The sequence below is a fragment of the Lissotriton helveticus genome, chromosome 1_1 (assembly GCF_964261635.1).
Source record: "Lissotriton helveticus chromosome 1_1, aLisHel1.1, whole genome shotgun sequence".
Classification (NCBI taxonomy): domain Eukaryota; kingdom Metazoa; phylum Chordata; class Amphibia; order Caudata; family Salamandridae; genus Lissotriton; species Lissotriton helveticus.
Window position 1 is genome coordinate 17,647,928 of NC_136057.1, and position 288,358 is coordinate 17,936,285.

A 288,358-nucleotide genomic window follows, 5' to 3' on the forward strand; every position below is an offset into this window, starting at 1 on the left:
GTGTCTGATGGATATTGCATGCATGTATCCATGTACAGTGAATGAGGGGACTGATGGATATTGCATGCATGTATCCATGTACAATGAATGAGGGGACTGATGGATATTGCATGCATGTATCCATGTACAGTGAATGAGGGGACTGATGGATATTGCATGCATGTATCCATGTACAGTGAATGAGGGGTCTGATGGATATTGCATGCATGTATCCATGTACAGTGAATGAGGAGTCTGAGGGATATTGCATGCATGTATCCATGCACAGTGAATGAGGGGTCTGATGGATATTGCATGCATGTATCCATGTACAGTGAATGAGGGGTCTGATGGATATTGCATGCATGTATCCATGTACAGTGAATGAGGGGTCTGATTGATATTGCATGCATGTATCCATGTACAGTGAATGAGGGGTCTGATGGATATTGCATACATGTATCCATGTACAGTGAATGAGGGGTCTGATGGATATTGCATGCATGTATCCATGTACAGTGAATGAGGGGTCTGATGGATATTGCATGCATGTATCCATGTACAGTGAATGAGGGGACTGATGGATATTGCATGCATGTATCCATGTACAATGAATGAGGGGACTGATGGATATTGCATGCATGTATCCATGTACAGTGAATGAGGGGACTGATGGATATTGCATGCATGTATCCATGTACAATGAATGAGGGGACTGATGGATATTGCATGCATGTATCCATGTACAGTGAATATGGGGTCTGATGGATTTGCATGCATGTATCCATGTACAGTGAATGAGGGGTCTGATGGATATTGAATGCATGTATCCATGTACAGTGAATGAGGGGTCTGATGGATATTGCATGCATGTATCCATGTACAGTGAATGAGGGGTCTGATGGATATTGCATGCATGTATCCATGTACAGTGAATGAGGGGTCTGATGGATATTGAATGCATGTATCCATGTACAGTGAATGAGGGGTCTGATGGATATTGCATGCATGTATCCATGTACAGTGAATGAGGGGTCTGATGGATATTGCATGCATGTATCCATGTACAGTGAATGAGGGGTCTGATGGATATTGCATGCATGAATCCATGTACAGTGAATGAGGGGTCTGATGGATATTGCATGCATGTATCCATGTACAGTGAATGAGGGGTCTGATGGATATTGCATGCATGTATCCATGTACAGTGAATGAGGGGTCTGATGGATATTGCATGCATGTATCCATGTACAGTGAATGAGGGGTCTGATGGATATTGCATGCATGTATCCGTCTACAGTGAATGAGGAGTCTGATGGATATTACATACATGTATCCATGTACAGTGAATGAGGGGTCTGATGGATCTTGCATGCATGTATCCATGTACAGTGAATGAGGAGTCTGATTGATATCGCATACATGTATCCATGTACAGTGAATGAGGGGTCTGATGGATCTTGCATGCATGTATCCATGTACAGTGAATGAGGGGTCTGATGGATATTGCATGCATGTATCCATGTACAGTGAATGAGGGGTCTGATGGATACTGCATGCATGTATCCATGTACAGTGAATGAGGGGTCTGATGGATATTGCATACATGTATCCATGTACAGTGAATGAGGGGTCTGATGGATATTGCATGCATGTATCCATGTACAGTGAATGAGGGGTCTGATGGATATTGCATGCATGTATCCGTCTACAGTGAATGAGGAGTCTGATGGATATTACATACATGTATCCATGTACAGTGAATGAGGGGTCTGATGGATCTTGCATGCATGTATCCATGTACAGTGAATGAGGAGTCTGATTGATATCGCATACATGTATCCATGTACAGTGAATGAGGGGTCTGATGGATCTTGCATGCATGTATCCATGTACAGTGAATGAGGGGTCTGATGGATATTGCATGCATGTATCCATGTACAGTGAATGAGGGGTCTGATGGATACTGCATGCATGTATCCATGTACAGTGAATGAGGAGTCTGATTGATATCGCATACATGTATCCATGTACAGTGAATGAGGGGTCTGATGGATCTTGCATGCATGTATCCATGTACAGTGAATGAGGGGTCTGATGGATATTACATACATGTATCCATGTACAGTGAATGAGGGGTCTGATGGATCTTGCATGCATGTATCCATGTACAGTGAATGAGGAGTCTGATTGATATCGCATACATGTATCCATGTACAGTGAATGAGGGGTCTGATGGATCTTGCATGCATGTATCCATGTACAGTGAATGAGGGGTCTGATGGATATTGCATGCATGTATCCATGTACAGTGAATGAGGGGTCTGATGGATACTGCATGCATGTATCCATGTACAGTGAATGAGGGGTCTGATGGATATTGCATGCATGTATCCATGTACAGTGAATGAGGGGTCTGATGGATATTGCATGCATGTATCCATGTACAGTGAATGAGGGGTCTGATGGATATTGCATGCATGTATCCGTCTACAGTGAATGAGGAGTCTGATGGATATTACATACATGTATCCATGTACAGTGAATGAGGGGTCTGATGGATCTTGCATGCATGTATCCATGTACAGTGAATGAGGAGTCTGATTGATATCGCATACATGTATCCATGTACAGTGAATGAGGGGTCTGATGGATCTTGCATGCATGTATCCATGTACAGTGAATGAGGGGTCTGATGGATATTGCATGCATGTATCCATGTACAGTATACATTGTAGCCTGTGTGAGTTGGTGCCTGCACCTCTCATGAAAGATAAGTAGAAACTCAAAGTTTTTCTTGCCTAATTACTGTCAAAAACATCATACCAATTCATCCGGACCAGCGCCCTAATCTATTCGTGTGAGGGTCGGTGACGAGTGTCTGTGAATTATGCCGCATCTTACAAAATATCACACTAGTATACAGTATACCTTCAGGATAAAAGCTGACCTAAAGAAGTAGATAAAACAAAGAAAATGAACAGAACAAAGAATAGCATGCTGTGCATCGAGAACAAGTGCATGCTGAGGCCGTCGAGGCCCTTATATTGCGGGTGTGGAACGCACTAGTTTAAGCATGATTCATGCAAAGATACCACACACTGACAAACAGACATGTAACACTCAGCGTAAGCCCAGAAGTATAGCATGGGGACAGAAGTGGAGGCGAAAGCCCCTGTCCCAAGTAAGAAGGCTTAACAAGTATGGGGAACACTGCACCCCAGCAATGAATGGTACTTTGGGGGGACAATATGGAAAGAATCAAATGATTGTGAGCACCAGAAACAAGTAATGCTAGTGGGGCCGGTCCAGTGGAGCCCGTCTGGGGGGTGGGGGAGGTGTATAATCAGGATATGCTTCTACTCTTTTGAATTTGTATTGTTTTGTTCTTGTTTCATTTAATAAACTAAGAGTGATTTTTCTAATTTTATGTGGAATCTTTTTCGGTGGTGTTTTCACTGTTTTACTGTTTGATGCGTTGCACAAATACCTTACACATTGCCTCTAAGTTAAGCCTGACAGCTCTGGGCTAAGCTAGCAGAGGGCGAGCACAGGTTAATTTAGGGTGTGTTTGTGGCTTACCCTGACTAGGATTGTGGTTACTGTTTGACCAGCGCTTCCACCTCAATCAACCAGGAACCCAATTTCTATCAGCAGCCATTAAGGTACTCCGTTAGCTTTCAATGAAGTTACAGATCAAAATCAAGACTCTTTCTCCCATCCACGCTTCCTCCAGGATGAAAGGTCCCACTGCTAACAAAGGTGGCCTGACACTGCACTTGTACCAGGATCCTGCAATCATCTTAGTAGCATGAACTATCAGAATTTTAAAAAACTGGTGGGAGATCTGTGGGCATTGATTCTGAACGCCTCAAACCCTACCTTTAAACACGAAGCCACTTGCCTCTAGTACAGGAAAATGAAGCATTTATGCTACGGGATACAAACGATTGTGCCATTTCTGAATGCAAAAATGCTTTTACAAATGAACAATACACAAATTGTGATTCCGTAACATGTTACCAAATCGCAATTTGTGTTTGCAATTCGGTGTTTGGAAGGGTACGTTTATATCGTCCTTTCCAAATACTGAGTCTGAAAGGGATATATGAATGTTTTGTAAATTACGGTTGCAAAACATTCCTATTTCACCGGCTCCTTGAAGGAGGTGGTAAACCATTCTCAAATCGGAAGTGCTCCCTAGGACCTTTCTTAGGTTAGAAAGCTTCAGACCCTTTCCCCTTTGAGATTTTTAAGAGCCGGCAGTGGCCCCAGGGCCTACTCTTAAAATTTAACCTGCAAAGTTTCACGTTTTTTTTTTTAAAGCATCTTGCTTTACGTTAAGGAAGACTGGGTGCATTAAAAAAATGCTTTAATAAAAAGCAATCACAGTCATGGTGGTCTGCTGACCCCTGCAGGCCACCATCTCTGTGATGACTTTGAATCCTGATGGGTCAAAATTGCAACCTCCCTCATTAATATGCATGAGGTAGATCAATTTGCAACCCACAAGGAATCCCTAAATGAAACTCAATGACTTTCATACATTAGGAACACCAAGGGCTTTATTTATGAAGGTCTTGCACCGCCGGTGCGTCACTTTTAAAATGGTGCACACTGACATCCCTCCCTTGTGATGCACTCATCCCTGGTGCACACTGACATCCCTCCCTTGTTATGCACTGATCCCTGGTGCGCACTGACATCCCTCCCTTGTAATGCACTCATCCCTGGTGCACACTGACATCCCTCCCTTGTTATGCACTGATCCCTGGTGCACACTGACATCCCCCCCTTGTTATGCACTGATCCCTGGGGCACACTGACATCCCTCCCTTGTAATGCAAGCTCATTACAGATACTTTACCGGTACATACCCTTTTGAAATAGTATATGATTCTTTTCAGCTGGACGGAGGCATTGCGTGGGTTTCAGAAGAGAGGCGACAGAAGTCTGGAATGACCGGTCCTCATGTTGAAAGGCTTGTTGAAGACCAGCACAGCTCTTTGCATTAGGATGGAGATCAGAAGAGCTCCTCGCTTTGGGATTGTAAAATATTTCTCGCTCCACTGCAAGACAGAAGGACCAGGAAAGACAGAGTGAGTACAGGATGGGAGAATAAACAGCTTTGAGACTGAGCGAGGAGGAAAGGTACTCTTCAGCAAGACAGACATAGGTCTCCATTGTTTCCAGTAATAACAACAAGCACTTAAGAGGCACTTTACACCATCAGTGTAAACACTGGTAGAGTGTTAGAAATGTCTGACTCCATTGATATAACAATACAGGAGAATGACCATGATAACTAGGATCTAGACTACTAGACTCATCACAAACAATGCTGATTGGTCCAGGGCATCTAATGGGGCCACTATTCATGTCTTAATCATTTTGTAACAAGATCCCAGAGAAATCAGACAACGCCCAACTTCAAGATCAACACCAACCATCCCCTGCCTGACTATCGATCTGCCGTCCGTTCGTCCTGCAGCAAGGAGACAACTAACCTACAAATAATAGACCGTGTCCTTCTGATTACTCGTAGAGATGGCCCTTGCCTCCTGATATTACTGAACCTCCCAGCTTCCTTCAACACTGATGAGCACCCCATCCTTATTGACACCGTCTCAAGTGGGTTTCCATGGAGACGCCCTTCATTGGTTCTCCACTTGCCTTTCCAACTAACGTGAGTTCATTCATATGGGCACTTGCTGGTCCCCAAAGTTGTGGCTCACCTGTGGAGCGCCTCAGTGTTTCATATTGTCCTGAATCATCTTCTGCCCCAACAGGGAACCCCTTCTGGCTCTACTCACAGATAACATGAAGGGACACCACCACACTCATGACTCACAGCTGTATTTGAAGGTCACCTCTGTGACAAACACCCAATTCTTAAAGTGCTTCTTGTACCTCGTACAGACCGGGATGTACAGCACCAACCAGAAGTTTAATCTGACGAAACTAGAAATCCTGCTGTTACCCAAGAACAACATCCAACAACTAGTCATGCCCGGCTCAAGGACAAAGAACCTGGATGGATTTAAACACAAATTTACACCCGGAGCAATCTCACTCTAGACACAGATCTCATCTTTAAGGAACACATTCCCAAGAAAACTAAGAGGGCCGGAGGCCAGCCCTTTCCACTAACTGAGACTAACTAGAAAGCAACTTTAGACCCCCCTTTCATCTGCATGGAAGCAATGATCTGCTCCACAAGCTTCTCCTTAAGAGCATTCTTCATACAGCAGTGCAGCAGGACGGCCAATGATGGACCTGAAGAACTATGACCAATGACCCCCACCATGATGGATCTGCACTGATTGCACCTCACAGCCTGTAGCATCCTCAAAACCAGCTGTATCATCTACAAAGCCTTAACGAATGGTAACCGCACATATCTAGCTAATAAGCCAACCATCTCCCATGGACCTACACCAGGTAAACTATCAGACTGGAGACGAAGAGATGGAAAAATCAACAACAAGGCAACAGGCCTTCTCCATCCATGCATCTAGAATATGGAACAACAATTCCATAACAGCCAGAAGTGCTTCAATTTAAAGAAAGCGCTAAATATCCACCACTATACAGAACTTTAGCTCACAATGTAAAAAGAGAATATAATAACGTTAGAAGCCCAGGAACAAAACAAGAGCTGTTTCAAGCAAAACAAGAAATGCAGTAGTATTATTACTACCTACGTGATACAGCTAACATAGCATACCTCCAAAAGACGTTTGAGGAGAGCGAATATACAGGGAGATTACTTGCGTGGCAGGCAAAAGAGAAACAGGTCCCAAACAGAAATGAATCCCTAATAGACGAGGAATCTAAAGCACATTTAACCAGGACCCCGGACATTGGGGAGGCTTTTCTCAGACACTATGAGAAAATATATCAGATAGACCAACAAACACTGCCTGACCATGTTTTAAGCTTTCTAGATAAATTACCAATTCCATCCTTGAGCAGAGAACATAAAGGATCAATAACGACAGAATTCACTATTGAAGAATTAGAAACAGCAATAAGTTCCATGGCCAACTGCAAAGCGACTGGGGAGGATGGATTGCCAGTAGAACTATACAAAAGGTTTGCCTCAATATTGAATGCCCAGCTCCTTAAATTAACTAACTACATACTAAAAGGGAGCACACCTCTGGCCTCCTTTCATACAGCGGTGGTATTTAATATTCTGAAGAAGGATAAAAATAGGGAAAATATCAACTCCTATAGTCCAATAAGTCTTCTTAATGTTGACTATAAGATTTTTACAAAGCTTCTCACCAAACAAGCTCAATAAAATTGTGGGATCCTTGATCCACATGGACCAATGTGGCTTTGTAGCCGGTAGACAACTATCAGCTAACCTGAAATTTTTTATGGAAGCATTGGATTATTTTAATAAAAACAACATAGCGGCACAGGTATGGCTTTTTTAAAATTCTTGATAAATTTGGCTTTCCAAAAAGTTTTATACAACTAGAAGTTTATATAATGGCTTGCAGGCACAAATGACAATTATTACCAGAAATAGGTAGGGGTACAAGGCAAGGATGCCCCTTATCCCCAATTGTATTTGCCCTATTTATAGAACCTCTGACAATAGCCATTAGGCATAATGCATTACATACTGCGCCCCTACAGGGCATGACCAATATAAAACTATACGCCAATGACATTGTTTTATTTCTAAAACCCACGGAGAGTAACCAGAAGGAAATATTAGGGATTTTTTCAGGCGATAGGTGGCTATAAAATAAATAGGGCAAAACAGAAATGTAGCTTTATAATTCCTTGGTTGATACACTAATACCAAGTTTTAGGCTAATATATCACTCCCGGCCCAAGAGGTACCTGGGGATACATGTGTCATAAAGAGTAGAGGAGTTGTATAGTTTAAACTACGTTGCCCTGGTGCAAAAAGTTCAATATTTACTAACAAAATGGAATCTAGTTCCAAAAACCAATAATAGGCCGGGTGGTGCTTCTACGAATGACACTCCTACCATAAATTAATTTTCTGTTTGCAGCAGCACCAGGTCCAACAAGGTACCAAGACTAGCGCTAGCTACTTTAAACTACCCGACTGAGGAGGGAGGGCTCTCCCTCCCAAACATATGGGAGTACTACCACGCAAACATTGCACACAATAATCGCAGCTCAACTCTACAGTTATGGCAACAATGTTAGATGAATATAAAATCACAGACCCAATGAGGATAACTAAGAACCCAAAGAAAGTGCGGTACAGGGTTCTCCAAAGGCTTTTAAAACAAAAAACACAATTGTTAAAATTTTATGATATCCCTTGGATAAATAGTTCTACAAGACTGGCCGACCTATACATTAGGGGGGACAGGCTGTTGCAAACCAGTGTATTAAATAAATCGGAGAAGAATGGGGGTACAGACAAGTAGGAGACTTTCTTAACTCAGAGATTGGGCTGCTTTATTCCAGGGATATGCTCAAGTGATCATATATCCAAATCAAGCATTTTTTTGAAAGTATTAGTCTGAGAGCGCTAAGAATAAGAACAGAATGAAGCGAAGCATTACAAGAAAAAACAGATAAGCGGTCAGTAAGCACTTGGGTGAAAATCTTCAATGTAAATAAATCCTCCATTGTTTATGAAAAAGCTCAAGATGAATGGCAGAAAAAATAAAGCCTTCAGATCTCCTGAGCAGTCTGGATTAGAATGAATAAACTTAATTTAATTTATTTTATTTCTTTATTTAAAAGGTTTTATATAGCGCTGGCTAGACCTGGAGGTATCAGAGCGCTTTACATGGGTATCAGACAATAAATTGCAGGTTACAGCTTTAGGTTACACAGTTATTAGAGCATGGCAATTTTAGTTACAAGTATGGTTGAGACAAACAAAAAGGAACATAAAGGTAGGAGAAAAAGCTGTCAAGGGGAGATATTCCGGGTAGTAGGGGGGTTCGAGCAGGGGAAGTAGACAGTGAGTGGAGGAGGGAAAGAGGAGGGGAGGGTCAGAGACACAGCATGGCAAGAGGAGGGGGAGGGTGACAGGGACACATACCGGTAGGCGAGTCAAAGCAAAACAATTAGAGCCGCCAATTTTAGAAGAATGCAATTTCACACAAAATGGTTAATATATAGGACCCCTGCGCTTCTCCATAATATATACCCTCAGATTGGGGAGAGGTGTTTTCGTTGTTCCAGGGAGGGAGGAGGTACTTGGTCTCATATTGTCTGGGATTGCCCAAAGATCAAGCACGTACGGTAAAATATTGAGAAGTACCTCAGAACGACTACAGGGCAAGTTTTAACTATTGATAACTATATTTCTATCCTGGGATGCTCTCCAAACATATCGATGGATAAAATGCAAGAGTAATGTTTATTGATTTCAGCCCTAGAGGCAGGATCATTAATTCTGCAAAATTGGTGCAGAGATATTATACCCTCCTTTCAAGCGTGGAGATCTAAACTCCATAAAGTCAAAGAGTTAGAGAGACGATATGTGTTTCAGATCAGGGTCTCTTACATAATTTGAGAAACACAGGAATTCCATAGAAAATTAATCTGTGTAAAGAAAAAGAATGAGAAAAAAAAGAGAAATGTTAAAAGGAAATTGTGTAAACTGCGACTCCCTTTTTGTTATTTCCTCTTCTATGTATTTTTCATCAATATTTTTTGATGTGATCTAGAATGGGTTATGTATGTGGTAATGATGTCAACCGAAATTGAGCATTGCAAGCACCAAGCCCTTTATTTCGTATATGTGTGTCATGCTATGCATTGAAATCTCAGTTAAAAAAAAATTGCATTTCCTTTCGCAAACGAGTCGGTGGGAAACTGCACATCCCTAGTTTGTGAATGGGAATAGTATATCCAATTCCACATCCTTGCTACCGGCTCCTAACAAAACTATCTATGTTTGTAGCTGTATTGGTGGGCCATAGACCGGTCCGGTGTGTGAAGATCTGATCACTGCTGCTTACCCAAACGGTAAAGAACGATGATTATGAAGGTCCATACGGCTGTTATCACTCCCAGGGCTATAGCTTGTCTCCTCACGCGACGGAGCTCTAAGAGAACTGCAAATAAAATAATACATGATTATTATTCACCTTTCAATACCTGAAGTACAACCTCAGTGAAGATGTACAGCCCTGTCATAGCAAGTGTCTTTGATTGTGTATCAGTAAGCATCTCTGTGGGTATGCCAGGTCCAGTAAGTACCTCTGTGTGGGTGTCAGGTCCAGTAAGGGCCTCTGTGTGTGTGCCATGTCCAGTGAGTGACTCTGTGTGTGTGCCAGGTCCAGTAAGCAACTCTGTGTGTGTGCCAGGTCCAGTAAGTCACTGTGTGTGTCTCAGGTCCAGTGAGTGACTCTGTGTGTGCCAGGTCCAGTACATGACTCTGTGTGTGTGCCAGGTCCAGTGAGTGACTCTGTGTGTGTGCCTGGTCCAGTAAGTGACTCTGTGTGTGTGCACCAGGTCCAGTAAGTGACTCTGTGTGTGTGCCTGGTCCAGTAAGTGACTCTTTGTGTGTTGGCAGGTCCAGTAAGTGACTCTGTGTGTGTGCCTGGTCCAGTAAGTGCCTCTGTGTGTGTGCCAGGTCTAGTAAGTGACTCTGTGTGTGTGCACCAGGTCCAGTAAATGACTCTGTGTGTGTGCCTGGTCCAGTAAGTGCCTCTGTGTGTGTGCCAGGTCCAGTGAGTGACTCTGTGTGTGTGCCAGGTCTAGTAAGTGACTCTGTGTGTGTGCCTGGTCCAGTAAGTGACTCTGTGTGTGTGCACCAGGTCCAGTAAGTGACTCTGTGTGTGTGCCTGGTCCAGTAAGTGCCTCTGTGTGTGTGCCAGGTCTAGTAAGTGACTCTGTGTGTGTGCACCAGGTCCAGTAAATGACTCTGTGTGTGTGCCTGGTCCAGTAAGTGCCTCTGTGTGTGTGCCTGGTCCAGTAAATGACTCTGTGTGTGTGCCTGGTACAGTAAGTGACTCTGTGTGTGTGCCAGGTCTAGTAAGTGCCTCTGTGTGTGTGCCTGGTCCAGTAAGTGACTCTGTGTGTGTGCACCAGGTCCAGTAACTGACGCTGTGTGTGTGCCTGGTCCAGTAAGTGCCTCTGTGTGTGTGCCTGGTCCAGTAAGTGACTCTGTGTGTGTGCACCAGGTCCAGTAAGTGACTCTGTGTGTGTGCACCAGGTCCAGTAAGTGACTCTGTGTGTGTGCCTGGTCCAGTAAGTGACTCTGTGTGTGTGCACCAGGTCCAGTAAGTGACTCTGTGTGTGTGCCTGGTCCAGTAAGTGACTCTTTGTGTGTTGGCAGGTCCAGTAAGTTACTCTGTGTGTGTGCCAGGTCCAGTGAGTGACTCTGAGTGTGTGTGTCAAGACTAGTCAGTGACTCTGTGTGTGTTCCTGGTCCAGTGAGTGACTCTGAGAGTGTGTGTAAGGACTAGTCAGTGACCCTGTGTGTGTGTCAGGCCCAGTCAATGTCAGTGAGTGTGTACCAGGACAAGACACTGAGCGTTTGCCACAACTGTTAGAGTACTATAGTGTGTGCTAGGGTAACCAGTGCCTCCCATCTGTGCCAACATTGGTCAATGACTTTCAGAGTCTGCCAAGACCAACACATATTGCTGGTGTATACCAAAGTGTAATACTGGCTCTCAGTGTGTGCTGTCCTAGACAGCGATTCCTTGTGTGTGACAGGTCTAGTTATCAATTTTCAATATGTGTCAAAATTGACCATTGACTCTCAGCGTGTTTGCAGTCCGGCCAGTGACTCTGTTTGTGCTAAACCCAGACCCTGGTTGTCTGCGTGTACCAGGTGTACCCAGTAACTCCTAGTGTCCTCCATGACTACCTTCTGAGTCTCAACGAGTACTGTGGTCTTTGACTCAGAGATTCCCAAGATGGGACACTGGCTAAGAGCGTGCAACAACACTAGCAGGTCAGTTCAGTGTATCCATGACTAGCCAGTAAATATCAGTGTGCATCATTCATGGTCAGTGACCCCCAGTGAGCTCCATGACTAGCCTGTGTGTCTCAGTGAGCGCCATATTTAGAGCTTTGGTTCTCAGCGTCTGCCAAGATGAGACACTGACTATCAGTCAGAGACAACACAGTGTATTCCATGACTGTTGAGTCAATCCCAGTGTGAGTTGAAAGCTGACCCCGTCACACTGTATCCTCATAGCATCTCGAAGGGCGGCCTTACCTGCGGGTGAAGGTTCACCCCTCCTCGGAGCACGGGTTGACGCCATTTGATCCTCTGCAATCCACAGGGCTCTGTGTAGAGAAGAGTTTGAAGAGAGGTGGTTTGTACCTAAAACAGACACAGGAAACAGCCTTGAAAGTGCTGATGCATCTCTCCATGACGCACACCGTGGGGGAGGGAGGGAGGTGCTGAGGATCAGATACAATCTTGTTACTGCTGCAGTTTGTTTGAGAAGGAGAGATGCTGAGAGTCAAGATAAGAGGCAGCATCACCAACACCTATCTTCAGTGATGCGTAGGAGGGAGGTGGGTGGGGGAGAGAAAGAGAGAGAGAGAGGAAGAGAGAGAGGGACGGAGCGAGAGAAAGAGAGAAAAGAGGCCTTTGTGCAAGGGAAAGTGCTGTGAATAGAGAAAAAGTTAAATATGCCCCAAAGTCTGGAGAGGACCCTGAGCTAATCCTCGTTCACCTAATTTGGAACACTATGGGACATATTTACAGGTGAATTGCACCACCGGAGTGTCCCTTCTATCGATGTTCCAGTGGCACAATGTCCTGCACCATATTTACAAAGAGGCGTTAAGCCACTTTTTGAGGCTTAACGCCGCTTTGTAAACATGGTAGCTTTTCACACAGGTATCTGCGTGAAAGGGGGGTGCAGTAAGTGTTGCTTTGGGCATTCCACCTCAACACCATTGCTTTTGACGCTGCTCCAGATGTACGAGGATCTGTAAATCTGAGGCAGCGACAAAAACAAATGCCATTGACAAACAGGCCCTATAGTGGCGCAACGAGGAGAAACACTTTTATTACTCCTTGTTTTTGCTTTGAAAGTGTTCCTTCCTCCACATGAGAAAGCCTAAATTGACCCTGGGCAATGAACTCCGCTCCGCTAGCGGAAGATGCAGAGATTTGGTAACTACGCATTTCATTGAAAACACGGAATTCATGCAATAATTCCCACTCTGCTGCTCAGTGGAGTTACCTACTGTACCCACAACCCTTTGATAAATCAACTTCTTCTTTACATGCTAAAAAAATATATAACCAATTCACAAAGTGAAAAACATCAGGCAATGAGAGAGGTGATGAGTTTGGGGTCACCCCTTACCGAGGGGGAGGGCAAGCAGATGCCTTGAACACAAAGAGCATATCATGCTGAACAATCCGGTGGTTGTTGGATCCTCCTAGAACCGCCCCAAGCAAAGTTATGGGAAAAAATACAGTGACAACCAAAGGCCCAGCAAAGCATTATGGGACGAGATTCTAGAGTTTAGTGAATATTATAGTATTAGCTCTAAGCTGAGCCCAAGAGCCTGCCCCTTGAGGAATGTTTTGATATTGGATACTATAATATTCACTGCACCCTAGAATATTGTCCCAAAATGCTTTGCAGGGCCTTTGGTTGGAATTGTATTTTTTGCCCATAACTGTGCTTGGGTTGGTCCTAAGAGGATGGGACCATCACTGAATCGTTCAGCAAGATGTGCACTTTGTTTTCAAGGCATCTGCTTGGTTCTATCCGTAGGTTAGAGAGGAAATCACCTCTCTCACTGCTTGCTGTATTCTCATTTTCACTTTTGTGAGATGATTATATGCATTTTTAGCACATAATAATAGAGTTGATTATACTGCAGAGTATAGAAGGGTGCTGAGGGGTGTGCACAGCATTGTTTACTGCAGAGTATGCAAGGGTGTAGAGGGGTGTGCACTGCAGTGGTTATACTGCAGAGTACGCAAGGGTGTTGAGGGTTGTGCACGTCAGTGATTATACTGCAGAGTATGTAAGGGTGCCAAGGGACGTGCACTGCAGTGATTATACTGCAGAGTACGCAAGGGTGCTGAGGGGTGTGCACTACAGTGACTATACTGTAGAGTATGTAAGGGCTCCAAGGGGTGTGCACTGCAGTGATTATACTGCAGAGTATGTAAGGGCACTGAGGAGTATGGGAGGGTGCTGAAGTGTGTTCACCGCCGTGATCACTAAACAGAGCGGAAAGAGGGAGCTTGCATTGAAGTGTTTTGAAGTCTTCAGACTCTTAATTCAGTGTTTCAAATAAAGTTTAATGCACGCGGTGTGTAAATATGATTTAATGTCCAAGTTTATGTAGTAATTTAGAGAGTTTATATCCATCATTCATGGTTTTTGGTTCATCAAAGATACAAGCTTGCAACATCTAAGGCTCAGCAGGTTTATTATTATTTCAAGAGGCAAGAGTGTGGGCTTAGACTTCTGTAGATAATGTCACTGATTTCTAACCCAGCATTCCCCTCAAGGGAGAAAGGTTTCACCACTGATAGATAATGTTTCTATAGGTATCAAGATTCTATCAAGTAGATCCCAGAACTTCACATGAGCAGAATGAAGCCTTTTCCCAATGCCTCTCTGGCATCCTCTTAACACCCCTAAGTAGAACTAAAGGGGGGGGGGTGAAGGATTTCCCAGGGGGGAAAGGGGATGGGGATAGAGAAGAGACTGCTTGTCTTCTTCTTAAGGTGTCTTCTACTACTACTTCTAGAGCTTGTTGTTTTATATTTTAGAACACTGTAAAACAAATGAACATATTACTTCACACTGAAATACTCTCCAAACTTATCATGCTTATTATGCTTGGTATTTTACTCTTCTTGGAAGAACACACCCTTAATAAGACAGGCTATTGTTCCTCTTCTGTTTATGATTATCTTGTGTTGAGTTGAGTAAGATTTTCTCATAGGTTATTTAGATTACTCCTACTAACTATCCTTTTCTGGTAAGTGAAAAACTTTTATGAATAATAGTGTTGTGCAACTGTACAAGTAGAAATTGTTTTAAAAGAGGCTTTTTGATGTATTATTGTAAACATTCCTATTCAGACTTTAAACTAAGGTCTGTACTACTTAAAAGTTTTAAATCATTTTCTTAATTTTTTCTCTATAGGTACTTGCATGGACTGGCACAGTATGACCCTGAAGAAAATACAGTGAGTGACAACCTTCAACCTTGGACTCTCTGTGAAGAGTGATACGCTATTGATACATCTTCAGTCTTTTTCAATGTTTTTTGTCCTCGTAGGCTCCTCCTTGAAGCTGGAATCACACCTGATGAGAGATGGAACACTAACACTGCAGACGGGCATGCACAATTCAGAACTAAGCTACACTATCCTAATCACTGGTATGCATGAACAAAATACTACTTCCACTTTCCCATCAATAAATGGACCTGATTGATCTACCGGCAAGGATGCGCCGAGAACACACTCCTCTTCCTCCCCCCTCAGGCACCGTCATTGTACATAGTCTGTCTCGTCATTATCATTATGTAAAACATATTGTGTAACCACAGTATTTTTCTTACCACTTCCTCCTGGAAATCCGGCGTCTACACTGTATTTTTGAGGGTTCATAAAGTTTGGCATGGGAGCTGGGGCACCTGATACTGTGGAGTAACTACCCGCTGCGGCTGATTAATAATCACTTCATTCTGCGTCTGTAGATTTAAATTTTGATTTGGCCCATTATTATGCTGAATATTCTTACACTCATTCCTCCAATGTCCAAGCTTTCCGCATGCATGACAAGGAAACTTCTTCTTTGCTTCCTCTCCATTCACTCCACCTCCTACTCTACCACCATTCCTTACTTGATCATTCTGATTCTGCTCTTTCACCTATCAGACTATCAGTCCGGGCATTTAATTTATCCTCCTGCTGTTCTGCCAATTTCACTTGTGCCCACATCATTTTTTCTTTCAACTTTCTATGCCTTGCCTCAATGTCCTCTCCGCAATACTTGGCATATTTCAAAATGTCGTTGATCGTTTTTCCTAGACAGCACAACATGTGCTGCTGAATCATCTGACAAATCTCCTGCTTCAAACCATACACAAACCGATACACAAAATGTCTCAAATCTTTATCTCCAATGGTCTCAAAACCAAAATACTGTTTAAGCACTTGTAACGACCGTTCATAATGTGCATGTACAGACTCATTTGGCTCCTGAGTTGTTCTATCTATCTTTACCCAATCTGTTTCTTTAAAAGAAAAGGTTTTTGCAGAGCAATCAACAACTGACCCCTCATATCCTGTCGCAATTCAGCAGTACTTACCTCATAATCCTTACTATATCGCATCACACAAACTTTAGGATTATTAGGAAAACTCGGATAAGTAATAGAGGCAGTATTACACTTAGTGCGTCTGGAGATAGCAAATGCGACACCTTCTGGTGAAAATCTATGACCTGCATGATCCAGCGCAAGGACATTAGAAACGCGCTTACAAGAAACCAAACATAATAACATAGTTAATTTTGAAGAAAGTTGTTTGCGTGATAGATATTTATTGGAGGGCCAAGCCTCCAAGAATTGTAAAACAGTAGAAACATCCCATAATTCAATGTATTTAAGGCAAGGAGGTTTTACTAACCTGACACCCCTGAGTAGCTTGCAGACTAAGGGATGCTCACCAGCAGGCTTGACATTGACTGTAATATGGCCTGCAGAAATGGCAGATCAAAAAGTATTAACTGTTCTATAGGCAAGACCGGGAAAAGCAATGAATGCAAGAAAATTCACAATCACAGAGACATCCACTGCAGCGGGATCCACATCCCGTTGACCGCACAATTACACCATTGTTTCCAGGCTGTGGAATAACGTTTGTGTGGGTTGCAGTGCAGAATGCTGCTGTTCGTCTGGTTTGCGGCCTCCCCCTTCATGAATGTATCACCCCCCACCGGCATAAGCTGCACTGGCTTCCCATTCACAAAAGGGCGGAATTCAAGGCACTTACCTTAGCCCACCGGGCAGTCAAGGGAAAGGGCTCTGCATACCTATCCTCCTGCCTCCGTCCATACAGCAACACCAGACTTCTCCGTTCCATCTTTAAACAGCTTCTTTCCACCCCCAGATTCAAAAAAGTTCGTTCTGGGGGAAAAACATTTCAAGTCTGTGCCTCCACCCACTGGAACAAGTTACCCATGTCCATCCGGACCATCCAGGAGGAACTCCCTTTTAGGAGAGCCCTAAAAACCTTTCTTTTCTGTTAGTACCACCTGAGTCAGATACAGCATCAATTCTCACAGTAGCGCCGGGACACCCCGATGGGGTATCTGTGCGCTATATAAAATTCCCTAAATAAATAAATAATGAGACCAAGCATCACTGATAAATCGGGTAGAGTCTCGAGAAAGGTCTGAGATTTTCCCGCGATCCCTGAACACCGCCAGGCAACTAGAAAGATTTGACCCGATTCTTTCAATGGATGCGGGTTGTTGAGAGGATCCAGCAACAGATTCCAGCGTTGGTGAAGAAGGTGCGGCACTGCACAAAGCATCTCCAGAAGAACCTGGAACCAAGCCTGAGCCCTCCAAAGAGGAGTGATCAGAATCAATTCTGACTGATAATTCTTTGTGCGTGCTAGGACCCTGGGAATCATCACATATGGGGGAAAGGCATAACACAGTTGTGACGGCCAGTCCTGCGGAAATGCATCGATAGCCAGAGCTTCCGGATCCAGGTGCCAACTGAAAAACATTGGACGTTGCCTGTTGAGTCAAAAGGCAAATAGATCGATCTGGCATGGACCTCAAAGTCGAATTAGAGACCTGAATACACGAGGATGAAGCCTCCAATCGCTGAAATCTCTGAGATGACGAGAATTCCAATTGGCAATCAGATTGGTGCACCCTTGAAGATACTCCGTAATCACTGTGATTTTCCTCTAAAGACAAAAGTGCCAGAAATCCTTGGTGATTTCTGCTAAAATCTTGGATTTCGCCCACCCTAACTTATTCACATGCCATACCACTGCCACATTGTCCATGCGGAAAAGAATGCAACAATTCATCATGTGTGGTGAAAGACAACAAATTCCAGGTGACCCTGCCTGGAGCTCCAGACAATTGATATGGAGAGACAATTTGTTCTGGGACCACCGGCCCCCTGTAGTTACCTGACAGCAATGGGCTGCCCATCCCCACCAACTGGCATCGGACTCCACTTACGGAGACACTCCGAACAGGGCTCGACCATTCCAGGACACCATGTGTTCTAACCACCACAACATCTCTCACCTCGCCTCCTCCGAGAGAGGAATCTGATCTGAATATTTGAGGCCTTTCTGGAGATGGCGGATTTTGAGTCGCTGAAGTGCTCAGTAGTGGAGAGGACCCGGGAATATTGCTTGGATTGAGGAAGCTAGCAGGTCGACTATCCGGGCTAGGAGTCTCAATACTACAATCTGTTTGTGGAAAATCAACCTCAATTCCCTCTTGATAGATCTGATCTTCTGAATGGGTAAAAGGAGCTGACTTCTGAGGATTCACTAGAAATCCGAGAGACTGTAAAAGATCTATTGACCACTCCGAATGAGTCATAAACAGAGGAGGGCAATGAACCATGATGAGAATGTCATTCAAATAAATTATTAGTCTAACACCCCGGGCTCCCAGAGACTCCACGACAGGCCTCAGAAGGTTCGTGAGGCACCAAGGTGCCGACGAGAGGCTGAAAGTGAGAACCGTCTACTCAAACCAAACTACCTGCCATTGGAATTGCACAAACCAATGATGAGGACCGTAAATGGGAACTGACAGATATGCATCCTTCAGCTCTAGATGGACCATCCAGTCCCCTTCCTGAAGAAGGTCCCGAAGAAGATGGATGCCCTCCATCTTGAAGTGTCTATAAACGACATGGCCATCGAAGTCCCTGAGGTTGAGAACTAGTCTGGACCCACCACCTTTCTTTTGAACCAGAAGGATGTTGCTACTGAACCCCTGAGGATGATGGATGATCTGAATTTGGCCCCTTTTTGCAGAACAGAATCTATTTCCATGGAAATGACAGCCTGATCCTGAAGGGAAAAAACTAGGGGCGCTGGAGGCAGAGTCTGAATGGGAAAACTGAAGAACTCTATCTTGTAACCCTTTACAGTGTCTAACACCCGTGCATTGCTCGAGATCTGTTGCCAACTGGGGAGAAAAAAATCAATTCTGCTCCCCAACAAAACTTCTGAAGCTGCAATCAAGCTCACCTGAAGCTGAGGAATTGTGATGTCCTCCTTGATTTCCACCATAACGTCCTTTCCTGAACTTGTGTGCTCTGCGAGTGGGATAGAAGGAGGAGTTTTTGTTATATCCTGAGTCCTGATAACCTCCACGATGGGACTGAGAGCCACACTGGGCGCCTTGGTCAAAACCGCAGCCGAACGATCGTCACCTATATCGTCCGGCCCATCCAAAAACTGGGCAAAAAGCTCGTTGAAGGGAGGACTGAGCTTGATCTAGGCCACTGAACATGGCAACAAATTTGGTCAGTTCTTTAAGAAAAGGCTGACTAAACTGTAAACCCTGAGCAAAGACTAAGAAGAGGACAATTCCGCTAACTTTGGGTCCAACTTCTATAGAATAGATCGTCTGCATTCACACGACATGGCACAATTGGCGTCACCCAATTGACAGATGGCTCTCTGAGCCCACCCAATCAACTCATCTCGGTCAATGGCGAAGGCGGACTCCTTAGCCCGAAAACCAGCTCCCAAATTTTTGTGAGGGGACCAAACAAGTCTAACAACTTGTCCTGATAAGAACGCCATGATCTATTAATTCCTTTTTTGGGGTCTTTAGCGTACTTCTTGAGGTGAGTCATCATGGAGAGATGGACCTCGGGCGTTTCCGCCAATTTATCAGCTAGACCTGGCCGAGGACATTCAGAACGCAGACGCGTCCTCACATCTTTGTCAAAAGGTTGGCGAATATGGGACTGGACATAATCCGCTACCTCCGTGGACGGGAGCCAGGAAGATGAATTAGGGTGCACAATTTCTGTAGGATGAAAAGTAAGGATTTGTGGATTAGTAGGTGCATCAACAAAATGCTCTTTACGAGCCTTCTTAGCAGGAGGAGAAGCTTCATGGTCCGAAGACGTGCCAGAAGAAGTGTCCCCATCGTCCGTCTGGCGAGAATGTGAGACCGGAGCATCTTTGGAAGAATAACCATAGGAATGGTCATTAGAGAGAGCCTTGGCTAACTTATCAAAGTCAGACTTATGAGGATTCGCAACCTTTGCTGCGGTCGAGGAAGAACGACCAGAAGAATTTGGCAGCCAGCCCTGCTACAAAGCATACCAACACAGATGGCGTGTCAAAGGCTCAATAGCACAAACCAGCGCTTTATTAACAGAATGTTGGACACCCACATCAACTCTTGCTCCATGAACCCAGAGGCCCCTTCATCATAGTAATAACCTTCCTCATCATAATATTCAGCCATAGTAACACTAGTAGTGTAAATAATGCCCACAGGAGGAAGTGTAAACACTGCAACCAAGTGTATTGCCAGAAAGCAAAATAAGGGGGAGTGATATACCTCAGGCAAGCCAACAACACAGATACAAAGCAACTGCAAAAAAATAAAAATTAAGCGTGGAGGGAGAGTTTGTCAAGAACCACTCTAGGCAATGCCTATGCACAATTATTCAGCACAAACTCGTAATGGGGGACGTTTGGACTTAAAACTGGGGCTGTCGCCAGGCTAGTGGGCAAAAGAGCATAAACAGCGCTTCTCCCGCGCTAAAGAAACCTTAATACCGTAAAAAAATATAAAGAAATTTCCCGCTGGGCATGCGCGGTAATGACCGCCTGAGCGCAATAGAGAGAGGTCAACGCGCTAACAATACGTGCGTCCTCCTGCCCCGCACTCCCACTCCACAACAAAGAAATACGCGCGGGCGTAAAGCATCGAAACCAGGGAGGTGACACACGCTCCCAAAAGGAAACAAAATCAAAGAACTGGAGCATCTAAATGAAACAAGCGCAATGAGCTGCAAGCGCCACACGGCGAACAACGAAGCAAAGAGCAAACAAAGCAAGCAATAACGCGACAGCAACACAATGCAAACAAAGCATGAAATAATGTAAGTGCAATGGTAAAGCACTTAACTGGCTGCCGAGCAGCAAAGAAAGAGGATTTGGTGTTCTCTTATGGACCTTTTATAGGGGGTTCTCTATGTCATGTGATATCCAGTGTGTGTTCATGGGTATTGTAGAGTTTATTTCTTTTATTGTTATCTGAGCAACTGCTGAGATTTCTTCAGTAAAGAAATGAGAAGGATAATCGGAGCCTCCGGTCCTGACATAGATTTTTCAGATTTTGCAATGTTAACCTAGGGAAAGAAGAAATCATTCAGCATACATATAGGTAGCATGGACTCACAAGACCAGTCTGTCCCTCTTCAATGCCAAAGCCCTAGGCACCAGGGGTACCATCAGGTAGAGACTTACATGGTGCACTGAAGTTGTGCCAAATGGGAAACAAAAGGTATAGATTTTATATAAGGAACACTGGCACTGGGACCCTGGTCAGTGGGACCCAGTTCACTGCAGTCAAAGTTGCATCAAAAACCAGGCACAAAAGTGAGGGGACTACTGCTACCAAAACTCAGTTTCCTACATCACCCATGTGAAAAATGTTATGGAGGCCTGAACTTGAACTAATCCTAAAAGACAAAAAAAGGCTTCCCCCTGGGGGGATGCCTAGCAGTTAATGAATGCAATGATAAGGCACCTGCAGAGGAGAGAAAAAAGGAGGCACTGGGAACAAACTTTATGAAGTGAAATTCACGTTACTCAGGCCTGGATAAACGTTCAGTTAACTTGCATCAAAATGGATTCAAAACAAGTACAGTTAGCCTCAATAAACAAAGTAATACCTTTCAGATATATGCGTGGCTCTTACTTAAGATAAGTGAAGCCACCTACTGTTCATTAATGAATACATTGATTAATATGATTAGCGCATAACGTGAATATAGCACACAAGTGCATTCGGCACTAAAATGACTCTGGACCAATTGTTAGTTAGTCTGTCAAATTACATCAACTTTACTAGATACACAAGTATAAAATCCACATCATCATATTGATATTAGAGGGCCTTAAAGAGTCCTGGTGTTCACAGATAAGTAAGTGAGAATTACTTCAGGCTTCTTTCAAAATGTTGTATGTGAGACTTGATTTATAAAAGTTATCGTCTTCTCTTGATAATAATAATCCACATTTGTAAAGCGCACAATCACCCGTAAGGGTCTCTAGGCGCTGGGGGCCGTCGGGAATATTAAGCAAGCTATTGCCCAGAGTCACATGGTGCTGGGCTAATCTGCCACCGGTGCCGGGGATCGAACCGTGATCCCCAGCTTCCAGCGTCAGTCGCCCTGGCCGCGGCGCCACACCTCTCCCTCTGTGCTGACGATACACAAACACATCTGTACATCGTCAGCACAGATGATCAGAGAAGATGATTTTTTAGTGGAAAAATGTGATGTATCCATGTTGTGTTTTGGGCGTTTTCATGTTGCGGGCACTAGGCCTACCCACACAAGTAAAGTACCATTTGTATCAGAAGACTTAGGGCACTGCTGGGTGGAAGGTAGTCTGTGGATTCCCACAGATTTCCCAACTTTCCATTACAAAAATGTGAGGAAAGCGTGTTTTTTAGTAAAGGTTTGAGGTTTTTTGATAAACCCAACCATTGAGAGCCACAAAAGTCACCCCATCCTGGATTGCCCCAGGTTTCTAATTTTAAAAAATGAACAGGTGTTCTAGGTTTCCCTAGGTGTCGGCTGAGCTAGAGCCCACAATTCACAGCTAGGAACTTTGAAAAAAACCCAGTATGTTTTCAGTGGAAAAATGTGATGTGTCCATGTTGCGTTTTGGTGCCTTTCCTGTCATGGATACTAACCCTACCCACTCAAGTGAGTACCATGTTTCTTGACAGACTTAAGGAAATACAGAATAGTGTACAGGTGTTATTACCTATTCTTTTTCTCTGTGTTTCTGCCTTCTGAATGTAAGCCAGTGTGTGAGAAAGAAGACATTTTGGTAAAAAGTTGTTTTTTATACAAGTTTGCCTGTTCCTGAAAGCTGGAAAAATTGTGATTTTAGCACCACAAAATATTCGCTGATGCCATTTGCAAGAGAAAAACTAGACACTTTTTTATGCTGCGTTTTGTTTTACCATTTTACCAAAATGTAGCTATGGTTTGGCTATTCATTAGAATCCCCACGATGTTGACAAAGAAGGACACCGATTCGGCATGGATAGCCTATGTGAAAACAAGTTTTGGAGGCCTAAGCGGGAAATATCCTGAAAAGCCAAATTTAGGCTGAGCACTGGGGGGAGGGGGGAAAAGGCCTAGCAGCGAAAGGGTTAATGAATGCAATGATAAGACACCTGCAGGGGAGTGAAAAAAGAAGATACTGGCAAGAAACTTAATAAAATGAAATTGCTGTTACTCTGGCCTGGTTAAACTTTAGGCTAACTTGCATCAAAACAGATTCCAAACAAGTACACTTAGCATCAATAAACACAGTGATACATTTCAGATATATGTGTGGCTCTTACTTAAGATAAATGAAGCCAGCTACCGTTGATAATTTAGGATTAATGTTAGACCTGGCACCATTGGCGTGGGTCTCCCTTCCTTTTTTGCTGTTGCCTCATGTATTTTTGCTGGTGCTACATTCTTTGGGCACTGTGCCACTGCTGTCCAGTGCCACAGTGCAAGTGCTCCCTACTGTAAATTGATGTATTAATCAGTGGTTCCATGTTTGGCTATTTGGTTTACCGGTCAGACCCTAGTACAGAACACTGAGTGTGCCCAGGGCGTGTAAATCCAAATGCTGCTGGTGGGCCTGCATCACTGGTTGTGCCACCCACAGAAGCAGCCTTGAAAAGGTATCTAAGGTCTGCCATTGCAGAGCCTGCGTACAGTCTGGTACTGTCATGCTGACTGGGCAAGTGCACCCACTTGCCAGTCCCTAAACCTTCCCCTTTCTTCATATCAGTCCCCCCTATAGTAGGCCCAAGGGCAGGGTACATTGTAAGTATAAGGTAGGACAAGCCCTGGTGTGTGTGGCATGTCATAATAGTGAATTACAGCCATTTTCGTTTTTCACTATTGCATGGCTACCTGTTATCCATAGGCCAGAATACGCTGTTAAAATGAATGAAATGAAATGAAAGGAGGTTTTGTAAAGCACGCTTCTACCTTGAGGCCTCGTAGCGCTTAGGACGGGTGGGCAGAGGCAGCTATCAGAATGGGAGGTTACTGGAAGAGGAAGGTTTTCAAATGTTTGCGAAACTTGGGAAGATCTGGTTCGCTGCGTAGGGTGAGGGGCAGGGAGTTCCAACAGGAGGCAGCGTTCCAAGAGAATGAGCGGCCCCCCCATCTAGCTCGTTTAATTTTCCGAGTTGCTGCCAACACAAAGAGCATATCATGCTGAACAATCCGGTGGTTGTTGGATCCTCCTAGAACCGCCCCAAGCAAAGTTATGGGAGCTTTATGGGCTATGCACATCGCTTTGAATTGGATTCTGGCCAGTGGAGTTTCCTCAAGGCGGCTGACCCTGAGTGTTTCCGAGGTAATCCAAGCAGTAGACGTGCAGCAGAGTTCTCATTGACCTGAAGTTTATTGATGGAACTCGCCGGAGCGCCCAGGTACAGGGCGTTCCCGTAGTCGAGACAGGACAGGATTAGAGCCTGCACCATGATCCTCCGCGCTTGAAAGAAAGAGGAGAAGAGGCAACATTTTCCTCAGCATCCTCATCAGGCCGAAGCAGGTTGCGGAGAGCTTGGTGGCTTGCTGGTTGAAACCTAAGGTGCTGTCTAGCCATACTCCTAGACTTTTGATCTGGTCTTTGGGTTCTGGTGGGGTGCCCATACAGGTCGGCCAGTCGATGGTTGCTCTGGGCGATGGGCTCTTTCCCTGGAAGATCAGTTCCGTCTTGTCCCCATTTAGTTCCAGTCGGCTATTGCTTCTAGGCAGCTGCCCAGAGTGCTAGACGCACCCTCGGGATGGTTGAGTGCCGGATGTATGACGTTACAACGCATACTTTTACTCCGCATACCATTACAACGCGGTATTTACAACGAATACCGTTACAACGCATAGCGCTTTGGGGTGCTGGATAGTGGTAAGTATAATTTACTATTCTAACTCCAGTCCCCGTGGACCCTAGGGAAGGTGTTGGATAGTAAATTAAACTTACCTCTTATCCTAGAGCGCCCCCCAGCGCAATGCGTTGTAATGTCATGCGTTGTAATGCCCGCGTTGTAATGGTAGTGCGGAGTAAAAGTTGCGTCGTAACGGGTGTATACCTTGAGTGCCACCACCAGTTGGGTGTCATCTGCGTAGGTGACAATTTCAATGCCGAAGGGGCGTACTATCTCTGCTAAAGGCTCCATATAAATATATATTAAAAAGAGTGGGACTTAGGGAAGAGCCCTGGGGGACCTCGCAGTTGAGGGGCCAAGATTTGGACTGAGCGGCACCCTCCGTGACCTGGAACACCCGGCCTTCCAGAAAGGATTGCAGCCAGTTGAGGGCTCGCCCTGTGACTCCAAGGTGTCTTATGCGTGAGAGCAGAATGTTGTGATCCACTGTGTCAAAGGCGGCACTAAGGTCAAGCAAAATGATTGCTGTAGTGCCGCCTTGGTCCATGGACCTCCGGGCTGACTCGGTTACTGCCAATAGGGCAACCTCCATCCCGAGCTTCGGGCGGAAGCCTGCTTGAGAGTCATGGAGTTGGTGGTTAGACTCCAGATGGTTAACCAGGGTGGAATTGATATGCTTCTCTAGCAGCTTGCTCAGCCATGGCAGGAGGGAGATTGGACGGTAGTTAGCCATAGTTGCAGGATCAAGATTGTTTTTTTTTAGTAGTGCTCTGACCTGAGTCCATTTCCATGCCACTGGTACTGTTCCTGCGGTAATAGAGGAATTTAGGGTGTTCAAGATGATTGGCCTGATTATATTAGAATTATGTTAGAATTATTACATTTCATAATCCTAACTGACATAGAGAACATGGTAGAAATTCGAGTTTAGTATGCCTGGTGTCAGAATGATAAAATGCATCTTTTATCGAAGTTGGTTTTAACATTCTGTGTTTGCAAATACCACTTTTAGAAAGTAGGTATTTTCTTGCCTAACCTTTCAAGCCTGCCTCTGCTTCGTTGTGTATTCCTTGTCTGGAGTTTGTGAGTGACAGGGCTGGAGGATTCCAAGAGACAGGATGAGTCAGTCCAGTGGTGAATAGAGAGATCGGCATCTAGATGGGAGGGTGGAGTTGCACCTTAACCTTGAATACGGCTGCGCCTGCCTTCCACAATGCTGACTCCACCTCCTATGGGGTGTCTGATGTTTCTGCCCTGCACTGTGAAAAGAGAAGAGAAGTCTGGTAAACAGAGTGCTTCAGAACTGGTTCGGACTGGGCACAGGCCCCTCTCCCCTCAGAGAACAAAGGATGTTGGGGTATAAATATTGGGACCCTGATCCCAAGAAATTAGATCACTTTTGTACTACAAGAAGAAACCTTAACTGAGGAGATCAACCTGAAGAAACTGAGGAGAGACTATTCTTAAACTGAAGTGCTGCTTAGGGGATTGGCCTGCAGTGGTTGCCTTACTGCCAAAGGAAGGAGAAAGGAACTTTGTGTACTTTGCTTTCAAACTTTGAAGGATCTCCAAGGGCTTGGAAAAAAGCTTGCCTCCTGCTGAAGTCTCAGGGACACAGACTTCACCCTCCAGCTCCCCGGAATTCTTTGGAAGGGCCTGCTGCCGTTTTGGGCCTTCTGAGGGACTGCGTGTTGCAAGGAGCTGAAAGCACGACTCAACGAAAACGAAGCGTTTCGCCATCGCTGCTGACTGCCGTCGCACTTCTGAACAAGGGTGTCGCCGCTGGAGTTGTCGCATTGCACCAAGAGAAGAGTCTCACTATGAGGAAGAAGAGTCGCCGTCGCTGTTGCTGCTTTCGCACTTCTGAACAAGGGTGTCGCTGATGGAATTGTCGCATTGCACCGCATTGAGGAAAGCGCCTCGCATCCCCCAAGAAGCGCGCTGCCATTGGAGCTGCTGCCGTCGCATTTCTGAGCAAGGATGTCGCCGCTGTATTTGTCGCATTGTGTGGAAGCTTCACGTAAACGTAGGAGAAGATTGTTGCAGCTGAAGCTGTTGCTGTGGCACTTATGAACAAGGGTGTCGCTGTTGCAGTCCACGCATCGAATTAACAACTTCTCGCATCCCCGAGAAGCGTGCCGCATCTGGAAGATCTTTACGTCTTTATTTCTTTGCACCTGAACTTTGCCGCATTTCCCTCGCTGCCACATTGCTTGTCGTGGATTGGCAGTGCATCATAAGGTACATTGACGCAAAGTGTCACATCTTAAGAACTGAACTGAACTAAGCTAAAACTGCCATCTTAAAGAAACAGTATTTTGTATTTTTGTCGTTTATGGTCTTGTGGTAAATCTATATAAAGTATACTTATTTTTTATATAAAACCTTGTGTGGTGTCCATCGGTAGTGTTGTCACTGGGTTATTGTATGTGGTCACAAATGCTTCACACACTGCCTCTGAGATAAGCCTCTCTGCTCGTGCCAAGCTACCAAGGGGGTGAGCAGGGGTTATTTTAGGAGTGTAATCCCCTTATACAGACTAGAGCCAAGGGTCCCTATTTGTCACAAGTACCTACCTGTGCCAACTAGAGACCCCCAAATCTAACAATTAATATGATTATGGGAAATGTGTATATAACGCCCAAGTGCATAAGGCATGTTAGATCTGAGGGTCTCAAGGTGGCAATGGTATTCACCTTTGTCCAAATAGGGACCCTTACTTCTAAGTCAGGATAAGGGGATTACACTCCTTATTAACCCCTGCTCACCCCCTTGGTAGCTTGGCACGAGCAGACAGGTTTATCTCAGATGCAGTGTGTTAAGTATTTGTGAATATACACAGTAATACAGTGAAAACACTACAGATGGACACAACACAGGTTTTATAAAAATAAGTATTCTTTATATAGACTTAAACACAAGACCACAAACGACAAAATCCCACAATACTACACTTAAGATGGCTTAAAGATGATAAAAGTTGCTTAGTTCAAGATGATGGTAAATGCGACAAAGTTCTCAACAAAGTACCTTGATGCGTAACGCAAAGTAAATAAAAGGCTCGCAAAAGGGGAGATGCGTCGGTTTAGTGATCCGGGGGAGATGATGTGTCGTGCCTCAAGGCTTGCGCAGAGTAGGGGATGCGCCGTGATCCTTACCGGTGCGGAGGTGAGGCGTAGATTCTCTGCCTGCAGGCCCGTTGTGGTGCGCAAGATGGCGCCTTGATGCGATGCGATGATCCGGTTGCGATGCGAGAAGATGGTGCCCTTGATGTGGCAAAGCGATGACGATGCGATGACCCTCTGGCAGCCTTGCGTCAACTGTACTTTGGAGCCGCGACAGGTGCTGCGACATGCTTCTGCGGTGATGCGATGGCGACTTTCTCGATGGCATCACGCTTCTCCGGTGATGCGACAACACGCAGCTTTGGTGCACACACCCTTCCGGGGAGATGCGGCGAAGGCTCACTTCTCCGACGATGTGATGATGTCAGCTGCGGCAGCGACACGCTTCTTCTCGATGCATCCTGCTTCCAGTTCTCAGCGACATGCAAATGCCTGGAGTTAGAATTCCCAGCAAGGAAATTCAGTGGGGAGCTGGAGGTAAAGTCTTTTGTCCCTGAGACTTCAGCAGGAGGCAAGCATAGTTCAAGCCCTTGGAGAATATTCTGTAAATGAAAGTCCTTAAAAAGTTCCTTCTCCTTTCCTTGGCAATGAAGCAACCACTGCAGGCCAACCCAGCAAACAGCACACTGGCAGAGGGGCAGTAAAACTCCTGCAGCTTCCTTGGTTCATCTCCTTGGCAAAAGGTTTCTTGTTCCAGAAGTGATCTAATTTCGTGGGATCAGGGTCCCAATATTTATACCCCAAAATTGTTTGTTCTCTGAAGGCAGAGATGCCTCTGCCTAGTCCAAACCAGTCCTTGAGCACTTTGTTTACACGACTCTCTTCTTCCTTTCACTGTGCAGGGCAGAGGCATCAGCCGCCCCACAGGAGGTGGAGCCAGCACAAGGGAAGGAAGATACAGCTCTGGAGCACTCTGTTGACCTGAATCCTCCTCTCCTTTCACAGTGCAGGGCAGACACATCAGACAAGCCACAAGAGGTGGAGCCAGCATTGTAGAGGGAAGGCCCAGCCCTATTCAGGTCCCGGGTGCAACTCCTCCCTCCCATCTAGATGCAGATCTCTCTATTTACCATTGGACTGCCCCAACCTGTCTCTTGGAATCTAGACGCCGTACTCGTGCATCTACCAAGACTCCAAAACCTCCGAAATAATACGGATGTGGAAATTGGACCAGCCCTGACGTGGGTCGTGTTCATTAATACTAACTAAGGTGCTACATCTTCGATTGACTCGATCGTTTTTCAACGTTTTTAAGCCTATAGACAACGTCGCTTTAAACATCAAGCCAGCTGCAATATTAATACCGCAAATAAATAGACTGCCCTGATAAGGTCTAATTGCATAAACTGCTGTAAATAGACGAAACACGTGTTGGCTAGTAAATCCGAAGAGATGTTTGATGCTTGAAAAGAACATTAAAGAAGAAGATTGACACCGATTTTGGAATACGTTATTTTATTCAACAGCTGTTTTGTACACAATTCAGTTATGCTCGGGATATATTGTATATTACATTGTGAATGTGGTTTACTACATCATTTATGACGCTAGATAGACGTCACTATTATCCCTTGTAGCAGCTTTAATACCTCTCATCTGTACAATTGACAATTGAGCGCAAGTTGAAAACCTTCTATCTTTTGCTTTTTGCTGTGTCTCCTGGAATCCCCAAGCCCTGTCACTCACAAACCAAGACAAGGAATACACAACCAAGCAGAGGCAGGCCTGGAGAGTTAGGCAAGAAAATACCTACTTTCTAAAAGTGGTATTTTCAAACACAGAATATTAAAACCAACTTTACTAAAAGATGTATTCTATCATTCTGAGTTCAGCTTACTAAATAATTTCTACCATGTTCCCTGAGTCAGTTAGGATTTTAAGAATGTAATAATCTAACTGCCCATTCTGACCTATTGTGAACAGGTAGCCTTCAATAGTGAAAAACGAAAATGGCTCCAGTTCACTATTAGAACATGCTACACACATCAGAGCATGCCCTACCTTATACGTACAACGCACCCTGCCCTTGGGCCTACCACGGGGTGTCTAACATGAAGGGAAGGTTTAGGGACTGGCAAGTGAATGCACTTGGCCAAGTCGACATGGCAGTGCTAGACTGCACACAGGCCTTGCAATGGCAGGTCTGAGACACAGTTTACAAGCTGCTTCTATGGGTGGCACAACCAGTGCTGCAACCCCACCAGCAGCATTTGATTTACAAGCCCTGGGCACACATGGTGCACTGTACTAGGGGCTGACAGGTAAATCAAATAACCCAATCATGGAATCACCAATTAGTACATTAATTTAGCACAGGGAGCACTTGCACTGTGGCACTGATTAGCAGTGGCACAGTTCCCAAAGAATATAACCAGCAAAAACAGAGGAGGCAATCCATCAAAAATGGAAGGGAGACTCACACCAATGATGCCACTTTTGACTGTGATAAATTTTGATTATTGATCATTGATTTATGTTTAACAAAAGAGTTAGCGTCTTGTTTTATGTTGTACGGAAAACCCGGTGAAAGGAATAGTGGGTGGTGACAGAAGCCACACTGCAGTGAGGTTACTCGTCTGTTGAAATAATACTGAGAACCTGCACAAGGACTGGCAGTATTAAACTAGCGTCTATTTCATATAGAAGTCGAGTGTGAATGACAGCAGAGAGTTCGCTGGTGAAACGTTGGTCTTATTTCCCAGTAAGGGTAACGCTGAAGGATTAGCAGATTCTTCCGAGCTTGAATGAAGAGGAAACAGAGGTCTTTTACTCGCAGTGGAAGAGGAGCAATTATGGGAATTCAGAAAAAGTTGAATTAGTGGAACAGGCAGAGTAGTGAATGTTTTTACGTTGTACTAATGGTATTTTTTAAAAGAAAAGTAAAGAAATAAGTTTTAGTATTCACTTGTGAAGTGAAGGGAGGGTCAGTCGCCGGAGTTGTGCTGATGTCACAGAGAGTCATGCTGGGATTGGTTGAAACAGCGTGCGTGAGACAGTAGCAGATTGTAAAGGAGGGGTCAGTAGTAAGGAGTAAAACTGATGTCACAAAAGGCTGCACTGCCATTGGTCAGTCCATGAGCGTGAGCCTGATTTGTTGACAGATAGAAGCCTTGTTAGCATTGGTTAAGAAGAAATTGTACGTTGGATTATGATTTGATTGCTGGTGTGAGTCGCACAGATAGTAGAGTTCAATGTTTCACGGAATATTCTTTCATGTATCGTTCATCAAGAATGTATGGAGAAAAGTGAATAATGTAGCAAATAAAATAAATTAAGAATTTCTTTAAGAAAGATAAGCCTGTATTGACTAGAGAGGGAATTCCTATTCCGCCACCAAAAACACCTGCTTCACTTATGATGATGGAAAGAGGATATCATACTTGTGTATGGTTGGAGAATTGGATGGAATGTACAAACGGTGATGGAGTTCTAGCTTTTCCAGAACATGGTACGATTAATGGGAGAATTCTTCAGAATTTGAGACTGAGAATGAATGATTTAGAACCAAGACCTAGGTTAACTCAGTACGAGGCTTTGGAAGAGTGGGAGACAGAGTCATTTGAACGAGAGAAATGCAGAGGTGGGAAATATAGACAATTTGTTCCAGATATTAACGAGTCACGCAAAGGTCAGATGAAGCAATGGAGAAGAGCTATGGTATCAGAAGGTTTATGCCCCGTATTAATGGCTGAGGAACAGTCAGGAAGCAAGTGTAAGAAGAAAACAAAACACATGAATGTGACAGGCTATGGTGAATTAGGTGATGAATTGTTGGAGGATATCTTAACTAAAAACCCTCCACCGTATCAAGAAGGACCCAGTAGAGTTACCACAAGTGCAATGGTAATGGGAACACCTTTAATTCCCCAAATGTTACATGATACATCAGTTAATAGGGTGTTTCTAGATAAAGAAAGAGAAGCATTAAATAGAACTAAAGAGGAAATGGTACAAAAAATAAGTCAATTGAATTGAAATACGGAAGATTTGACATTACCAGTGACTATAGGTCCTGTTAGCCCATTATATGGAGATAAAGTGAGTTGCCCAAAACCTCAAGCTGTAGCAATTCTTTTGAATAATCCCAGAAAAGAGATAGTAATATCTGATGATCAAGCTAGTGAGTATGATTCAGTCATTTCCTTAATGGATCTTCTGATAGGGGAACCTTTAATTGAAACTCCGAAAAGAATTACACCTGGAAATTCAAAAGAGAAAGGGTCTGTGCTACCTTTAGGAACCAGAAGCTCGACAGCGGTCACTCCAGGAGATTTAGGAAGATGGGCACAGGGAATAGAACAACAAAGCTCAACATCAAAGATTTTATATATTTACAGATTGAAAGTGGAGTTGGAAGAAATGATAGCTGTAAATGTAGGAATATAAAGGTTGAATCTTTACAATGATGAGTAGATGAGTAGTAGGGGAATAATCATCTTGCGACTGCCGAGGAGTGCTGAGGAGGAGCCCTGTTGCCCGTGAACCTGTGGAGGTGAACTGAGAGGAGTATATCCCACGCCTTGCAGTGGCACAGTGCCCAAAGCATAAAAACCATAAAACATAAAAAGCATAAAACCAGCAAACACATATCAAAACAGAGGAGGCAAGCCGTCTAAATGGAAGGGAGACTCACGACAATGATGCCACGTCTAACAAAGGCACTAAAATGACGCTGGAGTAATTGATAGTTAGTCTGTCTAATAAACATACTAAATGCACAATTGCAGCAACCATACTAGATAAAATAATAAAAAAATCCACATCAACATATTGATATCAGAGAGCATTGTTCACAGTTAAGTAAATGAGAATTACTTCAGGCTATTTTCTGAAAATTTGAATGTGAGACTTTAACTTCATTTAGAAACGTTATCAGCTTCTCCTTATCTCTGTGCTGACGATACACAATACATGTGTGCATCGTCAGCAGAGAAGATAAGAGAAGCTGAAAGCAAAGGAGATATCTCCAATGGATGGAGTGTTTGAAAGAAAAAAAGGGGGATAGACTTTATTAGTGATGAACATCATGAGATGGACAAAGTTCATCAGAAACCTAAAAATAATTAGCATAATTGGGGGGGGGGGAGCGTAAGGAAGTTTGAAGTTTATTGACTTATATAGCGCTGAATCACCCCGAGGGCTATCTCTGCACTTAGGACAGTGGACTTCAGCCAGAGCAGAACATATAGAGCACCATACAAAGTTAGCAGAGTCCTAGAAAGATGCCCAAAAGCTATGTAAACTGGCCATATTCAGAAATATATTTAAAAATTGATTCATATTGGCCAATTGAAGTACTAATTATGGTACATCGAAGTTGATCATTTTGACAATGACCACAGAAACAGACACAAGCCAGGTTCACTCAAGTAACAAGACACACAAGTCACCCCGTCCTGGATTTCTCTAAGTGTTGAGTTTTCTACAATGAACAGGTTTGCTAAGTTTCCCGAGGTACAGGCTTAGCTAGGGCCCAAAATCTACATCTAAAACACTTTGCAAAAAACTGATCAGTTTTGAGTGGAAAAATATGATGTTTCCATGATGCATTTTGGGCCATTTCCTGTCATGGGCACTAAGTCTCACCCACACAAGTGAGGTATCATTCTTATCAGAAGAGGTAGAGCACTGCTGTGTGGAAGGTACTTTGTGGCTACCCACAGATTCCAGAACTTTCCATTACAGAAATATAAGATGTGTTTTCTTAGTCAAGGTTTGAGGTTTGCAAGGGATGCTGGGTGAAACAACTTGGTGAGAGCAATGCAAGGCACCCCATCCTGGATTCCAACAGGTGTCGAGTTTCCAAAGTGTACAGGTTTGCTAGGTCGCCATAGGTGCCGGCTGAGCTAGGGCCCACAATCCACAGCTAGGCACTTTGGAAAAAAATGATACTTTTTCAGTGAAAAGATGTGATATGTTGATGCTTTCCTGTCGCGGGTACTAGCCCGACCGACACAAATGAGGTACCATTTGTATCGAGAGACTTAGGGAAACACAGCGTGGTAGAACAGGTGTTATTACCTCTTCTATTTCTCTGTGTTTCTGCCTCCCGAATGTAAGCTAGTGTGTAGGAAAGAAAACATTTTGTGAAATACCCTACAATTCACCTGCAAGTACAGGAACCCATAAATTCCAAGATGTGCAAATAACCACTGCCCAAAAACTCCATATCTTGTGCCCATTTCAGAAATATATAGGCTGCTTTGATAGCTATTTTTCACCTATATATATTACCACATGAATTGCTCTATACCCAGTACACAATGAAAAAACCATTGCAAGGTGTTGTTCAGTTATTGGCTCAGGATTCCTAAAGTTCTTTGAAAGCCCACAAGCCCTATATGTATATCCCGGCAACCAGAATGGTATCACACATGTAATGATATATTGCTTTATTAAACCGGCCATTGTGATAAGAAGTTACAAATGAAACCGTAGTCACAAATGACTGTTTTGGCCTACTAATTTTCAATATTTTTTTATTTCAACACTTTGGCTCATATTTACAAGCCCTATCGCCACAGGGACATCACTTTTTATGACATTCCTGTGATGATAAACCCTTTGCTTATTGACAAGGCAGCGTTAAGTCATTTAACCTGGCTTAACGCCATCTTGTAAATAATCCTTTCACGCTACACTTAGCATGAGAGGTGTGGGCTATGGGTATTGCTTTGGGCGTTTGGCCGCAACACCCATTGATTTTGACACTTCCACCTATTTACAAAGGTGGCATTAATAGGAGGCAGCGCCAAAATTAAGACCAGGGAAAACATGGTCTCAACATGACAAAATAAGGAGAAATGGGTAATTTCTCCTTGTTTTGCTGTTTCCGTTCGTGCTGTATTGTGCTGCACACATAGAATTTTCACCCCGAGTGGGCTCGGTATGCTCAGACGTGAGTCCCAGGCTCTCCACACCACTGGAATCAAGCTATCCAGGCTGATGAAGGCTGATAGCCAGAAACCGGTCCTTGGATGCTTGATTCCGGTCTGGGAAAGACATGGCTTGGTAGTTCGGACTGGACTGTTCCCATGAGGCACAGGGTCAGAGCTGATTTGCATATAGCCAGTGTCTAACCCAGGGTGGTGTGGAGTGCAAAAAAACGATGGATTTAGGCCCGGATCCTTTTACTGGGGTGAATGTATGACATTGTTCTACATTCTGGCCATCAACTGTGTTTTTTGCAATTTCACCCCGAGTGGGCTGAGGATGCTCAGACGTGAGTCCCAGGCTCTCCACACCACTGGAGTCAAGCTATCCAGGCTGATGAAGGCTGATAGCCAGAAACCGGTCCTTGGATGCTTGATTCTGGTCTGGGAAAGACATGGCTTGGTAGTTCGGACTGGACTGTTCCCATGAGGCACAGGGTCAGAGCTTATTTGCATATAGCCAGTGTCTAACCCAGGGTGGTGTGGAGTGCAAAAAAACGATGGATTTAGGGCCAGATCCTTGTACTGGGGTGAATGTATGACATTGTTCTACATTCTGTCCATCAACCGTGTTTTTTGCAATTTCACCCCGAGTGGGCTGGGGATGCTCAGACGTGAGTCCCAGGCTCTCCACACCACTGGAGTCAAGCTATCCAGGCTGATGAAGGCTGATAGCCAGAAACCGGTCCTTGGATGCTTGATTCCGGTCTGGGAAAGACATGGCTTGGTAGTTCGGACTGGACTGTTCCCATGAGGCACAGGGTCAGTGCTGATTTGCATATAGCCAGTGTCTAACCCAGGGTGGTGTGGAGTGCAAAAAAACGATGGATTTAGGCCCAGATCCTTGTACTGGGGTGAATGTATGACATTGTTCTACATTCTGTCCATCAACTGTGTTTTTTGCAAATTTCACCCCCAGTGGGCTGGGTATGCTCAGACGTGAGTCCCAGGCTCTCCAGACCACTGGAGTCAAGCTATCCAGGCTGATGAAGGCTGATAGCCAGAAACCGGTCCTTGGATGCTTGATTCCGGTCTGGGAAAGACATGGCTTGGTAGTTCGGACTGGACTGTTCCCATGAGGCACAGGGTCAGAGCTGATTTGCATATAGCCAGTGTTTAACCCAGGGTGGTGTGGAGTGCAAAAAAACGATGGATTTAGGCCCAGATCCTTGCACTGGGGTGAATGTATGACATTGTTCTACATTCTGTCCATCAACTGTGTTTTTTGCACACATAGAAACAGCAAAACACCATGAATGATTGTTTATGTGCAGGAAGGTGTCCCTTTGTGCACTTAAACAATCATTAAAAAATTGAGGATTTGCAACTTATATGTGTGCTGCACAATGCAGCTGATATATGAGTTACAAATCGCCATTCTGGATTGTTTATGCGCAGGAAGGGGAACCTGCATAAGGCACTAATCTTACGCTGCGGCAATTGGTAGTCGTTTAGCTAATAAACATTCTCCTATTCTCCTTGATCTGTCGGCGACCTTTGATACTGTCAATCATGAGCTGTTGGTTGCCCGACAGACATGACTAGGAGTTAGGAGTAAGGCCTTGGCCTTATTGACTTCCTTTCTGTTATGAAGACTGCAAACAGTTGCCCTTAAAAAATATTAGTCTTCCCCGTTCTCCATCCTTTGCGGGGTCCCACAGGGATCTTCGCTCAGTCAGACCTTATTTAATGTCAACATCTCGGAAATGGACACGCTGAATAAAACCTTTGACTTTGCCCTTACATCTTACACTGACAACCCCCAGACAGGGGTGTCAACTGTCAACAATGACAACACTGTCTCCTCCCGTTTCCATGATTGCAAGCTCGCAATCGGTTCATGGATGGTTCATATTATAACAGTACAGGACTGGTGGTGATATAGCTTCTTTCAGTAGAGAAAAGGCATTTTTCATCTCTTAGGATTGATATAGTAGGCTCTGGGATTTCACATTTTTTCTGAGTCTTTTCAAGGTACGGGACCGAGTCAGGGGGTGGGTGGGAAGGTAGTCTGTTCCGTAAGCATCTCCAATCACCCCGCATCATTCTCGTATCCCCGTCACCCTACATTCACTATCAGTGTGACTGAGCACCAGTGGTCCATCACTCCTTTTCCCTTTACTCGTTACACTTTAGAAGTCTTACGGTCTCCATATCTCTTCTCTTCCCATAACAAACTGCGGAATCATTGAGAGGTGATGACCCCTTGGGAGGATGAGGACATGATAGGAGAGACAAACTGTGCTGGCCCCAAGAAGACGTGATAAGAGGGATTATCTGGACTTTGATGTTGAGAATCCATACACTTAGGAGGCAAAAGAGGATAAGAGGCATTATCCTGTAGTCTTAGACTGGCATTCTATACTAAGAGAGCATATAGAAAAGTAAAATCCACTCTACATCATTTTCCTGTTTCCGCCCCTCCATGCCCATTCTTACACTCCCTATAGTAATGTACAACTTAATATAAGCACATCTCCCCTTGCCATTAATATCCAACGCTTGAATATTACTATAGTTGCACTTATGCTGTAACTTCTCTTTAAAATATTGTGGTGTGATAATTGTCCAATGTGACCCAAAATCCACCATAAGTTCTAGATCAATACCTAAAACTTGGAGCATACATTTTGGAGATTTCTTGCATCTTTCCTTCTCTGGTCCATTTTGTGCAATTAATGTAATTAACAACATACAAAAAATAACAACGATAAAGCATTATCAATGATTTTGTTGAAATTCACTTTAACCAAATCAGTTCTCTTTGTTTCTCCAATGCGCTAATTAGTGAGTAAGGTTATGTCAATAACCAACCTTTACAAAGCGCTGTATAGATTTCTATTGAAATAAGCAAACCGATGTGTCAATATCCTTCTGACCCACTTCCGATGCGTGTAATATGTTGCCAGGGTAACCAAAAGCAAAATGGACGTTGTACGTTGCACGCAGAGATCAGCGTGGTTACGTGTGACGCCGATCTTGATGCGTGTTCATGAAATCTTATTTTGCAGAATTCTGAAGAAGCTCGGGGTTCCAGGAGATCGCTGCAAGCTTCCTACGTCAGGTAAGAACGCTGGGAGCAGCGCTAAGAAATTCAAATGATGGGCCTTGGAGATGCAACCAAATTCAAAGCAGAAATCCTCCAAAATACATAAAAAGCGGCAACCTCCAAAACTAAAAATATAGATGATCCTCCAAAATTGTCTGTACTTAAATTTTGATGCAACTAAACGGTTCTAGAGCCAAAAATAAATTATTGTGGGTTTTGTCGTACTCCGCTCCAGTGTATAGGCAGGAGTGTAGGTCCAGCTTGTCACCAATATTAAATGCAGCTGAAGTCAGATTTGTAAAAAAATAGGAAGTTTATTTCAGCACGGCAAAAAAGGCATCCGCCTAGGTCGATGTCCAGATGCAACTGCCATAACCTGGTGGATCTGTTCATTACAAGTATTCAAGAAGAATGTGGAATGCTTGTAGAATGAAAACACATTGCATGCCATTAAAAGAACACAACATTAATGTACACAGTGAATGTACATAAAATATTTCATAACCAAAATGCAACATAGGCATTGCGGCAGGCAGTGTTGTCAGCAGCACCCACCGCAATGCATAATCTGCATATTGTGCATTGGCATGCACATTGTGACAGGCAACGTGCGGTGCCTGCCACCCTGTACATCCCAATGAAGGGGCGTACAATGGGTACCCCCCACATACAGGCATCTCCCCAGCCCCCAGGGGGCCAGCAACAGGCCCCCACTAACATACTCTGTATGCCTTTCCATGGCGGAGTCTTCGCCATGGAAAGGCATGCCCCACACACCCATCCTAATATGGATGGTGGTGTCTGCAAGGCACTGCCACCCTATTGTGGGCCTTTACCACCCGGCAGGCAATCGGGACGATTGTTGATTGGCAGAAAAGCAGCGGACGGTCTTTCCTTCCGCGTGGTGCCCCCCCGCAATGCTAATGTGGTGGGGTAAATGGCTGTCTGGGAGGGAGTATTGGTGGGCGGATCGCCACTGCGGGTTTGGTGGTGGCGATCCGCACACAATCATTAATAGGCCCCTCATTCTTTAAATAAGGAGAAAAGGACAGACCCAGATATGTTGCTGGTTGCACTTTTGTCTACATCGAAGACCATCCATGCATGGGCTCGCTTGCTTAGCCTGACTTTGTCCTTCGTTAATGAATGCTGCTTTGCTGCCTTCTTTAAAATTGTTTGAAAAGAAGTAAATGGAAGGTTCCGCTGCCGTAGGTCTGCCATGTTGGTAAGCTTTAAAGATGATTGTAAATACTCTGTGTAGGCGGACTGAGGGTCGCCTTGTAATGCATTCCAGAGTGCGTTATCAATCTCATTTTCTCGGTTGTTCCAGACTTTATACCAGGTTTGTATTGTTGCATTTCTTCTGTATAGAGGTTGCAGCCCAAATTTCAACTGAACCTGTACCAGTGAGGAGTTGCGTGGTAAAGAAAATACAGGATTGCTGCGTCTTTCCCGTACTGAACTTCACTTCCGTTGGGAAATTTTTTGCTTTAATAATCGCTAATAATGGAGCGAATAATGGGCCTTTTAGACTCTTAGATATTGAACAGAATTCAAGTTACACTGGATTCCTGAAGCACAGCTTTGAGTGGTATAAACCTGTGGTATTGGGTTTCGTCAGGTCTACATACTCTGCAAAAACTCTCGAACACCATAGAATAGAAGTTGGCACGGAAACTGGAAATGCAAAAGACAAGTTTATTAGGACTCCATGGGGTGGTGGTACAATCCTACAGCACCCTTCGGTAATGTAAGAAGTATCACACCGGACATCGGTGCGTGACCTCTTTTATACAGTTTTACAGCAATAAAAAGGGTAGGCGGTATACTTTTGAACAGTTTAGGTACATATAAGGGCATTTTTGGAACAGAGCCAACTTGTGGGAGGAGTTTAGTACCACTGGTCAGTTTTGGAGAACATTCCTGAGAGGTGACCATCACTAATCTAAATGTTCGAGTACGCATGCGTGAGCTTGACCAGTGCTAAAAATAGCCAGTTGCTGGGCAAGTTAAATGGTCATTGGTACAGAGAAAGGACAAAGGGGCATGCTGACCACGAGGCAGCATGTTCATTGGAAATGGAAGCCAGCAATACAAAATGGCCTCCGCAAACATGGTCAAGTTAATAATGAAAGTTCGTGTAGCTGAGCTAAATGCTAACCTAATCGCTACCAAATTACGACAAACCCAGCAGACCTCTGTGCTTCCTTGAAGCCAAGAAACGGTTTGTCCCCAGATTCTGTAAATTGAACTCGGAAGAAGCTTTACGGCAATAACTCATAAATGAGGCCCTAGGTGTTCACAGTTTAGTAAATGAGGATTTCTTCAAGCTACTTGCTAAATTTTGTATATGAGACCTTAACTTCATCAGCGGCCCACGCTCACACTGAACTGTTTCTGCAGCGATCGACAAACACACACCCCACACGCACACGCAATTGCCCCCTACCCTGTTTTGATTGGCATTTTGGTCGGTTCTTATTTTCTTGAGTTCAGTTTGGACCATATAATCCCAGATTGGGATGTTGACAGTTGCATCAGTAACTACTCCTCCCTGGGCTACATGTAGAAACCACCAGAGCGGGTCGCATCGCACCGACACTTCAGAGTTCCCAGAAGCGGGAGTGTATTATTTGGTTGAGAACCGGTTGGCACGATTTCATGAACAGGGATATCCCACTAGGATAGCTAAGCCCTGACACTGGAGAACACACTCAATGTTCCACACTGCATATGCCCTGGTGTATCAATTACTCGAAACATTACATGTTAATAGCGTACAGCCAAAACCACCTGGCTGGGGACACGCCTATTGGCTAGTATAGACCTTGTTCAGTGCCTGTACTATATGGATTCAGTGTGGTATGTTTCACTTAAGTTCATTTAGCTCATAGGACGTATGCGGTGTCACTGACTGCGGCGCTGAACTGTTGTTGTAAACGGATGCCAAGGCAAAAATTACTAGATGCGCATGTCTTATTGCATTCTTCAATTGCTTAGACCTAAACAATATGTATAACAAGTGGTACATGCACCAGACCGATTGCTGTCGTATTTTATCCTACTAGCTGCATCCATGAAACCTTGTATCGAAAAATGCAATAATGTTAATAAAAATGTAAAAAAAAAAAAATGAGACCTTAACTTCATTCAGAGAAGTAATTGGGTTCTCTTCATTTCTGTGCTGACGATACACAAATAAATCTGTGTATCGTCAGTAGAGATGATAAGAGACACTGAAGCAAAGGCGATATCTCCAATGGATGTAGTGTAGAAGGAAAATCAATACAGACATTTTACCCAAGGAACTTCAACCAGCAAAGGGGTAGACTTTTAGAGTGAAGAATATCATAGACTTAGTGAGTGAAGAATATCATGGAATTGACTAAGGTACATAAGAAACATAAAAATAATTAGCACAATACTGGAAAGGAAGAAAAGCATAAGAAAGAACAGATAATAAAACATAGAGCACCCTACAAAGTTAGAATGGCCCTAGAAAGATGCCCATAATGCTATAAAAATTGGTCATGTGACTCAAAAATAGAAAATAATTCTCTATATTGTCCAAATGAAGTACTCCTTGAGCCAAATGAAATACATCGAAGATGATCATTTTGACAATAACCTGAGAAAAATGCATAAACAAGGTTCACTCAAGTAACAAGCCACCCAAGTCACCCCACACTGGCTTCCCCAATGTCCTTGTTTTAAACAAATGTACAGATTTGCTATGTTTCCCTAGGTGCCGGCTGACCAAAGGCCCAAAATACAAAGCTACACACTTTGCACACTTTGCAAAAAAGGGGTCAGTTTTGAGTGGAAAAATGTGATGTATCCATGTTGTGTTTTGGGCCGTTTGCTGTTGAGGGCAAAGGGTCTACCCAAACAAGTGCGGTAACATTTGCATCAGAAGACATAGGGGACTGCTGGGTGGAAGGTACACTGTGGTTCCCCTACAGATTCCGGGACTTTCCATAACAAAAATGTGAGGAATATGAGACTTTTAGTCAAGGTTTGAGATTTGCAAGGCATTGTGGGTTAAACAAACTAGTGAGAGCCATGCAGGCATCCCGCCTGGATTCCACCATGTGTTCAATGTTTAAAAAATACAGATTTTCTAGGTTTCCCTAGTTGTCTGTTGAGCTAGGGCCCAAAATTCACAGCTAGGCACTTTGGAAAAAAACAGGGCGTTTTCCGTGGAAAAATGTTATGTGTCCATGTTGTGTTTAGGTGCATTTCCTGTTGCGGGTCTTAGCCCTACCCACACAAGTGAGGTACCATATGTATCGGAAGACTTGGAGAAACACTGAATAGTGAACATGTGTTATTACCCATCATATTTCTCTGTGTTTCTGCCTTCCGAATGAAAGCTAGTGTGTAAGAAAGATTACATTTTCTGAACTACCCTACAATTCACATGCAAGTACGGGTGCCCAGCATTTCAGAGATGTAAAAATAACGACAGCCATCAAACTCCATATCCTGTGCCCATTTCAGAATTCAAAGATTTCGTTGATACCTATTTTTCCATTTTGTATTATACCATGTGATTTGCTCTATCCTCAGGACACAATAAAAAAAACTATTGCGAGGTGCAGCTCAGTTGTTGGCTCTGGGTGTCTTGAGTTCTTGGAAATCCCACAAACTCTACATATCCCCACAACCAGAAAGGTCGAGTTGATGTAATGGGACATTGCTTTTGTAAATCGGCCATCGTGACAAGAAGTTACAAATGAAAGTGTTGTCACATTCTACTGATTTTCAATATCTTTATGTTTCAACACTTAGGGCTTGTTAGACCTGTCTGGTTTTTTTGCGTAGTCCCTCCACTTTATTATTTATTTTGTCCCCTTTTTGCCCCTCATACCCTTAATAATTTTTGTCCACTGACTTTTTCTAGGTGTTGGCCATGGGGATAGGTGTTCTTTTTCCCCTCATGGTTTTTCACCTCGGGCCCAGAGGCCTGTTCTGTCAGGAAACTGCTGTAATTCACAAAATGGAGGGCCCTAACTGTTTCCAACTGCCACATCTTAGACTGCCCCATAGGATAACCTTAGGCCTTCCAGAACCTTCTGGACCCTACTGGACTCTGTGGGGGTTGTCTATAAAAGGGCAGGGGTTGGGAAGCCATTTTGTGTTGACCAGAGAGTGGAGGAGTGAGGCAGTGGTGAGAGGAGGAGGACGCACTGGGAGCAGTTAGTTTGTTCTTGTGACAGACAGCCACTACAGGGAGACGTTCCCCCTTCAACCCCTGACCAATCCCTCCCAACCACCTTCTTCTGCTGAAAAGATTGGTCTGATTGTGGTGGAAGCCCCCTCTAAGCCTTGGCCCCACTGACCCCTGTCGGGACGCTCTTGCTGAGAGACTTCCTTAATTCCCTGGTGGCAGAGCTTCACCTACCGGTGTTGTGGAGAAAACGGACCCGGGCAAGGTGTAGTTTCCGGTATTCCCTCGAAGCTGTGAGGGGAAGACGAGAGTCTGCTGAGTCTTCGTGGCCTGGGGAAGTGAGCGTTCCGCTCTGACAGTGCCTTCTGTGGAGCCAGGTGAGAGGAGAGACTGCGGGCATAGGAGCGGTGAAAGGCGGCGCCAGGCGGGAACACTAGTCCCTCGTGCCCGCGCTGCCCCGCTCCGTGACTGAGGAAGCAGAGCCGGTGACGCGAGGCCTGCGGGAGGCGGGGCCAAGAGAGGAGTGTGTCTCAGAGGCGAGTCGCCTCGGTGTACAAGCGGCCTGAGACGCGTGTTGGAAGCGTCAGGGAGACGCGCAGGCCCAGTGGGAGGCCGGCGGACCCCTGTGTAGCGTCTCGGCGGGAAGCGGAGAGCTGCTCTTCTGCCCTCGTTCTTTGCCGTTAAGGGAGCCCTCGCCTAGCGCTGTGACGAGGTAGCGTGGCTGCACTGAGGGGATCGGCGGAGAAAGCAAGCCGCCCTACAGGAGCTCCTCCTTCGATCCTTTGGTTCCTCTCTTCCCCCAGCAGTACTGTTCAGCGTGGAAATGGGACCTTCCACAAAGTAAGGAGAGTGGGGGTGTGGGAAGCGGAAAGCAGGGAGCCTCTTCTACCGGCAACGAGTCCTTGAGACAGGAGGGGATTACTAAAACCTTTTCAGTTGTCATCAGGGATTACAGGCTGACAGGAATCTAAAGAGCCTGATAAAGAGGTATCAGAGGAGTGATCCTAGCCGTCCTACCGGGTGCCATTTTGGGTTGACTGCCTGGAAGAAACCTATCTCTTTTGACCTCGCCAGAATGTCCCTAGAATAACTGAGATTATTGATAATCCCCCCTTAAGTCAATTGCTCAATTACTGTACCCTCTTTTACCATAGAGTGTGTGAGATAGAGGGTTATAGGAGGAGGAAGTTATAGGGGATTTCTTCAGTGTTCAATTGTCCTGCTTCTCCCATTTAATTGAACTGTGATGTCATGAAATTGTAGAACATAGAAGGTTTATTGTGACTTCTACTGAAATTGAATATGTATTGAATTGAACTGTTAATGCCAGTAATGTATTGATTTGGTAATCTGGAAAGTAACAACATCTATTCTCAAAACCAGCTGTAAAATACTAAACTGCATTTCTGAACCAAAGAGCAGAGCGATATTTTTATAAAGCAGTACTTATTTTCCCATACTTTGGTGTAGTGTTATTTTTGTGTGCTATTGCGTGGATTTATTATTGGGTGGTTTGCAACCTTCACACTGTGCCTCTAGAATTGCATGCCTTACCCCTAGGCCAGGCTACCCTAGGTAACCTGACATCCCAGGTTCCAACAGGGCTTAATTATGATGTCAGTTGGAAAGGTGCCGAATGGCATTCGGTTTGACAGAAACTGATTCAAAAGCCAAGTTTCTGACTGACTCAGAAACATTTCCGACCAACCGATTATGATACAAGGTAGTCGGTCGGTCATTTCGAATTGGTTCCGACCGGCATTTGGAGAGTCTAAATCGGTCGGAGCCGAATTGCAGAGCTTTACAGGCCGCGTTTCCAACCAACCGATTACGTAGTTGGATTCTGACAGTGGTTCCGACAAGATCAGTCCGACACGGATTGGCTGTCGGAAACCGACTTTTGGGTCATGAAGTAGGCTCCCCCTTCACCCAGAGGGCTCTAGTTGGGGCCCATGGGGGTAACCATGGGTTCCCTTTTTTGAACCATTCACAGTGTGGCGGGCACCATGAGGTGCCTGACACGGGTTACAAGGTTTTCCAGAACCACCCCTTTTTTCAATGGAAGCATGTGTTGTGACTCTGGGCAGTAGCTTGCTTAATCTTTCCGATGGCCCCAGTGCCTTGACACCCTTAGGGGTAATTGTTCGTGCTCTACACAAATACCGGGTTTGTTTGTTTGTTGTCAGTCGAACACAGGCTCCCATTGAAGTCAATGGGAATCCGACGGAACTGTGTTCAGAAACATCGTAATTGGTTGTTGGCCAGACTCACCGAACCTGAGTCAGTCGGAAACCATTCCAACAAGGAGTCGATCAGAATGCTTTACGACGGACATCATAATGAGACCCCTAGTTTGTTTTGGAAATCCTTGAAGGAGGAACTCAAATGACACCTTACCGAATTTGTCATTTTGCTTAGTTTACAGAAATGTATAGGTTTTGAGATCCATTATGGGGTTAACTTCCGTTTCCACCACAAACTGGAAGGAGGTTGAAAGCACAAAAAATAGGAAGAATGGGCTATCTTACAGTAAAATTCCAGAATTGCTATTTTAGCACTGCACAACTTTTGTTGACACCATTTGCAGGAGAAAAAGAGACACTTTCTTCTGCTATGCTTTTTAACATTTTAACTAGAAAAAAACAATCTATATATTGGCACATTTTTCAGTCCCCCTCACGGGGAACCCAAAGACACTGAATATCTTCAGGGTCTTCAGGATGTTGGGAAAAAAAGGGCGCAATTTTGGCATGGATCGCATATGTGAAAAAATGTTATGGAGGCCTAAGTGTGAACTATCAAAAAATCCCAAAAAAGGCTCAACACTGGGGTGGTGGGAGGTCTTGCAAAGCAAGGGTAATGAATGTGATGATAAAACACCTGCAGAGGAGAGGGGATAAAAGGCACTGGCAAGAAATTTTATAAAAGGAAGTTTATGTTAATCATGTCTGGTTAAACTTTAAGCTGAATTGCATCAAAACGAATTTCCAAGCAAGTTCAGTTAGCATCAATAAAAAAAATGATACGTTTCAGATATATGTGTGTCTCCTATTTAAGATAAGTCAAGCTACCTACTGTTGATAAATTAATACACTAAAATGACTCTGGACCAATTGCTAGTTAGTCTGTCTAATAAACAGACTAAATACACAAATTGCATCAACCTTACTAGATAAAATTGTAAAAAATTCCACATCAACATATTTATATCAGAAGGCATTATTGAGTCCTGGTGTTCACAGTTAAGTAAATGAGAATTACTTCAGGCTACTTTCTAAATTTTGTATGTGAGACTTTAACTTCATTTAGAATAGTTATCGGCTTCTCTTTATCGTTGTGCTGACGATACACAAATACATCTGTGTATCGTCAGCAGAGATGATAAGAGACGCTGAAAGCAAAGGAGATATCTCCAGAGGATGGAGTGTTTGAAGAAAAAAAAACAGAGACTCTACCCAAGGAATTTTCCCACTTACAGCTCCAAATATGTCTCATGAGTCTGGCAACTTGAAACATTCTGTCACTGGTACTAAGGTAAAGAGACCAAAGAATGACCCTCCGTCTCCTACGTCATCTCCAAATCACGTTCTGGACTCTATTTTAGAAGAGGTTCGTGGCCTTCAACCATTCATGTCCGCTACCAATGTCAAACTTAGTCAAATTGAAGCAAAATTGGCAGTTATGGATGGCAAAGTTCTAGAGCTGGAGCAACGTTTAAGGGATATTCAGGATGTTTCCAACAAGATCCCCTCGTTAGAGCAAGAGATTCTCAAGTTCAAACTTCACACCGAGGACCTTGAAAATCGTAATCGGAGGAACAACCTACGTCTTAACGGTCTTCCTGAAAATGTTGAGGGGTCTGACATGGTGTCTTTTCTTTAAAACTTTCTGATGGATCTTCTAGAACTCCAACCTACGGCGCATCCTCTTAATATCCAGAGGGTTCATCGTTTAGGGCGCCTTCAGCCTAATGCCGCTAAACCACGTGGTATAAATATGTTGTTTCTTGAATTTACTGAACTGATGACTGTGTTGAAGGCTGCTAAGCTTAACCCCTTCCACGCACATGACGAGCTGAGCTCATCATGAGTTGTGCTGCTCGCACACTCATGATTAGCTCAGCTCGTCATGTAACGCGGCTTTTTGAAAAAAGCCGCGCAGCGCAAAAATAGCCGCCACACGCATGCGGTTAAAAGACGTCTTGTTTGTTCTGGTCACAATATTTTTATTTCTCAAGATCTCTCTACTGCAACCAATGCTCGACGCAAAGAATTCCTGAATCTGCGACCTCAAATGAGACAATTGAATATCCAATATGGCATCCTGAATCCATGTTTGGTAAAATCACACATAATGGTCGTACTCGCTCTTTTGATGATCTGCAAAAACTCCAGTCATTCTTGCAGAATATTTCTCCTTCTGGCATGGATAATAATGATTGAATTTTTCTCTCTCTGTGTATTACCTTTCCGGTCTGGTCCATCCTGAGTTCTGTGTTTTATATTTCTCCTCTACAATTTTTTCTCCTTTTGTGGTTTCTGTAGTCTTGAGGTGTTGCTTTTTCTTTTTCCTTTCATCTGCTGTGTCGCTCGCTGGTGGTTTGCTTCCTCTTCGGCGTCTCTACGTCCATGCTACTTCGTTCTCTTTTTTCTCCTCAGGCCTGGCTCTTTTACTTTGGTCTGTTCATTTTTATCTTTCTATTGCTCTCTCTGTTCGCTTTTTCTCTTTCTCTTTCTCCCTTTCCTCCCTTCCTCTCTTTTCATTCCTATTTTCTTTATGTGTGCTTCTACCCTATTGGCATGTATCTCTACTGGTTCGTCTTTTCCGAAGTATATTTTTTCTTGTTTTACAATGTTGTTATTTTCTACATGCTACCCGCAATGTTTGGATGCTTTGTTATTCTGTGTATTGTTCTTTGCTTATTCATTTCTGATGTGGTCTGTTTTTTCTTTCAGATGTTTTCCAACAATGTTTTACTTCCCTTCGTGTACTACCTTCCTTACCCTCCATTATGTGTAAACTTGTTACGTGGAATGTCTGTGGTATCGGGAACCCGGTTAAGCGTCAAAACGCATAGTACTGAAACTGAATCACTTAAGTTAAAGAGACAATGGGTTGGTCAGGTTGTTCACTCTTCTACTTCTAACAAGAAAGGTGGTGTTGCCATATTATTTCATAAATCCCGTCTGTACAAATTTTAACTACTCAAACTGATGAACATGGTCGATCGGTGATGGCAAAGATTGTAGTCCAAAATAAAACCCTAATTTTATTGAATATTTATGGCCCGGTTAAACCCGATCCTCAATTCTGGCATAATATAAAAAAATGTACTTTCCTCACTTGATTGTCCCAATGTGATTGTTGCTGGCGATTTTAATCAATGGCTAGACCCATTTTCTGACAGGTTATCCACATCAAAATTTAACCCGGACAAAACTCACAAAGCTTTTCAGTCTGCCATCACGTCTCGACCTTTGTATGATGTTTGGAAGACCTGTAACTCTGATTTGCTTGAGTACACCTTTCATTCCAATGTACATCACACGAGATCTAGGATTGATTATATTCTGGTTAGTAAATCCCTATTGCCTTCTATTCAAGCCTCTGATAAAGGCTCTATTTGTATTTCTGACCATGCTCCTGTTCATGCCACATTAGATTTTTCTCTCACTTCCTCTCAATTCAGTCGGTGGAAATTAAACACTTTCCTGTTATCTGACCCTGTTTTTGTTAAAGAGGCTACTACTTTTACTAATGAATTTTTTACTTTCAACAATCCTATAGATACTAATATTCTTAATAATTGGGATGTCTTCGAGGCTTCTTTCCGTGCTTTTACCATCTCTTATGTTTCCAACAAGAAGAAGGTGTCACGGAAAAAATATGAGGATCAACTGAGTCACATTAAACAGCTGGAACATAACTATTTCACCTCTAAATTGACATCTGCCCTTCATCAGTTAATTAAAGCTAAGTCGGATCTTAATAAATTAGCTACGTCAGAGGCTTGTAATATCCTTCTAAAAATAAAATCTAAATACCAGGGGGGTCAAAACAAGGCTGGTTGTATGTTGGCCAATTATTTAAAGATCAAGTCCGAACGTAAAACGATCGGTCCTATCCTAAATGAATCTTCTCATACTAAGGGTTCATCGGATAAAGAAATTGCAGGTGTTTTCCACGATTACTACCAATCCTTGTACTCTGATGATACCTTCCCCTCGTCTCAGAATTTACACACTTTTTTTTCCGGCCTTCCTTCTCCACCTTCCCTGCCTGATGAATTTACTGCCTTAGAACAAGATATTTCCTCTCAAGAGATAATTAATGCAATAAAATCACTGAAAAAGTCCAAGGCCCCGGGGCCTGATGGCCTCACCGCTGAGTTTTATACCACATTTTCATCTCTTTTTGTTCCTAAACTCTTGGCGCTTTTCAATTTTTTTTATTTCCGATGCAAAGACCTCCGGCTCCTTTATGGATGCATTGATTGTTATCCTTCCCAAACCAGATAAGGACCACTCCTACTGTAAACATTATCGTCCCATTTCTTTAATCAATTACAAATGTAAAATCTTTGCAAAAATTCTTGCCACCCGTCTTGAGAATATCATTCCCCTATTAATTAAAACTGATCAAGTAGGTTTTGTTAAAGGCAAGTTGGCATCAGATAATGCACGCATGTTTGCTAATGTTATTTCTTATGCCAAAAGATTTAAATCTCCCCTAGCTACCCTTTCTTTAGATGCTGAGAAAGCCTTTGACCGTATTAATTGGCAATTTATGTTTGCAACTCTCCAATGGTTTGGTTTTGGGCCCTCTTTTATCTCTTTAGTTAAACTGTTATACTCATGTCCCAAAGCTAGTATTTTTGTTAATAATCACTTTTCCAAGTCCTTCCCCCTATCAAGAGGCACCAGACAAGGTTGTCCTCTCTCCCCTTTACTTTTTATACTTTGTTTTGAACCTTTTTTAGAACGTATTCGTATTAATCCACAAATCAAAGTCTTTAAGTATAACTCTCTTGAGACGAAAATCTCTGCCTATGCTGATGATATATTAATTTACATGTCCAATCCCACTGACTCCCTTTCTCCTTTTTTGAATGAAGTACGGTTGTATTCTAGTATTTCTGGCTATAAATTGACTCTTTCCAAAACAGAGGTTCTACCCTTGAACTCCTCCTGTTATCAATTTATGATAATACTGAGTTTGCTTGGTGTCCTTCCAAAATAAAATATCTTGGAATCTGGTTTTCGCCCTCACTACGTGATACTCTCAAGCTCACATTTAATGCTCTAGTATCCAAACTCAAGTCACTTTTACTTTCCTGGTCCCCATTATTCCTATCTTGGTGGGGTAGGTTAGACACCATAAAAATGATGATTGCTCCACATGTTTTATACACACTTTCGATGCTTCCTGTCAAAATTCCCCTTTTTTATTTTTCTCAACTTAATTCTATTTGTTCAAAATTCCTGTGGAGTAACAAACACCCGCATATTGCCATTCCCAAGCTTATGCGTCCTAAGGGAGAAGGTGGGGTACGTTTTCCTAATTTCAAATTGTATCACTCTGCTTTTTTACTCAAACAATCCTTTGCATTAGCTTATGACGTTGGTGATATTCCTCTTCCAACTTGGATTGTTTATGAGCGCTCCCTTCTTAAGGATTTTTCCTTTTCAGATGTTATCTCCATGTCCAACAGTACTTTTTTTATCTACATATCCTATTTTAAAATACTCCAGATACCTGTTATATTCTACCTTCTCTGATGGTTTTACACCACTCCAATGTTTCCTAAATTCCTCCCTATGGTTTAATAAATTTCTTAAGTATAAGGGTAAATCTTTTTATTTCAAATACTGGAAAGAAAAGGGTATCCAATATGTCCATCAATTAGTATGTCTTGGTTCTATTATTCCTTTTCTTACACTTCCGATCACCTATCACTTATCAGACTCTTCCCTTGCTCAATATACCATTATTTCCAATCCCATTCAATCACACTTAGCCACTTTTGTTATACCTAATGATACACCCTCTCCTACCCCTTCTTCTTCTTTATTCTCGCTTTTCCCTAATTATAGACCTAAAGCTGCCCTTGTTTATAAGTTACTGTTATCTAATGTTGATGAAAGACCTAAATCCCATATTGAAATTGCATGGGAAACTGACTTATCTGTGTCTTTTTCTATAGCTACCTGGGATAAGTTGTGGTCCAAATTGTTCAAAGTTTCTCCTGCTGCTCGTATCACGCAATCCCTGTATTTTATTTATAACAGAGCCGTTATCACTCCTGTTTGTATTTCTAAATTTTCTACATCGTCTTCTCAGAAGTGTTGGTCATGTTCTAATGTTAAAGGCACATTAATGCACCAATTATATGAATGCTCTAATGTTTCCTCGTTCTGGAAATCAGTTTGGGATATATGTATGACAGTTTTTCATTGTACTTTACCATTGTCATTTAAAAATGTTTTCTTAGGCTCTTTATCTCCTGATATCAATGCCACATCCCCTATTTCCTTGTTATTTGACCTTTTTATTGCTCTTGCTTTCAAAGTTATCTTATCCTCTTGGAAAGATACTTCTAAAATCTCATTAGTAACTTTGTGGAATTTTGTTTGTGATGAACATAGGATTGCTACTGTTTCTTCTCGTTCCCTTTCTAGCAAGATTAAATCTGACCTTTTATGGCTACCTTTTACTACGTATCTCTCTACATCGGCCCCTGTTTTCTAGCTTTTTCTCCTTTGTTCTCTTTCACTTTCTTTTTCTTTCCTCCCTTTTCTTTTTTCCCTTCTTCCTCCTTTTTCTTTTTTCTCTTTCCTGTCTCCCTCTCTCTTTCTCCCTCTCTTTCTTCTTTTGAAATATCTCTTTTCCTTTCCCTTATCATTATGGTACTTATTTTGTCCTATTTCGTACTTCCCTGATTACTGAGTATATTTTGTATTTTACGCCTACAGCTGGTATTTGTATTCCATTGTACTGTTTCTTGCAAAACTTTCAATAAAAATCTCCTAAACAAAAAAAAAAAGAAATCGGTATTTCAGATTTCCCTACATCTGGCCCCTATTCTTTAAATAAAGAGAAAAGGACAGACCGGGATATGTTGCTGATTGCTCTTTTGTATAGAATTGCAAGACCATCCATGCACGGGCTCGCTTGCTTAGCCTGGCTTTTTCCTCCATTAACAAATGCTGCTTTTCCACCTTCTCTATAATTTGTTGAAAAGAAGTAAATGGGAGCTTCCGCTGCCATAGGTCTGCCATGTTGGTAAGCTTTAAAGATGATTGTAAATACTCGGTGTAGGCGGACTGAGGGTCGCCTTGTAAAGCATTCCAGAGCGCCTTTATTCACCTAATTTTCTTGGTTGATCCAGACATTATACCAGGTTTTTATTGCTGCATATCTTCAGTACAGATGTTGCTGTGGCAGCCCAAATTCCAACCATACCTGTGCCGGTGAGGAGTTGTGTGGTAAAGAAAAATACAGTTTTGTACACACGCGTTTGGAGGCTGTCCAGGATCACTGCGTCTTTCCTGTACTGAACTTCACTTCCATAGGCTACGGTTGGTAAAAGTTTTGGTTTAATAATCACTAATAATGGAGTTTTCAATTGCCTTTTAGACTCTTTGATATTGAACAGAAAGCAAGTTACACTGGCATCCAAGGCACTTTGCACCGCCCACAAGGTTCTTCATAACACTGCCGGAGAGTTCATGGAGCACAGCGTTGAGTGGTATGAACCCAGCAGACCTCTGTGCCTCCTTGAAGCCGAGAAACTGGTTGTCCCCAGATTCCGTAAGTTGAACTCGGGAGGAAGAAGCTTTATCACGGGAAAAACCAAGCTCTGGAACAGCCTTCCTCCCCATAACAGAGACCTTCCCATCCTGCTATCTTTTAGGAAGGAGCGAAAGACATGGCTGTTTAATAATTAGGGTTTTGTTAATCCTGCTCTACAGTACTCAGCAGCAAGTCACCGAATGGTATACAAGCGCTCTATAAAATCCTTTAACACAACATAACATACTAAATACACAAATTGCATCAACGTTACTAGTTCACTAGTAAACATTCACATCAACGTATTGATATCAGAGTGCATTAGGGAGTCATGGTGCTCACAGTTTAGTAAAAGAAGATTTCTTCAAGCTACTCGCTAAATTTTGTATGTGAGACTTTAAATTCATTTTGAAAAGTTACCGGCTTCTCTTCAATTTTGTGCTGACAATACACAAATACATCTGTAGATCGTCAGTAGAGATGATAAGAGGCGCTGAAGTAAAGGCGATATCTCCAATGGATGTAGTGTAGAAAGAAAATAAATACAGAAATTATACCCAAGGAACTTCAACCAGCAAAGGGGGTAGACTTTGAGAGTGAAGAATATCAGAGACTTTGAGAGTGAAGAATATCATAGACTTTTAGAGTGAAGAATATAATAGACTTTGAGAGTGAAGAATATCATAGACTTTGAGAGTGAAGAATATCATAGACTTTGAGAGTGAAGAATATCATAGACTTTGAGAGTGAAGATTATCATAGACTTTGTGAGTGAAGAATATCATAGACTTTGAGAGTGAAGAATATCAGAGACTTTGAGAGTGAAGAATATCATAGACTTTGAGAGTGAAGAATATCATAGACTTTGAGAGTGAAGAATATCATAGACTTTGAGAGTGAAGAATATCATAGACTTTGAGAGTGAAGAATATCATAGACTTTGTGAGTGAAGAATATCATAGACTTTGAGAGTGAAGAATATCATAGACTTTGAGAGAGAAGAATATCAGAGACTTTGAGAGTGAAGAATATCATAGACTTTGAGAGTGAAGAATATCATAGACTTTGTGAGTGAAGAATATCATAGACTTTGAGAGTGAAGAATATCATAGACTTTGAGAGTGAAGAATATCATAGACTTTGTGAGTGAAGAATATCATAGACTTTGAGAGAGAAGAATATCATTGACTTTGTGAGTGAAGAATATCATAGACTTAGAGAGTGAAGAATATCATAGACTTTGTGAGTGAAGAATATCATAGACTTTGAGAGTGAAGAATATCATAGACTTTGAGAGTGAAGAATATCATAGACTTTGAGAGTGAAGAATATCATAGACTTTGAGAGTGAAGAATATCATAGACTTTGAGAGAGAAGAATATCAGAGACTTTGAGAGTGAAGAATATCATAGACTTTGAGAGTGAAGAATATCATAGACTTTGAGAGTGAAGAATATCAGAGACTTTGTGAGTGAAGAATATCATAGACTTTGAGAGTGAAGAATATCAGAGACTTTGAGAGTGAAGAATATCAGAGACTTTGAGAGTGAAGAATATCATAGACTTTGTGAGTGAAGAATATCATAGACTTTGAGAGTGAAGAATATCATAGACTTTGAGAGTGAAGAATATCATAGACTTTGAGAGTGAAGAATATCATCGACTTTGAGAGTGACGAATATCATAGACTTTGAGAGTGACGAATATCATAGACTTTGAGAGTGAAGAATATCATAGACTTTGAGAATGAAGAATATCATAGACTTTGAGAGTGAAGAATATCATGGACTTTGAGAGTGAAGAATATCATAGACTTTGTGAGTGAAGAATATCACAGACTTTGAGAGTGAAGAATATCATAGACTTTGAGAGTGAAGAATATCATGGACTTTGAGAGTGAAGAATATCATAGACTTTGAGAGTGAAGAATATCATAGACTTTGACACTGAAGAATATCATAGACTTAGAGAGTGAAGAATATCATAGACTTTGTGAGTGAAGAATATCACAGACTTTGAGAGTGAAGAATATCATAGACTTTGACACTGAAGAATATCATAGACTTAGAGAGTGAAGAATATCATAGACTTTGAGAGTGAAGAATATCATGGACTTTGAGAGTGAAGAATATCATAGACTTTTAGAGTGAAGAATATCATAGACTTAGAGAGTGAAGAATATCATAGACTTTGAGAGTGAAGAATATCACAGACTTTGAGAGTGAAGAATATCATGTAATCAACTAAGGTACATAAGAAACATAAAGTTAATAAGCATAATACGGGGAAGGAGGAAAAGCATAAGGAATAACAGATAATAAAACATAGAGCACCCTACAAAGTTAGAATGGCCCTAGAAAGATGGCCATAATGCTATCAAAACTGGTCATGTAACTCAAAAATAATTCTTCATAGTGGCCAAATGAAGTACTCCTTGAGCCGAATGAGATACATCGAAGATGATCATTTTGACAATGACATGAGAAAAATACACAAACAAGGTTCACTCAAGTAACAAGTCACCCCATACTGGATTGCCCAATGTATCTTGTTTTAAAAAATGTACAGATTTGCAAGGTTTCCCTAGGTGCCAGCTGACCTAAGGCCCATAATACACAGCTACAAACGTTGCAAGAAATCTATATTTTGGCAAATTTCTCAATTCCCCTCAGGGGACTCCAAAAACACTGAATACCTTCAGAGTCCTCTGGATGTTGGATAAAAATGGCACAATTTTACCATGGATAGCCTATGTTAAAAATGTTATGGCGACCTAAGCGGGAACTATCAAAAAATACAAAAAAAGTCTGGCACTGGGGGGGAGGGGAGTCCAGCAAAGAAGAGGTTAATGAATATGATGATAAGTCACCTGCAGAGGAGAGGGAAAAGAAGGTACTGGCAAGACATTTAATAAAAGGAAGTTCAAGTTAATCAGGCCTGCTTAAACTTTAACCTAACTTGCAACAAAATAGATTCCAAACAAGTTCAGTTAGCCTCAATAAACAAACTGATACATTTCAGATACATGTGTGCCTCTTACTTAAGATAAGTGAAGCCACCTACTGTTGACAAATGAATACACTGCACACAGATTAATATGATTAGTGTATAATGTGTTTATAAGCCACAGGTGCATAAGGCACTAAAATGACTCTGGACCAATTGTTAGTCTGTCTAATAAACAGACTAAATACACAAATAGCATCAACCTTACAAAATTGTAGAAAAATCCACATCAAGATATTGCTATCAGAGGGCATTGGGGAGTCCTGGTGTTCACAGTTGAGTAAATGAGAATTACTTCAGGCTACTTTCTAAATTTTGTATGTGAGACTTTAACTTCATTTAGAATAGTTATCGGCTTCTCTTTATCGTTGTGCTGACGATACACAAATACATCTGTGTATCGTCAGCAGAGATGATAAGAGACGCTGAAAGCAAAGGAGATATCTCCAGTGGATGGAGTGTTTGAAGAAAAAAAAACAGAGACTCTACCCAAGGAGCTTCAACCGGCAAGGAGGTAATATCTGATAGTGATGAAAATCATGAGATAGACAAAGGTGCATAAGAAATATAAAAATATTTAAAATTATATGGGGAAGGAGGGAAAGGGTAAGGAATAAAATATGTAGCACCACACAACGTTAGTAGAGTCCTATAAAGATGCCTTTAATGCTATCAAAACTGGCCACATGACTCAGAAATATAAAACATTCTTCATAGTGGCCAATTCAAGTATCCTTGAGCCAAAATTATACTTTTACAACAACCACAAACAGGGTTAACTAATCTAACAAGCCACACAAGTCACCCCATCCTGGATTTCACTGTATGTCTAGTTTTCAACAAAGTACTAGTTTGCTCGGTTTGTACTAGGTGCCGGCTGAGCTAGGGCTCAAAATCCACAGCTACATACTTTGCAAAAAACGAGGCAGTTTTGAGTGGAAAAATGTGATGAATCCATGTTGCGTTTTGGGCCGTTTCCTGTAGTGTGCTCTAGGTCTCCCCACGCAAGTGAGGTACTATATTTATCAGAAGACTTAGGGCACTGCTGTGTGTTTAGGTTATTTGTGGCTACCCGCAGATTCCAGAACTTTCCATCACAAAAATGTGAGACAAATATGTTCTGGATAAAACAACATGATGAAAGTCATGGACGTCACCCCTCTCTGGATTGACCCAGGTGTCTAGTTTTCAAATATCTACAGGTTTGCTAGGTTTCCCTAGGTGCCGGCTGAGCTGGGACCCAAAATCCACATCCAGGCCCTTTCTCAAAAAGGGTACGTTTGCAGTCAAATTATGCCAGAGGGTTTGCAGTGTTGATACGCAAACGGGTGCTGTTTTGGGAGGAGGAGGTCTATCGGGATGCGGGGGGTCGATATTTATTGGTTAAAGGTTTCATGCTTGAACACTTTGTGCTACTTGTTAACATATATGCCCCAAATGTTTTTTTAGGCTATCCACAGTAATAAAGTTCACATGGGGGCAGATTGTATTTACATGGGAGGGCATTTCAACTTGTTGCTTGACCCGGGACGTGATGGCACGGTACATACAATAGCTACAAAACAGAGGGCGAGGCACAGGTGCTGGACACTATTGAAAAACTTGGGATGGTGGATGTATCGAGATATCACTGCGCGTACCGAGAGGGGTATACTCATTACTCTGCGCCCCTTAATACCTGGATGCGGTTGGACTATTGGTGCTTGTCTGCTGGGATGACAGTATGAGTTGATGCAGTTACTCATCTCCCGCGTACTTTATCGGATCCCTCCCCTGTGATGGTAAACTTGCATATTCCTAGAGCGGGGGGAGTTGAGTGACCGTGGCGATTCCTAGCCTTGAGGGATACTGTCCTCATCACTGAATTGGGAAAGCGATAGTTGAATACTTTACGATTAATGTGGGGTCGGTGGACTGAAAGGCTACCCTGTGGGAGGCCTTCAAGGCCTATGCAAGGGGGTGTGTATCTAAAAAAATATGGGGTGCTTAGGGCCCAGTGCCTCTTGCTCGCGCAGATAGAGGCACAAATTGTGGAGTTCGATTGTGATGCAGTAAATGCCAATCCCCGCCCCGACTTGAAAAGCCATGCCGCTCTCTTGGCAGAATTCCACGAAGCCTCGGAACAGGAGACACATTTTCTAGGTAAATACGCAGTCGCTCTGTGGTATGGGGAGGGGCAATGGCCTGGTAGGATGCTAGCCATACTGATGCAATACACCTGTAGGCCTACCTACATAGCGGAATTGAGTGGGGAAGATGGTGAGCGTATCACTGGTAATGTATAAGTATTGAGAGAGGTACTTTAGTATTATATAACCGTATATACCTCCCTAACTGCCGACCTCCCTTCGTCTTATATGAATACCTCAATGAGGTCTCCTTGCCTGGATGGATAAGGCCCACCAGGAATTCCTGGCTCAACCCTTTTCAGAGGATGAGGTAACAAAAGCCATCAAAATGCTGGATGGCGCTAAAGCGTCCGGGCTGAATGGATTCACGGGTTGTTTTTATAAAAAATAGAAGAGCCTACTTGTGCCCCATCTTATAGATATGTATCAGGAGGCCATCGAACTTGGTGTGCTCCCCCCCACTTTGAGAGAAGATGTTATAATTTTGTTACCTAAACCCGGGAAGGACATATTAAAATGTAGCTTATATCGACCCCTGTAGTTCCTGAACTTTGATAAAAAAATCTTAGCCAAAATGCTTGCGTCTAGACTTGGTTTGATTGTGGAGAAGCTGATCTAACAAGCTCAATTGGGGTTTATTCCTCATAAATCCACAGCCCTTTACAATCGCAAGCTGTTTGCCACGCTAAATAGTATCTTGCCGACAGAACCTGCGGCCAACGCCCTTCTCGACGCTGAGAAAGCGTTTGATTCGCCCGAGTGGCCCTTTTTATATGCTACCATGGAGAGACTGGGGATCCTGTAGTGATTCTTGCCAATGGTCCGGCTATTGTACACATTGCCAATGGCACATATCCGTTTGAATGGCACATTAACTAAAGTGTTTCAGCTTACACCGGGAATGTGCAACAGGGTTGCACTCTATCCCCCCTACTGTTTGTAATTGCTCTAGACCCACTGGTGCACCAGTTGCTAGAAAAGCATAGTCATAGAGGGTTGCAGTTTAACACCGAGCCCGTGCTACTCACGCTCTATTACAATGATATTATTCTTTATGTGTGGCACCCGAATGAAAACCTAATGCCGTTGCTCCCGGAAGTGACAAGATATGGCACCAAGTCGGGTCTTCATATAAATTGGGAGAAATTAGAGGTGCTCCAACTGACGGAGGACTGACCTGTTGTGATAACTCTGTGAAACGCCTGGAAGTCCACATCCATAGGGACAAGGATCGCATCCTACAGCTGAACTATGGCCTGGTAGTTGAGAAACTGGTCCGGAACATTGAACGCTGGTTGCAACTGCCCCTATCGATGGTTGGAAGAAAAGCTATAATTAAGATGATGGTGCTACCACAATTTTTGTATCTCTTTTTAAATATTACCATGCCGCTCAAATAGCTTCTTTTCTAACATACGCACGCTGTTATCGCAATTGGTATGGGGTGGTAAACAGGCCCGTATTGGCTGGGACACTTTAATACTCCCATATGAGAGGGGAGGGTTAGGGGTGCCAAATCTGCGGATCTACTATCTGGTGGCACAGGCAAGCTTTGCACAACATTGGTATTGTACAGATCTTCGGATTCCGTACTATATGCCCGAGGCTGATTTGGTACATCCTTCTACGCTCAACACCCTGTTGCCGCGGTGGTTCCCTTTGGACCCCCAAGACATCCAGAATGTGTCCACAACCAGCTGGCCAAGTCATAAGTTGCAGTATGTGACGGGGGCTCGTGTGTTATACTCCCTCGAGCTGCAGCTTGTGGGACATGGCTGGGTTAACATTCTGCAGGAGACCCTAATGAAACGTACATTGGCCAAATTCCAGATGACCATGTTCTGCGATTTGTTTCCAGCAGGGCATGTGTTTTCCCGCCCTGAAGACCCCCTTCTTTGGACTGTGACTACAATGGATCATTTTGTGCTGCTGAGAGTGCAGAGGCGTTGTGCGCGTTTATGGATAGTTACCTTTTGGAGCCCCCTGACTTCACTGTTTTAACTGGGGCTAATAAGGGTGGGGATGGGAGCCATTTGGTGGCCTGGATGTACAAGGCGGCGGTGGCGCTGCTCCCGTGTCGTGATGCAAGTGTGCTGGCAGCGTGGGAGCTTGATCTTGGGTACCCTTTGACAGATGTTGTAGGAGAGTGGATACCTGACTATGGTTACCCAAGATTTTTTGCCTAGTGATTAGCTGGTTTTCGACTTAATTGGCCTGGGATCCTGCTAATAAGGGTCCCAGGCTATCTGCTCTCTCTTTAAATGGACTCCATGTACCCTAGGTACATCACCAATTTGGTACTGGACACCTTATCAGCCCCTGTACAGTGCGCTATAGGTGCCCAGGGCATAGGTGCATCCAAGGCCTACCAGGGGCTGCAGCATATCTTTTGCCACCCCTGGCTGGTACTTAAATCGACACAACTGGCTGATCCCTCAGCTGGGGCAAGGTGGTGTAATCACCCCTTGCTTAGATATAGTATACCTATGTCTAAACCTATATCTGGACACATATATACCTATAAGTCACTCCTACGGCAGGTCTTAACAATCCTGGAGGCAGAGAGCTTGGTTTTATGTTAGATGGTGCTCTTGCATGAGCTGAGCCTGTCTGCAGTGGTCGGAACCATTTCCGTACTGCTGTTCCAGTGATACTGCCATACCATATACTCTTAAGTGCATTATAATCCTCACGGTTAATGCTAACTTTGGTTTGGCTTTATCAAAACATGTCGTGTTTGGTGTCATACACTTTGGAATACTACACCCTCGCCAGTTCTGGCGACGGGGGTAGCATTCCACCCTTCTAGAGGGAGAAGACATGTTACTTTACTTAAAACGCGGTTAATCCTAACCAGAGCCCCAGCATCACAAAATGGATGCTGCTGCCACAGAGACCAGTCTGACCTCCTGCTGCTGACCGAAACTTGACAGAGGACGCCTGGACAAAGGGTTTCCTGTCACAGGGAGGTGTCACACCACCCCAGACAGGAGATAGTGGATTGTAGCAGGGAGGGTTGAAAGAAACTAGACACTGCCTGGGGCGCACAAGGTGTCCCCGAGCAAATGCCAGCCAAACCGGTTCTGGGGCACTCCAGCCCCAGTCTTGGTGCGAAGCTGGACAAAGGGAAAAAGGTGTAACCACCCCCTTCCTGGGTCCCACCCATACGAGGGACCTAGCAGGTAATCCAGCCCCTTGATTTGGAATAAAGGTAGGAGCTGTGCAGATGCACATCAAAGTATCCTGACTGAAACTTATGAAACGAAACACTGGACCCTTTGACATCCCACTCGATGTGGAAGACTGAAGAATCTCCCTTGTGGTCAAGGAGTGACCACCCTGTGCAAACAGGCACCATCCACCACCACGACATTTGCTCTGTTGCAGTTCCTCCCGGAACTCGAGTGACAGAGATCAACAAGAGCCAGCTTTCCTGCCTTCCAACAGCCCGATCCACAGTGTATTCAGAGCTGAGACCCGTGGAGGCGACCTGAAGCTTGGGAGCAGCCATCTTGGAAAAACCACAAAGTGCTGACCGTGCAGCATCCGAGGCTCCCTTGAAGTTGTGCATTGGAGTTTGAGAAGCTCCAGCCCCGAGCAGCTTTTGCACCGAAGCTCACCCCTACACACTCGACGAGTGCTGCGTGGGGCCCTTTTGCATTTTTCTGCTTGGCGCGTTGGTCTGGTCGCTTGCCCCTTGGCTAGTGGCCCCAGAACCAACGAACCTACACATTTACACAGCTGGTCTGGTTGCTACAGACTGGCCCTAGATCCCCTGAAAAGGAGCACCCGCTCAGACCTTGCTGGTCCGAGTGTTAGGCCATCTTCGAATCCTGCGTGGGTTAACTTTGCCAAGGCTTGTTGACTCTGATGTTGAAGCCGACACCGCCGACAGCGAGAGCCTTTGTGGGACAGCTCGTGATTCACTCCAGGACATCCTCGGTGCCCCAGAGACCACGTGGAAGCGGAGAGAAGCTACACAACATCAACCTGATTGCGCCTGACATTGCCTGGTGCCTTCCTGGTTCCTTCCTGGTCACTGGCTAGTGACCCAGACTCTGTCCCTTCTGCTTTCAGGTACTCTACAACTTCGATCCACCCTCTGATCGCACCGGACACTTCTCTTCTGGACGCCTGCAGCATCTTCATCTCCAGGCACCCTAGATCTGCGTGATGAAACCCGACACATCTTTGCACCTGTGCACCCGCTTCCTGTGGGTGAGGTAACACTTGAACGCCAGTGCTCCTGTAGTGTTTTACACCTCTAGTGTCTAACTCTAAAGTTTTGTCCTTCTAGTCCAGTCGGAAGACCGTTAAAACTGTAACTCGATAACTTTTACGCATCATTGACTTTGCATTGGTGCATGCGTGTGCTTTAGGCACTGCACCCGAATCCCGCGGGCTACTCCCGTCCTTACTGCTGTTAGTCCAGTGTAGTCCCAGCGATTCACAAGGCCCTAGGCCTTACCCCCGATCGATTAGTGATTGTTATACCACTTTTTTGATATATGGTTTGAGTGGCCACCGGCCTCATCCAAAATGTGCAACTTGGCTATGTTATACTGTGCTTTTGTTTAAACGCTTGTGCTTCATTGCTCATAAAGAGTAGTGGGGATTATTCTAAGAATAAATACATATATTTTGATAATATATAACTTGTGTGGTGTCCTTTCATTTGATATTACAGGACTGTATATGGTTAAACAGCTCGCTTTACTCGCCCTTTGAAGTTAAGCCTTTAAGGCTGCTTAGTCCATGCTACCCCTAGGATAGCTTGTCTATAAGGTTGACTTACAACCACCACCATAAGGGATGGTTTGGACTGATACAGGGTGCACACAGAACTGTGGACATCATATACCAGGCCAACTTCTCACAATAGTTCTATAAAATATTAAACATATCCTCCCTTTATTAAATACATTTTCTCTTTAAAAAAAATCAAGATCATAAGTTGTCAATTTGCTCGTGAACAAAAGGATTTTTTTTTGATATACCAACAACGATGTGTCTAAAATAATATATAAGGCATATAGGGCCCGATGTAGGTAGCCCTTTACCGATCGGAATCGGCCGAAAATACCGATTTTCTGTCGTTTCCGATCGGTAAAGGGCTATCGAGATGTAGGGGCACATTTTCGGTAATTTTACCGAATCGTTATCATTTCCGAATCGGTAAAGTTACCCAATCGGTAATATTTACCGATTCGGTAATGATGACGATTCGGTAGAACTACCGAAAATGCAATGTAGGTAGCCAATGTTCCATCAGCACATGGCCTACAGAATCGGTATTTTACCATGGAATACAAATCCATGGTAAAAAACCGATTCCTGTGTACATGCACATCTGTGCATGTACACATGTGCCATGTGACAGACAGACGTGCCCTTATGGCATGTCTGTGTGCCACATTGCACACATGCCCGTTTTGGGGGTGCTAGAGGGTGTCAAAGTGACACCCCCTGCACCCTTGTGAATTCTTTAATTACCGATTCGGTAAATACCGAATCGGTAATGCCTAATCATTCCTATGGGCTTCAAAGCCCATAGGAATGAATGGGCATTACCAATTCGGTATTTGCCGAATCGGTAATTAAAGAATTGTTAAGGATTCGGTAACGAATCCAGATGTTGGGACCTACATCCCATTTACCGATTTTTGAATACCGATTCGGTAGGATTCGGTATTTCAAAATCGGTAAATGGGATTTACCTACATCGGGCCCTAAATGTCACTGTGCCACCGAAGAAACAGGATGATGAGACTTAGTGCTCCAGCTCAGTCAGTCAGTCAGAATATCTTTATTCGACTTAATCAAAGTCATACAAAGAAACAAAAACAATAAAACATGACATACAAAATATACTTAGTATTCCTAGCATCTAAAAAAGCTTCAAGCCCAGTGTACATTATAAATACTATTTACACAATTTAAAAAGGTACATTTGGATATACATATAAAATCATTACGGTTAATAATCTCTTAAGGCGAAAAGTGGCCAACAGCTTTCACCCTTGCTGCAGCGACTAAAAAGTTAGCAAGACTAAATGCTGTACGTGGATTAGTCATGAGCTGTAGGAAGAGCAGCGCGGGGCGCACCTGTGTGAACCCTGCGTCTTTAAGTATGGGGAGCAAATGTTTTTTCCTCTGCTCATGATATAAACTGCAGAACATAACAAAATGCATTGTGTCCTGCACCGAAAAATGATCGCAACTGCACGGAGCGGCTAGCTCTGGCTTCTGCCACCCCTTGAAGGAACCTAGGTGAAAGTGAATTAGGTTAAACCTAAGTTTAGTTAATAAAAACCTATGGTAAGGGATTGTTACAAAACGGAGGTAGGGGGCCAAGTAAGGGTCGCTAACAAGTAGATAGTGAGCCCTTACTGCAGGTTTCTGTAACTCAACTAACTCGCGGCATGCTTCCTTCCTTTCTTTAAAGGCTTTTTTTGTGTAAGCTATATCCTGGGTCATGATTTTCTCTGGGCAACAGAAAAGTTCTGGTCGACCCAGTTCTATGAAGGATTTCCTTAAATAGGCCAGCCAGGGAATTTTACTGTGGTGATCCAAGGATAGAACATCCCTCAAGATTTTGTGGTTTAATGGAAGATCAGCATTTAGCCACATTTTCAGCCACAGAATCAGTGGTGCGGCACTTAGAAGATCCGTCAAATAAGGCAATCCCACCTCCTTGTGGATGGAGTAGGTTGGGGTTGACTGAGGGACGGAGAGGAGAGATCTTATAAATCTATTTTCTACTCTCTGAATGGGGTCAAGGTTAACATAACCCCACAGAGAAGATCCATAAGAGGCGATGGCAACAGGTTTGCTCTTATAAATCTTCAGCATCGCTTCCATGGGCCTTGCACCTAGCTTACCTGCAAAACCCAAGAGTGCGGAGGCAGATCTAGTGACTGCCAACCTCTTCGCGCTTAACTGTGGGCCCCAGGTACCTTTCTGATCAAACAACACTCCCAGGTAGGGAAATGTGGTTACCTCAGATACGGGGATCCCACTGCAAAAGAATGATTTATGTCTTCTCTTCCCGCACTCTTTACCCATTATCATTGTGTGGGATTTAGACGCATTGACCTTTAGGTCCAAATTTTCCATAAAGGAACCAAAAGAATTAAGAAGGACCTGCAGGCCGACTCCCATACGAGCGATCAACACGGCATCGTCTGCGTACAGGAGTGCCGGAATATATGTATCCCCTGCACGTGGAACATCCGTGCCCAAGCCCCGCAGGTGCGCTCCCAGGCCATTAATATAAATGGTAAAAAGCGTGGGGGCCAGAATGCAGCCTTGCCTGACCCCTTTCAGGGATCTAAATGAAGGGGTACACCTACCATTGTTAGACACGCGCACGGCTGCAAAAAGCTCCTGGTGCAATGAGGCCATGAACATAACCAGGGCTTTATCAATTCCCAGATCCAACAGAATCAACCATAATTTGGACCTGTTAACAAGGTCGAATGCAGACGAAAGGTCCATAAAAGCCAAAAACACTGAGCCCTCCTTAGCCACTGTGTATTTAGAGATGAGTAGATACAGGTTGATACATTGCTCGATCGTACCTTTACTCTCTCTAAAGCCATATTGAAGTTCACACAGCCCACCACAGCCCTCAACGTTCTCCCTCAGCCTAAATAAAAGAACTCTCCCCAGAATTTTTACTGTTGAGTCCAGGAGGGATATGGGCCTGTAAAATGCTGGGTCGTCCCGCTGACCTTTGTTTTTGTAAATGGGAACGATGGTGGACTTGGCCCATGAGGCTGGCGCTGAATTATAGTTAACTGCGTTGAAAACATTGGACAACACCCTCGACCACATTTTAGGAGAAAACATAAAAAAGTCGGCCGGAACTCCGTCCGGGCCAGGTGCCTTGTGTTTGGTGGTTTCCATGAGCGCCCTTTCTACCTCTTGGGGATTGAAGACAATAGGGTTTACGTGCCCGCTAGGCAGTGGACACCTGCTGATGTCCTCATCGGCTACATCCCCCCCATATACATTTTTGAAAAAAGACAGCCATTTATCCTCGGTGATCACACAGTCCATTGGTGAGTTATTGTCCTCGGAAAAAAGGGGCTGCTTAATGATTGACCAAAATCTTCTGCTGTCCTTCAGTACCGCCGCTGAGAGAAGGTCATCCCAAGTTTCACTTTTGATGCAATCTTTGCGGCTCCTTACTGCGGTCTTGTAAATTTTCCTTAGTCTCACAATTTCCTCTTTAACTCTAGGAACAATTTTTAGAGCCGCCAGCAAATCTCTGTGTGCCTTCGAACATGCAGAGTCGAACCAACGCTTATGGCCTTGGGTCCCCTGAAAAGGTTTAGTTAAAAGCTCGTTGGAGACTTGTGCACATAGATCCTCAAAAGATGATACCATGAGGCTCCCTTGAGTATCCGGGTTCTGACACAACTCGAGTTGGGTTTTAATCTTAGGGAGGCATTTTTTGTAAAAAATTTCTGGGATTACCTTCGCCCATTTTAATCTTCTGTCTTGGTCTTTGGTCCTCAGGGGGTGTGCTGGTTTTACAGTAGATGGCGCATCACCCATCAAACTGCCCCACTCCACTTCAAGTTGTACAGGGTTGTGATCACTGAAGTGGGTTGCTACCGTACTGTAAGCAGTGGTAGAGGTTAAAATGCCAAGAGAAACGAAAATGTAATCTATCACGGACCCGTGGTGACCGCCTGTAAAAGTCGGCGTTCTCGGCCCAAAATTGGGTTCGTAAAGATTATAATTTGCGAGTAGATCTTCGAGCTCCTGGCCCTCTGCCGAATGTTCGAAGTGAGGCGCTGCTGGAGCTGCATCATCGTCTTCACATACTACTCTTCCCTTACAGGCTAAATTACATAGGTGTAAATTAAAATCGCCTAATAGAATTGACTCGGATGCGAATGAGATATTCTGTAAGACTGAATTTAAAATACAATCTAAGTTGGCAATATTACGACCATCGTATACACAGTTGCCCGAATTATAGAAATTAACAAATAAGGTCCTACTAGTTTTGTTGATGGTTCTTTCAACAATCAAAATATTATCAGAATCGGACCTAATCTTCCTGAGACTTCCTTTTAAGTCCAAGGCGAATAAGAGCACCAGGCCGCCTTTGGCCCTGCCCATTCTACTAGGGACTGCAGGTGTTATGAAGCTAGTATACCCGTCCCACCAGATGTTGTTCGATGTGTCCCAAGTTTCTTGGAACGCGATGATATGGAACTTTGAGATAAAGCTGCACCATTCTGGGTCCTGACGCTTGGTGTTTAGGCCTGCCACGTTCCAGCTTAAGATCTTACATGCCTCATTGCTATTCATATGGTTGGTGCTACTCGCAGGATATCCTTCCATTGTTGCGTGAGCTAAAAGGGCTCCACTTATGTTCTCGTGGCAACAACGCTTTGTCGCCTCTTTAAACATACCCAAGTTAGGGCCAGCCTCAATCCCTGGTATGATAGTTTGCTGACCTAAGATAGTGGGCAGCTGGGGCTCAGTGACGGCGTTAGACGTGTAAAAACTTTGGGAGACATCGGTGCTAAAGCCCTTGCTACACACAGATGAAATCATCAAACCAGCGTTATTTTGGTCAATTCTTGGTTCGAGTCAATCGCAAGTGTTGAGATCAGCTAAGGGACCAAACCTATTACCTGTAGCGAGGCCCCATGCAGGCGGGGTGGCTAAATGAGCCTGACCGGCGTGAGCTATATTCCACAGGGGGTGTGGAGTGGTTGGGTGGCCCAGAGCCGGGTCCATACTCTGCCACCGTGTAGGCCTAAAGCCTCGTGCCCTATAATCGTAACCTGGGGCTCCATTCCCCCACCAGTTTGTTCCCAACCCCTGTGGGTGAGCCAACTGAATAATTCGCTCGTGCGGGTGAGTTGGTCTTCCTGGCACTTGCTGTGCTACCGGCAAGAACCGATCGTTTACATAAAGCGAGCCTGTGGCACCTCCCCAGCTACTATTATTCCTGTGCATTTTAAACCTGTTGGTGTTAGGCAAGGTAGCGGATTGAGACTCATTATTAAAAAATCTAAGAGTCAATGGAACTATAGTGCCGTTACGCTTCTGAGGTGGAAAAATGTTGTTCAAAATCTCAGGAAGGACCTCGGCGTTAGTGAAATTAATGATAACGCAATCCCCTTGAAACTTTTTCCGCTTGCTGCCAATCCAGGGAACCCTCCTAGTCGAGACTATGTCTCCTGCCAGTTTATCAAACCCTTCTTGCGCCATGTACATATTATTGGAAAGCCAATGAAGGGCTTTATCTTTAAGATCCTGATTGGATTCTAACTTGTCTTGTGACAGAACTGGCACATTGGCTAGTACCAAGACTACCGGTAGGGCCTCCACTATGAATTGAACTGGGCTGTCCTCTTGATGGTTTGCCACAGTTGCATCAATTGAGATAGTATGAGTGTGGGGTGCCCCAGTTGCGGCGTTCTGATCCGGGGCGGGTAATGATAAAGACGAAGGTGGGTGTAACAACCCTGATTGGGTAGACTGCGTGTTACTGTCAATGAGAGGTGCCTCCTCGTCCGTAGATATTAAATCTGCGACGAGGGAAGATAAGTTCTCTAGCTCCTTGGTCAGGTTACTATGAGCTCCACCCAACTTCCTAACTTCAGCAGTTAGTTTGTCCACTTTCCCGATCAGGGGCTTGATGATGGTCTTGATTTTAATATCCATCATGTCTTGTATCCTGTTGAAGAGATCATCATCGATGATGCGCTTTGACTCAAGGTCAACCTCGTGGACTGTGAGTCTGCTTTGCCGCCTAGGGGGAGGGGTGGCGGGCTTCTTTCTCCCCATTTGTTTCCCCCCACGTTTTGCAGCTGTTTTCCTGCATGCTCTAACAGCGCGATTAGGTGGGGACTGATACTGAGGGCCTTCTTCTATGGCTTCAGTCTGGATGCTTGTCTCTGTGAAGGCATCATCATCGGCTAAATCGATGAGATCTTCTCTATCCCTAACGTGTTCAGAGTCTTCGGTGGCTTCGATGCGATTGGCTGAAGAGATAGAGTCAGGGTCTGCCAGATTAGGTTGTGCGTTCCCTGTCAGGGAGTCAGACATGGCAGTGCTTACAATGCTTGTAGAAGGGCTATCTGTAAGCAACACAGGTGATTGGCTTAGTCCCAGGGATTGCCTTCGTTTACTGTTGATACTGGTTACCACTTGCACTAGGTATGAGTCAAGAGTATTCGCGGCCTCAGTAGGGGGAGGAACCTGTTTTTTCCCCATGCTTTGGAATCGTGTTAGCCGAGGTCACAAATACACACTCCCCACTGGGCTTAAGCCGGGTATCAAGTTAGTCTCAGCAGGTAATACTGTAGGCTCTGTGGTAATAGCTGTTGGCTGTAATAATGGCTAGTGATACCTGGAGTAAACTCCTGCAAAAAGAAACCGAAAACAGTACCTCAGATCCACGCTGTGATTTTCAGGGAGACAGCCTGCCTGGCCTCTCCGTGCCTCGGAGGGCCTCAGAGGGCCCGCCCTTTGCCCGGGCTTAGCCCCGGGCGTCCCGCTCGCGTCCCGCGTAGCTGAGGGCTTCCTGCTTTTACAAGCCCCTCCTGGCGCGTTGGTGACGCGACAGGGAACGCGCCTCCGCCGCAAAGGCTGCCGGGATCTGTAGTCCCGGAGCGGCGGTGGCGTGCCTGGTATGCGCGGTGGTTTGCTCCCGCTGCGAGCCTCTCCTGCTGCAGTTCTCCTCTCAAAAGGTGGGTGTCTGCTCTCGTACTCGCTCCGCTTGCCACTGTAGAAATGGTGCTCCCACCGCTTCACCGAGGGCTTCCTGCTTTTACAAGCCCCTCCTGGCGCGTTGGTGACGCGACAGGGAACGCGCCTCCGCCGCAAAGGCTGCCGGGATCTGTAGTCCCGGAGCGGCGGTGGCGTGCCTGGTATGCGCGGTGGTTTGCTCCCGCTGCGAGCCTCTCCTGCTGCAGTTCTCCTCTCAAAAGGTGGGTGTCTGCTCTCGTACTCGCTCCGCTTGCCACTGTAGAAATGGTGCTCCAGCTGGAATATTACAAAGTTCCACAAGATGGCGCTGGAGTATAGTAGAAGCTCCACTTGAATGTACAAGAAGACAAATATTGCTTTGAAGTTCCGAGGTACACGTTTAATTGAAAATGAAACAGACCAAAGGATTCTTTATTGTGCCCTTCATGCACGTGTCCCTAAGTAACCACGGCGTTCACATCGCATCACCGGCATCACGGTCGAGATACGTCGCCTACGTGATGACGATGACAGCACGTTCTGCTTGAATAGCGTCACAGAGGATGCGCACTCCACGTCATCATTTGCTCGCCAGCCATGAAGGAGCGCAGACCAACGGTTTCCTTCCATCTCGCAATCCACAATCCAGGCCTCCAATATTAGAGAAAAAGAGAAGCAACCCGGTGCCACCGCGGAAAAGTGGAGCTCCGGAAAATATTTTGATGCAAGACTGGGTGAGTTGAATCTTTATACAGTGTCACATCATTAAGATACTGAAATCCTCTCGTGCAAAAGGTCGGAAAAGCATGACTAACTGTCCCATTAGCGATATAAGTAATACGATGCACATCAGAAAGATTTCCTCTTCTTTGAGCAACAAACTTCCTTTGTTTAAAAAAAAATCTTGAGCAGATGCACACGTAGGACATCGAGATGAACGGTAGACCAACCGCGTCGCCAATTGAAGTGACCACAAATACAACAAGTTGAAGATGAAGCTGTATTTATTACCGTTCGTCTCAACAGCTTCCAGGGAATTTATTTTATTTATTTATTTATTTATGCATTTTTATATAGCGCGGACTTTACCCGAAGGTGTCAGAGCGCTTCACAAAAGGAACAGAAATGAAACATAATGAGAAACATTACAAAAGAACAGATTACAAAAGCATACATTACGTTACATAAGGTAATAGTGACTTTTGTGAGCAAACAAAATACATGAGGTAGTGAAAATTGTGAGCAACCAAAAATACATGAGGTAGTAAAGGTAATAGTGACAATTGTGAGCAAACAAAATACATGAGGTAGTAAAAATTGTGAGCAGCCAAAAATACATGAGGTAGTAAAAAGTGCACAGGAGGAAAAAGTGACAAGTGTGCGGTTATAAGAGAAAACAAAGTATCATTTGAGGTATAATACTGCAAAAGGTGCTAGACACTCAGGCACAAGAACAAGCGTTATGTAGGCAAAGGAGGCACTTGTGCCAGTATCAAAGGTAAAAACATGTGAGAGGTAGCAAACCGTGTGTTACAAGGGCAAGGGAACATGGAAAACAATGGAATGGTACATGGAAGTACATGGAATGATGTCAAGCAGCCCTGGGAGCTTCAAGCACAAACATTCCATCACCAAGGAGGTGACAGAACATTCAATATGACTTTTGCTACTTGTGCTTCAAACAATCTCCAAGGGCTTGTGGGTGAGCTTGCCCCCTGAACGGAGTCCCAGGATTATTGGACTCCTCCTGCCTTTGCTGACAAGTCTGCTGAACTTTGCCCTTCCTTATCGCCGGAGCCGCGATCCCCAATGCGCCTCGTCCCCTCCTTTACTGTGACACTTGTGCCTGGCCGCCCCCGCCCACGGGAGCCTGCTCTTCTTCGAGCCGTTCCTTGCACCATCCCGCTGGGCCGCCCGCACTATACCTCACTCTTCCCCCCTTTTTGAGCCACAATGCTCATCTCGCCGCCCCCCACCACTGGAAGCCGACCGGAGTGCCTCAAGAAGCCAAGGATGGCCCGTACGCTGAAGCGTACCAGCCGCCTCGCATCGCACTCGTGATCACCGGGGCGTGCTACACAGAGAGAGCCCGGCCATACGTCTCGTACTGGCTGCCTCATGCCGCGCTGCCCGCATTGAATCAGCAGCTACGAACGAAGGTATGGCTCGAACGCCGTGACCGCCAAAGGCAACCTGCATCACCCGCCCTGCTCCTCGAGGGCCCCCCTGCTCTACACCTCTCACCGAGACGCCTACCAGAGCCGTTGCCCACCTCGCAGAGGAGCCGCCAGCATCTTTATGTTGCCTGCATGTTCCGGACACCGCATTCAAGCCGGACTCTTCATCGCAAACAATTATTGTCACTCAAAGCGTACCACAGTGTGTACGCCACTGGCCCAGGAGTCCGCAACGCATGTTTAGTGCCTTTTTGACATTGTTTTTCAACGGTGAGAGTCAGACAAAGTGAGCAACGTGCACAGGAACCAAGAACTACGCAGTCTTAACAGAATTCTTATCGTATTGCTAAATAGTATTGTGGCCTCAATTTACAATCGTTATTTGAGTCTTGTGCTAAACCTTATACAAAAGTAATTATTTTTGATACAAAACCTAGACGGGTGTCCTTTTGTGGTGTTGTCACTAAGCTACTGTATGTGTTCACAAATGCTTAACTATAAGTGCTCTGAGATTAGCCTGGTCTGCTCGCGCCACACTGCCTAGAGGGTGAGCAGGGGTTATTTTGAGGAGTAATTCCCCTTGTCCTGACTAGAGGAGAGGGTCCCTGCTTGTCACAAGTACTAACATGTGCCAACCGGAGACCCCCAAATCTAACAAGTTATCTACTCTGCATTTGATTTCGAAAAAGGCTGTTATGAGTTATCTACTCTGCATTTGATTTGGATAAAGTTGGAATTCTTGTGTTGGAATAATACTTCTGTTGCTGGTATTGGATGAATCTTGCAACAATAAAACTTTGAAACACAGTGTAGGAGAGTAGGGTCTGCTTCCTATGGTCACCACCACTTTTTCCTGTAGTACTCTGGTTTTTTCGCCATTTGACTGGCTGTGGCCCTGCTAATCAGCACCACAGCCTAGCTGTTCTCTCTCTAAATTGATACCATGTACTTTAGGTACATACCAGATTGGGTATTGGGTCACCTTTGTGAGCCCCAGTATAGTGTACCATAGGTACCCAGGGCATAGGTGCATCCAAGGCCTACCAGGGGCTGCAGCAGTTATTATGCCACCCCTGGATGGCCCTCCAAACTCACACCACAGGTCTGTTCACACAGCCTGGGTAAGGTGGTGTATTCACCCCTTACTTAGATATAGTATACCTATATCTACCTTATATATAAACACATAGGGCCCGATTCACAGAATGAACTTAAGACTCAATCCTAAACTTACTACTATTCTGGTATTCACAGAATGCACTTACTACGTTTGGCATTCACAGAATGAACTTACTAATTTTGGTATTCACAGAAGTTAGGAGTTTGTCTTAAGTTTGTCTTAAGACAGACTTAAGACAGACTTAAGTTAGGATTTTGTCTTAGACCTAAAAAACTTGTGCCTAACTACAACCAAACTTGGTTGAATGTCAAAACGCAATTCTAACTTTTTCACTGTTTCAACAAACTCATCAATGTATTTTTCTTCTGGAGCACGCACTAAAGGTGGTAGGTGTTTGAAAATAGAACGACCTTCAAACCCAAGTGCATGTAATAAAAGATATTTCTTTCTCTCAGCTCTGTAACGTGAAGCCCCTATTGCACCCAAATAAGTAGTAAAAGCATCGTACCATTTTTTCCAAACAATTGGTGGTTCACCTGGCACCTCAAGGAAAGGAGGAGGAGGAGTAACAGCTTGCATGTTTGTTATTACAATAGATTCTCAGAGAAAGAAAAAAAAAATATATATATATATATATATATTTTTTACATCGGACACTGTCACTACAAACTAAACTTCCTAGTAAAACCATTCAACAAGACATGAAAATTTTATTTTTCCTTCCTAAATTAATGTCCAGATTAAAAATACCTTTTGTTTCCCATAAAATGCCCCAATAAATGTCCAAGAAAGATAATTTAAATATAAATATCCTCTTATCTGAAAGTGTGTGTCACCAACCATAACACGTAGAATGAATCTTCATCAACAGGAATTTAAATAGGTTACTTCAAATTTTTTTCTAAAAAAAAACAAGATTTAACAAGCCTGGTGTGCGTGTCACCGAAGATGCACGCTTCCTCGATGTGTCTCAATGCTGTTCCTCATGTCTAAATGTCAAAATCATATTTTTGGGTGTGTGTGTTACCATGTACACACTCACTGCCTCGAAGATACCAACAGGTGTGCGAGTCACCGTGTACGCACGTCTCTACTGATAATCTCTTGAGAAATGCAGTTAAACGAAAGAATATCTCCAACCAGAATCCACGCATACACCAAAGATGGCGCTTAGGTTGCGTGCGTCGAGCGTAAAGAAGTGAAACATCCCTTTTTTTTTAATGAACAAACACACCTAAGATGGCGCCTACGTTGCTTACGTCATACGTAACGTCACGCAGGTCAAAATACTTGCGCTCCTAGTTCCAAGATGTCCGCCACTTGAAATCTGGAATGCTAACTTCAAGGATAAGCGCAGTGACATCAAGATCACCTGAAGCCTTCCTTCACTCTTGTTGTGCTGCCGCCGAAACGTAAAGATTAAAATAGTACCTTTTGAACACAGACAGTCGCGTCCTCAATGAGCACTTATCTCTTCTGTCGACAACGAAGAAACAGACCGCCCACTGAAGAATTCCTTCGACGTTGATCAGGTAAATACAAATACCTATTCTTTACTGCCGTGGGTCCTGCATGTACCTGTGCCCTCGTCGCCACGTTTTCTGTAGTAATGAAGTCCACTACACTGATTCAAGTTGTAGCAGAGAAGTTTTAATGTGGCACCGGTGCTGCACAGCAGCCAACTTCACAGCTGGATAACTGACTTCTGTTATTTCAAAACTAGGTTCTTTTTAGAACAGAACACAAAGAACAACATTCCATGAAAGACTAGAACACGCCAGACTGTCCGTGTGGATGTAAAAGTTGAGTCTGTAGTTTGTGTTTCTTAAAGTGTAGCACATGTTAGGGTATATCAAGCTCTACATTCTTTTTAACAAATGTAGGAGAGTTGTGGAATGCAACAAACTCTACAATCTAAATCCTTGGTAAACGAGGAGACCCAGCCCTGCCCCCAGAGACCTTTAACAAGTTCAACAAAAACCAGAAAAGAAAAATGTGACAAGTCAACATCTCACGGGGATAGCCCTCAGGAAGACTAAAAATAAAGACAAGAGTGTGGTTGGCAAGGAGAACAGAAGTGCAGGGTAGCTCTACACCTGTAGGTTGACTGTAGACTTTCCCAAGCAGACAGATAAAAGTAGAAGCAGAATAACAGACCCCACCGGAGCAGATGAAGTGAGCAGCTCAGGACAAATCTAACATCCAGGTCAAACCTCTATGGACCCCATCACATAAAGTTCTGTGATGTCACGGGAGAGTATCACTGCGGATACCACAAACAGAAACACAGGCAGCACAGACTGGAGCTGCATGACCAAGGCCCACAATCCCATCGAAATCCATGACCGAGGCCCACAATCCCATGGAACTGCATGGCCAAGGCCCACAATCCCATGGATGATCCGAGTCTGAAAGAGTGGTACCAGAGAAAAACTGGACATCTTGAGCTAGTTACCCGCTCACTGTGAAGTGACGTAAATCATGTAAAGAAGAAGCACACGATGCATCAGAAGTTTAAATACACGCAAATAACGATAGGTATCACCAATTCATAATAAACATGGACACTTGAAGGTTTTGCTTAATTCTTTATTAAACACCCTTCAGGTGGACAATATTTAGAAATAGACACTGAAATGCAACAAAGCAGAAATATAGGTGGATTACAACACGATATAAAATGGCAGAAGCACTACAAGCATGGGAGTGGTAAACTCAAAGGTAAATTACAAAGAAGTAGAATACGCGACCAATCAGGAAACAAGACATAAAAGGGTGGTAAAAGTGTTTGACCTCCAGATAGGCCCATTTTTACAAAGACACTTAAAATCCTAAATCGGGTCATGTGTTCTATAACAATTTCTGGACAGTCAATATTAGTGGGTCACAGGTAAGGTGCCAAGGTAGGTGTCCTGACTACGTTTTACTTTCAATTTTCTGTGTTGACATTAGTGGTAGGCATAACACGTGTAACTCAATGCTGTGTAGTCACACAGAATTGCCTAAAAATTCCACAGGACTGTGCAAAATTACATAAGAAAAGTAATTCTTTATTTTGTGCTTTTTTCTTAGAGTCAAATGCCCGTTGCGTCCAAAATGAACGAGAGGCTGCATTTTGCCTCAAGAAATATTGCGAAATGCAGCGAAACACTGACAGCAGTGCAAACAGCCACTCACGCTCGATAAATGTGCTCTTTGGGTAAGATTTTCACTAACTTTCCCCAGACATTTATAACTAGTTTCTTAGTGCAAAATGCTCCCTTGCGTCACAATTGGACAAAAAGATGAATTTTGCGATAAGAAAATAGCACTAAATGTAACAGAACACGAATAGCAGCTCACACTTTCTAAATATGCTCTCACAGTGGTTTTTTCCCCAAATTACTATTAATTACAAGAGCGAGAGAAATCACATTATTATTGGTAATTCAGCATCAAAGAGTAACGCAAAATTACCAAAATAAATTGATTTCTCGGGTGTAATTAAAATTACTCCCAGTCCTAGTTGAAACCCTTCTTGGTATTTGCCACTGGCTGGTTCATTACAATAGTTATTGTAAAACTGTAACCTCCATCTCTTCCCTGAAGTTATGTTTTGCTCCAGACAGCAGATAGCGTCACATGAGACGCATAAACCGCCATCTGCTGCTCTGAATCTGCAGATGCTGTTTTTTTAAATTCAGTAATTTGACACAGTTTGTGTCTCTACCTGAGTTTGTTCTCTGAACACATCTAATTAGTTCCCTAATTTTCCCGATGTTCTGAAAAGTGTAATGCTCTTTGTATTCGGTCTTGTTACTTTTAGTATATCGGGGTTATTTGTAGGGCAGCGGACATCCCCCGCGCCTCGAGACCCTCACGGGTGATTTGCCGCGCTCTATAAATGTTTGATTGATTGAGAGTTCTGAAGGTTCTCAAGCACTTGCTTCATTTCAGGACAACATCTTTCCTTCGTAGCCTGAGAGTGCCAGGGATGGTGGTATTTATAACAACACACACATTTAAGACCCCCTTTGTGACGCCAGTGAAATATAACTCAATCTGGAGATAGCCCCCTATCCCATGAGCAGCACCCTCCGCCTCTGATATGTTGGGCTTTGCTTCTCGTCTGCTTTTTGTGAAAACCAATGCCAACGATCACCTGTGCCGCTCTCCACCACAGCTAGAAGGTTGCTGCAGTGGTGATGCAGGGATTGAGGGGAGTAAGACCAGATCATACGCAGGTGGGAGGGGGATCTTACCAGGATCTTGGAGCTGTGACTGCCACTGAAGCAGGCACGCTCTTCACGGGCCATGGAGAGCCAATCACGGGGTGAGGTCCTGGCCAAAGCCCATGTAACAAGTGTGTCAAAGGTGGCTGCTTTCATCCCACTAAAGACTGCCAAGCCTGGAGTCAGGGGCGGCTCTAGGCTCATGGCGGCCCTGAGCACGGAGCGTAGGTATGGGGCCCCGGAAGAGGGGGTCTGGGCTGGGCAGAGCCTCCCGGAGCTCAGGAAGGTGTTTTAATAAAACATCCAGAAAAGGCGTTAGATGACCAGTATCTGCGGATGCTCCTAACCTTCCGAATTAGTCTCCGAACGATACAATTTAGGAGGAGGAGGGTAATGTAACACACAACGTGGCCAGCAGTGGGTAGGGAAAAAAAGAAGCCAATCAGGAACCAGGAGGAATGCAGGCGCGGAAGCCAGTGAAGAGGGGGGGGGTTCAGGGTGTTTGGAAGTGGAACAGAGCCGGAGGCCGCCAAACCCTGACAGGGGCCGCCACGCAAATATGTATCCATCCTCAGAGGATTATTATATTAAGGATATATACTGGTGTGGGGGCCCCTGGGGTTTGGCGGCCCTGTGGCAAGTGCACAGCTTGCACATGCCTAAGACCACCCCTGCTGGAGTTAATCCCACAAGAGTCGGCAATCTTGTGATCCTTCGCATGAAGGGTTCCTGTGGAAGCATCTCCTGGGATCCTCACTCAAAGGCCACGGAGGGGGTTTTGTGAGTCCTATTTACTGCTTGCAGAGGGATGGGCCAAGCTTGGCAATCCGGAGGGAACACACCCAGACCAAGAAGCACCTGAGTCCTTCCAGAACACACGTGACTGGGCAACAGGTGTGGCCTGACAACCAGCGGATTGTGGGTAGGCACGGGGGCATGGATGGTACACCATGACAGCACATGGTGCATTTTTGCAATTTTTGCCTTTGACCAGGAGAACTCCTTGTATGTTCACATTTTACCATTTTACCATTTTTGGACAGAAGGTCTCTTCTCAAGGGACATGAAACATGAACCTTACTTGTTCAGTGGGGACACATTGGCTTGACTTCTGAGACCCCCACATTGGACTCCTTACACTCTTGTCTCTGGAGTGCAGACCTTTGATGCAATCAAGCACACACTCTCTCCTGCCTGCTGAGGTCCACTCTTCTGCATCAGCTGCTGTTCAGCAGCCTCCCTTACATGCTGTGTCTCAGTGTCACTGCGGTCCATTCTTTGCGATAGGGCAATTGTGGAACTACATAACCTGCCTGTTTCTATAGTCCTGCTCATCCTGAGAGGATTGTCATTAGCTCCTGATTGCTCTGATCTGCCTCTGAGCCCCCACACTTGAATTTCCATCCCAGGGACTGGGGCACAGATGCAACACATGTGTTTATGCCTCCGTTAGCCTCAATGAGACACCTTTCTTTATATACACTGTTCTTTTTCCAGTGATCTCTTAGCCTTCACCAATGTGCAGACTTTTGGGGTAGATGTTCTTCAAATGTGTCAGGCCAGATACATGAACCATCTCTTGAGTCACCAGAAGACGACACATAGCGCTGATATCAGCAACACTTCCCATGCCCCATACAGCAATCTCCTGGAGAAATAAACCTACACGACACCTTTTTTCGTGGAGAAAATTGCTGCATGTTTATTTGCATAACAAATATGCCAACATGGTGGGTTATCTTACGGGCGGTCCAAGGGCAGGCAGCCCCTCGCCGCCTGCCACCTGATGAGCAAAATTACACCATGACCGTAGCCAATCGGTGTTTACCAGTTTTGGGGAAGGGGATAAACCCTCCCACTGGTGGACCGCCAATCTACCCCATTTCTCACGCATCCCGTAGGGGGCGGTGCGGTCCAAGCAACCACTGGTTGCTCGGTTCCACAACCGGCCGTAGGACTAACGGGGCACCGTCGTTCCTCCAGGGTCCAACGCGAGGACCTCCCTGGGGATATTTGGCCTTTGCACCCTTGTTGTACTCCTGAAGAGGGTACCCCATGTACCTTTCAACCTTCGGATCGCCCTGTAACTCCGCCACAGTTCTGGGTGTGGCCACTGTCACAACGAGGGTCCCCCACCAAGGTAGGCATCTTTACCTACACCCTGCAGATTCTAGGGCCTCCCCCAGAACCACCAAGAACAAGTACATTCCCACTCTAGACAGGTGTACCCCATCTTCTTGAAAACACCCTCTGGACTTGGCGTGCAGCAAACCATGTCTGATGAAGCCAAACCCCCTCTGCTCGGTGAATTTACGCATAGCCCTGTTAACCCTCCTGCGTGAGGCCTCCATGGCCTCCCCTGACCGTGCCCCTTGCCACACCAGCCGGGGGGTTATCTCCGAACACCATAATTCACATGTCCCCAGCTGGTTGCTCAACTTAAACATTGTGGACTTCATTTCTTGCAACAGTACCCTTCTCGCCAGAAAAGTCAGATCATTCCCTCCCAGGTGTATAACCAGCACATTGGGAGGAGAGAATCCCCCGTCTCTTCTGCAGCTTCTTCAGCAAGCAGTTCAGGCTCATGCCTGGGTATCCCAGCCAAATTATCTTTGTGGAAGTAAGGCCATGCCTCCATTTCCTGCCCACTGTGACCCTCTCAAGACGCCCAAATGGCCATTCACCCAGACCTTTGTTGCAAAAAATGCTATTGAATCACAGCACAACCCAAACTACAAAAGCTAAAATGCACGTCATTAAACGCCACTGCAAGCCACCGGCATCTGGTGCCGCAACGGGTTCCCCCGGGTACTATTAATGATTGCCTGTAATTACACAACTTCGCATGTCCTCAGGCCCATTCTGTGACAAACTCACTCCCCAGCTGACTAAATAGTGCCTATTCATGTGTAGCCCATAACCCTGAGTTTTTCCAGAAGGTGTACCAGGATTATGCTGAATCTTAGCTTACTTCGCTGCTGAGTGCCCCATGCACAATCACAGGTATTTTTTTGCCTTTTCCGTTTCTGGCTGCCAAATTTGAATGACATTGCAAGCACCAATCACAGGCAAATAACAGGAAGCATAAATCGACAAGGGACTTGGCCTATTCCTCATCCCCTGTCTGGTGGTCTGGACTGTTATGACAAGCGTCAATAAGGTCTTGCAATCACATGTATCTGATCCTTTTGTGATACACATCTGCTGGGTAGCTGATGTGCTCTCTATCTGTAGTACCTTGTAGTAAGGTTTGATTTTTTGATCTATTTTGACCTTTATATACATAGGCTTTCTTCTCAGAAGAGACGTGGCGGTCGTCTGTCTTCAGGGTTTAGTTTCTTTTTGCGGTGCATCTTTGACTAATTCGATCTCCACAGTGGTAAGCCGGATAGTAGCAACTGTAGCGTTAATTTTAGAAATGCCTTCTTTCTCACATTTAGGTATACTACTATACCATACTGTTAGTAACTGGACGTCCAGGATGGTATGTTTTTATCTCTGTTTCCATGAAGCACAGCTCTTGGTTGCGGAACATTAGCGTATATAGCGCTCACCACCACACGCCGATTTGGTCACCCAGACTTCCACAGCGTTTTTCACCCTCAATTCCTAATGTACATACATTTGCATTTCCCTATAGTTTGGCCACTATTATTGTATGCTTTATATAATAGGTCCTTTTTAACAACCACATTATTTACTAAGTGTAGATAGCGTCCTTTATCTTTGCTATGAGCAAACCTATATGTACCATCTGGCTTCTGTCTGTTTATTTGTTGGTCTAAGCTTTACCAGTGTCTCATTTAGGCATGCATTTTGATGGTCAGAGTCATTATAATCCCCTTGTTGCTCAAGTTTGATTAGATATACCACAACAACCTCCTTTTTAGCCTATTGTGTAGTCTAGATAGGGTCAAGACTACATACAACTTCCATGCATATATTCTTCTTTTTTTCTTTTCAGAGTGTCCCTTATCCCTATCAAAACTATCAGAGGGCTCAGATTTGATCGGCCAATTTGGGATCATTTGTGTTACCTCTCATACAAAGGTAAACATATATATACATACCTAAGCAGTAATTAAATCTCTGACTATAAAATCCATAGTGTAATTTAGTTTCAATTTATCTTCACAGAATTCCTCCTCTATTTCCATACATAGACACCACTTTGGAGGGAAACGGCCACTACAACGCGGCCGTTTCAACGAAAAGCTTAACCACGCATGCATTACAACGCATGCGTGGTTACAACGAAAACCTTTACCACGCATACGTTTACTACGAGGTACGTAGTAAAGGCATGTGTGGTAAAGGGTACAATTGAAAAATGGGGGGAGGGGGGGTTTCCCCCCCTCAAAAAAACCCACTAACCTTAATTAGAGAAGTGCAGGGAATCGGCATCGTAGAGGAAGGAAACGGGCGTTTTTTTTTTATTACGTAACACGTCACCACGGAAAAAACGCGGAGAAGGTTATGCGTGAAAATAGTATTCCGTTGTAACGCATGCGTGGTAAAGGCATGCGTTACAACAGAGTTCGTTGTAATAACATATAACCCACTTTGGAGGACCCGGCTGTGTTCACCTAGTGAATTGGATATTACATCAGACCTATTTTCTTGTAGGAGGATTCTTGATCTGGTTTAAGGTGAAGAATGTTTTCTCCCTTTTGTATTTCTTAGCTTTAAATTCCTTATTTACGATAACACTAGGGTGTCATTTTTTATACAGTATCAACAACTTTGGATTTTCTGTTTTCAGCATTATTTATTCTTCAAAATGACTGTTTGACATTCCATATGTCCATGGTCTTCTATTTATTTATAAGTAGGTACACAGATACCGCATAGTAATATCATATATCTTTTCTTATATTGGTAATGTTTAAGGTTCATCTGTTTTGCTGTGTTTCCATCATAGGTAATTGATTTACCTTGGGTCCAAACATTGCTTTTTGGTTCCAATTGCATATCTAGTTATGTAAGCCTATACTTTATCAAGCTGCTTCATCTTTATCCCTACCTTTAGTTATCCTTCTTGAGTAATTCTCGTCTTTTCCCTTATCTGCTAACACTTATTAAGTTTGATATTCACAATTTTCCATTTAGTTGACACTAGGGGTCCTTTATCTTTATCTCATTTTCCATTTTTATTTTATTGACATGCTTTAATCCTTATTTCTCTGCACTTTAGTTGCATGCCTGATACACAGAAAACACTTTTTGTTATCATTGCAGGTTTCGTTTATATTATGTCTTGTCTACAAGAGGCATGTTTGACTCAGTGTACCTAGTTTCTTGTATTGATGTTATATAGTGTGTCCATTTATGTTTGTTCAGGTTGCTGTGGCTGTCCTGAAGAAGGCGCTTACAAGCCGAAACGCATGTAGACAAAAAATAAGAACTTGTCCAAACATCTAGCCACGTTTTTCCATTAAGCAACAATGAATTAATCTTTATATGTTTCCTTGTTGTATGTTTGAAAATTGTGTATCGTATTCATCTTTTATGTATGTATTATATATTGTTAATATGTTGTCAAATGTAATATGTTGTAATATTTTGGATCAGATTGTTTTTATTTTGAATATATAAGAATAAAAAGTGTATTTTAAATTAAATGTGTAGTACACTGAGTCATTTCATACAGCAATAAATTGTGATAGGTCCTTGTTTGACCAATTAACTGCCTAGGTGTTTACTGTCTTCAGTTGCACCTTATAGTTATTCAATGATGCCAACAGCCAGGCCAATGTAATCACCCTCAATCCTCCTGTGCATTGATCACTTGGATAAGCCGTAGGGACCCTGGAAAGCTCATTGAACCTCCAGTCCTCTGCCCAAATAGCAAGTACCACCCACTGTTTCCCCAAAGGGGCTCCCGTTAGAGAATAGTGTGAAAATGTCCTGCTAGCTTGGCCACCACAGGCTAAGATTCCGTTGTGACCATCCTCCCCAAAGTACGCACCTGCCCAGCTATTGGTGCATCTAAAGAAGAGGCCTTAGGGAAATGCCTGTCGCAGTTCACAATATCACTGGTGCAGAAACATTACGTCGGAATCTAACCTGTGCAGTTTCATGTCCTGGTGCGGTTCCCAATTATGTGATTTCACTGGACACCTCTGCCTAATGCGCGTGACCTAGGTATTTGGTCCAGCTTGCTTGGCGGCCTGCCTGTGAGTCAATATACCAGCCCCAACTTGAGGTACTGCTGCTGGCCGAGTCTAACGCTAAGCGCCACATTGCCCCTACTGCGCCTGCCCCCCCCCCCCTAGATAGGACCTTATGCTTACTTCCTGTAAGTTTATAGGGGACCGTTTATATGACAGGTCAATAAATTTGCTGCCACCTTAATGTGATCTGTGGTCTTTCCTTTTACTGGGTGGCGGAGTTGTTGTTGAAGTTGGCCAAGGTTGGCTGGAGTTTGGCAGTTATCGGAAGTTGGGGAATTGGTGAGCGGGAGTGGGGAAACGTTAAGGGTTACATTAGAGGGCGTTTGTTACAGTTGCAGGAAAGCAAATAGGTTTGTAGGTCTTAGGAGGGTAACAGTTATTGGAAGTTGGGAAGATGGTGAAATATTTAATGTATTGCAATTTATGTTTGGATGATGCAGGGTGGCAGGTTTTTATCATGTGGGGATCATAGGGGTGGGGGGAGGAAATGTAAAAGTGGTTAGGTAATTCGATGTTTAGAGAGGTGTTAGTTTTGTAAGGGAAAATTGCCAGTTTTAATAAAGTGTGATGTGCACCTGTTTCAATAAAGCGTCCGTTTACACACAAAAATGGGTGTCAGTGTTGCTTGCCCCCCTGTCCTCCCTCCCAAGGGGGGTTTGGGGGGCAGCCGAGCAATGCGAGGTCTGCCCCCCGGGCAGATTTGGGAGGGGGAGGGGGGCGAGCAAAGGCAGCCATTTTGCTGCTTTGGGTTGCCTTGGGAATAGCCCAAAGGCAGCCCAAATTTAAATATAGTAGCCCAAAAGTCAGTTTTATCTGGGGTCTCCGCGCTGGCCCAGACACCATTTTAAGTTTTGGTGATCTGGTGGCTGGGAGCGCAGGACAGGTGTCTGTTTTTGCCCGACCCACCCTCCCTGGGCTAAGGTTTTTGGTTTGGGTGTTTTTTCTTTAAAAAGGGATTTTTTCTAGGGCCGGTTTGAGACAGGTGCACAGGGGGGAACATTTTTGTATGTTTGTCGCTTGGAACAGGTGCTGGCGGAGTTGTTGTTGAAGTTGGCCAAGTTTGGCTGGAGTTTGGCAGTTATCGGAAGTTGGGGAATTGGTGAGCGGGAGTGGGGAAATGTTAAGGGTTACATTAGAGGACGTTTGTTACAGTTGCAGGAAGGCAAATAGGTTTGTAGGTCTTAGGAGGGTAACAGTTATTGGTAGGTGGGAAGATGGTGAAATATTTAATGTACTGCAATTTATGTTTGGATGATGCAGAGTGGCGAGTTTTTGGGGGATCGTAGGGGTGGGGGAGGAAATGTAAAGGTGGTTAGGTAATTCAATGTTTAGAGAGGTGTCGTTTTGTAAGGCAAAATTGCCAGTTTTAATAAAGTGTGATGTGCACCTGTTTCAATAAAGCGGCCGTTTACACACAAAAATGGGTGTCAGTGTTGCTTTCCCCCTTTCCTCCCTCCCAATGACTTTTGTTCTAAACTACAGAGCTGTACCTCGACACCCACCTTGTGTCCCTTGAAAGAAGCGGGAGTGTCTCCCTTTTATACCCGCAGGTTGTGTTGTATAGTTTTCAGTTTGTACTGGACCCTGAGGCAGATGGACTCGGTCAGCTCCGGCAGGATTTGCTGAAACTCTTTAATGTTCTTCCCTGTGAACACGTGGGCCGCAGCCGGGGGGCTGGCGATGGCCTCCAGCTCAGGGCGGCTCGAATACCACACACCGACTGCAAAGACCTCCACCCCCGCGCCCCGGAGCTCCAGGGCCGGACCTGTGACATCATCCTCTGACCCCCAAGGTGTGAAGAGGACCAGGACCCTGGGCACGTGGGCTCTGGCCCCCCTGCTCTCGACCAGCACCTCCCGTCTGACGAAGGAGAGGGCTCGCCCAGTATTAGCAGAAACGTTTATCAGTTTGAAGGTTCGCAGAGAGTCAAACAGGCCACTGAAGTTGTGGGAGTCGCTGAAGGGGACCACTATCCAAGCATGAATGTTGAACATGACCACACTGAACTGCACTGAGTCCCGGGACACGTGAAACCTTCTCACCACCTCCTCCAAGAAGGCCCTCAGGTGGTGGAAAAACGTAATATGTGCAATGAAAGAACTTTGGACTAAAAGCACCACGTCCGCCTTTATATCCATCCGACCAGAGCATTCTGTAGAAAGAAAAACAGAGACGGGTCATTGAGGAGCAAACAACATCTGCCCATAGCTGCCAAGGTTTCAGATTGCTTATTTGTGACATTTTCATAATTTCAGTGTAATTATGAGTGATATTCAACAACTATGAGGGACACTTTCTCAAATGCAAAACCAAGCAATGAAGAAGCGCAAAACATATAAATTACAGACATTACACCCATTTGGCCAACAAAAACTCAAAGATCCTAAAACTGCTGTAAAGTGCTAGAAATGGAAGGGCACTAACCTAGTAAAAAGCAGTAACTTATAGATAATGCTCATAAACTACAGTTTTATGAATGTGTGGTTAATGTTCTTTCTTTCCTTCTCCTCTTTTCTCCTCTTTCTTCCTTTTTCCTTCCTTCCCATTGTGTCATTTCCCTCTCTAGTACTTGCTCTTTCTTCACTCAAAAGGTAACAGTGGTAAATAAAAAAGGGTTAGCCATGTAGCATAATTTGGGATCAAAGCGTGCATGATGTTACTTCCACTACCCCAGGCATTTGTACTGACATTGTGCAGGCGTCCCTCGAGGGCGAAAGGGCACCTGAAGCTACAACCGACCCTGGGTGACTTTAGCGCCCCGCTCGGGACAGAAGCAAATCTGTCCACGTGCAGCTATTAATGCATAATTGCTCAAATTACGGCTAGACACGGTGGTCAGCAACGTGCGGCTAAACCTGCTCGAGCAATGTACTGTAAAGAAAAATGTCTCTGGAGCCTCCAGGCCGAAGGACTGCGCTGAGGAAGCGCTTTCCTGGCTCCGTTCATTAATTGTATTGCCCTTTTTCTGCAGTTTAGGCCACATTGCCCTGCACCACTTAACCCCTCGGAATTACCGCCGCGGCGCTGGGGGGGAGGTGGGGTCACGCTGCGCCACCATGCTTGTGACGGAACCACTCTGTCACGATTCACGGACGCGCTGTGCTCATGACGGAGTGGTTCCGTCATGGCCCCGCCCGCTCATTAATTCAGCCACGAAGGCTAGGAATTGATGTAGCGCGGGCGGAGCGGCCGTAGCGTGACAGAACCACTCCGTCATGAGCACAGCACGCCCGTGGCTCGTGACGGAGTGGTTCCGTCAATAGCACGGAATGGGTAAAAGTACAGGTAGGTATGTTGACCTCGCCACCTGCACCCTCCGACCGCTGTGGTGTGGATGCGGCTGCCCACCATAGCATACGCTCTAATTATGTTTTGCAAGGTACAGGTGATGGCGATTGTGCATTTAAACTTGGAGCACAGCAAATAAAACAAAATGTGCAACCATTCAAAGTGCCCCCAAACAGCCGCCACTTTGGTATAATATTTGCGAAATCACCATCCTGTGCAGAAGAGTCAACAAGGCCTGCAGGCAGCCAAAACAAACTAAAGCAGCACACACTCAACTGCACAGCTACTGGCCCCTCGGAACTAAACGGCACAAGTGGCAGCGTGGCAATGAAAAAGGAAGCTGCCGCCCACCGCCTCAATGTCAGGGGCCAATCATTATGAAGACACTACATTGTCCCTGCTACGTTTGTTTACCATGCACAGCGCTGACATGCCATGTGGTATATTTGAGGGGAGGCGGGCAGGGTTTGAATAAATTGGTGTTTCGGCACTCAGCGCCAATAATTATACAATCTGTGCAGTAAGGACAGATTGTGACTAAAGGTGGGGTAAGTATCAGATAGCACTTCAGAGACTGACAGAGGAGCACAGAGCAGAGCGCTCTCGTTATCATCGCACTAGGCGCTTACATAAATCTCCTATGTAAGCGTGCCAGGCACGCACAAGGTGGTCAGGGTGTTGTAAATGTGTGACTTCATATTTCAGTGCGGTGATTCGGATCACCACACTGAAATGTGCTAGTCTAACACCTGATGCGTGATACTTGGCAGGGCTGTCTGCCGAGGAAGACAGGGATGAGGCCGGGGTTGGCCGGGATTCGGCCTCACAAAATATCCTATGAAAACAGTCACTGCACAACCTGTGCGCATGAATACAATAAGCACGTACCAGCATCCACACTGCGCTGTTACCAAATACACACCAGTATCCACACTGCGCTGTTACCAAATACACGCCAGCATCCACACTGCACTGTTACCAAATACATGCCAGCATCCATACTGCACTGTTACCAAATACACGCCAGCATCCATACTGCGCTGTTACCAAATACACGCCAGCATCCATACTGCGCTGTTACCAAATACACGCCAGCATCCATACTGCGCTGTTACCAAATACACGCCAGCATCCATACTGCGCTGTTACCAAATACACGCCAGCATCCACACTGCGCTGTTACCAAATACACGCCAGCATCCACACTGCACTGTTACCAAATACATGCCAGCATCCATACTGCACTGTTACCAAATACACGCCAGCATCCATACTGCGCTGTTACCAAATACACGCCAGCATCCACACTGCGCTGTACCCAAATACACGCCAGCATCCATACTGCGCTGTTACCAAATACACACCAGTATCCACACTGCGCTGTTACCAAATACACACCAGTATCCACACTGCGCTGTTACCAAATACACACCAGTATCCACACTGCGCTGTTACCAAATACACACCAGCATCCACACTGCGCTGTTACCAAATACACACCAGCATCCACACTGCGCTCTTACCAAATACACGCCAGTATCCACACTGCGCTGTTACCAAATACACACCAGCATCCACACTGCGCTGTTACCAAATACACGCCAGCATCCACACTGCGCTCTTACCAAATACACGCCAGCATCCACACTGCGCTCTTACCAAATACACGCCAGTATCCGAGTTGATTATTTTTTCCATGCAAATAAACTGAAAGAAAAACTGGTAATGCGAAGTTATCCTAAAAGACTTGTCAAAGCAGCACTCATGAGAGCCTGGTATACCCTCAGAGAAACCCTTTTAACACCTAAGGAGAAGGACACTAATATGCCACTTACATGTGTACTAACTTTTGACCCTAGGGCCAATAAAGTTAAGAAAATAATTTAAAAAAACTGGAAACTGTTAGGAGAACTTGACATACCTAAACCTCTTTTTGCTTTTCAAAAAGGCCAAAGCATTTGCAAACAACTAGTTAGAGCGACACCATTAAAAAATGTATCCCCTCCTAGAGATACGAGGGATCTACTTGGTTTACCACCTGTGGTGGGACATTTTAGATGTCAGAATTGTGCGGCATGTGGCTTAACTAAAGACTCCAAAAACATTATGATCAATGGGACCACACACTTACAACGATCATTTACTAATTGTAACTCTAAAAACACAATATACTACACAAAGTGTCCTTGCGACAAGTTGTATATTGGTCAAACGACTCAAGCAGTTAAATCTCGTATTCTTCAGCATAAATCTGGGATAAAATGCAAAACGACAGGGGCCCCTATGGTAAGTCACTATTTAGAACATAACCACTCTGAAAAAGAGATACAGTGGTCAGTACTATGTAGTGTTACGAACTTGAGTAAGGGTGAGACAGAAATAAACTCAATCATCCAGAAGCTAGAATGATAGAGAAATACCAGACGTCAAAATCGGGTCTGAACGACAGAGATGAGATCTGGGCTTTTTTACTATGACAAAATGTTTGTACCAGCGAGTTTGAAAACTTTGTTCTTGGAATCTAATTAAGAATTGTTTTATTGTAATACTGGATATTCAAATATTAATTGGACAGAATGTACGAGGTGAGGTAACGCACTGGGATATAAGGTGTATCGTCTAAATCTAATTTAGGCGTCTGTAAATGTGTGTTTTGTGCTTTCTTATATGTAATTGTAGTGGGCAGAGTTCCATTGTATTTAGTGCTTTATATGTATATATATATATATATATGTTATACCAAATTGCCCTAAGCATTGAGAAGGCACACGTCACCTCCCGCCTTCCAGGCTGTTGTGCTACTTGCATCTATCTTCCCCGGCATTCTATTATCTTTCGCCGACGCGTTTCGGGGCCAAGCCCCTTCATCTTGGGCGTGAACAAACGAGCTTACAACCTGCATGAGTGATTGCTTGTTTTTATTTCACCTTAACCCCGCCTCCATTGTCACGTGTTTGATCGATTACGCGGGGTATTGTGGGGCATGTAGTTTGCCATGCAGGAATAAGTTCGAATTTGTAGGTTCAATTAAAGTTACATTATTACTCTGAGTGAGTTCCAGGTAGGATTGGTGCAAGCCCATCATGCACATGGGGACGTGACACTGTTGGCAGCTCGGATCAGTTCCAAACTTCAGCTCCGTGCAGTCGATGGAGGGCGTTTCCTTCAGCTGCCGGTGGTGCCCTTCTCCACGGCCAGGCCGCCGTGCGTTAATGTTATACCAAATTGCCCTAAGCATTGAGAAGGCACACGTCACCTCCCGCCTTCCAGGCTGTTGTGCTACTTGCATCTATCTTCCCCGGCATTCTATTATCTTTCGCCGACGCGTTTCGGGGCCAAGCCCCTTCATCTTGGGCGTGAACAAACGAGCTTACAACCTGCATGAGTGATTGCTTGTTTTTATTTCACCTTAACCCCGCCTCCATTGTCACGTGTTTGATCGATTACGCGGGGTATTGTGGGGCATGTAGTTTGCCATGCAGGAATAAGTTCGAATTTGTAGGTTCAATTAAAGTTACATTATTACTCTGAGTGAGTTCCAGGTAGGATTGGTGCAAGCCCATCATGCACATGGGGACGTGACACTGTTGGCAGCTCGGATCAGTTCCAAACTTCAGCTCCGTGCAGTCGATGGAGGGCGTTTCCTTCAGCTGCCGGTGGTGCCCTTCTCCACGGCCAGGCCGCCGTGCGTTAATGTTATACCAAATTGCCCTAAGCATTGAGAAGGCACACGTTACCTCCCGCCTTCCAGGCTGTTGTGCTACTTGCATCTATCTTCCCCGGCATTCTATTATCTTTCGCCGACGCGTTTCGGGGCCAAGCCCCTTCATCTTGGGCGTGAACAAACGAGCTTACAACCTGCATGAGTGATTGCTTGTTTTTATTTCACCTTAACCCCGCCTCCATTGTCACGTGTTTGATCGATTACGCGGGGTATTGTGGGGCATGTAGTTTGCCATGCAGGAATAAGTTCGAATTTGTAGGTTCAATTAAAGTTACATTATTACTCTGAGTGAGTTCCAGGTAGGATTGGTGCAAGCCCATCATGCACATGGGGACGTGACACTGTTGGCAGCTCGGATCAGTTCCAAACTTCAGCTCCGTGCAGTCGATGGAGGGCGTTTCCTTCAGCTGCCGGTGGTGCCCTTCTCCACGGCCAGGCCGCCGTGCGTTAATGTTATACCAAATTGCCCTAAGCATTGAGAAGGCACACGTCACCTCCCGCCTTCCAGGCTGTTGTGCTACTTGCATCTATCTTCCCCGGCATTCTATTATCTTTCGCCGACGCGTTTCGGGGCCAAGCCCCTTCATCTTGGGCGTGAACAAACGAGCTTACAACCTGCATGAGTGATTGCTTGTTTTTATTTCACCTTAACCCCGCCTCCATTGTCACGTGTTTGATCGATTACGCGGGGTATTGTGGGGCATGTAGTTTGCCATGCAGGAATAAGTTCGAATTTGTAGGTTCAATTAAAGTTACATTATTACTCTGAGTGAGTTCCAGGTAGGATTGGTGCAAGCCCATCATGCACATGGGGACGTGACACTGTTGGCAGCTCGGATCAGTTCCAAACTTCAGCTCCGTGCAGTCGATGGAGGGCGTTTCCTTCAGCTGCCGGTGGTGCCCTTCTCCACGGCCAGGCCGCCGTGCGTTAATGTTATACCAAATTGCCCTAAGCATTGAGAAGGCACACGTCACCTCCCGCCTTCCAGGCTGTTGTGCTACTTGCATCTATCTTCCCCGGCATTCTATTATCTTTCGCCGACGCGTTTCGGGGCCAAGCCCCTTCATCTTGGGCGTGAACAAACGAGCTTACAACCTGCATGAGTGATTGCTTGTTTTTATTTCACCTTAACCCCGCCTCCATTGTCACGTGTTTGATCGATTACGCGGGGTATTGTGGGGCATGTAGTTTGCCATGCAGGAATAAGTTCGAATTTGTAGGTTCAATTAAAGTTACATTATTACTCTGAGTGAGTTCCAGGTAGGATTGGTGCAAGCCCATCATGCACATGGGGACGTGACACTGTTGGCAGCTCGGATCAGTTCCAAACTTCAGCTCCGTGCAGTCGATGGAGGGCGTTTCCTTCAGCTGCCGGTGGTGCCCTTCTCCACGGCCAGGCCGCCGTGCGTTAATGTTATACCAAATTGCCCTAAGCATTGAGAAGGCACACGTCACCTCCCGCCTTCCAGGCTGTTGTGCTACTTGCATCTATCTTCCCCGGCATTCTATTATCTTTCGCCGACGCGTTTCGGGGCCAAGCCCCTTCATCTTGGGCGTGAACAAACGAGCTTACAACCTGCATGAGTGATTGCTTGTTTTTATTTCACCTTAACCCCGCCTCCATTGTCACGTGTTTGATCGATTACGCGGGGTATTGTGGGGCATGTAGTTTGCCATGCAGGAATAAGTTCGAATTTGTAGGTTCAATTAAAGTTACATTATTACTCTGAGTGAGTTCCAGGTAGGATTGGTGCAAGCCCATCATGCACATGGGGACGTGACACTGTTGGCAGCTCGGATCAGTTCCAAACTTCAGCTCCGTGCAGTCGATGGAGGGCGTTTCCTTCAGCTGCCGGTGGTGCCCTTCTCCACGGCCAGGCCGCCGTGCGTTAATGTTATACCAAATTGCCCTAAGCATTGAGAAGGCACACGTCACCTCCCGCCTTCCAGGCTGTTGTGCTACTTGCATCTATCTTCCCCGGCATTCTATTATCTTTCGCCGACGCGTTTCGGGGCCAAGCCCCTTCATCTTGGGCGTGAACAAACGAGCTTGCAACCTGCATGAGTGATTGCTTGTTTTTATTTCACCTTAACCCCGCCTCCATTGTCACGTGTTTGATCGATTACGCGGGGTATTGTGGGGCATGTAGTTTGCCATGCAGGAATAAGTTCGAATTTGTAGGTTCAATTAAAGTTACATTATTACTCTGAGTGAGTTCCAGGTAGGATTGGTGCAAGCCCATCATGCACATGGGGACGTGACACTGTTGGCAGCTCGGATCAGTTCCAAACTTCAGCTCCGTGCAGTCGATGGAGGGCGTTTCCTTCAGCTGCCGGTGGTGCCCTTCTCCACGGCCAGGCCGCCGTGCGTTAATGTTATACCAAATTGCCCTAAGCATTGAGAAGGCACACGTCACCTCCCGCCTTCCAGGCTGTTGTGCTACTTGCATCTATCTTCCCCGGCATTCTATTATCTTTCGCCGACGCGTTTCGGGGCCAAGCCCCTTCATCTTGGGCGTGAACAAACGAGCTTACAACCTGCATGAGTGATTGCTTGTTTTTATTTCACCTTAACCCCGCCTCCATTGTCACGTGTTTGATCGATTACGCGGGGTATTGTGGGGCATGTAGTTTGCCATGCAGGAATAAGTTCGAATTTGTAGGTTCAATTAAAGTTACATTATTACTCTGAGTGAGTTCCAGGTAGGATTGGTGCAAGCCCATCATGCACATGGGGACGTGACACTGTTGGCAGCTCGGATCAGTTCCAAACTTCAGCTCCGTGCAGTCGATGGAGGGCGTTTCCTTCAGCTGCCGGTGGTGCCCTTCTCCACGGCCAGGCCGCCGTGCGTTAATGTTATACCAAATTGCCCTAAGCATTGAGAAGGCACACGTCACCTCCCGCCTTCCAGGCTGTTGTGCTACTTGCATCTATCTTCCCCGGCATTCTATTATCTTTCGCCGACGCGTTTCGGGGCCAAGCCCCTTCATCTTGGGCGTGAACAAACGAGCTTACAACCTGCATGAGTGATTGCTTGTTTTTATTTCACCTTAACCCCGCCTCCATTGTCACGTGTTTGATCGATTACGCGGGGTATTGTGGGGCATGTAGTTTGCCATGCAGGAATAAGTTCGAATTTGTAGGTTCAATTAAAGTTACATTATTACTCTGAGTGAGTTCCAGGTAGGATTGGTGCAAGCCCATCATGCACATGGGGACGTGACACTGTTGGCAGCTCGGATCAGTTCCAAACTTCAGCTCCGTGCAGTCGATGGAGGGCGTTTCCTTCAGCTGCCGGTGGTGCCCTTCTCCACGGCCAGGCCGCCGTGCGTTAATGTTATACCAAATTGCCCTAAGCATTGAGAAGGCACACGTCACCTCCCGCCTTCCAGGCTGTTGTGCTACTTGCATCTATCTTCCCCGGCATTCTATTATCTTTCGCCGACGCGTTTCGGGGCCAAGCCCCTTCATCTTGGGCGTGAACAAACGAGCTTGATGGCTTGCACCAATCCTACCTGGAACTCACTCAGAGTAATAATGTAACTTTAATTGAACCTACAAATTCGAACTTATTCCTGCATGGCAAACTACATGCCCCACAATACCCCGCGTAATCGATCAAACACGTGACAATGGAGGCGGGGTTAAGGTGAAATAAAAACAAGCAATCACTCATGCAGGTTGTAAGCTCGTTTGTTCACGCCCAAGATGAAGGGGCTTGGCCCCGAAACGCGTCGGCGAAAGATAATAGAATGCCGGGGAAGATAGATGCAAGTAGCACAACAGCCTGGAAGGCGGGAGGTGACGTGTGCCTTCTCAATGCTTAGGGCAATTTGGTATAACATTAACGCACGGCGGCCTGGCCGTGGAGAAGGGCACCACCGGCAGCTGAAGGAAACGCCCTCCATCGACTGCACGGAGCTGAAGTTTGGAACTGATCCGAGCTGCCAACAGTGTCACGTCCCCATGTGCATGATGGGCTTGCACCAATCCTACCTGGAACTCACTCAGAGTAATAATGTAACTTTAATTGAACCTACAAATTCGAACTTATTCCTGCATGGCAAACTACATGCCCCACAATACCCCGCGTAATCGATCAAACACGTGACAATGGAGGCGGGGTTAAGGTGAAATAAAAACAAGCAATCACTCATGCAGGTTGTAAGCTCGTTTGTTCACGCCCAAGATGAAGGGGCTTGGCCCCGAAACGCGTCGGCGAAAGATAATAGAATGCCGGGGAAGATAGATGCAAGTAGCACAACAGCCTGGAAGGCGGGAGGTGACGTGTGCCTTCTCAATGCTTAGGGCAATTTGGTATAACATTAACGCACGGCGGCCTGGCCGTGGAGAAGGGCACCACCGGCAGCTGAAGGAAACGCCCTCCATCGACTGCACGGAGCTGAAGTTTGGAACTGATCCGAGCTGCCAACAGTGTCACGTCCCCATGTGCATGATGGGCTTGCACCAATCCTACCTGGAACTCACTCAGAGTAATAATGTAACTTTAATTGAACCTACAAATTCGAACTTATTCCTGCATGGCAAACTACATGCCCCACAATACCCCGCGTAATCGATCAAACACGTGACAATGGAGGCGGGGTTAAGGTGAAATAAAAACAAGCAATCACTCATGCAGGTTGTAAGCTCGTTTGTTCACGCCCAAGATGAAGGGGCTTGGCCCCGAAACGCGTCGGCGAAAGATAATAGAATGCCGGGGAAGATAGATGCAAGTAGCACAACAGCCTGGAAGGCGGGAGGTGACGTGTGCCTTCTCAATGCTTAGGGCAATTTGGTATAACATTAACGCACGGCGGCCTGGCCGTGGAGAAGGGCACCACCGGCAGCTGAAGGAAACGCCCTCCATCGACTGCACGGAGCTGAAGTTTGGAACTGATCCGAGCTGCCAACAGTGTCACGTCCCCATGTGCATGATGGGCTTGCACCAATCCTACCTGGAACTCACTCAGAGTAATAATGTAACTTTAATTGAACCTACAAATTCGAACTTATTCCTGCATGGCAAACTACATGCCCCACAATACCCCGCGTAATCGATCAAACACGTGACAATGGAGGCGGGGTTAAGGTGAAATAAAAACAAGCAATCACTCATGCAGGTTGTAAGCTCGTTTGTTCACGCCCAAGATGAAGGGGCTTGGCCCCGAAACGCGTCGGCGAAAGATAATAGAATGCCGGGGAAGATAGATGCAAGTAGCACAACAGCCTGGAAGGCGGGAGGTGACGTGTGCCTTCTCAATGCTTAGGGCAATTTGGTATAACATTAACGCACGGCGGCCTGGCCGTGGAGAAGGGCACCACCGGCAGCTGAAGGAAACGCCCTCCATCGACTGCACGGAGCTGAAGTTTGGAACTGATCCGAGCTGCCAACAGTGTCACGTCCCCATGTGCATGATGGGCTTGCACCAATCCTACCTGGAACTCACTCAGAGTAATAATGTAACTTTAATTGAACCTACAAATTCGAACTTATTCCTGCATGGCAAACTACATGCCCCACAATACCCCGCGTAATCGATCAAACACGTGACAATGGAGGCGGGGTTAAGGTGAAATAAAAACAAGCAATCACTCATGCAGGTTGTAAGCTCGTTTGTTCACGCCCAAGATGAAGGGGCTTGGCCCCGAAACGCGTCGGCGAAAGATAATAGAATGCCGGGGAAGATAGATGCAAGTAGCACAACAGCCTGGAAGGCGGGAGGTGACGTGTGCCTTCTCAATGCTTAGGGCAATTTGGTATAACATTAACGCACGGCGGCCTGGCCGTGGAGAAGGGCACCACCGGCAGCTGAAGGAAACGCCCTCCATCGACTGCACGGAGCTGAAGTTTGGAACTGATCCGAGCTGCCAACAGTGTCACGTCCCCATGTGCATGATGGGCTTGCACCAATCCTACCTGGAACTCACTCAGAGTAATAATGTAACTTTAATTGAACCTACAAATTCGAACTTATTCCTGCATGGCAAACTACATGCCCCACAATACCCCGCGTAATCGATCAAACACGTGACAATGGAGGCGGGGTTAAGGTGAAATAAAAACAAGCAATCACTCATGCAGGTTGTAAGCTCGTTTGTTCACGCCCAAGATGAAGGGGCTTGGCCCCGAAACGCGTCGGCGAAAGATAATAGAATGCCGGGGAAGATAGATGCAAGTAGCACAACAGCCTGGAAGGCGGGAGGTGACGTGTGCCTTCTCAATGCTTAGGGCAATTTGGTATAACATTAACGCACGGCGGCCTGGCCGTGGAGAAGGGCACCACCGGCAGCTGAAGGAAACGCCCTCCATCGACTGCACGGAGCTGAAGTTTGGAACTGATCCGAGCTGCCAACAGTGTCACGTCCCCATGTGCATGATGGGCTTGCACCAATCCTACCTGGAACTCACTCAGAGTAATAATGTAACTTTAATTGAACCTACAAATTCGAACTTATTCCTGCATGGCAAACTACATGCCCCACAATACCCCGCGTAATCGATCAAACACGTGACAATGGAGGCGGGGTTAAGGTGAAATAAAAACAAGCAATCACTCATGCAGGTTGTAAGCTCGTTTGTTCACGCCCAAGATGAAGGGGCTTGGCCCCGAAACGCGTCGGCGAAAGATAATAGAATGCCGGGGAAGATAGATGCAAGTAGCACAACAGCCTGGAAGGCGGGAGGTGACGTGTGCCTTCTCAATGCTTAGGGCAATTTGGTATAACATTAACGCACGGCGGCCTGGCCGTGGAGAAGGGCACCACCGGCAGCTGAAGGAAACGCCCTCCATCGACTGCACGGAGCTGAAGTTTGGAACTGATCCGAGCTGCCAACAGTGTCACGTCCCCATGTGCATGATGGGCTTGCACCAATCCTACCTGGAACTCACTCAGAGTAATAATGTAACTTTAATTGAACCTACAAATTCGAACTTATTCCTGCATGGCAAACTACATGCCCCACAATACCCCGCGTAATCGATCAAACACGTGACAATGGAGGCGGGGTTAAGGTGAAATAAAAACAAGCAATCACTCATGCAGGTTGTAAGCTCGTTTGTTCACGCCCAAGATGAAGGGGCTTGGCCCCGAAACGCGTCGGCGAAAGATAATAGAATGCCGGGAAAGATAGATGCAAGTAGCACAACAGCCTGGAAGGCGGGAGGTGACGTGTGCCTTCTCAATGCTTAGGGCAATTTGGTATAACATTAACGCACGGCGGCCTGGCCGTGGAGAAGGGCACCACCGGCAGCTGAAGGAAACGCCCTCCATCGACTGCACGGAGCTGAAGTTTGGAACTGATCCGAGCTGCCAACAGTGTCACGTCCCCATGTGCATGATGGGCTTGCACCAATCCTACCTGGAACTCACTCAGAGTAATAATGTAACTTTAATTGAACCTACAAATTCGAACTTATTCCTGCATGGCAAACTACATGCCCCACAATACCCCGCGTAATCGATCAAACACGTGACAATGGAGGCGGGGTTAAGGTGAAATAAAAACAAGCAATCACTCATGCAGGTTGTAAGCTCGTTTGTTCACGCCCAAGATGAAGGGGCTTGGCCCCGAAACGCGTCGGCGAAAGATAATAGAATGCCGGGGAAGATAGATGCAAGTAGCACAACAGCCTGGAAGGCGGGAGGTGACGTGTGCCTTCTCAATGCTTAGGGCAATTTGGTATAACATATATATATATATATATATATATATATATATCTATCAACAACACGAAGGGTAGCCCTGATGAAAGGAAGCCTCAGGCAGTTATAATAAATCCATTTTATTAGAGGCTCGACTTGCCAGCAAAGTTCAACGTGAACAAGGAACTTCCAAGTGTCTCTTATCCCTCTTGCCAAACGCGTTTCAGGAACAACGGTTCCCTTTCTCAATGGCTTGGAACTGCATCAAGTTCGTAATGCTGCCTCGCACTATTTTATCTTCACGGGCCCTGCTCCAGTGGGCGTGGCCACAACAGCCTTCTGGGACCTGTAGTGCGAAGAAATTAAACTCAAGTGAGTGCCTCGAACTTTGCAGGAAAAATTAACATAGTCTTAAAACCCCAGTGGGTTCAAGTCAATGGCACGTTGAAAACTGCCCTGCTTTGTAGTAGAGTCTCAGGACACTGTCTCCCATATGCGCCATCACCCACACGGCGATAGCACAGGTCCGCTTTTCGAGCAGCGAGCTTCCATTCGCGGCTGGCAAAGCCGCTAATTATCAACAACACGAAGGGTAGCCCTGATGAAAGGAAGACTCAGGCAGTTATAATAAATCCATTTTATTAGAGGCTCGACTTGCCAGCAAAGTTCAACTTGAACAAGGAACTTCCAAGTGTCTCTTATCCCTCTTGCCAAACGCGTTTCAGGAACAACGGTTCCCTTTCTCAATGGCTTGGAACTGCATCAAGTTCGTAATGCTGCCTCGCACTATTTTATCTTCACGGGCCCTGCTCCAGTGGGCGTGGCCACAACAGCCTTCTAAATGCAGGAAACACGGTGTGGTGGCAGACTTGAACTTTTGCCATTGAGAAAGGGAAAATGGCTTTCCCGAAACGTGTCTGGCAGGCTGATTTATGATGAGGTGCACGGACTTTGCTTCTTCGTCTGCTCGAGAGCTGTCATCATTAAAGAAGCGAAAATTTACGTTGCTGGTGGCTGTTCTTCTTTGGGGCTTTCCTGGTGTGATTATATGTTGAGCGGTTGTGGCCCAACCGCGAGGAACAGCTCACCACATAGAAGTGGGTCCGCGATGGAACTATGCAGGTTTTCATCGGCATGACGGAAGGAACGCTCAAGGCGGCAGCTTGAATTTGCAGCAGACCGAGGAGCATGCTGTTGCACCACCCCACTTGGGAAACACTTGTTTTATATTTTTGCACACTGTACTGGCTCACTTGAGTAATTTAAAAACACTGCACTACCGGGACCAGAAGGCTACGAGAGTGGCCCCGCCCACTAGGACGCCCAGGTTAACATAAATGCAGGAAACACGGTGTGGTGGCAGACTTGAACTTTTGCCATTGAGAAAGGGAAAATGGCTTTCCCGAAACGCGTCTGGCAGGCTGATTTATGATGAGGTGCACGGACTTTGCTTCTTCGTCTGCTCGAGAGCTGTCATCATTAAAGAAGCGAAAATTTACGTTGCTGGTGGCTGTTCTTCTTTGGGGCTTTCCTGGTGTGATTATATGTTGAGCGGTTGTGGCCCAACCGCGAGGAACAGCTCACCACATAGAAGTGGGTCCGCGATGGAACTATGCAGGTTTTCATCGGCATGACGGAAGCAACGCTCAAGGCGGCAGCTTGAATTTGCAGCAGACCGAGGAGCATGCTGTTGCACCACCCCACTTGGGAAACACTTGTTTTATATTTTTGCACACTGTACTGGCTCACTTGAGTAATTTAAAAACACTGCACTACCGGGACCAGAAGGCTACGAGAGTGGCCCCGCCCACTAGGACGCCCAGGTTAACATAAATGCAGGAAACACGGTGTGGTGGCAGACTTGAACTTTTGCCATTGAGAAAGGGAAAACGGCTTTCCCAAAACGCATCTGGCAGGCTGATTTATGATGAGGTGCACGGACTTTGCTTCTTCGTCTGCTCGAGAGCTGTCATCATTAAAGAAGCGAAAATTTACGTTGCTGGTGGCTGTTCTTCTTTGGGGCTTTCCTGGTGTGATTATATGTTGAGCGGTTGTGGCCCAACCGCGAGGAACAGCTCACCACATAGAAGTGGGTCCGCGATGGAACTATGCAGGTTTTCATCGGCATGACGGAAGCAACGCTCAAGGCGGCAGCTTGAATTTGCAGCAGACCGAGGAGCATGCTGTTGCACCACCCCACTTGGGAAACACTTGTTTTATATTTTTGCACACTGTACTGGCTCACTTGAGTAATTTAAAAACACTGCACTACCGGGACCAGAAGGCTACGAGAGTGGCCCCGCCCACTAGGACGCCCAGGTTAACATAAATGCAGGAAACACGGTGTGGTGGCAGACTTGAACTTTTGCCATTGAGAAAGGGAAAATGGCTTTCCCGAAACGCGTCTGGCAGGCTGATTTATGATGAGGTGCACGGACTTTGCTTCTTCGTCTGCTCGAGAGCTGTCATCATTAAAGAAGCGAAAATTTACGTTGCTGGTGGCTGTTCTTCTTTGGGGCTTTCCTGGTGTGATTATATGTTGAGCGGTTGTGGCCCAACCGCGAGGAACAGCTCACCACATAGAAGTGGGTCCGCGATGGAACTATGCAGGTTTTCATCGGCATGACGGAAGCAACGCTCAAGGCGGCAGCTTGAATTTGCAGCTGTTGCACCACCCCACTTGGGAAACACTTGTTTTATATTTTTGCACACTGTACTGGCTCACTTGAGTAATTTAAAAACACTGCACTACCGGGACCAGAAGGCTACGAGAGTGGCCCCGCCCACTAGGACGCCCAGGTAAACATAAATGCAGGAAACACGGTGTGGTGGCAGACTTGAACTTTTGCCATTGAGAAAGGGAAAATGGCTTTCCCGAAACGCGTCTGGCAGGCTGATTTATGATGAGGTGCACGGACTTTGCTTCTTTGTCTGCTCGAGAGCTGTCATCATTAAAGAAGCGAAAATTTACGTTGCTGGTGGCTGTTCTTCTTTGGGGCTTTCCTGGTGTGATTATATGTTGAGCGGTTGTGGCCCAACCGCGAGGAACAGCTCACCACATAGAAGTGGGTCCGCGATGGAACTATGCAGGTTTTCATCGGCATGACGGAAGCAACGCTCAAGGCGGCAGCTTGAATTTGCAGCAGACCGAGGAGCATGCTGTTGCACCACCCCACTTGGGAAACACTTGTTTTATATTTTTGCACACTGTACTGGCTCACTTGAGTAATTTAAAAACACTGCACTACCGGGACCAGAAGGCTACGAGAGTGGCCCCGCCCACTAGGACGCCCAGGTTAACATAAATGCAGGAAACACGGTGTGGTGGCAGACTTGAACTTTTGCCATTGAGAAAGGGAAAATGGCTTTCCCGAAACGCGTCTGGCAGGCTGATTTATGATGAGGTGCACGGACTTTGCTTCTTCGTCTGCTCGAGAGCTGTCATCATTAAAGAAGCGAAAATTTACGTTGCTGGTGGCTGTTCTTCTTTGGGGCTTTCCTGGTGTGATTATATGTTGAGCGGTTGTGGCCCAACCGCGAGGAACAGCTCACCACATAGAAGTGGGTCCGCGATGGTGTGGTAAATAAATAATTAATTACCGGTACTATTTTTCAGGATACTCATACAAATAGATAGCTCAATAAATAAGAGTCAAGATACGAGGTAGCTAGAGTTGAGAGGCTTTAATTAAGCATAAAGGACTGGAACAGGACAGCCTGTACGGGGATGGGATGGCAGCTGCCTGGGGCAGGGACAAAGGAGCGCTAACTTTTAATAACAGTGCACAAGTATATATAGTTAAAACATTTACATGGCATTCAATACAGTAGGCGTAGCAGTAGGCGGAGTTTGTAGCAGTCGCGAAAGATAAGGCAGAACTGATGCAACAAAAAGGCGTGTACAGGGCGTATACATAGACATGTGATGTAAGCGTAACAGAATATGTCATAAAGGGGGCGGAAACATGGAGGGGGCTACCTGAGGAGCTGGGACCTCTGACCTAGTGGTGCGCGCAAACTGGCAATGACGTGTTACTAGGGAGAACTGAGGGGCTATGACTTCTGCGCTAGAAGAGGAGACTAAAGTCTGGAGTGTCACAGCGACATGTACCTAAAGCCTATCTAGTATCTAGTGTTTAGAGAACATGTTGATAGAATCCAAAAGTTATCAGGGCAAAGGCTAACAGACATTAAGGCTGGTGCATACATAATCCTACATGTAGTGCGTGTGCGAGGAATATTCTATGAATATTAATTCAGTATTTCTCTTACATGGAGACATAAAGGCTAGACCATGACGGAAACTATTGATGCGATTCAGTAGCTTAGGAATGCAGAGAAGGAGGGCTGGACTGATAACTAGAAACATAACATACTCTTGGCAGACTGGGAGGCAGAGCCAGGCCGAGCCGGGCACTGCGAGGCATGAAAGTAAGTGAAGGGTCAGGGATACAGGTGGGGGCTGTATCGCTCCTCGGAGAGGGTTCAGGAAACAGGAGCTGAATCTGAGTCCGGGCCCTTTTGAGGCCTAGAAACGGGGATAATTCAATGAATTAACGTGCACACTGTAAAACGTGGCAACATAGCTTTACATAGGCCTGATATTCGTTGTATTCACGAAGACTGGTAACTGGCATACTAGAGATGGACACAACTGTAATTGCGTCTTAAATCAATCAGAAAGGAATACATGCATATCGATCATGCACATATGATATATCATGGGGAACACGTAGGCACATATAACATGGCAAAATGTACTTTTCCACATTCCCTCCTTGTGCCCTACGTTTCCATCAGGAAACATCTATATTCATGATACCATCTATCATTTCATATAGCATCATTTGCTCGTCTCGAATTGTCTTGGAACGGGATTTAGGACTAGGAATACAAGAGGTAGCACAAATGCCGCAAATCGCAGGGCCACATTGTATACAGAGGCAGCAACTGAATATGATCATTACTGCAATACCTAGGAATGACAATACTTTCCATCCCCAGGCAGATATGATACTCCAGAGCCAACCGGACCATGTCCAGGTGCCTGGATTCTGGTGTAACTGATGGGCAATTTTATGAAGTCTGGTTATAGCTGAATAAACAGACGGCGCGTTATTAGGAATGAAAATGCAGCAACTAGATCCGATGACTCTACATGCTCCTCCTCTATCGGCCAGTATGACGTCAAGAACGAGACGATTTTGGAGCACGACAAATCTCATAGCAGATTGCTCTTCGGTTAAGTTACCTAGAGCAGAAGTAGTCTCATTCACTACTGCTTCAAGGGTTCTGGTTAGTCTACGTATTAACTTACTATTCTGGATAGGTCCTATAAAGAAGAAGAAACCTTTATTGAAATCTGTATACTGTTCTAGAGCAGTTTCAGTTTGGTCGACAATTGGGGACTCGATCTCTCGTCTATGTCTGACGTGTACTAGATGTGTGTTTCTGTGATAATCAGATGGGGCTAGGAAAACTGGTGGCAGTAGGAAGGCAATGTAACATGTTCCATCCCAATCGAGGGGCAGACGAACATATGCGGTCTGACCACAAACAAAATAAGAATGACGTGAAGCTTTGAAAATAGATTTCCCACTGTCACTATACTCGACAGTAGTAGTACAATCACTATGTCCTACATGTGCGGAACCATTATTCCTGACACATAATTCCCCTTTGACTGGTAGTACTGAAATAGCAGGTAAGTCTGGAGTAGTATCAGACTGAACATTCAGGACCATAAAATTCGAAGAATAATTACCCAAATTATAAACTTCATTTTCTAGATCTAACCCTGTTCTATGGGGGAGACCTTGCTTGTCTGGAAAACATGTCTTATTCAGAAGGGACATATCATTTGAAGATGGCGTTAACATGGACCATGCTCCACACGAACCATTATGTGAAAACGGATAAGGAAAGAGTGGCAGAACTCCCTTCGGTGTCTGGAAAGGGGGGAGTCGACCACACACCCAACAATTGGTGGCATTGCTGGTCTGGTGTGAATAATGTAACATACGGATGAATGTATTGTTGCGCATAGCAAGACGATAGGATAACTCGTGAGGAGGCAGATCACTAAATGTGTGCTCTACTGTAGCATTAGAAAACGTATTTACATGTGAACGTGGAAAACATAAATGCAATGCATAACTTGTGCAGGTAACCATCAAACTTAGAAACAATAGAAAACTTAGAAAAACGATACATCTGATAGAGTTTTGACTAACTCTCTCTCTGTGGGGGTCTATCTTATACATGTCAGATACCTGTCTAACCGTTTCACCCGAGGGGGACTTAGACAATTAAACTGGCTGACTTATTTTACTGGACCGGAGTTTTAACTTATACTCCTGCTGCGGAGTTTTCTCTAACAGAGGAACTTTCAAATCTGGATTGAGATTAATGTCTGATTTAGAGTCTGGTTTCAGGCAGTCTTTAGAAATGGAACAGTCTTTGGAATTGTCATTAAACAAAGTCTTTTTTCGGATTCCGTGAAATTTCTTGATATGCGACAGGTGGACCCAACCCTTGCGGCCTTCCAACTTCACGGCCGTACGGGTGGTCAGGAGGACTAGTTGAGGTTGCTTCCAGCGGGGCTCCAGCGGACTTGAACGATCAAAATTCCTTATCAAAACGAGATCCCCGGGGATGACCTCATGCGGTTTCACTTCAGTGTTGTCTGGAAATGCGGCGGCAACCTGTGAACGACAAGAGTGTAGGGCAGACATCAAGGAAGCTAGGTAATCTGTCAGCATATTACTGGAAACATCTATAATACTGCGGGGTCTAGGTGTACCCCACATATTTGGGGGGCGGCCGAATACGACCTCATAAGGGGACAGACCTGATCTGGAGTGTGCGACCATTCGCATAAAGAATAAAGCGACTGGCAAAGCTACTAGCCAGTCTACACCTTTCTCTTGACATATCTTAGCAATTCGGATTTTCAGGGTCTGATTATGTCTCTCTACGAGACCGGCTGCTTCAGGATGGCGCACACAATGGAACTTCCACTGGTACCCTAACAAAAGGGAAACATGCTTCATTAACTCTGATGAGAATGGCTGGCCGTTATCAGAATACACGACCCTAGGGAGTCCATAACGGGGGAAGAATTCACGAACCAACTGCTTGGCAGTGGTCGCTGCTGTGTAATCTGGGACTGGATATGCTTCTGTCCACCTGGACAAAGCGCATACAACTACAAGGACATATTTGAAACCTCGACATCGCTCCATCTGAATATAATCCATCTGGAGGACTTCAAAAGGGTGGTCAGGAGGTTGGAATCCACCTTGTTCCACCGGAACACTTTTACCTGGATTGAACTGGCAACATATCATACAAGTACGGACTTTCTGCTTAGCTGCAGCTCGTAAGTGCTTGTTAAACCAAAGGTTCTGGATACTGTCTAACATAGCTTTTTCTCCTAGATGTGCTGGACTATGTGCGGTATTGATAATGACTTGAACCATAGAGTCAGGGAGAAACCATGTGGCTTTTCCCTTCGTCACCCATCCCTGATCTGTCTGGACCCCTCCTTGTTCGGACCATTTCTTGATTTCTTCGGGAGTAGCATGTAACTGTATGTCTATGACATCTTGTGTAGGGTCCTTAACTGTCATACAAGTAGTCTGTTCTGGAGTGGATGTCTGTGCTTTGTTAACTGGAATGTCTGGTGTCTGAGCTGTAAGCTTGGCTGTTCGATCTGCTAGATCATTACCTTGGGAAATGATGTCAGTAACTTTCGTATGTGCCTTGCACTTCATGATAGCGATAGCTGTCGGTAAATGTATTGCATCTAACAGAGCTTGAATGAGGAGACCATGCTGAATCTTGGTTCCATGAGAAGTCATGCAACCTCTCTCCTGCCAGAGCACTCCGAAGTCGTGTACAACTCCGAATGCGTAACGTGAATCTGTATATATGTTTACTTTCAGGTCCTTGGCACGTATGCAGGCTTGGGTCAGAGCAACTAGCTCTGCTGCTTGAGCAGACAAGGTGTCAATACGGTGTGTTTCAATAACTTCGGTTTCAGTAGTCACTGCATACGCGGCTACTAGTTCTCCTGTACTAGTTCTCATACATGAACCATCCACATAAAGTGTCAGGTCAGGATTAGGTAATGCAATGTCTGTCAGGTCTTGTCTTGGCTTAGTCATAGTGTTAATGACTTCCACACAGTCATGTGTGGCAGGATTTGAAGTAACTGACGGTAACAGTGTAGCAGGATTTAAAACGTTGCAGCGTCTGATTTCTATGTGTGGCTGGAACAATGTCAGTTCATAACCTGTTAAACGTGCAATTGTCAAGTGCTGAGTCTGTGTTCGGTTTAAAAGAACTTCCACGGAGTGTGGAACTTGTACTGTCAGGGAGTGTCCTAACACTATGGAATCACTTTGTCTGATTGCTAGAGCTGTGGCTGCAACTGACTTGAGGCACGCAGGCAGAGCCTGGGCTACTGGATCTAACGTGCTTGAAAAATAAGCACAGGGCTTGTACTGTCCGGCTTGATCTTGTGTGAGAACAGATAATGCAGTACCATCACGTTCTGTGACGAAAAGTGTAAAAGGCTTACTGTAGTTCGGTGTAGCTAGAACAGGTGCTTGGCATAAAGCTTTCTTTAATTCATTAAAACTAAGTGTATGTTCAGATGTCCAAGGGAGGACAGTCGATACGGCTGCCTCCTGTGTCATTAACTGTATCAGTGGCTTGGCTAGAAATGCATACTGAGGAATCCATTGTCTGCAATAAGAAGTGAGGCCAATAAAAGCACGTACCTCCTTCTGTGTCTTGGGCTGTGGAAGACTCGCTATTAACTGGATACGATCTGGTGTCAACTGCCTACCCCACTTGGACAGTAAGTGGCCTAAGTAGATCACTTGCTGGACACAGAACTGGAGCTTCGAAGGGGACACCTTGTGCCCCATCTCGGCTAGGAAATACAGGACTGTAAGTGACGCTCGCTCGCAATCACGTTCAGAACGGGCTGTGATCAGTAGATCATCGACATACTGGAGCAGGGCAGTGTCAGTCGGCATGTGAATATTGTCTAGTTGTCTTTTAAGTGCTTGACTGTAAATGCTAGGACTTTCTGTGAAACCTTGAGGAGCTCGTGTGAATTTATAGCTCCTTCCATTTAAACAAAAACCGAAAAGGTACTGGCTATCTGGATGAATCGGAACACTGAAAAATGCGTTCTTGAGGTCTATTACAGTAAGAAATGTATCTTCGGAATCAATAGCTGTCAATAGGGATGAAATATCTGGGACTACTGGATACTGGGGTATGATACATTTATTAAGTTCTCGAAGGTCAATCACTAATCGATATACTGGAGGTGCATTTGGATCAGTACGTTTCATGACTGGAATGATAGGAGAATTACATACATTGGAGTCAGTTTCTACAACTACTCCTTGAGCAATGAGCTCGTCAATAATTTTGGATAAGGCTGCTACAGCCTCTGGTGGCAATCTGTACTGTCTGATTCGTGGCAGGACTATACCTTGCTTGAGAGTCACACGATGGGGTGTGATTTGCATAAAACCTACATCAGTTGGACCTTGCGCCCATAAGTGCTGCGGAACATTGGACAATCTTGGATCAAAATCTCGCAATACATAATGACCTTTAAAATCCCTTAAAAACATACGTATTCCTTCTGGGGAACAGCAAATAACTGCACCTAATTCTTTCAATGTTTTAATACCTAACAAATTTTCTGGACATGATTTCGTAAGTAACAAATCAGTAATTCGGGACAATGGACCAACTTCTAGAGTAACTGGCTTTGATATCTCGTTTACAATAGGCTTTCCTGAAAATCCAAGGGAAACATTTCTAGAGCCTGAGAGCGGAGCCCCTGGAACCTCGTCATGACTGATAGTAGTCCTACTTGCCCCTGTATCAATCAAAAACTTTCTGTCTTTCCCTAATACTTGACTGTGTACATAGGGACCCTCTTGATCTACAGGTATCTCGATGAGAGGCAAGCCTACCTCCCTCTCTAGGCTGTTTCATGAATACGGTTGATACTCTGGATACTCGGACTGGGCATACTGGTACATCTGCTGTGTAACATGCTGTGTTGCAGCGATAGGCTGCGGTGCTGGAGCTGTCTGTTGTGCATTCTGTGGTGGCTGAGAAGTCTGTGAAACTTGCTCTTGTCTAGGCGGACGTGGTCTTTCTTTAGTTTTACCAGTAGCTATATTGTGTTTCAGAACTGCACACTCGTTTATAAAATGACCTGGCTGTTTACAATAATTGCATGTCCCTTTAACGGGAGCTGCAGGATGACTGGCTTGATTCGGACCCCTCTTCTGACTGTCTTGTGGGACAGATTGTGCAACTAGTACTTTCATTTTTGTGTCTTTCATATGTCTCCTTTCGTGTTCTTGCTCTTCCCTGATTCTATTCTGGTGATACTGGAGCATCTGAAGCATCTGTGACGGGGTACTAGCTTGCCAGGTACTTTCGACTTTCAATACTCGATTTTTAACTTGTGGGCTTGAATTCTCGACTAGTTTAGTAACAAAAAGATGAGGGTATGACTCGCTACCTGTCTTCAGACCACTGTTGATAATGAAACATTTCTCAAATCTAGAATAAAAATCACTAGTATCTTCATCCTGTTTCTGTTTACATGCTGAGATTGCATCCCAATCTTCCTTTTTCGTGGCTAGTAATCTTGGCAAAACTTGTATTAATAACTCGGGCAATTCTTTACATTTGTCCCCAAGACCGGTACCTGGTACTCGTATTTTATCTTCAGCTTCTAAAGCTGTCCAATCAATCTTTTTCTCTCCCACCTCTCATTCTTTTTCCTTGAGTTTTTCATATACCCCTGCGGGCAACAGGACCTTTAGCATTTTAATTATATCTGGATACGTATATTCTCCCATACGGAGCATGTCTTTTATTTCTCGATGGAACCCTGCTGGATCTTTGTCGTGACAGGGAATTAATTTCTTCATCTCTAAGAGTTCCATCTTTGTGATAGGGGTGTAAACAAATACTCGTTGCATTTCACCACCCTCTGTCCTAACTGGGTGTACTTCTCGTAACGGATGCTGTCTATCTATATAAAATGGTTTACTTTCTGGAGGTGAGACGTGAACAAAATGCGGATTCAGAAACGTTCTATATTTGTGGCGCTGTTCTAGAATGACACTAATTAAATCTGTACCTAAACCTTTCCATTTATACTGGAGTAACTCGTTCAGAACATCATGTAACGGACCTGGATCAGAATGTTGTCCCTCATACAGTGTAATGAGGTGCTGGATCATATACATACCCACCAGTCGCTGCTCGGCTGGGGGCAGTTTCAGAAACATTTGTGCCACTATTTCGTCTGGAAAAGTGGTAGAATCAGTAATCCATCGGACTGCTGATCGGACTAGTTCTTGTTCGTGCATGGTACTAAGTTCACTATAACCGATTCGTGATTTCAGAATGTGGTCGGTAGCTTGAAATACTTGTTCTAGGGAACCTTGTTCTGGTGCTGGAAGATGAAAAACTTTCTTGTGTTCTAGACGTGAATGTCGGTCTGGAAATCTAGATTTACCTACATACGCTATTCTGGCGGTATTCTCATCGTCTACCTCTTCAGTAGAAGAGTCGTTTTCCTTCTCGCTTACTTGTGCTGCTTTGCGTTTCTCGTGTAACCTTATTATTTCTTTGCGTATTTTCTTGTACATACTCTCTATACTACTGAGGGTCTTGTGTCTACCCTCGGCTATATTATCACTCCACCTTGTCAGAACTTTCATTTCGGTCGGATCTTTAGTCGGATAATCTTGTTCCCTTACTAAACAATTGATTAGAAACTTTAATAGCATGAGCTGGGTCTCAGCTTTCCTCAGTGACATGATTTCGCCAATACTTTCTGGATCTTCTCCTGTACGGATGAAACGATATATTCTGTCTAGATCTTCTTTCATATTCGGTAGGGTGTCCAAATACTCGGTCACCCGTCTTACACGCTATGAATATATAACCATATTATCATAGCCTGGGACTGGATCATAACGGCATTCGGTAAGAGCTCGCCTAATTTCTGCAACGGACTGATATTTGGGCGTACGCTGTAACGCACGTTCATGTAACTCGACTAACGTTATACGTTTGTGTGGCGGCGGGGTACCAGGAGGACCTCCTCCCGCGGCCCCTAAACTGGAATCGTCAACTGATACTCTTCGTGCTGGCAGAGTGACCGATGTAGCGGGAACTTGTACTATGGGCTGGACCGGGGGTACCGTAACAGGTGCTGTAACAGGTGCCCCGGTGGCTGGAAGAACAGGAATTACATTATTTACAGGAGCTGGCGGAGCAGGATTTGCATATTCTGGGACTGTGTCGTCCAAATAGGACAAGAGAAAAATGTCAGCTGCGGTCGGTTTGTGACGTAGCTTAATCGGAACTAATGGTGGCGGAAAATTACATGGTGCTTCCGGGGTTGCTTTTGGCAAGCCCTCGGCAAGAAGAGGATACATACCCTTAATGAGGGCATTTCTCTGTCGATCTGACTGTTCGGCTTTAACTCGTTCACCTACTTCGATTAATTCCCTTTCTTGGACTCTTTCTGAGGAATCTCTACTTAATTCTGACTTTCTGATTTCTTTTTCTGTTCTTTTATGAGATTCTTTGCGCCATAACTCGATGGCATCTTTCTGGGACTGTCTGGATTTCTTTTTCCATAATGCTTCTTCTACTCGCATGATGCACTCGGCATCCCACGTACCTGATACGGGCCATCTATACTTTTCCTCTAATTGTTTGGTGTACTCCACCCATAAATCTAGATATAATATGGCACTTATGCCATGCTTTTGATACATAAAATGACCTGGACTGTCCCTAGGCGGGACAGGAACTGCTTCTTCGAGCAGACATTTTCTTGTTTTTAACTGACGTAATTTTGAGAATAAAGGCATAACTAGACTGGAGTCTGGACACAATACAATACACAAGGAACACAATAATTACTTGAATACAAATCATTCATACCACGACATAGAAAACACATGGAATAACATTTAGAATAACAGTTCGGACACAATACTACCTGAAATACTGAGAACAGAACACATGAATTTTCTCGAGAACAGAACTGACTAGAACAGAAACTAGAATGACTGGATGCACTGCTAAAACAGTACGAAAACTTACCGGTCTCATAAAGAGACACGTCAGGACCCGCATCCACCTAAGTGGACACTTCGTGTTGGATCTGTGTACCCAAACCCACGGACCAGAGACAAATTAATTGACCCTGTCTAGATACTACCCCAGCAACGGTACTCACCGGGCAGCAAGAACGGAAGGCCTCGGACCGGACTGGACTGCTACGACGACGGACGGACGAACTTCGGACTTCAGTTACAGGTGGGCCTCCGGATACCTCGGACCTTGGACTCTCGGCTTGGGCTCTGGTCGGGACTCGCCGCGTTCCTCCACCGCCTCGTCTGGACGCTGGACCGCAACCTCCGTCTCCTCCGTGGGCCTGAGGGATACTTGAAGCAGAAATATCTGCACGTGCACGGTATGGTTCCGTCACGGCTGCAGAGGATCAGGGGGCTTGCGTGGCTTCTCCGGCGCGTGGGGAAAGGGCAAGTACCTATTCGGGCGCCATTATGTGGTAAATAAATAATTAATTACCGGTACTATTTTTCAGGATACTCATACAAATAGATAGCTCAATAAATAAGAGTCAAGATACGAGGTAGCTAGAGTTGACAGGCTTTAATTAAGCATAAAGGACTGGAACAGGACAGCCTGTACGGGGATGGGATGGCAGCTGCCTGGGGCAGGGAAAAAGGAGCGCTAACTTTTAATAACAGTGCACAAGTATATATAGTTAAAACATTTACATGGCATTCAATACAGTAGGCGTAGCAGTAGGCGGAGTTTGTAGCAGTCGCGAAAGATAAGGCAGAACTGATGCAACAAAAAGGCGTGTACAGGGCGTATACATAGACATGTGATGTAAGCGTTACAGAATATGTCATAAAGGGGGCGGAAACATGGAGGGGGCTACCTGAGGAGCTGGGACCTCTGACCTAGTGGTGCGCGCAAACTGGCAATGACGTGTTACTAGGGAGAACTGAGGGGCTATGACTTCTGCGCTAGAAGAGGAGACTAAAGTCTGGAGTGTCAGAGCGACATGTACCTAAAGCCTATCTAGTATCTAGTGTTTAGAGAACATGTTGATAGAATCCAAAAGTTATCAGGGCAAAGGCTAACAGACATTAAGGCTGGTGCATACATAATCCTACATGTAGTGCGTGTGCGAGGAATATTCTATGAATATTAATTCAGTATTTCTCTTACATGGAGACAGAAAGGCTAGACCATGACGGAAACTATTGATGCGATTCAGTAGCTTAGGAATGCAGAGAAGGAGGGCTGGACTGATAACTAGAAACATAACATACTCTTGGCAGACTGGGAGGCAGAGCCAGGCCGAGCCGGGCACTGCGAGGCATGAAAGTAAGTGAAGGGTCAGGGATACAGGTGGGGGCTGTATCGCTCCTCGGAGAGGGTTCAGGAAACAGGAGCTGAATCTGAGTCCGGGCCCTTTTGAGGCCTAGAAACGGGGATAATTCAATGAATTAACGTGCACACTGTAAAACGTGGCAACATAGCTTTACATAGGCCTGATATTCGTTGTATTCACGAAGACTGGTAACTGGCATACTAGAGATGGACACAACTGTAATTGCGTCTTTAATCAATCAGAAAGGAATATATGCATATCGATCATGCACATATGACATATCATGGGGAACACGTAGGCACATATAACATGGCAAAATGTACTTTTCCACAATGGAACTATGCAGGTTTTCATCGGCATGACGGAAGCAACGCTCAAGGCGGCAGCTTGAATTTGCAGCTGTTGCACCACCCCACTTGGGAAACACTTGTTTTATATTTTTGCACACTGTATTGGCTCACTTGAGTAATTTAAAAACACTGCACTACCGGGACCAGAAGGCTACGAGAGTGGCCCCGCCCACTAGGACGCCCAGGTTAACATAAATGCAGGAAACACGGTGTGGTGGCAGACTTGAACTTTTGCCATTGAGAAAGGGAAAATGGCTTTCCCGAAACGCGTCTGGCAGGCTGATTGATTCCGGTCTGGGAAAGATATGGCTGTTGTAGTTCGGACTGGACTGTTCCCATGGGGCAACAGGGTCAGAGCTGATTTGCATAAAGCCATTATCTGACCCAGGGTGGTGTGGAGTGCAAAAAAACGATGGATTTGGGCCCAGATCTTTTGACTGGGGGAGTGTGTGACATTGATCCACATTCAGTCCATCACTTGTTGTTTTTTGCAATTGCCGCCCTAAGTGCGCTGGGGATGCCCAGACGTGGGTCCCAGGCACTCCACACCACTTGGAGTCAAGCTAGCCGGGCTGAAGAGAGGTGTTACCTCGAAACCGGTCCGGTCCTCGGATGCTTGATTCCGGTCTGGGAAAGATATGGCTGTTGTAGTTCGGACTGGACTGTTCCCATGGGGCAACAGGGTCAGAGCTGATTTGCATAAAGCCATTATCTGACCCAGGGTGGTGTGGAGTGCAAAAAAACGATGGATTTGGGCCCAGATCTTTTGACTGGGGGAGTGTGTGACATTGATCCACATTCAGTCCATCACTTGTTGTTTTTTGCAATTGCCGCCCTAAGTGCGCTGGGGATGCCCAGACGTGGGTCCCAGGCACTCCACACCACTTGGAGTCAAGCTAGCCGGGCTGAAGAGAGGTGTTACCTCGAAACCGGTCCGGTCCTCGGATGCTTGATTCCGGTCTGGGAAAGATATGGCTGTTGTAGTTCGGACTGGACTGTTCCCATGGGGCAACAGGGTCAGAGCTGATTTGCATAAAGCCATTATCTGACCCAGGGTGGTGTGGAGTGCAAAAAAACGATGGATTTGGGCCCAGATCTTTTGACTGGGGGAGTGTGTGACATTGATCCACATTCAGTCCATCACTTGTTGTTTTTTGCGATTTATGATGAGGTGCACCGACTTTGCTTCTTCGTCTGCTCGAGAGCTGTCATCATTAAAGAAGCGAAAATTTACGTTGCTGGTGGCTGTTCTTCTTTGGGGCTTTCCTGGTGTGATTATATATATATATCGAGCTTGTAGTTAATAAACTACTGTGTGACGAGTACCCCTCGAGTGCTCTATTCTCTTTTCCTGCAATATTGGATTTGGATGAGCGCGATGTTTCTGCGGCGTTCTTCGAGCCGCTGACAGCACCCGCCCACAAGTGCACTGATTCTTCGAAGTACGGAGCGACGAACTCAACGGCATCTCCGTGCACCGCCCAACCGCCAGCAGGAGGGTCTATTGCGGCTTGATCCACCCCCTTCTCGGAGAGTACGTGCTGATTCCTGGAGGACACCGGTGCGCCGTGGGTCATCCGTTGGAGTCAATCGGAAATACCGGGTCGGGTAAGCGGACCGCCGTGCGACTTAATTTTCCCTGTTACTAGTGTGCATCTCACACGAGAGAGCGGACATTGGGCAGAGCGTCAGAGGGGTAACTCGTTTACACACAGTCGGCACAAGCGAAGCCTAGAAATCTATGCGCATGCGCTATAACCAGCGAGAGCGCAACCAGTAACCAGGACTATGTTTTCAGATGCAGAACGCCGCACAGCGGCAAAAGACATGTTTAAACAGCGCGACAAACGTGAGAGGTCCAATGAAGATGTGCCAGTGTTAGATCCACAAAAAGTAAAAATCAAGGAGACGATGATGAAGCTAGAACGGTTGCATGAACGTGAGACACGTGAGTGGTGGGAAGCCACAAGCCTCACCAGCTATGTTGAAGAAAAGAGAGTACCACGGGGGCCCAGGGTCCACACTGTTCCATCATATGAGAACCCTGACCCCCAGCTACTCACAGATTGGGAACAACATACTGCAGCGTATACAGAAGGTACCCTGAAAATATTAATTAAGTACGCCTGGAGTGACCGTGACAAGGCGTTGGAGGAGATTAAAATCTTGGAAGGGAAACTTGAGGAGGAATCAGACAAGGAGTTAGTGCTCAAACTGAAGACGGAAATGAAAGTGCGCCTCACTAAATACGAGCAGAAAATACGCACGAGAAAACAGGAAAAATATCAGAGGGACGAAGATGATTACCAGCAGGGACGCATCTTAACATACGCAAGGAAGTATGATGCATCGCGTCAAGCACTACAAGCAAAAACCTCCTCAGCACCTGAAATCCCCACGTCCGAATCTGATGTGACCGAAAGCGAATCGGGGGATGAACAACAACAAGCAAGGGGGCCACCTACAACACGCCAAAAGTCACGATCAACTGAACAGAATGATAGTGGAAAGACCCGTTTTCACCAGGAGTACGACATCATCAAGGGCACCTGGCTAAGAGGCGGCAAGACGAAACCACCAGACATGGTAGATCAATCGCAGAAAACAACAAGAAAAAGAGGCGGACAAGGAGAGGAGGCGGCGGCAACAAACGATGGCGGAAAGGGGAGAGGCAGAGTCAAGCCCAACAACTGGAGCAACCGAACAAGTGGCACCAAGAAATGAGTCAGACAGTAGAAACCACCGGTCAAAATCTAACGGTGGTCAATCTATCTGAAAGAATTTTAACTGACACTGAAACCAATTTACTTAGTCTTGGGCTCACTTTTTGCCCCAGCACTCCACTCGAATATACCCAAACGAGGATAGACCTCTTCAGATTTACACGCAAGCTGAAGTTACATAAGTACTTCAAACTACGGCCCCATTTGAAAGAAAAAGGAGGAGTAGGAATTAGGGCAACAGCAACGGATGCCCTCGTGGGAGAGAGATTGAATCTCTCGAGACACTTGAAGAACTGCGTGAAGAAGAATACACACGGGACTCATCTGGATCCCTGAATAGAGGCCAAAGAGCTCTCGCTCTGGGTATTGAACAAGACCGCGAGGAGAGTGGATATAAACCTTCATCAATTTTTATCCCACAGATGCCCTGGGATGCTATCGACGCCTTCTCGGAAGCCATGACACAAGATCTCATGCAATACAGGAAAGTAAATCATCCGATAAAACACAACATTACTGAACAACAAAAAATGGCCCTGCAACATCTTATGAAGGATGAAAAAATCATCATCAAACCTTCAGACAAAGGGGGTAATGTTGTGATCCTTACCAGAGAATACTACAGATCTGAAGCATTACGCCAACTATCCGATACCAAGTTTTATGTCAAATGCAATAACGAGGTTTATTCGGAAAGTATCCGGAGTTATGACAAACTGATAGGGAAATGGCATCAGTGTAACATGCTGAGCAAAGATGAATTTCTCTTTCTCCGGACTACCCAACCACTTACACCGACCTTCTACCATCTGCCAAAACTACATAAGGACAGTCTATTCCCCCCAGGCCGTCCGATTGTCTCATCGATCGGCAGTCTAACTGAAAAAATGTCCAAGTTCATAGATAAGTTCCTTTTTCCGCTGGTATTAACACTTCCCTCGTATGTACGAGATACCAAGGCTTTTTTGAACTTAATAAGAACTGTGAATTGGGACAATGAGTGCCTATTGATTGTACTTGACATCACCAGTCTATACACTGTCATCGACCATCGACAGGGCCTTGAGGCAATCGGACATTTCTTGAACTTAAGACAATTGAGGTTTACGACCCACAATATCATGATTCCTGAGTTCATCGATTTCTGTCTGAACAACAACATATTCTTATTTGAGGATCAATTGTTTAGACAGGTGTCTGGGACAGCGATGGGCACCTGCTTCGCTCCCAGCTACGCGAATCTTTTCGTTGGCTGGTGGGAGGAGCAGGTGCCCAGGAGCTGTATGGTGGATGGAGTGGAGGGAAAGACGGAGGGTTGGTTCAGGTATATTGACGACCTGTTTATTGTCTGGCGGGGCTCAACAGTAACAGCACAAGCCTATATTGATCTATTGAATGATAATGCCTACAATTTACATTTTTCGGGGACGGTCAGTTCGGCGTCTGCCGAATATCTGGACCTGAAAGTGTTTTCGCATAACCAGCAGATCCATACAGCATTACATAGAAAAACAACGGCTTGTAATTCCACTCTCTTCGCCAGTAGCAGCCATCCGCCTCAACTGATCAAAAGCATTCCTTACGGAGAGTTACTCCGGCTCCGTAGGAATTGCTCAAGAATGGAAGATTTTGATAAGGCAGCCTATGATTGTGTCAACAGGTTTAAGGCCCGGGGATATGGAGAATCTATTCTGAAAATCACCTTAAAGAAAGTCAGGGCTATCCCTAGAGATTCACTGATTACCCCCAAACCTTCCACTAAGAAAGTTGAGGATGGCAAGGGGAAATTTAGACTCATAACTCCCTTTTCAGCTGGAGCAAAGGATCTTAGATCTATGCTGCGGAGAAATTGGCACATTCTTAAAACTGATAGTACCATCAAAGACGACCTACCAACCCACCCACTCATAACCTTCAATAAGACCAGATCTTTAAGAGATCATCTGGTGACTAGCCACTTAGAGAAACAACTCCCCAAAAGCAATACTCTAAGAACTATGAGCGGTTTTTTCCCTTGTGGGAAATGCAAAGCCTGCTCTGGGAGCAAAAGAGTTCTCACAGTGGAGAACCAAGATACGGGCAAGATACTGCGTATAAAACAGTTCATCACTTGCAGCACCCCCCTAGCAGTGTATTGTTTAGTGTGCCCTTGTGGCCTCCGCTACATAGGGAGCACTATCAATATGCTGAAATTGCGGATCCTAGAACACCTTAGAGCTATCGATAAGGCCGACCAAGCATATCCGGTAGCCCGGCATTTCGCCGAGAAACATAATAGAGACCGCAACCAGCTTCAATACTTTGGCCTTGACACCATCAAAACTAATGCCAGAGGGGGGGATTGCTTACGACGCCTGCGGAGGCTCGAGTCGCGTTACATCATAGATCTCTCCACGAAGTGGCCTAAAGGGATGAATAGTGGGGAAGAAATGGTGGTCCATTTAGGTGAATAGCAGCTGCACTGTTTCATGATCCAAGTCTACTCTGTATTCGCTGAAACTTTGTGGATCACACTGTATATATCATTGTATATAAATGGATGCTTGTGTACATATTGTATAGTGGTGCATAGTCGTAGGAGGGATATGATGATACATTGACTTCCTTTCCAATACAGGCATATGCATACTTACCATTACAGAGAATTAGTTTCTGTACACACGCCATAAGCGGTATTTTGATAGGTTCAAAGGGCTCTTTGATTCCTATGTTGCGTGTTTAAATTAACACTTAACTAGATTTCCATTTACCACTTATATGATGTTTCCATCTTTCCATTCTCTTTTCTTCTTCTTTTTTGGAACCTCACACGTTTTTGCACTGTTCATGACATGTTGAAGTTTAATAATCTTTTTGATGTATATAAAATGTATAATAGGATGTATATAGAGTCACCTCTCTTTAGTTTAGAGGACCATTGCCGATCCACGGCTATATTCAACAATGTATAGTATACTATTTGTAAATTACTATGTATCCCCCATATGAGCATTGTTACCTATCCAAGGTATGATATGCGGTGAAGATTCAATTTTGAGCCATTGCGATATTATGTATATAATTGACCATTGTAAGATGGCGCTCACTGGGTGATCTGAAGTCCTCTGTCGATGTTGACTGAGAGGTGTTTCCTTTATACTTTGCAATGTATATTTAAATGACCGGTTAAACGTGTGTAACTCACACACACTGACGAAGGCCAAGTGCTGAAACGCGTCTGTGGCGAGCTTGTAGTTAATAAACTACTGTGTGACGAGTACCCCTCGAGTGCTGTCTTCTCTTTTCCTGCAATATTGGATTTGGATGAGCGCGATATATATATATATATATATTTCTTTCATATATGATCTCTTACTTATTGATTACCTGGTTCGCCATTGACTTAAGGAAGTATGTTATTGATTTCATTTTTATGATCATACTGAGATCTGTGATGACTTTATCTATTTGCTATTTTAGATATATATAGAACTAAGTAATTTTAGTAAGTAAGGTTTAGGAACCGTGGAGCGTATATCAAAAGCATTGTGCAGGGTCGCAGAGGTGTGCCTGAGCGTCCTGAAAGCTGAAATCGATCGGAATTGATACGCATTAGATTGGATTTGATCGAGGTAGGATATCTGGATTGCACTTTTGTTTAAGACCAGATTAGTCATATAAATGTTACATGGAGGTACCCACGATTTGTTGTTCCAGATACTCGAGGTGGGATCACTTAAGTAGCGGTAAGCCAGCCCGGCTGGGTAGGCTGTTTTACCTTCCGGTATAATTTTGAGAGCCACAGAGACTTCATCTGTCTGTAGGTATTTATGAGAAGGTATTTGGCGTTATAGGTGTTTATAACACGGGTTTGGAGATTAGCCGGCTTTTTCACTGGACACGTATTCTGACTTTTGGAGTTATTATGTGGTTTTGAACAACAATTATTTATTTTTTCCTACCTTGTCTACTTTGTTTCTTTACTCTTAGCTTTAGCACACATAATTTGCACTTCTTTGGGTGAGATTCATAACTAATCCGAAGCCTCTATACCTCTAGGGATTTGTCATTTCTATGTTTGGATGGTCACTTTTTTGATATGGTGTATGATATTGTGACTAATAAGTTTGAAATGTGTGTATATATATAATATATGATTTTCTGTATTTTTTTAGAAATACAAGTTTATTGCCCAAGTTCTGAGGAGGCCTAAAGAAGTATAGGCTGAAACGCGTCGACTGTTGTCCATATTGGCATCACCAAAATTCTAAACTGTGTTTCAAAGTGTTTCTGAGGGCCTTAATTAGAAAAGGAAGTATACATGTTTTTTTCTTCCCAGGCTCATGTTGAATATCTTGTGATGACCAAGACAAAGGAATAAGGCCTTATAATCTAGTGGCATATTTTTCCTTGTTTAAAAAATTGGGCATTGGAACCAGATTATTATTTTGCGCTTATTTGTATGTTTGTAGATATTGTATATATTGTATAAAGATATATGTTTAAAAAATTGTTAAAATGTGTATATGTGGAAAAAGCAAATGAAAAGTATAAAAAGATAAAATTAATTTTCCTAAAAATTTGGTTTACTAAAATAAGTTACAAAAACCAATTGTTGCTTTATTGATTTATTGAATTGATTGGATAATGAGCAGATGAATTAAGATAAAGTAGATCCTGAGATTAATTCATGAAGTACTTTTGAGATAACTGAAGACAGTTAATTTATGGTATCTGTCTTTCATTAAAGATTCACAAAAATTATTACCATAGGCATTGTTTTGTAAAAGTTCACTTTATATTCCCAGATGCCTATTTGGGTTAACGGGTTGTCCCTTTGATAATAGGAGAGTTACCAAATACACGCCCCTATCCACACTGCGCTGTTACCAAATACTCACCAGAATCCATACTGCCCTCTTACCAAATACACACCAGTATCCATACTGCGCTGTTACCAAACACACACAAGCATCCATACTGCGCTGTTACCAAATACACTCCAGTATCCACACTGCGATGTTACCAAATACACACCAGAATCCATACTGCGCTGTTACCAAATACACACCAGCATCCACACTGCGCTGTACCCAAATACACGCCAGCATCCACACTGCGCTGTTACAAATACACACCAGCATCCACACTGCACTGTTACCAAATACACACCAGCATCCACACTGCGCTGTTACCAAATACACACCAGCATCCACACTGCGCTGTTACCAAATAAACACCATCATCCATAATGCGCTGTTACCAAATACACAGCAGCATCCATACTGTGTTGTTACCAAATACATACCAGCATCCATATACCGCTGTTACCAAATACACACCAGCATCCACACTGCGTTGTTACCAAATACACACTAGCATCCATACTGCGCTGTTACTAAATACACATCAGTATCCATACTGCGCTATTACCAGATACACACCGGTATCCATACTGCGCTGTTACCAAACACACACCAGCATCCATATGCGCTGTTTCCATATACATGCCAGCATCCATACTGCGCTGTTACTAAATACACATCAGTATCCATACTGCGCTGTTACCAGATACACACCGGCATTCATACTGCGCAGTTACGAAACACACACCAGCATCCATACTGCGCTGTTACCAAATACACACCAGCATCCATACTGCGCAGTTACCAAATACACAGCAGCATCCATACTCTGCTGTTACCAAATACATACCAGCATCCATACACCGCTGTTACCAAATACACACCAGCATCCACACTGCGCTGTTACCAAATACACACTAACATCCATACTGCGCTGTTACTAAATACACATCAGTATCCATACTGCGCTATTACCAGATACACACCGGTATCCATACTGCGCTGTTACCAAACACACCAGCATCCATACTGCGCTGTTTCCAAAAACATGCCAGCATCCATACTGCGCTGTTACTAAATACACATCAGTATCCATACTGCGCTGTTACCAGATACACACCGGCATCCATACTGCGCAGTTACGAAACACACACCAGCATCCATACTGCGCTGTTACCAAATACACACCAGCATCCATACTGCGCAGTTACCAAATTCACATCAGTATCCATACTGCGCTGTTTCTAAATACACACCAGCATCATTCTGTGCTGTTACCAAATACACACAAGCATCCGTACTGCACTGCTACCAAATACATGCCAGCATCCATACTGTGCTGTTACCAAATACACACTAGCATCTATACTGCACTGTTACCAAATACACATCAGTATCCATACTGCGTGGTTACCAAATACACACCAGCATCCATACTGCGCTAATACCGAATATACACCAGCATCCATACTGCGTGGTCACCAAACACACACCAGCATCTATACTGCACTGTTACAAATACGCAAGCATCCATACTGCGCTGTTACCAATTACACACCATCATCCATACTGTGCTGTTTCAAATATGCCAGCCTCCATACTGTGCTGATTCCAAATAGATACCAGCATACATACTCCGCTGTTACCAAATATATCCCAGCATTCATACTGCACTGTGATCGAATACACGCAAGCATCCATACTGCACTGTTACCAAATACACACTAGCATCCATTCTGCGCTGTTAGCAAATGTAAGACAGCTGTGTAATCGCGGTATATACATCTAAGCAATGGTTGTGCTGTTTTTAAAAACGGATATAGTGTAAGAAATACACATCCCCTGACATTGTGGGAGCTGGTACGTGGGCCCGTCCACAGGTGAAGAGAAGGGTCCCCCATGGATTAGCTTGGTGGGCCCTGAGAGTATGGCCAGAGTAATTGAAATGGGTTAGATTGTTATAGAACTGGAATATGTCCCTGCTGTTGCGGGCCAGGTCCAGGTTCTATCGCCCAAAGCAGGGAAGCCCATCAAGGTAGTGATTGGTCTACCCTGTGTTTTGGCTGGAAGGGGGTTGTGTGGATTTGGCCCTTTTTGCAGGGTCATCCCTGAACTTTTTGCCTTCCTCCTATATTTTTTCTGAACAGTTGTTGGCTATTTTATGACTCTGGGCACTTTACCAATGTTGATCAGTGCTAAAGTGCATATGCTCCCCCTATTGTAAATGAATGTATTAAGTGGTGATTCCATGATTGACTATTTGGTTTACTTGTCAGACCCTAATACAGTGCACTGAGTGAGCCCAGGGCATGTAAATCCAAATGCTGCTGGTGGGCTTGCAGCACCGGTTGTGCCCCCTTCAGAAGCAGCCTTGTAAAATGTGTCTACGGTCTGCCATTGCAGAGCCTGCGTGCAGTCTGGTACTGTCATGCTGACTGGGCAAGTGCACCCACTTGCCAGTCCCTAAACCTTCCCTTTTCTTCATATTAGTCACCGGGCAGGGTGCATTGTAAGTATAAGGTAGGATATGCCCTGGTGTGTGTGGCATGTCCTAATAGTGAATTACAGCCATTTTTCGTTTTTCACTATTGCAAGGCTACCTGTTCTCCATAGGCCAGAATGGGCTGTTGGATTATAACATGCTTATAATCCTAACTGACTCATAGAACATGGTAGAAATTCGATTTTAGTATGCCTGAACTCAGAATGATAAAATACATCTTTTAGTGAAGTTGTTTTTAACATTCTGTGTTTGAAAATATCACTTTTAGAAAGTAGGTATTTTCTTGCCTAACCTTCCAGGCCTTCCTATGCTAGGTTGTGTATTCCTTGTCTGGAGTTTGAGTGACAGGGCTGGGGGATTCCAGGAGACAGAATGAGTCCACCCAGTGGTGAATAGACAGATCTGCATCTTGATAGGAGGGAGGAGTTGCACCTGGGACCTGAATAGGACTGTGCCTTCCCCCCACAGTGCTGGCTCCACCTCCTAGGGGCGTCTGATGTTTCTGCCCTGCACTGTGAAAGGAAAGAAGGAGCATTGTACACAGAGTGCTCCAGAACTGGTTTGGGCTAGGCAAAGACCCCTCTCCCCTCAGAAAACAAAGGATTTTGGGGTATAAATATAGGGACCCTGATCCCAAGAAATTAGATCACGTTTGGACCACAAGAAGAAACCTTTACTGAGGAGAGGAACCTGAAGAAACTGAGGAGAGCCTATTCCCAAACTGAAGTGCTGCTTCGGAGATTGGCCTGCAGTGGTTGCCTTACTGCCAAAGGAAGGAGAAAGGAACTTTGTGTACTTTGCTTTCAACTTGTGAAGGATCTCCAAGGGCTTGGAAAAGAGCTTGCCTCCTGCTGAAGTCTCAGGGACAACAGACTTCAACCCCCAGCTCCCCAGAGTTCTTTTGGAAGTGCCTGCTGCTGTTTTAGGCCTTCTGAGGAACTGCGTGTCTCAAGGAGCTGGAAGCGCGACTCAATGAGACGAAGAGTGTTGCCGCTGCTGGGCCTGCCGTCGCAACTCCGAAGGGGGCTGTCGCTGCTGGAACTGTCGCACTGCACCGCATCGGAGAGAAGCGTGCAGCAACGAAGACGAAGCGTGTCGCCATCGCTGCTGCTGCCGTCGCAACTCTGAAGGAGGGTGTCGCGGCTGTAGTTGTCACGCTGCACCGCATCAGGAGAAGAATCTCGCAACGAGGTCAGAGTGTGTCGCTGTCACTGTGCCTGCTGTCGCAACTCCGAAGGAGGGCGTCGCTGCTAGAACTGTCGCATTGCACCGCATCGACCAAGAGCACCTCGCATCCCCGAGAAGCGCGCCACCGCCGGAGCTGCTGCCGTTGCATCTTGGATGTCGCCGCTGTAGTTGTTGCATCGTGCAGAAGCTTCACGCATCATTGAGAAGAGCGTCACCGCTGGAGCTGCTGACATCGCATCATGGATGTCGCCGCTGTAGTCCACCCATCGAACCGATGACTTCTCGCATCCCCGAGAAGCACGCCTCATCTGGAAGATCTTCATGTCTTTATTTCTTTGTATCTGAACTTTGCCACATTTCCCATCCCTGCGACATTGCTTGTTGTGGAAGCGCAACGCAACCTAAGGTACATTGACGCAAAAAGTTGCATCTAAGAACTGAACTGAACTAAGCTTAAATCTATTATTATTGTGTATTTTTGTCGTTTATGGTCTTTTGGTAACTCTATATAAAGTATACTTATTTATAATATAAACCTTGTGTGGTGTCCATCTGTAGTGTTGTCACTGGGGGGCATATTATCAAGGGGGTTTATCTCTGCCTTTTTGGCTTTAAAAGCCAAGAAAGCGGAGATAAAATTATCTCCCTATTACCTAGCTGTCGCTAACACCAGTTAGCGACAGCTAGTAGGAGATAGCGACCATCTCGGGCCCCACTTTGCATGTCAGTGATATTTATCACTAATGACATGCAAAGTGGGAGTGCCAAGATGTTCGCGACTGGAAACAGTCGCTAACATCGCTATCTCCTATTACCAACTTTTGCAGTTATTCGCGCTAAGTGCGAATATCTCCAAAAGCTAACACCTGCCCTGAGCAGTTCTTAGCCATGTTATCCAATGGGAGGTGGATAACATGGCTAAGAGCATTAGCTCGGTAATGCATGAATATCGCTGACTTTTCAGCGATATTCATGCATTGCAGCCGTTTTTTATCGCATTTGCGATAAACCTTGGTAATACCAAGGTTTATCTGCGATAATTTCTGGCGATGCTTAGCGTTAAAAATTTTTGTTGCTAAGCATCGTTAGCAATAAATATCGCTTAAAGTTGGTAATATGCCCCTGAGTTACTGTATGTGGTCACCAATGCTTAACTTACAACGCCTCTGAGATAAAGTCTTGCTACTCATGCCAAGCTACCAATCGGGTGAGCAGGAGTGTAATCCCCTTATCCTGACTAGAGGAGAGGGTCCCTATTTGTCACAAGTACCTACCTGTGCCAACTAGAGACCCCCAAATCTAACAGGCAAGCTCACGATTTTGGATTAAAGAGTCAAATTCTAGCTCCTTTTTATCTTGTTTGAAACAATTGGTCTCTTGCACTTCACTGGGTCTTGTTTTCTTTTTTCTATTACTGATTCTCTCATTCAGCACACCTCTACACATTTATTTTACTGGACACTATACATCTTTTTCACTCTAAATGAGAAAGTTGATTATGGTGATGAATGAGTAGGCAAGCTGGTGAGAACCTGCCAGTAGCACCTATGGTGGTACGCACGTGATGCACTTTCTCTTTTTCACACACATTTTTGGTGGGACACATATTCTAATGTCAATTGGATGTGTTGTTGTGAGTGGCCTGACATACACCTGTTTTGTGTTTCCTTTTTAAGTTAACCTAATATTCTGGGCGTAGAGGACCGTACTAGACTGTGTAATTATTGAAACAGTTGTTGGGTTGAGGTAAATACCCCCTGACTTCGGTTCTACTAAAAGGTGTGAGATGTGCCCTGATAGCCAGATTCTTGTTGTTTGAATATTTGATGGGTGGAGGGTGATCTGGCTTAAAGTTGTCCCTCAAAAGCTCCTTGTTGTTTAGATAGAATCTAGGAATGCCAGTGGGCAACCTGAATAGCCGGTGGGGGAGGCAGAGAATTTAGATGGGCAGCTTGAGGGGCCATTGGGCCCAATTGGGAGAAAGTACCTTCCAGGACGGGCAGCAGTGTTTCTTCTAAGGGCCTGTCCCCTTGAGGGCTGGAGGACACGGAGAGGGAGAAAGTGCATAAGTTGGAGCTAGGCATGCTCAAAATAGATGGTCAGAAGGACATAGACGGCAAGCAAATAGAAGTTGGGATGGAATTAGAAATAAAGAAGTTAGCCTTAGAGGAAAAGAAAATGCATTTTGAACATGAGAGAGTGTTGAGGGAATTGGGAATGTTTAGAGGTTCCTCCCTCTGGTGGCAGCACACCACTGGTGTCTGTAGAAACAAGGGCTTACATCCCCAAAGAAGTAGTTAACGATTTCCACAAACATGAGTTTATTGGTCAATGGTTCAGGGCTTATGAAGCTGCAATGTTGGCCCACCGGGTCCCTGAGAAGGATTGGGGAGTGGGGTTGTGGGGCTGCTTTGTTAGTGATAGGCGGCACATCTTGTTAGATTTACCTACAGAGGATCACGTGTCCTATGGACACATGAAGGGAGCCCTAATGTCCAGAGATAGTTTGACCCCAGAGTTGTACAGACAAAGGTTTACGAATTGCAAGAAACGGGAGTCTACCACATGGGTGGAATATGTGTTTTTCTTTTGCAGAGCATTGGATGGTTGGGTGAAGGGTAGCAAAGTGGATAATTTTGAGGCGCTCCATGATTTGTTTGCTTGGGAGCACTTGTCCAATAATTGTTTTCCAGAGCTACGCCAGCACCTGATTGATAGCAGGCTGACTAATCCTAGGAAGCTTGCTGAGGAGGCGGACCGCTGGGCGAGCATCCGGGTCCAAAAGGGTCATGTGGGAGACTTCGCCAAAGGTGGGCAGGGTCCCCAGCAGAGGAGCGGTGGGGACAAGAGTAAACAGAGGGAGTTCCAGAAAGAGCCCCAAAGTAATCCCCAAGGGAAGGGTACCCAGCCTCCCCCTGAGAAGAAGCCAGGGGCCCGACAGATAAACCTGTTTATTGTTTATAAGGGACCCCTAAAATGTTTTAAGTGTTGTGAGGTAGGCCACTGTTTCTATGATCCCAAGTGACCCATGAGAGAAAAAACAGCACCCACAGGTGCACCGCCCCGGCAGATGGTGAGACTAGCCTTGGGGGAGGAGATGGATGCCCAAGGTGGGTGGGGTCCCGCAGAGATGTCCCTTGTCTCTTTAGGAGACTGTGAGGTGGTCCCCAGGACCTAGCTGCCTGATAACACTAAAAAGTACTGGCAGTGGGTGACCATCAATGGCAAGAGGGTGGAAGCTCTTAGAGACTCCGGAGCCAGTGTGACAGCTGTCAGTTGTCGGCTAGTGTCTGAAGAGCAGGCAGTCCCCAATGCATTTTACCTCGTTGTTGCCTCTGGCAACACAGAGAGCCACTGCAAGGTGGCTCAGGTTCCCTTTGAGTGGGGGGGGTCTCAGGTACTCTTCAAGTAGCTGTGAAGCCAGTCATGCTTTTTGACTGTCTGTTGGGTCATGATTTAGAGAGCTTCCCTTGGGCTAAGTTAGAGTGAAGTGCTCATTTGGAGATGTTGGGTCTGCCTGAGTGGGCGTGTGTGACCACTCGGTCAATGGCAGCCAGGAGGGGGGTTTATGAGACATGGTGCCTGAAAGAGTGGCCTAGGCGCCTGATTTAAAGAGAAGAGGCCGGGGGCATGGTAAACCCGCCCCCACCGTTCCCACGGTCCAGGAGGAGGCAGACCTTGAGGGCAATGCCCTGGAACCTACAGGGGAGCAGGTAGCTGAACTGGGGGACTTGCCTGAGATGACCCTTTGGCAGCAGGAAGCAGGGCCCTCCAGGGAAGAGTTATGTGAGGAGCAGAAAAAGTGCCCTTTTCTTGAGGGTTTGCGGCAACAGGCCACAAACTAGACAGCAGGTGATCAGTCTGGATCACATTGAGAAAATGGTCTCCTGTATATCGAGCCTAAGGTTGCTGAGCCTGGATCAGCCTGTGTGCTGTTTTAAGTGTGGTCAAGTGGGCCACTGCTCATATGATACTAGATGTCCCCCTGTATGGGAAAACCGCACCTCTCTTCCACCTTGACCCCTGAGCAGCAGAATGACTGTCGCCTGTTGCTGGGATAGTTTTCTGATCTGTTATCCCTAATTCCCAGTGTCACTGATTAGTGTGTCCATGATGTAGACACTGGGGACAGTCCTCCAGTTAAGCACAACACTTACAGAGTGACTGAAAGGGGCAGAGCTTGCATCAAGGAGGAGGTCTCCAGTTTGCATTGGGGGTGATTGAGTCCTCTAACAGCCCTTGGGCCAGCCCAGTGGTCTTGGTCCTAAAGGCTGCCGCACCGGTACCACGCCTGAACTCCAGTTCTGTGTGGACTACCGAGGGCTCAATTCAGTCACCAGGACTGACGCGCACCCCATCCCCAGAGCTGATGAGCTCATTGATCGGTTAGGTGCTGCCCGGTACCTCAGCACGTTTGATCTAACATCTGGTTGCCTTAACTGATGGGGCAAAAGGGAGGTCAGCATTCTCCACACCAAATGGGCACTACCAATTCCAGGTTATTCCTCTTGGGATGAAGATTGCCCCTGGCACCTCTCAGAGGTTGGTCAACCAGGTGTTGGCTGGACTGGAAGATTTCAGTGCCGCCTACCTGGATGACATTGCGGTGTTCAGCGCCAGTTGAGAAGAACATCTGCGCCACCTTTGGGAAGTGCTGATGGCGCTGTGTAGCGCAGGCCTCACGATCAAGGCGAGTAAGTGCCAGATCGAGCAGGGTTGTGTGGTGTACTTGGGACGCCAGGTTGGGAGCAGCCAGATGGTCCCCCTACAGCCCAAGATTAAGACCATCCCGGATTGGGAACCCCCCCAAGACCCAGAAAGAGGTGAGAGTCTTTTTGTTTTTCAGAACAAGATTTTATTGTGCTGTTGAAGAGTTACATAAAACATACAGCGTCCCGAGTCCGGGGAGGCTGCGAGCATGAAGGCAAAAATCATATTGTGAGACAATTCAAACAGCCATTTAAACACAAGCACTAACCCTAAAGCCCACCCCCCAGCACCCCCCTAGTCTCCCACCCGAAGTCCTCCCACCCCACCCCCTGCACAGCGTCAAATCAGTCCATATATAGAGTATAATATAGTAGATGAAGTGTGGAACCCTCCTCACCCGGGTGCAATGTCCAAATGTCTTTCCCCCGGTTCATCACTTGCTGGTGGCTCCAGCCAGAGCCCCCTGTACTCAGCCCACCTTTTCCAAATTTTGTAGTGCTTCCTGGGGCAACCCCTGGCCTCAAATATCGGGCGTTCCAGGCCCATAGAATAGTCCAGCCCCTTCTTCCACACACCCAACAGGGGAGCTATGGGATCCTTCCAGGCACGGGCCACATCCCTCTTGGCCACCACAAGACCCAACAACAGTAAGTGGCGTTTATAAACATTTCCTCCCACCTGTTCCAGGACATGAAGAAGGCCTAACTTTGGTGTGCGAGGAAGGTCCCAGCCCAGTACCTCTGACAAACAATTCCACACACCCGTCCAAAACTTCCGCAGGCCATCACACGCCCAGACAGTATGCAGGAACGTACCTGCCTCTTTACCACACCTCAAACAGACGGGAGACGCAATCAAGCCCGCCTTCCAGAGCCGTTCCCTAGTGTAGTATGCTCTGTGCAAGTATTTAAACTGTATAAATCGTAGCCGGACTGCAATAGCCGCTCCTCTGGGAGCCTCAAGTGCCTCCCTCCAGTCTTCCTCCTCAAATGCTCCCAGATCACATTCCCACTTGGTCCGCAGAGAGTCTAGGGAGGTCGAGCAATGTGAAACTAACGTTTGATATATAGACGAGATTTTTTGGGACTCCAATTCTCCCATGAAGACCTTCGCCTCCAGGGGGCTGAACTCGGGCAACGAGTCCAGACCTCGCAGGGTAGGGGCAATGGCGGGACGAAACTGCAGATATTTAAAAAATTGGGTCTGAGGCATGTCGTATTCTTTGCGTAGTTCCTGGAATGACTTAAGAGTCGTTCCCCGGACCACATGACCACGCCTGAGATACCGATACCGATCGCATCCCAGCCCCGGAAACCCTGCAGGGACAGCAACTCCGGCAACTGCCCATTCTGCCACAACGGGGTCTCCCTCGTCAATCTGTTCCACCACCCCATTCTACGGAGCGCGCCGCGCCATATGCGGAATACGGTTTGCGTGACTGCCGGGAGCCCCCTCCTCTTAACCGCTGAATACAGTATCGTATGCAGCGTGTCGGGATCCATCAGGAAGCGCTCTAGGGCGTAGGTAGGGTCACTCCGCTCCCCATACCACCATTCATTTAGCACCAAGAGGTGGGAAGCCTGGTAGTAGGACAGAACATCCAAAGTTGCTAGCCCACCGCAATACGTGGACAAAAAGCATGTGCGGAGCGCCACTCTCGCCGCCCCTCCCGCCCAGAGGAAAGTACCAAGTGTCGAATTCACCAGTCTGAACCACCGCGGTGGTATAGGGTACGGATGGTTTTGTAGCTGATATAAAAGGCGCGGAAGGGCCACCATTTTAAAAATGGCCGAGCGGCCATAGATGTTCAGGGGCATGCGGGACCACGTAGTCATGTCAGATCGGATACGCTCCCATACCGGCACGACATTGCGCGCCCAGGAGACTCCTGGAATGTCCGTTAGAAATATCCCCAGGTACTTAAGTCCGCCTCTCGCTTCCTGCAGTGCCCCGGCCCAGGGCCCTAAGTCTCGGCGCTCCCCAAGCACCCACAGATGTGATTTGCGCAAATTCAGGTGAAGGCCCGACACCTCTCCGAAGACACGCATGATGTCAAGGACTCGTGGTCCAGATCTGTTCAGGTCTGTGAGAAAGAAGAGGACATCATCGGCGTACAGTGCAAGTCTGTCGGAGGGTCCCCCAGTCCACTCAATGCCCCGCATCTGTGCGTCTATTCGGACCCACGCCGCCATGGGCTCCATGGCCAGGGCAAAGAGATACGGTGAAAGAGGGCAACCTTGTCTGGTGCCTCTACCGATGGGAAATGGAGCCGACACCGCCCCAGCCACTCTCACCGACTCCGTGAGATCTGTGTACAACAGATGAATATAGGATAGGAAGCGGGCCCTAGATTCAATCGGGACAGAAGTGCACGGAGGTAAACCCAGCTCACTGAGTCGAAGGCCCTGTCTATGTCGGCCAGTAAAAGGGCCGCTGGTATCCCCGCTGTCCGGACCGCCACTAGTACTACCTGCGCACGCCGAATATTGTGGCGTGTCGCCCTGTGAGGCATAAATCCGGCCTGATCTGGATGCACGAGCGCCGTGATGTATGGGAGGAGGCGATTAGCTAACGCCGTTGCTAGAATTTTTGCTTCGGTATTTAGTAGCGATATCGGTCGATAGGATTCGGGTCGGTCCGGAGGTCTCCCTGGTTTGCAGAAGACCACTATTTCAGCATGCCGCCAGTCCCTCGGAAGCCGGCCACAATCTCTGGCTTCTTCCAACGCTCTACCATAGTAGGAGCCCAGTTGGAGGTGAAATGTCTTAAAAAATTCACAGGGAAATCCGTTGGGCCCGGGGGCCTTGCCCGTGTTCAATTCTCCGAGGGCCGTACCCAGCTCCTCCGCCGATAAGGGGAGGTCCAGGGCATCTCGCTCCTCGTCCGAGAGCGATCGTGGCGGGAGATCGGCCAGGAACTTATCCACGTCGCTCGGCGAAAGGAGTTCCCGAGGGGCGTACTGGGTCTCATAATACCGCGCAAATGTGGCCGCCAGGGCCGACGGGGCTGTCATGGGCTCACCCGTCTCGTCTCGCAGACAAGGCAGAGACTGCGCGTGAAAAGTGCTTTGACATAGTCTATAGAGCATCGAGCTGGATTTATCTCCCCACTGGTATATCCGACTCTGAGTCGCCAGCCATAACTGGCGAGCCTCGTCTAACTGCAAGGAGGCATAGGACTGTTGCATCAATAGAAGGCGTCTCACTTCTTCTTCACTCCCGCCAGCACTGCATCTATGTTCTTGGTCCAGAACATGCTCGGCCGCCAGAACCAAGTCCTCCCTACGCTGCCTGCGGTCAGCCGCACACCAAGCAATGTCCACACCGCGCAGCGTGGGCTTCAAGGCCTCCCAGAGGGTCACGGCATCCATATCAGGGTGGTCATTATCGCTCCAATAATGAGCAATTGCCTCTCTCATATGAGACCGATAGGGTTCTCGCTGCAGGTGCCACGTGGAAAGACGCCACCTGAAAGGCTGCCGCCGCCTGTCTAGGGAGAGGTCCAGTATAACCGGAGAGTGATCTGATAGGCCCCGTGGTAAGATTTGTGTGTTATCGACCCTCCCGACCCAGGCCAGGGGAACGAACAGGTAATCGATCCTAGAAAAGGACTTGTGCACTGGTGAGACGTAGGTGTATTCGCGGTGTTGAGCATGTTGATGGCGCCACGTATCAACCCACCCCATGCCTCTTACCATACCATCTAGTTTAGTAGGTGTGTCCGATACCACCTCCCCTCCTAACCTGTGTTGGTCCACTCGAACATTCATCACATCATTCCAGTCCCCGCCAATGACTGCCATAACATTCGGGATCTCAGCCCACACTCCGAACAACTTTTCTATAAGGGCACATTGCAGCGGGGGTGGAGCATATACACTCCCAAAGACGATTTGTTCCGTCCCTATCTTGCCCTGGATAAATACATACCTGCCCTGCGGGTCAACCCACTGAGTTTCATGGGTGTAGGACAGCCTGCGATGCACTAGTATAGCCACCCCCCGGGAACCTCTCACAAATCCCGCATGGAACACTTGGTGGTAGCCATATCTCTGAAGGCTAAGGGTCTTGGAGCCCAAGAGGTGGGTTTCCTGTAAAAGCAAGACATCGGCCTTGTCCCTCTTCCCTTGGCGTAGGACTGCCCCTCTTTTGATTCTATCTATCATCCCCCGCACATTCCAGCTCACAACACGCAGCGAAGCCCTCTGCAGGCTCATTTCGGGAGTTTCAGCCGCCATCTAGGGATATCAAGTCAGGTAATTCATGCGGTAAAGGCCACACACATCCATCTCGTATTGACAGGATCCAGGAAAGCACTGTGCAGTTAAACGCGTCCCCCCTCCCCACCCCCCCTCGGAGCACCCACCCACCTGCCCCGCAAACCCACAAACCCCCACCAACACCCCCCCATCTTCTATGCTGCCCACAACTGTCCCCCCACCCCCCCACCCCATACCTCAGGAACATTGAAGTACCTGTCGCGGTATAGATAGTCACTAGCCCCCAACGGGAGGCCAATGTCCCACTATGCCAATGGATCCCAACCAACTGTCCACCCAATCCCAACTAACCCTTAACCCAACTAGCTACTCTACTGTTCAGGGTGATGCCCGCCCACTCACGAGCATCCCCTAACCTGCGTTGCATTCTCATATTGTTGGCATGAGTCACGAAGTGTGTCGCCAGGCCCCTCGGTCAAGCTGCACGGTCGGCAGGATCCAGAGAGCGGTGCAGCCATCTAGGGAGACACTCAGTGGAGCTAGGGCAGTATGCATGTTCAGGGCCCCGGCGCCGGAGCCTCGTCTGCAGCGTTGCCCCCCGACGCCCCATCCTTGGGCGGGCGGTTTCTCTGTGAGCGTGCCCTCCAATTGCTCCTACTGCGTGATCTCCTGCGGGTCCTCGGGGGTCCGGTCGCGGAGGAGGAGTCAGAGTCTCTTCTCGGAGGGGTATGAACCTTGACCCTCACTGTCTCATCAGTCCATTCAAATACCTCCTCTGGGGTGTTGAAGAACTGCGTCTTAGACTGGAACACCACTCGCAGGTGGGCCGGGTAGAGCAAAGCATATTGAATTTTCAGTTCTCTCAGCCGTGCCTTTGCCGCAGTAAAGGATTGGCGCTGTTGCTGCACCAATTTAGTATAATCGGGGAAAATCAATATTTTGTGGTTGTCGTACATTACCAGCTCCTTATCCCTCGCCTGTCTCAATATGACGTCGCGGTCATGATAGTTCAGGAGTTTGGCAATGACCGGACGGGGGCGAGCTCCAGTCGGAGGCTTCGGGAGAAGAGCGCGATGAGCCCGCTCAATAACGAAACACCTCGACAAAGAGTCCGGAGGGAGCCATCTCTCTAGCCACTGGGCGAGGAAGGCCTCCATATTGCCCTTCTCGCAGTCCTCCGGAAAGCCCACGAATCGCAGATTATTTCTTCGCGCCCGTCCTTCAGCATCTTCGATCTGGCGCGCCAGTCCCTTCTGTATCCCTTCCATAGCCGCCACTTTCCTCTTTAGGACTACCACATCGTCCTCCACATCTGTGATTCTAGCTTCAGTTTCGGTTATTCGGGCCACTGCGTTGCGTAAATCTTGACGGAGCAGCGTGACATCGGCCCCAACTGCCCCTATTTTTGCGTCCAGTGCATCTCTTGACTGTGTTATGGCCGCCAAGAGAGCCGCGTTGTCCGGGGCAGTCTCCGGTCCCGGGGGGCCACCAGACGCTCCGGCCCCACCACTCGGTCCCGTGAATTTATCTATGGGGCCCTGTTTCGTGGCGCCTCCGCTATTGCCGCCCCGCGTCATCGTGGAGAATAATCCGTGGCACAGTGTCCCAATAGCTGTGTGTATCTGCCCACCTTTGATGCAGAGCCTCCGGGAGGCGGTGTAGCTCCCAGGTGTGTAGCACCTCTCCAGGTCACCAGGCGCAGCGGCGGGGCACAGTGCGCAGCAGTGGCAAGACGCACCGGGCGAAATGTGTCTCAACAAAGGGCCCCCCTCAACGGGGTCGACCAGGCCCACTCACACACACACCCTCCGGGCCTCAGCGTAGACGGACAATAGTCCTCGTGTATTACAGCATCAGATAGATCCGGGCGCTGGGGGTATAGTACATGAGCCCCACGGGCTCACCTTCTGGTGTTGCTTGCCGCAGTCAGGCACGTAGTGACCGGCGATGGAAGGGGGGGGGTCTCTCAAGCTGAGCGGCGCCACAGACTGAGGGGGGGAGGTCCGATCTGAGCCCTGCAGGCCCCAAGGGTCCGGGCCCCCTCGCGGTCCGAGCTGACCGCCGAGTGGGAGCCCTTCGTCGTCAAGGGAGGTCCCCCCCTCTGCACAACCTCCCAGTTCCCAGCAGCCGCTCACCCCATTTTTCCGGCGATCCAGCAGGCGGGCCAGCCCCAGGGCCCCTCCACTGTCCTCGGTGTCCCTATGAGCCACCGGGGGCTGAGCCAGGATCAGCAGCGCCTCCAGTCGGGCTCCCACAGGACTCGGGGGCTCGACTCCGGCGTATGGCGCAGATCACACTGTGACAGGGTCCGCTCCGCTGCAGCGCACACCCGCAGATCTGCCACCGGATGATTCCCTCCACTACCGAGGATGAAGCGCCGGGCCGGGGAGACCCCGCACCCCGGGGTGCATCCGCCTCAGGCTCGGTCACGATGGCCGGTCCAAGTCTCAAGGTAGCCCCCAGCGCCGTCGCACTTCTGGCCGGACCCCGCAGAACTCGAGGGCCCGGCTCCAGCGCGCGAATAAGGCCCCACCGCTCCGGGTTGTGTTTCGCCGGTATTGTAGCTCAGTGGTCGCCCAAATTGCTACCGGAGCTCACTCCCACACAGTGGCCAAGGAGGGTTGGAGCTGGAAGTCCGCAGGTCAGGGCGATATAGGAGAAAAGTGAAGGATTTTAATACGGCGGGACGGAGCTCACTCAAGCCACGTCCGCCATGTTAGCCGCCTCGGCCACGCCCCCAGGTGAGAGTCTTTTTATACTGGATACTACAGGAGGTTTGTCAAGGGGTAAGGCAGCATTGCTGCACCCTTGACAGAGCTGACTTCCAGAAAGCAGCCCACGAAAGTGAACTGGACAGACACCTGTCAAAAAGCTGTTGATGGCCTGAAGACTGCCATATGCGCGGCGCCCGTGCTTCTGGCGCCCAACTTCTCTAACGAGTTCATGGTACAGACAGATTCTTCAGAGCATGGTGTGGGGGCTGTTCTTTAACAGATGCATGAGGAGGGCCTAGACCAACCTGTAGCCTTCATAAGTAGGAGTTTACTTCCATGGGAACAAATGTGGAGTGCAATTGAGCATGAGGCATTTTCTGTGGTCTGGGCATTGAAGAAGTTGAGACCATACTTGTTTGGGACTCACTTCCGGGTTCAGATAGACCACAGGCCCCTCATATGGTTAATGATATGATGGATGCGAATCCCAAGCTGTTGAGCTGGTCCATTTCTCTACAGGGTATGGACTTCACGGTGAAACACAGCCCAGGTACAGAACAAGCCAACCTTGAAGTAAAGAGAACTCCCAAGGGGTTGGTAGTAAACCCCACATTTCAGCTGGAGGGGACACATGTTAGACCTGGCACCAACGGTGTGGGTATCCCTTCCATTTGTTTGCTGTTGCCTCCCATGTTTTTGCTATATTTTTGCTGGCCTAGATGCTTTGGGCACTTTGCCACTGCTATTCAGTGCCAAAGTGCAAGTGCTCCCATTGTAAATTGTTGTAACCGATTAAAGACTCCATAATTTGCTATTTGATATACTTGTCAGACCCTAGTGCAGTGCACCATGAATGCCCAGGGCCTGTAAATCAAATGCTGCTGGTGGGCTTGCAGCACTGATTGTGCACCCACAGAAGCTTCTTGTAAAATATGTCTCAGGCCTGCCATTGCAGAGCATGTGTGCAGCCTGGGGCTGCCATGTCGACTTGGCAATTGCACACACTTGCCAGTCCCTAAACCTTCCCTTTTCTATGTGTTAGTCGCCCCTAAGGTAGTCCCAGGGTACCCCCATGGGCAGAGTGCATTGTATGTGAAAGGTAGGATATTCCCTGGTGACTACATCTTTTAGTGAGGGTGATTTTTACATTCTGTGTTTGAAAATACCACATTTAGAAAGTAGGGATTTTCTTGCCTAACCATCTAGCATGCCTCTGCTAGGTTTGTGTATTCCATGTCTGGTTTGTGAGTGACAGGGGGCTGGAGAGGGCTTTGGCACCAGCAGTCTGATGGGTCAAGGCCGGGCTTAATAGGACCTGCATTGAATAGAGAGTAGGGGGGCAGGTATTTCCTTTCGCTGACCTCAGCCCTCTTAGAATAGAGAGTAGGGGAGGAGATTTCCTTTGAGCTACCTGGGCCAGGTCTGCTTTCAACAATGCTGTCTCCACCTCCTGCCAGGAAGCTGCACCAAACTGATTTTGGTTGGGCACAGGCACCCTCTGCCGTCAGAGGACAAAGGATTTACTGAAATAAATATAGGGGCCCGACCCCAGAACATTAGATCACTGCTGGAAACCAAGAAGACCCTTTGCCAAGGAGAAGAACCACGAACGCTGAAGGAGGAGACTGCCCTTGTGCTGTTTGCTATTTCTGGGTTGGCCTGCAGTGGTTACTTCAGTTGCCAAGTAAAGGGGAAGAGAACTTTTGTGCACTTTTCATCATCCTGAAGAAGAATCTCCAAGGGCTTGAAGTGTGTTTGCCTCCTGCCAGAAGTCTCAGGAATACAACACTTCACCTCTACCTCCCCTGAATTTCCTTGCTGGGAATTCTACCTGCAGAGAGGTGCCTACTGTTGTTTGGGCCCTCTGAGAAAACTGCGGGTCGCTGGGAGCTGGAAGCGCGACGCAACAAGGAGAAGCGTGTCGCAGCCACAGCAGTTGCCATTGCATCACCGAAGAAGCATCACTGAAGAAGCATGCCGCTGCCACAGCTGTTCGCCGTTGCATTACCGACAAAGCATGTCGCATCACCGGAGAAGCATGTCCCCGCCGCAGATGTCGCCGCCGCATCAACGGAGAAGCATGTCATAGGGCCTGTCGCGGCTCAGAAGTTACCAAATTCGCCGTAAGGCCGTGGGGCGTGCACGCATCGCATCCAACGTTGTCGCATCAAAGACGCCATTTTGTTGCATTGCACCAGATCGTCGCATCGAGGTGCCATCTTGTCGCATCGTCACTGGGCCGTAGTAAGAAACGGCGCATCTGAGTGTAAAAAAACGTGCATCAACTTTCCATCGACCCTTTTGTTTGCATTGCGTGACACACCAAAGGTACTTTGAGAGTAAAGTGTTGCATTTACCATCTACATTGAAAGAAGCTATTTTCTACCATTTTAAAGACTTATTTCTGATTACTAGGGCTATGCCGTTCCCCCGCCTGCTGCCCAGCCAAAGGCCCATTAGGGGGTTCCATCGTGCCCGGGGAGCCTCCCCTTGCTCGGCTGGGTTCAGGGGCTCCCTGCAGCCCCTGGGAGGGTGGCCTCCTAACGCCGGGCTCTGCCCTCAGTCCCGCTGCGTGGCAGGGTGCCTGGGATGGTGTCCGGTAGGCCTGGGGAGGCTTCCTTTGCGCCTCTGGGCCTGGGAACCCCGGCTGGGTCCAGGGGCCCTGCCGGGCTCCGGGTCGGGTGCTTCTGAGGTTGGTACTTTCACGCCTTGGGTCCCCTTTGTCACCTCGTGTGCATGGATTACAAGAAAGGGGGTAATTTTCCTCCGGATTACTAGTGAGAGGGTCAATCAGACCTCCGTGAGGTCCAGCGATTCTGAAACAGGGGAAGGCAGAACCCAGGCCCTCCTGCCGGGGCCCCAAGGGGTCCGGGTACACACGTGCCTCACAGCCCCTTCCCGATGGTCCTTTTAGGGATGGGCTGCTTGGCCAGCCATCCATGGCTTTTGTTTCAAGCAAAGCGCTTCCACTCTGCATGGACTGAGCGAAGGCCGAGCAGCCCCGGCAGCTCATGCCCCCCAGTGGTTTGACCCGAGCGGAAGGGGTCGGGTGGCACCAGGCCCTCAGATGCTGCTGCCCAGCTGGTACGAAGGTCCAGCGCACCACTCTGTCACCCCTCTCTGCCCAGCACATTTCCTCAGCAGCTTGGAATGACTGTTCCGTGGGGTGCCGCCGCTGCCAGGCTCTGGCACCCCTTTGTCTCGCTCAGGCTTCGCCTCGGCCTGGCTCTCCCTCCAGGGTGAGACGGCTGGGCCTGCCAGTGCCCATGCGACCGCACCTCTCCACACCCTTCCAGTTAGCCCTCCTGCCCAGGAGGGTGGGCTCCTTCCCCTGGCAGGCTCCCGAGAGGGAGGGGTGCGTGAAGGTTGCCAGTCGGCGAGAAGGGCATACGGCCCCATCCCGTCAGCAGGTGCGGCTACCTGGTTGATCCTGCCAGTAGCATATGCTTTTCTTAAAGATTAAGCCATGCTCGTGTAAGCACACACGACCGGTACAGTGAAACTGCAAATAGCTCATTAAATCAGTTATGGTTCCTTTGATCACTCCATCTGTTACTTGGATAACTGTGGTAATTCTAGAGCTAATACATACCGGGATGCGTGCATTTATCAGACCAAGATCAAACTCAAGATAGTCTCGGGCCGATCGCACGTCCCTGTGACGGTGAAAATACATTCGGGTAATGGGGAATCAGGGTTCGGTTCCAGAGAGGGAGCCTGAGAAACGGCTACCACTTCCAAGGATGGCAGCAGGTGCGCAAATTACACAATCCCGACTCGGGGAGGTAATGACCAAAAATAACAATACAGGACTCTTTTGAGGCCCTGTAATGGGAATGAGTACACTTTAAATCCTTTAACAAGGATCTATTGGAGGGCAAGTCTCGTGCCATCAGCCGCGTTAATTCCAGCTCCAATAGCATATATTAAAGTTGATGCAGTTAAAAAGCTTGTAGTTGACATCTTTGAAAAAGCTTGTAGTTGGATCTTGGGATCGAGCAGGCGGTCTGCCGTGAGGCAAGCTACCGCCTGTCCGAGCCCCTGCCTCTCGGTGCCCCCTTGATGTTCTTGACTGAGAGTCCTGGAGGTCCGAAGCGTTTACTTTGAAACAATTAGAGTGTTCAAAGCAGGCCGGTCACCTGAATACTTCAGCTGGGAATAATGGAATAGGACTCCGGTTCAATTTTGTTGGTTTTCGGAACTGGGGCACCATTAAGAGGGACGGCCTGGGGAACTCTTATTGTGCCCCTAGCGGTGAAATTCTTTGACCAGCTCAAGACGAACCAAAGCGAAAGTCGGAGGTTCGAAGATGATCAGATACCATCGTGGTTCCGACCATCCCCTGTCCCTCTCCGAGATGGAACCCAAGCTCACCCAGCAGAACTCCCCCAGTGGTGGGGGGGAAACCGATGGCAGTGCATCCCCGGGCTGGTACCACCCCTCCCTCAAAAAGGCACTGGTGCCGGTTGGGCCCTCCTGCGCCAGAGTCCCAGCCTGACCGGGTTTCGGGTGACCGAGGAGCTGCCCTTCTCGTGCGGCAGGGCGGCCTAGAAGAGAAGGGTCCGAGGGCCTGCAAGGGGACCCCGGCTCCTCTCGGTGTGAGGTGTGCGGGATGGGTTGCTGCCTGACTCTTCTTTTCCAGCACCTCCGACCCAGGGGAGGGTGGTGGTGGGTTGATCGCCAGCCCGCTGGCACGGCTCAGGCCACCCAGTGACGGATGGCTGATGTGGAGGTGGGACGACCCTCCCTCATTGCCAGGTACCCGGTTCGACCCAGTCCCGCGTTGTGACTCCTGGGTTAACAAGCCGAGCGCCTTGCAATGTTTTTTTTCTCCCAACAGTGCAGTCTGACTCCCAGAGAGGAAGCCTTGAACGGGGCGTCTGGGCTGTCTTGCCGCGCGGGTGGTGGACGAACGACATCACCTTCCTCCCACCTCTCCTTCGCCCTGATGTGGGTGAACGTTTTCTAAAAGTTGTCTGTGACTCTTGGCAGTGGATCACTCGGCTCGTGCGTCAATGAAGAATGCAGCTAGCTGCAAGAATTAGTGTGAATTGTGGGACACATTGACTATCAACACTTTGAACGCACCTTGCGGCTCTATGCCTATCGGAAAGTCGCTCAATCGTCAATCACTCTGGGGCTTCCCCAGGACGTGCAGGGTGAGCTCCACTTCCCCTTCATCCCCCCACAAGGTCAAACCCCCAATCGCCTGTAGCAGGGTCCCTCGCAGGGTCCTGCTGAGGAGGTACGCCGCTGGCGCACCTAGCCCCGAGAAGAGGTCTGGCGACCGGTCCGCCCCGGGCCCGTCCCTGGGCACCTGGCTGCGTGCAGCCCGTGGCGGACTGTGGTATCCCACTGGCTGCCTGTGCGCACGCACCTCGGGAGCCCTCCTCCGTGGCTGGCTTTCCCGGCGAGGGCGAAACCCCTCCAGATGCGATCCGGGATGCAAGGCCCCTGCTCCGGCAGGGGGCTGGCCTTCCCTGGCTCCCCCTTAATGCTCCAGCATTTTCTTCTGACTACGACCTCAGATCAGACATGGCGACCTACTGAATTTAAGCATATTGCTGAGCGGAGGAAAATAAACTAACCAGGATTCCCCCAGTAACGGTGAGTGAAGAGGGAAGAGCCCAGCGCTGAATGCGGGAAATGTGGTGTACAGAAGACTGACTCCCCGGCGTCGCTTCGGGGGCTCAAGTCCTTCTGATCGAGGCTCAACCCCGTGGCCAGTGTTAGGCCGGTAGCGGCACCCGGCGCGCCGGGATCGGGTCTTCTCGGAGTCGTGAGGCTTGGGAATGCAGCCCAAAGTGGGTGGTAAACTCCATCTAAGTCTAAAAATGGGCGCAAGACCAATAGCCAACAAGTACCGTAAGGGAAGGTTGAAAAGAACTTTGAAGAGCGAGTTCAAGGGGGCGTGAAACCATAGAGAGCTAAAAGGGTGGGGTCCGTGCAGCCGCCCGGAGGATTCAACACAGCGTGAAGGTCGGTGGCCCGGGAGTTCTGGATCCCCTCCGTGGGACCGGCTTCTGGGCCCTATCCGGCCTCCGCAGGGTGAATTTCCTCTGCAGCGGTGCACCGCGACTGCCTCCGGGTCAGCTGGGAAGGCTTTGTGGTGGCAGGTGGCACTCCTCTCTGGCGGAGGTTGTTACAGCCCCCTGGCAACAGCTTTGCTATGTCCACAGGGCAGAGTGAGATACGACTGCCTCCAAACCCTCCCCCGTGCACCCGTCTCCGGCTGCCCCTCTGGGCGTGCCAGTGCGGTTGAAGGGGGGACTGCGTCCCCTGCTCCCTGCGTGACTACTGACTGGGGCGGACAGTTCTCAGTGCGCCCCGATGCATCGTGCCGCCGAGCGGGGAGGCCCACGCCGGGCGTCAGTGGTCTGCGGTGATGTCAGTTACCCACTCGAGCCGTCTTGAAACAGGGACCAAGGAGTCTGACACGTACGTGAGTCGGAGGGCCGAGCGAAACCCTGTGGTGCAATGAAGGTGAGGGCCGGCATGCACCGGCTGAGGTGGGATCCCACCGAGCTTCCAGCTGCAGGCACATCACCGGCCCCTCTCGCCCGCTCTGCCGGGGAGGTGGAGCATGAGCGGGCGTGATAGGACCCGAAAGATGATGACCTATGCCTGGGCAGGGCCAAGCCAGAGGAAACTCTGGTGGAGGTCCGTTGCGGTCCTGATGTGCAAATCGGTCATCCGACCTGGGTATAGGATGCGAAAGACTAATCGAACCATCTAGTAGCTGGTTCCTTCCAAAGTTTCCCTCAGAATAGCTGGCACTCGGAGCCTCCAGTTTTATCTGGTAAAGCGAATGGTTAGAGGTTTTGGGGCCAAAACTATCTCAACCTATTCTCAAACTTTAAATGGGTAAGAAGCCCGGCTCACTGGCATGGAGCCGGGCATGGAATGCGAATGCCTAGTGGGCCACTTTTGGTAAGCAGAAGTGGCGCTGCGGGATGAACAGAATGATGGGTTAAGGTGCCCGAAGACGACGCTCATCAGACCCCAGAAAAGGTGTTGGTTGATCTAGACAACAGGAATCCGCTAAGGAGTGTGTAACAAACAACTCACCTGCCGAATCAACTAGCCCTGAAAATGGACAGCGCTGGAGCTTTGGGCTGATACCCGGCCGTCGCCGGCTCTGAGAGCCACGGGGGCTAAGCCGTGATGAGTAGGAGGGCTGCTGCGGTGAGAACAGAAGCCCCGGGCAAGGGCCCGGGTGGAGACAACGCAGGTGCAGATCTTAATGGAGGTAGCAAACATTCAAACAAGAACTTTAAAGGCCGAAGTGGAGAAGGGTTCATGTGACATGGGCCCTAAGAGATGGGTGAGCGCCGTTCAGAAGGGACGGGCGATGGCCTCCAATGCCCTCGGCCAATCAAAAGGGAGTCAGGTTCAGATCTCCGAACCCAGAGTGGTGGAAACGGGCGCCCTTGCGGGTCCAGTTCGGTAATGCAAAGATCCCGGAGAAACCAGCGGGAGCCCCGGGGAGAGTTCTCTTTTCTTGATGCAGGGCACGGCACCCTGGAATGGGTTCGCCCCGAGAGAGGGGCCTGAGCCTTGGAGGCGTCCGGCGAGCTTGTTCTGGTCCTTGAAAATCCAGGGGAGATGGTGTAAATTTTGCGCCGGGCAGTACCCATATCCGTAGCAGGTCTCCAAGGGGAACAGCCTCTGGCATGTTGGAACAATGTAGGTAAGGGAAGTCGGCAAGTCAGATCCATAACTTTGGGATAAGGATTGGCTCTAAGGGCTGGGTCGGTCGGGCTGGGGCAAAAAGCGGGGCTTGGCGCACGCCGCGGCTGGATGAGGCGCCTCCCTCGAGGTGAAGAAAATAGAAACCTTCCCAGGGGTCTCAGTGATCCTTGGTCCTTTTAAACCAACAAAGAAGAAATTGGCACAGAAGCTGTAATATAAAAGTAACATCTTTAATAACCTCAAATGAGGGAGACTACGTCACACAGAACCCTTAGCAACTGTATGAGGCAGTCTAAGGAGTACAGAAAACTGGGGCCTTATATATGCTTAGAGTTATATAGTCAGCATAAGACTAAGGGAGGGGAGTTACTTCTCCATACATCAGCAAAAATAGCCTGACAGTTATTCAAGAGGAGAAGCTGCATTCTACTAGGTAGGCCCTTCTGAGAATGTGCAAGGCTCTGAAGAGGGAAACAGCACATGGCGAGCACATGGCTACCTAAAATGGCTGCGAAATACAAAATGGCTTTCAGCTCATGCTAAGAAATCCCTCCAATCTTTAACACGTGGCAACGACGACTCTGGATGCGAGCCGGGCCCTTCCTGTGGATCGCCCCAGCTGCAATGGTTGCCTCTTCCCGGGGGGGCGGGCCGGCGTTCTGCCTCAGCCGGCGCCTAGCAGCTGACTTAGAACTGGTACGGAGCAGGGGAATCCGACTGTTTAATTAACACCTTCAATGCTATGGAGATTTTTCTCCCACGCTGAATCTTCTTTTTTCCCATTGTTTATGACAAGGTCAGCTCGTCATAAGCACACGTCCAGTGTACTGCATGATGAGCTGACCTTGTCATTAGCATAGAAGGGGTTAAAACAAAGCATCACGAAGGCTCGAGGGGGGTGTTGACGCGATGTGATTTCTGCCCAGTGCTCTCAATGTCAAAGTGAAGAAATTCAATGAAGCGCGGGTAAACGTTATAAAATGGTATAAAATATTTAGCAAGTAATCCAACCTCAAACCTCTGGATCAGCAAGCATAACAAAATGAAAGAAAACCAATACATAGCTGCGCTGATGTTAAGAGCAAATGTTTTATCTACTAGGGAAACCAACGCTAGAGAAAGATATCGCACATTTGCTACTTGTAGATATTGTAATGATGCTTGCGAAACAATCTCTCATATTTCAGGCGCATGTCCTAAAACCAAGGACATTATTAGGATAAAAAGACACAACAAAATTCTGGAACTGCTCATTGATAGAGCAAAAAGGTGTGGTTGGATGGCATATAGGGAAACTCATGTTAAGAATAATGAAGGTGAACTACGAAAACCAGATGTAGTGTTTACCAAAAATTGTACAGCTGTAGTGATGGATGTTTCAATTCGATATGAAAACTCACAGAATTCCCTTGAATTAGCGTTTGAGAGTAAAGTTAAATACTATCAGGATCTGTCACAGCAAATCAAAGGTCTCACCAAATGTAACACTGTAAAATTTCATGGCTTTATCGCAGTATGTCGTGGTATTTGGCCTCAATGTAATGATGTTGTCCCAGCTGATATAGGTCTGCAAATGTCTTTCCCATTCAAGAAATTTTTTTGCCTGACTACTTTAATGGACGCTCTTTAAATGTGCCAAGTATTCATGGACAATTGAGTATCATGCCACCTGCCAGGGTCAGTGGCAGGTGGGGAGTTTGACTGGGGCGGTACACCTGTCAAACGATAACGCAGGTGTCCTAACGCAAGCTCAGGGAGGACAGAAACTTACAGCTGAGCAGAAGGGCAAAGGCTCGCTTGATCTCGATTTTCAGTATGGATACAGACCGTGACTTTTCGGTCAAGCTTATACTGAGATGTACACTTTCTTGCAGCACAAATGTCACCCTTATAAAGCATATTGTTTTAACATATAGGTTTATAGTTGACACAAGATTGAGTATAGATGTGAATTTTATAGATGTGAATTTTTACAATTTTATAGATGTGCATTTTCTACTTAGATGTGTAATTTGTAGATGTGTATATTTTATAAATGTGTGCTTATAACAATTTAGATATAATTGTGTACATCATACTTATTGAAATGTCTTGATTGAGGATTAGGTCTCAATTAATCTCATAGACATAGTTATCACACATTGATTATTGATGTCCTGCTAACCATATTTTAATTTCTCAGGACTGTTCGTAGACAATTTTAAATTATTGGAATAGTACTGCAGGGTGCACTATCTCCGACCTTTACGTGATCCCAGTTCCAGTGAGAACAGCGTTCAGTGTGGCTGTACTCCGGAGCGAAAGAATGTTGTATTGTTGGAAGCAAAACCGAATTGATGCTGATGGGCAGCATAATAACCCAGAATGAGCCACCGTTAAGTGGTACAGAATAGCCAAATGCCTCATCATCTTATTAGTGACGCGCATGAATGGATGAACGAGATTCCCACTGCCCCTACCTACTATCTAGCAAAACCATAGCCAAGAGAACGGGCTTTGCAGAATCAGCAGGGAATGAAATCCCTGTCGAGCTTGACTCTAATCTGGCACTGTGAAGAGACATGAGAGGTGTAGGATAAGTGGGAGGCCCTCGGGCCGCAGGTGAAATATCACTTACCCGGTGAGGCGGGAGCGAGCCCCGTGGGGCTCTCACTTCTGTCTCCAAGCGCCCGGCGCCCGCCAGGTGCGACAAGCTCCAGGGTCAGTGGCAGGTGGGGAGTTTGACTTGGGCGGTACACCTGTCAAACGATAACGCAGGTGTCCTAACGCAAGCTCAGGGAGGACAGAAACTTACAGCTGAGCAGAAGGGCAAAGGCTCGCTTGATCTCGATTTTCAGTATGGATACAGACCGTGACTTTTCGGGTTTCAAGCAGGAGGTGTCAGAAAAGTTACCAAAGGGATAACTGGCTTGTAGTGGCCAAGCATTCATAGCGATGTCGCTTTTTTATCCTTCGACGTCGGTACTCACCAAGCGTTGGATTGTTTACCCACTAATAGGGAACGTGAGCTGGGTTTAGACCGTCGTGAAACAGGTTAGTTTTACCCTACTGATGATGTGTTGTTGCAATAGTAATCCTGCTCAGTACGAGAGGAACCGCAGGTTCAGACCTTTGGTATATGTGCTTGGCTCAGGAGCCAATGGGGTGAAACTACTATCTGTGGGATTATGACTGAACGCCCCTCTAAACCGTAACAATAACACAAGTTTGTGGGAGGCTGCCTCCACCACTTGCCCTCCGGCATGGGGCCTCACCCTCCCATCCTTGCCCCACCGGGGTGTGGGGACAGGGGCTACCATCCCCTGCGGGTCGGCAGGGTGACCAGATGGCCTGGGCCTCTCCTTCACGCTGCTCCTGCCCCTGGGGAGAAGTGTGGCTCACTGGTTAGAGGAGGCAGACCCAGAAGCAGAGGTCAGACCGGGACCAGGGTTCAATTCCCGATGCGGCAGGGTCTTGAGCTCAAAATGTCCACAGACTCGATAATTCTCGCCTCGGTGCCTACTCAAAGCCGAGGTTCACACTCCCGCAGCGGGATGCCTGGCTTTCACCTTGGGGGTGCCCAGTAGGGGCTATCTCACAGGGAAAAACCAGGACGGGTTCCCAAAGCAAGCGCCTTGAGACCTTTAGGGGTGATTAGTGAGCTATATAAGAAGTCACACATTTACATTTACATTTACATTTACAGTCGGGCAGGGAGGCGAGCAGCAGCCCTGGGGAAGGAGTCTCCCGAGCGGCTGCCTCGGTGCGCCTGGACACCCATCATCGGACTGCAAGGGCGACTGGGTACGGCACCCTTCCAGGCCATCTGGGCGCTGGGTCATCCCGGGCCATCTGGTCACCTGGCTGAGTGACCAGATGGCCCTGTGGGCTGTGTGACCAGATGGCCCTGAGGGCTGGGTAACCAGATGGCCCTGAGGGCTGGGTGACCAGATGGCCCTGCTGGGTGGGTGTCCAGATGGCCCTGCGGGTTGGGTGACCAAATGGCTGGCCTGCCGGCCAGCCGGGCTTGCTCTAACTATTGTCCTTCCCCAAAGTTCTGTAAGCCCCCACTACGTGGGGGCTTAATAGTGGAGAAAAATGGGCTCCCCGGGAAGGCCGTCGGGGATAGGACGTGGCCTCTGTGTAACCCTCCTTGGTTCTAGCTGAGGGTCTGGGCGCTGGGGACGGGGTCCATCGGGTTCCAGGGAGGCTCTCCCCGGCCTGGCTAGGGTTTGGAAGCTGGGCCCGGAGCTTGGGCTCGGTCCCAGTTTCCCAAGGTGCGGGAGCCCCCCCGTCTGGTAAGCCAGCCGAGGGTCCGGGTGCCGGGGACGGGGTCCACTAGGGCCCGGGGAGGCTCTCCCCTGCCTGGCTAGGGTTCAGAAGCTGGGACCGGGCCCGGGGCTCGCGCTCCATCCCAGTGTCCCCTGGTTCAGGAGCGCCCCGTCCTGCAAGCCAGCCGAGGGTCTGGGCGCTTGGGACGGGGGCCCACCGGGGCCCGGGGAGGCTCTCCCCGGCCTGTCTAGGGTTCAGAAGCTGGGCCCGGGCCTGGGGCTTGAGCTCCGTCCTGCGGGCCCTGGGGTGCGGGAGCCCCCTGTCCTGCAAGCCAGCCGAGGGTCTGGGCGTTCATCAGGGCCCAGGGAGGCTCTCCTTGGCCTGGTTAGGGTTCGGAAGCTGGGACCAGACCTGGGGCTCATGCTCCGTCCCAGGGTGCAGGAGCCCCCTGTCCTGCAAGCCAGCCAAGGGTCCAGGTACTGGGGAAGGGGGTCAAAAGGGACCCGGGGAGGCTCTCCCCAGCCTGGCCAGGGTTTGGAAGCTGGGACAAGGCCTGGGGCTCGTGCTCCGTTCCAGGGTCCCAGGGTGCGAAGTCCCCTGTACGGCAAGCCAGCTGAGAGTCTGGGGGCTGGGGAAGGGGGTCCACTGGGGCCCGGGAAGGCTCTCCCTTGCCTGGCTGGGGTTCGGAAGCTGGGACCAGGCCTGGAGCTCAAGCTCCATCCGGCGTGCCCCGGGGTGCGGGAGCCCCCCGTACTGCAAGCCAGCCGAGGGTCGGGCGCTGGGGACAGTGGTCCACCGGGGCCTGGGGAGGTTCTCACCTGCCTGACTGCTTTCCGAAGCAGGTACCGGGCCGGGGATCCGGGGTGGCTAGCCACGGAGCGGAGTTGTCTGCCCACCCCTACTGATGACAGTATTGTGGATTTTTGTTGTTTGGTCTTGTGTTAAGTCTAGTAAAGATTACTTATTTTTCTAAACTGGTGTGATGTCCATCTGTAGTGTTTTCGCTCTATTACTGTATGTGTTCACAAATGCTTTACACACTGCCTCTGAGATAAGCCTGCCTGCTCGTGCCAAGCTACCAAGGGGGTGAGCAAGGGTTATCCAGCAGTGTACCCTCCTTTCCCTGACTAGAAGCAAGAGTCCCTATTTGGTCAAAGGTACCTACCTCTGCCAACTAGAAACCCCCAATTCTAACTCTCTCTAGAGTTCCAAAACCTACTGATTATTTAATAGAACATAGATCAAAATAGGGAACACTCAGTGAAGATGTATATGTGTGCCAATTTTATGTAGGTTCTGCAATTGACTGCAACCCAAAGGCGGATTATTCCAGTCTGACGGGTTCAGAGTTAAGAGATTTAGATTAACATAATCCCTGCGTATCATAATTTAATTAGGAATCCGGAAAGATTTCTGCAGATTGTGTTGATGAAACACTTGTGGTCTAGAAGGACCTTTTATATCAAATCACTGAAGGTTAAAATTGACCAGTGAGGCAAAATAGGACCGATTGAACCGAAAGAAGCATTGGAGTAGCTTTCTTCCATAGTATAGTGCAAACTAATGGCTCCAACAGGATGTGTGTAGATTTGAGGGGCTTGAATAGTAATATCTGGGTGGATTGGAATCCCCTAGTTAGCAAACAGGAAATGCTACCTTTGTTGAACAAGGCACAGTCGTCTCTCACATTTTTTTTAGCGGATTCCTATTGATCTGGCATCAAGTTCAGTGTTTAGAGCTCGATTAGTAACAGTCTTCAAGATAATGTGATGTTTACTTTGTCCTTTACTATGTTATCTGACACCAATGTTAGAAGTTCTTCAAACTTCTAGTTTTCAATGTTATCAGCTAAACCAGAACTAGGAACAAAATGTAATGATACAGTCATACTAAAGTAAAAGCATCTTTATTGAAGTTTAAAGAAATGTTTGAAAAATATACAGAAGCCAGGTTTAAATAAAATCTAGATTACTAGGCTGGGTAAAAGGTGTGATTAATCACAAATATAAATGTCTAATCCTACCTGATATAAAACGCTACCGAATTTAAGCATTGTTTTCTTTAAACCTCGAATTCAATACAACCCGTAACCATAAATGCTGGGTTTCCCAGTCATTGTATGTTTTATCCTACTTTTCACAGGTCTCTGCTGACATCTGCTACGTCATCTCGTCATAGCTTGACAGGTGCCCTGGTTTCAGTAGTATGAAAGGCTCCCAGTGTGAGGTACGGTGATCCTAACGTGTCTAAGGATAGGGGATGTGACCTTGTGGCTAGCTTTCTGACATAGAAGTCTGAAAACATACACTCCTATTCCAGTTTTAGCACAAAAAGATTGTGATTCCGGCCACATCAATTTATAGCCCTGTTCCGCCAATTGGAAATGTGTGTAATGTAAAAATGTTTATTGTAAAAATGTAAAACCCAATACCTTGAATCCCAGCTGGATCCCCACTAGTGCTTTGTTTCAGTGTATGCAAATTAGGGGTAAAATAAAATCGTGAATCCAGTAATTGTAAAGCGCAAACTACTCACCCTTATGGGTCCCAAGGCGTTGGGGGCCGTCGTGAAAATTAAGTGAGCTATTGCCCAGGGTCACATGGTGCTGGGCTGATCTGCCGTCGGAGCCAGGGATCAAACCGTGAGCTCTTTGCGCCAAAGTCAGCTGCCCTGGCTGCTGCACCACACCTCCCCAGGGGGGCACAACTCGCAGAGTTACAAAAAACTCCATGACATTTCACAGATTTAGGCCGATAGGTATAAAATATGCAGATTGCACTATAATTTACCAACGGTAACGTGAGTAGCTCTAAAAATCAGCACAAACTGCACCGTGTGTTGCAGAAGAGCGCTCGGTTATTCGTGGTGATGTTGCTGGTGCTCAGTAGAAAATCTACTTGAGTGGCAGCAAATCTACTCCAATGGTAGCCCCCTGGCCACAACTGCTCGCAAGCGCCGGCAATCACCTACGTTAGAAAATTGTACTGGGGGACGCCAAATCTCACTCACTCTCACCAGCTCGCATATTCTGGAGCCTCAAAGGAGAAAAAGTCTGCCTGATGGTAATTGAAGGAATTTAGACAGAACTCTGTGTTAAAGAGTAACTCGAAGTGGCCAAAATTCTGCCAATTCCACGGGTGGAACAGAATATTTGCCCACCCCTAATGTAAATGCATTTCATGTAGTTATCGTATGATATAATGGCTTGAGTGTATGTAAAGGTATCTCATGTAGTTATCCTATGGTATAGTGGTTTGAGTGAATGTAAAGGTATCTCATGTAGTTATCCTATTGTATGGATCCAGCCCTCTTGGACCTACATTGGATATCTCTGAGTCAGGGGTTTACAGTGTTTCACCATTAGATATTCATGGTTTCTGTTATCAGTTTTCGAATCAGTTGGAATATTTCCCTTTCTTTATTACATTTTTTCTTTGCCATCTAGCTCACATTTCTCTGAGATCTTTTGTTCTGGACATTTCTCTCATTTCAATGGGTTTTTTGATATATAAAAGGCAGGAGACATGTCATTAAAATATATGTAAACCTTATTACACTCCTGTGAAGGGGCTTAAAGTTTAATTTCTGGTACTATATTTTTTAATTCAACAAACAATTTAACATTTTGAAATAAAGTCCACTTACCTGCGCGGAGGCATAGTGTCTGTCTCAGGTAGGGGGATAAACCCATCCAGGAAGAGGAATCTTCAGTTCCAGGCTCGTGTCTTACACAGGTGTGGTCTTGTCCACCGGGCCCTCCTTGTTTGTTATGTCGGTCACACTGGGTCACTGCTGCAGGGGAAAAAGGAGAGGGACTGATTTAAAGAGGAAGAGACAGAGAGAGAGAGAGACCGAGAGAGAGAATGTGAGAGAAAGAGAGAGAAAGAGAGATGAAATTAGAGGGCTCGGAAGAAAGAGAGCTACAGGCAGAGAGAGGAAAAGAGAAAAGAAAGAGAGTAAAAGAAAAGTGAAAGCAAGAGGGCCATAGGGGAAAGCTGAGTAGAGAGAGAGCGAGAGAGAGAAAGAGACAAAGAGTTGAGAGTAAGACTAGGAGAACATGAACGACACAGAGCAAGAGAAAGGGAAGACAGGGAGTGAGAAGGGAGAATGAGTGAAATGCAGACAGAGAGAAAAAAGGGGTGAAATAGAGGAAGCAAGAGAAAGAGGGATACAGGTAGATAAAAAAATGGAGAGACAGAGGGGGAAGTGGAAGAGAGTGAGAACAAAACTGAAAAAGATTGAAGGAAAAATAAAGTATGTAAAATATTACTCTTTTAGTATTATTCCATTATAAATTCCATTCTTCATAAATACTTTTGTAAATCAGCCCTAATGTGTTTTTTTTAATCCTGGCTATATTGTCCATAGGCACATGGTTGGAGGGAAAGGATAGAGAAAAGGTTAATGAGAGAAAGAGAAAAAAGAAGAGAGAAGAAGAAACTTCAGAGAGAAAGAAAACGAGAGCGGAGGAGAACCAGAGGCAGAATGAGAGAAGAAAAGAAGCTAGAAAGACCGAAAGATATAGAGAAAGAGAGGCTGAGGTAGAGATAGAGAGAAGGAGGATGAAGAGTGAGAGAGATAAAGAGAGAGGGAAATAGAGAGGAAGAGTGAAGGAGGCACGGACATCTTTCAAGACCAGCAAAGTGGCTACAATTCTAGAAAACTTTCATCAGCAAAGAGGGGACGAGATGCAATGTCCACACCTCACACAGCGACAGCGAAGCAGATGGAATTATATGCCAGTATTTGCTTGTGTATAAGTTAATATTCTGGTGATATTATTATTAACCCTATTATTATATTGAGAGTAGAGATGTCTTGTTGCCGTGCATCTTTGCTATAAGACACTTCTTCGGCTACAACACCTCTCTTCACCTAAGTAGACAGTCCCTCTCACAATGCAGGACTGATTCGCAAAGCTAACTTACACTTTTAAGTAAGTTTACACTCTTGAGTAAATTACCTACTTTGTGGTATTCACAAACTGGACTTTTGTAATAACTTACACTTTTATAGTAACTTACACTTTTGTAGTATATCCAGCACTACTGATGGCCAACCACTGGTATTGCAACACCCTTCCATAGAAAATTAAATCTCATAGGAAAACATATTAAATGAAATTAAAGGATTTTAAATAGATACAAATATAATGAAATATAAATTAAAGTTAACATATATGGAATAGTGCATATTTGTTATTTAATTATACAATATATTTAGGTTATTAAATACTGATCTTTAATTAAAAATGAAATAAATGACAATATGTACCCACTTCCAGAAAACGAAATAAAGAAAACAACCCTAACTTTAAAAAGGTTGCTTGCAGAGTTCCCATTTTCAGCTAATGAGATTAATGCACCAGCATTAAATGTCTCAGTACATATAAGCCATGCCCTCAGGATATATTTGAGCAGTACATGATCTAGTTCTTGAGGTTGGGGCGGGGTTACTGGAACTTCTTTACCCATAAAATGAACTCCTTAGCACAGCACACCAATTGCAAGCCCATCTACACCCGTCTGCAACCAGAATATGTCCAGAACAGCTACTTTTCCTGTACAAAGGTAGGATCTGCTTTCATGGTCACCCCCACTTTTTGCTGGTGTTCCTCTGTTTTGTGAAGAGTCTGATTGGGATCCTGCCAATCAGGACCCCAGCCACTGTGCGTCCTCCCTAAATCTGACAATGGTAAGTACTTTGGCACCTTCCCAGTTGGCTACTGGTGTACCCATGTAAGCCCCAAGTATACCTGTGGGTGGCTCTTCATATTCGTCATGGGACAAGATTCAAATCTGATTCCAATCTGAAACCACTTCAACTTCAGCCGTCTAGGCACCTTGGACTTCATTAGACTTCGCCTGGAACCGAGACTGCATCAAGGAAGACTCCTGCTGCTCCTGGTCTCGTCATCCTGCCAGTATTCCGCTTTGTCTGTGCCTGTGCTTCATCCAGGTTCTTCTCCAGGCCTGTGGGCATCAAAGACATCCAAAGTAATCTTCCTTGGAGTGAAGGAGTCACTCCCCTGCATCTGCAGGTACTGTAACAAAGCTGACCAGTCTGCTGCTCCTGATCTCCCACGAACCCTGAAAGGCTCAGGAACACATGTGGTGGTTCTGCAACTCCCTCGAGACCTGTACTGTCTTTGCAGCAAGTTTGAGGCCGAGATCCCTGGTCGGAACCGCTGGAAAAGAACCCAGTTGCTTCACATCAACTTGCCGTTCCCAAGGCTTGTTGACTCTGTCCTCCGGTGCTCTTCAAGCTACAAGAAGCTCCAGCCTCCAGCATCTCTTCCTGAAAAGTTCTTTTTCCTCACCACATCTTCTGCACCGTGGCCTGCATCTTTGGTGAGCTGCTGGAGGTCCTCTTGCGACTCCTGTGCCTTCGGCCAGTGGGTCCTCTTGAGGGTCTTTCTTTTGGCTTCAGTGGGCTCCTCTGCTCGCTCGGGTCTGCTCGGACTCTCCTGCTCTTGGTGAGTCCCTCAGACCTCGCTGGTTCCAACGCTGCACCTTTTTCGTTCACCATCTCTGTTGCTGCTGCCAAGGCTTGTGTTTCTAAATTTGTAATTTTTTTTATCGCATTTCAGTTAAATGCACATAACAAAACATTTACCAATAATTGCTCACTGATATTGATACATTTGCAGATAACATGGCATATGGTGATACACTTTTCACATGGAACCAATATTGCTCATCACAGTATACTACAGTCTTTGTTCAGCCGGGGATCACTCCGGAAGGGCAAGGGGGTACGTCGTCATCGGTCTTTGTTTAGTCTGGAGGCGCTCAGCAATTCCTCTGCATATGTTTTCATTTGGTCTCTACAATACGCTATGTCCTTATACCACCCCTCTAACTTAGGATATGTTCTTTGCCCCCAATGTTTTGCAACCCCTCTTTTAGCCAGTAGGAGACTAACAGCCATGCACTTAGGACAAGCCGTTTTCAGAGCTTTCACGTATCCAGCGGCCTTATTGGGGGAAGAACGGGACGCCTGGAGGCGCCATCTTTGTATGCGCTCTAGTGGCCAGCAGGACACTCGAGAGCCTTATTTAAGATGGCCTCGCTAGCGCGTAGCGGTAGCGTGCAGTGGGTGCGCCGGTCGCACGCCGGAGTCACGCCTGAGTCCAGCCTGAGTCCAGCCCGTCTGCGCCCATCCGCGCTTGGACGGGCCCAGGGGCTGGACCCTCTGGATTAATTTCCGTCTCGGATGCTACTCCCACTTATGTCTACACATACACCGGTGAAGAACTCCAACTATTGAGGCAAGTTCCTCGCGCAGATTGCATTCAGTGTGTCCTACCAGCACACAATTTTATGTGCTCGGGTTGTGCTTTTTCTATGGGGAAAATGTCAAGGTGCAAAGGAATGTCTTATACTCAAGCACGCGGTAGGCCGAGGAAAAATAAAATTGCAATGGCTCGCCCCCCCATTGAAGTTTTGGAACATCAACTGCAGGTCCCTCCCTAAGCATAAGTTTCATATCCATGACTTCCTTGTCGATGAGAATCCGGATGCTGTCTTTTTAACCGAGACCTGGCTCCATGAGAGCTCTGGGCCAGATATTGCAGCTGCTATCCCGAATGACTATGTAATAATGAGAAAGGACAGAGACACTGGTAAGGGGGGGTATAGCCATAATTTTTAAATCAATGTACACTTGCCAACTTGAAGCTTTCCCTCTCCGTGGATGTGAAGCCGTCCTCTTTAAGCTTACGATCAATGCTCAATTTACATTGTCGGGCATCTTGATATATCGCCCTCCAGGCAATGCTAATCTCTGGGTGTCTTCCCTGGTGGAAGCACTAGCCCCTCTGATGCTGAGGGTGGCTAATTTCACTATTCTTGGAGATTTGAATCTTCATCTTGAAGACTCGTCCTGCACTATAAGTCAACACCTTCTATCTGACCTTGAAGTCTTTGATCTTTTACTGTGTAATTCCGGACCTACTCACTCCGCGGGTCATCTGTTGTATCCAATTCTTTCAAATCTTCAATATGATTGCTCACAGTAAGCTCGCCCTCTGGAGTGGTCTGATCATTATGCTGTCTTTTTTTCTTTGCCACCTAACAAGATCAAGTCCAGGAGCAGTAAGGGCAAAGACGAGCAGATACGTCGCTGGGGTAGACTTGATGCCATTAAGTTTAATCGGCATCTTTTAGGGTCTCTTCCAGAGGCCAATCTGCCCATATCAGAGCTAAATGAGGTGGTATCTAAATGGTTGAGCAATGCAGTGGACACCATGCTCCCTTTGACATCTAAGTGTTCCATGTCACATCGTCAGCCTGTACCTTGGTTCTCAGAGGAGTTGAAGCTTGAAAGGAGATGGAGGCGTAATTACTCCGTCTCGCGGAAAGTGGCCTATAAGGAAGCCCTTAGAGGTTACCATAAGCAGTGCAAAAGTGCGAGAGCTGCCTATACCACGAATACGGTAACGCAAGCGCAAAATTGTCCCCGAGTTCTGGTTTCCGTTGTCAGGAAATTAACAGGAGCTGATACTACTCCAATTCCCCCTTCCTTGGATGAGGCTCAATGTCAGTTGCTGGCGGAGTTATTTATTTCAAAGATTGAGCGCATCTATGATTCACTGAGTTCTACTCCTTCGGCAGAGAAATCCCAGACTGGATTTTCGTTGTTGCCTGAAATTCCCGTCACCTCAGTGAAGCTCACGGAATGGCAACTGTCCTTCCTTTCATGCTTGAATAGTGTGAAATCAGGGTCTCCCCGCGATCCTTTACCTGCCAAAATCCTGAAGACGTTAGATCCTAACTTATATCAGGTATTTACAAAATTGTTAAATGCCTCTTTAAAGGAATCTCATGTACCCCAGGCATGGAAACATGCAATGGTGGTGCCCCGTCTAAAAAGGGCTGGTGCGGATGTTTCGAATTCTTCTAATTTCAGGCCCATATCCCTGTTGCCCATCTTTTCGAAAATCCTGGAAAGGCATGTCAACACTCAACTGAACCATCTAGTGGAGAGTTCTGGTTCTTTACACTCATCCCAGTCCGGCTTCCGAGCTCACTACTCCACAGAGACAGCACTTCTCGGAGTTACGGAGAGTCTACGACACGGTATCGATCAAGGTGAAACATCGGCACTCATCCTGCTGGATTTGAGTGCCGTGTTCGATACCGTGTCCCATTCCATCCTTTTGAGATCTCTCCGCTTCCTGGGAGTGGCAGGCCCGGCTTTAGCCTGGATTGCCTCCTTTCTTAGTGGGCGTACTTTCCAGGTTTTCTCAGCCAAAGCTACATCTACAATCTGCTCATTGGCTTATGGTGTTCCCCAGGGGTCTATACTCAGCCCCTTATTGTTTAATATCTACGTAAGACCCTGGGCCACCATTGTGGAGGAAGGGGGGCTGACGCTATTCTCCTACGCCGATGACACCCAAATTGTCTTCTCTCTGTCAGGCAGAGATGAGAACAGCCCCTCTGCTCTAAAGCTCGGCCTGGTACGCGTGGCCGAGTGGATGCAGAAGAACTGTCTGAAATTAAATGGGGAGAAGACAGAGGTGGTGATATTGGGAAAGAATAAAAATCTATGGGGCCCCCAACATTGGCCTAGTGATATGGGACCACTTCCACAACCAGCCACAGTAGTTCGCAACCTTGGTTTCCTTGTTGACGACAAGTTATCGATGAGGCAGCAGGCTACAAAGGTTGCAGCGATCTGCTTTTCCATCTTAAGATGGCTCCAGAAAATGTTATGGATGCTGCCCCAATCCACTCAGAGAACTGTTGTCCAGGCATTGGTTGTCTCCCGCCTGGACTACGGTAATGTTCTCTATTTGGGAGCTGATGCTGCAACCATTAAGACTCTTCAGGTAGTCCACAATGCGGCTGCCCGCCTGCTTCGGAAGGTTCCTAGGAGAACTTCAGCATCTTCTGCTCTGCGTGACTTACACTGGCTTAAAATCTCAAGCCAGATTAAATTTAAAGCCTTATGTTATCTGTTCAAGATTAGGCAGGGCACAGCCCCTAAATACCTACAGAACTTAGTTCAACCATACAGGACTCATCGAACCCTTAGATCTTCTGGTAATGGAGACTTTGTTATCCCAAGATTCAAACTTGCCAGAATGGGCGGGCAGTCTTTCGCTCATCTAGGGCCCAAGCTCTGGAACGCTTTACCAGTTGCTCTAAAATTGGAGAATAACTTGCTGCAGTTCCGGAAGGGACTTAAGACCTTGCTTTTTGAGTGATCTGCCCGTTGTCCTGGTCTGCTCGATATTACCTGATACTTCTTTCTTCTTGAGTCTATCCCTAGCGCCGGGAAACCCACTGCGGGTAGCTGTTGCGCGTTACAAGTAAATAAATAAATAAATAAATAAATGAATAAAAATCCAAGTATACATATTTTTGGAGTACATTGATCTGTTTCAGACACCACCTCAGTAAGGATGTGTGTAACCTTCTCCCCGTAGTGGAGTATTCGGGGGCAGCCCCAAGCTAAATGTAGAAAATCAGCCCCTGGGGATCCACATCAACTACAATTATCATCCTCGCTAAGGCTATGTCTCTAAAGTGTGAGTGGTGTGTGGTACATCTGATGGAGAATCTTAAAGTGAATAATGCACAAATTCACATTAGAGATGAGCTCCCTTGTTTGTGTGCAGCAGAACGTCCATTCTTACGGGGTGAGGCGTGGATCTAGGATGTCATTCCATTTGCCCCCTATGGAGTTGCTGGACTGATGACAGGTATAATGCGTTGTATATCCTGGTGACTAGTTACTGTCTAGTTGGAGTGAACAGAAGTAACTGAGTGCTGACAAAGCCGGGGGCTCCCCCAGGAACTGTGGGTACAGTCCAAGCATGAAAGTGCACAGCCGCAGGTATGCAAAATGTAGTCCATTCCATACATTTCCCATCCGGGAACACATCACCCATTGTCTACAACTTTATCTTAGCTAGTATGCTTAGCGCCTTGGATTCCGCCGTGACTGACATTGCTGTGTGGGGAGCTAACGGTAGTGTCTTCGCATACAGCAGAGTTCTGCGCCCTCTATGACCCAGCTGCTGCGATGCCTTAGTGGTGCACGGGATAGTGGAGATTTCCGTTGATCTTTTGGTCTTCATAGCGTGCGGGATCAAGGCTCTGAGTGATACTGCGTGTGCAGCATCGTGTTCTATTGCTAGGTGTGGTGTAAAGTCAGGGGGAGAGACCCAATAGTGTGCGCACTGATCTTGAGTGCATAAGTAGTATACACACATATCCGGTGCTGCAAAGTCCTCCTGCTCAAACGGGAGAGTGAGCATCCTCCATGCAATCCTAGGTGTTTACCTGCCCATGTGAATGATATTAAGAGTGAGTTAAGCGATTTAAAGAACTCCTGTGCGAGGGTCATTTGAATCGTATTGAATATATTGAGAAATGTTGGCAATACTATTATTTTCATGATGGCGACACTATCGGCAAGGGCGAGTGACGGACGTGACCATCTGCAGACCCTTTCTTCCAGTAGGGAATTCATACTATCCATACGGTCTTCGGCAGATTTGCAGCTCCATCAAGTCAGGATCCCCTCGTGATCCGGGCTCACCGAAATTATTTGCCGGGAGTATCGAGATCCTTGAGCCTTATATTAGGGATGTTTTGGATCTATCATTTGTATCCAATACAGTACCTAAAAGCCTAATCTAAGTTGGGATAGGCTAGATAATCTTCGCTCTATCTCACTCCTTCCCTACCTGGCCAAAGTGGCAGAAAAGGTGGCCAATCTTCAGCTAATGGCATATGTGGAGAAAGCCAACCTGCTCTATCCAACTCAGTTTGGCTTTCGCTCACGCCACTCCACTGAGTCTGCGCTGCTTATGGCCACTGAGACCATCAGGCAAGGGGTGGATGAAGGACAGACGATGGCCCTCATTCTACTTGACCTAAGTGCAGCTTTCGACACTGTAGCACATTTCACCTTGCTGCAGTGTCTGAACAAGGGTGGAATCACTGGGTCAGCGCTGAAGTGGATCCAATCTTTTCTGTCCGACAGGGGCTTTCAGGTAAGACAGGGAGAACATTACAATCTTGATCAAGGGGTTCCTCAGGGCTCTGCTCTGAGCCCTACCCTGTTTAACCTATATGCTTCCCCCGTAGCCAATATTGTGGAAATCCATGGCATCCAACTAGTGTCATATGCCGATGACACACAGCTGGTCATCTCGCTGTCACGGGCACCCGATGTTGCGGCATCCAGCTTCAGTGCTTGCATGCAGGAGCTTGCCTCCTGGATGTCTAACAACTGCCTGAAGCTGAATGGGACCAAAACTGAGGTGCTCGTGGTGGGGGGTGGTCCAGATGTGTGGTCCTCGGCATGGTGGCCAGCATGCCTAGGCACCACTCCAGTGCCCTGTCGGCAGGCTAAAAACCTTGGAGTGATGTTTGACTCTGACCTATTGTTTACTCCCCAGATTAATGGAGTGGTTGGGATGTGCTTCGGTATACTCAAGAGTCTGTGGAAGATCCTTGACCTGCTCCCCGTTGGTGCCAGTCAGACTCTGGTGCATGCCCTGGTGACATCGCGATTAGACTACTCCAACCTCCTCTATCTGGGAACCACGGTTAGAAGTCTCAATCGTCTCCAGGTGCTACAGAATGCCACAGCACTGTCACAAAGGACTTCGTCCAGTTTATGCTCAGGCCCGACATCCACTCAAAATGAATATATTCCCAAATCATCGGGTCCAGATAAATGTCTGGTTCCCAAACATAAATGGTCATGCCATCTGCGTGCATCAAAATCCTTAATGGTTGGAGTCTAAAACGTAATACGGCCACCGCATGTCGCAGGGATATAACACACGCCAGAGGTTCTAACGACAGAGTGAAGAAGATCAGCAAAAGTGGGCAGCACTGTCTCATTCCCCTGTGTATGGGTATTGCCTCAGATGTAACCCCATTCACCCTGAGTCGAACCACGGGCAGTATATAGTAAGCAAACCCAGCAGAGGAAGGCTCGGGGCAACCCCATCCTGAGTAAGAGAGTAAACATGAAGGACCATTCAACTGAAACGAATGCATTCGCGGCGTCTAGCAAGACTGTGGGGGCTTTCAAAGAGGGGTCGAGCTGATGAAATATGGCAAAGACGGTATTTAGTTTCTGCGCTGTTGAGCAGGTAGGGAGTAAGCCAGACTGGTCTGGTATAATCATGTTGGTGAGCAGTGGCTGCACTCTGGTCGCTAATAGTTTGGCCAGTATTTTCATGTCTATGCTAACTAATGACAGCAGCCGATATGTGGAGCTTTGGTTTGGGGGCTTATGGGCCTTAAAATCATTATCAAAAAGGCCTCCCAAAGTGACGGGGGGAGCACTTGCTTATCGTATGCTTCTTCAAACATCATAAGCAAGTTCAGGGCTAAGAGATCCGTGTATTCATTATAGAATTCACCCGACAAGCCATCTTGGCCCGGAGCCTTGTTGTTGGGGTGCATACTTAATATTTCCTTAATTTCCTCCACTGTGACGAGTTGCATCAGGTATTCTCTCTGGCCCCTTGATAACCATGCCAGGGCAATATCTTTCAGATATCCTGAGACCTCGGCAGCTGCTGTTCCCTCGTGGGGACTATTTCATTGAGCAAAAAAATCAGAGAATTCCACACCAGGGGAGGGGGTGTCATAGCAGGGTGTTCCATTTACCTACTTGGATAACATCTGTCGGCGCCCATGGTGATCTCAACCACATGGCCAAATATTTCCCGGTCTGTCAGCTTCTCCATACGCATGTGCCACGTTCCTACGGGGTTGATGGCGCGACTCCTGCTCTGCCATAGTCTCATACTCAGAGATTTGGTTCCTTATGTGTGCCAGGTTGCTTGCCTTTGGGTCTCTCTCATACTCCCGCTCCAACTTCTCCATGTTGTGTTCCAGTTTCTTTAACTGGGTGCGGATGTCCCTCAAGATCCCTGTGCACTTTCTCATGCGCACCCCACAAATGGTGGCTTTGAATGCATCCCAGAGAACCCCAGGGCTGTCAACCAAATCTGTATTTATGGTCTAGTATTCAACTATAGTTTTCCTCACGGTGTCCCGGAAAACTGAGCCTAAGAGCTCAGTGGGGTGTAGGCGTCACTGGAACTATCTAGAGGCGTGTATTAGGATAGACACCGCCAGAAGGTGCGTGATCTGATAGTGTTTTGGGCAAGTGGCGTATATCTTGCACCCAAGTGTTCAGCTGCCTTGTTTCCAGACAGTAATCTAAGCAATACCAGGCACAATGGACCGCTCAGATGCCTGAGTCTCCAAATGTCAATGAGGCCAAAGTCGTCCATTTCACTGCGCATCATCTGCGCCAACTGTTTCCCTCTCAACTCCCCTCCCCTTTAGCTGACCTGCTCACGTTTGGGTCCAAGTAAAGGTACAGGTCTCCGCCCCATTTAGTCGCCGAGGGCCGCAACGTTCTCAGCCGGTGTCAAATGTGCGCATAGAAATCTGAGTCGTCCACGTTGGGGCCATAGTTTTTTTTTTTCATAATGGGCTTGGTCAACTCCTTATTTAACTTGTCACTCATGCAAGGAAACTATTTCAATGTCTGGAAGACCGCACTAGTGGGGCCTTTACTCAAAATGACAAGTGCAGGTCCATTAATGATGAGAGATGCAAAGTAGTTGCCTTCAGGCAAACTCAAGTAATTCGGAAATTTTAATATTTGGAAACGTATCCCCTCTGGACATTCAAAGAATCTAGCCTTTAGAGTTGAGGGTTGCCCTGATGCCAACCTCAGTAGCCAGAAATGTGGGGGCTAAACTAGACACAGAACTATTCTTCCAAGCACAGGTGCAAGCTGCTGTTGCAGTTGGCTTTCCCTCATTAAAGGCCTTAAGAAAGATTCTACAATTTCTTCCAGCTGAAGCACGGAAAGATATTGTACATGCCCTAGCAACTTCTAGGCTGCATTATGCACATGTCCTGTATTTGGGACAACCAATCCGACTGTTAAATAGATTACAAAGAGAGCATTAATATTCTAAGAATAGTACTTAATATTCCTACAATACCCAGGAGAGGATCAGGGGTAGTTCTTTCTCTTTCCAGGCAGCTAAATTATGGAACTCTTTGTGGGACCAGCTTCGCTGTCTTGAAATAGAGCCAGTCTTCAAGGCTAACCTCAAAACCTGCCTTTCAATGGAATATAGATAGCTTGAAGGGTTGACTGTGCTTTCCTTGTCATTATTGATTCTCTGCCTAGCGCCAAGACGCTCTCTTTTGCAGCAGCTGTTTTGTGCGATAGAAATACATTTTCATATATTAATAAGTTAATGAACAAAAAGTTTGCACATTACAACCTTTTGTACATCCCGCATCGCACTCTGGTGCAGGGTGGATCCTTTGTCCGGTGGCTCCAGAACCAGCAGTGTAATGTCCCACACACTATGCCCACCCCCACAGCCCCACAGACTGCTGAACACTGCAGTGGACAGTGCACAGTGGGTCTGGGTGTTGTCCATGGCTGCTCTCTGTGCCATCTCACCAACAGCCATACAGCCCTCCGACTGCCCTCAGTACCCACCCCCCATGGCCCCACAGACCGATGAACACTCCAGCGTACAGTACTGAGTGGCTCCGGGAGTGGCCACTGGCCGCCCTCTGTACCCACGCCCCATGGCCCCACAGACCGCTGAATACTCCAGCGTACAGTACTGAGTGGCTCCGGGAGTGGCCACTGGCCGCCCTCTGTGCCCATGCCCCATGGCCTCACAGACCGCTGAATACTCCAGCGTACAGTACTGAGTGGCTCCGGGAGTGGCCACTGGCCGCCCTCTGTACCCACGCCCCATGGCCCCACACACCGTTGAACACTCCAGCGTACAGTACTGAGTGGCTCCGGGAGTGGCCACTGGCGGCCCTCTGTACCCACCCCCCACAGCCCCACAGACTGCTGAACACTGCAGTGGACAGTGCACAGTGGGTCTGGGTGTTGTCCATGGCTGCTCTCCGTGCCATCTCACCAACAGCCACACAGACCTCTGACTGCCCTCAGTACCCACCCCCCATGGCCCCACAGACTGCTGAACACTCCAGCGTACAGTACTGAGTGGCTCTGGGAGTGGCCACTGGCCGCCCTCTGTGCCCATGCCCCATGGCCTCACAGACCGCTGAACACTCCGCGTACAGTACTGAGTGGCTCCTGGAGTTGCCACTGGCCGACCCTCTGTACCCACGCCCTATGGCTCCACAGACCATTGTACACTCCAGCGTACAGTACTGAGTGGCTCTGGGAGTGGCCACTGGCCGCCCTCTGTACCCACGTCCCATGGCTTCAGAGGCCGCTGCCCAGGGCGCTTCATTTACTTCATTATTTATAAAGTCCCACGATAAATTTTGGGTATCTAAGTTTTTATTTTATTTGTTAGAAGAGTTTTATAGGATGTATGATGTTACAACGCGATCAAAATGATCGCGGTACATCACAATGCAACTTCTACAACGCAAGTTGTTACCACGACCTGCGCTGTAGGGTGCTGGACTTAGGAATAGTAAGATTTACTATTCCAAACTCCAGCCTACGTACAGTAGGGAAGGTGTTGGAATAGTAAATCTACTATTCCTTAGTCTAGAGCGCCCTCCAGCGCAAGTCGTAGTAACAACTTGCGTTGTAAAAGACGCGTCGTAATAGCACCGCGGTGTTTTGACCACGTTGTAAAGGATGTTTACCAGTTTTATATAGCGCTGGCTAGACCCGGAGGTATCAGAGGGCTTTACATGTGGATCAGTGAGTTACAAATTACAGGTTACATCTGTTACAATCGCATAGTCAAACATAGGACAAAAAAGCAAAGTTACAGTAATTCGTCAGAAGCGGGAGGGAGAGGAAGGAGACATAGCAGGGAGAAGGGAAGGAACTGTGCCCAATGTCCGGCTGGGTAGGTGACGGCCGAGGGAGTCAACCAGGGCCGATCTCTTCTCCAGCTGTCTAAGCACCTCCACCGGGCATCGGCCATATTGCCCCGAATCCACTGTCAGGATAAATATCAGGGTTAAAGTAAGTGATGCTCGAGGGGGTGAACCAGGGCCGATCTCCTCTATAGTGGCACAATACACTGAGTATATACAAAACACTGAATACCTTTTTTACACTCTACCTAGAACAGAAAACAAATAACATAAAAGCGCTTCAGCGTAACAGCCACATTTCGAGCACTTGCTGTATGTTGGATGGACACTGAGAGAAGGCAGAGAGATGGAGAGGTCATTTCATATTTGAGGATGACAGAAAGCCAGGGCTGAGTCACCTGAAAAGAGCTTGGAACCCTCAAGGCACCTGAGGCAGGAATAAGATACACAATGGAAGTGAATGAGGGGTCTGATGGATATTGCATGCATGTATCCATGTACAGTGAAAGGCAGGCAATTCCTGACAGAAGAGGTCAGATCCTACCTGTGGACACAGATCGGGGGATATGATCCCTCAGGAGCAAAGGCCCTCACACCCCCGAGGGGTGTCATGCTTCATGGTCGGGCAGCTCCTCGTTGGGCCGGTGTTGCAATGCCCAACGGGCCCTCACACCCCCCCGAGGGGTGTCATGATTCATCATCGGGCAGCTTCTCGCTCTGCCGGCGCTGCAATGCCCAAAGGGCCCAGCAGGTGGGGCTCTTTGCTGGAAGTCTTTTGTTTTTTGCCGATGTGGAGAGTGAGGTGTAGAGTGGGTGTGATATTGTGAGTAGACTGGTGTAGAGATGAGGTAAAAATAACTAGACAAACCCTAGGTAATTTTAATAACTGTGCTCCCTTGTTATGATTAAAATCAGAAAGGCTAGAAATGGATGCAATGGTTCGATCAAGCACAAGGTGGTGTTTTAAGAGAAGCTCAAAGTTTTTCTTGCTTAATTGCTGTCGAAAACCTCATACCAATTCATCAGGACCAGCGCCCTAATCTACTCGTGTGAGGGTCGGTGACACGTGTCTGTGAGTTATGCATTGAGAACAAGTGCATGCTGAGGCCGTCAACGCCCTTGTATTGCGGGTGGGGAATGCACTAGTTTAAGCATGAATCGTGCATAAATACCACACACTGACAAGACAGACACGTAACACTCAGCGTAAGCCCAGAGTTATAGCATGGGGACAGAATTGGAGGCAAAAGCCCCTGTCCCAAGTAAGAAGGCTTACCAAGTATTGGGGAAAACTGCACCCCAACAATGAATGGTACTTTCGGGGAACAATGATTGTGAGCATCAGAAACAAGTGATGCTTGTGGGGCCGGTCCAGTGGAGCCCGTCTGGGGGGTGGGGGGAGGTGTATAGTCAGGATATGCTTCTACTCTTTTGAATTTTTATTGTTTTGTTCTCGGTTCATTTAATAAACTAAGAGTTATTTTTCTAATTTTGTGTGGAATCTTTGTCGGTGGTGTTTTCACTGTTTTACTGTTTGAAGTGTTGCACAAATACCTTACACATTGCCTCTAAGTTAAGCCTGACAGCTCTGCGCCAAGCTAGCAGAGGGTGAGCACAGTTTAATTTAGGGTGTGTTTGTGACTTTCCCTGACTAGGATTGTGGTTACTGTTTGACCAGCGCTTTCACCTCAATCAACCAGGAACCCAATTTCTATCAGCAGCCATTAAGGTACTCCGTTAGCTTTCTATGAAGTTACAGATCAAAATCAAGACTCTTTCTCCCATCCACGCTTCCTCCAGGATGAAAGGACCCACTGCTAACAAAGGTGGCCTCTCACTGCACTTGTACCAGTATCCTACAATCATCTTAGTAGCATGAACAATCAGAATATTAAAAAACTGGTGGGAGATCTGTGGGCATTGATTCTGGAACGCCTCAAACCCTACCTTTAAACAAAAAGCAACTTACCTCTAATACAGGAATATGAAGCATTTATGCTACGGGATACGAACGACTATGCCATTTCTGAATGCAAAAATGCTTTTACAGATGAACATTACACAAATTGTGATTCCGTGACATGTTACCTAATCGCAATTTGTGTTTGCAATTCGGTATTTGGAAGGGTACGTTTATATCGTCCTTGCCAAATACTGAGTCTGAAAGGGATATATGAATGTTTTGTAAATTACGGTTGCAAAACATTCCTATTTCACCGGCTCCTCGTAAGAGGTGGCAAACCATTCGCAAATCGGAAGTGCTCCCCATAGGACCCTTTCCCCTTTGAGATTTTTAAGAGCAGGCAGTGGTCCCGTAGCCTACTCTTAAAAATTAACCTACAAAGTTTCACATTTTTTTTAAAGCATCTTGCTTTACTTTAAGGAAGACTGGGTGCATTAAAAAAAATGCTTTATTAAAAGGCAATCGCAGACATGGTGGTCTGCTAACCCTTGACTGTGAATCCTAATGGGTCAAAATTGCAACCTCCCTCATTAATATGCATGAGGCAGATCAATTTGCAACCCACAAGGAATCCCTAAATGAAACTCAATGACTTTCATACATTAGGAACACCAAGTTCTTATTTGCGAGAACTGAGAGAATCGCAAATTGGAAATTGCCATTCCTAACGTTTGTACATCTGGCCCTTAATCCTTTAGACCGGTGGTCTGTCAAAGGCAAGTGAGAGCACGGATAGGCAACAGGGCACGAGGGTTTGAGATCTATGCGGCATTCAGATCGGATTGATTCTAAATACCCTGGACTGTGTTAGCAGCTCTCAGGATCTCGCTTTATTTCCTGACTTCATATTGGCCTTCAGGGGCTACGAGGAGACACATTTTACTCTATAAACATTCTACATAAATAAGTTTAGGTTTACACGTATTTTTTTTTGCGTGTGTTACAGAGGGCACTAAGGGGTACAAGGATGTGGGGGTGTATAAATTCACTGAAAAAATAAGGGATAATATGGGGGTATTCGCAAGTATTTCTATAATAAAATACCTGACGTTTAAAACCAATCACTGAAATTCACCAGTTATACATCACTGACACAAGTATAACTTGTACATCATGGATTGGAGATGTCATCAGTGATGTGATACGTGTTGTCATAAGCAGTGCATCATAGCAGTGCAAGTTATAGTTATGTCAGGTACGTATGTCTGGTGAATATCAGTGTTTTTTTGTTTTTTAACATTAGTTTTCGTTATCATTAGAAGGTCCACCTATAACTCCACTTTAACCTTTGCTCTTTTCAGTGAATTTCTATGGTTTCAATATTATAAAGTAATATCTGATTATGATATGTCTGCATTGCAGGCTGGTTCTAGTGTTGTGTGTGCAGCCGACTTACCATGAACGCACAATTCTACTGATTCTGTCCCACACCTTCATAAGCCACTGATCCCTGGGGCACACTGACATCCCTCCCTTGTAATGCACCAATCCCTGGTGCACACTGACATCCCTCCCTTGTAATACACTGATCCCTGGTGCAAACTGACATCCCTCCCTCCGTATGCACTGATCCCTGGTGCACACTGACATATCTCCCTTGTTATGCACTGATCCCTGCTGCACACTGACTTCCCTCCTTTGTGATGCACTGATCCCTGGTGCACACTGACATCCCTCCCTTGTTATGCACTGATCCCTGGTGCACACTGACATCCCTCCATTGTTATGCAATGATCCCTGCTGCACACTGACATCCCTCCATTGTGATGCACTGATCCCCGGTGCACACTGACATCCCTCCCTTGTTATGCACTGATCCCTGGTGCACACTGACATATCTCCCTTGGTATGCACTCATCCCTGCTGCACACTGACTTCCCTCCCTTGTGATGCATTGATCCCTGGTGCACACTGACATCCCTCCCTTGTTATGCCCTGATTCCTGGTGCACACTGACATCCCTCCCTTGTTATGCACTGATTCCTGCTGCACACTGACATCCCTCCCTTGTTATGCACTGATCCCTGGTGCACACTGACATCCCTCCCTTGTTATGCACTGATCCCTGGTGCACACTGACATCCCTCCATTGTTATGCAATGACCCCTGCTGCACACTGACATCCCTCCATTGTGATGCACTGATCCCCGGTGCACACTGCCATCCCTCCCTTGTTATGCACTGATCCCTGGTGCACACTGACATCCCTCCATTGTAATGCAGTGATCCCTCGTGCACACTGACATCCCTCAGTTGTAATGCACTAATCCCTGGTGCACACTGACATCCCTCCCTTGTAATGCACTGATCCCTGATGTATACTGACATCCCTCCCTTGTAATGCACTGATCACTGGCGCGCACTGACATCCTTCCCTTGTTATGCACTGATCCCTGGTGCGCACTGACATCCCTCCCTTGTTATGCACTGATCCCTGGTGCACACTGACATCCCTCCCTTGTTATGCACTGATCCCTGGTGCAAACTGACATCCCTCCCTTGTAATGCACTGATCCCTGGTGCACACTGACATCCCTCCCTTGTAATGCACTGATCCCTGGCGCGCACTGACATCCTTCCCTTGTTATGCACTGATCCCTGGTGCGCACTGACATCCCTCCCTTGTTATGCACTGATCCCTGGTGCACACTGACATCCCTCCCTTGTTATGCACTGATCCCTGGTGCAAACTGACATCCCTCCCTCCGTATGCACTGATCCCTGGTGCACACTGACATATCTCCCTTGTTATGCACTGATCCCTGCTGCACACTGACTTCCCTCCTTTGTGATGCACTGATCCCTGATGCACACTGACATCCCTCCCTTGTCATGCACTGATCCCTGGTGCACACTGACATCCCTCCCTTGTTATGCACTGATCCCTGGTGGACACTGACATCCCTCCCTTGTTATGCACTGATCCCCGGTGCACACTGACATCCCTCCCTTGTTATGCACTGATCCCTGGTGCACACTGACATATCTCCCTTGGTATGCACTCATCCCTGCTGCACACTGACTTCCCTCCCTTGTGATGCATTGATCCCTGGTGCACACTGACATCCCTCCCTTGTTATGCCCTGATCCCTGGTGCACACTGACATCCCTCCCTTGTTATGCACTGATTCCTGCTGCACACTGACATCCCTCCCTTGTTATGCACTGATCCCTGGTGCACACTGACATCCCTCCCTTGTTATGCACTGATCCCTGGTGCACACTGACATCCCTCCATTGTTATGCAATGACCCCTGCTGCACACTGACATCCCTCCATTGTGATGCACTGATCCCCGGTGCACACTGCCATCACTCCCTTGTTATGCACTGATCCCTGGTGCACACTGACATCCCTCCATTGTAATGCAGTGATCCCTCGTGCACACTGACATCCCTCAGTTGTAATGCACTAATCCCTGGTGCACACTGACATCCCTCCCTTGTAATGCACTGATCCCTGGTGCACACTGACATCCCTCCCTTGTAATGCACTGATCCCTGGCGCGCACTGACATCCTTCCCTTGTTATGCACTGATCCCTGGTGCGCACTGACATCCCTCCCTTGTTATGCACTGATCCCTGGTGCACACTGACATCCCTCCCTTGTTATGCACTGATCCCTGGTGCGCACTGACATCCTTCCCTTCTTATGCACTGATCCCTGGTGCACACTGACATCCTTCCCTTGTTATGCACTGATCCCTCATGCACACTGACATCCCTCCCTTGTTATGCACCGATCCCTGCTGCACACTGACATCCCTCCCTTGTTATGCACTGATCCCTAGTGCCCACTGACATCCCTCTCTTGTTATGCACTGATCCCTGCTGCACACTGACATCCCTCCCTTGTTATGCACTCATCCCTGGAGCACACTGACATCCCTCCCTTGTTATGCACTCATCCCTGGTGCACACTGACATCCCTCCCTTGTTATGCACTTATCCCTGGTGAACACTGACATCCCTCCCTTTTTATGCACTGATCCCTGGTGCACACTGACATCCCTCCCTTGTTATGCACTGATCCCTGGTGCACACTGACATCCCTCCCTTGTTATGCACTGATCCCTGGTGCACACTGACATCCCTCCCTTGTTATGCACTGATCCCTGGTGCACACTGACATCCCTCCCTTGTGATGCACTGATCCCTGGAGCACACTGACATCCCTCCCTTGTAATGCACTGATCCCTGGTGCACACTGACATCCCTCCCTTGTTATGCACTGATCCCTGGTGCACACTGACATCATCCCTTGTTATGCACTGATCCCTTGTGCACACTGACATCCCTCCCTTGTTATGCACTGATCCCTGGTGCACACTGACATCCCTCCCTTGTGATGCACTGATCCCTGGTGCACTCTGACATCCCTCCCTTGTTATGCACTGATCCCTGGTGCGCACTGACATCCCTCCCTTGTTATGCACTGATCCCTGCTGCACACTGACATCCCTCGCTTGTTATGCACTCATCCCTGGAGCACACTGACATCCCTCCCTTGTTATGCACTCATCCCTGGTGCACACTGACATCCCTCCCTTGTTATGCACTCATCCCTGGTGAACACTGACATCCCTCCCTTGTGATGCACTGATCCCTGGAGCACACTGACATCCCTCCCTTGTAATGCACTGATCCCTGGTGCACACTGACATCCCTCCCTTGTTATGCACTGATCCCTGGTGCACACTGACATCCCTCCCTTGTTATGCACTGATCCCTTGTGCACACTGACATCCCTCCCTTGTTATGCACTGATCCCTGGTGCACACTGACATCCCTCCCTTGTGATGCACTGATCCCTGGTGCACTCTGACATCCCTCCCTTGTTATGCACTGATCCCTGGTGCGCACTGACATCCCTCCCTTGTTATGCACTGATCCCTGCTGCACACTGACATCCCTCGCTTGTTATGCACTCATCCCTGGAGCACACTGACATCCCTCCCTTGTTATGCACTCATCCCTGGTGCACACTGACATCCCTCCCTTGTTATGCACTCATCCCTGGTGAACACTGACATCCCTCCCTTTTTATGCACTGATCCCTGGTGCACACTGACATCCCTCCCTTGTTATGCACTGATCCCTGGTGCACACTGACATCCCTCCCTTGTTATGCACTGATCCTTGGTGTACACTGACATCCCTCCCTTGTTATGCACTGATCCCTGGTGCACACTGACATCCTTCCCTTGTGATGCACTGATCCCTGGAGCACACTAACATCCCTCCCTTGTAATGCACTGATCCCTGGTGCACACTGACATCCCTCCCTTGTTATGCACTGATGCCTGGTGCACACTGACATCCCTCCCTTGTTATGCACTGATCCCTGGTGCACACTGACATCCCCCCCTTGTTATGCACTGATCCTTGGTGTACACTGACATCCCTCCCTTGTTATGCACTGATCCCTGGTGCACACTGACATCCCTCCCTTGTGATGCACTGATCCCTGGTGAACACTGACATCCCTCCCTTGTGATGCACTGATCCCTGGAGCACACTGACATCCCTCCCTTGTAATGCACTGATCCCTGGTGCACACTGACATCCCTCCCTTGTTATGCACTGATCCCTGGTGCACACTGACATCCCTCCCTTGTTATGCACTGATCCCTTGTGCACACTGACATCCCTCCCTTGTTATGCACTGATCCCTGGTGCACACTGACATCCCTCCCTTGTGATGCACTGATCCCTGGTGCACTCTGACATCCCTCCCTTGTTATGCACTGATCCCTGGTGTGCACTGACATCCCTCCCTTGTTATGCACTGATCCCTGCTGCACACTGACATCCCTCGCTTGTTATGCACTCATCCCTGGAGCACACTGACATCCCTCCCTTGTTATGCACTCATCCCTGGTGCACACTGACATCCCTCCCTTGTTATGCACTCATCCCTGGTGAACACTGACATCCCTCCCTTTTTATGCACTGATCCCTGGTGCACACTGACATCCCTCCCTTGTTATGCACTGATCCCTGGTGCACACTGACATCCCTCCCTTGTTATGCACTGATCCTTGGTGTACACTGACATCCCTCCCTTGTTATGCACTGATCCCTGGTGCACACTGACATCCCTCCCTTGTGATGCACTGATCCCTGGAGCACACTAACATCCCTCCCTTGTAATGCACTGATCCCTGGTGCACACTGACATCCCTCCCTTGTTATGCACTGATGCCTGGTGCACACTGACATCCCTCCCTTGTTATGCACTGATCCCTGGTGCACACTGACATCCCCCCCTTGTTATGCACTGATCCCTGGTGCATACTGACATCCCACCCTTGTAATGCACTGATCCCTGGTGCACACTGACATCCCTCCCTTGTGATGCACTCATCCCTGGTGCACACTGACGTCCCTCCCTTGTTATGCACTGATCCCTGGTGCACACTGACATCCCTCCCTTGTGATGCACTGATCCCTGGTGCACACTGACATCCCTCCCTTGTGAAGCACTGATCCCTGGTGCACACTGACATCCCTCCCTTGTTATGCACTGATCCCTGGTGCACACTGACATCCCTCCCTTGTGATGCACTGATCCCTGGTGCACACTGACATCCCTCCCTTGTGAAGCACTGATCCCTGGTGCACACTGACATCCCTCCCTTGTAATGCACTGATCCCTTGTGCACACTGACATCCCTCCCTTGTTATGCACTGATCCCTGGTGCACACTGACATCCCTCCCTTGTGATGCACTGATCCCTGGTGCACTCTGACATCCCCCCTTTGTTATGCACTGATCCCTGGTGCATACTGACATCCCACCCTTGTAATGCACTCATCCCTGGTGCACACTGACATCCCTCCCTTGTGATGCACTGATCCCTGGTGCACACTGACATCCCTCCCTTGTAATGCACTGATCCCTGGTGCACACTGACATCCCTCCCTTGTAATGCACTGATCCCTGGTGCACACTGACATCCCTCCCTTGTAATGCACTGATCGCTGCTGAACACTGACATCCCTCCCTTGTAATGCACTGATCCCTGGTGCACACTGACATCCCTCCCTTGTAATGCACTGATCCCTGGTGCACACTGACATCCCTCCCTTGTAATGCACTGATCCCTGGTGCACACTGACATCCCTCCCTTGTAATGCACTGATCCCTGGTGCACACTGACATCCCTCCCTTGTAATTCAAGCTCATTACAGATACTTTACCAGTGCATACCTTTTTGAAATAGTAGATGATCCTTTTCAGCTGGACGGAGGCACTGAGTGGGTTTCAGAAGAGAGGCGACAGAAGTCTGAAGTGACCGGTCCTCATGTTGAAAGGCTTGTTGAAGACCAGTACAGCTCTTTGCATTAGGATGGAGATCAGAAGAGCTTCTTGCTTTGGGATTGTAAAATATTTCTCGCTCCACTGCAAGACAGAAGCACCAGGAAAGACAGAGTGAGTACAGGATGGGAGAATAAACAGCTGTGAGACTGAGCGAGGAGCAAGGGTACTCTTCAGCAAGACCAACATAGGTCTACATTGTTTCCAGTAATAACAACAAGAACTTAAGAGGCACTTTCCACCAACAGTGTAAACATTGGTACAGTGTTAGAAATGACTGACTCCATTGATATAACAATTCAAGAGAATGACCATGATAATTCGGATCACACCAGACACAAGACAAACAATGCTGATTGGTCCACGGCATCTAATGTGGCCACTATTCATGTCTTGATTTCAATCATTTTGTAACAAGATGACAGAAAAAGCAGACTACGCCCAACTCCAAGATCAACACCAACCATCCCCTGCCTGACTGTCGATCTGCCGTGCGTTCGTCCTGCAGCACGGAGAAAAATACCCTACAAATCATAGACCGTGTCCTTCTGATTACCCATAGAGATGACCCTTGCCCCCTGATATTACTGAACCTCCCACCTTCCATCCACACTAGTGAGCACCTCATCCTAATTGACACCGTTTAGTCTCTAATGGGTTTCCATGGAGACGCCCTTCACTGGTTCTCCGCCTGCCTTTCCAACTAACATGAGTTCATTCACATGGGCCCCTGATGGTCCCCAAAGATGTGGCTCACCTGTGGAGCACCTAAGTGTTTCATATTGTCCTGCATCATCTTCAGCCGCAACAGGGAGCCCCTTCTGGCTCTACTCACAGATAACATGAAGGGTCACCACCACACTCATGACTCACAGCTGTATTTGAAGGTCACCTCTGCGACAAACACCCAATTCTTAATGTGCTTCTTGTACCTCGTACAGACCGGGATGTACCGCACCTTCCTGAAGTTTAATCTGACCAAACTAGAAATCCTGCTGTTCCCCAAGAACAACTTCCAACAACTAGTCATGCCTGGCTCAAAGACAAAGAACCTGGATGGATTTAAACACAAATTTACACCCGGTGCCATCTCACTCTATGTTATGTTATGTTATGTTAAAGGAATTTGTTACCGCGCACGGACACCAATTGGTTTCATGGCGCTCACAGACAAAGCAGAGATACAAAGCGGAAGGGTATGAACGGAAGGATTAATCATAAGCTAACTGAAAAAGATGGGTTTTAAGGAGTTTACGGAAAGTGATGTAATCGGGGCAAAGTCGAATAGGAAAGGGAAGGGAATTCCAAGTTGAGGGAGCAAGGAAAGAGAAGCAGGAACCACCATGTTTTTTGCGTTTAAATCTAGGAATGATTAGAAGGTTGTGAGCAGACGACCGAAGATTCCTCGAAGGAAGGTGACGTTTAAGGCTGAGGGTAGTGAAAGCAGGAGCAAGTGCAAAAAAAAGACTTAAAAACAGTACAGCCCATTTTGAAAATGCAGCGAGAAGCGACCGGGAGCCAGTGCAATCTCCTCAACAGGGGAGTAACGTGTTGGTGCTTTGGCTGTTGGAAGACCAATCTGGCCGCCTGGTTTTGTACCAGCTGGAGCCGATGGAGATGGTAAGCAGGGATCCCCACATACAAGCAGTTGGCATAGTCAATGCGGGAGGTGACAAGGGCCATAATGACAAGTATGAGAGCCTCTGTAGAGAGAAACCTTCGGATTTTACAAATTCTGCGTAGATGGTAAAAGCAGGACGAGGTAACGATGTTAATTTGAGGTCTCATTGATAGGTCACTGGAGATAATAACACCAAGGCTCCTTACGGACTTGACCGGGCAGGGTGGAGGGCCAAGAGCTTGAGGCCAAAAGCTGGAGCTCCAAGGATTTGAGGGCCCTCCTTAAATCCTCTAGACACGGATCTCATCTTCAAGGAACACATTCCCAAGAAAACTAAGAGGGACGGAGGCCAGCCCTTTCGACTAAGTGAGACTAACTAGAAAGTAACTTTAGACCCCCCATTCATCTGCTTGGTAGCAATGCTCTGCTCCACAAGCTTCTTCTTAAGAGCATTCTTCATACAGCAGTGCAGCAGGACGGCCAATGATGGACCTGAAGAACAATGACCAATGACCCTACCCTGATAGATCTCCACTGATTGCACCTCACAGCCTGGAGCATCCTCAAAACCAGCTGTATCATCTACAAAGCCTTCACGAATGGTAACCCTGCACACCTGGCTAATAAGCCAACCATCTCCCGTGGACCTACACCAGGGACACTATCAGATGGAGACGAAGAGATGGAAAAATCAACAACAAGGCAACAGGCCTTCTCCATCCATGCATCTAGAATACGAACAACAATCCCATAACAGCCAGAAGTGCTCCAATGTAAAGAAAGCGCTAAATATCCAACTCTATACAGAACTTTAGTTCACAATGCAGTACAGTGTGCATTTGTTTTTAATAAACAGCTGACTCTTCAGGCACACGATGACTGTTTCTTTGCCTTTGACACTCTAAATGCTCTGCTACCTTTCAGCTATGTTAGCTCTATATACATACCAAAGACATAACATACAAAACTTAGGCAATGTCACATATTTCATTTATATGCATAGACATCTGGAACAAAACAGTCAGATTATGAAGCCAATCCTCAGAGACATAAGGGCCAATTTAAAATACTTTGAAACAGAAACTTTGCAATGGACTCAAATATTGAAATCAGATGGGCACTATTGCAAGTCTAGGGTTTAGAAGCACTATTTAGGGTTAGACATACAAAGCCATGTTACAATCACAAACCCTACATTTCACAAAATCACAGGGTTTGCCACCACAAAATGTCCATTTACTATGTACTAAATCAGTTGGACCAGCATAGGTTTTGCCACACATATCAAATCACAATTAGGAAGGGCTGTAAAAGGGGTGCTCCTTCCTAACTGCAGGTCGGTATTGTACGCACAATGGTTTCTCACCGTAAATTCCGTCACAAACCATTGACCAGTTCCCAAAACCCCAAAGGAGGAGGTAACTGCTTTGCTGAGGGAAAGGGATTCCGAGGGGACCTTTGAAAGTCATGTCAGTCGATCATGGGGGGAACAGGCAATGGTCAAAGGGACCACCGCTTGCTCTCACTGAGATCTTCTCAAATGGAATTTTTTTTAAAGCAGCACCAGGCCCTTTAAAGCAACAAGGCTCCTTTTTAAAGAAAAAGTGTTTCACAATGTAAATACAAGAATGGAGGTCTGCATCTCCTTGCAGGTCTTCGGCCCTGAATCGACAGCTAAGGATAGTGATTGCAAATTGTGACCTTTCTAATTAATATTCATCAGACAGGTCCTTTTACTACCTCCTGCGAATGTACATTTAGAATTCAACTTTTTGTACATATGTTGCATCACAAATTACATTACCTTTCGGGGGCGGGTACACTAAGAGGGTCATGTTATTTTTTAAAATATATTTGTATTTTAGGGTTTTAATTATTTTTGATATGAACTATATCCTAGCTGATGTAGTAAGCAAATAAATGAAAGGCAATCAATTAAGATGCTTTGATTGCACACAGTGCCTGCTAGGAAAGCTTGGGGATATATAACTATAATCTATGTTAATTGTATTTGTTCAGAAAGTACCGGCCACTTTTATGCACTTTAGCCATACTTTCAAATTCCAGCTGCAATGGTACTCAAATGGATGTTTCTCTTTACAGTATCTGTTTACGTAGCACAAGTCTCTTTATGCACCTATGCACTTCGGATACACCCTAGATGCACTTTAGAACCTCACCTGCTAAGGTTTCCAACTGGAGGGATCTTTTTGATCATATTGGGGTGAAAATTCACAGAACTAATCTGAGACAGAATCCTAAACTTGCTACTTTTGGTATTCACAGAAGACATGTAGTAGTAGCTAAGTTAGGATTTTGTCTTCAGTTAAGATGTTGTCTTACTTTGGGATTTTGTCTTAATTTAGGATTCTTTATTAAGTTAAGATTTTGTCTTAATTTAGGATTTTGTCTCAAGTTAGGATTTTTTCTTAAGTTAGGATTTTGTCTTAAGTTAACCTTAAGTTTGTCTTAAGTTTTGGTCTTAAAACAAAATCCTAACTTAAAACAAAATCTTAACTTAAGATAAAATCCTAACTTTACTACTACTAAATGCCTTCTGTGAATACCAAAAGTAGTAAGTTTAGTATTTTGTCTCAGATTAGTTCTGTGAATCGGCCCAATTGAGACGTGAGGTATAAGGGCAACAATCTTTCAATAGATTAGAGGCCTATTTTATTATAGTACCTGTTTTTATGAGCATGAGTCACTTTATACACACTGATGCACTTTTTTTTGCTAACACAAATCTCTTTCCATGTTGATACACGACTGGATGAAATTTATCCTAAAGGATGAGGCTATGCACAAATAATTGTATATATTTTTGGTTCATTCTGGCTAATATGAGCTCTAAATCCTCCACCTGGAAAGACTTTAGATATTCCAAGAAGCCTTGTTTACACACTGCACTTTTTGAGAGGTTGGAGAGTATATGTTTACAGTATTTGGTTTTCAGAACAGCGCGTGCCCCTTTTTTTTAAGCCTAAGTACTAGTAGGTAATAAGTAGTGAAGACCTCACAGTACTCTCTTTTCGTGCCAATGGACTAAATAATAATTGTAAAGCCAGGAAAATAGAAAGCTGGCTCAGAAGTCACTACCGGTCGTTATATTCCTACAAGAAACCCACTTTAGGTACCCATTGGATGCGAGAAAGATTCTCCAGAAATGGGCTGGCTTCCATTGTTCGCCAAACGCGTGTTGTGCACAGAAGGGGGTGGGAATATACATAGGTAAACGTGTACAATTCCAAGTATAAGTCACGTAGACAGATCCGGGAGGGAGATGGGCTTTTGTACACAGAAGGCTAAATCAGTCAAATCTTATCTTAGCTACAATGTATGCACCAGTTCTCGATAACCCTCTACCTCTACTCCAGCTTAATCAGGTTTTAACTAGTATCCCTGGCCCTATGATATGGGGGGTGATTTCAACTTTCTTCAGGATCCACCAGTTGACTCTTCCAAGAATGCCCGAAAACAAAATAAGCCTCAGGTGACCATTGCTGTGGCCAGTTGCAAAAGGGATTTAGACCTGGTGGACCTGTGGCGCCTCAGAAATCCAAGGACACATGCCTTCTCAAGCTTCTCTGCAAAATATAACACGGTCTCCAGGTTAGACTTCTTACTGGTTTGACATGTTCTCATAATGAACACGCACGATTACATCCCTAACCCGTTCTCAGACCATGCATTAGTTAAAATGGTAATAGCCGAGGCAGGGCCTGAAAAAAAAGCCTAGGAGGTGGTATTTTTTATAAAATCAACTTAGAAAGAGAGAACTGGTGCACAGAGGTAAATGAAATTAGAAGCTTTTTTATTAACAATTCAGATACCGCCTCGATAGGCATGGTATGGGACGCCTTTAAGGCTACACTACGAGGGATAATTACATCTAAATAAATCCCCCAACAAAGGGCCAAAAAGTAAAAAAGACTACAGATTGAGTTAAGGCTTGCACAAGCAAAAAGAGAGTATAATAAAGTTATAAACCCAGCAACAAAACAAGAGCTGTTTCAAGCAAAACAAGAAATGAAGGAGTATTATTACTACCTAGGTGATAGAGATAACATAGCATACCTCCAAAAGACATATGAGGAGAGCGAATATACAGGGAGATTACTTGCATGGCAGGCAAAAGAGAAACAGGTCCCAAACAGAATTGAATCTGGGAATCTAAAGCACATTTACCCAGGTCCTCGGACATTGGGGTGGCTTTTCTTAGACACTATGAGAAAATATATCAGATAGACCAAACAAACATTGCCTGACCATGTTGTAAGCTTTCTAGATAAATTACCAATTCCATCCTTGAGCAGAGAACATAAAGGATCAATAACGACAGAATTTACTATTGAAGAATTAGAAACAGTAATAAGTTCAATGGCCAACTGCAAAGCGTCTGAGGAGGATGGATTGCCAGTAGAACTATACAAAAGGTTCGCCTCAATATTGAAAGTCCAACTCCTTAGTAGAAGGTTATATAAGGGTTCGCAGGCACAAATAACAATTAATTCCAGAAATAAGTAGAGGTACAAGGCAAGGATGCCCCTTATCCCCAATTTTATTTTCCCTATTAATAGAACCTCTGACAATAGCCATTAGACATAATGCATTACATACTGCTCCCCTACAGGGCATGACCAATATAAAACTATACGCCAATGACATTGTTTTATTTCTAAAACCCACGGAGAGTAACCAGAAGGAAATATTAGGGATTTTTTCAGGCGATAAATGGAGCCAAAACTGAAATGTTGCTTTATAATTCCTTGGTTGATACACTGATACCAAGCTTTAGGCTAATATATCACTCCCGGCCCAAGAGGTACCTGGGGATACATGTGTCGGAAAGAGTAGAGGAGTTGTATAGTTTAAACTACATTGCCCTGGTGAAAAAAGTTCAACATTTACTAACAAAATGGAATCAACTTCCAATATCAATAATAGGCCGGGTGGTGCTTCTACGAATGACACTCCTACCATAAATTAATTTTCTGTTTGCAGCAGCACCAGGTCCAACAAGGTACCAAGACTAGCGCTAGCTACTTTAAACTACTCGACTGAGGAGGGAGTACTACCACGCAAACTTTGCACATAATAGTCACAGCTCAACTCTCCAGTTATGGCAAAAATGTTAGATGAATATAAAATCACAGACCCAATGAGGATAACTAAGAACCCGAAGAAAGTGCGGTACAGGGTTCTCCAATGACCTTTAAAACAAAAAACACAATTGTTAAAATGTTGATATCCCTTAGATAAATAGTTCTACAAGACTGGTCGACCTATACATTAGGGAGGACAGGCTGTTGCAAACAGGTGTATTAAATAAATGGGAGAAGAATGGGGGTACAGACAAGCAGGAGACTTTCTTAACTCAGAGACTGGGCGGCTTCATTCCAGGGATATGCTCAAGTGATGATATATCCAAATCAAGCATTTTAAGAGTGCTAAGAATAAGAACAGAATTAAGCGAAGCATTACAAGAAAAAACAGATAAGCGGTCAATAAGCACTTGGGTGAAAATCTTCAATGAAAATAAATCCTCCATTGTTTATGAAAAGGTCAAGATGAATGGCAGAAAAAAGAAAGCCTTCAGATCTCCTGAGCAGTCTGGGTTAGAATGAAGAAACCTAATGTAACAACAATTAGAGCCGCCAATTTTAGACGAATGCAATTTTAAACAAAAAGGTTAATATATAGGACCCCTGCGCTTCTCCGTAATATATACCCTGAGATTGAGGAGAGGTGTTTTTGTTGTTCCAGGGAGGGAGGAGGTACTTGGTCTCATATTGTCTGAGATTGCCCAAAGATCAAGCACCTACGGGAAAAAAATGAGAAGTACCTCAGAACGACTACAGGGCAAGTTTTAACTATCGATAACTATATTTCTACCCTGGGATGCTCTCCAAACATATCGATAGATAAAATGCAAGAGGAATGTTTATTGATTTCACCCCTAGTGGCAAGATCATTAATTCTGCAAAATTGGCGCAGCGATATTATACCCCCCTTTCAAGCTTGGAGAGCTAAACTCCATAAAGTCAAAGAGGTAGAGAGACGATATGTGTTTCAGATCAGGGTCTCTTACATAATTTGAGAAACACAGGAATTCCATAGAAAATTATTCTGTGATTTGATTTAATGAAAAAGAATGAGAAAAAAAGAGAAATGTTAAAAAGAAATTGTGTAAACTGCGACTCCCTTATTTATTATTTCCTGTTCTATGTATTTTTCATCAATGTTTTTTGATGTGATCTAGAATGGGTTATGTATGTGGTAATGATGTCAACCGAAATTGAGCACTGCAAGCACCAAGCACTTTATTTTGTATATGTGTGTCATGCTATGAATTGAACTCTCAGTAAGTGCCTCTGTGTGTGCACCAGGTCCAGTCAGTGACTCTGTGTGCGTTCAAAGTCCAGTCAGTGACACTCTGTGTGTGCCAGGTCCAGATAGTGACTCTGTGTGTGTGCCATGTCCAGTAAGTGACTGTGTGTGTGCCAGGTCCAGTAAGCAACTCTGTGGGTGTGCCAGGTCCAGTAAGTGCCTCTGTGTGTGTGCCAGGTCCAGTAAGTGCCTCTGTGTGTGTCTCAGGTCCAGTGAGTTACTCTGTGTGTGTGTGTCAGGACTAGTCAGTGACTCTGTGTGTGTGTCAGGACTAGTCAGTGACTCTGTGTGTGTGTCAGGACTAGTCAGTGACTCTGTGTGTGTGTGTCAGGACTAGTCAGTGACCCTGTGTGTGTGTCAGGCTCAGTCAATGTCAGTGAGTGTGTACCAGGATAAGAAACTGAGTGTTTGCCACAACTGTTAGAGTATTTTAGTTTTTGCTAGGGTAACCAGTGCCTCCCATCTGTGCCAACATTGGTCAATGACTTTCAGAATCTGCCAAGACCACCACAGATTGCTGGTGTATACCAACGTGTAATACTGGCTCTCAGTGTGTGCTGACCTAGACAGCGATTCCTTGTGTGTGGCAGGTCTAGTTATCAATTTTCAATGTGTGTCAAAACTGACCATTGACTCTCAGCGTGTTTGCAGTCCGGCCGGTGACTCTGTTTGTGCCAAACCCAGACCCTGGTTGTCTGCGTGTAGCAGGTGTACCCAGTAACTCCTAGTGTCCACCAGGACTAGCTTCTGAGTCTCAACGAGTACTGTGGTCTTTGACTCAGAGATTCCCAAGATGGGACACTGACTAGCAGCGTGCGACAACACTAGCAGGTCAGTTCAGTGTATCCATGACTAGTCAGTAAATATCAGTGTGCATCATTCATGGTCAGTGACCCCCAGTGAGCTTCATGACTAGCCTGTGAGTCTCAGTGAGCGCCATATTTAGAGCTTTGGCTCTCAGTGTCTGCCAAGATGAGACACTGACTATCAGTTAGAGACAACACAGTGTATTCCATGAATGTTGAGTAAATCCCAGTGTGAGTTGAAAGCTGACCCCGTCACACTGTATCCTCATAGCAGCTCGAAGGGCGGCCTTACCTGCGGGTGAAGGTTCACCCCTCCTCGGAGCACTGGTTGACGCCATTTGATCCTCTGCACTCCACAGGGTTCTGTGTAGAGAAGAGCTTGAAGAGAGGTGGTTTGTACCTAAAACAGACACAGGAAACACCCTAGAAAGTGCTGATGCATCTCTCCATGATGCGCATCGTGGGGGAGGGAGGGAGGTGCAGAGGATCAGATACAATCTTGTTACTGCTGCAGTTTGTTTGAGAAGGAGAGATGCTGAGAGTCAAGATAAGAGGCAGCATCACCAACACCCATCTTCAGTGATGCGTAGGAGGGAGGTGGGTGGGGGAGAGAAAGAGACCGAGAGAGAGGAAGAGAGGGAGGGACGGAGAGAGAGAAAGAGTGAAAAGAGGCATTTGTGCAAAGGAAAGTGCTCTGAATAGAGAAAAAGGAAAATATGCCCCAAAGTCTGGAGAGGACCCTGAGCTAATCCTCGTTCACCTAATTTGGAACACTATGGGACATATTTACAAGGGGATTGCACCACCGGAATGTCCCTTCTACTGATGTCCCAGTGGCACAATTTCCTGCACCATATTTACAAAGAGGCGTTAAGCCACTTTTTGAGGCTTAACGCCGCTTTGTACACATGGTACCTTTTCACACAGGTATCTGTGTGAAAGGAGCGTGCAATGGGTGTTGCTTTGGGCGTTCCACCTCAACACCATTGCTTTTCACGCTGCTCCAGATGTACAAGGATCTGTAAATCTGAGACAGTGCCAAAAACAAATGCCATTGAAAAACAGGCGCTATAGTGGCGCAACGAGGAGAAACACTTTTATTTCTCCTTGTTTTTGCTTTGAAGGTGTTCCTTCCCGCAGATGAGAAACGTTTAAATTAACCCTGGGCAATGAACTCCGCGCCGCTAGCGGAAGATGCAGAGATTTGGTAACTACGCATTTCATTGAAAACATGGAATTCATGCAATAATTCCCAATCTGCTGCGCAATGGAGTTACCTACTGTACCCACAACCCTTCGATACATCAACTTTATCTTTACATGCTAAAAAAAATATAACCGATTCACAAAAGTGAACTTTGAAAGACATCAGGCAATGAGAGAGGGGATGATTTTGGGGTTACCCCTTACCTGGTGGGAGGGCAAGCAGATACCTTGAACACAAAGAGCATATCATGCTGAACAATTCGGTGGTTGTCCCATCCTCCTAGGACCACCCCAAGCAAAGGTATGGGCAAAAATACAGTGCCAACCACTTAAAGACCATTTGCTAACTGGTTACTGAGGCTTTGTTTTTTATGGTCCCAGTACCCCCTGGGCCCCCACTCTCCCTATTACTTACATTTGTATTTTTACACTTACTGCTGTAGTGTGAGAATGCATTTAATGAAAAGGAATATAAGGTAGGGTTGCAAAAAGTAAAGTGCCTGCCGTGTGTTGTTTAAAGAGTCTGCAGAGAACTGCTCTTGACACTAAATAGAGTTATAAATAAAAAAGTATGTATTCATTAGTTATGTGACTTTTCTGTCTTTGTTCTCTTTAATTATCAGTCATGGATCATTGAGGCAGCCCTATAACACAATTAAAAGTGCTTTCTATTTATAGTTGCTGTTCTAAGTATTTACAGATAAGTGCTAAAAATACAACTTTAGGTGACTGCTTATTTCTGGGCCAAAATGATTCAGAAAAGGGGGTGGTGATGAACAGAGTGCCTGAATTAAGCAGACCACTCTTACCCAGTCCAAAGATCAGGGCTTGATCCATCACCGTTTTTTTTAGCTCACTGCACCATCCCAGCTCAGAACTTGGCTATATGCAAATTTGTCTGTTCCTGTCCCAGTGCATGATGGGAACAGGGCAAACCAAACTACCAAGCCAATTCTTACACTTACCTTTTCTGAATTATTTCTGGGCCAACAAAATAATCAGCTGGTAACACTAAAAATATTATTTCTCGCTCCACTGCAAGACAGAAGGACCAGGAGAGACAGAGTGGGTACAGGATGGGAGACTGAACGAGGAACAAAGGTACTCTTCAGCAAGACCAACATAGGTCTACATTGTTTACAGTAATAACAACAAGCACTCAAGAGGCACTTTACACTATCAATGTAAACATTGGTAAAGTGTGAGAAATGACTGACTCCATTGATATAACAATACAAGACAATGACCATGATAATTCGTATCTACACTGGAAGTTTGTTGCAGGATCAGCACATTATTTATTTCCTCATCCCTCGATCCATGAGTAATGCCATTATAGCAATAGTTTAACTTATATCTGAAACCCTACGCTTCAAGTTCTTGGGAATGCACCCTGGATTCAAACAACTCACTAATCATTCTCGCTTTCACTTTCACGCTCACCCTGCACTCACAGTGATCACAATGCACTCACACTGATCATCATGCACTCATAGCAATCACAATGCACTCACACTGATCGCCATGCACTCACAGCGATTGCCATGCACTCACACTGATCACAATGCGCTCACACTGATCGCCATGCACTCACACTGATCGCATGCACTCACAGCAATTGCCATGCACTCACACTGATCACAATACACTCACCCTGATCACCATGCACTCACAGCAATCACAATGCACTCACACTGATCGCCATGCACTCACAGCGATTGCCATGCACTCACACTGATCACCATGCACTCACAGCAATCACAATACACTCACACTGATCACCATGCACTTACACTGATCACCATTCACTCACATCATTCACCCGCTCACCCTGCACTCACACTGATCACAATGCGCTCACACTGATCGCAATGCATACACACTGATCACCATGCACTCACAACATTCACCCACTCACCCTGCACTCACAGTGATCTCAATGCACTCACACTGATCACAATGCACTCACACCATTCATCCACTCACCCTGCACTCACTCTGATCATCATGCGCTCACACTGATCGCAATGCATTCACACTGATCACCATGCACTCACAACATTCACCTGCTCACCCTGCAATCAGTGATCACTCTGCACTAAAAATTTGCTTGCATTGTTCACCCTGTACCTCACCCTGCAGAAACACGAGGACACTACTCACCCTGCACTCATGTGACACTTCACTCGCCTGTCCGCCCTCACTGCTCAATCTGTAGCTCACTCAAACAAGGAAATCACTAACCATGCATTAATTCGCCCCACTCTGCACTTACAGCCGAACCCAATTTCATATGGTCACCTCACTCACCCTGCAGGCACTCCTTTTACCCTACTCTCACACTGTTGCATTGCTCCCGTGCACTCACTTGGGCACTCTTGTCACCCACACAGTGCAGAAGGTTAAAGTGGAGTAGTGTGGCTCACTGGTTAGAGGCAGCAGACCCGAGAGCAGAAGTCGGCCCGGGACATGGGTTCAATTCCCGACGCGGCAGGGTCGTGGACCTGGGTCAGCGGACTCGATAATTCTCGCTTCGGTGCTTACTCTAACCTGGGGTTCCACTCGGCAACTCTGGGCATTAGCTTGCCTAATCTCCACAATGGCCCCATCAATTCCGGGGATGCCTGGCTCCACCTTGGGGACTCCCAGCAGGGACCATCCCACAGGGAAAGCCAGGACGGGTTCCCCAGAGTTATACAGCGACAGGATACCTATGGACGGGTAGCAGTGCGCTTTACAAGCTCAAATACATTTACATTTACATTTAAAGTGCCTGGTACAAAGAACATGTACCATGCACATCACAGAACTGAGTGCGAGTAAACTATGAGTAGCGCTATAAAAAGATGAAATGTTTGTCAGAAAGGTGCTATAGAGAGATAGGGTGTATTGTTGGTGAGTGGTAGTGAGGGAATTCACGGAGAAGGTGGAAAGACTGTTGCAGCGTGTGAGACCAGTGCTAGGGCCAGCCCTGGCGGGGAGTGTTAGCGCCCCCACGCCCCCAAAGTTCAGGTCTAGTGGCTCCCCTGCTACTGGCTATCATTATTATTTACATTTGTAGTGCGCTACTTTCACCAAAAGGTGTCCTGGGGCTAATAACCATCTGCTGCCCGAAGGCAAACGAGAAACACACAGAAGGGGAAGGAGAACCAGCCAAATGAGGTAACCTACAGACCATAGAGAAAGGTTTTTATATCTTCCGAAAGGATAATAGATTCTTGGTGGAGTGAAGCAAAGGAGGGTGCAAGTTCCATACTTACGCGGCCTGTACCAAAACAGCGAGACAGACAATTCCTGCCTTCCTGAATTAGGGAACAATAAGCAGAGTGGCACAGGGCGAGAGGAGCATACGGGTCCGACCCGTATGCTCCATGAGGAGAGATGAGAGAACAGCAAGGGAGTGGGAGAATTCGATTGAAGAGGTCAGGGATGAGGTGAAATGTGAAGTTCTGAAGCGAAGCGTGGACACGCAACAAGTGAGTGTGAGCAAAAGATGAGGGCTACTGTTAAGCTGTGAGATAAGATAGCTGAGAGATGATTTGTGACCTAATAAGATAATTTGATGCAACATGGGTGAGGGACAGCAGTGATGGGGGAAGAGAGGGAGTATTGGGGTGTGTGCTGAGCAGTGATTAATTTGTAATACAACATATGCCAGGGCCCTCACCAGTAGGCCACTGCAACTTTAACCACCCACCATTGCCTTGCCTGTGCGGCCAATGACAATACCTATGCACACCCAACCATAACTCTCATTCAAGTGTGGCTATTCAGACTATTTCAAGCCCCCAAAGCTATAAAGAATGGCATAGGTGTCAGGAGGGTATCATTTTAGTGAATATTGAATTAATAAACAGCTGTTCTGCTCATCTCTAAATTACACAGACAGAGCCACAATCATACTGCCAGTGTGCATAATTAGGTGCCAGTGCGGAGCACCGGAAACCACCAGCTCAAATTAGGCACTGGTAACAGGGGAGAGGGAGGTTGGTTCAAGAAGGTGTGGAAGACAAAGGGGAGATGTGAAAGATGAATGGGGGGACTGGAGAGGTGTAAGATACAAATAGACAAAAATTGGAATGGAGAGACTTGAGGTGAATGAGAAGTGCTAAGGTGCACGGGAGTTGATGGGGCCAGAGAGGCCATGAGATAAACGCAAAAGACTGTTAGAGATGAGGGCAGTGAAAAGACAGAATGGCAAGAGATGATTAAAGGTGAAGTGAGAGGTTGAATCGGGGGAGTTCCGAAGTTGTTAAAAGGGGTGAAAGAAAATGGCCTGCAATGTGAGAGAGGGATCCAGGGTTGGGAGAGGAGAGAAGAGAGGGATGGAAGGAAGGGGGTGAGAGGAAAGGGGCATGGGTAAACTGCTTAACTCTGCACAAGACCACCAGGGTTTGAAGGGACCCTTGCTGCTCCCGGCCAGGGCCAGGTGAGCTTCTAATGTGGCAGGGCGTATTCCTGCGAAGTGGGAGGCCCTTCACAAAGGTTCTGATGTTAATTGCTGTATTTTGGTTATAAACTGGTACTGATGGGGTGAAATCTTTCCTCAGTATTACTGTGTTTAAAACATTTCAAATAATAAAGCAATGCTATCCCAAAAATGCGCAGCATCACAGAACATTATTTACATTTTCTACCCACACAATTTAGTCAAGCCTGTCACATAATTTGGTCCTCACCTGCCTCATTATTCCAGTAGCCCTGCATACAGGTTTAGACATTTCTGTCAGGCGGGGGTTCTTACGCCTGAAAATGTTGACAAGGGTGTCTCGGCATCTAAAAGTTTGAAGACCTCCGCTCTAAGCAGTTTCATGTTTATGGCCAGGTAAGATGTGAAGTCGAGTTCATTCACCTGTATCAACTCCTCTGAGGTACTGCTTCCAGTACTCACTATGGTTTACTAGGTTGGGAACCTTTTTGAAGACGAGAAAGATCCTAACAACACTGGTTTCCTAACTACAATTAAGTTTGGACTTTTAAAACAGTTGTACTAAAAGGGACCTAATCAGGGCCCTGACAATTGAATTGATGTTATACCTATTTCTTTTTAATGGTACATTCTGCTTCGCCCCTGTTCCATTTTCACCTTTGGTTTCCCTCACCTGAAGCACACCTTGGAATGTTGAATTATTCTCCAGTGAGGCGAGTGGATGGCCAATAAAGTATACTCACTTATGCTTGGTTCCTGTCATTTGTATACTTACAACACTGGCGACGAGTCTGCGCAGGGGGCAGTTGTGGCCATTTCCTCTTTGAGTGCTCTCCCCACACCGGTCCAGGTCCCACCTTGTTGGTGTTTCATTCTCTAATCTGGGCGGACGTCATCTGTAGCATCCAGCTGGACTGTGCTCTCTTCTAAGGTACTGTGCATGCGTAGGGGACGTGTAACGAAGATCCACTGGTTGAGGAACTTTCCACTATTTTGCAAGATGCCAGATTCTGGTGGAGTACTTTTGGCGGTATGCACAGGGCATCCTTGGCCGTCCTTTAGCCCTGCCTGTCCCTTTCTGGTTGTAGGTCATAGGGTCTCCAACTGTCCAGCGGGGCGAGTGCTGTGTTGCTCACGTAGAGTTTCCGGAGTGTGCTAGTCCGAGCCCTGTGCCGCTGTCCTGTGCCCTGATCCGCTCCGACGGAACTGCAGACACGTTCCATGCCCCGGACCAGTGCTTTCACTTAGCCGGCACTCCAGTCATTGAGGAACACCTTTGCGGGGGCAATACGTGAGCGATCTGGAATTTGCTCACGTTTCCAGCCGGCGCTCCACCAACTGAGGGCCGCTGAGCTCCGTCATCCTCCACACGCTTCGCGAGTGAAGCGCTCTATTGGTATCTAGTCTAGTCAGCCGGCGCACCACCATCGGAGGGCCGCTATTTCCTTGTCAAGCCGTCTTTGCTACATTCTAGCGCCAACTTCAGAGGACCTTGTCAAGACTATAGCGCTCCTTTCTATCATTTACCCCCTGCTTCCATGTCATCTTCTCAGCAGGACGCCTCGGAAGGAACTCTGGTGGAACTAAGCATGGAGTGACGGTACCTTACCTGAACTTATCTTCCTTAATTGAGGCTTTGGTAGATGTCAGTATGCGCTGAAGTGGTTGTGGTTGTCTCAAGGCAGGAAATAATTTCTTTAAAGTTTCCAGTGTATTAAGATTGCTATTGTCCGCTCTGGTTCTGACACTGGTCTATGTAAAAGTTTTTGATGCTTTATATTTATCATCCTGCCTGGGTATTATTTTTGCTCCTGCTCATGTGGACTGTGTAATGTGAATTTGCTGCATACCTTTTTGCAGCTTACATTCTGTACTGTGGGGGTTTTCCCCTTTTTTCCTCTTCAGTATTTTAGTACCTGTTTTTGTATCCCCTGTTTCCCCTGGTATTATTAAATATGGCTGCAGTAGGAATGAGCCAGCCTCCACCTTTTTTAAATGAGATTGGGGAACCTGAAATTTGTTGGAAAGACTGGGTTAAGTTATTTGAATCCTACCTCATAGCTATTCGGGGCGAAAGATTTAGCTCAGTACGCAAACAACACATCCTTCTCCACAATTTGGGGGTGCACGGTCGTAAAATTTATGAAACTATATCAGTGCAGGAAGAAGAGGAAGAAGCTGGGGAAAGTGTGGATGTGTTTGCTCAGACTATGGGGAAATTGGAAAAGCATTTTGGTGACAAAGTGTTAGAACGCCACACATTTTTTAAAAGAGTACAAGGTAAGCAGGAATCAGTTCCTAATTACAGCATTGTGGGGCCTAACACAGTTATGTGAGTTTGGCAATCTCACTGATTCTCTTATAAGAGATCAACTGGCACGTTGTTCCAATAATCCAGGTATTCAGGAGAAATTGCTTGCAAAGAACCCTGGGTTAAGAGAGGCTGTAGAGATTGCTAAATCTATAGAGCATACGTCTAAATGTATAAAAGAGATGAAACCTAATACTGAAGTTGTTGCTAATATTAAGGATGATGAAGAGAAAACTGATGTATGTAGAGTAAAACATGAGGAAAGCATGAGCAGCAAGGTAAATATCAGAGAAAAGGTTCCCAAGTGTTACAGTTGTGGGAGTAATAACCATTTTTCCAATTTTTACCAATGTCCCGCGAGATATGTTACCTCTAACAAATGCAATAGGAGGGGGCATTTTGCTAGAGTTTGTGGAGAAGGTGAACCTCACCCGAAATATATTGAGAGGGATGCAGAAAAGAATCCTAGTAAGGATATAAACTGCATAGGGTCTCAGGGTGAGAAATATGTCTTGCAAATCAAAGAGATTACCAGCTCTGTGAATTCCATTTATTCCAAATGGTAAGTGCTTATTGACAATAAATGCATATCTATGTATGCAGATTCATGTTCTCCGTTCACACTGTTGAATAAGAATGATTTTGACTCCCTTGGAAGTAAAACTAAAAATGCGTTGAGAGAACTAGATATTTCCCCTACCGGTTATAGCAAGTAACCTATACCCCCCATGGGGATGAAAGAGATGCACATACAATTAAAAGGTAGGAAAGCCTATAGAAAAGTGTATATTGTTGAATCTGGGTCAAATCTATTAGGGTGGCAACATCAAAAAGAGTTAGGCATCATCTTAGACCCTAACAGCGCGGAGTAAGTCCTACTTACAGAAGAATTTTAAGAGAGGGACACCATATGCAAGGAATTCAAGAAGCAGTTTCAGGAAGAGTTGGGCTGTTTGCACAATTTCCAGCACAAAATCAAACTTAAGTACAATGCTAAGCGGTTGTTCACAAGCTACGTCCTCTACCTCACCAAATGAAAGAACCTTTGGAAACTGAACTGTGTAACTATGTGATTTGGACATCATTCAACCCATAAATTGTTCGGAATCGTCGACCCCAGTCGTCATCGCGGCGAAAACTAATGGCGATGGTATCCGGTTATGTGTGGACTTACGCAGCCTGAATGAAAATATTTGGGTAGAAAGACACACCCTACCCATTATCAACGAGATGCTAAGCACTATGGGACCAGCAAAGTACTTTAGTGTAATAGACTTGTCGATGGCCTATCACCAGGTAGAACTTCACCCTGATTCAAGACCACTCACTGCCTTCATCACACTTCTCGGGGCATTTATGTTTAAAAGGATGCCGTTCGGATTTGCATCCGCGGCAGCCATCTTTCAGAAAATCATGCAACATATCCAGGAAGGGATGGACCACACCATGTGTTTTCAGAACGACATATTCGTGTATGGCCAAAGTGTGGAGGAACATGACTTCTCCCTTAGACGGGTCTTTGGAAGACTGATGGATGCCGGATTAACTGTCAAGAGAAACAAGTGTAAAATCAGAGTTTAACATGTAGAGTATTTGGGACATTCCATCTCCGAAGAAGGTTTCAGACCTAAAAGTAGCCTGATTAGTGCAGTAAAAGACGCCCCATACCCAAGGAATAAAGAAGAACTGAAGTCCTTCTTGGGACTCATGGAGTACATGTCGAAATATATTGACAATTTTGCCTCCAAATGAGAAACCATGAGAGTTCTCCTAAAGAAAAACACGGAATTCACATGGAACGAAGAACATGAGAAAGTAGCAGATGCTCTCAAGGAAGAATCAGTTAAATTGCCAGCAATAGGGGTTTTTGACTCAAGGAAGAAAACCTTCCTCACAACAGATGCCTCCAACAAGAGTTTGGGAGCTACCCTAATACAGAAGGTAGGGAATGAGGAGAAGATCATTGCCTTCGCGTCCAGATGCCTTATGATCCCCAAACAGTACTACTCCGTCATCGAAAGGGAATCCCTAGCCTGTTTATGGGAGGTGAGGCACTTTAAATTCTTTTTGTGGAGACTTAATTTCACCATTCGAACAGACCATAAGCCCCTTACCTTCATCTTTACGGTGAAAGGGTTGGAAAACTGCACCCCACGCATAAGCAGATGGATCCTAGGCCTGGAACATTACAATTCAAAGTGGAGTATATTCCAGGGAAAGAAAATAAGATTGCCGACTTCTTATCCAGGACGCCGTTACATGAAGAAGAGTCAGAAGAAGAAGCATTAGACAGTCCAATAATGATGATGGAGGAACCAGCCATCACTGAACAAGAATAGGAGAAGTGTATGACAGAAGACACTGGAATGGATACCTTAAAAGAGTTCATGAGAGAAGGTTGGCCTAACAAGAGGACTGATCTTGAAGCAGAAATCGCGGAATTTTGGGAAGTCAGAAACTAACTCAGCATCATAGGGAACAAAGTATATCACCAGAACAGAGTAGTTCCTCCCATGGGCTTGAGGAAAAGAATCATAGACTTGGCACATGAAGGTCATTTAGGGCGGAGTACAACTAAAAGTAGAGTGAGAGCGAATTTCTGGTTTCCGAAAATGGACACTACGACCGAGCAACTAGTGAAGGATTGTGTTGCATGTGCCAAGAGCGACAAATCCAAGTCACTACGGAAAACGCCGCTTTCTCCTATCAAAATACCCACTAAACCGTGGACCAAGTTAGCTATGGACATCATAGGACCAATGCACAACTTAGGATTCCAAAAGAAATTTATGTTAATGCTGGTCGATTACACTTCTCATTGGATTAAACAGAAATGTGTGCATCATATCACCACTAAAACTGTTATTGAGTTCCTCAAAGGAGTGTTTTGTGATGTAGGTTTACCGCTCACTTTAGTGACAGACAAAGGTGTGCAATTCACCTCAGAAGAAATGAAGGAGTTCCTAAATGAAATGAAAATAAAGCATGAAACCACGGCCCTCTATTGCCCAATGGCTAATGGCCTAGTTGAAAGAGCGAATAGACTCATTAAAGAGCACATTCAATTGGCTACCACTAATGGGCATGAAATAGAGAGTTCTCTTCGGAAGTGTCTATGGGCATACCATACGTCGCCTAACAAGGTGACAGGTGTCTCCCCTTTTGTCGCCCTCCGCAGGAGAGAACCTTGTACAAAATGTAATCCCAGTTGACTGGAAGGAGGTAGGTCCAGCAACTTCAATCAGGAAGAAATCACGGAAAAGATGAATCAACACCAACCCAAATACAAACTATGGTATCACCAGAAACATGGTGTCAAAGTCTCCAACTGGGAAGAAGGTGACATAGTGCAGGTAAAGAGATACAACAAGGAAGTGGCCAATCAAAGCAAATTCCATCCTCCTTGTAAAATAGTCAAGGTTCTCAAAAATGTAGTCCAACTGGAGAATGGGCAATGGTGGAGCTTTGACAAAATTGTAAAATCTCAGAGGTGAAGTAGATTTGCTCTTTGTCTCTTCCTTCCCCTTTCCCTTCTGCTCACTCAGGACATCCTTCTTTCCCCCTACGTTTGGTTGTTCTACTTTGTTCAGTTACTTTGAGGAGGGAGATGTGTTATACCTCTGTCTTTGTAATGGTACATTCCGCTTCCCTCGTTCCCTTTTCCCCTTTGGTTTCCCCCACCTGAAGCTCACCTTGGAATGTTGAGTTATTCTCCAGTGAGGAGAGTGGATGGTGAATAAAGTATACTCACTTACGCTTGGTTCCTGTCATTTGTAAACTTCCAACAATTAACATTTGCAAAAATAGTCAATTTGCAAAAATGAAATTTCACTAAAGACAATTTTGGGATTTATTCCTGTGATAATTTATTGTAAGAATGGTTCAGCAAACACAAAGTTGTATATCCCACTGCTGCGCCACCAGTGTAGGAAGCTGTCTCTCTATATACTTTATATATATAGTGTGCAGAGAGTCCAGTGGATTCCAAGTTGGGCTTATCAGGGGTAGTTTTAAGCGTTAGTTGTGCACACGGTGGCAATAAATGAGACATTCACTCAATGACTAATCTAAGGACAATTTATAAAAAGTAATACTTGGTTATATTGTTTCTGCAGAACCACAAAACGTTGTCTTAGGTAAATACATTTTTCAATAGAAATACTTATCATTCTACAAAGTGGACAATTCAAAATTTGCGAACGTACGTGACAAGAATTTTCAATTCTATTAAGGACACGCAGGCAAGGATTATGCTTCTCATTTCTTTACTGAAGAAATCTCAGCAGCCAATCACATAACAGTAACAGAAAAAAACCCTACAATACCCAGGAACACACACTGGGTATCACATGACAACCATAGAGAATCCCCTATAAAAGGTCCAGAAGAGAATACCATATCCTCTTTCTTTGGTAAGCATAACAGTTAAAGTGAGGAAACCAGTCCAACAATTGTGAAGAACGTGGAAAGAAAAGAAGTCTGAGCTCTGAAAACAGCAGTCCAACGGGCTGGAAACAGAAGACTTGGAGCATGCATCTACAGAAAAAAACATAACCTGTAGGTATCCACAGGAGAGTGCATGGAGAAAGAGCAATGACCCTCATTTGAGATCAGAACCTGAAAAGAAAAATAGAGTCGTAATATACCATTCCCACATGGCAAAAAGTACAGTAAAAAACAAGGAATATACAAATAGTACAAAATATACATATGTAGTTAAGGCAGATAATGTAAACAACCATATATAATACAGAAATGGGTGGGATAATCCTCGCCTCCGTGTCCTTAATAGAATTGAAGATTCTTGTCACGTATGTTCGCAAAGTTTTAATTCTAGGTCAGGACCGGAGGCTCCGATTACGCTTGTTTAGAGCTGCGCCACCACTACAGATGCAATATCCACAATCGGTTTATAATACAATGTCTTAAACATAGAACCAGAAGACCAATCAGCAGCATTCCTAATGTCTAGTAAACCAACCCCCATAGAAAAAGCCTTGGAAGCCATAGCTCCACGAGATGAATGTGCACCAAATTTTGTAACATCTATTCCTACCTCACCCATGAGCCATCTCACCCATCTTGATAATGTAGCCGGGGTCACAGGGCGAAAAGGTTTATGCAGAGCAATCAACAACTGACCCCTCATATCCTGTCGGAATTCAGCATTACTTACCTCATAATCCTTAATACATTGCACCACACAAAGTTTAGGATTATTAGGAAAACTCGGATAAGTAATCGAGGCAGTATTACACTTAGTGTGTCTGGAGATAGCAAAAGCGACACCTGGTGAAAATCTACGACCTGCAAGATCCAGCGCACGGACATCAGAAACGCGCTTACAAGAAACCAAACATAATAACATAGTTCATTTTGCAGAAAGTTGTTTACGTGATAGATATTTATTAGAGGGTCAAACCTCCAAGAATCGTAAAACAGTAGAAACATCCCATAGTTCAACATATTTAGGGTAAGGAGGTTTTACCAACCTGACACCCCTGAGTAGCTTGCAGACTAAGGGATGCTCACCAGCAGGTTTGTCCTTGACTGTATTATGGCCTGCAGAAATGGCAGATCGAAAATTATTAGCCGTTCCATAGACAAGACCGAAGAAGCAATGGATGCAAGAATATTCACATTCACAGAGACATCCACTGTAGCGGGATCCACCTCCCTTTGATTGCACCAATTACATCATCGTTTCCAGGCTGTGGAACAACGTTTGTGTGGGTTGGGAGACCAAGCATCGCTGATAAATCTGGTAGAGTCTCGAGAAAGGCCTGAGATTTTCCAGCGATCCGCGAAACCCGCCAGACAACTAGAAGGAGTTGACCCGATTCTATCAATGGATGCGGGTTGTTGGGTAAGAAGGTGCGGCACTGCACAGAGCATCTCCAGAAGAGCCGGGAAGCAAGCCTGAGCCCTCCAAAGAGGAGTGATCAGAATCAATTCTGAGTGATAATGCTTTGTGCGTGCTAGGACCCTGGGAATCATCACAAACGGGGGAAAGGCATAACACAGTTGTGATGGCTAGTCCTGCAGAAATGCGTTCGTGGCCAAAGCTTCCGGATCCGGGTGAAAAACGGAAAAACATTGGAAGTTGCCTGTTGAATCAAGAGGCAAATAGATCGATCTGGTTCGGACCCCAAAGTCGAATTAGAGACCTGAATACACAAGGATAAAGCTTCCAATCGCTGAAATCTCTGAGATGACGAGAATTCCAATCGGCAATCAGATTGTTGCACCCCTGAAGATACTCCGCAATCACTGTGATTTTCTTATGAAGACAAAAGTGCCATAAATCCTTGGCGATTTCTGCTAAAATCTTGGATTTCGTTCACCCTAATTTGCTCACCAGCCGTACCGCTGACACATTGTCCATGCCGAGAAGAATGCAACAATTCATTGTGTGTGGTGAAAGACAACGAATTGCAAATGACCCTGCCAGGAGCTCCAGACAATTGATATGGAGAGACAATTCGTCCTAGGAGCACGGGTTCCCTGTAGTTACCTGACTGCAACGGGCTCCTCATCCACATCGACATGCATCGGACTCTATCACCACTTTCGGAGACACTCTGAACAAGGCTCGACCATTCCAAGACTTCATGTGTTCTAACCACCACAACATCTCCCACCTCGCCTCCTCCGAGAGAGGAATTTAATCTGAATATTTGAGGCCTTTCTGGAGATGTCAGATTTTGAGTCACTGAAGTGCTAGGTAGTGGAGAGGACCCGGGAATATTGCTTGGATCGAGGAAGCTAGCAGGCCGACTATCCAAGCTACGGATCTCAATGAAACAATCTGTTTGTATCAAATCAATCTCAATTACCTCTTGATAGATCTGATCTTCTGATTGGGTAAAAGGAGCTGGCAACTGAGGGAATTGATCAGAAAGCCCAGGAACTCCATTGATTGAGACAGGACAAAAACTGACTTGTGTGGATTCCCCAGAAACCAGAGAAACTGTAAAAGATCTATTGACCACTACAAATGAGTCATTGTCAGACGAGGGCAATGAGCCATGATGAGAATGTCGCCCAAATAAATTATTAGATGAACATCCTAGGCTCTCAGAGACTCCACAACAGGCCTCAGAAGGTTTGTGAAGCACCAAGGTGCCAACGAGAGGCTGAAAGGGAGAGCCCTGTACTTGAACCAAACTACCTGCCATTGGAATTGCAGAAACCATCAATGAGGACCGTAAATAGGAACTGACAGATACGCATCCTTCAGATCTAGGTGGAGTATCCAGTCCCCTTCCTGAAGAGTGGAGAAGTGTGGCAAAATGGTTAGAGCGGCAAACCCTGATGCAGAGGTCTAGCCCGGGACAAGGGTTCAATTCCCCGCCTCGGCAGGTCTTGGGCTCAAAATTCCACGCACCTGATAATTCTCGCCTCGGTCCCTATTCCAATCATGGAGTCCCACTCTGCAACTCTGGGCAATAGCTTGCTTAATCTCCACAACGGCCCCCACAATGCTAAGGATGCCTGGCCTCCACCTTGGGGGTGCCCAGGAGTGGCCACCTTTGACACGGTCGACCATGACATTTTGGTCGACCGTGTCAGAGAGGCTGGCATCCAGGGCATTGCCCTGGACTGGGTACGCTCCTTTCTGACCCACCGCCATCAAGCTGTCAGGCTGTCCCAGTTTTCTGCTTCTCAAGTCGAGTTGACCTGTGGTGTCCCACAAGGCTCTTCTTTATCCCCTCTCCTTTTTAATTTGTACCTGGCCCCGTTAATTCGTTCCCTCCGTCGATTTAATGTCTCCGCCTTTAATTACGCGGATGACATTCAACTGGTCTTCACTATCGACTCTGGGGAGGAATCCATTTCCACTTTCCAAAACACCCTTTGTTTTATCAGCGATTGGATGGGTACAAACCACCTGAAACTGAACCCCGACAAGACCGAGCTGGTGCTTGTTGGGGGACCCTCCAATCCCTGGCACTCTTCCTTTTGGCCTGCCAGCCTTGGCAGCCCCCGCTGTCCCGTCAACTCAGCAAAAAGTCTGGGAGTTGTCATCAGTAACGATCTATCTATGACACCCCAGATCAGCGCTGTAGTTTCCTCCAGCCACTTCCAGCTCAGGAAAATACGCAAAATTTCTCGCCTACTTACCACTGACGCCCTTATTTTGGCTTTGCTTGCGTTAGTCATGTCTAGGCTTGACTATGCTAACGCACTATACGTAGGCATTCCTGCATACCAACTCAGGAGACTCCAGTTGATACAAAATCAGGCTGCCCACCTGATATTCCATCAGCCTAGAGATCAACATGCTCAACCCCTTCTAAAAAGTCTCCACTGGCTACCGGTCTCTGCCCGCTGTAAATTTAAGCTTGGTTGCACCATCTCCAAATCTCTCACTGGCCATAGTCCCTCCTTCATCTCTTCCTTGCTCCATCAGTATATCCCCTCCCGCACTCTCCGGTCATCTCAGATGGCTCTACTGTCTGTCCCTAGATTTAAGCGGAAGAAACACGGTGGCCTTAGGTTTTCATTTTTAGCCCCGTCCTTTTGGAACTCTTTACCTCTCTCTCTTAGGTTGTCCTCCCCTTATTCCAGATTCAGATCTTCCCTTAAAATGCACCTCTTCACTGAAGCATATTATTAGCTTGTTTCCCCTGTTATGTTATCGCCTGTCTCTCCTTCTTGCTCTCTCCGCATAGCGCCAAGGAACCTAATGGTGTTTAGCGCGCTTAATAAATTAATTTAACATAACATAACATAACATAACAGGGAAAGTCAGGATGGGTTCCACAGCGGTATTCGTACAAGCACCTTGAGAGTATCAATTTGCAAGTATCAATTTACAAGAAGGTCCCGAAGAAGATGGATGCCCTCCATCTTGAAGTGTCGATAAACGACCCGGCCATTGAAGTCCCTGAAGTTGAGAACTAGTCTGGACCCACCCCCTTTCTTTTGAACCAGAAAGATGTTGCTGGGGAAGCCCTGAGGATGACGGATGGTTCGAATTATGGCCCCTTTTTGCAGAAGAGAAACTATTTCCATGGAAATGCAGCCTGATCCTGAAGGGAAAAAACTAGGGGCAATGGAGGCATAGTCTGAATGGGAAAACTGAAGAACTCTATCTTGTAACCTTCACAGTGTCTAACATCCATGCATCGCTGGGGAGAAAAAATTGAATTCTGCCCCCCCCCGACAAAACTTCTGAAGCTGCGATCAAGTTCACCTGAAGCTGAGGAATCGTGATGTCCTCCTTGACTTCCACCATAACGTCCTTTCCTGAGCTTGTTGCGTGCTCTGAGAGTGGGATAGAAGGAGGAGTTGTTGTTATATCCAGAGTCCTGACAACCTTTACTATGGGACTGAGAGCCACGCTGGGCGCCCTGGTTAAAACCACAGCCGAATGATCGTCCCCTATATCATCAGGCCCACCTAAAAACTGGGCAAAAAGCTCGTCGAAGGGAAGACTGAGTTTTATTTAAACTACTGAAAGTGGCAACAAATTTGGCCAGTTCTTTAAGAAAAGGCTGACCAAACAGTAAACCCTGAGCAAACGGCCCAGACTCAGAAGAGGACAATTCCACTAACTTTGGGTCCAACTTCTGCATTCACACGACATGGCACAATTGGCTTCACCCAATAGACAGAGGCCTACTCCTTAGCCCGAAAACCAGCTCCAAAATTTTTGTGAGGGGACCAAACAAGTCTAACAACTTGTCCTTGCCATGCTCTATCAATTCCCTTTTTGGGGTCTTTAGCGTACTTCTTGAGGTAAGTCATCATGGAGGGATCGACCTCGGGCGTTTCCGCCAATTTATCAGCTAGATCTGGCCGAGGACATTCAGCGCAGATGCGTCCTCACATCTTTGTCAAAAGGTTGGCGAATATGGGACTGGACATAATCTGCTACCTCCGCGGACGGGAGCCAGGAAGACGAATTAGGGTGCACAATTTCTGTAGGATCAAAAGTAAGGAGTTGTGGATGTGTAGTTGCATCATCAAAATGCTTTTTATGAGCCTTCTTAGCAGGAGGAGGAGAAGCTTCATGGTGCAAAGACGTGCCAGAAGAAGTTTCCCCATCGTCCGTCTGGTGAGAATGTGAGACCGGAGCATCTTTGGGAGAATGACCATTGGAATGGTCATTAGAGAGAGCCTTGGCTAACTTAGCAAAGTCACACTTATGAGGATTCGCAGCCTTTGCAGCGGTTGAGGAAGCACGACCAGAAAAATTAGGCAGCCAGCCCTGCTACAAAGCATACGAACACAGATGGCGTGTTAAAGGCTCAACAGCGCGAACCAGCGCTTTAGTAACAGAATGCTGGACACCCACATCAAGTGCATCAACCAACTCTTGCTCCATGAACCCAGAGGCCCCTTCATCATAGTAATAACCTTCCTCATCATAATATTCAGCCATAGTAACACTAGAAGTGTAAATAATGCCCACAGGAGGAAGTGTAAACACTGCAACCAAGTGTATTGTCAGGAGGCAAAATAAGGGGGAGTGGATATACCTCAGGCAAGCCAACAACACAGATACAAAGTAACAGCGAAAAAATACAAATTAAGCGTGGAGGGAGGGCTTGTCAAGAACCACTCTAGACAATGCCTATGCACAATTGTTCAGCCCAAACTCATAATGTGGGACGTTTGGACGTAAAACTGGGGCTGCAACAGGCTAGTGGGCAAAAGAGCATACACAGCGCTGCTGCCGCGCTAAAGAAATTGTAATACCGGCAAAAACGCCAGAAATATAAAGGAAATGCCCCCGGCTCATGCGCGGTAATGACCGCCTGAGCGCTATAGAAAGAGGACAACACGCTAACAATACGCGCGTCCTCCAGCCCCGCACTCCCACTCCACAACAAAGAAATAAGCGTGGGCCCAAAACACCTGAACCAGGGAGGTGACACACGCTCCCAAAAGGAAACGAAATCGGAGAACTGGACCGTCTAAATGAAACAAGCACAATGCGCTGAAAGCACCACATGGCGAACAACAAAGAAAAGAGCAAACAAAGCAAGTAATAACGCAACAGCAACACAATGCAAACAAAGCATGAATAATTAACTGGCTGCGGAGCAGCAAAGAAAGAGGATATGGTATTCTCTTATGGACCTTTTATAGAGGATTCTCTATGGTTGTCATGTGATACTCAGTGTGTGTTCATGGGTATTGTAGAGTTTATTTATTTTACTGTTATCTGTTTGGCTGCTGAGATTTCTATAGTAATGAAATGGGAAGCATAATCGGAGCCTCCGGTCCTGACATAGAATTTTCTTATTTTGCAATGTTAACCTAGGGGAGGAAGAAATCATCAGCATCGTTATAGGTAGCATGGACTTACAAGACCAGTCTGTGGGAGTTAAGTCATAATTGGGCAAGGTTGAGATCAGCACCAACACTACACCACCAATGGCAGAGGGGTGGCCGGTTGCAGGGTGAAAATATGATGTTGGGCGCCCTATACAAGTCAATGAAGAAGGAGGCAATCGGACAGAGACTGGTATGTAACAGCACTTTGGGGGGGGGCAGTGTCCAGTGGTTGAAGAAAGCAGTGGATGGGGCCCAAAGCAGCACCAACAGTACGCCACTGTTGGCATAGGGTTGTCCGGGTGCAAGGTGCCAACACAGCGTCGGGTCCCCGGTGTTAAGCAATGCAGAAAGGCCAAACTCAGAAAAAGTCTGCACGCTCAGCCAAGGAGGCTGGTCGGAAGAAACCAATAACTGTAAAGGTATGTTGCGATGCTCGGGGATGTATAGACACTTTTGGTCTTTTTTCACCAAGACCCGGGCTGATAGGTCCAGGGGTGTCTTTTGGCACTGGATATGGCTCACTAGAGCCGATCGTGGTTGGGGGGTCTCCATGCAGAGGCTGCAGGCGACATCGAGGAGTCCAGAAGGGGTCAACCCACGGTGGACTCAGACTATGGAGCACTAGGTAACCTCACTGGGACCGGTGAGTCACTTGGACTCGGGCCAGAGGCATTGGGTGCAGAGGTGGAACCAGGAGGAGGGTTTTGCGGTTCTCCAGGTCACAGAGTCTTTGTTTGAAGATGGTTGCTTTTGAAGAAGTCTGCTGTTCTGGGGAGATCTTGATCTTTATAGAAGGCAGGCAGTCCTCACAAGGCTTTGGAAGATGCTAGGCTGCAGGACGAGTCGTTTTTTGGTGCAGGATCATCGAGGACTGCAGACAAGCCGGTAGGACCTGGGCCAAGTCAGTGGTTCTCTGCAGTCTTCTCTGCTTGTGCGACTTCTTGGTGTCCGAATAATCTTAGGTGATCAGGAACTGAAGTTCGGGGCTCAGGGGAGCCGCCTAAATACTACATTCAGGGACATTCAAAGGAAGTGCCAGGTAGTAGCCAATGGGCTACTGATCTTAAGGGTGACTACACTCTCTAGGTGTTTACCCCCACATGGAGGGTGGGCATATCTCTGACCCTATTTGTCCGCAATTCAAGATTGAGGGAAGGGAAATAGGGTGTTCATTTCAGTTCAGCGCACCTTAGGGGTGGCACCGGCTGGGAGTGGACACACCTCTTGTTATCACTATTTTTCCCGCCTTTCTTGCCACCAAAAAGTGGGGCATGGACAGGGGGCAGGCAACTCCACTAGCTGGAGTTGCCAGTGGTCGCATAACAGAGGACGGGAAGCCTTTGAGGCTCGCCGCCCTACTATGCTGTACCTGCAGAGGGGAGGTGTGAAGCACCTTTGCCCAGAGCAGGCTTTGTTTCTGACCCACAAGAACACAAGACTCTCATCTCAAGGGGTCAGCAACATATCTAGAGATGGCAGGCTGGTGGGGACTAGTCAGACGCACACTAGTGGGTTGGTAAGTTTCAGGGGGCCCCTCTAAGGTGTCCTGTTCACACAACATTTAATAAATCTGACTCTGGAATCAGTTTATTAGAACAAGATGTTTGGCACCAAACATCACATAATCCGGTGAATTCATCATGGAGCTGGGGAACTAGTCTTGATGAGTGTCCAGCCCATGCACTCACTATGGCTTCCCTGTTTATTTACAATATCCAGGAATTGACATGGATATTACAGGGGTATATCTGCTTATGCAGATATGTCCTCACTGGATATAGTGCTCTCTGCATTAGGGTTAAGGCCTGCTAGACGGTTGTCTTACCTATATCCCATGCAGCGTCTGTGCGCAGGGCACTCAGGGATGTATGCCATGTTGACTCTACGGTTTTGTCTGCACCCAAGGCACGCAGTTTGCAATGGAAGAGTGCAGGGCCTAGGTGAGGGGACCCTACAGTGGGAACATTCATACTGCAGCCCTTGGTGTCCCTTTTCAATGCCAATGCCGTAGGTACCAGGGGTACCATCAAGTAGAGACTTACAAGGTGCACTGAAGTTGTGCCAAATGGGAAACAAAAGGTATAGATTTTAAATAAAGAACACTGGCACTGGGAACCTGGTTAGCAGGGACCCAGTGTACTTCAGTCAAAGTTGCATCAAAAACCAGGCACAAAAGTGAGGGGACTACTGCTACAAAAACCCAGTTTCCTACATCGCCTATGTAAAAATGTTATTGAGGCCTGAACTTGAATCCTAAAAGCCAAAAAAAGGCTTCCCACTGGGGGGATGCCTAGCAGTTAATGGATGCAATGATAAGACACCTGCAGAGGAGAGAAAAAAGGAGGCACTGGGAACACACTTAATAACATGAAATTCTTGTTATTCAGGCCTGGATAAACGTTCAGCTAACTTGCACCAAAATGGATTCCAAAAAAGTATAGTTAGCATCAATAATCAAACTGATACATTTCAGAAATATGTGTGGTTCTTATTTAAGATAAGTGAGGCCACCTACTGTTGATAGATAAATACATTGATTAATATGATTAGCGTATAATGTGTCTATAACACACAAGTGCATTCGGCACTAAAATGACTCTGGACCAATTGTTAGTTAGTCTGTCAAATAAACAGACTAAATGCACAAATTACATCAACTTTACTAGACCACAAGTATAAAAGCCACATCATCATATTGATATTAGTGGGCCTTAGAGAGTCATGGTGTTCACAGTTCAGTAAATGAGAATTACTTCAGGCTTCTTTCTAAATTTTGTATGTGAGACTACATTTAGAAAAGTTATCACCTTCTCTTGATCTCTGTGCTGACGATACACAAATATATCTGTACATCGTCAGCACAGATGATAAGAGAACATGATTTTGGAGTGGAAAAATGTGATGTATCCATGTTGTGGTTTTTTTTTCATGTTGCGAGCACTAGGCCTACCCACACAAGTAAAGTACCATTTGTATCAGAAGACTTAGGGGACTGCAGGGTGGAAGGTAGTCTGTGTATCCCCACAGATTCCAGAACTTTCCATTATAGAAATGTGAGAAAAATGTGTTTTTTAGTAAATGTTTGAGGTTTGCAAGGGATTCTGGATAAAACCAACCATTGAGAGCCACACAAGTCACCCCATCCTGGATTGCCCCAGATGTCCAATGTTAAAAAATGTTTAAAATTTTACTGGTGTTCTAGGTTTCCCTAGGTGTCGGCTGAGCTAGAGCCCACAATTCACAGCTAGGAACTTTGAAAAAACACAGTATGTTTTCAGTGGAAAAATTGATGTGTCCATGTTGCGTTTTGGTGCCTTTCCTGTCACGGGTACTGGCCCTACCCGCTCGAGTGAGGTACCATTTTTATTGAGAGACTTATGGAAATACAGAATAGTAGAACAGGTGTTAGTACCTATTCTTTTTCTCTGTGTTTCTGCCTTCCGAATGTAAGCCAGTGTGTAAGAAAGAAGACATTTTGGTAAAAAGTTGTTTTTTATATACAAGTCTGCCTGTTCCTGAAAGCTGGAAAGATGGTGATTTTAGCACCACAAAATATTCGCTGATGCCATTCGCAAGAGAAAACTAGACACTTTTTTCTGCTGTGTTTTTTTACCATTTTACCAAAATATAGCTATAGTTTGGCTATTCATTAGAATCCCCAGGATGTTGACAAAGAAGGACACCAATTCGGCATGGATAGCCTATGTGAAAACAAGTTTGGAAGGCCTAAGAGTGAACTATTCTCAAAATGAGAGGGTTTCTAGCTACGCCTGATATAGTTATGTGGCACAAATAGCAGTAATGGATTGAACTAAATTAAGAGGGTTTCTAGCTACGCCTGGTATAGTTATGTAGCACCAATAGCAGTAATGGATCAAACTTAAATAAGAGGGTTTCTAGCTACGCCTGGTATAGTTATGTAGCACCATTAGCAGTAATGGGTCGAACTAAATTAAGAGGGTTTCTAACTACGCCTGGTATAGTTATGTAGCACCAATAGCAGTAATGGGTCGAACTAAATTAAGAGGGTTTCTAGCTACGCCTGGTATAGTTATGTAGCACCAATATCAGTAATGGATCAAACTTAATTAAGAGGGTTTCTAGCTACGCCTGGTATAGTTATGTAGCACCAATAGCAGTAATGGGTCGAACTAAATTAAGAGGGTTTCTAACTACGCCTGGTATAGTTATGTAGCACCAATAGCAGTAATGGATCAAACTTAATTAAGAGGGTTTCTAGCTACGCCTGGTATAGTTATGTAGCACCAATAGCAGTAATGGGTCGAACTAAATTAAGAGGGTTTCTAGCTACGCCTGGTATAGTTATGTAGCACCAATATCAGTAATGGATCAAACTTAATTAAGAGGGTTTCTAGCTACGCCTGGTATAGTTATGTAGCACCAATAGCAGTAATGGGTCGAACTAAATTAAGAGGGTTTCTAACTACGCCTGGTATAGTTATGTAGCACCAATAGCAGTAATGGGTCGAACTAAATTAAGAGGGTTTCTAGCTACGCCTGGTATAGTTATGTAGCACCAATAGCAGTAATGGGTCGAACTAAATTAAGAGGGTTTCTAGCTATGCCTGATATAGTTATGTGGCACAAATAGCAGTAATGGATCGAACTAAATTAAGAGGGTTTCTAGCTACGACTGGTATAGTTATGTAGCACCAATAGCAGTAATGGATCAAACTTAATTAAGAGGGTTTCTAGCTACGCCTGGTATAGTTATGTAGCACTAATAGCAGTAATGGCTCAAAGTAAATTAAGAGGGTTTCTAGCTACGCCTGGTATAGTCGATGTTGCATTTCTTTAGACAACTGATGCCAAATGAACGAAGATGGTTAGAATTACCAGAGAGTAAGTTTGGTTTAAAATGAAAATACTACAGTCCTTCAACAGCAGAAACAAATGTTTGTATTGTCATATGTTGACTTTTCTTGCTATGAGGGTCTGGTGATAAGATAATAGTTAATTGTGGCACAAGGAAGAGATTGGAATCAGTACCCCTGTTGCCGCACTGCTTGTTATTAAGGTTGATATTGTACACAACATCAACAATACAGATGAGTTGTCAATCTTGTATGTTGGTATGTAGTGATAAGGCCATTTATCTAGCTGCATAATCAGTCCTTTCGAGTGTGATCAACGCAGGAACATGTGCAGAGATGAGCACAGCAATATAGATATAGTTGGTATAAAAGATAATAGATCAATACAGCTATGGTCTTTTTTCTTTCTAGAGCAGGGCCTCCCCTTTTATCCTGAGCAGTTGCCAGGTGAGGTGAGGTAATTTCCTTGCAATGTCAAGGTAAGAACAATAAGCTTTTCACCTCTTCTTAGGTAATGGAAGCTGGCATAGTTGTATGCCACTTTTATTTAATTGAAGACATCTGCAATAACTGTTGATTCACCCCAGGAAGATGCACGCCATGTCTATATTTTTCACCTATTTTTTCTTACAGACGCCATCCAATGTAATGGGTGATTGCAAAGGAAGATCTGTACATACCTACGAATGAGGTGATTTGGTTGCATCCTTTCCAACCATCTTAATTGCATTTTGGTTTAATATCACTTTATTCTTTTGCTTAGTTTCACAAATTGCAGTAGTAAATGTAGGTGGGTCCTGACGAAGGCACTAGATAGAACGTTATCTGATTGTGCTGAAACATGTTGACCACTGGATAACAATTTAGAAGACAGCTATTTGGTAAAACTGTCTTGTATTGCACTGTTTTTAATTTGAATTGTGGGAAACAATAATACATTTGTGGTTTCTCATAATTTCAATTTTAAATTTCACTTTACACCTATTCACTGCACTTAATTCCCTCACACTCCACAAGTCTCATCACCTTGGAGTCATAATAAAACATACTCGGGCTCCCCTTCACTATGACAGGGTTGTAGCCCTTAGCGTCGTCAGTGTGACTATAAAGAGGAGACCCAGATGATGAAGCATGTCACCATTTGGTGAGTGATGGGAAGCCGTTCATTTTATTTTTTCACGTTTTTTCCTATTAGTCGCGGCGAGTGTCTCTTTGGTGTGCTTTTATCTGCAGGAGTAACTCTGCAGACCCTTGGATACTTTTTGTATTCAAGTACTGTAAATTGGGGTGAGGTATCTAGGTTGGTCTTTAAAAATTGCCTCAGACCCTCCATAAAATTTGTGTTGTTTTTTTTTTGTGCATTTTTTTTCCTGCCATCTTTAAAGAGTTTGTGACCCAACCAATGGAACAGATAGGGTGCAACATGGCTCAGTGAGCTAAGCCCTGCGACCAGACATAGACTTCAGATGGGGGCAGGAAATAGTATCGTAAAAATATGTAGAAGGAATGCGGCGACATGATGCAGTGAAAACTTTCCATAAAAAAACATATTTTCTTTAATAAGAGGCCATTTATATATTGTGCATGTCACAGAGTTGTCTTTTAGAATTAAATATTCAGAATTGTATGCATCTAAATCGACAGTACGTATTATATTAATACAAGATGAATGGCATTCTTCATCAGCTAGCCAGAATTCAACACTGTGAGATACATGCTATGAGCATGTGTGCTACATGTGCAGTAATCCACTGAACTGCCTTACTAAAATGTGATGGAAGATGGTTTCCTACAATAAAAGCAATGTATAGAAACACAACCCAATACAAGAATTCGTAGGCTTTGGTTTAATGGTAAACAACCCATCTTAACAACAAAATCTGAATCTATTGCTAATTTCCCAGATAAAACAGCTTATCAAGGTGCAGGGAGGCTTAGAGAAAGAGTGGGGGCACAGTGCGCAGAGCAGAGATACACAAAGTGTGACTTTACGTTGCCAACCACACGCTCCACTCAGCGCCAACCACGACTGTTGCGAAGTTCTTCTCCGCTCCTCAAATGGATGCGCAGCGCGATGTAAATAAACACGGAACACTTATCTGACAGTGTCCGTCGACATCTGCTCCGCTCTGACCGAGATTCCTCCTCTGCGATTCAGTTCCTCGCCTGTGCTGAATTCTTCCTCCTTCTCCGTTGAGACTCAAAGTAACGAGGTGAGTCAGCGGGTCCGTTTCATGCTCTTGAGCCTCGTCGCCAACATTTCACCACACGCACACGAAGATGGTTAAACATCTAACATCTTTTAAAAAGAGAGTCATTTTCCACGCACTAGTGATTCGCACAGCAAAAAGTATTGAATTATCAAAGAAAGAAGTTTAAGAACTTGAGAAAAAAAGCGAAGAGACAGTCTCCATAGTAAGGGCCAAGGAGAACAGAGAAACCAGAACTAGTCCTAGTCAACAACATTTTGAGAAGAACAATCTTCTCAATTCACAACGCAACGAAAGGAACTTGTTTCCTAGACGTGACATTTGTTATAGATGTGGGAATCCTTCCCATAATAAGAATAATAAGTTCTGTCCGGCGAGAAGTGCTACTTGTCGCATCTGTGGGAAATATGGTCATTTTGCAAAAATTTGTCAAAACCCCAGGCAGGGAAATTTGAATTTTGTTAATAGATCTCAGAGTCAGGTTAACACTACTGGGGTAGGAAGTGTTGCAGAATTCTATGAAAACACCAGTAAAGGTCAAGATCCCATTAATACCATCCAAGATGACCTTAGGGACATGGTTGTTGTGGTTCATGAGGGGCAGAATCCTATTGATGTGTCTACCAAAGTCAACAAAGACATGGTCATAGCTGTGCGTGAAGATGGTGTCATTACTGGAGATCCTTCTGATTGCGTTGACCCTTACGAAAATTTTGGTGTGGGTGATAAAGTAATTTCCTTATTAGTGGATTCAGGTGCAAGGGTGACTATGATCACCCAAGAGTTATTTGATTAAACTTGGCCTGGAAGAAAACTTGAACCTCCCGACAGAGCTCCTGTATCTTTTGAGGGGCGCAGAATAGCCTTGCATGGTTATTTCGAGGATGTTATTCAGTTCAGGGGGAGGAACATTTTTGGAAAAGTCTATGTGGCTATCAAGGGTCTTAACATTCTGGGTTGGTTCCATGGTGGTTTCTTTCGGTTAATCTTAAGGCCAGGTGCTAAAGAACAGGTTGGGATGGATGAGGATGACCTTTGTTTAGAAAGCTTAGCAGTAGTTGAATCCGATGACTATGTCGTAAGTTTGGCAAACAAGTTTCCTTTTGTTTTTAGTAAAGAGCTTGGAACGATTAAAGATTTCAAACACGAAATTAGAGTAAAGGAGGGAGCCATTCCTGTCAAGCATAAGGTTAGGGGTGTCCCTTTTAGTGTCAGAGAGAGTCTTGAAAAAGAATTGATTGATTTGTGTAAAAAGGGAATTATTGAACCAATCGAGTCATCTTTGTGGTTATCTCCTCTTGTTGTTGCTAGGAAAAGGAATGGTGATTTGCGTGTCTGTGTCGACTTACGCAGCCTCAACAAAAACATCTGGGTTGACTCGCATCCTTTACCAAAAATCACCGACTTGTTGTCTCTTACCAGGGGAGCTAGATGGTTCACAAAGTTGGACCTAGCATCTGCATACCACCAGTAGGTGTTAAGTGAGTCCTCTAGGCATTTGACTGCTTTTGTTTCACCTTTTGGCAGTTTTCAATACTGCAGGATGCCTTTCGGCCTTGCCTCGGCGGCAGCAGTTTTCCTGAGGTTAATGAGTCGAATGTTCAAGGATACCCCTGGAGTAATCGTTTTCCAAGATGATGTCTTAAGTTTTTGGCCAAAACAAAGGGGATCATGACGTCTCTTTAAATCAAGTGTTAGACATTATGCAAAGTAAAGGTGTTGTCCTTAAGAGAGAGAAATGTGTTTTCCTTAAAGAGAAAATGGAATTCCTTGGGCATGTAGTCTCGTACAATGGAGTAGAACCACGTCCTGGGTTAGTAAAGGCCATTGTTGATGCCTCTCCTCCTCTGGATAAATCTGGTTTGAAATCCTTCATAGGTTTGAGTGAAGTTAACTCTAGATTTATCAAGGACTATGCATCTAAAATCCAACCACTAACCAACATGCTTAAAACAAATGTACCTTTTGTGTGGAATGAGAACTGTGATGAAATTTTTCGATGGATTAAGTCTAAGCTAGTCAGTGACAGTGTTCTTAGAGCTTTTGATCCCAATAAGGAATGTGTTGTGACTGTTGATGCAAGCGGTTTTGGGCTTGGGGCTGTGCTTACTCAGAAAAATGGTCAGGTCGACAACACCATTACATACGCTTCAAGAGTTTTGCGTGGTGCCGAAATGAATTTCTCCGTCATCGAGAAAGAGTTGTTGGCCTGCTGGTGGGCAGTGAGAAAGTTCAACTCTTTTCTCTGGGGTAGTCATTTCACTATACGTACGGATCATAGTCCTTTAGTCTCAATTTTGTCTGGTGAAAAGATAAAGGAGCACACTCCTAGGATTGCCAGATTGTCAACGAAGTTGCTTCAGTATGATTTTGACATTGCTTACTTGCCAGGAATGAAAAATGTCAGAGCAGACTACTTCTCACGTTTTCCCATTTCTGGTAACGACTCTGATTTTGAGAAGGAAGACGATCAGGAGGATTGTTTTGTTGCTGCGTTAGATTTAGAGGGCATGTGTGCTGTGAATGAAACTTAATGGAGAAGAGAATTGTCAAAGGATGTTGTTCTTACTCGTGTCATTGACTATTTGAAGTCAGGTTGGCCCAGGGAGAAGTATGTCTCAGGACAGTTTCAGACGTTTGTTAAGGTTGCCGATGAACTCACTGTGGAGGATGGTATCCTTTTGCGGTGCGGTAGGCTGATTCCTCCGGAGAGTTTGAGAAAACGGCTTATGGATGGTGCGCATGAAGGTCACCTAGGGAAAACGTTTACCAAACGCAGGTTGCGTGATGTATTTTGGTGGCCTCAAATGGATGTGTGTGTGGATTCATTGATTGATGGGTGTGTTATTTGCAACTCTTCTGACAAGAGTCATAAAGTGAGAACACCCCCTTTAGAACCGATTCAATTTCCTGAAAGAGCATGGGAAAAGATTGGAGTTTACCTGGTTGGTCCTTTTAACCTCTTACCCTCCTCTTCACGTTTCGCAATTGTGGTCATTGATTATTATTCAAAATGGCCGGAGGTTCGGTTCATCAATGAGCCCTCCTCGGCTAATGTCATTCTTTTCCTGAAGGATATTTTTCTTAGAGAGGGTTTCCCTTCATGTGTTATGACTGACAATGGGGTACGGTTCGTTAGCTCTGAATTTGAGTGCTTTCTCAGACAATGTGGCGTCTCTCACAAGAAGAGTTCCTTATATCATCCCCAGGCCAATGGTCTTGTCGAGAGAATGAACCGTGTGTTGAACAATTGTGTGCAGTGGGCCATTGCCAGTAAATGTGTACTCGAGAATGCTGTTCGCTCTATGTTATGGTTCTATCGCACCACAGCACATTCTTCTACTGGCGTCTCCCCATTCGAAAAATTTGTCCAGGTTGGATGTCCAAGTGGGTCAAGATGAATGTCATAGATGGCATCGATGGTTTTGTAAGAAAAAATGTTATCCGAGCACAGGCTAGGCAGAAAATTCAATTTGATGAGAGAAAAAGGGTGGTGTCTCATAGTATCTGTGCTGGTGATGTTGTTCGTATTAAGAATCCTGTTCATGTCACCAAGGGCAGGATTACATTCTCTGAACCGTTTGTTGTCGACAAGGTTTGTGGCAATGCTGTGCGAGTTAACAACAACCATTGGTGGAATGTCTGTAAAGTTGTCAAAGTTAAAGATGTCACCTCTGAAACCACCAACACTGGTAACAATTGTTGTAATGATAAATTGTCGCCTGTACTTCGCAGGAGTTTGAGAGTATCTAGGATTCCTGCCAGGTTCAGATAGTTCAATTGTTTTTCTCCGCCATTGCTGTGTTTTGCTTTTACTTTGTCTTTTGCTTCATCTTCTTTTCTTCTTTTCTTTTCTTTCTTCTTTTGTATTTTCATCCTCTTTTTTTTCTTCTCTTTTGTTTGTAGAAAGGAGGATAATGTAGTCTTTTGTATTTGTGCCTCCTTGGCACTAGTAGTTAGAACTCTTGGTGTTGGGAGTTCTGGGGCTAGGTGTGGAATGCTGACAGTTTGTCAGTTGATTGCTGTAGCTTGCTCATGTTGCTGTGTCGCTCTTGAGCCAATAAACCTATTCACAAGCTTCCTGTGTCAACGTCTAATTAACAAATACTACAAAACGCTTGTGTTAGGTTTTCCTCTTCTGTTTGCAGTGATCGTCCCAGTTCAAGGTGTGACAACACACTGAGAAACAGGATGAGATTGGAGAGCGCCAGAAGCTCAAAAACATGGAACATAACATTTCTGTGGCCGAGTGTCTTGAGAAACTAGTGCACCATTGAAGATCAAAGAATCGCAGTAAACAATCGGGAAGCAGAGACAACTTGAGCATAATTAAGACGGACAGAGACACACAACATGCCTTTTGACGAATGGTGTTCCCTCTAGTCTGTCGCGATAGGGGCGTGCTCAGAAAGGCTTCTTTTTCTTCAGGGTGCTCGCCCTGTTGCTTATTGATACAGGCAGCCTCCCCCAAAGCAGTCCGCCCCACAGTCAGACACAGGGCTGATGAATGGGAGATCAGAGCTTCAATCCTGCTTGATCCCGTCTGCCTTATGCATTATGCATGAAGGGGGTCACCCGAGGAGACGGCCTTCTGCCTACAGAAGGGCTCCGGTTTCAAGCAACAGAGGAAGGAATTAAACACCAAAGCCGCAGAAATCTCCTCCAGTCGAGAGATGTTTGATGGCTCCTTTGTTTTAGGCAGCGCTGGGATCAGTCACCTCCCTGCCAGGCTCTCTCCTCTCGTCTGCCGAGGCACGATTGAACCTGCCAGCTGTAGATTCGGGAATTCGGATAAAAATCGTAAATAAATAAAAGGCCAACACTTTACCTCCGATTGCCCATCTTTGGAGCCTTCTTCGGACATTTTTGCCCTAATTTGACATGGTTTTATTACGTAACGCGTTTGCTTGAATAACAAGATGAGGATGGAAAGGAGGAGGACACCCCCCCCCCAACCATGTCCGTCAGGGAGCGGTAAAAAACAGATGGCACACTGCAGCAATTTAATGCGAGGAAGCGGAGGAAAACTGTAGTTAGGCACTGCTGCTTCGGGACTACACGCAAGTTACCACTGGATCAACAGCCAACAGAAATCAAGAAGACAACAGCAATGCCAGACTTAAACCAATCACAAAGGGCAGGAGAAACTACACAGAGTTGAAGACACTATACAGATTACTTTCAGTCTCGTTGAGACAGCGCATGCAACGCATGCGTTGCCAAGGCGAGACCTAAACAGGAAGGGCAATTCCAGAGTATCAAAGGCCTTTGTGGCGTCAAGCAGGGCAGCCACGGCAGGGAGCGCCGGGTTGATTTGGTGGAGGACTGAGAAGATTGTCCGGAGATTATGTGAGGTCGCGCGGGCAGGGATAAAGCCGGACTGGTCTGGACGGGCAATGAGTGGCATGAGAAGGAGTAGATGCGAAGTGAGTAATTTTGGGGAAAATGTTGTTATCCGTATTAATGCGGGACAGAGGGCGATAAGAATCTCATAGTTTGGGAGGTTTGTCAGGTTTGAGGAGAAGAGTTAGCATAGCCTCACGGAGCGAGGGAGGGAATTGGCCGCTCTCGAAAGATGCATTATACATAGCAGCAAGATGCAACACTAGAAGCGAGGCAAAGGCCTTGTAAAATGAGACAGGCAAGCCATTAAGGCCAGGGGCCATGTTACTAGGCATACTGTTTATAGCGGCAAGTATTTCCTCTTTGGAAAAGGGCACGTCGAGGAATTCCCGGTGGTAATTTTCAAGCCGAGAAGCTCAAGAGTGTTGAAATACTGGTCAAGGACCTCACGCGGGGGGAAGGTCCCACAGTGTATAATTGCTTGTAGAAATCCATGAAACCCACCTTGATTTCCTCAGGGGAGGTGGTACGATCTGGGCTGCCATCCTGGAGCCCATTAATATAAGACGCAGCACGTGGAGGGCAGAGAAGAGAAGCCAAGGTTTCACCGGCCCGATCGCCCTCGCCGAAGCGGCGCGCTTTGGCCTCCCTGCCAAGAAACGAGAGCTCTCTGCTGGCCTCCTCGGCAAATTCAGTGTGTTTCTTACAGAGACAAGCAAGCATATCGGGACCAGGGTCAAGTGCATGGGAAGTGTCCAGAGCTTTAATTTCCGATTCTAGTTTATCGAGAGTGCTGCGGATGGAGCGTAGGACCCCGTATTGTTTAGAGATTAACAACCTTGAAACCCTCGAAGAAGGTGGAGGGAGAGTTCACAAAACCCTCATTAAGCTCAAAATAGTAAGTGATTGCGGTCTGAATCTTATCGCGGAAAACAGTATCTCGCATCGCGTCAGAGGGAAGCTGATAGGAGAAGGCGTGCCGAAGGGAATGCGGTATCTGGAGCCCAATCTGCACAGGTGCATGATCTGAGAGGGTGCGCGCAATGTGATCAACAGAGGTGAGCCAGGAAATTATATCTGGGGAGGTTCTCCAAAGATCCAGACAAGACCAACAACATCGGGTGCCGGTGACGCAAGTTCCCTCGCGGGTGTCAGGGCCCATGTGTCGCCAAGCGTCATATAGAGAATTAGCAGTGATAATGGAGCGCAGGAGTGCCGCAGAGCATGGGTGGGAGGCATGTGGGCCAGAGCAATCTAAATCCATGGATAGTGAGACATTAAAATCCCCCCAGAGGAGTGCAGCGGGGCCAAGGGATGAGATACGATACCACACCTGTGCAAAGAAATCTGGGTCATTGTTGTTTGGGCTGTAAATAGCAGCAATCGTCAAAGGGTGGGCCTGGAGGAAACCGTGGATAATAACAAAGCGCCTATCAGGGTCAGTGATTGCCTGGGAGGTTTGCCGAGGTAGTCCCCTGCGTATGAGAATAGAAACCCCCTGAGAATTGTTGGAATAGAAGGAGGAATGCAGTTCTCCCCTGTGCCGTGAGTGGAACCTGGTGGCAGAGGCGGGTAGCAAGTGGGTCTCTTAGAGCAGGCAGATGTCCACTTTGTGCCGAAGGAGGTGTCCGTGTATTAGTCAAGCCTTATGGTGGTCAATGAGACCACGGACGTTCCACGTCCAGACTATAGTGTCCGTCATGGAGATGCGCAGTGGTGAGTAATTGTGCAGGTTGTGGAGGGTATAGCCAGGACCCTTGTACAGGTGTGTGTTCTGGTGCGGACCAACTGAGGGGAAAATGAGCAGTGCATCAATCTGGGAAATGCAAAACAACAAACAAAAGCACGCCGTGACGGACAACTAGGCAGTGGATGGGCATCATAGAAGCCGAACCCAGGTATAAATATGCCAGTAGGTAACATGCCCGGGGCAGGACCGTGGGAGTGTGCGTAGAACGAGTTAGCACGGCATGGTGGAACAAACAAGGGGTGGCCTCTTGAGGCAAGCAATAGAGCAAAGAAAAAGCAAATAGCAAAATTAAATTCACCTCAAAAGGAGGTCACAGATCCCCAACAACCCCACCCACACCAACCCCCAAAGCAGGTTGAGAAACCACCCATGACCACCCTAGGGATCCCCAACTTGGATAGGGAGAGAAAGTGTTCGAAGTGGGAGTCATCCCGTGGAGGTATGGCGACGCTCTGCGAACACCCCTGCCAATGTGGCAGAGTGGCCAAGCCAACAGGAATAGCAGAAAACAGTATATTCAAAGTCTTACAACGGAGCAGTGGTTGCTAGCCCTTGAGCATTATTGTGAAGGGGTATGGCATCTTGGGGCAATGCGGTGTGAAGACATTCAGAGAAAAATGGGAAACAAGAAACCAAGTGGGTGACAGCATTTCAACAATACCACTGAAGGAGATTGAATCAGTCATTGTCACTCAGGTCGCTGGACGCGGGTTCTTGAGAGTTTGCAGGGGTGGAGCGGTGGGAGCGATCCAGCTTCTTGGCGAAGATGAGGATAGCCTTAGGATCTGGAAATATGAGAGTCTATGATCCTTGCCTGATACGCAGCTTAGCCAGATACGCCAATGAGTACGAGATCTCATGTTTTTGGAGAATGCGTTTCACAGGCAGGAACTCACCGCGGGCCACCTGTACCGCCAAGGTGTAGTCCGGAAAGAAGGACAGAGAATTGCCCTGGTGGCGGATCTCACCTTTCTCCCTGGCCACCCTGAGGATTGCGTTGCGGTCTCGGAAATTCGGCATTTTGGCTATTATAGGGTGGGCCAGCAGTCTGGGGGCTGGGCGAGGGTCAAGGGATCGGTGGGCTCGCTCCACTATGAAAACCGGAGAGAGCACATCTTTAAAGAGTTCACGCACCAGGCTCTCCTAAAAATTTCCATACGTGCGATGTTGGTGGTTTCGGGCACCCCCTTGATGGGGAGGTTGCTCCTACGAGAACGTTCCTCCGAATCCTCGTTTTTGGAGTGTATCAAGTCCAGGATTTTGTCCATTTGAAGGAGCTTCTGACGGTCTTGGGTGGCGGTGTCTTCCGCATCAGAGACCCTAGTTTTGACGTGTAACAGGCGGTTGTCGTGTGAGTCCACTCACGACTTAACCACATCGAGGCACGAAGACAGCTGATCAAGTTGGGCAGCTATGCAAGGGAAGGCGGATTTAACCTCCAACATGATGGCCTTAAGATCGCCCTCCCGGGAGATGGTCATCTCCGTGGAGGTAGCAGGGTCTCCTCCTACCGCAGCTGCCCCGTACTTGCGTGTGTGACACTGGTAATCGCAGGTCAGCCGGGGTTGTTTAGGGTCAGCCTTGCCCATGGCAGAGATGGGCAGGGAGCGCAACCGGATGCCTGAGTGACAGCGCACCAAGCTGCATAGGAGGTGAAGAAGCAGACTAAGAGATGGGGCCCAGAGCAGCACTGAGGCAAGTTTCAGGAAGCGGTATTTGACTGAGCAGTAGGCAGCAGTAGAAGTCCAGGTAGTGACTGGGCAGATGGCGCACTCCCACAATGGCTGTCAGAGCCCTAGGATGGAATCACTGGCAAGACTTCAGAGGGCAGTGCCCATGGTGGCTATGGCAGTATGGCGCTTGGTGGGGGGAGGCAGGGCAGCAGGGAGACGAGGGGGAAGTGTGGCCCACCACACCTAGCCAGGAGTCACAGGGCTGAAGGGCGACATGACAGGAGTCACGTGTGAAGCAGAGGTGGGGGCCCTGTGCAGAGACACACACTCCCCCAACCCAGCAGCAGCGGCTCCCCACAGGAATTCCACCTACCCCAGTGAGCAGGGCACTGGCGTCCACATAGCTGCAGCCGGTGCTTGATGTTGCCTGGACTCAGGTGGGGAGTCAGAGGAGTACTCAGATGGCAGCTGGGTAAAGCAACAACATGCAGGACCCCTTGCCGATGACAGGATCGAGGCAGTGGTGATTCAGGAGGAGGGCATGAGCAGGAGCGAGAGTGGCGCTGTTTGCAGGCGCCATGCAGGCAAACTCAGTTTTCACGTCAGGGGCAGTTGGGAGGCCGCGCTGGGCCAGAGCAGGAACCTCGGAATGGGAAGGCCACTGAGGGAGCCGGGCCCGATTGACACAGGTGGCTGTTCAAGGAGGGCCCGCCCGGACCAGAAAGGAGGCCGAGTACTGCTATGCCGGGAGGCAGCAGGCAGAGAGGATACGCGGGGCGCGCCACCTGCGACGCCCGGCCTGAACGGTGTTTGCGCAGTTTCAGCGGGTACCGGATCGCAAAATGGCGGTGGCCGCTAGATGAGACAGGCAATGCCGGGTGATGCAGCGCGCGATCCCCCCTCCACGCCGCCCAGGAGCCCCAGTGGTCGCGGCACCCACCAGTGTCCACAGTGATTGTAGGAGGGGTCGGACCCCAGGCAGGCGCCACAGGAACGGCGGAGTAGAAACGAGTAGGCCCCTCGGTGATGGCGGGAACCTCAGCCTCGAGGAGCAGATCTCACCCCGGCAATGGCGGAAGGGGTCACTGAAGATGTCGTTCTGCGCCCATGGACAAGGTGAGTGCAGAAATGCCGGAGCGGGGCAGAGATGAAGCTGTTGTCTGCAGGATTTTGTAGGATTAAAAGCTTGGGCGGCAGAGCCCACTTAAAGTGCGGCCATCTCGCTGCCAGCTAAGCCACGCCCCCAAGACCAGGGAAAACATGGTCTTAACACGGCAAAATTAGGAGAAATTGTGAATTTCTCCTTGTTTTCACTGTTTTCAGCACACAAGAAAACAGCAAAACGCCATGAATGATTGTTTATGTGCTGGAAGGTGTCCCTTTGTGCACATAAACTATCATTAAAACATTGAGGATTTGCAACTTCTATGTGTGCCGCACAATGCAGCTGACATAGGAGTTACAAATCGCCATTCTGGATTGTTTATTAGCAGGAAGGGGAACCTTCGTGCACATAAACAATAATTCCCCCAACGCAGACACCCTTGCAGTAAGGTGCAAGGGTGCCTAGGCAGCTAAATGAAGCTCCAGTGCTGGAGGAAATGCAGGGGTGCTCCGCATTCTTGTGAATACGGCGAACCTCTGCGTTTTCAGAATGACTAAGCGTTGCCTTAGTAATTTTTGCTTAATGCCACGCTTCCCCATTCTGTTGTAAATATGCCCCTTAGTTTCTTAGGAAAAACTTGAAGGATGTACACAAATTGCTCCTTGCTGAATATGGAATGTTTTCTCGTTTACAGGAATGTATAGCGTTTTCTGATCCATTATGGGTTTAACTTCCGTTTCCACCACAAACTGGAAGGAGGTTGAGAGCACAAAAAAATAGGAAAAATGGGCAATCTCCCAGTAAAATGCCTCAACAGTCTGCCTGTTCTTGAAAGCTAGAAAGATGGTGATTTTAGCACAACACAACCTTTGTTGACGCCATTTGCAGGAGAAAAAACTGACACTTTCTTCTGCTGCGCTTGTTTACAATTTTATCCAGAAAAAAAAATTGTTTATATATTTTGGCAAATGCATCATTCCCCTCCAAGGGAATTCATAAACCTTCAGATTACCCTGGATGTTGGAAATAAAGGATGCAAATATGGCCTGGATAGCCTATGTGAAACAATGTTATGGAGGCCTAAGCATTAAATATCCCAAAAAAACAAAAAAAGGCTCAGCACTAAGGGAGGTCTAACAGCGAAAGGGTTAATGAATGTGATAAGACACCTGCAGAGGAGAGAAAAAACAAGGCACTGGCAAGACATTTAATAAAAGGAAATTCACGTTACTCAGGCCTGGTTAAACATTAAGCTAACTTGCATCGAAATGAATTCCAAAGAAGTACAGTTAGCATCAATGCACAAAGGGATACATTTCAGATTTATGTGAGGCTCTTACTTAATATAAATGAAGCCACCTACTGTTAATAAATTAATACATTGCACATGGATTCATATTATTAGTGTATAATGTGTGTAGAGCACACAAGTGCATAAGGCACTAAACTTACGCTGCACCAATTGGTAGTCGTCTATCTAATAAACATTCTCTTATTCCCCTTGATCTGTCGGCGGCCTTTGATATTGTCGATCCTGGGCAGTTGGTTGTCCGACGGACATGGCTCGGAGTCAAGAGTAAGGCCTTGGCCTCACTGACTTCCTTTCTGTTATGAAGACTGCAAACAGTTGCCCTTAAAAAATATGAATCTTCCGCTTTCTCCATCCCTTGCGGGGTCTCACAGGGATCTTCGCTCAGTCAGACCTTATTTAATGTCGACATCTCGGAACTGGACCCGCTGATTAAAACCTTTGACTTTGCCCTTACATCTTACACTGACAACACCCAGATAGTGGTGTCAACTTTCAACAACGACAACAATGTCTCCTCCCGTTTCCATGATTGCATGCTTGCAATCGGTTCATGGATGAGCCGACCCTACCTGAAGCTCAACTCAGGTAAAACGGAGGTGGTATAGTTCGGTAACCTCTCTCCATCTTGGACCCCAGATGAACTAGGCCCTCTGCCCATCCCTGTGTCTAAAGCAAAGAACCTAGGAATCCAAATGGATAATAAAAGTGAACTTTGGTAGCCAGGTAAACGCCATTGTCTCCTCCTCCTACTTACTTCGGCTGATTAAGAAAATTCGCACCTTCATCCGAGCCAACACCAAAAAAACACGTGATTGTGACCAGGTCATATTGAAATTGGATGACTGTAACGGTCTCTCATTAAATATGCAGTGAAAGCACCTTAATAAGCTTCAGATGGTGTAAAATGCAGCCGCCAGGCTTCTCCTAGGAATCACTAAATCCCAATCTGTTTCCCAGGAAATGTACTCGTTACACTGAATCAAAATCAGAATCAGAATATATTTATTGTTTAGTTAATTAAAACCATAAGAATATACCAGTAAATCTTCATACATAAAACCATTAAAATGTACATTAAAATATGCGCTGTAAAAGTTTCTTGTTGCAGCTGTACCATGAACATTCAGTTAGGGAGTATAGAATCTAAATGGGTGAGCAATGCATAGGATAACAGAAAAGAGGACATGAGACGTAGTCTCTAAGGTGCCGTCGTACTCCTCCCAAAACCATTTTAGGATATTTCAACGTGTTTGAGGAAATCGTTTTACGAATGACAGTTAATCTGTGAGTCATGAATACACAGGGTTCACAGGGTAGATAATTTATTCAGTACATTTGATGATGAAAAGGAGCCACAGGCCTTAGTTTCTAAAGTGCCGTTGTGCATGGCCACTAGCCGTGTTTTAATGCTTGTTCGTAATTATTTAAATTATTTAAATTTTTAATGAAGTGAAAGTTAAGTCATGGGTTATTCGGATCGAGACATTTTAATATTGCCTCTTGCGTTAAATAATTTCTTCTGCAGTTTACTACGGTGTAGACTTAGGGCTGGGCAGATACACATTAAATTAATAAAATCCTGTGTTGGTGATCCATAAAGGCTACATGACTTTGGGCCCTGATATTTCCAACTTGGCTGGTCTGCATTAGACGGCAGCATTCTAAAATCGTATTGCTCACAACTTAGGGGCCAGATGTAGGTGCCTAAATACCGGTCAGTAACGCCGAAATTCGGTAAATTTCAGCACTACCGACCGGTATTTAGCCATTCCTAATGTAGGTAAGGAATCGGTAAATAAGAAATTGGTAAATACTGATTCCTTATTGCTCTTGTATTTAAGGAATCGATAATACCTATTCCTTAAATGCAATGTAGGAAGCACATTAAGGAGTGCATTTGAGCCTTAAGAAATCGGTAATTACTGCCAACTTCAAGTTGGTGGTAATTACTGATTTCCTTTAAAAAGTCACTTTTTTGTTTTTTCTTAAGTGCCATGTGGCACACATTCATGTCCCTTTGACATCTTGGCACCCTTGAAAGTGCTCCTGCTATTAGCGATTCGGTAATACCGAATCGCTGATAGTGAATGTCTTCACATTCATTCCTATGGGCCTTCAAGCCCATAGAAATGAATGGGTAGGTTTTACTTATTATCGAATCTCAAATACCAATTCGGTAATAAGGAATATTAACGAATCAGTATTTTTTACCAAATCTTTACCTACATAGGAAATACCGATTCCTTAATAGCGAATCGGTAAAATTCGCAATTAAGAAATCGGTATTTCAGATTTCCCTACATCTGGCCCCTATTCTTTAAATAAAGAGAAAAGGACAGACCGCGATATGTTGCTGGTTGCTCTTTTGTATACGATTGCAAGACCATCCATGCATGGGCTCGCTTGCTTAGCCTGACTTTGTCCTCCATTAATGAATGCTGCTTTGCCGCCTTCTTTAGAATTTGTTGAAAAGAAGTGAATGGAAGGTTCCACTGCCAAAGGTCTGCCATGTTGGTAAGCTTTAAAGATGATTGTAAATACTCGGTTTAGGCAGATTGAGGGTCGCCTTGTAATTCATTCCAGAGCGCCTTTATTAACCTCATTTTCTTGGTTGCTCCAGACTTTATATCAGGTTTTTATTGTTGCATATCTTCAGTACAGATGTTGCTGTGGCAGCCCAAATACCAACCGGACCTGTGCCGGTGAGGAGTTGTGTGGTAAAGAAAAATACAGTTTTGTGCACCCGCGTTTGGAAGCTGTCCAGGATCACTGCGTCTTTCCCGTACTGAACTTCACTTCCATTGGCCACGGATGGTAAAATTTTTGCTTTAATAATCACTAATAATGGAGTTTTCAATTGCCTTTTAGACTCTTTGATATTGAACAGAAAGCAAGTAACACTGGCTTCCAAGGCCCTTTGCACCGCCCACAAGGTTCTTCATAACACTGACCGAGAGTTCCTGAAGCACAGCTTTGAGTGGTATGAACCCAGCAGACCTCTGTGCTTCCTTGAAGCCAAGAAACTGGTTGTCCCCAGATTCCGTAAGTTGAACTCGGGAGGAAGAAGCTTTATCACTGGAACAACCAAGCTCTAGAACAGTCTTCCTCCCCATAACAGAGCCCTTCCCATCCTGCTAACTTTGAGGAAGGAGCTAAAGACATGGCTGTTTAATAATTAGGGTTTTGTTAATCATGCTCTATAGTACTCGGCGCCAAGTCACCGAATGGTATACAATCACTCTATAAAATCCTTTAACACATGAATTACATCAACTATACTAGTTCACTAGTAAACATTCACACCAACGTATTGATATCAGAGGGAATTAGGGAGTCCTGGTGCTCACAGTTTAGTAAAAGAAGATTTCTTCAAGCTGAAGAATATCATAGACTTTGAGAGTGAAGAATATCATAGACTTTGAGTGAAGAATATCATAGACTTTGAGAGTGAAGAATATCATAGACTTTGAGAGTGAAGAATATCATTGACTTCGAGAGTGAAGAATATCAGAGACTTTGAGAGTGAATATCATAGACTTTGAGAGTGAAGAATATCAGAGACTTTGAGAGTGAAGAATATCAGAGACTTTGAGAGTGAAGAATATCATAGACTTTGAGAGTGAAGAATATCATGTACTTTGAGAGTGAAGAATATCATAGACTCTGAGAGTGAAGAATATCATAGACTTTGAGAGTGAAGAATATCATAGACTTTTAGAGTGAAGAATATCATAGACTTTGAGAGTGAAGAATATCATAGACTTTGAGAGTGAAGAATATCAGAGACTTTGAGAGTGAAGAATATCATAGACTTTGAGAGTGAAGAATATCATAGACTTTGAGAGTGAAGAATATCATAGACTTTGAGAGTGAAGAATATCATAGACTTTGAGAGTGAAGAATATCAGAGACTTTGAGAGTGAAGAATATCATAGACTTTGAGAGTGAAGAATATCAGAGACTTTGAGAGTGAAGAATATCATAGACTTTGAGAGTGAAGAATATCAGAGACTTTGAGAGTGAAGAATATCATAGACTTTTAGAGTGAAGAATATCATAGACTTTGAGAGTGAAGAATATCATAGACTTTGAGAGTGAAGAATATCAGAGACTTTGAGAGTGAAGAATATCATAGACTTTGAGAGTGAAGAATATCATAGACTTTGAGAGTGAAGAATATCATAGACTTTGAGAGTGAAGAATATCATAGACTTTGAGAGTGAAGAATATCATAGACTTTGAGAGTGAAGAATATCATAGACTTAGAGAGTGAAGAATATCATAGACTTAGAGAGTGAAGAATATAAGAGACTTTGAGAGTGAAGAATATCATAGACTTTGAGAGTGAAGAATATCATAGACTTTGAGAGTGAAAAATATCATGGACTTTGAGAGTGAAGAATATCATAGACTTTGAGAGTGAAGAATATCATAGACTTTGAGAGTGAAGAATATCATAGACTTTGAGAGTGAAGAATATCATAGACTTTGAGAGTGAAGAATATCATAGACTTTGAGAGTGAAGAATATCATAGACTTTGAGAGTGAAGAATATCACAGACTTTGAGAGTGAAGAATATCAGAGACTTTGAGAGTGAAGAATATCATGGACTTTGAGAGTGAAGAATATCAGAGACTTTGAGAGTGAAGAATATCAGAGACTCTGAGAGTGAAGAATATCATAGACTTTGAGAGTGAAGAATATCATAGACTTTGAGAGTGAAGAATATCATAGACTTTGAGAGTGAAGAATATCATAGACTTTTAGAGTGAAGAATATCATAGACTTTGAGAGTGAAGAATATCATAGATTTTGAGATTGAAGAATATCATGGACTTTGAGATTGAAGAATATCATAGACTTTGAGAGTGAAGAATATCATAGACTTTGAGAGTGAAGAATATCAGAGACTTTGAGAGTGAAGAATATCGTAGACTTTGAGAGTGAAGAATATCATAGACTTGGAGAGAGACGAATATCATAGACTTTGAGAGTGAAGATTATCATAGACTTTGAGAGTGAAGAATATCATAGACTTTGAGAGTGAAGAATATCATAGACTTTGAGAGTGAAGATTATCATAGACTTTGAGAGTGAAGAATATCATAGACTTTGAGAGTGAAGAATATCATTGACTTTGAGAGTGAAGAATATCATAGACTTTGAGAGTGAAGAATATCACAGACTTTTAGAGTGAAGAATATCACAGACTTTGAGAGTGAAGAATATCAGAGACTTTGAGAGTGAAGAATATCAGAGACTTTGAGAGTGAAGAATATCCAAATCCAATCCAATCCAAAAATTCTTTATTTCGGCCTCATGGGCCATAAAAGAAGCAATAAAAACATACAGATAAAAGACAATATATACAATAAAAACCAACTGGACCTGCAGAGTTTAGAGAAGCGTGGTAAAATAGATTAACCAGACATTTTCTTCCTTATTATCCATGCTGCCATTAGGAATTTGGAAACCGCAAACACAATGTGGCCCAGGGTATTAGTTTTCAGCACCCTGTAGGCTTGTGAGTAGTTACTGAAGCCCAGATTCCGACATAGAGGGGCTAGCCAGCGCCTCCTCGGACTCCAGTAGGCATGACAACAGAACATTATGTGCAAGTCATCTTCTTCCTTAACTTTACAGCATGGGCAAAGCTTGTCGCCCCCTAGCGACCACTTGTGGGTAAAAACTTTAGTAGGGAGCGTACCAAACCTCCATTGCAGGAACAATTTCCTCGCCAAAAGAGGGTAAATAAAATCCATAAAAGGTTCAAAAACATAAGAATTTTTGGATACAATAAAACATCCCGTCAGGGTGCCACTATCATGTGCACTGTCCATATCAGCAAGGGTTTTGTTCTTATAGAGCTGTGCCAGGGTTTTGCGCGGAATCCTTCTACATCCCTGGGCGGGGTCATCCCATAGGTCTGGCAACTTCAAGCTGGAACATTCCGATTTGATAAGTGCCAGCCAAGGGATCTTACCATTTACATCCAGCCTCAAGACATGTATGAGGTCCTGCCTATAATGATGCAACTCCTCAGTGGACCATAGCCGATGCCAATACTTCACCGGTTTCGACCGCAAGTCCTCTGCAATTGACGGGAGGCCCAGGTCAAGTCTTAGGGGGAGGAGTGGTGTGCCTTGCGGGAGAGCAAGAAGACGTCTGAGGAAACAATTTTCCACCCCTGCCATGACCTTCCCAGCTTTATGGCCCCACAGCTCACTGCCATACAAGGCAGCCGCCTTCGCCTGAGTCCTGTACATTTCTAAGGCCGGGCTGACAGGCTTGAAGGTGGACTTATTAGATACCCTCAGGAGTGCGCCCGAAAGCTGGGAGAGTTTCAGCCTAGATCTTGCCACCTGGGAATCCCAAGTCAGATTTTCTTGAAGTGAGACCCCCAGGTATGTAAAGGTAGAAACCCTTTCCAGACTGGTTCCCTCGAGTTTTGGGTTGGGTCTGGTCTTGGCCGGAGGGTTGAAGATCATGAACTTAGTTTTTTCCGTGTTCACCTCCAACCCGTGTTGTCTACAAAAGTGACCAAAACCATCCACGATCCTCTGAATCCCCATGGGGGATTTGGAAAGAAGGAGGGTGTCATCGGCAAACATAATTGCCGGGACCCTCCTTCCTGCCAAAACCGGGGCGTCATTGTCCCCGACAGCGTCAAGGTGTTGAATGACGCTGTTGATGTACAGACAGAACAGTGTCGGAGCCAGAACACAGCCCTGCCTGACACCTCGGCGGACCGGGAATTTGCCCGAGGGCTTGCCATCCCTCCCACACCTTACTACCGCAAAGTTGTTCTCGTGCAGTCTAATGATGATTCTAAGGAGGTGGGGGGGGACTCCTAGCTTCTGCAGAACCTCCCATAACTTCCCCCTCGGGACGAGGTCAAAGGCTGACCTCAGATCCACGAAGACCATGTACAGTCGACCTCCCTCTAACGTAACCGTCTTCCAGTACAGAAGAAGGAGGCGAAAGATTTGGTCCATGGTCGACGTGTTCTTTCTGAAGCCAGCCTGTAAGGGGCTCAAGATGTCATTAGCCTCGACCCAGTCTAGGAGATGATCCAAAATGAGGCGCGCGAAGATCTTTTGGGGCACATCTATGAGGCTTATAGGCCTGTAATTGGAAGGGAGCAGAGTAGAGCCCTTCTTGTGGATGGGCACAATCTCTGCCCCCAACCACGACCCAGGGATCGCCATACCTCCAAGAATGGCATTAAATAGAACAAGAAGGTATGGACCCCAGATATCCGGGTGATGCCTGAATAGATCCCCGGGTAGCCTATCCAGGCCTGGCGCCTTCCCCACTGCTAGACGTTCTAGGGCAAGCTCCACTTCCCCCAGGGATAATTCCATTCCGGACTCCTCAATACCCAGTTGCATCTCCACGGCCGGGCAGGAACTGGTATCTAGGTAGAGAGCCCCAAAATGGGACTCCCATACCGCAGGGGCTATATTAGGCTCAGTCGCTTTACTGAGTTTCCCTGACCCATTATTTACAAGTGCCCAGAACTGCCGGGGGTCCCTGGATTTGAGGGCATCATAGAGGTCCTGCCAGTACTTCCAATCCCACTCGGTCCTTGCAGCCACCAGCACTGATTTATGGAGGTTCCTCAGGTCACGCACTTTGGCCTTATCTGACCCCTCTTTTATGGCTGCAATAAGGTCAGATTTTGCTGCCCTGCAGTCTGGAGTGTACCAAGTGGGAAGAGGAGTCCTTTTCTTTCGAATTGGGACCTCCGGATGAAATACCTCGGCCAAGTCCCTCACTAAAGCCTGGTGAATGTTTCCCAGTTTCTCACAGTACTCAGTGGTTCTTGGTTCATTCAGGAGGGTCTCCACCTCCATGAGGCTAGGGAGCGCCAGCTCGTATAGTTTCTTGATTGACTCCTCCGAATTTACAAGCTTCCCCCACTTAACTCGGCGCCTATTTGTGGTCAGGAGCAGATCCCCCATATCAGCCCCTTGGCCAGCTAGGGGTGAGTCCGTCAAGGGCGAAGGGCACAAAATATTTAAGCAGAGAGCGTTGTGATCGCTGTCTGTCCTCTTGATAACCCTAAAGTCCCGCACTTTGGGCCAGAGTGAAATATCCACCATAATATAATCTAGCCTCGACTCGTGGCCCCTCCTGTTGAATGTACACACCGAGGGGGTATCGGAAGGAGTACGACCGTTACACGCCCTCAGCGCGCCATTCAAAGTAAGGGACATGAGCTGTAAGGCTAGAGGGGACCAGGCTTTAGGGTGAGGGGAAGAAGAGGGTGGAACCCCCCAATGGTCGTCCTCGGCCGTAAGGGCACCATCGAGTAAACCTTCCAAGGGTTCAAAGTGGCAATTGAAGTCCCCTCCAAGTACCACCTTGTATTCACCCGGAAGTTGACCCAGGAAGGAAGCCAAATCATTTAAGGTAGGTGATTCACTTGACGAGGCAACCGGGCGCGAGTAGACATTGACAATGACCCACGGAGTTTTACCAGGCCAAGTGAGCCGCACACACTGGATGTCCTGCGAACACGTGTGTACCCGTTCCGCCTGACACCCAGTGTGACTCGCAATCCAGATTGCCAAACCACCAGATGGCCTCCCCCTCCCAGCCCATGTGGCAGGGATTTCAAATACATCAAACCCTCTCCTGATCTGAGCAACCCTCGCCCAAGTCTCCTGAAGGAGAACGATGTCACATTCACCCACCAGGGAGTCCCATTCAGGAGAGCCCTCCTTGTTCGCTATTCCTGCCACATTCCAGGAGAGAATTCTCAGACCTGGGTCAAGTGGCAGGCTGCCCTTAGCTCCAGCATGAGGTTGCAGGATAGCCCTGGGTGAACCGACGTCAGAAGCGCCGGTTCCGCCGACAGCGGTGGCGGCGCAACCATCTAGCTCTACTGCCCCTGTTTGGGGAATGTGGGCTAGCCCGGTGTTAAGTGGGGGACTCAGTTGGCACGGATTATCAATCGTATCAGCCCCTCGCTCATTAGTAGCCAGGAGCCGGGTTACTTCCGACATGGGGATCACACCCAAACCCACATGGCTTTGCGCCTCATCCACCCCATTTTCATGTCCAGACAAGATTGGCCTAGTTTGTGGTCAATCAACCTGGTCCAGACAGGAAAACCTGTTGTGATGGGTGAAGTTTGCCTGAGCAGTTGGGAAGGAGGGCCTTGGTCTGTAACGGGAACCATCTACAGCAAAGCCCACCCTGGTCCATCCCTTCTCACTCCCTCCCACCGTGTTGCTACCACTAGGGTAGAAATAAGAAAGGGGTACAAGTTCTATTGTGGACTTATCAGGCCTTACAAGCCAGTTGCAGATGTAATTAGCAACATGCGGGCTCCTGAAACTTAGAACGATACAGTCCCCTGACCTGTTCTTCTTGGTAGGGCCAATCCACGGGATCCTCCTTACCATCAGAACCTCACCCTTCAAGTTTGGGGGCAACGGTCTATTGATACTGAGCCAGCTTATAACCTTATTACGTAGGGAGTCTTGAGACTCCCTAACACCACCAGCTAGCTCAGGAACTCCCACCATGATTGCCGTGTATGGGACAGCTTCTGGGGGCAGATTGACCTCCCTGCGTCTATCTAGGGGAGGGACACAACCATCGCTTCGGGCGTTTGTAGGACCCACTGTCACCCTTGTCTGCGGCACAGGGGGTGGCTTAGATCTCCTGGGTGCCGGAACAGGGGGCCCAGGCACTGAAGGTAGCAAAGTGCGCGTCTGGGCAGTAGACACACCATTTGCTCCAGGCAATGCCCTGCTTAAAGTCTGTAGTGATGTAGAAGGAGGTAGACTGTTCCCAGATGGTTCCCCGGTGGCTACAGGGTCATTTGAAGCTACGCCAGGGCTACTCCTAATAGGAATATTTCCCCGGGACTGAAGTAAATTCTCTATAGCCTCTAGTCTAGCTAAGATGGGGGTTAACAGGTTCTTGATAGTGGCTGTGAGGGAATTTATTACTGATTCTGAACTATTAGAGGATAGCCCACCAAAAATAAATGGGCCCGCCACCACTGGTGATAACACAGGAGCTGGCGAGGCCCCAAGATCCGACCCAGTCCCAGGTAAAATGAGCTCAGGGGAAACCGAAATGTCTGTACTGTCTTCAAGTGTTGATTCAGATGCAACAAATTTTGCCCTTTTTGCCCTCTTTGATTCGACAGGCCTTTTCCTTTTTAAGGGCTGAGTCACCCCGCTGTCAACAGGGACTGTTGTCAAGACCACTTGACCCGCTTCCAGCGTGTTTAAACCCATATTATCCAGAACAGCAGAGTGGTCGGAAATCCCCACTGGCCGTGGGGAATCTCGATCCCTCTGCGTAACCGGAGTTGTTAGCTGCCGGAGTACCGACTCAATAGTCTGGTCGATGCTGTCCAGCAGAGACATATGGGTAGCGTCCGTAGTGATGGGTGTGCTAGCATCATTTGAGGCAGAATCCTCAAGTCTTTGAGAGTGAAGAATATCATAGACTTTGAGAGTGAAGAATATCATAGACTTTGAGAGTGAAGAATATCAGAGACTTTGAGAGTGAAGAATATCATAGACTTTGAGAGTGAAGAATATCATAGACTTTGAGAGTGAAGAGTATCATAGACTTTGAGAGTGAAGAATATCATAGACTTTGAGAGTGAAGAATATCATAGACTTTGAGAGTGAAGAATATCATAGACTTTGAGAGTGAAGAATATCATAGACTTTGAGAGAGAAGAATATCATAGACTTTGAGAGTGAAGAATATCATGGACTTTGAGAGTGAAGAATATCAGAGACTGAGAGTGAAGAATATCAGAGACTTTGAGAGTGAAGAATATCAGAGACTTTGAGAGTGAAGAATATCAGAGACTTTGAGAGTGAAGAATATCATAGACTTTGAGAGTGAAGAATATCAGAGACTTTGAGAGTGAAGAATATCATAGACTTTGAGAGTGACGTGAAGAATATCATAGACTTTGAGAGTGAAGAATATCATAGACTTTGAGAGTGAAGAATATCAGAGACTTTGAGAGTGAAGAATATCACAGACTTTGAGAGTGAAGAATATCATGTAATCAACTAAGGTACATAAGAAACATAAAATTAATAAGCATAATACGGGGAAGGAGGAAAAGCATAAGGAATAACAGATAATAAAACATAGAGCACCCTACAAAGTTAGAATGGCCCTAGAAAGATGGCCATAATGCTATCAAAACTGGTCATGTGACTCAAAAATAATTCTTCATAGTGGCCAAATGAAGTACTCCTTGAGCCGAATGAGATACATCGAAGATGACCATTTTGACAATGACATGAGAAAAAGACACAAACAAGGTTCACTCAAGTAACAAGTCACCCCATACTGGATTGCCCAATGTATCTTGTTTTAAAAAATTTACAGATTTGCTAGGGGTCCCTAGGTGCCAGCTGACCTAAGGCCCATAATACACAGCTACAAACGTTGCAAGAAATCTATATTTTGGCAAATTTCTCAATTCCCCTCAGGGGACTCCAAAAACACTGAATACCTTTAGAGTCCTCTGGATGTTGGATAAAAATGGCACAATTTTGTCATGGATAGCCTATGTTAAAAATGTTATGGCGACCTAAGCGGGAACTATCAAAAAATACAAAAAAAGTCTGAGCACTGGGGGGTAGGGGAGTCCAGCAAAGAAGAGGTTAATGAATGTGATGATAAGACACCTGCAGAGGAGAGGGAAAAGAAGGTACTGGCAAGACATTTAATAAAAGGAAGTTCATGTTAATCAGGCCTGCTTAAACTTTAACCTAACTTGCAACAAAATAGATTCCAAACAAGTTCAGTTAGCCTCAATAAACAAACTGATACATTACAGATACATGTGTGCCTCTTACTTAAGATAAGTGAAGCCACCTACTGTTGACAAATGAATACACTGCACACGGATTAATATGATTAGTGTATAATGTGTTTATAACCCACAGGTGCATAAGGCACTAAAATGACTCTGGACCAATTGCTAGTTAGCCTGTCTAATAAACAGACTAAATACACAAATAGCATCAACCTTACAAAATTGTAGAAAAATCCACATCAAGATATTGCTATCAGAGGGCATTGGGGAGTCATGGTGTTCACAGTTAAGTAAATGAGAATTACTTCAGGCTACTTTATACATTTTGTATGTGAGACTTTAACTTCATTTAGAATAGTTATCGGCTTCTCTTTATCATTGTGCTGACGATACACAAATACATCTGTGTATCGTCAGCAGAGATGATAAGAGACGCTGAAAGCAAAGGAGATATCTCCAGAGGATGGAGTGTTTGAAGAAGAAAAAAACAGAGACTCTACCCAAGGAGCTTCAACCGGCAAGGAGGTGATATCTGATAGTGATGAAAATCATGAGATAGACAAAGGTGCATAAGAAATATAAAAATATTTAAAATTATATGGGGAAGGAGGGAAAGGGTAAGGAATAAAATATGTAGCACCACACAACGTTAGTAGAGTCCTATAAAGATGCCTTTAATGCTATCAAAACTGGCCACATGACTCAGAAATATAAAACATTCTTCATAGTGGCCAATTCAAGTATCCTTGAGCCAAAATTATACTTTTACAACAACCACAAACAGGGTTAACTAATCTAACAAGCCACACAAGTCACCCCATCCTGGATTCCACTGGATGTCTAGTTTTCAACAAAGTGCTAGTTTGCTTGGTTTCCCCAGGTGCCGGCTGAGCTAGGGCTCAAAATCCACAGCTAGATACTTTGCAAAAAACGAGGCAGTTTTGAGTGGAAAAATGTGATGAATCCATGTTGCATTTTGGGCCGTTTCCTGTAGTGTGCTCTAGGTCTCCCCATGCAAGTGAGGTACTATATTTATCAGAAGACTTAGGGCACTGCTGTGTGTTTAGGTTATTTGTGGCTACCCGCAGATTCCAGAACTTTCCATCACAAAAATGTGAGACAAATATGTTCTGGATAAAACAACATGATGAAAGTCATGGACGTCACCCCTCTCTGGATTGACCCAGGTGTCTAGTTTTCAAATATCTACAGGTTTGCTAGGTTTCCCTAGGTGCCGGCTGAGCTGGGACCCAAAATCCACATCCAGGCCCTTTCTCAAAAAGGGTACGTTTGCAGTCAAATTATGCCAGAGGGTTTGCAGTGTTGATACGTAAACGGGTGCTGTTTTGGGAGGAGGAGGTCTATCGGGATGCGGGGGGTCGATATTTATTGGTTAAAGGTTTCATGCTTGAACACTTTGTGCTACTTGTTAACATATATGCCCCAAATGTTTTTTTAGGCTATCCACAGTAATAAAGTTCACATGGGGGCAGATTGTATTTACATGGGAGGGCATTTCAACTTGTTGCTTGACCCGGGACGTGATGGCACGGTACATACAATAGCTACAAAACAGAGGGCGAGGCACGGGTGCTGGACACTATTGAAAAACTTGGGATGGTGGATGTATCGAGATATCACTGCGCGTACCGAGAGGGGTATACTCATTACTCTGCGCCCCTTAATACCTGGATGCGGTTGGACTATTGGTGCTTGTCTGCTGGGATGACAGTATGAGTTGATGCAGTTACTCATCTCCCGCGTACTTTATCGGATCCCTCCCCTGTGATGGTAAACTTGCATATTCCTAGAGCGGGGGGAGTTGAGTGATCGTGGCGATTCCTGGCCTTGAGGGATACTGTCCTCATCACTGAACTGGGAAAGCGATAGTTGAATACTTTACAATTAATGTGGGGTCGGTGGACTGAAAGGCTACCCTGTGGGAGGCCTCCAAGGCCTATGCAAGGGGGGGTGTATCTAAAAAAAATATGGGGTGCTTAGGGCCCAGTGCCTCTTGCTCGCGCAGATAGAGGCACAAATTGTGGAGTTCGATTGTGATGCAGTAAATGCCAATCCCCCCGACTTGAAAAGTCATGCGGCTCTCTTGGCAGAATTCCACGAAGCCTCGGAACAGGAGACACATTTTCTAGGTAAATACGCAGTCGCTCTGTGGTATGGGGAGGGTTAACGACCTGGTAGGATGCTTGCCATACTGATGCAATACACCTGTAGGCCTACCTACATAGCGGAATTGAGTGGGGAAGATGGTGAGCGTATCACTGGTAATGTATAAGTATTGAGAGAGGTACTTTAGTATTATATAACCGTATATACCTCCCTAACTGCCGACCTCCCTTCGTCTTATATGAATACCTCAATGAGGTCTCCTTGCCTGGATGGATAAGGCCCACCAGGAATTCCTGGCTCAGCCCTTTTCAGAGGATGAGGTAACAAAAGCCATCAAAATGCTGGATGGCGCTAAAGCGTCCGGGCTGAATGGATTCACAGGTTGTTTTTATAAAAAATAGAAGAGCCTACTTGTGCCCCATCTTATAGATATGTATCAGGAGGCCATCGAACTTGGTGTGCTCCCCCCCACTTTGAGAGAAGATGTTATAATTTTGTTACCTAAACCCGGGAAGGACATATTAAAATGTAGCTTATATCGTCCCCTGTCGTTCCTGAACTTTGATAAAAAAATCTTAGCCAAAATGCTAGCGTCTAGACTTGGTTTGATTGTGGAGAAGCTGATCTAACCAGCTCAATTGGGGTTTATTCCTCATAAATCCACAGCCCTTTACAATCGCAAGCTGTTTGCCACGCTAAATATTATCTTGCCGACAGAACCTGCGGCCAACGCCCTTCTCGACACTGAGAAAGCGTTTGATTCGCCCGAGTGGCCCTTTTTATATGCTACCATGGAGAGACTGGGGATCCTGGAGTGATTCTTGCCAATGGTCCGGCTATTGTACACATTGCCAATGGCACATATCCGTTTGAATGGCACATTAACTAAAGTGTTTCAGCTTACACCGGGAATGTGCAACAGGGTTGCACTCTATCCCCCCTACTGTTTGTAATTGCTCTAGACCCACTGGTGCATCAGAGTGGATACCTGACTATGGTTACCCAAGATTTTTTGCCTAGTGATTAGCTGGTTTTCGACTTAATTGGCCTGGGATCCTGCTAATAAGGGTCCCAGGCTATCTGCTTTCTCTTTAAATGGACTCCATGTACCCTAGGTACATCACCAATTTGGTACTGGACACCTTATCAGCCCCTGTACAGTGCGCTATAGGTGCCCAGGGCATAGGTGCATCCAAGGCCTACTAGGGGCTGCAGCATATCTTTTGCCACCCCTGGCTGGTACTTAAATCGACACAACTGGCTGATCCCTCAGCTGGGGCAAGGTGGTGTAATCACCCCTTGCTTAGATATAGTATACCTATGTCTAAACCTATATCTGGACACATATATACCTATAAGTCACTCCTACGGCAGGTCTTAACAATCCTGGAGGCAGAGTGCTTGGTTTTATGTGAGATGGTGCTCTTGCATGAGCTGAGCCTGTCTGCAGTGGTCGGAACCATTTCCGTACTGCTGTTCCAGTGATACTGCCATACCATATACTCTTAAGTGCATTATAATCCTCACGGTTAATGCTAACTTTGGTTTGGCTTTATCAAAACATGTCGTGTTTGGTGTCATACACTTTGGAATACTACACCCTCGCCATTTCTGGCGACGGGGGTAGCATTCCACCCTTCTAGAGGGAGAAGACATGATACTTTACTTAAACGCGGTTAATCCTAACCAGAGCCCCAGCATCACAAAATGGATGCTGCTGCCACAGAGACCAGTCTGACCTCCTGCTGCTGACCGAAACTTGACAGAGGATGCCTGGACAAAGGGTTTCCTGTCACAGGGAGGTGTCACACCACCCCAGACAGGAGATAGTGGATTGTAGCAGGGAGGGTTGAAAGAAACTAGACACTGCCTGGGGCGCACAAGGTGTCCCCGAGCAAATGCCAGCCAAACCGGTTCTGGGGCACTCCAGCCCCAGTCTTGGTGCGAAGCTGGACAAAGGGAAAAAGGTGTAACCACCCCCTTCCTGGGTCCCACCCATACGAGGGACCTAGCAGGTAATCCAGCCCCTTGATTTGGAATAAAGGTAGGAGCTGTGCAGATGCACATCAAATTACCCTGACTGAAACTTATGAAACGAAACACTGGACCCTTTGACATCCCACTCGATGTGGAAGACTGAAGAATCTCCCTTGTGGTCAAGGAGTGACCACCCTGTGCAAACAGGCACCATCCACCACCTCAACGTTTGCTCTGTTGCAGTTCCTCCCGGAACTCGAGTGACAGAGATCAACAAGAGCCAGCTTTCCTGCCTTCCAACAGCCCGATCCACAGTCTATTCAGAGCTGAGACCCGTGGAGGCGACCTGAAGCTTGGGAGCGGCCATCTTGGAAAAACCACAAAGTGCTGACCGTGCAGCATTCGAGGCTCCCTTGAAGCTGTGCATTGGAGTTTGAGAAGCTCCAGCCCCGAGCAGCTTTTGCACCGAAGCTCACCCCTACACACTCGACGAGTGCTGCGTGGGGCCCTTTTGCATTTTTCTGCTTGACGCGTTGGTCTGGTCGCTTGCCCCTTGGCTAGTGGCCCCAGAACCAACAAACCTACACATTTACACAGCTGGTCTGGTTGCTACAGACTGGCCCTAGATCCCCTGAAAAGGAGCACCCGCTCAGACCTTGCTGGTCCGAGTGTTAAGCCATCTTCGAATCCTGCGTGGGTTGCCTTTGCCAAGGCTTGTTGACTCTGATGTTGAAGCCGACACCGCCGACAGCGAGAGCCTTTGTGGGACAGCTCGTGATTCACTCCAGGACATCCTCGGTGCCCCAGAGACCACGTGGCAGCGGAGAGAAGCTACACGACAGCAACCTGATTGCGCCTGACATTGCCTGGTGCCTTCCTGGTTCCTTCCTGGTCACTGGCTAGTGACCCAGACTGTGTCCCCTCTGCTTTCAGGTACTCTACAACTTCGATCCACCCTCTGATCGCACCGGACACTTCTCTTCTGGACGCCTGCAGCATCTTCATCTCCAGGCACCCTAGATCTGCGTGACGAAACCCGACACATCTTTGCACCTGTGCACCCGCTTCCTGTGGGTGAGGTAACACTTGAACGCCAGTGCTCCTGTAGTGTTTTACACCTCTAGTGTCTAACTCTAAAGTTTTGTCCTTCTAGTCCAGTCGGAAGACCGTTAAAACTGTAACTCGATAACTTTTACGCATCATTGACTTTGCATTGGTGCATGCGTGTGCTTTAGGCACTGCACCCGAATCCCGCGGGCTACTCCCGTCCTTACTGCTGTTAGTCCAGTGTAGTCCCAGCGATTCACAAGGCCGTAGGCCTTACCCCCGATCGATTAGTGATTGTTATACCACTTTTTTGATATATGGTTTGAGTGGCCACCGGCCTCATCCAAAATGTGCAACTTGGCTATGTTATACTGTGCTTTTGTTTAAACGCTTGTGCTTCATTGCTCATAAAGAGTAGTGGGGATTATTCTAAGAATAAATACATATATTTTGATAATATATAACTTGTGTGGTGTCCTTTCATTTGATATTACAGGACTGTATATGGTTAAACAGCTCGCTTTACTCGCCCTTTGAAGTTAAGCCTTTAAGGCTGCTTAGTCCATGCTACCCCTAGGATAGCTTGTCTATAAGGTTGACTTACAACCACCACCATAAGGGATGGTTTGGACTGATACAGGGTGCACAAAGAACTGTGGACATCATATACCAGGCCAACTTCTCACAATAGTTCTATAAAATATTAAACATATCCTCCCTTTATTAAATACATTTTCTCTTTAAAAAAAAAATCAAGATGATAAGTTGTCAATTTGCTCGTGAACAAAAGGATTTTTTTTTGATATACCAACAACGATGTGTCTAAAATAATATATAAGGCATATAGGGCCCGATGTAGGTAGCCCTTTACCGATCGGAATCGGCCGAAAATACCGATTTTCGGCCGTTTCCGATCGGTAAAGGGCTATCGAGATGTAGGGGCACATTTTCGGTAATTTTACCGAATCGTTATCATTTCCGAATCGGTAAAGTTACCCAATCGGTAATATTTACCGATTCGGTAATGATGACGATTCGGTAGAACTACCGAAAATGCAATGTAGGTAGCCAATGTTCCATCAGCACATGGCCTACAGAATCGGTATTTTACCATGGAATACAAATCCATGGTAAAAAACCGATTCCTGTGTACATGCACATCTGTGCATGTACACATGTGCCATGTGACAGACAGACGTGCCCTTAGGGCATGTCTGTGTGCCACATTGCACACATGCCCGTTTTGGGGGTGCTAGAGGGTGTCAAAGTGACACCCCCTGCACCCTTGTGAATTCTTTAATTACCGATTCGGTAAATACCGAATCGGTAATGCCTAATCATTCCTATGGGCTTCAAAGCCCATAGGAATGAATGGGCATTACCGATTCGGTATTTACCGAATCGGTAATTAAAGAATTGTTAAGGATTCGGTAACGAATCCAGATGTTGGGACCTACATCCCATTTACCGATTTTTGAATACCGATTCGGTAGGATTCGGTATTTTAAAATCGGTAAATGGGATTTACCTACATCGGGCCCTAAATGTCACTGTGCCACCGAAGAAACAGGATGATGAGACTTAGTGCTCCGGCTGGAATATTACAAAGTTCCACAAGATGGCGCTGGAGTATAGTAGAAGCTCCACTTGAATGTACAAGAAGACAAATATTGCTTTGAAGTTCCGAGGTACACGTTTAATTGAAAATGAAACAGACCAAAGGATTCTTTATTGTGCCCTTCATGCACGTGTCCCTAAGTAACCACGGCGTTCACATCGCATCACCGGCATCACGGTCGAGATACGTCGCCTACGTGATGACGATGACAGCACGTTCTGCTTGAATAGCGTCACAGAGGATGCGCACTCCACGTCATCATTTGCTCGCCAGCCATGAAGGAGCGCAGACCAACGGTTTCCTTCCATCTCGCAATCCACAATCCAGGCCTCCAATATTAGAGAAAAAGAGAAGCAACCCGGTGCCACCGCGGAAAAGTGGAGCTCCGGAAAATATTTTGATGCAAGACTGGGTGAGTTGAATCTTTATACAGTGTCACATCATTAAGATACTGAAATCCTCTCGTGCAAAAGGTCGGAAAAGCATGACTAACTGTCCCATCAGCGATATAAGTAATACGATGCACATCAGAAAGATTTCCTCTTCTTTGAGCAACAAACTTCCTTTGTTTAAAAAAAATCTTGAGCAGATGCACCCGTAGGACATCGAGATGAACGGTAGACCAACCGCGTCGCCAATTGAAGTGACCACAAATACAACCAGTTGAAGATGAAGCTGTATTTATTACCGTTCGTCTCAACAGCTTCCAGGGAATTTATTTTATTTATTTATTTATTTATGCATTTTTATATAGCGCGGACTTTACCCGAAGGTGTCAGAGCGCTTCACAAAAGGAACAGAAATGAAACATAATGAGAAACATTACAAAAGAACAGATTACAAAAGCATACATTACGTTACATAAGGTAATAGTGACTTTTGTGAGCAAACAAAATACATGAGGTAGTCAAAATTGTGAGCAACCAAAAATACATGAGGTAGTAAAGGTAATAGTGACAATTGTGAGCAAACAAAATACATGAGGTAGTAAAAATTGTGAGCAGCCAAAAATACATGAGGTAGTAAAAAGTGCACAGGAGGAAAAAGTGACAAGTGTGCGGTTATAAGAGAAAACAAAGTATCATTTGAGGTATAATACTGCAAAAGGTGCTAGACACTCAGGCACAAGAACAAGCGTTATGTAGGCAAAGGAGGCACTTGTGCCAGTATCAAAGGTAAAAACATGTGAGAGGTAGCAAACCGTGTGTTACAAGGGCAAAGTGGTGTGTGCATGTTACACAAGGGCACCAAACACAAGTACATGGACAATACATGGAACATGGAAAACAATGGAATGGTACATGGAAGTACATGGAATGATGTCAAGCAGCCCTGGGAGCTTCAAGCACAAACATTCCATCACCAAGGAGGTGACAGAACATTCAATATGACTTTTGCTACTTGTGCTTCAAACAATCTCCAAGGGCTTGTGGGTGAGCTTGCCCCCTGAACGGAGTCCCAGGATTATTGGACTCCTCCTGCCTTTGCTGACAAGTCTTCTGAACTTTGCCCTTCCTTATCGCCGGAGCCGCGATCCCCAATGCGCCTCGTCCCCTCCTTTACTGTGACACTTGTGCCTGGCCGCCCCCGCCCACAGGAGCCTGCTCTTCTTCGAGCCGTTCTTAGCACCATCCCGCTGGGCCGCCCGCACTCTACCTCACTCTTCCCCCCTTTTTGAGCCACAATGCTCATCTCGCCGCCCCCCACCACTGGAAGCCGACCGGAGTGCCTCAAGAAGCCAAGGATGGCCCGTACGCTGAAGCGTACCAGCCGCCTCGCATCGCACTCGTGATCACCGGGGCCGTGCTACACAGAGAGAGCCCGGCCATACGTCTCGTACTGGCTGCCTCATGCCGCGCTGCCCGCATTGAATCAGCAGCTACGAACGAAGGTATGGCTCGAACGCCGTGACCGCCAAAGGCAACCTGCATCACCCGCCCCGCTCCTCGAGGGCCCCCCTGCTCTACACCTCTCACCGAGACGCCTACCAGAGCCGTTGCCCACCTCGCAGAGGAGCCGCCAGCATCTTTATGTTGCCTGCATGTTCCAGACACCGCATTCAAGCCAGACTCTTCATCGCAAACAATTATTGTCACTCAAAGCGTACCACAGTGTGTACGCCACTGGCCCAGGAGTCCGCAACGCATGTTTAGTGCCTTTTTGACATTGTTTTTCAACGGTGAGAGTCGGACAAAGTGAGCAACGTGCACAGGAACCAAGAACTACGCAGTTTTAACAGAATTCTTATTGTATTGCTAAATAGTATTGTGGCCTCAATTTACAATCGTTATTTGAGTCTTGTGCTAAACCTTATACAAAAGTAATTATTTTTGATACAAAACCTAGACGGGTGTCCTTTTGTGGTGTTGTCACTAAGCTACTGTATGTGTTCACAAATGCTTAACTATAAGTGCTCTGAGATTAGCCTGGTCTGCTCGCGCCACACTGCCTAGAGGGTGAGCAGGGGTTATTTTGAGGAGTAATTCCCCTTGTCCTGACTAGAGGAGAGGGTCCCTGCTTGTCACAAGTACTAACATGTGCCAACCGGAGACCCCCAAATCTAACAAGTTATCTACTCTGCATTTGATTTCGAAAAAGGCTGTTATGAGTTATCTACTCTGCATTTGATTTGGATAAAGTTGGAATTCTTGTGTTGGAATAATACTTCTGTTGCTGGTATTGGATGAATCTTGCAACAATAAAACTTTGAAACACAGTGTAGGAGAGTAGGGTCTGCTTCCTATGGTCACCGCCACTTTTTCCTGTAGTACTCTGGTTTTTTCGCCATTTGACTGGCTGTGGCCCTGCTAATCAGCACCACAGCCCAGCTGTTCTCTCTCTAAATTGATACCATGTACTTTAGGTACATACCAGATTGGGTATTGGGTCACCTTTGTGAGCCCCAGTATAGTGTACCATAGGTACCCAGGGCATAGGTGCATCCAAGGCCTACCAGGGGCTGCAGCATGTATTATGCCACCCCTGGATGGCCCTCCAAACTCACACCACAGGTCTGTTCACACAGCCTGGGTAAGGTGGTGTATTCACCCCTTACTTAGATATAGTATACCTATATCTACCTTATATATAAACACATAGGGCCCGATTCACAGAATGAATTTAAGACTCAATCCTAAACTTACTACTATTCTGGTATTCACAGAATGCACTTACTACGTTTGGCATTCACAGAATGAACTTACTAATTTTGGTATTCACAGAAGTTAGGATTTTGTCTTAAGTTTGTCTTAAGACAGACTTAAGACAGACTTAAGTTAGGATTTTGTCTTAGACCTAAAAAACTTGTGCCTAACTACAAACAAACTTGGTTGAATGTCAAAACTCAATTCTAACTTTTTCACTGTTTCAACAAACTCATCAATGTATTTTTCTTCTGGAGCACGCACTAAAGGTGGTAGGTGTTTGAAAATAGAACGACCTTCAAACCCAAGTGCATGTAATAAAGATATTTCTTTCTCTCAGCTCTGTAACGTGAAGCCCCTATTGCACCCAAATAAGTAGTAAAAGCATCGTACCATTTTTTCCAAACAATTGGTGGTTCACCTGGCACCTCAAGGAAAGGAGGAGGAGGAGTAACAGCTTGCATGTTTGTTATTACAATAGATTCTCAGAGAAAGAAAAAAAATATATATATATATATATATATATTTTTTTTTTCTTTTTACATCGGACACTGTCACTACAAACTAAACTTCCTAGTAAAACCATTCAACAAGACATGAAAATTTTATTTTTCCTTCCTAAATAAATGTCCAGATTAAAAATACCTTTTGTTTCCCATAAAATGCCCCAATAAATGTCCAAGAAAGATAATTTAAATATAAATATCCTCTTATCTGAAAGTGTGTGTCACCAACCATAACACGTAGAATGAATCTTCATCAACAGGAATTTAAATAGCTTACTTCAAATTTTTTTCTAAAAAAAACCAAGATTTAACAAGCCTGGTGTGCGTGTCACCGAAGATGCACGCTTCCTCGATGTGTCTCAACGCTGTTCCTCATGTCTAAATGTCAAAATCATATTTTTGGGTGTGTGTGTTACCATGTACACACTCACTGCCTCGAAGATACCAACAGGTGTGCGGGTCACCGTGTACGCACGTCTCTACTGATAATCTCTTGAGAAATGCAGTTAAACGAAAGAATATCTCCAACCAGAATCCACACATACACCAAAGATGGCGCTTAGGTTGCGTGCGTCGAGCGTAAAGAAGTGAAACATCCCTTTTTTTTTTAATGGACAAACACACCTAAGATGGCGCCTATGTTGCTTACGTCATACGTAACGTCACGCAGGTCAAAATACTTGCGCTCCTAGTTCCAAGATGTCCGCCACTTGAAATCTGGAATGCTAACTTCAAGGATAAGCGCAGTGACATCAAGATCACCTGAAGCCTTCCTTCACTCTTGTTGTGCTGCCGCCGAAACGTAAAGATTAAAATAGTACCTTTTGAACACAGACAGTCGCGTCCTCAATGAGCACTTATCTCTTCTGTCGACAACGAAGAAACAGACCGCCCACTGAAGAATTCCTTCGACGTTGATCAGGTAAATACAAATACCTATTCTTTACTGCCGTGGGTCCTGCATGTACCTGTGCTCTCGTCGCCACGTTTTCTGTAGTAATGAAGTCCACTACACTGATTCAAGTTGTAGCAGAGAAGTTTTAATGTGGCACCGGTGCCGCACAGCAGCCAACTTCACAGCTCGATAACTGACTTCTGTTATTTCAAAACTAGGTTCTTTTTAGAACAGAACACAAAGAACAACATTCCATGAAAGACTAGAACACGCCAGACTGTCCGTGTGGATGTAAAAGTTGAGTCTGTAGTTTGTGTTTCTTAAAGTGTAGCACATGTTAGGGTACTATCAAGCTCTACATTCTTTTTAACAAATGTAAGAGAGTTGTGGAATGCAACAAACTCTACAATCTAAATCCTGGGTAAACGAGGAGACCCAGCCCTGCCCCCAGAGACCTTTAACAAGTTCAACAAAAACCAGAAAAGAAAAATGTGACAAGTCAACATCTCACGGGGATAGCCCTCAGGAACACTAAAAATAAAGACAAGAGTGTGGTTGGCAAGGAGAACAGAGGTGCAGGCTAGCTCTACACCTGTAGGTTGACTGTAGACTTTCCCAAGCAGACAGATACAAGTAGAAGCAGAATAACAGACCCCACCGGAGCAGATGAAGTGAGCAGCTCAGGACAAATCTAACATCCAGGTCAAACCTCTATGGACCCCATCACATAAAGTTCTGTGATGTCACGGGAGAGTATCACTGCGGATACCACAAACAGAAACACAGGCAGCACAGACTGGAGCTGCATGACCAAGGCCCACAATCCCATGGAACTACATGACCAAGGCCCACAATCCCATCGAAATCCATGACCGAGGCCCACAATCCCATGGAACTGCATGACCAAGGCCCACAATCCCATGGATGATCCGAGTCTGAAGAGTGGTACCAGAGAAAAACTGGACATCTTGAGCTAGTTACCCGCTCACTGTGAAGTGACGTAAATCATGTAAAGAAGAAGCACACGATGCATCAGAAGTTTAAATACACGCAAATAACGATAGGTGTCACCGATTCATAATAAACATGGACACTTGAAGGTTTTGCTTATTTCTTTATTGAACACCCTTCTGCTGGTCAATATTTAGAAATAGACACTGAAATGCAACAAAGCAGAAATATAGGTGGATTGTAACACAATATAAAATGGCAGAAGCACTACAAAATAGGGATTGGAAAACTCAAAGGTAAATTACAAAGAAGTAGAATACGCGACCAATCAGGAAACAAGCCATAACAGGGTAGTAAAAGTGTTCGGTCTCCAGATAGGCCCATTTTTACAAAGACACTTAAAATCCTAAATAGGGTCATGTGTTCTATAACAATTTCTGGACAGTCAATATTAGTGGGTCACAGGTAAGGTGCCAAGGTAGGTGTCCTGACTACGTTTTACTTTCAATTTTCTGTGTTGACATTAGTGGTAGGCATAACACGTGTAACTCAATGCTGTGTAGTCACACAGAATTGCCTAAAAATTCCACAGGACTGTGCAAAATTACATAAGAAAAGTAATTCTTTATTTTGTGCTATTTTCTTAGAGTCAAATGCCCCTTGCGCCCAAAATGAACGAGAGGCTGCATTTTGCCTCATGAAATATTGCGAAATGCAGCAAAACACTGACAGCAGTGCAAAAAGCCACTCACGCTCGCTAAATGTGCTCTTTGGGTAAGATTTTCACTAACTTTCCCCAGACATTTATAACTAGTTTCTTAGTGCAAAATGCTCCCTTGCGTCACAATTGGACAAAAAGATGAATTTTGCGATAAGAAAATAGCACTAAATGTAACAGAACACGAATAGCAGCTCACACTTTCTAAATATGCTCTCACAGTGGTTTTTTCCCCAAATTACTATTAATTACAAGAGCGAGAGAAATCACATTATTATTGGTAATTCAGCATCAAAGAGTAACGCGAAATTACCAAAATAAATTGATTGCTCTGGTGTAATTAAAATTACTCCCTGGCCTAGTTGAAACCCTTCTTGGTATTTGCCAGTGGCTGGTTCATTACAATAGTTATTGTAAAACTGTAACCTCCATCTCTTCCCTGAAGTTATGTTTTGCTCCAGACAGCAGATAGCGTCACATGAGACGCATAATCCGCCATCTGATGCTCTGTACATGCAGATGCTGGTTTTTTAATTCAGTAATTTGACACAGTTTGTGTCTCTACCTGAGTTTGTTCTCTGAACACATCTAATTAGTTCCCTAATTTTCATCAATGTTCTGAAAACTGTAATGCTCTTTGTATTGTGTCTTGTTACTCTTAGTATATCGGGGTTATTTGTAGGGTAGCGGACATCCCCCGCACCTCGAGACCCTCACGGGTGATTTGCCCCGCTCTATAAATGTTTGATTGATTGAGAGTTCTGAAGGTTCTCAAGCACTTGCTTCACTTCAGGACAGCATCATTCCTTTGTAGCCTGAGAGTGCCAGGGATGGTGGTATTTATAACAACACACACATTTAAGACCCCCTTTGTGACGCCAGTGAAATATAACTCAATCTGGAGATAGCCCCCTATCCCATGAGCAGCACACTCTGCATCTGATATGTTGGGCTTTGCTTCTCGTCTGCTTTTTGTGAAAACCAATGCCAATGATCACCTGTGCCGCTCTCCACCACAGCTAGAAGGTTGCTGCAGTGGTGATGCAGGGATTGAGGGGAGTAAGACCAGATCATATGCAGGTGGGAGGGGGATCTCACCAGGATCTTGGAGCTGTGACTGCCACTGAAGCAGGCACGCTCTCCACGGGCCATGGAGAGCCAATCACGGGGTGAGGTCCTGGCCAAAGCCCATGTAACAAGTGTGTCAAAGGTGGCTGCTTTCATCCCACTAAAGACTGCCAAGCCTGGAGTCAGGGGCGGCTCTAGGCTCATGGCGGCCCTGAGCACGGAGCGTAGGTATGGGGCCCCGGAAGAGGGGGTCTGGGCTGGGCAGAGCCCCCCGGAGCTCAGCAAGGTGTTTTAATAAAACATCCAGAAAAGGTGTAAGATGACCAGTACCTGCGGATGCTCCTAACCTTCCGAATTCGTCTCCGAACGATACAATTTAGGAGGAGGAGGGTAATGTAACACACAACGTGGCCAGCAGTGGGTAGGGAAAAAAAGAAGCCAATCAGGAACCAGGAGGAACGCAGGCGCGGAAGCCAGTGAAGAAGGGGGGGGGTTCAGGGTGTTTGGAAGTGGAACAGAGCCGGAGGCCGCCAAACCCTGCCAGGGGCCGCCACGCAAATATGTATGAATCCTCAGAGGATTATTATATTAAGGATATATACTGGTGTGGGGGCCCCTGGGGTTTGGCGGCCCTGTGGCAAGTGCACAGCTTGCACATGCCTAAGACCACCCCTGCTGGAGTTAATCCCACAAGAGTCGGCAATCTTGTGATCCTTCGCATGAAGGGTTCCTGTGGAAGCATCTCCTGGGATCCTCACTCAAAGGCCACGGAGGGGGTTTTGTGAGTCCTATTTACTGCTTGCAGAGGGATGGGCCAAGCTTGGCAATCCGGAGGGAACACACCCAGACCAAGAAGCACCTGAGTCCTTCCAGAACACACGTGACTGGGCAACAGGTGTGGCCTGACAACCAGCGGATTGTGGGTAGGCACGGGGGCATGGATGGTACACCATGACAGCACATGGTGCATTTTTGCAATTTTTGCCTTTGACCAGGAGAACTCCTTGTATGTTCACATTTTACCATTTTACCATTTTTGGACAGAAGGTCTCTTCTCAAGGGACATGAAACATGAACCTTACTTGTTCAGTGGGGACACCTTGGCTTGACTTCTGAGACCCCCACATTGGACTCCTTACACTCTTGTCTCTGGAGTGCAGACCTTTGATGCAATCAAGCACACACTCTCTCCTGCCTGCTGAGGTCCACTCTTCTGCATCAGCTGCTGTTCAGCAGCCTCCCTTACATGCTGTGTCTCAGTGTCACTGCGGTCCATTCTTTGCGATAGGGCAATTGTGGAACTACATAACCTGCCTGTTTCTATAGTCCTGCTCATCCTGAGAGGATTGTCATTAGCTCCTGATTGCTCTGATCTGCCTCTGAGCCCCCACACTTGAATTTCCATCCCAGGGACTGGGGCACAGATGCAACACATGTGTTTATGCCTCCGTTAGCCTCAATGAGACACCTTTCTTTATATACACTGTTCTTTTTCCAGTGATCTCTTAGCCTTCACCAATGTGCAGACTTTTGGGGTAGATGTTCTTCAAATGTGTCAGGCCAGATACATGAACCATCTCTTGAGTCACCAGAAGACGACACATAGCGCTGATATCAGCAACACTTCCCATGCCCCATACAGCAATCTCCTGGAGAAATAAACCTACACGACACCTTTTTTCGTGGAGAAAATTGCTGCATGTTTATTTGCATAACAAATATGCCAACATGGTGGGTTATCTTACGGGCGGTCCAAGGGCAGGCAGCCCCTCGCCGCCTGCCACCTGATGAGCAAAATTACACCATGACCGTAGCCAATCGGTGTTTACCAGTTTTGGGGAAGGGGATAAACCCTCCCACTGGTGGACCGCCAATCTACCCCATTTCTCACGCATCCCGTAGGGGGCGGTGCGGTCCAAGCAACCACTGGTTGCTCGGTTCCACAACCGGCCGTAGGACTAACGGGGCACCGTCGTTCCTCCAGGGTCCAACGCGAGGACCTCCCTGGGGATATTTGGCCTTTGCACCCTTGTTGTACTCCTGAAGAGGGTACCCCATGTACCTTTCAGCCTTCGGATCGCCCTGTAACTCCGCCACAGTTCTGGGTGTGGCCACTGTCACAACGAGGGTCCCCCACCAAGGTAGGCATCTTTACCTACACCCTGCAGATTCTAGGGCCTCCCCCAGAACCACCAAGAACAAGTACATTCCCACTCTAGACAGGTGTACCCCATCTTCTTGAAAACACCCTCTGGACTTGGCGTGCAGCAAACCATGTCTGATGAAGCCAAACCCCCTCTGCTCGGTGAATTTACGCATAGCCCTGTTAACCCTCCTGCGTGAGGCCTCCATGGCCTCCCCTGACCGTGCCCCTTGCCACACCAGCCGGGGGGTTATCTCCGAACACCATAATTCACATGTCCCCAGCTGGTTGCTCAACTTAAACATTGTGGACTTCATTTCTTGCAACAGTACCCTTCTCGCCAGAAAAGTCAGATCATTCCCTCCCAGGTGTATAACCAGCACATTGGGAGGAGAGAATCCCCCGTCTCTTCTGCAGCTTCTTCAGCAAGCAGTTCCAGCTCATGCCTGGGTATCCCAGCCAAATTATCTTTGTGGAAGTAAGGCCATGCCTCCATTTCCTGCCCACTGTGACCCTCTCAAGACGCCCAAATGGCCATTCACCCAGACCTTTGTTGCAAAAAATGCTATTGAATCATAGCACAACCCAAACTACAAAAGCTAAAATGCACGTCATTAAACGCCACTGCAAGCCACCGGCATCTGGTGCCGCAACGGGTTCCCCCGGGTACTATTAATGATTGCCTGTAATTACACAACTTCGCATGTCCTCAGGCCCATTCTGTGACAAACTCACTGCCCAGCTGACTAAATAGTGCCTATTCATGTGTAGCCCATAACCCTGAGTTTTTCCAGAAGGTGTACCAGGATTATGCTGAATCTTAGCTTACTTCGCTGCTGAGTGCCCCATGCACAATCACAGGTATTTTTTTGCCTTTTCCGTTTCTGGCTGCCAAATTTGAATGACATTGCAAGCACCAATCACAGGCAAATAACAGGAAGCATAAATCGACAAGGGACTTGGCCTATTCCTCATCCCCTGTCTGGTGGTCTGGACTGTTATGACAAGCGTCAATAAGGTCTTGCAATCACATGTATCTGATCCTTTTGTGATACACATCTGCTGGGTAGCTGATGTGCTCTCTATCTGTAGTACCTTGTAGTAAGGTTTGATTTTTTGATCTATTTTGACCTTTATATACATAGGCTTTCTTCTCAGAAGAGACGTGGCGGTCGTCTGTCTTCAGGGTTTAGCTTCTTTTTGCGGTGCATCTTTGACTAATTCGATCTCCACAGTGATAAGCCGGATAGTAGCAACTGTAGCGTTAATTTTAGAAATGCCTTCTTTCTCAGATTTAGGTATACTACTATACCATACTGTTAGTAACTGGACGTCCAGGATGGTATGTTTTTATCTCTGTTTCCATGAAGCACAGCTCTTGGTTGCGGAACATTAGCGTATATAGCGCTCACCACCACACGCCGATTTGGTCACCCAGACTTCCACAGCGTTTTTCACCCTCAATTCCTAATGTACATACATTTGCATTTCCCTATAGTTTGGCCACTATTATTGTATGCTTTATATAATAGGTCCTTTTTAACAACCACATTATTTACTAAGTGTAGATAGCGTCCTTTATCTTTGCTATGAGCAAACCTATATGTACCATCTGGCTTCTGTCTGTTTATTTGTTGGTCTAAGCTTTACCAGTGTCTCATTTAGGCATGCATTTTGATGGTCAGAGTCATTATAATCCCCTTGTTGCTCAAGTTTGATTAGATATACCACAACAACCTCCTTTTTAGCCTATCGTGTAGTCTAGATAGGGTCAAGACTACATACAACTTCCATGCATATATTCTTCTTTTTTTCTTTTCAGAGTGTCCCTTATCCCTATCAAAACTATCAGAGGGCTCAGATTTGATCGGCCAATTTGGGATCATTTGTGTTACCTCTCATACAAAGGTAAACATATATATACATACCTAAGCAGTAATTAAATCTCTGACTATAAAATCCATAGTGTAATTTAGTTTCAATTTATCTTCACAGAATTCCTCCTCTATTTCCATACATAGACACCACTTTGGAGGGAAACGGCCACTACAACGCGGCCGTTTCAACGAAAAGCTTAACCACGCATGCATTACAACGCATGCGTGGTTACAACGAAAACCTTTACCACGCATACGTTTACTACGAGGTACGTAGTAAAGGCATGTGTGGTAAAGGGTACAATTGAAAAATGGGGGGAGGGGGGGTTTCCCCCCCTCAAAAAAACCCACTAACCTTAATTAGAGAAGTGCAGGGAATCGGCATCGTAGAGGAAGGAAACGGGCGTTTTTTTTTTATTACGTAACACGTCACCACGGAAAAAACGCGGAGAAGGTTATGCGTGAAAATAGTATTCCGTTGTAACGCATGCGTGGTAAAGGCATGCGTTACAACAGAGTTCGTTGTAATAACATATAACCCACTTTGGAGGACCCGGCTGTGTTCACCTAGTGAATTGGATATTACATCAGACCTATTTTCTTGTAGGAGGATTCTTGATCTGGTTTAAGGTGAAGAATGTTTTCTCCCTTTTGTATTTCTTAGCTTTAAATTCCTTATTTACGATAACACTAGGGTGTCATTTTTTATACAGTATCAACAACTTTGGATTTTCTGTTTTCAGCATTATTTATTCTTCAAAATGACTGTTTGACATTCCATATGTCCATGGTCTTCTATTTATTTATAAGTAGGTACACAGATACCGCATAGTAATATCATATATCTTTTCTTATATTGGTAATGTTTAAGGTTCATCTGTTTTGCTGTGTTTCCATCATAGGTAATTGATTTACCTTGGGTCCAAACATTGCTTTTTGGTTCCAATTGCATATCTAGTTATGTAAGCCTATACTTTATCAAGCTGCTTCATCTTTATCCCTACCTTTAGTTATCCTTCTTGAGTAATTCTCGTCTTTTCCCTTATCTGCTAATAACACTTATTAAGTTTGATATTCACAATTTTCCATTTAGTTGACACTAGGGGTCCTTTATCTTTATCTCATTTTCCATTTTTATTTTATTGACATGCTTTAATCCTTATTTCTCTGCACTTTAGTTGCATGCCTGATACACAGAAAACACTTTTTGTTATCATTGCAGGTTTCGTTTATATTATGTCTTGTCTACAAGAGGCATGTTTGACTCAGTGTACCTAGTTTCTTGTATTGATGTTATATAGTGTGTCCATTTATGTTTGTTCAGGTTGCTGTGGCTGTCCTGAAGAAGGCGCTTACAAGCCGAAACGCATGTAGACAAAAAATAAGAACTTGTCCAAACATCTAGCCACGTTTTTCCATTAAGCAACAATGAATTAATCTTTATATGTTTCCTTGTTGTATGTTTGAAAATTGTGTATCGTATTCATCTTTTATGTATGTATTATATATTGTTAATATGTTGTCAAATGTAATATGTTGTAATATTTTGGATCAGATTGTTTTTATTTTGAATATATAAGAATAAAAAGTGTATTTTAAATTAAATGTGTAGTACACTGAGTCATTTCATACAGCAATAAATTGTGATAGGTCCTTGTTTGACCAATTAACTGCCTAGGTGTTTACTGTCTTCAGTTGCACCTTATAGTTATTCAATGATGCCAACAGCCAGGCCATTGTAATCACCCTCAATCCTCCTGTGCATTGATCACTTGGATAAGCCGTAGGGACCCTGGAAAGCTCATTGAACCTCCAGTCCTCTGCCCAAATAGCAAGTACCACCCACTGTTTCCCCAAAGGGGCTCCCGTTAGAGAATAGTGTGAAAATGTCCTGCTAGCTTGGCCACCACAGGCTAAGATTCCGTTGTGACCATCCTCCCCAAAGTACGCACCTGCCCAGCTATTGGTGCATCTAAAGAAGAGGCCTTAGGGAAATGCCTGTCGCAGTTCACAATATCACTGGTGCAGAAACATTACGTCGGAATCTAACCTGTGCAGTTTCATGTCCTGGTGCGGTTCCCAATTATGTGATTTCACTGGACACCTCTGCCTAATGCGCGTGACCTAGGTATTTGGTCCAGCTTGCTTGGCGGCCTGCCTGTGAGTCAATATACCAGCCCCAACTTGAGGTACTGCTGCTGGCCGAGTCTAACGCTAAGCGCCACATTGCCCCTACTGCGCCTGCCCCCCCCCCCCTAGATAGGACCTTATGCTTACTTCCTGTAAGTTTATAGGGGACCGTTTATATGACAGGTCAATAAATTTGCTGCCACCTTAATGTGATCTGTGGTCTTTCCTTTTACTGGGTGGCGGAGTTGTTGTTGAAGTTGGCCAAGGTTGGCTGGAGTTTGGCAGTTATCGGAAGTTGGGGAATTGGTGAGCGGGAGTGGGGAAACGTTAAGGGTTACATTAGAGGGCGTTTGTTACAGTTGCAGGAAAGCAAAGAGGTTTGTAGGTCTTAGGAGGGTAACAGTTATTGGAAGTTGGGAAGATGGTGAAATATTTAATGTATTGCAATTTATGTTTGGATGATGCAGGGTGGCAGGTTTTTATCATGTGGGGATCATAGGGGTGGGGGGAGGAAATGTAAAAGTGGTTAGGTAATTCGATGTTTAGAGAGGTGTTAGTTTTGTAAGGGAAAATTGCCAGTTTTAATAAAGTGTGATGTGCACCTGTTTCAATAAAGCGTCCGTTTACACACAAAAATGGGTGTCAGTGTTGCTTGCCCCCCTGTCCTCCCTCCCAAGGGGGGTTTGGGGGGCAGCCGAGCAATGCGAGGTCTGCCCCCCGGGCAGATTTGGGAGGGGGAGGGGGGCGAGCAAAGGCAGCCATTTTGCTGCTTTGGGTTGCCTTGGGAATAGCCCAAAGGCAGCCCAAATTTAAATATAGTAGCCCAAAAGTCAGTTTTATCTGGGGTCTCCGCGCTGGCCCAGACACCATTTTAAGTTTTGGTGATCTGGTGGCTGGGAGCGCAGGACAGGTGTCTGTTTTTGCCCGACCCACCCTCCCTGGGCTAAGGTTTTTGGTTTGGGTGTTTTTTCTTTAAAAAGGGATTTTTTCTAGGGCCGGTTTGAGACAGGTGCACAGGGGGGAACATTTTTGTATGTTTGTCGCTTGGAACAGGTGCTGGCGGAGTTGTTGTTGAAGTTGGCCAAGTTTGGCTGGAGTTTGGCAGTTATCGGAAGTTGGGGAATTGGTGAGCGGGAGTGGGGAAATGTTAAGGGTTACATTAGAGGACGTTTGTTACAGTTGCAGGAAGGCAAATAGGTTTGTAGGTCTTAGGAGGGTAACAGTTATTGGTAGGTGGGAAGATGGTGAAATATTTAATGTACTGCAATTTATGTTTGGATGATGCAGAGTGGCGGGTTTTTTGGGGATCGTAGGGGTGGGGGGAGGAAATGTAAAGGTGGTTAGGTAATTCAATGTTTAGAGAGGTGTCGTTTTGTAAGGCAAAATTGCCAGTTTTAATAAAGTGTGATGTGCACCTGTTTCAATAAAGCGGCCGTTTACACACAAAAATGGGTGTCAGTGTTGCTTTCCCCCTTTCCTCCCTCCCAATGACTTTTGTTCTAAACTACAGAGCTGTACCTCGACACCCACCTTGTGTCCCTTGAAAGAAGCGGGAGTGTCTCCCTTTTATACCCGCAGGTTGTGTTGTATAGTTTTCAGTTTGTACTGGACCCTGAGGCAGATGGACTCGGTCAGCTCCGGCAGGATTTGCTGAAACTCTTTAATGTTCTTCCTTGTGAACACGTGGGCCGCAGCCGGGGGGCTGGCGATGGCCTCCAGCTCAGGGCGGCTCGAATACCACACACCGACTGCAAAGACCTCCACCCCCGCGCCCCGGAGCTCCAGGGCCGGACCTGTGACATCATCCTCTGACCCCCAAGGTGTGAAGAGGACCAGGACCCTGGGCACGTGGGCTCTGGCCCCCCTGCTCTCGACCAGCACCTCCCGTCTGACGAAGGAGAGGGCTCGCCCAGTATTAGCAGAAACGTTTATCAGTTTGAAGGTTCGCAGAGAGTCAAACAGGCCACTGAAGTTGTGGGAGTCGCTGAAGGGGACCACTATCCAAGCATGAATGTTGAACATGACCACACTGAACTGCACTGAGTCCCGGGACACGTGAAACCTTCTCACCACCTCCTCCAAGAAGGCCCTCAGGTGGTGGAAAAACGTAATATGTGCAATGAAAGAACTTTGGACTAAAAGCACCACGTCCGCCTTTATATCCATCCGACCAGAGCATTCTGTAGAAAGAAAAACAGAGACGGGTCATTGAGGAGCAAACAACATCTGCCCATAGCTGCCAAGGTTTCAGATTGCTTATTTGTGACATTTTCATAATTTCAGTGTAATTATGAGTGATATTCAACAACTATGAGGGACACTTTCTCAAATGCAAAACCAAGCAATGAAGAAGCGCAAAACATATAAATTACAGACATTACACCCATTTGGCCAACAAAAACTCAAAGATCCTAAAACTGCTGTAAAGTGCTAGAAATGGAAGGGCACTAACCTAGTAAAAAGCAGTAACTTATAGATAATGCTCATAAACTACAGTTTTATGAATGTGTGGTTAATGTTCTTTCTTTCCTTCTCCTCTTTTCTCCTCTTTCTTCCTTTTTCCTTCCTTCCCATTGTGTCATTTCCCTCTCTAGTACTTGCTCTTTCTTCACTCAAAAGGTAACAGTGGTAAATAAAAAAGGGTTAGCCATGTAGCATAATTTGGGATCAAAGCGTGCATGATGTTACTTCCACTACCCCAGGCATTTGTACTGACATTGTGCAGGCGTCCCTCGAGGGCGAAAGGGCACCTGAAGCTACAACCGACCCTGGGTGACTTTAGCGCCCCGCTCGGGACAGAAGCAAATCTGTCCACGTGCAGCTATTAATGCATAATTGCTCAAATTACGGCTAGACACGGTGGTCAGCAACGTGCGGCTAAACCTGCTCGAGCAATGTACTGTAAAGAAAAATGTCTCTGGAGCCTCCAGGCCGAAGGACTGCGCTGAGGAAGCGCTTTCCTGGCTCCGTTCATTAATTGTATTGCCCTTTTTCTGCAGTTTAGGCCACATTGCCCTGCACCACTTAACCCCTCGGAATTACCGCCGCGGCGCTGGGGGGGAGGTGGGGTCACGCTGCGCCACCATGCTTGTGACGGAACCACTCTGTCACGAGTCACGGACGCGCTGTGCTCATGACGGAGTGGTTCCGTCATGGCCCCGCCCGCTCATTAATTCAGCCACGAAGGCTAGGAATTGATGTAGCGCGGGCGGAGCGGCCGTAGCGTGACAGAACCACTCCGTCATGAGCACAGCACGCCCGTGGCTCGTGACGGAGTGGTTCCGTCAATAGCACGGAATGGGTAAAAGTACAGGTAGGTATGTTGACCTCGCCACCTGCACCCTCCGACCGCTGTGGTGTGGATGCGGCTGCCCACCATAGCATACGCTCTAATTATGTTTTGCAAGGTACAGGTGATGGCGATTGTGCATTTAAACTTGGAGCACAGCAAATAAAACAAAATGTGCAACCATTCAAAGTGCCCCCAAACAGCCGCCACTTTGGTATAATATTTGCGAAATCACCATCCTGTGCAGAAGAGTCAACAAGGCCTGCAGGCAGCCAAAACAAACTAAAGCAGCACACACTCAACTGCACAGCTACTGGCCCCTCGGAACTAAACGGCACAAGTGGCAGCGTGGCAATGAAAAAGGAAGCTGCCGCCCACCGCCTCAATGTCAGGGGCCAATCATTATGAAGACACTACATTGTCCCTGCTACGTTTGTTTACAATGCACAGCGCTGACATGCCATGTGGTATATTTGAGGGGAGGCGGGCAGGGTTTGAATAAATTGGTGTTTCGGCACTCAGCGCCAATAATTATACAATCTGTGCAGTAAGGACAGATTGTGACTAAAGGTGGGGTAAGTATCAGATAGCACTTCAGAGACTGACAGAGGAGCACAGAGCAGAGCGCTCTCGTTATCATCGCACTAGGCGCTTACATAAATCTCCTATGTAAGCGTGCCAGGCACGCACAAGGTGGTCAGGGTGTTGTAAATGTGTGACTTCATATTTCAGTGCGGTGATTCGGATCACCACACTGAAATGTGCTAGTCTAACACCTGATGCGTGATACTTGGCAGGGCTGTCTGCCGAGGAAGACAGGGATGAGGCCGGGGTTGGCCGGGATTCGGCCTCACAAAATATCCTATGAAAACAGTCACTGCACAACCTGTGCGCATGAATACAATAAGCACGTACCAGCATCCACACTGCGCTGTTACCAAATACACACCAGTATCCACACTGCGCTGTTACCAAATACACGCCAGCATCCACACTGCACTGTTACCAAATACATGCCAGCATCCATACTGCACTGTTACCAAATACACGCCAGCATCCATACTGCGCTGTTACCAAATACACACCAGCATCCATACTGCGCTGTTACCAAATACACGCCAGCATCCATACTGCGCTGTTACCAAATACACGCCAGCATCCATACTGCGCTGTTACCAAATACACGCCAGCATCCACACTGCGCTGTTACCAAATACACGCCAGCATCCACACTGCACTGTTACCAAATACATGCCAGCATCCATACTGCACTGTTACCAAATACACGCCAGCATCCATACTGCGCTGTTACCAAATACACGCCAGCATCCACACTGCGCTGTACCCAAATACACGCCAGCATCCATACTGCGCTGTTACCAAATACACACCAGTATCCACACTGCGCTGTTACCAAATACACACCAGTATCCACACTGCGCTGTTACCAAATACACACCAGTATCCACACTGCGCTGTTACCAAATACACACCAGCATCCACACTGCGCTGTTACCAAATACACACCAGCATCCACACTGCGCTCTTACCAAATACACGCCAGTATCCACACTGCGCTGTTACCAAATACACACCAGCATCCACACTGCGCTCTTACCAAATACACACCAGTATCCACACTGCGCTGTTACCAAATACACACCAGCATCCACACTGCGCTGTTACCAAATACACGCCAGCATCCACACTGCGCTCTTACCAAATACACGCCAGCATCCACACTGCGCTCTTACCAAATACACGCCAGTATCCGAGTGAGGAGGAATTGTAGCAATAAGGATGATTATTTTTTCCATGCAAATAAACTGAAAGAAAAACTGGTAATGCGAAGTTATCCTAAAAGACTTGTCAAAGTAGCACTCATGAGACCCCGGTATACCCCCAGAGAAACCCTTTTAACACCTAAGGAGAAGGACACTAATATGCCACTTACATGTGTACTAACTTTTGACCCTAGGGCCAATAAAGTTAAGAAAATAATTTAAAAAAACTGGAAACTGTTAGGAGAACTTGACATACCTAAACCTCTTTTTGCTTTTCAAAAAGGCCAAAGCATTTGCAAACAACTAGTTAGAGCGACACCATTAAAAAATGTATCCCCTCCTAGAGATACGAGGGATCTACTTGGTTTACCACCTGTGGTGGGACATTTTAGATGTCAGAATTGTGCGGCATGTGGCTTAACTAAAGACTCCAAAAACATTATGATCAATGGGACCACACACTTACAACGATCATTTACTAATTGTAACTCTAAAAACACAATATACTACACAAAGTGTCCTTGCGACAAGTTGTATATTGGTCAAACGACTCAAGCAGTTAAATCTCGTATTCTTCAGCATAAATCTGGGATAAAATGCAAAACGACAGGGGCCCCTATGGTAAGTCACTATTTAGAACATAACCACTCTGAAAAAGAGATACAGTGGTCAGTACTATGTAGTGTTACGAACTTGAGTAAGGGTGAGACAGAAATAAACTCAATCATCCAGAAGCTAGAATGATAGAGAAATACCAGACGTCAAAATCGGGTCTGAACGACAGAGATGAGATCTGGGCTTTTTTACTATGACAAAATGTTTGTACCAGCGAGTTTGAAAACTTTGTTCTTGGAATCTAATTAAGAATTGTTTTATTGTAATACTGGATATTCAAATATTAATTGGACAGAATGTACGAGGTGAGGTAACGCACTGGGATATAAGGTGTATCGTCTAAATCTAATTTAGGCGTCTGTAAATGTGTGTTTTGTGCTTTCTTATATGTAATTGTAGTGGGCAGAGTTCCATTGTATTTAGTGCTTTATATGTATATATATATATATATATATATATATATATATATCAACAACACGAAGGGTAGCCCTGATGAAAGGAAGCCTCAGGCAGTTATAATAAATCCATTTTATTAGAGGCTCGACTTGCCAGCAAAGTTCAACGTGAACAAGGAACTTCCAAGTGTCTCTTATCCCTCTTGCCAAACGCGTTTCAGGAACAACGGTTCCCTTTCTCAATGGCTTGGAACTGCATCAAGTTCGTAATGCTGCCTCGCACTATTTTATCTTCACGGGCCCTGCTCCAGTGGGCGTGGCCACAACAGCCTTCAGGGACCTGTAGTGCGAAGAAATTAAACTCAAGTGAGTGCCTCGAACTTTGCAGGAAAAATTAACATAGTCTTAAAAACCCAGTGGGTTGAAGTCAATGGCACGTTGAAAACTGCCCTGCTTTGTAGTAGAGTCTCAGGACACTGTCTCCCATATGCGCCATCACCCACACGGCGATAGCACAGGTCCGCTTTTCGAGCAGCGAGCTTCCTTTCGCGGCTGGCAAAGCCGCTAATTATCAACAACACGAAGGGTAGCCCTGATGAAAGGAAGCCTCAGGCAGTTATAATAAATCCATTTTATTAGAGGCTCGACTTGCCAGCAAAGTTCAACGTGAACAAGGAACTTCCAAGTGTCTCTTATACCTCTTGCCAAACGCGTTTCAGGAACAACGGTTCCCTTTCTCAATGGCTTGGAACTGCATCAAGTTCGTAATGCTGCCTCGCACTATTTTATCTTCACGGGCCCTGCTCCAGTGGGCGTGGCCACAACAGCCTTCAGGGACCTGTAGTGCGAAGAAATTAAACTCAAGTGAGTGCCTCGAACTTTGCAGGAAAAATTAACATAGTCTTAAAACCCCAGTGGGTTGAAGTCAATGGCACGTTGAAAACTGCCCTGCTTTGTAGTAGAGTCTCAGGACACTGTCTCCCATATGCGCCATCACCCACACGGCGATAGCACAGGTCTGCTTTTCGAGCAGCGAGCTTCCTTTCGCGGCTGGCAAAGCCGCTAATTATCAACAACACGAAGGGTAGCCCTGATGAAAGGAAGCCTCAGGCAGTTATAATAAATCCATTTTATTAGAGGCTCGACTTGCCAGCAAAGTTCAACGTGAACAAGGAACTTCCAAGTGTCTCTTATCCCTCTTGCCAAACGCGTTTCAGGAACAACGGTTCCCTTTCTCAATGGCTTGGAACTGCATCAAGTTCGTAATGCTGCCTCGCACTTTTTTATCTTCACGGGCCCTGCTCCAGTGGGCGTGGCCACAACAGCCTTCTGGGACCTGTAGTGCGAAGAAATTAAACTCAAGTGAGTGCCTCGAACTTTGCAGGAAAAATTAACATAGTCTTAAAACCCCAGTGGGTTCAAGTCAATGGCACGTTGAAAACTGCCCTGCTTTGTAGTAGAGTCTCAGGACACTGTCTCCCATATGCGCCATCACCCACACGGCGATAGCACAGGTCCGCTTTTCGAGCAGCGAGCTTCCATTCGCGGCTGGCAAAGCCGCTAATTATCAACAACACGAAGGGTAGCCCTGATGAAAGGAAGACTCAGGCAGTTATAATAAATCCATTTTATTAGAGGCTCGACTTGCCAGCAAAGTTCAACTTGAACAAGGAACTTCCAAGTGTCTCTTATCCCTCTTGCCAAACGCGTTTCAGGAACAACGGTTCCCTTTCTCAATGGCTTGGAACTGCATCAAGTTCGTAATGCTGCCTCGCACTATTTTATCTTCACGGGCCCTGCTCCAGTGGGCGTGGCCACAACAGCCTTCTAAATGCAGGAAACACGGTGTGGTGGCAGACTTGAACTTTTGCCATTGAGAAAGGGAAAATGGCTTTCCCGAAACGTGTCTGGCAGGCTGATTTATGATGAGGTGCACGGACTTTGCTTCTTCGTCTGCTCGAGAGCTGTCATCATTAAAGAAGCGAAAATTTACGTTGCTGGTGGCTGTTCTTCTTTGGGGCTTTCCTGGTGTGATTATATGTTGAGCGGTTGTGGCCCAACCGCGAGGAACAGCTCACCACATAGAAGTGGGTCCGCGATGGAACTATGCAGGTTTTCATCGGCATGACGGAAGGAACGCTCAAGGCGGCAGCTTGAATTTGCAGCAGACCGAGGAGCATGCTGTTGCACCACCCCACTTGGGAAACACTTGTTTTATATTTTTGCACACTGTACTGGCTCACTTGAGTAATTTAAAAACACTGCACTACCGGGACCAGAAGGCTACGAGAGTGGCCCCGCCCACTAGGACGCCCAGGTTAACATAAATGCAGGAAACACGGTGTGGTGGCAGACTTGAACTTTTGCCATTGAGAAAGGGAAAATGGCTTTCCCGAAACGCGTCTGGCAGGCTGATTTATGATGAGGTGCACGGACTTTGCTTCTTCGTCTGCTCGAGAGCTGTCATCATTAAAGAAGCGAAAATTTACGTTGCTGGTGGCTGTTCTTCTTTGGGGCTTTCCTGGTGTGATTATATGTTGAGCGGTTGTGGCCCAACCGCGAGGAACAGCTCACCACATAGAAGTGGGTCCGCGATGGAACTATGCAGGTTTTCATCGGCATGACGGAAGCAACGCTCAAGGCGGCAGCTTGAATTTGCAGCAGACCGAGGAGCATGCTGTTGCACCACCCCACTTGGGAAACACTTGTTTTATATTTTTGCACACTGTACTGGCTCACTTGAGTAATTTAAAAACACTGCACTACCGGGACCAGAAGGCTACGAGAGTGGCCCCGCCCACTAGGACGCCCAGGTTAACATAAATGCAGGAAACACGGTGTGGTGGCAGACTTGAACTTTTGCCATTGAGAAAGGGAAAATGGCTTTCCCGAAACGCGTCTGGCAGGCTGATTTATGATGAGGTGCACTGACTTTGCTTCTTCGTCTGCTCGAGAGCTGTCATCATTAAAGAAGCGAAAATTTACGTTACTGGTGGCTGTTCTTCTTTGGGGCTTTCCTGGTGTGATTATATGTTGAGCGGTTGTGGCCCAACCGCGAGGAACAGCTCACCACATAGAAGTGGGTCCGCGATGGAACTATGCAGGTTTTCATCGGCATGACGGAAGCAACGCTCAAGGCGGCAGCTTGAATTTGCAGCAGACCGAGGAGCATGCTGTTGCACCACCCCACTTGGGAAACACTTGTTTTATATTTTTGCACACTGTACTGGCTCACTTGAGTAATTTAAAAACACTGCACTACCGGGACCAGAAGGCTACGAGAGTGGCCCCGCCCACTAGGACGCCCAGGTTAACATAAATGCAGGAAACACGGTGTGGTGGCAGACTTGAACTTTTGCCATTGAGAAAGGGAAAATGGCTTTCCCAAAACGCATCTGGCAGGCTGATTTATGATGAGGTGCACGGACTTTGCTTCTTCGTCTGCTCGAGAGCTGTCATCATTAAAGAAGCGAAAATTTACGTTGCTGGTGGCTGTTCTTCTTTGGGGCTTTCCTGGTGTGATTATATGTTGAGCGGTTGTGGCCCAACCGCGAGGAACAGCTCACCACATAGAAGTGGGTCCGCGATGGAACTATGCAGGTTTTCATCGGCATGACGGAAGCAACGCTCAAGGCGGCAGCTTGAATTTGCAGCAGACCGAGGAGCATGCTGTTGCACCACCCCACTTGGGAAACACTTGTTTTATATTTTTGCACACTGTACTGGCTCACTTGAGTAATTTAAAAACACTGCACTACCGGGACCAGAAGGCTACGAGAGTGGCCCCGCCCACTAGGACGCCCAGGTAAACATAAATGCAGGAAACACGGTGTGGTGGCAGACTTGAACTTTTGCCATTGAGAAAGGGAAAATGGCTTTCCCGAAACGCGTCTGGCAGGCTGATTTATGATGAGGTGCACGGACTTTGCTTCTTTGTCTGCTCGAGAGCTGTCATCATTAAAGAAGCGAAAATTTACGTTGCTGGTGGCTGTTCTTCTTTGGGGCTTTCCTGGTGTGATTATATGTTGAGCGGTTGTGGCCCAACCGCGAGGAACAGCTCACCACATAGAAGTGGGTCCGCGATGGAACTATGCAGGTTTTCATCGGCATGACGGAAGCAACGCTCAAGGCGGCAGCTTGAATTTGCAGCAGACCGAGGAGCATGCTGTTGCACCACCCCACTTGGGAAACACTTGTTTTATATTTTTGCACACTGTACTGGCTCACTTGAGTAATTTAAAAACACTGCACTACCGGGACCAGAAGGCTACGAGAGTGGCCCCGCCCACTAGGACGCCCAGGTTAACATAAATGCAGGAAACACGGTGTGGTGGCAGACTTGAACTTTTGCCATTGAGAAAGGGAAAATGGCTTTCCCGAAACGCGTCTGGCAGGCTGATTTATGATGAGGTGCACGGACTTTGCTTCTTCGTCTGCTCGAGAGCTGTCATCATTAAAGAAGCGAAAATTTACGTTGCTGGTGGCTGTTCTTCTTTGGGGCTTTCCTGGTGTGATTATATGTTGAGCGGTTGTGGCCCAACCGCGAGGAACAGCTCACCACATAGAAGTGGGTCCGCGATGGTGTGGTAAATAAATAATTAATTACCGGTACTATTTTTCAGGATACTCATACAAATAGATAGCTCAATAAATAAGAGTCAAGATACGAGGTAGCTAGAGTTGAGAGGCTTTAATTAAGCATAAAGGACTGGAACAGGACAGCCTGTACGGGGATGGGATGGAAGCTGCCTGGGGCAGGGACAAAGGAGCGCTAACTTTTAATAACAGTGCACAAGTATATATAGTTAAAACATTTACATGGCATTCAATACAGTAGGCGTAGCAGTAGGCGGAGTTTGTAGCAGTCGCGAAAGATAAGGCAGAACTGATGCAACAAAAAGGCGTGTACAGGGCGTATACATAGACATGTGATGTAAGCGTAACAGAATATGTCATAAAGGGGGCGGAAACATGGAGGGGGCTACCTGAGGAGCTGGGACCTCTGACCTAGTGGTGCGCGCAAACTGGCAATGACGTGTTACTAGGGAGAACTGAGGGGCTATGACTTCTGCGCTAGAAGAGGAGACTAAAGTCTGGAGTGTCACAGCGACATGTACCTAAAGCCTATCTAGTATCTAGTGTTTAGAGAACATGTTGATAGAATCCAAAAGTTATCAGGGCAAAGGCTAACAGACATTAAGGCTGGTGCATACATAATCCTACATGTAGTGCGTGTGCGAGGAATATTCTATGAATATTAATTCAGTATTTCTCTTACATGGAGACATAAAGGCTAGACCATGACGGAAACTATTGATGCGATTCAGTAGCTTAGGAATGCAGAGAAGGAGGGCTGGACTGATAACTAGAAACATAACATACTCTTGGCAGACTGGGAGGCAGAGCCAGGCCGAGCCGGGCACTGCGAGGCATGAAAGTAAGTGAAGGGTCAGGGATACAGGTGGGGGCTGTATCGCTCCTCGGAGAGGGTTCAGGAAACAGGAGCTGAATCTGAGTCCGGGCCCTTTTGAGGCCTAGAAACAGGGATAATTCAATGAATTAACGTGCACACTGTAAAACGTGGCAACATAGCTTTACATAGGCCTGATATTCGTTGTATTCACGAAGACTGGTAACTGGCATACTAGAGATGGACACAACTGTAATTGCGTCTTTAATCAATCAGAAAGGAATACATGCATATCGATCATGCACATATGATATATCATGGGGAACACGTAGGCACATATAACATGGCAAAATTTACTTTTCCACATTCCCTCCTTGTGCCCTACGTTTCCATCAGGAAACATCTATATTCATGATACCATCTATCATTTCATATAGCATCATTTGCTCGTCTCTAATTGTCTTGGAACGGGATTTAGGACTAGGAATACAAGAGGTAGCACAAATGCCGCAAATCGCAGGGCCACATTGTATACAGAGGCAGCAACTGAATATGATCATTACTGCAATACCTAGGAATGACAATACTTTCCATCCCCAGGCAGATATGATACTCCAGAGCCAACCGGACCATGTCCAGGTGCCTGGATTCTGGTGTAACTGATGGGCAATTTTATGAAGTCTGGTTATAGCTGAATAAACAGACGGCGCGTTATTAGGAATGAAAATGCAGCAACTAGATCCGATGACTCTACATGCTCCTCCTCTATCGGCCAGTATGACGTCAAGAACGAGACGATTTTGGAGCACGACAAATCTCATAGCAGATTGCTCTTCGGTTAAGTTACCTAGAGCAGAAGTAGTCTCATTCACTACTGCTTCAAGGGTTCTGGTTAGTCTACGTATTAACTTACTATTCTGGATAGGTCCTATAAAGAAGAAGAAACCTTTATTGAAATCTGTATACTGTTCTAGAGCAGTTTCAGTTTGGTCGACAATTGGGGACTCGATCTCTCGTCTATGTCTGACGTGTACTAGATGTGTGTTTCTGTGATAATCAGATGGGGCTAGGAAAACTGGTGGCAGTAGGAAGGCAATGTAACATGTTCCATCCCAATCGAGGGGCAGACGAACATATGCGGTCTGACCACAAACAAAATAAGAATGACGTGAAGCTTTGAAAATAGATTTCCCACTGTCACTATACTCGACAGTAGTAGTACAATCACTATGTCCTACATGTGCGGAACCATTATTCCTGACACATAATTCCCCTTTGACTGGTAGTACTGAAATAGCAGGTAAGTCTGGAGTAGTATCAGACTGAACATTCAGGACCATAAAATTCGAAGAATAATTACCCAAATTATAAACTTCATTTTCTCGATCTAACCCTGTTCTATGGGGGAGACCTTGCTTGTCTGGAAAACATGTCTTATTCAGAAGGGACATATCATTTGAAGATGGCGTTAACATGGACCATGCTCCACACGAACCATTATGTGAAAACGGATAAGGAAAGAGTGGCAGAACTCCCTTCGGTGTCTGGAAAGGGGGGAGTCGACCACAAACCCAACAATTGGTGGCATTGCTGGTCTGGTGTGAATAATGTAACATACGGATGAATGTATTGTTGCGCATAGCAAGACGATAGGATAACTCGTGAGGAGGCAGATCACTAAATGTGTGCTCTACTGTAGCATTAGAAAACTTATTTACATGTGAACGTGGAAAACATAAATGCAATGCATAACTTGTGCAGGTAACCATCAAACTTAGAAACAATAGAAAACTTAGAAAAACGATACATCTGATAGAGTTTTGACTAACTCTCTCTCTGTGGGGGTCTATCTTATACATGTCAGATACCTGTCTAACCGTTTCACCCGAGGGGGACTTAGACAATTAAACTGGCTGACTTATTTTACTGGACCGGAGTTTTAACTTATACTCCTGCTGCGGAGTTTTCTCTAACAGAGGAACTTTCAAATCTGGATTGAGATTAATGTCTGATTTAGAGTCTGGTTTCAGGCAGTCTTTAGAAATGGAACAGTCTTTGGAATTGTCATTAAACAAAGTCTTTTTTCGGATTCCGTGAAATTTCTTGATATGCGACAGGTGGACCCAACCCTTGCGGCCTTCCAACTTCACGGCCGTACGGGTGGTCAGGAGGACTAGTTGAGGTTGCTTCCAGCGGGGCTCCAGCGGACTTGAACGATCAAAATTCCTTATCAAAACGAGATCCCCGGGGATGACCTCATGCGGTTTCACTTCAGTGTTGTCTGGAAATGCGGCGGCAACCTGTGAACGACAAGAGTGTAGGGCAGACATCAAGGAAGCTAGGTAATCTGTCAGCATATTACTGGAAACATCTATAATACTGCGGGGTCTAGGTGTACCCCACATATTTGGGGGGCGGCCGAATACGACCTCATAAGGGGACAGACCTGATCTGGAGTGTGCGACCATTCGCATAAAGAATAAAGCGACTGGCAAAGCTACTAGCCAGTCTACACCTTTCTCTTGACATATCTTAGCAATTCGGATTTTCAGGGTCTGATTATGTCTCTCTACGAGACCGGCTGCTTCAGGATGGCGCACACAATGGAACTTCCACTGGTACCCTAACAAAAGGGAAACATGCTTCATTAACTCTGATGAGAATGGCTGGCCGTTATCAGAATACACGACCCTAGGGAGTCCATAACGGGGGAAGAATTCACGAATCAACTGCTTGGCAGTGGTCGCTGCTGTGTAATCTGGGACTGGATATGCTTCTGTCCACCTGGACAAAGCGCATACAACTACAAGGACATATTTGAAACCTCGACATCGCTCCATCTGAATATAATCCATCTGGAGGACTTCAAAAGGGTGGTCAGGAGGTTGGAATCCACCTTGTTCCACCGGGACACTTTTACCTGGATTGAACTGGCAACATATCATACAAGTACGGACTTTCTGCTTAGCTGCAGCTCGTAAGTGCTTGTTAAACCAAAGGTTCTGGATACTGTCTAACATAGCTTTTTCTCCTAGATGTGCTGGACTATGTGCGGTATTGATAATGACTTGAACCATAGAGTCAGGGAGAAACCATGTGGCTTTTCCCTTCGTCACCCATCCCTGATCTGTCTGGACCCCTCCTTGTTCGGACCATTTCTTGATTTCTTCGGGAGTAGCATGTAACTGTATGTCTATGACATCTTGTGTAGGGTCCTTAACTGTCATACAAGTAGTCTGTTCTGGAGTGGATGTCTGTGCTTTGTTAACTGGAATGTCTGGTGTCTGAGCTGTAAGCTTGGCTGTTCGATCTGCTAGATCATTACCTTGGGAAATGATGTCAGTAACTTTCGTATGTGCCTTGCACTTCATGATAGCGATAGCTGTCGGTAAATGTATTGCATCTAACAGAGCTTGAATGAGGAGACCATGCTGAATCTTGGTTCCATGAGAAGTCATGCAACCTCTCTCCTGCCAGAGCACTCCGAAGTCGTGTACAACTCCGAATGCGTAACGTGAATCTGTATATATGTTTACTTTCAGGTCCTTGGCACGTATGCAGGCTTGGGTCAGAGCAACTAGCTCTGCTGCTTGAGCAGACAAGGTGTCAATACGGTGTGTTTCAATAACTTTGGTTTCAGTAGTCACTGCATACGCGGCTACTAGTTCTCCTGTACTAGTTCTCATACATGAACCATCCACATAAAGTGTCAGGTCAGGATTAGGTAATGCAATGTCTGTCAGGTCTTGTCTTGGCTTAGTCATAGTGTTAATGACTTCCACACAGTCATGTGTGGCAGGATTTGAAGTAACTGACGGTAACAGTGTAGCAGGATTTAAAACGTTGCAGCGTCTGATTTCTATGTGTGGCTGGAACAATGTCAGTTCATAACCTGTTAAACGTGCAATTGTCAAGTGCTGAGTCTGTGTTCGGTTTAAAAGAACTTCCACGGAGTGTGGAACTTGTACTGTCAGGGAGTGTCCTAACACTATGGAATCACTTTGTCTGATTGCTAGAGCTGTGGCTGCAACTGACTTGAGGCACGCAGGCAGAGCCTGGGCTACTGGATCTAACGTGCTTGAAAAATAAGCACAGGGCTTGTACTGTCCGGCTTGATCTTGTGTGAGAACAGATAATGCAGTACCATCACGTTCTGTGACGAAAAGTGTAAAAGGCTTACTGTAGTTCGGTGTAGCTAGAACAGGTGCTTGGCATAAAGCTTTCTTTAATTCATTAAAACTAAGTGTATGTTCAGATGTCCAAGGGAGGACAGTCGATACGGCTGCCTCCTGTGTCGTTAACTGTATCAGTGGCTTGGCTAGAAATGCATACTGAGGAATCCATTGTCTGCAATAAGAAGTGAGGCCAATAAAAGCACGTACCTCCTTCTGTGTCTTGGGCTGTGGAAGACTCGCTATTAACTGGATACGATCTGGTGTCAACTGCCTACCCCACTTGGACAGTAAGTGGCCTAAGTAGATCACTTGCTGGACACAGAACTGGAGCTTCGAAGGGGACACCTTGTGCCCCATCTCGGCTAGGAAATACAGGACTGTAAGTGACGCTCGCTCGCAATCACGTTCAGAACGGGCTGTGATCAGTAGATCATCGACATACTGGAGCAGGGCAGTGTCAGTCGGCATGTGAATATTGTCTAGTTGTCTTTTAAGTGCTTGACTGTAAATGCTAGGACTTTCTGTGAAACCTTGAGGAGCTCGTGTGAATTTATAGCTCCTTCCATTTAACAAAAACCGAAAAGGTACTGGCTATCTGGATGAATCGGAACACTGAAAAATGCGTTCTTGAGGTCTATTACAGTAAAAAATGTAGCTTCGGAATCAATAGCTGTCAATAGGGATGAAATATCTGGGACTACTGGATACTGGGGTATGATACATTTATTAAGTTCTCGAAGGTCAATCACTAATCGATATACTGGAGGTGCATTTGGGTCAGTACGTTTCATGACTGGAATGATAGGAGAATTGCATACATTGGAGTCAGTTTCTACAACCACTCCTTGAGCAATGAGCTCGTCAATAATTTTGGATAAGGCTGCTACAGCCTCTGGTGGCAATCTGTACTGTCTGATTCGTGGCAGGACTATACCTTGCTTGAGAGTCACACGATGGGGTGTGATTTGCATAAAACCTACATCAGTTGGACCTTGCGCCCATAAGTGCTGCGGAACATTAGACAATCTTGGATCAAAATCTCGCAATACATAATGACCTTTAAAATCCCTTAAAAACATACGTATTCCTTCTGGGGAACAGCATATAACTGCACCTAATTCTTTCAATGTTTTAATACCTAACAAATTTTCTGGACATGATTTCGTAAGTAACAAATCAGTAATTCGGGACAATGGACCAACTTCTAGAGTAACTGGCTTTGATATCTCGTTTACAATAGGCTTTCCTGAAAATCCAAGGGAAACATTTCTAGAGCCTGAGAGCGGAGCCCCTGGAACCTCGTCATGACTGATAGTAGTCCTACTTGCCCCTGTATCAATCAAAAACTTTCTGTCTTTCCCTAATACTTGACTGTGTACATAGGGACCCTCTTGATCTACAGGTATCTCGATGAGAGGCAAGCCTACCTCCCTCTCTAGGCTGTTTCATGAATACGGTTGATACTCTGGATACTCGGACTGGGCATACTGGTACATCTGCTGTGTAACATGCTGTGTTGCAGCGATAGGCTGCGGTGCTGGAGCTGTCTGTTGTGCATTCTGTGGTGGCTGAGAAGTCTGTGAAACTTGCTCTTGTCTAGGCGGACGTGGTCTTTCTTTAGTTTTACCAGTAGCTATATTGTGTTTCAGAACTGCACACTCGTTTATAAAATGACCTGGCTGTTTACAATAATTGCATGTCCCTTTAACGGGAGCTGCAGGATGACTGGCTTGATTCGGACCCCTCTTCTGACTGTCTTGTGGGACAGATTGTGCAACTAGTACTTTCATTTTTGTGTCTTTCATATGTCTCCTTTCGTGTTCTTGCTCTTCCCTGATTCTATTCTGGTGATACTGGAGCATCTGAAGCATCTGTGACGGGGTACTAGCTTGCCAGGTACTTTCGACTTTCAATACTCGATTTTTAACTTGTGGGCTTGAATTCTCGACTAGTTTAGTAACAAAAAGATGAGGGTATGACTCGCTACCTGTCTTCAGACCACTGTTGATAATGAAACATTTCTCAAATCTAGAATAAAAATCACTAGTATCTTCATCCTGTTTCTGTTTACATGCTGAGATTGCATCCCAATCTTCCTTTTTCGTGGCTAGTAATCTTGGCAAAACTTGTATTAATAACTCGGGCAATTCTTTACATTTGTCCCCAAGACCGGTACCTGGTACTCGTATTTTATCTTCAGCTTCTAAAGCTGTCCAATCAATCTTTTTCTCTCCCACCTCCCATTCTTTTTCCTTGAGTTTTTCATATACCCCTGCGGGCAACAGGACCTTTAGCATTTTAATTATATCTGGATACGTATATTCTCCCATACGGAGCATGTCTTTTATTTCTCGATGGAACCCTGCTGGATCTTTGTCGTGACAGGGAATTAATTTCTTCATCTCTAAGAGTTCCATCTTTGTGATAGGGGTGTAAACAAATACTCGTTGCATTTCACCACCCTCTGTCCTAACTGGGTGTACTTCTCGTAACGGATGCTGTCTATCTATATAAAATGGTTTACTTTCTGGAGGTGAGACGTGAACAAAATGCGGATTCAGAAACGTTCTATATTTGTGGCGCTGTTCTAGAATGACACTAATTAAATCTGTACCTAAACCTTTCCATTTATACTGGAGTAACTCGTTCAGAACATCATGTAACGGACCTGGATCAGAATGTTGTCCCTCATACAGTGTAATGAGGTGCTGGATCATATACATACCCACCAGTCGCTGCTCGGCTGGGGGCAGTTTCAGAAACATTTGTGCCACTATTTCGTCTGGAAAAGTGGTAGAATCAGTAATCCATCGGACTGCTGATCGGACTAGTTCTTGTTCGTGCATGGTACTAAGTTCACTATAACCGATTCGTGATTTCAGAATGTGGTCGGTAGCTTGAAATACTTGTTCTAGGGAACCTTGTTCTGGTGCTGGAAGATGAAAAACTTTCTTGTGTTCTAGATGTGAATGTCGGTCTGGAAATCTAGATTTACCTACATACGCTATTCTGGCGGTATTCTCATCGTCTACCTCTTCAGTAGAAGAGTCGTTTTCCTTCTCGCTTACTTGTGCTGCTTTGCGTTTCTCGTGTAACCTTATTATTTCTTTGCGTATTTTCTTGTACATACTCTCTATACTACTGAGGGTCTTGTGTCTACCCTCGGCTATATTATCACTCCACCTTGTCAGAACTTTCATTTCGGTCGGATCTTTAGTCGGATAATCTTGTTCCCTTACTAAACAATTGATTAGAAACTTTAATAGCATGAGCTGGGTCTCAGCTTTCCTCAGTGACATGATTTCGCCAATACTTTCTGGATCTTCTCCTGTACGGATGAAACGATATATTCTGTCTAGATCTTCTTTCATATTCGGTAGGGTGTCCAAATACTCGGTCACCCGTCTTACACGCTATGAATATATAACCATATTATCATAGCCTGGGACTGGATCATAACGGCATTCGGTAAGAGCTCGCCTAATTTCTGCAACGGACTGATATTTGGGCGTACGCTGTAACGCACGTTCATGTAACTCGACTAACGTTATACGTTTGTGTGGCGGCGGGGTACCAGGAGGACCTCCTCCCGCGGCCCCTAAACTGGAATCGTCAACTGATACTCTTCGTGCTGGCAGAGTGACCGATGTAGCGGGAACTTGTACTATAGGCTGGACCGGGGGTACCGTAACAGGTGCTGTAACAGGTGCCCCGGTGGCTGGAAGAACAGGAATTACATTATTTACAGGAGCTGGCGGAGCAGGATTTGCATATTCTGGGACTGTGTCGTCCAAATAGGACGAGAGAAAAATGTCAGCTGCGGTCGGTTTGTGACGTAGCTTAATCGGAACTAATGGTGGCGGAAAATTACATGGTGCTTCCGGGGTTGCTTTTGGCAAGCCCTCGGCAAGAAGAGGATACATACCCTTAATGAGGGCATTTCTCTGTCGATCTGACTGTTCGGCTTTAACTCGTTCACCTACTTCGATTAATTCCCTTTCTTGGACTCTTTCTGAGGAATCTCTACTTAATTCTGACTTTCTGATTTCTTTTTCTGTTCTTTTATGAGATTCTTTGCGCCATAACTCGATGGCATCTTTCTGGGACTGTCTGGATTTCTTTTTCCATAATGCTTCTTCTACTCGCATGATGCACTCGGCATCCCACGTACCTGATACGGGCCATCTATACTTTTCCTCTAATTGTTTGGTGTACTCCACCCATAAATCTAGATATAATATGGCACTTATGCCATGCTTTTGATACATAAAATGACCTGGACTGTCCCTAGGCGGGACAGGAACTGCTTCTTCGAGCAGACATTTTCTTGTTTTTAACTGACGTAATTTTGAGAATAAAGGCATAACTAGACTGGAGTCTGGACACAATACAATACACAATGAACACAATAATCACTTGAATACAAATCATTCATACCACGACATAGAAAACACATGGAATAACATTTAGAATAACAGTTCGGACACAATACTACCTGAAATACTGAGAACAGAACACATGAATTTTCTCGAGAACAGAACTGACTAGAACAGAAACTAGAATGACTGGATGCACTGCTAAAACAGTACGAAAACTTACCGGTCTCATAAAGAGACACGTCAGGACCCGCATCCACCTAAGTGGACACTTCGTGTTGGATCTGTGTACCCAAACCCACGGACCAGAGACAAATTAATTGACCCTGTCTAGATACTACCCCAGCAACGGTACTCACCGGGCAGCAAGAACGGAAGGCCTCGGACCGGACTGGACTGCTACGACGACGGACGGACGAACTTCGGACTTCAGTTACAGGTGGGCCTCCGGATACCTCGGACCTTGGACTCTCGGCTTGGGCTCTGGTCGGGACTCGCCGCGTTCCTCCACTGCCTCGTCTGGACGCTGGACCGCAACCTCCGTCTCCTCCGTGGGCCTGAGGGATACTTGAAGCAGAAATATCTGCACGTGCACGGTATGGTTCCGTCACGGCTGCAGAGGATCAGGGGGCTTGCGTGGCTTCTCCGGCGCGTGGGGAAAGGGCAAGTACCTATTCGGGCGCCATTATGTGGTAAATAAATAATTAATTACCGGTACTATTTTTCAGGATACTCATACAAATAGATAGCTCAATAAATAAGAGTCAAGATACGAGGTAGCTAGAGTTGACAGGCTTTAATTAAGCATAAAGGACTGGAACAGGACAGCCTGTACGGGGATGGGATGGCAGCTGCCTGGGGCAGGGACAAAGGAGCGCTAACTTTTAATAACAGTGCACAAGTATATATAGTTAAAACATTTACATGGCATTCAATACAGTAGGCGTAGCAGTAGGCGGAGTTTGTAGCAGTCGCGAAAGATAAGGCAGAACTGATGCAACAAAAAGGCATGTACAGGGCGTATACATAGACATGTGATGTAAGCGTTACAGAATATGTCATAAAGGGGGCGGAAACATGGAGGGGGCTACCTGAGGAGCTGGGACCTCTGACCTAGTGGTGCGCGCAAACTGGCAATGACGTGTTACTAGGGAGAACTGAGGGGCTATGACTTCTGCGCTAGAAGAGGAGACTAAAGTCTGGAGTGTCAGAGCGACATGTACCTAAAGCCTATCTAGTATCTAGTGTTTAGAGAACATGTTGATAGAATCCAAAAGTTATCAGGGCAAAGGCTAACAGACATTAAGGCTGGTGCATACATAATCCTACATGTAGTGCGTGTGCGAGGAATATTCTATGAATATTAATTCAGTATTTCTCTTACATGGAGACATAAAGGCTAGACCATGACGGAAACTATTGATGCGATTCAGTAGCTTAGGAATGCAGAGAAGGAGGGCTGGACTGATAACTAGAAACATAACATACTCTTGGCAGACTGGGAGGCAGAGCCAGGCCGAGCCGGGCACTGCGAGGCATGAAAGTAAGTGAAGGGTCAGGGATACAGGTGGGGGCTGTATCGCTCCTCGGAGAGGGTTCAGGAAACAGGAGCTGAATCTGAGTCCGGGCCCTTTTGAGGCCTAGAAACGGGGATAATTCAATGAATTAACGTGCACACTGTAAAACGTGGCAACATAGCTTTACATAGGCCTGATATTCGTTGTATTCACGAAGACTGGTAACTGGCATACTAGAGATGGACACAACTGTAATTGCGTCTTTAATCAATCAGAAAGGAATACATGCATATCGATCATGCACATATGACATATCATGGGGAACACGTAGGCACATATAACATGGCAAAATTTACTTTTCCACAATGGAACTATGCAGGTTTTCATCGGCATGACGGAAGCAACGCTCAAGGCGGCAGCTTGAATTTGCAGCTGTTGCACCACCCCACTTGGGAAACACTTGTTTTATATTTTTGCACACTGTATTGGCTCACTTGAGTAATTTAAAAACACTGCACTACCTGGACCAGAAGGCTACGAGAGTGGCCCCGCCCACTAGGACGCCCAGGTTAACATAAATGCAGGAAACACGGTGTGGTGGCAGACTTGAACTTTTGCCATTGAGAAAGGGAAAATGGCTTTCCCGAAACGCGTCTGGCAGGCTGATTGATTCCGGTCTGGGAAAGAGATGGCTGTTGTAGTTCGGACTGGACTGTTCCCATGGGGCAACAGGGTCAGAGCTGATTTGCATAAAGCCATTATCTGACCCAGGGTGGTGTGGAGTGCAAAAAAACGATGGATTTGGGCCCAGATCTTTTGACTGGGGGAGTGTGTGACATTGATCCACATTCAGTCCATCACTTGTTGTTTTTTGCAATTGCCGCCCTAAGTGCGCTGGGGATGCCCAGACGTGGGTCCCAGGCACTCCACACCACTTGGAGTCAAGCTAGCCGGGCTGAAGAGAGGTGTTACCTCGAAACCGGTCCGGTCCTCGGATGCTTGATTCCGGTCTGGGAAAGATATGGCTGTTGTAGTTCGGACTGGACTGTTCCCATGGGGCAACAGGGTCAGAGCTGATTTGCATAAAGCCATTATCTGACCCAGGGTGGTGTGGAGTGCAAAAAAACGATGGATTTGGGCCCAGATCTTTTGACTGGGGGAGTGTGTGACATTGATCCACATTCAGTCCATCACTTGTTGTTTTTTGCAATTGCCGCCCTAAGTGCGCTGGGGATGCCCAGACGTGGGTCCCAGGCACTCCACACCACTTGGAGTCAAGCTAGCCGGGCTGAAGAGAGGTGTTACCTCGAAACCGGTCCGGTCCTCGGATGCTTGATTCCGGTCTGGGAAAGATATGGCTGTTGTAGTTCGGACTGGACTGTTCCCATGGGGCAACAGGGTCAGAGCTGATTTGCATAAAGCCATTATCTGACCCAGGGTGGTGTGGAGTGCAAAAAAACGATGGATTTGGGCCCAGATCTTTTGACTGGGGGAGTGTGTGACATTGATCCACATTCAGTCCATCACTTGTTGTTTTTTGCGATTTATGATGAGGTGCACCGACTTTGCTTCTTCGTCTGCTCGAGAGCTGTCATCATTAAAGAAGCGAAAATTTACGTTGCTGGTGGCTGTTCTTCTTTGGGGCTTTCCTGGTGTGATTATATATATATATCGAGCTTGTAGTTAATAAACTACTGTGTGACGAGTACCCCTCGAGTGCTCTCTTCTCTTTTCCTGCAATATTGGATTTGGATGAGCGCGATGTTTCTGCGGCGTTCTTCGAGCCGCTGACAGCACCCGCCCACAAGTGCACTGATTCTTCGAAGTACGGAGCGACGAACTCAACGGCATCTCCGTGCACCGCCCAACCGCCAGCAGGAGGGTCTATTGCGGCTTGATCCACCCCCTTCTCGGAGAGTACGTGCTGATTCCTGGAGGACACCGGTGCGCCGTGGGTCATCCGTTGGAGTCAATCGGAAATACCGGGTCGGGTAAGCGGACCGCCGTGCGACTTAATTTTCCCTGTTACTAGTGTGCATCTCACACGAGAGAGCGGACATTGGGCAGAGCGTCAGAGGGGTAACTCGTTTACACACAGTCGGCACAAGCGAAGCCTAGAAATCTATGCGCATGCGCTATAACCAGCGAGAGCGCAACCAGTAACCAGGACTATGTTTTCAGATGCAGAACGCCGCACAGCGGCAAAAGACATGTTTAAACAGCGCGACAAACGTGAGAGGTCCAATGAAGATGTGCCAGTGTTAGATCCACAAAAAGTAAAAATCAAGGAGACGATGATGAAGCTAGAACGGTTGCATGAACGTGAGACACGTGAGTGGTGGGAAGCCACAAGCCTCACCAGCTATGTTGAAGAAAAGAGAGTACCACGGGGGCCCAGGGTCCACACTGTTCCATCATATGAGAACCTGACCCCCAGCTACTCACAGATTGGGAACAACATACTGCAGCGTATACAGAAGGTACCCTGAAAATATTAATTAAGTACGCCTGGAGTGACCGTGACAAGGCGTTGGAGGAGATTAAAATCTTGGAAGAGAAACTTGAGGAGGAATCAGACAAGGAGTTAGTGCTCAAACTGAAGACGGAAATGAAAGTGCGCCTCACTAAATACGAGCAGAAAATACGCACGAGAAAACAGGAAAAATATCAGAGGGACGAAGATGATTACCAGCAGGGACGCATCTTAACATACGCAAGGAAGTATGATGCATCGCGTCAAGCACTACAAGCAAAAACCTCCTCAGCACCTGAAATCCCCACGTCCGAATCTGATGTGACCGAAAGCGAATCGGGGGATGAACAACAACAAGCAAGGGGGCCACCTACAACACGCCAAAAGTCACGATCAACTGAACAGAATGATAGTGGAAAGACCCGTTTTCACCAGGAGTACGACATCATCAAGGGCACCTGGCTAAGAGGCGGCAAGACGAAACCACCAGACATGGTAGATCAATCGCAGAAAACAACAAGAAAAAGAGGCGGACAAGGAGAGGAGGCGGCGGCAACAAACGATGGCGGAAAGGGGAGAGGCAGAGTCAAGCCCAACAACTGGAGCAACCGAACAAGTGGCACCAAGAAATGAGTCAGACAGTAGAAACCACCGGTCAAAATCTAACGGTGGTCAATCTATCTGAAAGAATTTTAACTGACACTGAAACCAATTTACTTAGTCTTGGGCTCACTTTTTGCCCCAGCACTCCACTCGAATATACCCAAACGAGGATAGACCTCTTCAGATTTACACGCAAGCTGAAGTTACATAAGTACTTCAAACTACGGCCCCATTTGAAAGAAAAAGGAGGAGTAGGAATTAGGGCAACAGCAACGGATGCCCTCGTGGGAGAGAGATTGAATCTCTCGAGACACTTGAAGAACTGCGTGAAGAAGAATACACACGGGACTCATCTGGATCCCTGAATAGAGGCCAAAGAGCTCTCGCTCTGGGTATTGAACAAGACCGCGAGGAGAGTGGATATAAACCTTCATCAATTTTTATCCCACAGATGCCCTGGGATGCTATCGACGCCTTCTCGGAAGCCATGACACAAGATCTCATGCAATACAGGAAAGTAAATCATCCGATAAAACACAACATTACTGAACAACAAAAAATGGCCCTGCAACATCTTATGAAGGATGAAAAAATCATCATCAAACCTTCAGACAAAGGGGGTAATGTTGTGATCCTTACCAGAGAATACTACAGATCTGAAGCATTACGCCAACTATCCGATACCAAGTTTTATGTCAAATGCAATAACGAGGTTTATTCGGAAAGTATCCGGAGTTATGACAAACTGATAGGGAAATGGCATCAGTGTAACATGCTGAGCAAAGATGAATTTCTCTTTCTCCGGACTACCCAACCACTTACACCGACCTTCTACCATCTGCCAAAACTACATAAGGACAGTCTATTCCCCCCAGGCCGTCCGATTGTCTCATCGATCGGCAGTCTAACTGAAAAAATGTCCAAGTTCATAGATAAGTTCCTTTTTCCGCTGGTATTAACACTTCCCTCGTATGTACGAGATACCAAGGCTTTTTTGAACTTAATAAGAACTGTGAATTGGGACAATGAGTGCCTATTGATTGTACTTGACATCACCAGTCTATACACTGTCATCGACCATCGACAGGGCCTTGAGGCAATCGGACATTTCTTGAACTTAAGACAATTGAGGTTTACGACCCACAATATCATGATTCCTGAGTTCATCGATTTCTGTCTGAACAACAACATATTCTTATTTGAGGATCAATTGTTTAGACAGGTGTCTGGGACAGCGATGGGCACCTGCTTCGCTCCCAGCTACGCGAATCTTTTCGTTGGCTGGTGGGAGGAGCAGGTGCCCAGGAGCTGTATGGTGGATGGAGTGGAGGGAAAGACGGAGGGTTGGTTCAGGTATATTGACGACCTGTTTATTGTCTGGCGGGGCTCAACAGTAACAGCACAAGCCTATATTGATCTATTGAATGATAATGCCTACAATTTACATTTTTCGGGGACGGTCAGTTCGGCGTCTGCCGAATATCTGGACCTGAAAGTGTTTTCGCATAACCAGCAGATCCATACAGCATTACATAGAAAAACAACGGCTGGTAATTCCACTCTCTTCGCCAGTAGCAGCCATCCGCCTCAACTGATCAAAAGCATTCCTTACGGAGAGTTACTCCGGCTCCGTAGGAATTGCTCAAGAATGGAAGATTTTGATAAGGCAGCCTATGATTGTGTCAACAGGTTTAAGGCCCGGGGATATGGAGAATCTATTCTGAAAATTACCTTAAAGAAAGTCAGGGCTATCCCTAGAGATTCACTGATTACCCCCAAACCTTCCACTAAGAAAGTTGAGGATGGCAAGGGGAAATTTAGAGTCATAACTCCCTTTTCAGCTGGAGCAAAGGATCTTAGATCTATGCTGCGGAGAAATTGGCACATTCTTAAAACTGATAGTACCATCAAAGACGACCTACCAACCCACCCACTCATAACCTTCAATAAGACCAGATCTTTAAGAGATCATCTGGTGACTAGCCACTTAGAGAAACAACTCCCCAAAAGCAATACTCTAAGAACTATGAGCGGTTTTTTCCCTTGTGGGAAATGCAAAGCCTGCTCTGGGAGCAAAAGAGTTCTCACAGTGGAGAACCAAGATACGGGCAAGATACTGCGTATAAAACAGTTCATCACTTGCAGCACCCCCCTAGCAGTGTATTGTTTAGTGTGCCCTTGTGGCCTCCGCTACATAGGGAGCACTATCAATATGCTGAAATTGCGGATCCTAGAACACCTTAGAGCTATCGATAAGGCCGACCAAGCATATCCGGTAGCCCGGCATTTCGCCGAGAAACATAATAGAGACCGCAACCAGCTTCAATACTTTGGCCTTGACACCATCAAAACTAATGCCAGAGGGGGGGATTGCTTACGACGCCTGCGGAGGCTCGAGTCGCGTTACATCATAGATCTCTCCACGAAGTGGCCTAAAGGGATGAATAGTGGGGAAGAAATGGTGGTCCATTTAGGTGAATAGCAGCTGCACTGTTTCATGATCCAAGTCTACTCTGTATTCACTGAAACTTTGTGGATCACACTGTATATATCATTGTATATAAATGGATGCTTGTGTACATATTGTATAGTGGTGCATAGTCGTAGGAGGGATATGATGATACATTGACTTCCTTTCCAATACAGGCATATGCATACTTACCATTACAGAGAATTAGTTTCTGTACACACGCCATAAGCGGTATTTTGATAGGTTCAAAGGGCTCTTTGATTCCTATGTTGCGTGTTTAAATTAACACTTAACTAGATTTCCATTTACCACTTATATGATGTTTCCATCTTTCCATTCTCTTTTCTTCTTCTTTTTTGGAACCTCACACGTTTTTGCACTGTTCATGACATGTTGAAGTTTAATAATCTTTTTGATGTATATAAAATGTATAATAGGATGTATATAGAGTCACCTCTCTTTAGTTTAGAGGACCATTGCCGATCCACGGCTATATTCAACAATGTATAGTATACTATTTGTAAATTACTATGTATCCCCCATATGAGCATTGTTACCTATCCAAGGTATGATATGCGGTGAAGATTCAATTTTGAGCCATTGCGATATTATGTATATAATTGACCATTGTAAGATGGCGCTCACTGGGTGATCTGAAGTCCTCTGTCGATGTTGACTGAGAGGTGTTTCCTTTATACTTTGCAATGTATATTTAAATGACCGGTTAAACGTGTGTAACTCACACACACTGACGAAGGCCAAGTGCTGAAACGCGTCTGTGGCGAGCTTGTAGTTAATAAACTACTGTGTGACGAGTACCCCTCGAGTGCTGTCTTCTCTTTTCCTGCAATATTGGATTTGGATGAGCGCGATATATATATATATATATATATATTTCTTTCATATATGATCTCTTACTTATTGATTACCTGGTTCGCCATTGACTTAAGGAAGTATGTTATTGATTTCATTTTTATGATCATACTGAGATCTGTGATGACTTTATCTATTTGCTATTTTAGATATATATAGAACTAAGTAATTTTAGTAAGTAAGGTTTAGGAACCGTGGAGCGTATATCAAAAGCATTGTGCAGGGTCGCAGAGGTGTGCCTGAGCGTCCTGAAAGCTGAAATCGATCGGAATTGATACGCATTAGATTGGATTTGATCAAGGTAGGATATCTGGATTGCACTTTTGTTTAAGACCAGATTAGTCATATAAATGTTACATGGAGGTACCCACGATTTGTTGTTCCAGATACTCGAGGTGGGATCACTTAAGTAGCGGTAAGCCAGCCCGGCTGGGTAGGCTGTTTTACCTTCCGGTATAATTTTGAGAGCCACAGAGACTTCATCTGTCTGTAGGTATTTATGAGAAGGTATTTGGCGTTATAGGTGTTTATAACACGGGTTTGGAGATTAGCCGGCTTTTTCACTGGACACGTATTCTGACTTTTGGAGTTATTATGTGGTTTTGAACAACAATTATTTATTTTTTCCTACCTTGTCTACTTTGTTTCTTTACTCTTAGCTTTAGCACACATAATTTGCACTTCTTTGGGTGAGATTCATAACTAATCCGAAGCCTCTATACCTCTAGGGATTTGTCATTTCTATGTTTGGATGGTCACTTTTTTGATATGGTGTATGATATTGTGACTAATAAGTTTGAAATGTGTGTATATATATAATATATGATTTTCTGTATTTTTTTAGAAATACAAGTTTATTGCCCAAGTTCTGAGGAGGCCTAAAGAAGTATAGGCTGAAACGCGTCGACTGTTGTCCATATTGGCATCACCAAAATTCTAAACTGTGTTTCAAAGTGTTTCTGAGGGCCTTAATTAGAAAAGGAAGTATACATGTTTTTTTCTTCCCAGGCTCATGTTGAATATCTTGTGATGACCAAGACAAAGGAATAAGGCCTTATAATCTAGTGGCATATTTTTCCTTGTTTAAAAAATTGGGCATTGGAACCAGATTATTATTTTGCGCTTATTTGTATGTTTGTAGATATTGTATATATTGTATAAAGATATATGTTTAAAAAATGGTTAAAATGTGTATATGTGGAAAAAGCAAATGAAAAGTATAAAAAGATAAAATTAATTTTCCTAAGAATTTGGTTTACTAAAATAAGTTACAAAAACCAATTGTTGCTTTATTGATTTATTGAATTGATTGGATAATGAGCAGATGAATTAAGATAAAGTAGATCCTGAGATTAATTCATGAAGTACTTTTGAGATAACTGAAGACAGTTAATTTATGGTATCTGTCTTTCATTAAAGATTCACAAAAATTATTACCATAGGCATTGTTTTGTAAAAGTTCACTTTATATTCCCAGATGCCTATTTGGGTTAACGGGTTGTCCCTTTGATAATAGGAGAGTTACCAAATACACGCCAGTATCCACACTGCGCTGTTACCAAATACTCACCAGAATCCATACTGCCCTCTTACCAAATACACACCAGTATCCATACTGCGCTGTTACCAAACACACACAAGCATCCATACTGCGCTGTTACCAAATACACTCCAGTATCCACACTGCGATGTTACCAAATACACACCAGAATCCATACTGCGCTGTTACCAAATACACACCAGCATCCACACTGCGCTGTACCCAAATACACGCCAGCATCCACACTGCGCTGTTACAAATACACACCAGCATCCACACTGCACTGTTACCAAATACACACCAGCATCCACACTGCGCTGTTACCAAATACACACCAGCATCCACACTGCGCTGTTACCAAATAAACACCATCATCCATAATGCGCTGTTACCAAATACACAGCAGCATCCATACTGTGCTGTTACCAAATACATACCAGCATCCATATACCGCTGTTACCAAATACACACCAGCATCCACACTGCGTTGTTACCAAATACACACTAGCATCCATACTGCGCTGTTACTAAATACACATCAGTATCCATACTGCGCTATTACCAGATACACACCGGTATCCATACTGCGCTGTTACCAAACACACACCAGCATCCATATGCGCTGTTTCCATATACATGCCAGCATCCATACTGCGCTGTTACTAAATACACATCAGTATCCATACTGCGCTGTTACCAGATACACACCGGCATTCATACTGCGCAGTTACGAAACACACACCAGAATCCATACTGCGCTGTTACCAAATACACACCAGCATCCATACTGCGCAGTTACCAAATACACAGCAGCATCCATACTCTGCTGTTACCAAATACATACCAGCATCCATACACCGCTGTTACCAAATACACACCAGCATCCACACTGCGCTGTTACCAAATACACACTAACATCCATACTGCGCTGTTACTAAATACACATCAGTATCCATACTGCGCTATTACCAGATACACACCGGTATCCATACTGCGCTGTTACCAAACACACCAGCATCCATACTGCGCTGTTTCCAAAAACATGCCAGCATCCATACTGCGCTGTTACTAAATACACATCAGTATCCATACTGCGCTGTTACCAGATACACACCGGCATCCATACTGCGCAGTTACGAAACACACACCAGCATCCATACTGCGCTGTTACCAAATACACACCAGCATCCATACTGCGCAGTTACCAAATTCACATCAGTATCCATACTGCGCTGTTTCTAAATACACACCAGCATCATTCTGTGCTGTTACCAAATACACACAAGCATCCATACTGCACTGCTACCAAATACATGCCAGCATCCATACTGCGCTGTTACCAAATACACACTAGCATCTATACTGCACTGTTACCAAATACACATCAGTATCCATACTGCGCGGTTACCAAATACACACCAGCATCCATACTGCGCTAATACCGAATATACACCAGCATCCATACTGCGTGGTCACCAAACACACACCAGCATCTATACTGCACTGTTACAAATACGCAAGCATCCATACTGCGCTGTTACCAATTACACACCATCATCCATACTGTGCTGTTTCAAATATGCCAGCCTCCATACTGTGCTGATTCCAAATAGATACCAGCATACATACTCCGCTGTTACCAAATATATCCCAGCATTCATACTGCACTGTGATCGAATACACGCAAGCATCCATACTGCACTGTTACCAAATACACACTAGCATCCATTCTGCGCTGTTAGCAAATGTAAGACAGCTGTGTAATCGCGGTATATACATCTAAGCAATGGTTGTGCTGTTTTTAAAAACGGATATAGTGTAAGAAATACACATCCCCTGACATTGTGGGAGCTGGTACGTGGGCCCGTCCACAGGTGAAGAGAAGGGTCCCCCATGGATTAGCTTGGTGGGCCCTGAGAGTATGGCCAGAGGAATTGAAATGGGTTAGATTGTTATAGAACTGGAATATGTCCCTGCTGTTGCGGGCCAGGTCCAGGTTCTATCGCCCAAAGCAGGGAAGCCCATCAAGGTAGTGATTGGTCTACCCTGTGTTTTGGCTGGAAGGGGGTTGTGTGGATTTGGCCCTTTTTGCAGGGTCATCCCTGAACTTTTTGCCTTCCTCCTATATTTTTTCTGAACAGTTGTTGGCTATTTTATGACTCTGGGCACTTTACCAATGTTGATCAGTGCTAAAGTGCATATGCTCCCCCTATTGTAAATGAGTGTATTAAGTGGTGATTCCATGATTGACTATTTGGTTTACTTGTCAGACCCTAATACAGTGCACTGAGTGAGCCCAGGGCATGTAAATCCAAATGCTGCTGGTGGGCTTGCAGCACCGGTTGTGCCCCCTTCAGAAGCAGCCTTGTAAAATGTGTCTACGGTCTGCCATTGCAGAGCCTGCGTGCAGTCTGGTACTGTCATGCTGACTGGGCAAGTGCACCCACTTGCCAGTCCCTAAACCTTCCCTTTTCTTCATATTAGTCACCGGGCAGGGTGCATTGTAAGTATAAGGTAGGATATGCCCTGGTGTGTGTGGCATGTCCTAATAGTGAATTACAGCCATTTTTCGTTTTTCACTATTGCAAGGCTACCTGTTCTCCATAGGCCAGAATGGGCTGTTGGATTATAACATGCTTATAATCCTAACTGACTCATAGAACATGGTAGAAATTCGATTTTAGTATGCCTGAACTCAGAATGATAAAATACATCTTTTAGTGAAGTTGTTTTTAACATTCTGTGTTTGAAAATATCACTTTTAGAAAGTAGGTATTTTCTTGCCTAACCTTCCAGGCCTTCCTATGCTAGGTTGTGTATTCCTTGTCTGGAGTTTGAGTGACAGGGCTGGGGGATTCCAGGAGACAGAATGAGTCCACCCAGTGGTGAATAGACAGATCTGCATCTTGATAGGAGGGAGGAGTTGCACCTGGGACCTGAATAGGACTGTGCCTTCCCCCCACAGTGCTGGCTCCACCTCCTAGGGGCGTCTGATGTTTCTGCCCTGCACTGTGAAAGGAAAGAAGGAGCATTGTACACAGAGTGCTCCAGAACTGGTTTGGGCTAGGCAAAGACCCCTCTCCCCTCAGAAAACAAAGGATTTTGGGGTATAAATATAGGGACCCTGATCCCAAGAAATTAGATCACGTTTGGACCACAAGAAGAAACCTTTACTGAGGAGAGGAACCTGAAGAAACTGAGGAGAGCCTATTCCCAAACTGAAGTGCTGCTTCGGAGATTGGCCTGCAGTGGTTGCCTTACTGCCAAAGGAAGGAGAAAGGAACTTTGTGTACTTTGCTTTCAACTTGTGAAGGATCTCCAAGGGCTTGGAAAAGAGCTTGCCTCCTGCTGAAGTCTCAGGGACAACAGACTTCAACCCCCAGATCCCCAGAGTTCTTTTGGAAGTGCCTGCTGCTGTTTTAGGCCTTCTGAGGAACTGCGTGTCTCAAGGAGCTGGAAGCGCGACTCAATGAGACGAAGAGTGTTGCCGCTGCTGGGCCTGCCGTCGCAACTCCGAAGGGGGCTGTCGCTGCTGGAACTGTCGCACTGCACCGCATCGGAGAGAAGCGTGCAGCAACGAAGACGAAGCGTGTCGCCATCGCTGCTGCTGCCGTCGCAACTCTGAAGGAGGGTGTCGCGGCTGTAGTTGTCACGCTGCACCGCATCAGGAGAAGAATCTCGCAACGAGGTCAGAGTGTGTCGCTGTCACTGTGCCTGCTGTCGCAACTCCGAAGGAGGGCGTCGCTGCTAGAACTGTCGCATTGCACCGCATCGACCAAGAGCACCTCGCATCCCCGAGAAGCGCGCCACCGCCGGAGCTGCTGCCGTTGCATCTTGGATGTCGCCGCTGTAGTTGTTGCATCGTGCAGAAGCTTCACGCATCATTGAGAAGAGCGTCACCGCTGGAGCTGCTGACATCGCATCATGGATGTCGCCGCTGTAGTCCACCCATCGAACCGATGACTTCTCGCATCCCCGAGAAGCACGCCTCATCTGGAAGATCTTCATGTCTTTATTTCTTTGTATCTGAACTTTGCCACATTTCCCATCCCTGCGACATTGCTTGTTGTGGAAGCGCAACGCAACCTAAGGTACATTGACGCAAAAAGTTGCATCTAAGAACTGAACTGAACTAAGCTTAAATCTACCATCTTAAAGTAATATTATTGTGTATTTTTGTCGTTTATGGTCTTTTGGTAACTCTATATAAAGTATACTTATTTTTAATATACAAACCTTGTGTGGTGTCCATCTGTAGTGTTGTCACTGGGGGGCATATTATCAAGGGGGTTTATCTCTGCCTTTTTGGCTTTAAAAGCCAAGAAAGCGGAGATAAAATTATCTCCCTATTACCTAGCTGTCGCTAACACCAGTTAGCGACAGCTAGTAGGAGATAGCGACCATCTCGGGCCCCACTTTGCATGTCAGTGATATTTATCACTAATGACATGCAAAGTGGGAGTGCCAAGATGTTCGCGACTGGAAACAGTCGCTAACATCGCTATCTCCTATTACCAACTTTTGCAGTTATTCGCGCTAAGTGCGAATATCTCCAAAAGCTAACACCTGCCCTGAGCAGTTCTTAGCCATGTTATCCAATGGGAGGTGGATAACATGGCTAAGAGCATTAGCTCGGTAATGCATGAATATCGCTGACTTTTCAGCGATATTCATGCATTGCAGCCGTTTTTTATCGCATTTGCGATAAACCTTGGTAATACCAAGGTTTATCTGCGATAATTTCTGGCGATGCTTAGCGTTAAAAATTTTTGTTGCTAAGCATCGTTAGCAATAAATATCGCTTAAAGTTGGTAATATGCCCCTGAGTTACTGTATGTGGTCACCAATGCTTAACTTACAACGCCTCTGAGATAAAGTCTTGCTACTCATGCCAAGCTACCAATCGGGTGAGCAGGAGTGTAATCCCCTTATCCTGACTAGAGGAGAGGGTCCCTATTTGTCACAAGTACCTACCTGTGCCAACTAGAGACCCCCAAATCTAACAGGCAAGCTCACGATTTTGGATTAAAGAGTCAAATTCTAGCTCCTTTTTATCTTGTTTGAAACAATTGGTCTCTTGCACTTCACTGGGTCTTGTTTTCTTTTTTCTATTACTGATTCTCTCATTCAGCACACCTCTACACATTTATTTTACTGGACACTATACATCTTTTTCACTCTAAATGAGAAATTTGATTATGGTGATGAATGAGTAGGCAAGCTGGTGAGAACCTGCCAGTAGCACCTATGGTGGTACGCACGTGATGCACTTTCTCTTTTTCACACACATTTTTGGTGGGACACATATTCTAATGTCAATTGGATGTGTTGTTGTGAGTGGCCTGACATACACCTGTTTTGTGTTTCCTTTTTAAGTTAACCTAATATTCTGGGCGTAGAGGACCGTACTAGACTGTGTAATTATTGAAACAGTTGTTGGGTTGAGGTCAATACCCCCTGACTTCTGTCCTACTAAAAAGAGTGAGGAGTGCCCCGATAGCCAGATTCTTGTTGTTTGAATAATTGATGGGTGGAGGGTGATCTGGCTTAAAGTTGTCCCTCAAAAGCTCCTTGTTGTTTAGATAGAATCTAGGAATGCCAGTGGGCAACCTGAATAGCCGGTGGGGGAGGCAGAGAATTTAGATGGGCAGCTTGAGGGGCCATTGGGCCCAATTGGGAGAAAGTACCTTCCAGGACGGGCAGCAGTGTTTCTTCTAAGGGCCTGTCCCCTTGAGGGCTAGAGGACACGGAGAGGGAGAAAGTGCATAAGTTGGAGCTAGGCATGCTCAAAATAGATGGTCAGAAGGACATAGACGGCAAGCAAATAGAAGTTGGGATGGAATTAGAAATAAAGAAGTTAGCCTTAGAGGAAAAGAAAATGCATTTTGAACATGAGAGAGTGTTGAGGGAATTGGGAATGTTTAGAGGTTCCTCCCTCTGGTGGTAGCACACCACTGGTGTCTGTAGAAACAAGGGCTTACATCCCCAAAGAAGTAGTTAACGATTTCCACAAACATGAGTTTATTGGTCAATGGTTCAGGGCTTATGAAGCTGCAATGTTGGCCCACCGGGTCCCTGAGAAGGATTGGGGAGTGGGGTTGTGGGGCTGCTTTGTTAGTGATAGGCGGCACATCTTGTTAGATTTACCTACAGAGGATCACGTGTCCTATGGACACATGAAGGGAGCCCTAATGTCCAGAGATAGTTTGACCCCAGAGTTGTACAGACAAAGGTTTACGAATTGCAAGAAACGGGAGTCTACCACATGGGTGGAATATGTGTTTTTCTTTTGCAGAGCATTGGATGGTTGGGTGAAGGGTAGCAAAGTGGATAATTTTGAGGCGCTCCA

General features: G+C 45.9%; 1 long non-coding RNA gene and 3 pseudogenes across 1 annotated transcript; 3 read left to right on the forward strand and 1 right to left on the reverse strand.

Annotated features, from left to right (window-relative positions):
- Positions 1–9,957: 9,957 nt before the first annotated feature.
- On the reverse strand, positions 9,958–174,263 carry LOC144766969 (uncharacterized). Its single transcript, XR_013598008.1, has 3 exons — positions 174,086–174,263; positions 12,167–12,274; positions 9,958–10,049 (listed from the first exon to the last, which is right to left on the reverse strand). It is a non-coding gene; the product is annotated as an uncharacterized LOC144766969 (long non-coding RNA).
- On the forward strand, positions 139,543–140,501 carry LOC144777069 (18S ribosomal RNA; annotated as a pseudogene).
- LOC144779827 (5.8S ribosomal RNA) lies at positions 141,106–141,242 on the forward strand (annotated as a pseudogene).
- On the forward strand, positions 141,645–147,024 carry LOC144778063 (28S ribosomal RNA; annotated as a pseudogene).
- Positions 174,264–288,358: the final 114,095 nt, after the last annotated feature.